The sequence below is a fragment of the Daphnia pulicaria genome, chromosome 7, assembly GCF_021234035.1.
Source record: "Daphnia pulicaria isolate SC F1-1A chromosome 7, SC_F0-13Bv2, whole genome shotgun sequence".
In the NCBI taxonomy this organism is placed as follows: Eukaryota; Metazoa; Arthropoda; class Branchiopoda; order Diplostraca; family Daphniidae; genus Daphnia; species Daphnia pulicaria.
This window is the reverse complement of record NC_060919.1, coordinates 84102-344867: the sequence shown is the minus strand read 5'-3', so window position 1 is coordinate 344867 and position 260766 is coordinate 84102. Positions and strand designations below refer to the sequence as shown.

Genomic DNA, 260766 nt, shown 5'->3' with positions numbered 1-260766 from the left:
TCAATAAAATTGAATGTGACTTGAACCGGGATCGAACCTCGGACCTCTCGCATTCAAGGCGAGCACGCTAACCACTATACCATGAGCTGATGGAAAAAAAACAGCATAGCAAGGGTTAAATGCAGAATCATGAGTCGACGATGGCTTGCGGCTCGTCTCTCACGGCGAGCCGCATAGCTGACATGTGTGTGTGGGCCGAGTCACTTGAAGTTGAAGTAATCATCAGATATCAATTGGTGGTCCAGTGGTTAGAGTGTTCGCTAACCATAACAGAGTACTCGGGTTCAATCCCCGGGATAAGTGACCGTTAATTTCCAATAATTACTTTCAGTTCATTAAAATCGAATGTGACTTGAGCCGGGTTCGAACCTCGGACCCCTCACATTCAAAGCGAACACGCTAACCACTATACCATGAGCTGATGGAATGTAGCAGCATTGCAAGGGTTATATCCAGAATCATGAGTCGACGATGGCTTGCGTCTCGTCTCTCACGGTGAGCCGCATAGCTGTGTGTGACATGTGTGTGTCGAGCCACTTGAAGTTGAAGTAAAAATGTGATATCAATTGGTGGTCTAGTGGTTAGAGCGTTCGCTAACCATGCCAGAGAACTCGGGTTCAATCCCCGAGATAAGCGACCACTAATTTCAAATAATTACTTTCAGTTCATTAAAATCGAATGTGATGACTTGAGCCGGGATAGAACCTCGGACCTCTCGCATGCTAAGCGAGCACTATAACCACTATACCATGAGCCGATGAAATACGGTAGCAAGCCATGGGATGGATTGATGTAGTGTGTGGATGCGCACTATAAAAGCACCAAAAGTCGCAACGACAGCAGTTGTATGGAGTTTCAACTTGGAATGAATATCAGTTCTGATAGTGTAGTGGTTAGAGTATGAGGTGAGGACCGTGTTGCAATGCTATCGGACCCACCAAGTATTCGAAGCCATGGTTCAAACCCAACACTCGATACAAATTAATAGAGGACATTGTGTGATAATTACCAATGGAAAAAAAAAAATATCTCCAACTCCCAACCCCCCACTTGGTTCGAACCCTCGTGGCGCTACATGTGGTATGTATAGCGGCAGCTGCGAGATGCAGTTGAGAGAAGCGTGCAGAGCAGAGAGATGGATGAGTGTGTGAGAGATTGGTAAGGCGCCTTAAACGATGTATGCGCCTCGACTCTAATCTTTCGCACCTGGATGCGTCTCGCCGCTACAGACAAACAGCAAAGCTGGATGCTTGGTAATAACAAACAAACAAACAAACACACAAACAGTTTCACACACGATGTCAAGGTTGAATGGGACGCTCCGCGGGTTGGCGCAAAGAGACTAGTATACCAGATGCCCGTCCAAGGACGGCGAACCACCTTGCTAGACGCAATCACCCAAGCGCACAGCACAGCACACATGGAGCAAAACGCCGCTCGTATAATCCCACTGCCCAATTCCTTACTCGCTGGGACTTGTTTTTTCATCCATTTATGGACTTGTACATCTTCCACCGTGAGCCAGTCGGTCTTTTGGGTGTTTTTTTTTTTGGACTTAGTTTTTTTCGTTGCAACCAAGTATCGGTTGAGTTTTGGATTTATTTTGGGACTTATATTTTTCAGAGTTTGGTTGTGTTGGATTTGACACAACTCGGGTATTTGAGTATTTTGGGTGTGATTTTGGACTTGTACTTTTTTTCGTGGTACTTAGGTTCCATTTGGGGACTTTGTCGTTGCCCACTGTAAGGCAGTTAGTGTTGTAAGGTGTTTTGGGACTTGGAATTTTTCGAAGTATTTTGTGTCGGGGACTTGTGTTTTATTCAGAATTTGGATATGTTCTACTTGACATTTATTGTTTTTTACTGTATTTATTCCCACTTGACTTTATAGCAACCCATTTATTTATCCCTTACCCATTGAGTACCTGCCCGTGTATTCTACAATTTACTGGTAACTGTCTTGAGTGTTGTTTGAACTCTGGTCCGCTGAATCTTGAATCCGTCGCTCTAACCACTGAGCCTTGGAGTTGTGAAAGAATGTGGTCAGAATTGCTATAAATCGTCATTTAATCTGCGGACAAAATTGTAACAGTGTCAAATCTTTTTTATTATTACCTACTTGCGATTCATTTGCTTGTTAGATTTTAGCTTATATTTTTTTGCCGATAGTGGGTTAGAACCAAGAACCTTTCGATTACTAATCCAATGCTATAACCCCTACACCATCAGCGGTGTAGATTATCAAGTTCTGACGTGACCAATTGGATAACGCATACTTACACAATGTCATAGTTATCACTCAGCGTGAGCAAAAGCGTTTAAATTGCATCGGAAGTTGACTTTATCGATATTAAGAGTATTTGATTCAGTAGATAGTTGTTTGCCGAGAGTGGGTTTGAACCAACATCCCTTGAATTACCAATCCAATGCTATAACCACTACACCAACAGTGGTGTTTCGTGGCAAGTCTCAACGTGATCAAATGGTAGTGCATACATCTATATTGTCATGGTCAGCGAAAATAAACGAAAAAGGGTGCATTATTTTAAGCCCGGCGTGAGCAACGTACGGTCGATTATTTTAAGCCCGTCGTGGGCGAAATAGGATGAATTATTTTAAGCCCGCTGTGAGGGAAATAGGGTGAATAATTTCCAGCCCGTTGTGAGCGAAATTGAGTGAATTAGTTTAAGCCCGGCGTGAGCGATATAGGATGAATTCTTTTCAGCACGGCGTGAGCACTTTATGGTGAATTATTTTCAGCCCGTCGTGAGAAAAGTAGGGTGAATTATTTCAAGCCCGGCGTGAGCAACTTAGTGAGAATGTTTTTCAGCCCTTTCAAAGCGAAATAGAGTGAATTATTTTGAGCCCGGCGTGATTAACGTTGGATGCATTTTTTGAAGCCTTGACTTAGCAATGTAGGGTGATTTATTTTCAACCCGTCATTAACGGAATGAATGAATTATTTGCAGCCCGTCGTGAGCGAAATAGAGTCAATTATTTTCAGCCCGCCATGATTAATGTGAGATGAATTATTGTAATCCCAGAGTTTGCAACGTAAGGTGAATTATTTTAAGTCCGGCGTAAGCAGCATAGAGCGAATTATTTTCAGCCCGCCCTGAGCGAAATGGTGTGAATTATTTTCAGCCCGGTGTAAGTGAAATAGAGTGTATTATTTTAAGCACGTAGTAAGCAACGTGAAATGATTTTTTTTTGCCCGTCGTTAGCGACGTATTAAGAATAATGGTCAGCCCGCCGTGGACAAAATAGGGTGAATTAGTTTCAGCCCGCCGTGAGCGTAATACAGTGAATGTTTTTATGCCCGGCGTGAGCAATGTAGGGTGAATTATTTTCAGCCCGCCGTGAGAGAAGTAGGATGAATTTTTTCAAGCCCGGTATGAGCAATGTAGACTGAATTATTTGAAACCCGTCGTGAGCATCGTAGGGTGAATTATGTCGAGTCCGGCGTGAGAAGCATAGAGCGAATTGTTTTCAGCCCAGCCTGAGCGAAATAAGGTGAATTATTTTCAGCCCGGTGTGAGTGAAATAGAGTTTATTATTTTTAGCCCGTAGTAAGCAACGTGAAATGAATTTTTTTTGCCCGTCGTTAGCATCGTATTGTGAATAATGGTCAGCCCGCCGTGGACGAAATAGGGTGAATTAATTTCAGCCCGCCGTGAGCGGAATACAGTGAATGTTTTTATGCCCGGCGTGAGCAATGTAGGGTGAATTATTTTCAGCCCGCCGTGAGAGAAGTAGGATGAATTTTTTCAAGCCCGGTATGAGCAATGTAGGCTGAATTATTTTAAACCCGTCGTAAGCATTGTAGGGTGAATTATGTCGAGTCCGGCGTGAGCAGCATAGAGTTGATTATTTTCAGCCCGGCGAGAGCAATGAAGGTTTAAGCATTATCCGTCCAACAATAGTAAAACACGGGTGAATTATTTATGGCCCAGTGGAAGCAATATATAGGGTCAATAACTTTTAGCCCGTCGTGCGACAAATAGGCATTATTATTATCTGCCCGGCGTGAGCCAAATCAAAATAATTAGTCGACAACGGAATGCGTCTCGTCTTTCACGGCGAGCCGCATAGATGACATGTGTGTGTGTGCCGAGTCACTTGAAGTTGAAGTAATTATTAGACATCAATTGGTGGTCCAGTGGTTAGAGTGTTTGCTAACCATGTCAGAGGACTCGGGTTCAATCCCCGGGATAAGCGACCATTAATTTCCAATAATTACTTTCAGTTCATTAAAATCGAATGTGAATTGATCCGGGGTCGAACCTCGGATCTCTTGCATGCTAAGCGAACACGCTAACCACTATACCATGAGATGATGTAATATAGCAGCATAGCATGGGTTATATGCAGAATCATGAGTTGACGATGGCTTGCATCTCGTCTCTCACGGCGAGCCGCATAGCTGACATGTGTGTGTGCCGAGCCACTTGTAATTAGAGTAACAATCTGATGTCAATTGGTGGTCCAGTGGTTAGAGCGTTCGCTCTCCATGCAAGAGTACTCGGGTTCAATCCCCGGGATAAGTGACCATTAATTTCCAATAATTACTTTCAGTTCAATAAAATTGAATGTGACTTGAACCGGGATCGAACCTCGGACCTCTCGCATTCAAGGCGAGCACGCTAACCACTATACCATGAGCTGATGGAAAAAAAACAGCATAGCAAGGGTTAAATGCAGAATCATGAGTCGACGATGGCTTGCGGCTCGTCTCTCACGGCGAGCCGCATAGCTGACATGTGTGTGTGGGCCGAGTCACTTGAAGTTGAAGTAATCATCAGATATCAATTGGTGGTCCAGTGGTTAGAGTGTTCGCTAACCATAACAGAGTACTCGGGTTCAATCCCCGGGATAAGTGACCGTTAATTTCCAATAATTACTTTCAGTTCATTAAAATCGAATGTGACTTGAGCCGGGTTCGAACCTCGGACCCCTCACATTCAAAGCGAACACGCTAACCACTATACCATGAGCTGATGGAATGTAGCAGCATTGCAAGGGTTATATCCAGAATCATGAGTCGACGATGGCTTGCGTCTCGTCTCTCACGGTGAGCCGCATAGCTGTGTGTGACATGTGTGTGTCGAGCCACTTGAAGTTGAAGTAAAAATGTGATATCAATTGGTGGTCTAGTGGTTAGAGCGTTCGCTAACCATGCCAGAGAACTCGGGTTCAATCCCCGAGATAAGCGACCACTAATTTCAAATAATTACTTTCAGTTCATTAAAATCGAATGTGATGACTTGAGCCGGGATAGAACCTCGGACCTCTCGCATGCTAAGCGAGCACTATAACCACTATACCATGAGCCGATGAAATACGGTAGCAAGCCATGGGATGGATTGATGTAGTGTGTGGATGCGCACTATAAAAGCACCAAAAGTCGCAACGACAGCAGTTGTATGGAGTTTCAACTTGGAATGAATATCAGTTCTGATAGTGTAGTGGTTAGAGTATGAGGTGAGGACCGTGTTGCAATGCTATCGGACCCACCAAGTATTCGAAGCCATGGTTCAAACCCAACACTCGATACAAATTAATAGAGGACATTGTGTGATAATTACCAATGGAAAAAAAAAAATATCTCCAACTCCCAACCCCCCACTTGGTTCGAACCCTCGTGGCGCTACATGTGGTATGTATAGCGGCAGCTGCGAGATGCAGTTGAGAGAAGCGTGCAGAGCAGAGAGATGGATGAGTGTGTGAGAGATTGGTAAGGCGCCTTAAACGATGTATGCGCCTCGACTCTAATCTTTCGCACCTGGATGCGTCTCGCCGCTACAGACAAACAGCAAAGCTGGATGCTTGGTAATAACAAACAAACAAACAAACACACAAACAGTTTCACACACGATGTCAAGGTTGAATGGGACGCTCCGCGGGTTGGCGCAAAGAGACTAGTATACCAGATGCCCGTCCAAGGACGGCGAACCACCTTGCTAGACGCAATCACCCAAGCGCACAGCACAGCACACATGCAGCAAAACGCCACTCGTATAATCCCACTGCCCGATTCCTTACTGCCCGGGACTTTTTTTTTCATCCATTTATGGACTTATACATCTTCCACCGTGAGCCAGTCGGTCTTTTGGGTGTTTTTTTTGGACTTAGTATTTTTCGTTGCAACCAAGTATCGGTTGAGTTTTGGATTTATTTTGGGCTTATATTTTTCAGAGTTTGGTGGTGTTGGATTTGACACATTTTTTGGGGGTATTTTGGGTGTGATTTTGGACTTGTACTTTTTTTCGTTGTATTTTGGTTTCATTTAAGGACTCTGTCGTTTTTCTCTGTTAGCCCGTTGGGGTTGTAAGGTGTTTTTGGACTTGTAATTTTTCTAGGGATTTGGTATCGGGGACTTGTGTTTAATTCAGAATTCGGATGTGTTCCACTTGACATTTATTGACATTTGCTGTATTTGTACCCACTTTACTTTAACCATCTATTTATCCCTTACCTTTTGATTACCTGCCCGTGTATTCTTCATTTTACTTGTTACTGTCTTGAGTGTCATTTGAACACTGGTCCGCTGAATCCTGAATCCGTCACTCTAACCACTGAGCCATGGAGTTGTGAATGAATGTTGCAAGAGTTGCTATAAATCGTCGTTTAATGTGCGGACAAAACTGTAACAGTGTCAAATCTGTATTCATACCCAACTTGCGATTTATTTATATGACATATTTTGGCAACTTATTGGTTTTTGCCGAGAGCGGGTTTGAAACAACAACCTTTGGATTACCTATCCATTGCTATAACCACTACACCAACCGTAGTGTATATAGTCAAGTTCTGACGTGACCAGGTGGATAGCGCATACTTACACATGGTCATAGTTATCACCCAGCGTGAGCAAAAGCTTTTATGTCACATCGGAGTTGGACTTTATCGATATTGAGACAATTTACTTGATTACACAGTTTTTTGCCGAGAGTGGGTTTGAACCATCATTCTTTGAGTTGCCAATCCAATGCTATAACCACTACACCAACAGCGGTATTTCGTTTCACGTCTCGATGTGAACAAATGGATAGTTCATACATCTATATTGTCATATTCAACGAAAATAAGCGAAGAAGGGTGCATTATTTTAAGCCCGGCGTGAGCAACGTACGGTAAATTATTTTAAGCCCGTCGTGGGTGAAATAAGGATAATTATTTTCAGCCCGCTGTGAGTGAAATAGGTTGAATTATTTCCAGCGCGTCGTGAGCGAAATATATTGAATTAGTTTAAGCCCGGCGTTAGCGAAATAGAGTGAATTATTTCAGCCCGCTGTGAGTGAAATAGGGTGAATTCTTTTCAGACCGTCGAAAGTGAAATAGGGTGAATATTTTTCAGCCCGGTGTGAGCAGCAAAGGGTTTAATATTTTCAGCCCGTCATGATCAATGTAAGGGGAATTTTTTTCAGCCCGTCAAGAGCAACACACGGCGAAATATTTCCAGCCCGGCGTGATCAACCTGGGTTGACTAATTTTAAGCCAGTAAAAGGGAAATAGAGTGAAATATTTTCAACCCGCCGCGAGTGAAATAGAGTGAATTATTTTCAGCCCACCATGATTAATGTGAGATGAATTATTTTAATCCCAGAGTAAGCAATATAGGGTGAATTATTTTCATCCCGTCCTGAGCGAAATAGGGTGAATTATTTTGAGCCCGGCGTGATTAACGTTGGATGAATTTTTTTAAGCCTTGACTGAGCAATGTAGGGTGATTTATTTTCAACCGGTCATAACCGGAATAGAATGAATTGTTTGCAGCCCGTCGTGAGCGAAATAGAGTCAATTATTTTCAGCCCGCCATGATTAATGTGAGATGAATTATTGTAATCCCAGAATTAGCAACGTAAGGTGAATTATTTTAAATCCGGCGTAAGCAGCATAGAGCGAATTATTTTCAGCCCGCCCTGAGCGAAATAGGGTGAGTTATTTGCAGCCCGGTGTGAGTGAAATCGAGTGTATTATTTTAAGCCCGTAGTAAGCAACGTATGATGAATTTTTTTTTGCCCGTCGTAAGCATCGTAGTGTGAATAATGTTCAGCCCACCGTGGACGAAATAGGGTGAATTAATTTCAGCCCACCGATAGCGAAATACAATGAATTTTATGCCCGGCGTGAGCAATGTAGGCTGAATTATTTGAAACCCGTCGTGAGCATCGTAGGGTGAATTATGTCGAGTCCGGCGTGAAAAGCATAGAGAGAATTGTTTTCAGCCCAGCCTGAGCGAAATAAGGTGAATTATTTTCAGCCCGGTGTGAGTGAAATAGAGTTTATTATGTTTAGCCCGTAGTAAGCAACGTGAAATGAATTTTTTTTGCCCGTCGTTAGCATCGTATTGTGAATAATGGTCAGCCCGCCGTGGACGAAATAGGGTGAATTAATTTCAGCCCGCCGTGAGCGGAATACAGTGAATGTTTTTATGCCCGGCGTGACCAATGTAGGGTGAATTATTTTCAGCCCGCCGTGAGAGAAGTAGGATGAATTTTTTCAAGCCCGGTATGAGCAATGAAGGCTGAATTATTTGAAACCCGTCGTAAGCACTGTAGGGTGAATTATGTCGAGTCCGGCGTGAGCAGCATAGAGTTGATTATTTTCAGCCCGGCGAGAGCAATGAAGGTTTAAGCATTATCCGTCCAACAATAGTAAAACACGGGTGAATTATTTATGGCCCAGTGGAAGCAATATATAGGGTGAATAACTTTTAGCCCGTCGTGCGACAAATAGGCATTATTATTATCTGCCCGGCGTGAGCCAAATCAAAATAATGAGTCGACAACGGAATGCGTCTCGTCTTATACGGCGAGCCGCATAGATGACATGTGTGTGTGTGCCGAGTCACTTGAAGTTGAAGTATTTATTATACATCATTTGGTGGTTCAGTGGTTAGAGTGGTCGCTAACCATGTCAGAGGACTCGGGTTCAATCCCCGGGATAAGCGAACATTAATTTCCAATTATGGCTTTCAGTTCAATAAAATTAAATGTGACTTGATCTGGGATCGAACTTCGGACCTTTCGCATACTAAGCGAGCACGCTAACCACTATACAATGAGCTGATGGAGAGTAGCAGTATAGCAGGGGTTATATGCAGAATCATGAGTCGACCATGCCTTGCGTCTCGTCTCTCACGGCGACCGCATAGCTGACATGTGTGTGTGCCGAGCCAATTGTAATTAGAGTAACAATCTGATGTCAATTGGTGGTCCAGTGGTTAGAGCGTTCGCTCTCCATGCAAGAGTACTCGGGTTCAATCCCTGGGATAAGTGACCATTAATTTCCAATAATTACTTTCAGTTCAATAAAATTGAATGTGACTTGAACCGGGATCGAACCTCGGACCTCTCGCATTCAAGGCGAGCACGCTAACCACTATACCATGAGCTGATGGAAAAAAACAGCATAGCAAGGGTTAAATGCAGAATCATGAGTCGACGATGGCTTGCGGCTCGTCTCTCACGGCGAGCCGCATAGCTGACATGTGTGTATGTGTGTGTGCCGAGCCACTTGAAGTAACCATCAGATATCAATTGGTGGTCCAGTGGTTAGAGTGTTCGCTAACCATAACAGAGTACTCGGGTTCAATCCCCGGGATAAATGACCGTTAATTTCCAATAATTACTTTCAGTTCATTAAAATCGAATGTGATGACTTGAGCCGGGATCGAACCTCGGACCTCTCGCATGCTGAGCGAGCACGCTAACCACTATACCATGAGCCGATGAGATTCGGTAGCAAGCCATTGGATGGATTGATGTAGTGTGTGGATGCGCACTAAAAAGCACCAAAAGTCGCAACGACAGCAGTTGTGTAGAGTTTCAACTTGGAATGAATATCAGTTCTGATAGTGTAGTGGTTAGAGTATGAGGTGAGGACCGTGTTGCAACGCTATCGGACCCACCAAGTATTCGAAGCCATGGTTCAAACCCAACACTCGATACAAATTAATAGAGGACATTGTGTGATAATTACCAATGGAAAAAAAAATATCTCCAACCCCCAACCCCCCACTTGGTTCGATCCCGGGTGGCGTACACACACACACACACTGTGAAGCGACAGATGCAAAGAGGCACCAGCGCGCAATGAGAGAGACGGATGAGTGTGTGAGGGATGATGTGAAGCGCCTTTAACGATGTATGCGCCTCGACTCTAATCTTTCGCACCTGGATGCGTCTCGCCGCTACAGACAAACACCAAAGTTGGATGTTTGGTGATAACAAACAAACAAACAAACACACAAACAGTTTCACACACGATGTCAAGGTTGAATGGGACGGACCGCGGGTTGGCGCAAAGAGACTAGTATACCAGATGCCCGTCCAAGGACGGCGAACCACCTTGCTAGACGCAATCACCCAAGCGCACAGCACAGCACACATGGAGCAAAACGCCACTCGTATAATCCCACTGCCCAATTGCTTACTGCCCGGGACTTAGTTTTTCATCCATTTATGGACTTGTACATCTTCCACCGTGAGCCAGTTGGTCTTTTGGGTTTTTTTTGTGAACTTAGTTTTTTTCGTTGCAACCAAGTATCGGTTGAGTTTTGGATTTATTTTGGGACTTATATTTTTCAGAGTTTGGTTGTGTTGGATTTGACACATCTCAGGTATTTGGGTATTTTGGGTGTGATTTCGGACTTGTACTTTTTTACGTGATATTTTGGTTTCATTTTAGGACTCTGTCGTTTTTCTCTGTAAGCCCGTTGGGGTTATTAGGGTTTTTTTGGACTTGTAATTTTTCTAGGGATTTGGTACCGGGGACTTGTGTTTTTTTCAGAATTAAGATGTGTTTCACTTGACATTTATTGAAATTTACTGTATTTGTTCCCGCTTTACTTTACCTATCTATTTATCCCTTACCCGTTGAGTACCTGCCCATGTATTCTTCAATTATTGGTTACTGTCTGGAGTGTCGTTTGAACACTGGTCCGCTGAATCTTGAATCCGACGCTCTAACCACTGCGCCTTGGAGTTGTGGGAGAAAGAAGCCAGAGTTGCTATAAATCGTCGTTTAATGTGCGGACAAAAGTGTAACAGTGTCAAATGTTTATTCATACCCAACTTGCGATTTATTTATATAACATATTTTGGCAACTTATTGTTTTTGCCGAGAGCGGGTTTGAACCGACAACCTTTGGATTACCAATCCATTGCTATAACCACTACACCAACCGTGGTATATATAGTCAAGTTCTGACGTGACCAGGTGGATAGCGCATACTTACACATGGTCATAGTTACCACCACCAGCGTGAGCAAAAGCGTTTAAATTACATCGGAGTTGGAATTCATCGATATTGAGACAATATGCTTCATTACACATGTTTTTACTGAGAGTGGGTTTGAACCACCATCGATTGAGTCACCAATCCAATGCTATAACCACTACACCAACAGCGGTGATTTGTTGCAAGTCTTGATGTGACCAAATGGATACTGCATACATCTATATTGTCAAGGTCAGCGAAAATAAGCGAAAAAGGGTGTATTATTTTAAGCCCTGCGTGAGCAACGTACGGTCGATTATTTTAAGCCCGTCGTGGGTGAAATAGGGATAATTATTTTCAGCCCGCTGTGAGTGAAATAGGGTGAATTATTTCCAGACCGTCGTGAGCGAAATTGAGTTAGTTAAAGCCCGGCGTGAGCGATATAGGATGAATTCTTTTCAGCCCGGCGTGAGCAATGTATGGTGAATTATTTCCAGCCCGTCGTGAGAAAAGTAGGGTGAATTATTTCAAGACCGGCGTGAACAACGTACGGTGAATTATTTTTAGCCCGTCGTGGGCGAAATAGGGTGAATTATTTTTAGCCCGGTGTGAGTGAAGTAGAGTGTATTATTTTAATCCCGTAGTAAGCAACGTGGGATGAATTATTTTTGCCCGTCGTTATTATTATTTATTATCGTATTTATTTATCGTATGAGAAACGTAGATCTATAGGACATCTATACGAAGATAGCATAAGGCCGTAGAAAATTGAGTATCCATGTGATATCCAATTTAGGTTGTAGCTAGATCAGATTTGATTTAGACATTAAGACATCTATATGATAGACGATGGATGTAAGTGTGCTACCAGGGAACCACCATTCTTTGAATGAATATAGAAAAGCAAGCTTATCAGCTCGACAAATGGATAGTCGTAAGCCAGTAAACTGTCTTAAATAGCAAATTCAGGGCCGAAACGAATGGCTGTTGCTTACATTTTATTGCTTAATCTCCTGTTATTTTTTCTCGAGTAATTCTGACTATACCAACAGTCTCATTGTTTATGCAAACTTTTCAAATGAGCAATTGCCTACGGCGGTAAAATTACCAACGTAGGGTTCATCGCCCAGAAAGAACAAAATCGATTTGCATTTTATTGCGTTTATTTGCATGAGTGTAAGAATTCACCGTTCCGGAAACTATTTTCTTCATTCAATTGTTATTTGCCTGAAAGTGGGTTTGAACAAACATTTGTCTTACTAATCCAAATCTTCCAAATTTATAACCACTACAACAACAGCAGTGTTTATGACGATTTTCCAACTTGACCAAATGTATAGCGCATACTAAACTTTATAATATTTATCACCCGGCGAGAGCAAAAGCGTTTTATCAACAATGCTGTTAGAATTCATCGATTTTTGTACTAATATATTCATTAGACAATTAATTGCCGAGAGTGGGATTGATCCATCCACCTTTGTATTACCAATCCGATATTATAACCACTACACGAACAGTGGTGCTCAGAAACGTTAACAGTCCCGACGTCACCAAGTGGACAGCGCATACTCACACATAGTCATGGTTATCGCCCAGCGTGAGCAAAATCGACTTATTATCATCGGTGTATGAATTCATCGATATTGGAAATAATTGATTCATTAGACAATTGTTTGCCAAGAGTGGGTTTGAACCATTGAACTTCGAATAATCAAACCAATGTTATAACCGCTACACCTAAAGCGATACTCATTTCTGTTAAAAGTCCCGTTGTGACCAAGTGGACAGCGCATACCTAACACATTGTCATGGTTATCGCCCAGCGTGAGCAAAATCGATTAATCGGCATCAGTATTAAAACTACTCAATAGTGAGACGATTTGCTTCATTACATAGTTGTTAGCTGAGAGCGGGTTTGAACCACCATTACCAACCTTAGAAATACTAATACAATGCTATAACCACTACACCAACAGCGGTGATGAAAGTCAATTCCCAACGTGACCAGCAATTTAGCGCATACTTACACATTGTCATGGTAACAACACATCATGAGCAAAATCGATTTATTTGCATCGATTTTTGAATTATATAGTTCACAACGTGTTCAGTAGTTTTACGCATACTCACACATTGTCATGGTAATAACACATCATCGAGCAAAATCGATTTTTTTGCATCTGTTTATGAAGTATTCGATATTGTGAATATTTGCTTCATTATGCAGTTATTTACAGAGAGTGGGCTTGAACCACCAACGTTTGAATTACCAATGCAAGGCTATAACCACTACACCAACAGCGGTGATGAATATCAATTCCCAACGTGACCAGAAAGTTAGCGCATACTTACACATTGTCATGGTAACAACACATCATGAGCAAAATCGATTTATAGAATCGATTTTGCATGCATCGATTTTTGAATTATTCGATATTGAGAACATTTGCATTATTACACAGTTATTTGCCGAGAGTGGGTTTGAACCACCTACCTTAGTGTTACCTGCCTAATGCTCTAACCACTACGCCAACAGTGGTGTTGTTAATAAAGTCCCGACATAACCAGTTGCATAGCGCAGACCTGCAGCAAAATAAAAGTCTTTGGATTTGAAGACATTTTTTAAAACCGCTACCGATCGCTAAACATCATTCGGTCGCTACTCGTGCTATTCTTTACATCAGAAAGATATTAGCCGACTGTGGGTTTGAACCATCAACGCGTAATCTTTTTTCAGTGATGTCACTCATCAATCGATGTGATCAAATCTGTTGGACTGTTTATCGGACCATTTTTAAGGTTTATTTTAAGGTTGTATTAATCGCCCGGCATGAGCAAAGCGGGAGAATTATTGTTCGAATGGTCGTTTCAATCAATCGATGTTTAATTAACAGATAAATAAAAAAAAAGTGTAGTGGCTATAGCGTTTATAAACGGCGAAATAATACTTGGCATCATCATTATAAGTGCGATACTTTGAATTTTATCAGCTTTGAAATCCGAAGAATATATAAAAATATAACGGCACTCAGCCAGGTTTGAACCGTTACCATTACTGTCCTTAAGCAAGTACGCTATCCAGTACACCATTTGCCGATGTGTACAACTCGTAAAACACTTTTCAAATATTTATCATTGGCGAAAATTTTGAATTTTTTTTTTGTTTTTTTATTATTTTGGGTATTTATTGCTACACTTTAACATTATTAATTCACGGTTGAGCGCACATGGGTACTACCCCATGGCCATGCCCGTGCTCCATTTTTTGGCCCGTAGACCGAGGCGGAATTTAGTTCCTCTTGGGTTTGAAAAGCTGGGAAAGAAAGGAATAGAAAGGAAAAAGGGATCCAAGAAGGTTTTCAGGGGTTGACTACGGAAGAATGGTATAAAGGATTAAGTCGTTTAACTGTGTGATGATGATGTGTTTACAAAAGGACTTCTTTGTAAACAATATTGACCGTGAATACTTTCTCTTTTTCCTCTTCAGTGGCTGTCAGGTGATTTCTCAAAAGCCGTCCTTGCTTTGCAGATTCAGCTATTTCGACTTTGACACCTGTGGGTTTTTTCCCCGATAAAAAAAAAACAAACAAAAATGTAAAACATACTATAAAGTAAAATAAGTAAACAAAAATCTATAGAAAATATTTATGAACCTTCTTTCGATGTTGCACGTGAAAAAGCCACATACAGCTGACCGTGAGAAAAGACAGGCTCCGGGAGGAAAATGCCGACACGATCAAAAGTCTGGCCCTGTGACTTGGTGATGGTTATGGCAAATGCCAACAGCACAGGAAACTGGAGCCTCTTGAGTGTGACAGGAAGATCGGAATCGGTGGGCGACAGCGTCATTCGCGGGATGTAAACCGTGTGACCCTTGTTCTTGCCTGAAGCGATGTCTGCAACGATCAGATTTTCTCTGAGGGCCCTGATGATGAGACGGGTGCCATTGCAGAGACCCTTACGCGAATCAATGTTCTTGAGCAGAATGATGATGGCTCCCACTTTCAACTTGAGAACATGAGTGGGAATTCCGGACACATTAAAGGTGTTGAGAATCTCGGTTGGATAATTGGCAATTTCTTCAGGATCGTCCGAATCAATCGTGTCGATGCTTTTGTACTGATGAACTATTCCAGGCATGTCTTTGATGATCTGATTGTTGATCCGTAGGCAGTCTTCGTTCTTCGGACAGAGAATGGCTCGACTGCAAATCTGCTGAGATACCTCTGGATCCAAAAGCAGAGAAGGAACACCAAAAACGTACTCAATCAAATTCCGTCCAAAGTCAAGAAACTCGGCAGGAATTTCGATGAGATCAGGATTGTTAAGTCTAGGAATCGTTGGCAGAGTACCGTTTCCAAGCTGAATAAGCCAGTCAGCGTAGTCTTGATTGCCGGCCACGGTACGCATATTCTGGGTTAAACGAAGATGACAAAACAGAGGCCACGTTGCGTTATTTCGGATTGTAGCTTCCACCACCTTCACCCTGTTTCCATGTCGGACGACTGGTAAACATTGACGAAAGTCACCACCAAGAAGAAGAACTTTTCCACCATGAGGTATATTTTTCTTTTCCAATTTTTGAAAGAGGAAATTAAAAGCGTCGAGAGCGTGATTTGTCTTCATGGTGGCTTCGTCGGAAATGATGAGAACGGCACTTAAAATCAAATTAGCGAGAGCGCTTCCATCTACAATTTTCGATCTGGTAACTTCGGTAATTGGAGGGTAGATCTTAAATTGGGAATGGTATGTTGAACCGTCAATCAACAACGTAGAAGCGATGCCGGTAGAAGCGACGGCGATGACTGTCTTCCCTTGGCCTTGCAGAACGGTGATCAGAGTGTTGTACAAAAAGGTCTTGCCAGTACCTCCAGGACCATCCAAAAAATACTGATGGGGAACTGAGTTGTTTTTGTCGTTGATGGCAGCCATGACTTGATCATAGGCGGCCCTTTGACCTTCGTTCAATTGAGTAACCATCAGTTCACCCAAACGTCTCTTTTCTATCCTGGTAATTGCAGTATTCTCTTCGAGTTGAGCTTCAATAATTTGGCGAATAAGCTGAAAGTCAGGAACAGGCAAAGAGAGTTCTTCCATTGTTCTATTGTGGAGAATCAACTTGTCCTGAATCCATTTCAAAGTCAAGTTTTTGGCGACTTGCGCATCGTGACCAGTTCGAATGAAATCTTCCATGAGGTGGGGCAGAGACCGATCAAAGAGATGAAGAGCGTCGGTGGGATTGCAAAAGAGGCAGACATCGACAAAAAGCTGTCTCAATCGCTCCGGCATTTCAAAGGCGGCGGCATCGTCCAAGGTCTTCTCCCAAACGCTGTCGTCCTCCAACAAATTCAGAGCAGAAGCGGCTGATTTAAACGTCGGTAGAAGGACACCGTTAACCGTGCGGAGATCTTCAAAGCTGGTTGATCCTCTGACGTTGATGAGGAGCAAGCGAAGGCAGTATCGCTCAACTTGACGGACGCCCACGGTATATAAGCGACCTATGATTTTAATATTTCTTCTTCGAGGTTTCCAATAATTACGACCACCCGACTTAACGAAACAGAAATGATGGACAATTTCTCGGTAAAAATACTGTCTCGCTTCTTCATTATCCCGATTTAAGATGAACCAAGCAGTTAACGTCGTTTCCTTGGTCGCAGCATCGATGACTGCTTGTTCCTCATTGCCCGGTTGGAAAAAGACGGACTGTTCAAGAGGCAGATGCACGGCTAGTCGGGTGATGGTATGAGAACGATCGCTGAGAGGAAACTTGAAGATTCTATAAGCGGCTTCTGGCGCGCTGACGTAACGGGTGTCTGTAAAGGTGGAGATTTCGTCCCAAACAAAAACTTGCTCGTTTTCTTCTCCAGCCTGATGATGCGTTCCAGTTTTCGATTCAATGTTGCTGCAATCGTGACCTTTGTACACATACTTGAAGATGTACTTGACAGTGGTCATATTGGCGCAATACTCGATGTTGATGTGACAATCATATTTCAGTAGCAACCAAGGGTTATAAGGAACAACCCATCGGTTGTCCACTTCATAGTGAGTGTGCCCCCTTTTCAAACGATGTACAACACCAGTGTTTCTTCTTTTATACGTCGGATAGCCGTTGTCATTGATCATAGTCTCTTCGTTGAAGTCTTTGGGGAACTTTTTACAGCAGCCCTCTTCATCCATGCAGGGAGAATTTTTGTTGATGGCTCCACACGGACCGTGAATCATGTGAGCCATAACAGAGTTGTAAAGTCTTGGATAGAGTGTCTTGTCGGGAATTTCAGCGCAGATGGTCTCATCCATATCCTCTGGTGTCGAAGGAGCGTCACGGCTGTCGACCCACACCAGCATGTGGCAATGAGGCAGTCCACGTTTCTGAAATTCGATGACTTCGATTCTGGCCGCGGCGAAACCCAATATTTGCTTTTTCTCGATGTCGTCGACCAACTCTTTCTTCTTCAAGTGGAATACTCTTGCGACCATATCGGGACGATCGGAAGCCGTCAAGTAGTTTGGGATATTAGCAACAATTTCCCTCCACTTGGGATTGCAGGTAAACGTCACAAAAAAAGTCGGCTTGCCAAATTTTCCACAAATGGCCATAGCGTCTTGGTAATTTTGTTTCATGGCTCGAGGACTGCCAATAAATGACGAAGGGAGAATGTAGATCGAGCCAACTGCCAAATTTGCTCTCTCTGCTCGATTGTTGATGTAATCCATCAGACCGCAGTAGCGCTCAACATGCAGCTCTTTCTGGTTTCGTCTGAGCCAATCTAGGCGATTCCCCTCGGTCTTGACGTAAGAATCGACAAAATACATCTGAGTGACGGGACCCCCAGCCAAAACGTTGTTGAAATCACCACGAACTGATATGCGCGAACTGTAGAATTCGGCTTGCGTCACTCTTGAGCGTGGGCCTCTGTTTCTGTTCGGTGGTCGATCGTCGTTCTCCTCGTCCGCTTCTGGTTCTTGTTCTTCACCTGGCTCATTTTCAATCACAGCATTGCCATCTTCTGCGGCCATTTCATCACGAATTAAAACTCTGGGGTTGGGCCACAAGGGATCAATCTGCTCCTCTTCATCTTCTTCAACAATCATGGCCAATGCTGCCGCTTCATCTCTCTCTCTCCGTCTGGTGGTGGTATAAGTCATGTTGATATGCCAACCGTCGTCACCGTTCGGAAATAAAAGTGGGTAACACATCGGATCACACATAACTTTTATTGTGTCAATCTGGATGAATCGTCGGCCTCTGACGGGAATGTAGAGATGGCCACGAATATCTCTGTAGGCTGGTGGTTCGCCGTCAGTGCTTTTAAAAACCACAGCAATTTCGTTGACCGTTGGACAGTTGTATCTTCGTTGGTCGACATTTCTTCTATCGCAAGTGATGATCATGCCGACAGTGTAGTGAGGAAGATTTTCAGCTTCACGTTGAACGTATTCTTCTTCAAGAACCCGACGCATCATCTTGTAGGTCAAGGCGTAAGGATTCTTTTCTCGAAGCATAGCGTCCAGCTCTTCCATCAAAGTTCTACAACAACCCGACATCATTTCGATATTCGCCCTGAAATCAGTAGCCTGCGCAGAATCCAAAAAATACAAATCAGAGTATCTGGGATTTGCCGTCTGACCGAGAGGAGTAGTTTGGTGGTAAATCTGACCATGGATGCGTACACAGGTCGGGCCGCGACCTGGCGGCGGTGAGAAATTAGCTCCCATAGAGGCGAAAGCATGGGCGCTGTTGTAATTTCGAATCTGCTTCATGAAATGTTTCGATTTTGGATGCCGGTTTTGCAAGAGGCTGGCCAATGGTTCTGGACACGGCTTAGCAGGTGGAATAATGACATTGCCCTTTGCGCAGCATTGCTGGAACTTCTTGTCTTTCGGCATTTCTTTCGCGAAATGTTTGGCATCACATTCCGAGCAAATCTTGGTCAAATCTCCGCAGTCATGCAAGTGAACGCGGTCCTCTACCACGATTTCTTTGCAAGCCTGCCGATGAGTTCTTGGATTTCCACGCCGGTCGCGTTCAGTCATCAACTGCAAACGAAGAGCTTCTTCTTCTTCATTTTCGATTGGAATAATTTCGCCATGATCAAGGGCATCCCTGGCACGCAATTCTTCGTTTTCTCGCTCTCGTTGGTCTTCAAGTTCTCGACGTAACTCCATTCGACACCGATTCTCTTCACGCCTCGCAGCAGCTTCTTCTTCATTCTCGGTCGCTCTGTAATCAGCCATGTACTCGGGGTGGTTAACGCGACCTTCCTGCTCATTTTCGTCGAACAGATTTATCTGGTGACGAAACCTAACAGAGATAGCGCGTTCTATTCTTTCTTCTGTGGTTTCCCTGCCGCGTAAATTTTCCTGGCGTGATGACTGATCCTGAAGTCGAGAAAGATTGCTTTCTTCATTTTCGATGTCACGTAGATTTTCCTGGCGGACTAATTGATCATGAAGTCGTGCCGCATTTTCTGCTTCAATTTCTTGATTCCGAAGACATCTTTGCCGCAGAGACTGTTCGCGAAGCCTGGCTGATTTTTCGGCTTCCGATTCTTCGCTCCGCAGAGAACTTTGCCGCAGGGACTGTTCTTGTAACCTAGATGATTTCTCTGCTTCCGATTCCTCGTTCCGCAGAGCTTTTTGCCGTAATGACTGTTCCCGAAGTCGAGCCAATTTTTCTGCTTCAGATTCTTCGTGGCGCAGAGCCTTTTGCCTCAAGGTCTGATCGCGAAGCCTAGCTGATCTCTCCGCTTCAGATTCATCTTGCCGAAAAATTTTCATCCTCAATGCCTGGGATTGCAATCGAGCTCGTTGCTCTTCAGGAGTTTCTCTGTTGCCAACAGCTGCCTTTCCTGCCTGGTGTTGTTGTCTTGCTGGACGCTCTGCCACAGCATCATTGGCAAGAACAACCCTAGGGCGATCAGATGCTGGTCTCTGATGCATCGCTCGCAAGATAGATGCTGCCTCTTGTTGACGAAGGGCAGCTTGCCGCTCCGCCTCGGCCTGAACACGAGCACGATTTTCTTCTGCTTGAAGTAGGCGGGCTTGCCTCTCTTCCTCGACTTCCAACCGAATACGATTTTCTTCTTCCTGCCGATGAACTGCTTGCCGCTCCTCCTCGGCCAACAGTCGAGCACGATCATCTTCTTCAGTCTGTTCCTGCCTAAGGAGTTGCTGCCGGATTCGTTGATCGAGCAGCCTAGTTTGATGCTCAACATCCGTCTCGCTAGCACGGGCGACTCTTTTCCGGTCCGCATCTAACCTCTGCCTCAACGCTCTCTCGTCAGGTGCCTCTGCCTGACGGTCTTCTCTCGCCCTTTGCGCATTCAAATTTTTGGCAGCCTGATCTTCTTCGGGATTTAGCCGACGACGCTTCTCTTCACGGACGAACTTGGCCTTGTCCCTCTGAGCCGCCAATCTCAACTGTTTTGCCTCCGGGTCTTCGAGACTTCTTTTTTCCCTAGCCTTCCTATTTTTCTCATCCTTTTCCTCTCGTGTTAATTCGCGACGCGGTGGCATTTTCAAATCAGCAAAATAACCCCTAATTTATCAAAAAAAATTCGCTTCTATCAGTGGAGGGCTTTTTTGGAGGGCTTTTGGAGGGCTTTACACCGCAAAAATTTCAAAAAGCTTAAAACTAAACACAAATACGAACATAAGCCGTCGACACAACCGGTGCTCAATATCCCAGTGGTACAGCCCGGTTAAGGTTCACATCTGATAAACAAATACGCATCGCAGGTTAGCTCCTCTCCGGTTCTCGACTGTTCGTTACACAAAAGACATACCCCCAAAAATGGCAACAGTAATACAATTGTTTTCATTGGCGCTCAACTTGATGCTGACTTGATCGGGATTTCAATCGCAATTGTGACTGTTTGAAAGCCATAATGCTAACCGCTAAACCAAGACCAGCACAAATTGGCTGAAAACCGTCGGACACCACAACTATTAAGTCTTTAGCAGGTTAAGAAAAACATGCTACGGACTTTAAATTGATGGAATTCGGAAAGTACTTTACTTGAGAAATGAGTGTTGTGATGCTGTAGGAAGAAGGAAGACATCTCGAAGTGGAAATAACCGGCGACTCGAATATTGTAGATCTCGCTGAAGAATGGCAAAAAAACAAACACATATTAGTATTAAAACACAAAAGCAACAAAATGCACCAAGTTCAGTGAAAGAAACACAGTTTTGAAATAAACGATTTATTTTTTTTTTTCACGGAATTAGTTTTGAACCATCGACCTCATTGTTTGAAATCCGCTACGCTAACCACAACACCATGGGCTGATGACAATTAAGTTAAATTCGACGACAAAATTACCGGGAGCTGGCGATTTCTAGCAGTTGTTTTTTTTAAGTAGGTGCAAGGCATAGCACATAGTTATCAATCAGACATTTATTCAAAACCCAAAAACATAATTGACTTAATCTACATTTGAAACCCCTAAGTACGGAAGCGAACGTACCACCGACGGATACCAAAGTATGGAAAATCAACAACCCAAAAATGATCTACAGAAGCTCAAATATACTTCATACCTTGAGTCTAGATTAAGATACATGATGAAACCGAAACACTGAAAACACAATCAATTCATAATTAATGACACACATAACCTATATGTACCCACACTTAACAAAGCTTTCAACATTGATGATAAAGAATATATCTAGAAATGGTATCGGAAAATCAGCTTACCTTACAATTCAAACCCAGAATTTACTCGTTGCCTTAAAGGAGGTCGTAAATACACCGCGAAATCGATGAATAAGGCACCAATCAAATGCTGAAATACAAAACAAAGCATGAATCAATAAGAGTTATTTCCTGAAACTGGACCATCCCAGCAGAAATTCTTATTCGCAGTCTTTTCATCACCAAACTTTTACTTTCCTGAGATTTTGCTAATGAAAAGACTGCGAATAAGAATAATTTCCTAAAACTGGGCCATCCCAGCAGAAATTCTTATTCGCAGTCTTTTCTTAAGCAAACTTTTACTTTGCTGAGATTTTGCTGATGAAAAGACTGCGAATAAGAATTATTTCCTAAAACTGGACCATACCAGCAAAAATTCTTATTCGCAGTCTTTTCTTCAGCTAACTTTTTTCACAAAGATTCTGCTGATGAAAAGACTGTGAATAAGAATAATTTCCCAAAACTGGACCAACCCAGCAGAAATTGTTATTCACAGTCTTTTCTTGAGCAAAATTTTACTTTACTGATATTTTGCTGATTAAAAGACTGAATACGAAAAAAAAAAACTAAAACTGTACCATGCCAGCAGAAATTCTTATTCGCAGTCTTTTCTTCAGCAGACTTCCACTTTCCTGAGATTTTGTGATGAAAAGACTGCGAATAAGAAATACAAAACAAAGCATGAATCACTAAGCCAAACCAGTTTAACATTCATTTTGCCCAATTTGTCTTGTTTTACAGTTTCATAATGCAAATTCTCACAATGAATGGAATTGAACCAATCTCACCTTTGACTTTTCAATATATATGGAACCAGCAAAGTTTTCAGTGTAATCAACAGTGAATAACAACAAAAACTGTAACACACAATATCTGACGTTTCGCCGTATTGTGAGATAAACAATGAAGTTGTCTGCTATAATTTTTTTTTATTGATTGGCGAACAAAAATATCTGTACAACATTTGTCTGGATCGGGTATCGAACCACCGACTTCATGATTACACGGCGAACGTGCTAACCACAACACCAATACATATATAAATCCGGTTACAAAATACGAATTTAAATAAACAACAGAAACAGTTTTCCGCGCAAATGGCGAAAATTCAAAATGAACTTCCAGCGAGAGACTTGAACGTGCGACTCAACGAATCACGGCGCCCACACAACCAAGTGTCCGCTGACAGATTATCTTCATTTATTTTGACTATCAACAGGTTTGAGAGAACTGTCATAAAAAGGATGGCATCTGATTTAAGAAAAGTTAAGATTAACCATAAACATAGGACACAGTATTTTTTTAAATATTAGCAAATAACTAACCAGCAGCAGAGATCACTGAACTGGCACGGCCAGTGTTCCCTTCAACTATTAACTATTTGACTATGAACGTGGCCTGAGAGAACTGTCACAGGATAAATGGCATATCTGATCTAAAAAATTTATGATTAATGATAAAAACATAACACAATGAAATACTCAAAGTATAACAAATAATTACCATCAGTTATCACTGAAACTGGTATGGCCAGTATTATCTTCATATGGCCAGTATTATCTTCATCTATTTGAATATCAACCCGGTATGAGAGAACTGTCACAGGATGGATGGCTATTGGTTTTAAAAAAGCTAAGATTAATCATGAACACAGTATATTCTAAAAGAAAGCAAATAATTACCTGCAGCAAGAGATCACTGAACTGGCACGGCCAGTATTCTCTTCTTCCATTTGACTATCAACTTGGTACGTTTGAAAGAACTGTCACATGACTAATGGCATCTAAATTAAGAAAAGTTAAGATTAACCATAAACACAGAACACAATATATTCGAAAAGAGTAGCAAATATTTACCTGCAGCAAGAGATCACTGAACTGGCACGGCCAGTATTCTCTTCTTCTATTTGACTATCAACTTGGTTTGAGAGAACTGTCACATGACGAATGGCATCTAATTTAAGAAAAGTTAAGATTAACATAAACACAGGACACAATATATTCGAAAAGAGTAGCAAATAATTACCTGCAGCAAAAGATCACTGGACTGGCACAGCCAGTATTCTCTTCTTCTATTTGACTATCAACTTGGTTTGAGAGAACTGTCACATGACGAATGGCATCTAATTTAAGAAAAGTTAAGATTAACCATAAACACAGGACACAATATATTCGAAAAGAGTAGAAATAATTACCTGCAGCAAGAGATCACTGAACTGGCACGGCCAGTATTCTCTTCTTCTATTTGACTATCAACTTGGTTTGAGAGAACTGTCACATGACAAATGGCATATAATTTAAGAAAAGTTAAGATTAACCATAAACACAGGACACAAAATATTCGAAAAGAATAGCATATAAGTACCAGCAGCAGAGATCACTGAACTGGCATGGTTCTCTTAGACTATTTGGCTATCAACCTTGCTATCAACCTGGTTTGAGAGAACTGTCACAGGATGAATGGCATCTGATCTAAAAAAGTTATAATTAATGATTAACACAAAACACAATAAAATACTCAAAGTATAACAAATAATTACCATCAGGTATCACTGAACTGGTATGTCCAGTATTCTCTTGATCAGTTTCACTGTCCATAACATGGTCAGTTTGTTAAGCTTTACTAAAACATCTCTTTCGACTTCACAAAATAAAGCGTTCATTTAGGAACGGCTATGAGTACACCTGTTTCTTCGTAAAAACACGATTAGTTAAATTGAACTTTAATACGATGGTTCTTGTCGTCAACTTACTTAAGGAAAAAAAAATTCAAATAAAATTGCTGCCACTGCAGCCTGCAAGGATAAGCGGCTAAGCAAGGAGGAGCATGGACTACTTACTCTAGAGGACGGGAATCTTCGAGGTTTCCTATGTCGGCTGTGTAAATTTTTTTACATCAGCAGCAAAAAAAGCACAAAAAATTATTAGTCAACTTAATAAATGTTCCTATACTTGTAATTAATAGTTTGATAGATATTTGCAATTTCCTTACAGGAGAAAGGGAAGAAAGTCGTTTCACCGGTGCCACCTAGCGGCCAAGTCCCAGAAGCTCTTACAACTGAACACAACAAACGTTTCTAGAATAGCAGTCGACACTTTGTTTTGTTTTGGTAATAGCAGTCGACACTTTGTTTTGATTTGGTTATAGCAGTCGACACTTTGTTTTGTTGTGGTTATAGCAGTCGACACTTTGTTTTGTTTTGGTTAGCTTAAGACTTCTTAACAAAAACTTAAGTTGGTCGCTAGGGGGCACCGGTGAATCAACTCTCTTCCCGTTCCTCTAAGAATAAAACTTAAATATCTATTTCATTTCAAAGTTTCTCTAAAAACCATTTACACAATTGTCACCGCCTTTGAAAGCTCTATCGATTAATGTATTTTAAATATTTCCCGTGAAATTAAGCCAACTGACCCATCCCGACAAACTTTAACACGGCGAAATAGGGAAAAAGTGCTGCAAATAAGTAGTCGACAGGGTGAAACAATTAACAATCATGTTTCCAATTTCAGTTGGAAAAGGGCCGAGCAATCAAAGCTGTTATGCGTTAAATAATTATGGGTCAACAACGACGGCTCGCGTCTCGTCTCAACGCAATCTACTTGGGGTATGATGAGACGATCGCATATCAATCGGTGGTCCATTGGTTAAAGCGTTCGATAACCATGGAAGAGTACTCGGGTTCAATTCCCGAAAAATGTGACCATAAAATTCCATTAACTTCAAATTACAATTTGTTAAAAATGTCTCTTACACCGGGTTCAAACCTCGGACCTCTCACATGTTCAGCGAAAACGCTAACCACTTTACCATGAGCCGATGAGAACTGTCAGCATAGCAAGGGTTAAATCTGAAATAATGAGTCGAAGAAGGCTTGCGTCTCGTCTCTCACGGCGGCCGCATAGCTGACATGTGTGTGTGCCGAGTAACTCGAAGTTGAAGTTGAGTTCAGACGACAATTGGTGGTCCAGTGGTTAGAGTGTTCGCTAACCATCCTAGAGGACTCGGGTTCAATCCCCGGGTTGAGCGACCATTAATTACCAATAATAACAAATTTCAAAATTCGTTAAAACTGTAACTCGGACCATGCTCGAACCTCTGACCTGTCGCATGCTTAGCGAACAGGCTAACTACTATACCATAAGCTGACAAAATATAGCGTCATAGCAAAGGTTATATGCAGAATCATGAGTCGACGATGGGATGCGTCTCGACGTCTCTCACGGCGAGCCGCATAGCTGATATGTGTGTGTGCCGAGCCACTTGAAGTTGAAGTAACAGGCATACATTAATTGGTGGTCCAGTGGTTAGAGTGTTCGCTAACCATGCCAGAGGACTCGGGTTCAATCCCCGGGATAAGCGACCATTAATTTCCAATTATTACTTTCAGTTCATTAAAATCGAATCGATTGAGCCGGGTCCTTGAAACTCGGACCTCTCGCATTCCAAGCGAGCACGTTAACCAATATACCATGAGGTGATGGAATGTAGCAGCATAGCAGGGTTGTTAGAGTAGTAGAAGAAAGAATAGTAGAAGAAGAAGAAGTAGAAGAAGACTAGTATACCTAGGCCCGTCCAAGGACGGCGAACCAGGCGGCTAGACATAATCACCTAAGCGCACAGTACACGTGGAGCAAAACGCCACTCGTATAATCCCACTGGCCAATTCCTTACTGCCCGGGACTTGTTTTTTCATCCATTTATGGACTTTTACATCTTCCACCGTGAGCCAGTCGGTCTTTTGGGTTTTGTTTGTGGACTTGTTTTTTTCGTTGCAACCAAGTATCGGTGGCATTTGGATTTATTTTGGGACTTGTATTTTTCAGAGTTTAGTTGAATTGGCTTTGACACATTTCCTCGGATTTTTTCACCGCGAGCTTACGCGGCTGCTGGGGTGGCACTTCGGGGGCCCACCTTCAAGGGCTTGAGTCGCGGTCAAGGTATCTACGGAGTTTTGTAACTTGTTCACGTTTGGCTCGTCGACCTCCCCACTCTTATCCTCCCCTCCTTCTCCCTATCTTTCCTCATCCTTCCCTCCCACTTTCTCCCCTTCCACTTTCTCCCCTCTCACTTTCTCCCCTCCCACTTTCTCCCCTCATACTACCCACTCCCATCCTCCCCCTCTCTATCTCCCCACCCCTCACCATCCCCTCCTTGCACACTCCTCCCTCATGTAACCCTTCTCCTTAGACTCACATGTATCTCGTACTTATCTCGATGAGGGCTTGAACAACGGGCCGTTGTATCCTGGATCCAATGCTCTAACCACTGAGCTGTTGAGTTGTATTATCAGTTAAACAGGGGGAAAAGTCATCAGCCACTTAAGTCAATTCGGATTTGCTCTAAATACCAATAAATATTAATCGCACGACGTAATTCTTTGGCCCGTAATGTATTTGCTCCTGTCTTTTAATGTAAGTTACAAAACTCGCTTTGCGTATAAAATTCGAATAACCACTTGAGAGGTAATAGTGAAATATATGATTGGTGGTGTATTGGTTAGAGTGTTCGCATAGCACATTTGTGTCTTTAGGTTCAATACTCATAAATTATTAAAATAATAATTGATAATAATTGACAAATTGTTTGAAATAATTTACTTGGCTTTCAATCTGAATATCTCATAATTTCCTGTTTTCGTCTATACATTCCTCATGGCCGGTTTGAATAACAGCCCATCGTTTCTTGAGTCCTGTTCTCTAACCACATAGCTATTGAAAATTATTGAAGTATTTTCTTGGGAGGAAGTCATCGACATATATGAGGCAACATCGATAGTGAACAGTTGCGTTTGCAATAAATTGGTAGAATAATTCATCACCCGTCGTTAGCGAATTAGTTGCAATTACTCATGGCCCAACGTAAACAAATTTGTAGATATTATGTTTCACCCAACGTGTTCTGTAGAACACTTAAAATTTCCTGCCCGTTTTTTAACAGTTTAAAAGATTTAATTTCCTGCCCGTGGACAAATCATTTGCCAGTTTAACCAATGTCATTGAATCTCCGATACCTTGTGTTTGACCCGAAAAATTCCCTCGAATTCCTTCACCACGAGCTCTCGCGGCCGCGGGGGTGCCCCTTCGGGGGCCCCACCCCCGCGGGCTCGAGTCGCGGTGAAGGTATCCTCGGTTTTTGGTACCTTGAAAACGTTTCGCCCGTCGAACTCAGTTACGCATTTACCAGTTAAACCACTGCCATTAGATTTCTCATATATCAACTCATGGCACAGCGTATTTTGAAGGAATTTCAAAATTTCCTGCCCCTTAAGCGTGAGCTTGCGCTTAAATTTCCTGCCCGTGGACAAATCATTTGCCAGTTAAACCATTGTCATTGAATGTCTGATACCTTATGTTTCACCCGAAAAATTCCCTCGAATTCGTTCAACACGAGCTCTCGCGGCCGCGGGGGTGCCCCTTCGGGGGCCCCACCCCCGCGGGCTCGAGTCGCGGTGAAGGTGTCCTCGGTTTTTTGTACCTTGAACACGTTTCGCCCGTCGAACGCATTCTCACTTTTTTACAACTATTCTTTGTAGCTGCTTGTTAAGCGTGAGCCAAATCAAGAAAGTTAATCTTCCCACGTAACTTTTAGCCCGTCGTGATTGACTTTTGTTGAATTATTTTCAGCCCGTCGTGAGAAAATAAGGGTGAATTCTTTTCAGCCCGTCGTGAGCGGAATAGGGTGAATAATTTTAAGTTCGGCGTGAGCAACTTAGGGTGAATTATTTTCAGCCCGTCGTGAGCGAAATAGAATGAATTATTTTCAGCCCGTCGTGAGCGAAATAGATTGAATAATTTTCAGCCCGTCGTGAGCGAAATAGAGTGAATTATTTGCAGCCCGTCATGAGCAAATAGGGTGAATTATTTGCAGCCCGTCGTGACAGAAATAGGGCGAATTATTTTCAGCCCGTCGTGAGCAAAGAAGGGTGAATAATTTTCAGCTCGGCGTGAGCAACATAGATTGACCACTATTCAATGAGATCAAAATTCAATATTAATTGGTGGCCATGCGGTTAGAGAGTTCGCTTACCATATGTAAGTACTCGGGTTCAATTCCCGTTAGAAGTCAATTTCTAAATTGATAATTAAATTCTGTTTCTTAATTCGTAATTAGTAATAATACAACATATTGCCCGTGATCGAACCTCGAACCTCGAACCTCACGCACGGTAGGCGAGCATGCTAACCAATAAACCATGAGAGATATGGAATTTGATAGGGTGAATTGGATGGAAAAATATGTCGTAGAGCTACGGTGCATCGTGTCGCGCTCACCTGGGTGTGGCAAGAGCAACGCGACGTGTCTGACGAACGCCGAAATGTTAGAAACTACTCTTAATTGAGCTCAGTGATGAATATCAATTGGTGGTCAAGTGGTTAGCGAGTTCGTTTACTATGCGTGAGTTTTCAGGTTCAAATCCCGATAGACACCAATTTCCAAATTGAAAATTGAACATTACAAATTAACAATTTATAACAGTGCTTTGACCGGGATCGAACCTCGGACCTCTCGCATGTTAGCCGATCGCGCTAATCAATACACTATTAGGAGATGATGTAAATAGAGGAAATGTGATGTAAAAATATGTCGTAGAGACACGGTGCGTCGCGTCGCGCTCACCTGTGCGTCATCAGCGACTTGACGCAAGACGCAGATATGTTTGAAATAACTTGTCAATAAGATCAAACGAAAAATATCAATTGGTGGTCAAGTGGTTAGCGAGTTCGCTTACCATGCGTGAGTATTCGGGTTCAAATCCCGATAGACACACCTATTTCTGCAAATTGAACATTGCAAATTAATAAATAATAACAGCGCCTGGATCAGGGATCGAACCTCAGACCTCTCGCATGGTAGTCGAGCACGCTATCCAATACACGATTAAAACGATGAAATCTATAAAGGGAATTGGATGTAAAAATATGTCTTAGAGACACGGTGCGTCGAGTAGCGCTCACCTGTGCGTCATGAGCGACGTGACGCGAGACGCAGAAATGTTTGAAATAACTTGTCATTAATATCAAATGAAAACATCAATTGGTGGTCAAGTGGTTAGCGAGTTCGCTTACCATGCGTGAGTTTTCAGGTTCAAATCCCGATAAACACCAATTTCTAAATTGAAAAAATTGTACATTGTAAATTAACAATTCGTAACAGCGCCCTGACCCGGGATCGAACCTCACACCTCTCGCATGATAGCCGCGCACGCTAACCAATACACCATCAGAGAGTTAAAATGCAATAGAGGAAATTGAATTTAAAAATGTATGTCCAAGACAAACGACGCGCGCCGCGCACGAAACACGGGAAGCGCAACAACAACAACAACCATCTGTCCAAATTCCAACTCAATCTAAATATCAGTTCTGATAGTGTAGTGGTTAGAGTGTGTGCGACAATGCCAACCTTATCGGATGTGCGGCGGAAGCACCACTCGGACCATGGTTCAAACCCCAAGTAGTACACTCGAATCTAATAGAGGACATCGACATATAACCGATGGAAAAAAAACCTACCCGACTACTAACAAATCCCCCCCCCCTGTCCCAAAAAAAAAAAAAAAAAAAAAAAAAAACGCACACGGTTCGAGCCCGTGTGTGTGTGTATGGCGGGAAGGGCGCGCGCAAACGGACACACGATAGCTGACGTATGTGTGTATCGTCTCGCCTACTCAAATCGAAACTTTCGCCACTGGTTGCTTCTCGCCGATACAGACAAACAACAAACAGACAAACAAACAAACACACCGAATCACAGACAGGCCAAGGTCACTTAGACACGCCCGCGGTTTATAGAGCAGTTGATGACTAGTATACCAGATGCCCGTCCAAGGACGGCGAACCACCTTGCTAGACGTAATCACCCAAGCGCACAGCACAGCACACATGGAGCAAAACGCCACTCGTATAATCCCACTGCCCAATTCCTTACTGCCCGGGACTTAGTTTTTCATCCATTTATGGACTTATCATCTTCCACCGTGAGCCAGTCGGTATTTTGGGTTTGTTTGTGGACTTGGTTTCTTTCGTTGCAACCAAGTATCGGTTGAGTTTTGGATTTATTTTGGGACTTGTATTTTTCAGAGTTTGGTTGTGTTGGATTTGACACAAACCGGGTATTTGGGTATTTTGGGTGTGATTTTGGACTTGTACTTTTTTACGTGATATTTTGGTTTCATTTTAGGACTCTGTCGTTTTTCTCTGTAAGCCCGTTGGGGTTATTAGGTTTTGTTGGACTTGTAATTTTTCTAGGGATTTGGTAACGGGGACTTGTGTTTTATTCAGAATTTGGATGTTTTCCACTTGACATTTATTGATATTTACTGTATTTGTTCCCACTTTACTTTACCCATCTATTTATCCCTTACCTATTGATTACCTGCCCGTGTATTCTACAATTTACTGGGAACTGTCTTGAGTGTTGTTTGAACTCTGGTCCGCTGAATCTTGAATCCGTCGCTCTAACCACTGAGCCTTGAAGTTGTGCGAGAATGTGGTCAGAATTGCTATAAATCGTCATTTAATCTGCGGACAAAATTGTAACAGTGTCAAATCTTTTTATTATTTCCTACTTGCGATTCATTTTCATGTTAGATTTTAGCTTATATTTTTTCCTGATAGTGGGTTTGAACCAACAATCTTTGGATTACTAATCCAATGCTATAACCACTACACCATCAACGGTGTATATAATCAAGTTCCGACGTGACCAATTGGATAACACATACTTACACAATGTCATAGTTATCACCCAGCGTGAGCAAAAGCGTTTAGTTCTCATCGGAGTTTAACTTTATCGATATTATCGATATTAAGACTAATTAATTCAGTAAACAGTTCTTTGCCGAGAGTGGGTTTGAACCAAGATCCCTTATGTTACCAATCCAATGCTATAACCACTACACCAACAGCGGTGTTTTGTGGCAAGTCTCAACGTGATCAAATGGATTCTGCATACATCTATATTGTCATGGTCAGCGAAAATAAACGAAAAAGGGTGCATTATTTTAAGCCCGGCGTGAGCAACGTACGGTTGATTATTTTAAGCCCAACGTGGGTGAAATAGGGATAATTATTTTCAGCCCGCTGTGAGTGAAATAGGTTGAATTATTTCCAGCCCGTCGTGAGCGAAATATATTGAATTAGTTTAAGCCCGGCGTTAGCGAAATAGAGTGAATTATTTTCAGCCCGCTGTGAGTGAAATAGGGTGAATTCTTTTGAGCTCGTCGTGGGCGAAATGGAGCAAACTAATTTCAGCCCGTCGTGAGAAACTTGGTGTAAATTCTTTTCAGACGGTCGAAAGTGAAATAGGGTGAATATTTTTCAGCCCGGTGTGAGCAGCAAAGGGTTTAATATTTTCAGCCCGTCATGATCAATGTAAGGGGAATTTTTTTCAGCCCGTCAAGAGCAACACACGGCGAAATATTTCCAGCCCGGCGTGATCAACCTGGGTTGACTAATTTTAAGCCAGTAAAAGGGAAATAGAGTGAAATATTTTCAACCCGCCGCGAGTGAAATAGAGTGAATTATTTTCAGCCCACCATGATTAATGTGAGATGAATTATTTTAATCCCAGAGTAAGCAATATAGGGTGAATTATTTTCATCCCGCCCTAAGCGAAATAGGGTGAATTATTTTGAGCCCGGTGTGAGTGAAATAGAGTGTATTATCTTAAGCACGTAGTAAGCAACGTGGGATGAATTTTTTTTGCCCGTCGTTAGCAGCGTAGTTTTAATAATGGTCAGCCCGCCGTGGACGAAAAAGGGTGAATTAATTTCAGCCCGCCGATAGCGAAATACAATGAATGTTTTTGTGTCCAGCGTGAGCAATGTAGGGTGAATTATTTTCAGCCCGTCGTGAGCATCGTAGGGTGAATTATGTCGTGTCCGGCGTGAGCAGCATGGAATTGATTATTTTCAGCCTGGCGAGAGCAATGTAGCTTTAAGCCCGTCAGGCGCTAGCAAAACTGGGTGAATAATTTATCGCCCGGTAGTAGCAATATATCGGGTGAATTACTTTCAGCCCGTCGTGAGAAAAATAGGGTGCATAATTATTATATGCCCGGCGTGAGCCAAATCATAGTAATGAGTCGACGACGGAAAGCGTCTCGTCTCTCATGGCGAGCCGCATAGCTGACATGTCTGTGTGTGCCGAGCCACTTGAAGCTGAAGTAACCATCGGATATTAATTGGTGGTCCAGTGGTTAGAGAATTCTCTAACCATGCAAGATACCTCGGGTTCAATCCCCGGTATGAGTGACCATTTATTTCAAATAATTACTTTCAGTTCATTAAAATCGAATGTGACTTGAGCCGGGTTCGAACCTCGGACCTTTCGCATGCTAAGCGAGCACGCTAACCACTATACCGTGAGCCGATGAAATATTGCAGCATAGCATGGTTTATATGCAGAATCATGAGTCGACGATGGCTTGCGTCTCGTCTTTCACGGCGAGCCGCATAGATGACATGTGTGTGTGCGCCGAGTCACTTGAAGTTGAAGTAACAGTCAAGTATCAATTGGTGGTACAGTGGTTAGAGTGTTCGCTAACTATGCAAGAGTACTCGGGTTCAATCCCCGGTTTGAGTGACCATTAATTTCAAATAATTACTTTCAGTTCATTAAAATTGAATGTGACTTGATCCGGGATCGAACCTCGGACCTCTCGCATTCCAAGCGAGCACGCTAACCACTATATCATATGCTGATGAAATGAAGCAGCATGGCAGGGTTTATATGCAGAATCATGAGTCGACGGTGGCATGGGTCTCGTCTCTCATGGTGAGCCGCATAGTTGACATTGTGTGTGTGCCGAGTTACTTGAAGTTGAAGTAACAAACAGATATCAAATGGTGGTCCAGTGGTTAGAGTGTTCGCTAATCATGACAGAGTACTCGGGTTCAAACCCCGAGAAATGGACCATTGATTTCCAAGAATTACAAATTTCAAAATTCGTCAAAAATTGTCACTTGAACCGGGATCGAACCTCGGACTTCTAGCATTGCAAGCGAGCACGCTAACCACTATAACATGAGGTGATGGAATATAGCAGTATAGCAGGGTTTATATGCAGAATCATGAGTCGACGATGGCATGCGTCTCGTCTCTCACGGTGAGCTGCATAGCTGTGTGTGACATGTGTGTGTCGAGCCACTTGAAGTTGAAGTGAACATGTGATATCAATTGGTGGTCCAATGGTTAGAGCGTTCGCTTACTATGCTAGAGAACTCGGGTTCAATCCCCGAGATAAGCGACCATTAATCTAATAATTACTTTCAGTTCATTAAAATCAAAAGTGGTGACTTGAGCCGGTATCGAACCTCGGACCTCTCGCATGCTAAGCGAGCACGCTAACCACTATACCATGAGCCGATGAGATTCGTTAGCAAGCCATGGGATGGATGGATGTAGTGTGTGGATGCGCACGATAAAAGCACCAAAAGTCGCAACGACAGCAGTTGTGTAGAGTTTCAACTTGGTTTGAATATCAGTTCTGATAGTGTAGTGGTTAGAGTATGAGGTGAGGACCGTGTTGCAACGCTATCGGACCCACCAAGTATTCGAAGCCATGGTTCAAACCCAACACTCGATACAAATTAATAGAGGACATTGTGTGATAATTAGCAATGGAAAAAAAAATGTCTCAAACCCCCAACCCCCCACTTGGTTCGATCCCGGGTGGTGTACACATACACACACACACACTGTGAAGCACAGATGCAAAGAGGTACCAACGCGCAATGAGAGAGACGGAAAAGTGTGTGTGTGGGATGATGAAGCGCCTTTAACGATGTATGCGCCTCGTCTCCAATCTTTCGCACCTGGATGCGTCTCGCCGCTACAGACAAACAGCAAAGTTGGATGCTTGGTGATAACAAACAAACAAACCAACAAACAAACAGTTTCACAGACAAAGTCAAGGTTGAATGGGATGAACCACGGGCTATACAGAAGAGACTAGTATACCAGATGCCCGTCCAAGGACGGCGAACCACCTTGCTAGACGCAATCACCCAAGCGCACAGCACAGCACACATGGAGCAAAACGCCACTCGTATAATCCCACTGCCCAATTCCTTACTCGCTGGGACTTGTTTTTTCATCCATTTATGGACTTGTACATCTTCCACCGTGAGCCCGTCGGTCTTTTGGGTGTTTTTTTTTGGACTTTGTTTTTTTCGTTGCAACCAAGTATCGGTGGCATTTGGGTTTATTTTTGGGACTTTGTATTTTCAGAGTTTGGTTGTGTTGGTATTGACACAACTTTGGGTATTTTGGGTGTGATTATGGACTTGTACTTTTTTTTGTGATATTTTGGTTTCATTTTAGGACTCTGTCGTTTTTCTCTGTAAGCCCGTTGGGGTTGTAAGGTTTTTTTAGACTTGTAATTTTTCGAGAGATTTGGTAACGGGGACGTGTGTTTTATTCAGAATTTGGATGTGTTCCACTTGACATTTATTCATATTTACTGTTTTTGTTCCCACTTTACTTTACCCATCTATTTATCCCTTACTTATTGATAACCTGCCCGTTTATTCTTCAATTATTGGTTACTGTCTTGAGTATCGTTTGAACACTGGTCCGCTGATTCTTGAATCCGTCACTCTAACCACTGAGCCATGGAGTTGTGAATGAATGTTGCAAGAGTTGCTATAAATGGTCATTTAATGTGCGGACAAATTGCAACAGTGTAAAATCTTTATTCATACCCAACTTGCGATTCATTTACATGACATATTTTAGCAACTTATTGTATTTTGCCGAGAGCGGGTTTGAACCGACATTCTTTGGATTACCAATCCAATGCTATAACCACTACACCAACAGTGGTGTATATAATCAAGTTCTGACGTGACCAAGTGGATAGCGCATACTTGCACATGGTCATAGTTATCACCCAGCGTGAGCAAAAGCTTTTTAAATCATATCGGAGTTAGACTTTATCGATATTAAGACTATTTACTTCATTACACATTCGTTTGCTGAGATTGGGTTTGAACCACCATCGTTTGAGTAACCAATCCAATGCTATAACCACTACACCAACAGCGGTGTTTAGATGCAAGTCTTGATGTGACCAAATGGATTCTGCATACATCTATATCGTCATGGTCAGCGAAAATAAACGAAAAAGGGTGCATTATTTTAAGCCCGGCGTGAGCAACGTACGGTTGATTATTTTAAGCCCAACGTGGGCGAAATAGTGTGAACTATTTTCAGCCCGCCGTGAGGGAAATAGGGTGTATAATTTCCAGCCCGTTGTGAGTGAAATTGAGTGAATTATTTTAAGCCCGGCGTGAGCGATATAGGATGAATTCTTTTCAGCCCGGCGTGAGCAATGTATGGTGAATTATTTCCAGCCCGTCGTGAGAAAAGTAGGGTGAATTATTTCAAGACCGGCGTGAACAACGTACGGTGAATTATTTTTAGCCCGTCGTGGGCGAAATGGAGCAAACTATTTTCAGCCCGTCGTGAGAGACTTGGTGTAAATTCTTTTCAGGCCGTCGAAAGTGAAATAGGGTGAATATTTTTCAGCCCTCTTTGAGCAGCAAAGGGTTTAATATTTTCAGCACGTCAAGAGCAACTCACGGCGAAATATTTTCATCCCGGATCGATCAACTTCGGTTGACTAATTTTCAGCCAGTAAAGGGGAAATAGAATGAAATATTTTCAGCCCGCCGTGAGTGAAATAGAGTGGATTATTTTCAGCCCGCCATGATTAATGTGACATGAATTATTTTAATCCCAGAGTTAGCAATGTAGGGTGAATTATTTTAAGTCCGGCATGAGCAGCATAGAGTTTATTTTCAGCCCGCCCTGAGCGAAATAGGGTGAATTATTTTCAGCCCGGCGTGAGTGAAATAGAGTGTATTATTTTAATCCCGTAGTAAGCAACGTGGGATGAATTATTTTTGCCCGTCGTTAGCATCGTAGAATGAATAATGGTCAGCCCGCCGTGGACGAAAAAGGGTGAATAAATTTCAGCCCGCCGTGAGCGAAATACAGTGAATGTTTTTATGCCCGGCGTGAGCAATGTAGGGTGAATTATTTTAAGCCCGTCGTGAGCAGCGTAGGATGAATTATGTCGTGTCCGGCGTGAGCAGCATAGAATTGATTATTTTCAGCCCGGCGTGAGCAATGTAGCTTTAAGCCCGTCAGGCGCTAGCAAAACTGGGTGAATAATTTATCGCCCGGTAGTAGCAATATATCGGGTGAATTACTTTCAGCCCGTCATGAGACAAATAGGGTACATTATTATTATATGCCCGGCGTGAGCCAAATCAAAGTGATGAGTTGAAGACGGAATGCGTCTCGTCTCTCACGGCGAGCCACATAGCTGATGTATGTGTGTGTTCAAAACTACTTGAAATTTAAGTAACAATTACATATCAATTGGTGGTCCAGTGGTTAAAGTGTTCGCTAACCATGCCAGAGGATTCGGGTTCAATTCCCGGTATGAGCGACCATTAATTTATAATAATTACTTTCAATTCACTAAAATTGAACATGACTTGAGCCAGGTTCGGACATCTGACTTCTCGCATGCTGAGCGGGCACGCTAACCACTATACCATGAGCTGATGGATTACAGCACTATAGCAGGGGTTATATGCTGAATCATGGGTCGACGATGGCATGCGTCTCGTCTCTCACGGCGAGCCGCATAGCCGACATGTGTGTGTGTGCCGAGACACTTGAAGTTGAAGTAACGTTAAGATATCAATTGGTGGTCCAGTGGTTAGAGAGTTCGCTAATCACGCCAGAGTACTCGGGTTCAATCCCCGGGATAAGCGACCATTAATTTCCAATAATTACGTTCAGTTAATTAAAATTGAATGTGACTTGATCCGGGATCGAACCTCGGACCTCTTGCATTCCAAGCGAGTATGCTAACCACTTGACCATGACCTGATGATATTTAGCAGCATAGCAGGGTTTATATGCAGAATCATGAGTCGACGATGGCTTGCGTCTCGTCTTTCACGGCGAGCCGCATAGATGACATGTTTGTGTGTGCCGAGTTACTTGAAGTTGAAGTAACAATCAGATATCAATTGGTGGGCCAGTGGTTAGAGTGTTCGATAGCCATGTCAGAGGACTCGGGTTCAATCCCCGGGATCAGCGACCACTAATTTCCAATAATTACTTTCAGTTCAATAAATTTGAATGTGGCTTGATCCGGGATCGAACCTCGGACCTCTCACATTCAATGCGAACACGCTAACCACTATATCATGAGGTGATGGAATGTGGCAGCATAGCAGGGTTTATATGCAGAATCATGAGTCGACGATGGCATGCGTCTCGTCTCTCACGGTGAGCTGCATAGCTGTGTGTGACATGTGTGTGTCGAGCCACTTGAAGTTGAAGTAAGTATGTGATATCAATTGGTGGTCCAGTGGTTAGAGCGTTCGCTTACCATGCCAGAGAACTCGGGTTCAATCCCCGAGATAAGCGACCATTAATTTCCAATAATTACTTTCAGTTCATTAAAATCGAAAGTGGTGACTTGAGCCGGGATCGAACCTCGGACCTCTCGCATGCTAAGCGAGCACTCTAACCACTATACCATGAGCCGATGAGGTTCGGTAGCAAGCCATGGGATGGATGGATGTAGTGTGTGGATGCGCACTAAAAAGCACCAAAAGTCGCAACGACAGCAGTTGTGTAGAGTTTCAACTTGGATAGAATATCAGTTCTGATAGTGTAGTGGTTAGAGTATGAGGTGAGGACCGTGTTGCAATGCTATCGGACCCACCAAGTATTCGAAGCCATGGTTCAAACCCAACACTCGATACAAATTAATAGAGGACATTGTGTGATAATTACCAATGGAAAAAAAAAATATCTCCAACTCCCAACCCCCCACTTGGTTCGAACCCTCGTGGCGCTACATGTGGTATGTATAGCGGCAGCTGCGAGATGCAGTTGAGAGTACCGAGCAGAGCAGAGAGATGGATGAGTGTTTGAGAGTGGGGTGAAGCGCCTTAAACGATGAATGCGCCTCGACTCCAATCTTTCGCACCTGGATGCGTCTCGCCGCTACAGACAAACAGCAAAGCGGGATGCACAAACAAACAAACGTACAAACAAACAAACAAACAGTTTCACAGACAAAGTCAAGGTTGAATGGGACGCACCGCGGGTTGTTGCAAAGAGACTAGTATACCAGATGCCCGTCCAAGGACGGCGAACCACCTTGCTAGACGCAATCACCCAAGCGCACAGCACAGCACACATGCAGCAAAACGCCACTCGTATAATCCCACTGCCCAATTCCTTACTGCCCGGGACTTTTTTTTTTCATCCATTTATGGACTTGTACATCTTCCACCGTGAGCCAGTCGGTTTTTGGGTGTTTTTTTTGGACTTTGTTTTTTTCGCTGCAACCAAGTATCGGTGGCATTTGGGTTTATTTTTGGGACTTTGTATTTTCAGAGTTTGGTTGTGTTGGTATTGACACAACTTTGGGTATTTTGGGTGTGATTATGGACTTGTACTTTTTTTTGTGATATTTTGGTTTCATTTTAGGACTCTGTCGTTTTTCTCTGTAAGCCCGTTGGGGTTGTAAGGTTTTTTTAGACTTGTAATTTTTCGAGAGATTTGGTAACGGGGACGTGTGTTTTATTCAGAATTTGGATGTGTTCCACTTGACATTTATTCATATTTACTGTTTTTGTTCCCACTTTACTTTACCCATCTATTTATCCCTTACTTATTGATAACCTGCCCGTTTATTCTTCAATTATTGGTTACTGTCTTGAGTATCGTTTGAACACTGGTCCGCTGATTCTTGAATCCGTCACTCTAACCACTGAGCCATGGAGTTGTGAATGAATGTTGCAAGAGTTGCTATAAATGGTCATTTAATGTGCGGACAAATTGCAACAGTGTAAAATCTTTATTCATACCCAACTTGCGATTCATTTACATGACATATTTTAGCAACTTATTGTATTTTGCCGAGAGCGGGTTTGAACCGACATTCTTTGGATTACCAATCCAATGCTATAACCACTACACCAACAGTGGTGTATATAATCAAGTTCTGACGTGACCAAGTGGATAGCGCATACTTGCACATGGTCATAGTTATCACCCAGCGTGAGCAAAAGCTTTTTAAATCATATCGGAGTTAGACTTTATCGATATTAAGACTATTTACTTCATTACACATTCGTTTGCTGAGATTGGGTTTGAACCACCATCGTTTGAGTAACCAATCCAATGCTATAACCACTACACCAACAGCGGTGTTTAGATGCAAGTCTTGATGTGACCAAATGGATTCTGCATACATCTATATCGTCATGGTCAGCGAAAATAAACGAAAAAGGGTGCATTATTTTAAGCCCGGCGTGAGCAACGTACGGTTGATTATTTTAAGCCCAACGTGGGCGAAATAGTGTGAACTATTTTCAGCCCGCCGTGAGGGAAATAGGGTGTATAATTTCCAGCCCGTTGTGAGTGAAATTGAGTGAATTATTTTAAGCCCGGCGTGAGCGATATAGGATGAATTCTTTTCAGCCCGGCGTGAGCAATGTATGGTGAATTATTTCCAGCCCGTCGTGAGAAAAGTAGGGTGAATTATTTCAAGACCGGCGTGAACAACGTACGGTGAATTATTTTTAGCCCGTCGTGGGCGAAATGGAGCAAACTATTTTCAGCCCGTCGTGAGAGACTTGGTGTAAATTCTTTTCAGGCCGTCGAAAGTGAAATAGGGTGAATATTTTTCAGCCCTCTTTGAGCAGCAAAGGGTTTAATATTTTCAGCACGTCAAGAGCAACTCACGGCGAAATATTTTCATCCCGGATCGATCAACTTCGGTTGACTAATTTTCAGCCAGTAAAGGGGAAATAGAATGAAATATTTTCAGCCCGCCGTGAGTGAAATAGAGTGGATTATTTTCAGCCCGCCATGATTAATGTGACATGAATTATTTTAATCCCAGAGTTAGCAATGTAGGGTGAATTATTTTAAGTCCGGCATGAGCAGCATAGAGTTTATTTTCAGCCCGCCCTGAGCGAAATAGGGTGAATTATTTTCAGCCCGGCGTGAGTGAAATAGAGTGTATTATTTTAATCCCGTAGTAAGCAACGTGGGATGAATTATTTTTGCCCGTCGTTAGCATCGTAGAATGAATAATGGTCAGCCCGCCGTGGACGAAAAAGGGTGAATAAATTTCAGCCCGCCGTGAGCGAAATACAGTGAATGTTTTTATGCCCGGCGTGAGCAATGTAGGGTGAATTATTTTAAGCCCGTCGTGAGCAGCGTAGGATGAATTATGTCGTGTCCGGCGTGAGCAGCATAGAATTGATTATTTTCAGCCCGGCGTGAGCAATGTAGCTTTAAGCCCGTCAGGCGCTAGCAAAACTGGGTGAATAATTTATCGCCCGGTAGTAGCAATATATCGGGTGAATTACTTTCAGCCCGTCATGAGACAAATAGGGTACATTATTATTATATGCCCGGCGTGAGCCAAATCAAAGTGATGAGTTGAAGACGGAATGCGTCTCGTCTCTCACGGCGAGCCACATAGCTGATGTATGTGTGTGTTCAAAACTACTTGAAATTTAAGTAACAATTACATATCAATTGGTGGTCCAGTGGTTAAAGTGTTCGCTAACCATGCCAGAGGATTCGGGTTCAATTCCCGGTATGAGCGACCATTAATTTATAATAATTACTTTCAATTCACTAAAATTGAACATGACTTGAGCCAGGTTCGGACATCTGACTTCTCGCATGCTGAGCGGGCACGCTAACCACTATACCATGAGCTGATGGATTACAGCACTATAGCAGGGGTTATATGCTGAATCATGGGTCGACGATGGCATGCGTCTCGTCTCTCACGGCGAGCCGCATAGCCGACATGTGTGTGTGTGCCGAGACACTTGAAGTTGAAGTAACGTTAAGATATCAATTGGTGGTCCAGTGGTTAGAGAGTTCGCTAATCACGCCAGAGTACTCGGGTTCAATCCCCGGGATAAGCGACCATTAATTTCCAATAATTACGTTCAGTTAATTAAAATTGAATGTGACTTGATCCGGGATCGAACCTCGGACCTCTTGCATTCCAAGCGAGTATGCTAACCACTTGACCATGACCTGATGATATTTAGCAGCATAGCAGGGTTTATATGCAGAATCATGAGTCGACGATGGCTTGCGTCTCGTCTTTCACGGCGAGCCGCATAGATGACATGTTTGTGTGTGCCGAGTTACTTGAAGTTGAAGTAACAATCAGATATCAATTGGTGGCCCTGTGGTTAGAGTGTTCGATAGCCATGTCAGAGGACTCGGGTTCAATCCCCGGGATCAGCGACCACTAATTTCCAATAATTACTTTCAGTTCAATAAATTTGAATGTGGCTTGATCCGGGATCGAACCTCGGACCTCTCACATTCAATGCGAACACGCTAACCACTATATCATGAGGTGATGGAATGTGGCAGCATAGCAGGGTTTATATGCAGAATCATGAGTCGACGATGGCATGCGTCTCGTCTCTCACGGTGAGCTGCATAGCTGTGTGTGACATGTGTGTGTCGAGCCACTTGAAGTTGAAGTAAGTATGTGATATCAATTGGTGGTCCAGTGGTTAGAGCGTTCGCTTACCATGCCAGAGAACTCGGGTTCAATCCCCGAGATAAGCGACCATTAATTTCCAATAATTACTTTCAGTTCATTAAAATCGAAAGTGGTGACTTGAGCCGGGATCGAACCTCGGACCTCTCGCATGCTAAGCGAGCACTCTAACCACTATACCATGAGCCGATGAGGTTCGGTAGCAAGCCATGGGATGGATGGATGTAGTGTGTGGATGCGCACTAAAAAGCACCAAAAGTCGCAACGACAGCAGTTGTGTAGAGTTTCAACTTGGATAGAATATCAGTTCTGATAGTGTAGTGGTTAGAGTATGAGGTGAGGACCGTGTTGCAATGCTATCGGACCCACCAAGTATTCGAAGCCATGGTTCAAACCCAACACTCGATACAAATTAATAGAGGACATTGTGTGATAATTACCAATGGAAAAAAAAATATCTCCAACTCCCAACCCCCCACTTGGTTCGAACCCTCGTGGCGCTACATGTGGTATGTATAGCGGCAGCTGCGAGATGCAGTTGAGAGAAGCGAGCAGAGCAGAGTGATGGATGAGTGTGTGAGAGAGTGGTAAGGCGCCTTAAACGATGTATGCGCCTCATGTCTCTAATCTTTCGCACCTGGATGCGTCTCGCCGCTACAGACAAACAGCAAAGTTGGATGCTTGGTGATAACAAACAAACAAACCGACAAACAAACAGTTTCACACACGATGTCAAGGTTGAATGGGACCGACCGCGGGTTGGCGCAAAGAGACTAGTATACCAGATGCCCGTCCAAGGACGGCGAACCACCTTGCTAGACGCAATCACCCAAGCGCACAGCACAGCACACATGCAGCAAAACGCCACTCGTATAATCCCACTGCCCGATTCCTTACTGCCCGGGACTTATATTTTCATCCATTTATGGACTTTTACATCTTCCACCGTGAGCCAGTCAGTTTTTGGGTGTTTTTTTTGGACTTTGTTTTTTTCGTTGCAACCAAGTATCGGTTGAGTTTTGGATTTATTTTGGGACTTATATTTTTCAGAGTTTGGTTGTGTTGGATTTGACACAACTGGGGTATTTGAGTATTTTGGGTGTGATTTTGGACTTGTACTTTTTTACGTGATATTTTGGTTTCATGTTAGGACTCTGTCGTTTTTCTCTATAAGCCCGTTGGGGTTATTAAGTTTTTTTGGACTTATAATTTTTCTAGGGATTTGGTATCGTGGACTTGGTGTTTTATTCAGAATTTGGATGTCTTCCACTTGACATTTGTTGATATTTACTGTATATGTTCCCACTTTACTTTACCCATCTATTTATACCTTACCTATTGATTACCTGCCCGTGTATTCTTCATTTTACTTGTTTCTGTCTTGAGTGTCATTTGAACACTGGTCCGCTGAATCCTGAATCCGTCACTCTAACCACTGAGCCATGGAGTTGTGAATGAATGTTGCAAGAGTTGCTATAAATCGTCGTTTAATGTGCGGACAAAACTGTAACAGTGTCAAATTTTTATTCATACCCAACTTGCGATTTATTTATATGACATACTTTGGCAACTTATTGTTTTTGGCCGAGAGCGGGTTTGAACCGACAATCTTTGGATTACCAATCCATTGCTATAACCACTACACCAACCGTGGTGTACTTAGTCAAGTTCTGACGTGACCAGTTGGATAGCGCATACTTACACATGGTCATAGTTATCACCCAGCGTGAGAAAAAGCTTTTAAATCATATCGTAGTTGGACTTTATCGATATTAAGACTATTTACTTCATTACACATTTGTTTGATGAGAGTGGGCTTGAACCACCATCGTTTGAGTTACCAATTCAATGCTATAACCACTACACCAACAGCGGTGCTTAAATGCAAGTCTTGATGTGGCCAAATTGATTCTGCATACATCTATATTGTCATGGTCAGCGAAAATAAACGAAAAAGGGTGCATTATTTTAGCCCGGCGTGAGCAACGTACGTTAAATTATTTTAAGCCCGTCGTGGGTGAAATAGGGTGAATTATTTTCAGCCCGCTGTGAATGAAATGGGGTGAATTATTTCCAGCCCGCCGTGAGCGAAATAGAGTGAATTAGTCTAAGCCCGGCGTTAGCGAAATAGAGTGAATTATTTTCAGCCCGCTGTGAGTGAAATCGGGTGAATTATTTGTGAGTGAAATAGAGTGTATTAGTTTAATCCCGTAGTAAGCAACGTGGGATGAATTATTTTTGCCCGTCATTAGCATCGTAGATTGAATAATGGTCAGCCCGCCGTGGACGAAATAGAGTGAATAAATTTCAGCCCGCCGATAGCGAAATACAATGAATGTTTTTATGTCCGGCGTGAACAATGTAGGTTGAATTATTTTCAGCCCGTCGTGAGCATCGTAGGATGAATTATGTCGTGTCCGGCGTGAGCAGCATACAATTGATTATTTTCAGCCTAGCGTGAGCAATGTAGCTTTGAGCCCGTCAGGCGCTATCAAAACTGGGTGAATACTTTATCGCCCGGTAGTAGCAATATATCGGGTGAATTACTTTCAGCCCGTCGTGAGACAAATAGGGTGCATTATTATTATATGCCCGGAGTGAGCCAAATCAAAGTAATGAGTCGACGACGGAATGCGTCTCGTCTCTAACGGCGAGCCACATAGCTGATGTATGTGTGTGTTCAAAACTACTTGAAGTTTAAGTAACAATTACATATTAATTGGTGGTCCTGTGGTTATAAAGTGTTCGCTAACCATGTCACCGGATTCGGGTTCAGTTCCCGGTATGAGTGACCATTAATTTCAAATAATTCCTTTCATTTCACTAAAATTGATTTTGACTTGAGCCAGGTTCGAACATCGGACGTCTCCAATGCTGAGCGAGCACGCTAACCACTATACCATGAGCTGATGGAATGCAGCACCATAGCAGGGCTTATATGCTGAATCATGGGTCGACGATGGCATGCGTCTCGTCTCTCACGGCAAGCCGCATAGCTGACATGTGTGTGTGTGCCGAGACACTTGAAGTTGAAGTAACATCCAGATATCAATTGGTGGTCCAGTGGTTAGAGTGTTTTCTAACCATGCAAGAGGACTCGGGTTCAATCCCCGGGATCAGTGACCATTAATTTCCAATAATTACTTTCAGTTCAATAAAATTGAATGTGACTTGATCCGGGATCGAACCTCAGACCTCTCGCACTCCAAGCGAGCATGCTAACCACTATACCAGAAGGTGATGGAATGTAGCAGCAAAGCAGGGTTTATATGCAGAATCATGCGTCGACGATGGCATGGGTCTCGTCTCTCATGGTGAGCCGCATAGCTGACATTGTGTGTCTGCCGAGTTACTTGAAGTTGAAGTAATTAACAGATATTAAATGGTGGTCCAGTGGTTAGAGTATTCGCTAATCATGACAGAGTACTCGGGTTCAAACCCCGGGAAATGGACCATTGATTTCCATTAATTACAAATTTCAAAATTCGTCAAAAATTGTCACTTGAACCGGGATCGTACCTCGGACTTCTAGCATTCTAAGCGAGTACGCTAATCACTATATCATGAGGTGATGAAATGTAGCAGCATAGCAGGGTTTATATGCAGAATCGTGAGTCGACGTTGGCATGCGTCTCGTCTTTCACGGCGAGCCGCATAGATGACATGTGTGTGTGTGCCGAGTCACTTGAAGTTGAAGTAAAAGTCACATATCAATTGGTGGTCCAGTGGTTAGAGTGTTCGCTAACCATGTCAGATGACTCGGGTTCAATCCCCGGGATAAGCGACCATTAATTTCCAATTATTACTTTCAGTTCAATAAAATTGAATGTGACTTGATCCGGGATCGAACCTTGGACCTCTCGCATTGCAAGCGAGCACGCTAACCACTATAACATAAGGTGATGGAATGTAGCAGCATAGCAGGGTTTATATGCAGAATCATGAGTCGACGATGGCATGCGTCTCGTCTCTCACGGTGAGCTGCATAGCTGTGTGTGACATGTGTGTGTCGAGCCACTTGAAGTTGAAGTAAGTATGTGATATCAATTGGTGGTCCAGTGGTTAGAGCGTTGGCTTACCATGCCAGAGAACTCGGGTTCAATCCCCGAGATAAGCGACCATTAATTTCCAATAATTACTTTCAGTTCATTAAAATCGAAAGTGGTGACTTGAGCCGGGATCGAACCTCGGACCTCTCGCATGCTAAGCGAGCACTTTAACCACTATACCATGAGCCGATGAGGTTCGGTAGCAACCCATGGGATGGATGGATGTAGTGTGTGGATGCGCACTAAAAAGCACCAAAAGTCGCAACGACAGCAGTTGTGTAGAGTTTCAACTTGGAATGAATATCAGTTCTGATAGTGTAGTGGTTAGAGTATGAGGTGAGGACCGTGTTGCAACGCTATCGGACCCACCAAGTATTCGAAGCCATGGTTCAAACCCAACACTCGATACAAATTAATAGAGGACATTGTGTGATAATTACCAATGGAAAAAAAATGTCTCAAACCCCCAACCCCCCACTTGGTTCGATTCCGGGTGGTGTACACACACACACACACTGTGAAGCACAGATGCAAAGAGGCACCAGCGCGCAATGAGAGAGACGGAAAAGTGTGTGTGTGGGATGATGAAGCGCCTTTAACGATGTATGCGCCTCGTCTCCAATCTTTCGCACCTGGATGCGTCTCGCCGCTACAGACAAACAGCAAAGTTGGATGCTTGGTGATAACAAACAAACAAACCAACAAACAAACAGTTTCACAGACAAAGTCAAGGTTGAATGGGATGAACCACGGGCTATACAGAAGAGATATACAGAAGAGACTAGTATACCAGATGCCCGTCCAAGGACGGCGAACCACCTTGCTAGACGCAATCACCCAAGCGCACAGCACAGCCCACATGCAGCAAAACGCCACTCGTATAATCCCACTGCCCAATTCCTTACTGCCCGGGACTTTTTTTTTCATCCATTTATGGACTTATCATCTTCCACCGTGAGCCAGTCGGTTTTTGGGTGTTTTTTTTGGACTTTGTTTTTTTCGTTACAACCAAGTATCGGTGGCATTTGGGTTTATTTTTGGGACGTGGTATTTTCAGAGTTTGGTTGTGTTGGAATTGACACAACTTTGGGTATTTTGGGTGTGATTATGGACTTGTACTTTTTTTCGTGGTATTTTGGTTTCATTTTAGGACTCTGTCGTTTTTCTCTGTAAGCCCGTTGGGGTTGTAAGGTTTTTAAGACTTGTAATTTTTCGAGAGATTTGGTAACGGGGACGTGTGTTTTATTCAGAATTTGGATGTGTTCCACTTGACATTTATTCATATTTACTGTTTTTGTTCCCACTTTACTTTACCCATCTATTTATCCCTTACTTATTGATTACCTGCCCGTTTATTCTTCAATTATTGGTTACTGTCTTAAGTATCGTTTGAACACTGGTCCGCTGATTCTTGAATCCGTCACTCTAACCACTGAGCCATGGAGTTGTGAATGAATGTTGCAAGAGTTGCTATAAATGGTCATTTAATGTGCGGACAAATTGCAACAGTGTAAAATCTTTATTCATACCCAACTTGCGATTCATTTACATGACATATTTTAGCAACTTATTGTATTTTGCCGAGAGCGGGTTTGAACCGATATTCTTTGGATTACCAATCCAATGCTATAACCACTACACCAACAGTGGTGTATATAATCAAGTTCTGACGTGACCAAGTGGATAGCGCATACTTACACATGGTCATAGTTATCACCCAGCGTGAGCAAAAGCTTTTTAAATCATATTGGAGTTGGACTTTATCGATATTAAGACTATTTACTTCATTACACATTTATTTGCTGAGAATGGGTTTGAACCACCATCGTTTGAGTAACCAATCCAATGCTATAACCACTACACCAACAGCGGTGTTTAGATGCAAGTCTTGATGTGACCAAATGGATTATGCATACATCTATATCGTCATGGTCAGCGAAAATAAACGAAAAAGGGTGCATTATTTTAAGCCCGGCGTGAGCAACTTACGGTCGATTATTTTAAGCACGTCGTGGGCGAAATAGGGATAATTATTTTCAGCCCGCTGTGAGTGAAATAGGTTGAATTATTTCCAGCGCGTCGTGAGCGAAATATATTGAATTAGTTTAAGCCCGGCGTTAGCGAAATAGAGTGAATTATTTCAGCCCGCTGTGAGTGAAATAGGGTGAATTCTTTTCAGACCGTCGAAAGTGAAATAGGGTGAATATTTTTCAGCCCGGTGTGAGCAGCAAAGGGTTTAATATTTTCAGCCCGTCATGATCAATGTAAGGGGAATTTTTTTCAGCCCGTCAAGAGCAACACACGGCGAAATATTTCCAGCCCGGCGTGATCAACCTGGGTTGACTAATTTTAAGCCAGTAAAAGGGAAATAGAGTGAAATATTTTCAACCCGCCGCGAGTGAAATAGAGTGAATTATTTTCAGCCCACCATGATTAATGTGAGATGAATTATTTTAATCCCAGAGTAAGCAATATAGGGTGAATTATTTTCATCCCGCCCTGAGCGAAATAGGGTGAATTATTTTGAGCCCGGCGTGATTAACGTTGGATGAATTTTTTTAAGCCTTGACTTAGCAATGTAGGGTGATTTATTTTCAACCGGTCATAACCGGAATAGAATGAATTGTTTGCAGCCCGTCGTGAGCGAAATAGAGTCAATTATTTTCAGCCCGCCATGATTAATGTGAGATGAATTATTGTAATCCCAGAATTAGCAACGTAAGGTGAATTATTTTAAATCCGGCGTAAGCAGCATAGAGCGAATTATTTTCAGCCCGCCCTGAGCGAAATAGGGTGAGTTATTTGCAGCCCGGTGTGAGTGAAATCGAGTGTATTATTTTAAGCCCGTAGTAAGCAACGTATGATGAATTTTTTTTTGCCCGTCGTAAGCATCGTAGTGTGAATAATGTTCAGCCCACCGTGGACGAAATAGGGTGAATTAATTTCAGCCCACCGATAGCGAAATACAATGAATTTTATGCCCGGCGTGAGCAATGTAGGCTGAATTATTTGAAACCCGTCGTGAGCATCGTAGGGTGAATTATGTCGAGTCCGGCGTGAAAAGCATAGAGAGAATTGTTTTCAGCCCAGCCTGAGCGAAATAAGGTGAATTATTTTCAGCCCGGTGTGAGTGAAATAGAGTTTATTATGTTTAGCCCGTAGTAAGCAACGTGAAATGAATTTTTTTTGCCCGTCGTTAGCATCGTATTGTGAATAATGGTCAGCCCGCCGTGGACGAAATAGGGTGAATTAATTTCAGCCCGCCGTGAGCGGAATACAGTGAATGTTTTTATGCCCGGCGTGACCAATGTAGGGTGAATTATTTTCAGCCCGCCGTGAGAGAAGTAGGATGAATTTTTTCAAGCCCGGTATGAGCAATGAAGGCTGAATTATTTGAAACCCGTCGTAAGCATTGTAGGGTGAATTATGTCGAGTCCGGCGTGAGCAGCATAGAGTTGATTATTTTCAGCCCGGCGAGAGCAATGAAGGTTTAAGCATTATCCGTCCAACAATAGTAAAACACGGGTGAATTATTTATGGCCCAGTGGAAGCAATATATAGGGTGAATAACTTTTAGCCCGTCGTGCGACAAATAGGCATTATTATTATCTGCCCGGCGTGAGCCAAATCAAAATAATGAGTCGACAACGGAATGCGTCTCGTCTTTCACGGCGAGCCGCATAGATGACATGTGTGTGTGTGCCGAGTCACTTGAAGTTGAAGTATTTATTAAACATCATTTGGTGGTTCAGTGGTTAGAGTGTTCGCTAACCATGTCAGAGGACTCGGGTTCAATCCCCGGGATAAGCGAACATTAATTTCCAATAATTACTTTCAGTTCATTAAAATCGAATGTGACTTGATCCGGGTTCGAACCTCGGACCTGTTGCATGCTAAGCAAGCTCGCTAACCACTATACCATAAGCTGATGTAAAGAAGCAGCATAGCAGGGATTATATGCAGAATCATGAGTCGACGTCGGCTAGCATCTCGTCTCTCACGGTGAGCCGCATAGCTGATATGTGTGTGTGTGTGTGTGTGCCGAGCCACATGAAGTTGAAGTAACAAACAGATATTAATCGATGGTCCAGTGGTTAGAGTGTTCGCTAACCATGCAAGAGTACTCGGGTTCAATCCCCGTGGTATGCGACCATTAATTTCCAATAATTACTTTCAGTTCAATAAAATCGAATGTGACTTGAGCCGGGTTCGAACCTCGGACCTCTCGCATGCTAAGCGAGCACGATAACCACTATACCATGAGCTGATGGAATATATCACCATGGCAGGGTTTATATGCAGAATCATGAGTCAACGATGGCATGCGTCTCGTCTTTCACGGCGACCGCATAGATGACATGTGTGTGTGTGCCGAGTCACTTGAAGTTGAAGTAACAATCAGATATCAATAGGTGGTCCAGTGGTTAGAGCGTTCGCTAACCATGCCAGAGGACTCGGGTTCAATCCCCGAGATAAGCGACCACTAATTTCAAATAATTACTTTCAGTTCATTAAAATCGAATGTGATGACTTGATCCGGGATCGAACCTCGGACCTCTCGCATGCTAAGCGAGCACTATAACCACTATACCATGAGCCGATGAAATACGGTAGCAAGCCATGGGATGGATTGATGTAGTGTGTGGATGCGCACTATAAAAGCACCAAAAGTCGCAACGACAGCAGTTGTATGGAGTTTCAACTTGATTTGAATATCAGTTCTGATAGTGTAGTGGTTAGAGTATGAGGTGAGGACCGTGTTGCAACGCTATCGGACCCACCAAGTATTCGAAGCCATGGTTCAAACCCAACACTCGATACAAATTAATAGAGGACATTGTGTGATAATTACCAATGGAAAAAACAAATATCTCCAACCCCCAACCCCCCACTTGGTTCGAACCCTCGTGGCGCTCATGTGGTATGTACAGCGGCAGCTGCGAGATGCAGTTGAGAGTACCGAGCAGAGCAGAAAGATGGAAGAGTGTTTGAGAGTGGGGTGAAGCGCCTTAAACGATGAATGCGCCTCGACTCTAATCTTTCGCACCTGGATGCGTCTCGCCGCTACAGACAAACAGCAAAGCGGGATGCACAAACAAACAAACGTACAAACAAACAAACAAACAGTTTCACAGACAAAGTCAAGGTTGAATGGGTCGCACCGCGGGTTGTTGCAAAGAGAAGAAGAAGAAGACTAGTATACCTAGGCCCGTCCAAGGACGGCGAACCAGGCGGCTAGACATAATCACCTAAGCGCACAGTACACGTGGAGCAAAACGCCACTCGTATAATCCCACTGGCCAATTCCTTACTGCCCGGGACTTGTTTTTTCATCCATTTATGGACTTTTACATCTTCCACCGTGAGCCAGTCGGTCTTTTGGGTTTTGTTTGTGGACTTGTTTTTTTCGTTGCAACCAAGTATCGGTGGCATTTGGATTTATTTTGGGACTTGTATTTTTCAGAGTTTAGTTGAATTGGCTTTGACACATTTCCTCGGATTTTTTCACCGCGAGCTTACGCGGCTGCTGGGGTGGCACTTCGGGGGCCCACCTTCAAGGGCTTGAGTCGCGGTCAAGGTATCTACGGAGTTTTGTAACTTGTTCACGTTTGGCTCGTCGACCTCCCCACTCTTATCCTCCCCTCCTTCTCCCTATCTTTCCTCATCCTTCCCTCCCACTTTCTCCCCTTCCACTTTCTCCCCTCTCACTTTCTCCCCTCCCACTTTCTCCCCTCATACTACCCACTCCCATCCTCCCCCTCTCTATCTCCCCACCCCTCACCATCCCCTCCTTGCACACTCCTCCCTCATGTAACCCTTCTCCTTAGACTCACATGTATCTCGTACTTATCTCGATGAGGGCTTGAACAACGGGCCGTTGTATCCTGGATCCAATGCTCTAACCACTGAGCTGTTGAGTTGTATTATCAGTTAAACAGGGGGAAAAGTCATCAGCCACTTAAGTCAATTCGGATTTGCTCTAAATACCAATAAATATTAATCGCACGACGTAATTCTTTGGCCCGTAATGTATTTGCTCCTGTCTTTTAATGTAAGTTACAAAACTCGCTTTGCGTATAAAATTCGAATAACCACTTGAGAGGTAATAGTGAAATATATGATTGGTGGTGTATTGGTTAGAGTGTTCGCATAGCACATTTGTGTCTTTAGGTTCAATACTCATAAATTATTAAAATAATAATTGATAATAATTGACAAATTGTTTGAAATAATTTACTTGGCTTTCAATCTGAATATCTCATAATTTCCTGTTTTCGTCTATACATTCCTCATGGCCGGTTTGAATAACAGCCCATCGTTTCTTGAGTCCTGTTCTCTAACCACATAGCTATTGAAAATTATTGAAGTATTTTCTTGGGAGGAAGTCATCGACATATATGAGGCAACATCGATAGTGAACAGTTGCGTTTGCAATAAATTGGTAGAATAATTCATCACCCGTCGTTAGCGAATTAGTTGCAATTACTCATGGCCCAACGTAAACAAATTTGTAGATATTATGTTTCACCCAACGTTTTCTGTAGAACACTTAAAATTTCCTGCCCGTTTTTTAACAGTTTAAAAGATTTAATTTCCTGCCCGTGGACAAATCATTTGCCAGTTTAACCAATGTCATTGAATCTCCGATACCTTGTGTTTGACCCGAAAAATTCCCTCGAATTCCTTCACCACGAGCTCTCGCGGCCGCGGGGGTGCCCCTTCGGGGGCCCCACCCCCGCGGGCTCGAGTCGCGGTGAAGGTATCCTCGGTTTTTGGTACCTTGAAAACGTTTCGCCCGTCGAACTCAGTTACGCATTTACCAGTTAAACCACTGCCATTAGATTTCTCATATATCAACTCATGGCACAGCGTATTTTGAAGGAATTTCAAAATTTCCTGCCCCTTAAGCGTGAGCTTGCGCTTAAATTTCCTGCCCGTGGACAAATCATTTGCCAGTTAAACCATTGTCATTGAATGTCTGATACCTTATGTTTGACCCGAAAAATTCCCTCGAATTCCTTCACCACGAGCTCTCGCGGCCGCGGGGGTGCCCCTTCGGGGGCCCCACCCCCGCGGGCTCGAGTCGCGGTGAAGGTGTCCTCGGTTTTTTGTACCTTGAACACGTTTCGCCCGTCGAAGGCATTCTCACTTTTTTACAACTATTCTTTGTAGCTACTTGTTAAGCGTGAGCCAAATCAGGAAAGTTAATCATCCCACGTGACTTTTAGCCCGTCGTGATTAACTTTCGTTGAATTATTTTCAGCCCGTCGTGAGCGAAATAGGGTGAATTCTTTTCAGCTCGTCGTGAGCAACTTAGGGTGAATTCTTTTCAGCCCGTCGTGAGCGAAAAAGAGTGAATAATGTTTGAAAATTCTCTTAAATGAGCTCAGATATGAATATCAATTGGTGGTCAAGTGGTTAGCGAGTTCGCTTACCATGCGTGAGTTTTCAGGTTTAAATCCCGATAGACACCAATTTCTAAATTGAAGAAATTGAACATTGTAAAATAACAATTAATAACAGCGCATTGACCCGGGATCGAACCGCGGACCCTCTCGCTTCGTAGTCGGGCACGCTATCCAATATACCATTAGAGGGACGGAATCAATAAAGGGAAATGGATCTATAAATATGTCGTAGAGACACGGTGCATCGCATCGCGCTCACCTATGCGTCATAAGCGACGTGACGCGAGACGCAGATATGTTTGAAACAATTTGTCAATAAGATCAATGAAAAAACATCACTTGGTGGTCAAGTGGTTAGCATGTTCGCTTACCATGCGTGAGTATTCGGGTTCAAATCCCGATAGGCCCTCCAATTTCTGCAAATTGAATATTGCATATTAATAAATAATAATAGCGCCTGGATCCGGGATCGAACCTCAGACATCTGGTATGATAGCCGAGCACGCTAACCAATACACCATGAGAAGGATGGAGTTCATCAGAGGAAATTGGATGTAAAAATATGTCGTACAGATACGGTGCGTCACGTCGCGCTCACCTGTGTGACGCAAGAGCTACGCGACGTGTGTAACACTACTCTTAAATGAGCCCAGTGAATAACATCAATTGGTGGTCAAGTGGTTAGCGTGTTCGCTAACCATGCGTGAGTTTTCAGGTTCAAATCCCGATAGACACCAACTTCTAAATTGAAAAAATTGTACATTGTAAATTAACAATTCATAACAGCGCCATGTACCGGGATCGAACCTCGGACCTCTCGCATGGTAGCAGTGCACGCTAACCAACACACCATGAGAGAGTTGGAATGCTATATAGGAAATTTGAAGTAAAAATATGTCCAAGACAAACGGCGCACGCCGCGCACGAAATACGGGAGGCGCAACAACAAACAACCATCTGTCCAAATTCCAACTCGATATGAATATCAGTTCTGATAGTGTAGTGGTTAGAGTGTGTGCGACAATGCCATCCCAATCGGATGTGCGGCGGAAGCACCTCTCCGACCATGGTTCAAACCCCAAGTAGTACACTCGAATCTAATAGAGGACATCGACATATAACCGATGGAAAAAAAGCCCTACCCGATACTAACAAATCACCCCCCCCCCTGTCCCAAAAAAAAAAAAAAAAAAAAAAACGCACACGGTTCGAGCCCGTGTGTGTGTGTGTGGCGAGAAGGGCGCGCGCAAACGGACAAACGATGAGGAAAGCTGACGTGTGTGTGTATCGCCTCGCTTACTCAATTCGAAACTTTCGCCACTGGTTGCGTCTCGCCGCTACAGACAAACAACAAACGGACAAACAAACAAACACACCGAATCACAGACACGCCAAGGTCACTTAGCCACGCCCGCGGTTTATAGAGCAGTAGAAGAAGATAGAAGAAGAAGACTAGTATACCTAGGCCCGTCCAAGGACGGCGAACCAGGCGGCTAGACATAATCACCTAAGCGCACAGTACACGTGGAGCAAAACGCCACTCGTATAATCCCACTGGCCAATTCCTTACTGCCCGGGACTTGTTTTTTCATCCATTTATGGACTTTTACATCTTCTACCGTGAGCCAGTCGGTCTTTTGGGTGTTTTTTTTTTACTTGGTTTTTTTCGTTGCAACCAAGTATCGGTTGAGTTTTGGATTTATTTTGGGACTTGTATTTTTCAGAGTTTGGTTGAATTGGATTTGACACATTTCCTCGGATTTTTTCACCGCGAGCTTTTGCGGCTGCGGGGGTGCCACTTCGTGGGCCTATCCTCAAGGGCTCGAGTCGCGGTCAAGATATCCTCGGTTTTTGTAACTTATTCACGTTTGACCCGTCGAACTCCCCACTCTTATCCTCACCTCCTTCTCCCTATCTTTCCTCATCCTTCCCTCCCACTTTCTCCCCTCCCACTTTCTCCCCTCCCACTTTCTCCCCTCCCACTTTCTCCCCTCCTACTCCCCACTCCCATCCTCCCCCTCTCTATCTCCCCACCCCTCACCATCCCCTACTTGCACACTCCTCCCTCATGTAACCCATCCCCTTAGACTCACATGTATCTCGTACTTATCTCGATGAGGGTTTGAACAACGGGCCGTTGTATCCTGGATCCAATGCTCTAACCACTGAGCTGTTGAGTTGTATTATCAGTTAAACAGGGAGAAAAGTCATCAGCCACTTAAGTCAATTCGGGTTTGTCCTAAATACCAATAAATATTAATCGCACGACGTTATGCTTTGGTCAGCAATGTATTTGCTCTTGTCCTTTAGTGTAACTTACAAAACTAAACTTTTCGTATAAAATTCGAATAACCACTTGAGAGGTTATAGTAAAATATATGATTGGTGGGGTATTGGTTAGAGTGTTCGCATAGCATATTCATGTCTTTAGGTTCAATACTCAGAAATTGTGAAAATAAAAATTGATAAAGTCTTTGAAATAATTTACTTGGCTTTCAATCTGAATACCTCATAATTTCCTCTTTTCGTCTATACATTCCTCAATACCGGTTTGAACAATAGCCCATCGTATCTTGAGTGCTGTTCTCTAACCACATAGCTATTGGGAGATATGGGTGTATTTTCTTGGGAGGAAGTCATCGACCAATATGAGGCAACATCGATAGTGAACAGTTGCATTTGCAATAAATTGGTAGAATAATTCATCACCCGACGTTAGCGAATTAGTTGCTATGTTTCACCCAACGTGTTCTGTAGGACACTTAAAATTTCCAGCCCGTTTTTAACAGTTTAAAAGAATTAATTTCCTGCCCGTGGACAAATCATTTGCCAGTTAAACCAATGTCATTGAATCTCCGATACCTTGTGTTTGACCCGAAAAATTCCCTCGAATTCCTTCACCACGAGCTCTCGCGGCCGCAGGGGTGCCCCTTCGGGGGCCCCACCCCCGCGGGCTCGAGTCGCGGTGAAGGTATCCTCGGTTTTTGGTACCTTGAAAACGTTTCGCCCGTCGAACTCAGTTACGCATTTACCAGTTAAACCACTGCCATTAGATATCTCATATATCCACTCATGACCCAGCGTATTCTGAAGGAATTTTAAAATTTCCTGCCCGTTAAGCGTGAGCCTGCGCTTAAATTTCCTGCCCGTGGACAAATCATTTGCCAGTTAAACCATTGTCATTGAATGTCTGATACCTTATGTTTGACCCGAAAAATTCCCTCGAATTCCTTCACCACGAGTGAAGGTATTCTCGGTTTTTTGTACCTTGAACACGTTTCGCCCGTCGAACGCATTCTCACTTTTTTACAACTATTCTTTGTAGCTACTTGTTAAGCGTGAGCCAAATCAAGAAATTTAATCATCCCACGTGACTTTTAGCCCGTCGTGATTAACTTTCGTTGAATTATTTTCTGCCCGTCGTGAGAAAATAAGGGTGAATTCTTTTCAGCCCGTCGTGAGCGGAAAAGGGTGAATAATTTTAAGTTCGGCGTGAGCAACGTAGGGTGAATTATTTTCCGCCCGTCGTGAGCGAAATAGATTGAATTATTTTCAGCCCGTCGTGAGTGAAATAGGGTGAATTCTTTAAAGCCCGTCGTGAGCGAAATAGAGTGAATTATTTGCAGCCCGTCGTGAGCGAAATAGAGTGAATTCTTTTCAGCCCGTCGTGAGCAACTTAGGGTGAATTCTTTTCAGCCCGACGTGAGCGAAAAATAGTGAATAATTTTCAACTCGGCATGACCAACCACTATACGGTGACCACTCTTCAATGAGATCAACATTTAATTTAAATTGGTGGCGAAGTGGTTAGTGAGTTCGCTTACCATGCGTGAGTACTCGGGTTCAAATCCCGATCGACCCTCCCATTTCTAAATTAAAAATTGAACATTGCAAATTAATAATCAATATCAAAGCATTTGCCCGGGATCAAACCTTGGACCTCTCACGTATTAGCCGAGTACGCTAACCAATACACTATTAGACAGATGGAAATTAATAGAGGGAATTGGATGTAAAAATATGTCGTACAGATACGGTGCGTCACGTCGCGCTCACCTGTGTGAGGCAAGAGCTACGCGACGTGTGTAACGCGAGACGCCAAAATAATTGAAACTACTCTTAAATGAGCTCAGTGAAGAATATCAATTAGTGGTCAAGTGGTTAGCAAGTTCGCTTACCATGCGTGAGTATTCGGGTTCAAATCCCGATAGACCCTAATTTCTAAATTGAAATTTACAAATAAACAATTCATAACAATGCCTTGACCGGGAATCGAACCTCGGACCTGTCGCTTCGTAGCCATGAACGCTAACCAATATACCATGAGAGATATGGAAATTAATAGAGGAAATTAGATGTAAAAATATGTCGTTGAGACACGGTGCATTGCTTCGCGCTCACCTGTGCGTCATCAGCGACTTGACGCAAGACGCAGATATGTTTGAAATAACTTGTCAATAAGATCAAAGGAAAAACATCATTTGGTGGTCAAGTGGTTAGCGAGTTCGCTTACCTTGCGTGAGTTTTCAGGTTCAAATCCCGATAGACACCCATTTATAAATTGAAAAAATTGAACATTGTAAATTAATAACAAATAACAGCGCCTGGACTCTGGATCGAACCTCGGACCTATCGCTTCGTAGCCGGGCATGCTATCCAATATACCATTAGAGAGATTGAGTCCATAAAGGGAATTGGATCTATAAATATGTCGTAGAGATACGGTGCATCGCGTCGCGCTCACCTATGCGTCATGAGCGACGTGACGCGAGACGCAGATATGTTTGAAACAGCTTGTCAATAAAATCAAAGAAAAAACATCAATTGGTGGTCAAATGGTTAGCATGTTCGCTTACCATGCGTGAGTTTTCAGGTTCAAATCCCGATAGACACCAATTTCTAAATTGAAAATTGAAGTTTACAAATTAACAATTCATAACAATGCCTTGTACCGGGATCGAACCTCGGACCTCTCGCATGGTAGCAGTGCACGCTAACCAATACACCATTAGAAAGATGGAATTCTATAGAGGAAATTGGATGTAAAAATACATGTCCAAGACAAACGGCGCGCGCCGCGCACGAAACACTGGAAGCGCAACAACAACACCAACCATCTGTCCAAATTCCAACTCGATATGAATATCAGTTCTGATAGTGTAGTGGTTAGAGTGTGTGCGACAATGCCATCCCAATCGGATGTGCGGCGGAAGCACCTCTCCGACCATGGTTCAAACCCCAAGTAGTACACTCGAATCTAATAGAGGACATCGACATATATAACCGATGGAAAAAAAACCCTACCCGACTACTAACAAATTCAACCCCCCTCTCTCCCCCCCACAAAAAAAAAAAAAAAAAACACAAACGGTTCGAGCCCGTGTGTGTGTGGCGAGAAAGGCGCGCGCAAACGGACAAACGGTGAGGAAAGTTGACGTGTATATCGCCTCGCTTGGTAGTCAATTCGAAAAAACTTTCGCCACTGGTTGCGTCTCGCCGCTACAGACAAACCACTCTGGACCTCGGATGGGACAAACAAACAAACAAACAAACACACCGAATCACAGACAGGCCAAGGTCACTTGTCCACGCCCGCGGTTTATAGAGCAGTAGAAAGAAAAGAAAAGAAAGAAAGAAAGAAGAAGCAGTAGAAGAAGAAGAAGAAGCAGTAGACTAGTATACCTAGGCCCGTCCAAGGACGGCGAACCAGGCGGCTAGACGCAATCACCCAAGCGCACAGCACAGCACACATGGAGCAAAACGCCACTCGTATAATCCCACTGGCCAATTCCTTACTGTCCGGGACTTGCTTTTTCATCCATTTATGGACTTGTACATCTTCCACCGTGAGCCAGACGGTCTTTTGGGGTTTTTTTGTGGACTTGTTTTTTTTTCGTTGCAAGCAAGTATCGGTTGAGTTTTGGATTTATTTGGGGACTTTTATTTTTCAGAGTTTGGTTGTATTGTATTTGACACATTTCCCACGGTCTCGAGTTTCGGTGAAGTTTTCCACGGTTTTTTGAATCTTGAACACGTTTGGACCGTCACACACCCCATTCTGATCCTCAACTCCTTCTTCCTCTCCTTCCTCATCTTCCCGTTTCACTTTCTTCCCTTCCAATTTATTTCCTCCCACTTTTTCCCATCTTCCTCCCCTCTCTCATCCTTCCCCCTCTCTATCATCCCTCCCTCACCATCCTCTCCCTCACCATCCCGTCCCTCACCATCCCCTCCCTCACTATCCCCTCCCTCACCATCCCCTCCCTCACCATCCCCACCCTCACCATCCCTTCTCTGCACACTCCTCCCTCATGTAATCCTTCCCCTTAGACTCACATGTATCTCGTACTTATCTCGATGTGGGCTTGAACAACGGGCCGTTGTATCCTGGATCCAATGCTCTAACCACTGAGCTGTTGAGTTGTATTATCAGTTAAACAGGGGGAAAAGTCATCAGCCACTTAAGTAAATTCGGATTTTCCCTAAATACCAATAAATATTAATCGCACGACGTAATTCTTTGGCCAGTAAGTATTTGCTCCTGTATTTTAATGAAAATTACAAAACTCAGCTTCGCATATAAAATTCGAATAACCACTTGAGAGGTAATAGTAAAATACATTATTGGTGGTGTATTGGTTAAAGTGTTCGCATAGCACATTTATGTCTTTAGGTTCAATACTCATAAATTGTGAAAATAAAAATTGACAAAGTGTTTGAAATAATTTACTTGGCTTTCAATCTGAATACCTCATAATTTCCTGTTTTCGTCTATACATTCCTCATTGCCGGTTTGAACAACAGCCCATCGTTACTTGAATCTTATTCTCTAACAACTTGGCTAATGAGATGTGTTGACACATTTTCTTAAAAGGAAGCCATCGACCAATGTAAGGCAACATCGATTTTGAACATTAAAATTTGCTAGGTATAAAAATTCATCACCCGACGTTAGCGAATTAGTTGCAATTACTCGTGGCCCAATGTGTACAAATTTGTAGATGTTATGTTTCACCCAACGTGTTTTGTAGGACACTTAAAATTTCCTCCACGTTTTTTAACAGTTTAAATTAAATTTCCTGCCGTGGACAAATCATTCGCAAGTTGAACCAATGTTATTGAATCTCTAATACCTTGCGTTTGCCCCGACAAATTCCCTCGAATTCCTTCACCACGAGCTCTCGCGGCCGCGGGGGTGCCCCTTCGGGGGCCCCACCGCCACGGGCTCGAATCGCGATGAAGGTATCCTCGTTTTTTTGTAACTTGAACACTATCTGCCCGTTGAACTCAGTTACGCATTTACCAATTAAACCACTGTCAATAGATTTCTTATACATCCACTTATGGCCCAGCGTATTCTGAAGGACATTTAAAATTCCCTGCCCGTTAAGCGTGAGCGTGCGCTTAAATTTTCTGCCTGTGGACAAATAATTTACCAGTTAAACCACTGTCATTAGATTTCTCATACATCCAATCATGGCCCAATGGATTCTGTAGGATCAATCGGTATTGGTGTCAATAGGTGGTCAAGTGGTTAGCGAATTCTCTTACTATGAGTGAGTACTCGGGTTCAACTCCCGATAAACAATAGTTTCTAAAATATATTGATGACCGAATTAATAATTAGCAACTGTGACTTTACCCGGAGTTTGAACCTCGGATTTCTCGCATGACAATCAAGCACGCTAACCAATACACAATGAGAGAGATGGAATACACTATATGTTATGGAATGTATAAATATGTCGTAGAGACACGGTTCGTCGCACTCACCTGTGTGCCAGTTGCAACGCGAGATGCAGAGATGTTTGAAACCACTTGTCAATGAGATCAAAATTGAATATCAATTGGTGATCGATTGGTTAGCGAGTTCGCTTTCTATGCGTTATGTTCGGGTTCAATTCCCTAAAAACACCAATTTCAAAATTGAAAATAAATGTTTGAATTATTATTGAATTAAAGCGCCTTAACCAAGTATCGAAACTCGGACATCTTGTATGATAGCAGAGAACGTTACCCAATACACCATGAAAGAGATGGAATTTAATAGAAGTAATGGGATTTATAAATATGTCGTAGTTACACGTTAATAAAAAAAACGTGAAGCGCGACAACCATTTGTCGAAATTGGAACTCGATAATGATATTAGTTCTGATAGTGTAGTGGTTAGAGTGTGTGTTACAATGCCATGCCCTTACATGTATGTGGCGGTAACACCTCACCGATTATGGTTCAAACCCCAAGTACTACACATACATAAATATTGGAGGACATTGAATATCAATAAAAAAAATCCAACCCTCAACACCTGGTTTGGGGAGAGGCAATGCTTAATTTTTTTCACGTGTTCAAAATCATTATATCAACGATAAAAATTGCAACCAGTGGGCGTGGTTTTTTGGAGGGAAGCTTATGTTTTGTGCTTTTATTTCGTTTGGCGGCTTATTATCTTGCTGGTAAGTCAACGAATAATTGTTTTTCACATTCTCTCTGAACTTCCCCTTGACAACATGCCCAACTCTGGTAAGTCTCTTTAATGTTATCCAATATTTCTGTTATATTTATTGTTTTTTTTGTATCATAGATTTGCTTGTTGCTTCTCCCCCCGTTTCTTTGTCTCCTCAAGTGGTTGTCCGTGATGGAATACCCAATTCTGGTAAGTCTTCTTAATGTTATCCAATATTTCTGTTCTATTCATTGTTTTTTTTTTGTTTGATAGATTTGCCTGTTGTTTCTCCCCCCGTCTCTTTGTCTCCTCAAGTGGTTGTCCCTGAAGAAAATCCACTGGGTGATGACGAAGTTGACGGGGTTTTAGCATCCATGGATATGGATTTCAATACCCCGCCGTCTTCCCCACCTGTCTCCTTTCTTCAATCTTGGACGATTTCAGAATTTCAGAGGATTGAAGATAGGAGAAGATCCAATCTATTACGTGGAGTGCAGCTGAAAACTCGGTACGAAAAATTTAAGAAAAACCGACAGAAGTAAGTTTATCCAAGTTATTTCATGTTTGTTTTTTTATGTAATTTTTTTTTTCATTTTAGTGCTGAAGCTGCTTTGGAAAGATCTAAGCGGAATGAGGCATGGGCCAAAAAGGAGCTGGCTTCATTCCGCTCCAAAATGTGCAAGGATGAAGCTGAGGCACAGAGAATGTTTGGAGATGTGATTTAGATGATTTTTGTTCGATTTGTTTAATTTTTTTTCTTTGTTTGTTATTTGTTAATTTTGTTGATCTGTTGGTTATTGATCAGTAATAAACAGAGTATTAGAATATTCATTTAGTTTGCTTTTTTTTATTTTTTCCAACTTCATAATTGATGTTCTCAATATTTTAAAATCCATATAAGTACGTAGCTCTACTTCTCTTTGATTCTTGATTTGAACCATTGACTTTTTGACCTTAAGGATTTATATTCCATCTCTATAACCACTACACTATGGAGACTTATTTTAATGCTATATTCGTTTTTTTTTATATTTTTGATGGAACTCAAAAGAAGAAAAGTAGAACATTGTACTTTGAATTGGACATTGTATGAGTAAGAGTTTTTTCAACCACTATAATTTTTATCATTATCCTTATTACATAAATATTGAAAATGTAATATGAATTCATTATTTTCGAAATTTAGATTTGAACCATTGATCTTAGGAATCGCATTTCATTACTTTAACCGCTACACCACGGAACGATACAGAATTTTGAAATATTGAAAATTTTATTGGTTTTGTATTTTTTTCGATAAAGCTTTAGACTTACAAATTACGTTAATAGTAAGTCATTCATGTAAAACTTTGTTCTTTTCCAAATTACGATTCATTTGCATGCAATTTGAGTGCATTTTTATAGTTATGCTGTGAGTGGGTTTGAACCAACATTCCTTGAAGTAACAAACCAATACTATAACCACTACACCATTGGCTGTGGTATTTTGCAAATCTTGACGATATCAGATGGATAGTGCATACTTCTTCATTGTCAGTGTCATCGCCCAGCAAGAACAAAAACAATTTATTTGCTGCAGTTTAAGAATTCATTGTTTTGGGAACTATTTGCTTGCCTGAGAGGGGGTTTGAACCACCCACCTTTGAATTACCAATTCAACGCTATAACCATTACATTAGCAACGGTATTTACAATAAATATCTGACGTTAAAGGTGGATAACGCATACTTACACATTGTCATAGATATCACACAGCGTGAGCAAAGACATTTTATTTACATCGGAGTTTGAATTTATCTATAATAAGACTATTTGCTTCATAAGCATCTGCTTCATCATACACCACGGAACATTGCATAAAATTGAAATATTGAAAATATTATTGGTTTACGTATTTTTTTATTATAAAGCTTTAGATCTAGAAATTACGTTAATAGTAAATCATTCATGTAAAGATTTATTCTTTTCCAGCTTTCCATTCATTTGCATGCTATTTTTTGAGTGCTATTTTATAGTTATACTGAGAGTGGATTTGAACCAACATCCTTTGAATTACTAATCCATTGCTGTAACCACTACACCATCGGCGGTGTGTTCTCCAAATTCTTGACGATGTCCGCTGGATAGTGCATACTTCTTCATTTTCAGTATCATCGCCCAGCAAGAACAAAAACAATTTATTTACTTCATTTTAAGAATTCATCGTTTCGGGTACTATTTGCTTGCTTGAGAGGGGGTTTAATCCAAACACTTTTGACTTACTAATGCAATGCTATAACCACTACATCAACAACGGTGTTTACAAATAATATCCGATGTGACCAGTTGGATAGCGCATACTTACACATTGTCATAGTTATCACCCAGCGTGAGCAAAGAAATTTTATTTACATCGCATTTTGAAGTTTTCAACAATAAGACTATTTGCTTCATTAGCATCTGCTTCATCATACACCACGGAACATTGCATAAATTTGAAATATTGAAAATATTATTGGTTTTTGTGTTATTTTCGATTTTTGATAAGCTTCAGATTAAGAAATTACGTAAATAGTAAATCATTCATGTAAACGCACAAATAATAAAGTAGTAATTAACATTATATGACTAATTTCCTAAGTGATAAATTGAAAACCACTGATCTGGACTTGAACCGTAGACCGCTTTCTTTATAGTCCGGCACTTTATCCACTACACCATGTGACTACGTTGTGTTTGCTGAAAAATTTGAGTCCTTTTCTGTTTTAAAGGAGAGTGTGAGTAGTATTGACATTCTATTCATCCGTCCATGACTTTTTAGTAGTATAAGGATTCCTATTCATCCGTCAACGACTTTAGGTATGTTAAGTAAAAGTCTATCTTTCCAGAAAAAAAACGTCATATTGTTCAATCAGTGACATAGCTAATTCAAGTGGATGAAATTTGTTTAGGATAAAATGGAAAAAAATAAATTGAAATGATCAAATTTAAATCTGAAATAAAATTGATGAATTTTGGCCATGCAACAGTTATTGCTTATTTCTGTCTTAGGCTTCAAGTCTTGAAAAATTTTGTTTTGAGTGTTCATTATTGCTCGTACAAATAAAAATTCTTGTAGAATTAGTTATGAAAATAAAAGTTTTATAAAATCTTGAGAAAGACCATTGTTTATTATTTATAAGGTTTATTAATTCACGGTTGAGCGCACATGGGAACTGCCCCCATGGCCATGCCCGTGCTCCTTTTTTTGGCCCGTAGGCCGAGGCGGAATTTAGTTCCTCTTGGGAAGGAAAGGAATGGAAGGGAATGTATTAATGTATTCACCAAAAAATCAATATTTCTTAATTAGATTTGAGAATGTTTGACTATATGTTTAAATTGCAGTTGTCTAAAATGGTTACAATAAAACTTCTTTAAAGACAACATTTAAAGTAAACACCTTTTTCTTTTCTTCTTCGGTGGCTGTCGGATGATTTTTGAGAAGCTTGCCTTGTTTCCCAGACTCAGCAATCTCGACTCGGACTCCTTTTTGGGAGGGAACACAAAAAATATTAGAATTATTGAATATTTCATGAAACTATTAATTTTAAAAATGTATAAGAAATCAAAATAAACCGTCTTTCGATGTAGCTCTGGAGAAGGCCACATACAGCTGGCCATGACTGAAGACGGGTTCTGGAAGTAATATTCCGACCCGATCAAACGTTTGGCCCTGTGACTTTGTGATGGTCATCGCAAACGCCAACAAAACGGGAAACTGGAGCCTCTTGAGGATGACTGGAAGATCCGAATCAGTTGGGGACATCATCATCCGCGGGATGTAGACGATGTGCCCCTTGTTTTTTCCAGCAGCAATTTCTGCAACGATCAGATTTTCTCTAAGCGCCCTGATGATGAGCCGGGTCCCATTGCAAAGTCCCTGACGCGAATCGATATTCTTCAGAAGAATGATGACGGCTCCCACTTTCATTTTCAGCAAATGGGTGGGAATTCCGGAGACGTCAAAGGAGTTGAGAACTTCGGTTGGGTAATTTGAAATTTCTTCAGGGTCGTCAGAGTCGATGGTATCGATGCTTCTGTACTCATGAAGCGTACCGGGCATGTCTTTGATGATCTGATTGTTGATTCGTAAGCAATCGCCGTTTTTCGGACAAAGAATAGCGCGACTGCATATTTGTTGAGATACGACAGGATCTAACAGTTGAGCAGGATCACCAAAGACGTGCTCGACTAAACTCCGGTTATAATTGAAAAATTCTTTAGGAATTTCAATCATATCGGGGATGTTCAATTTTGGATGCGTCGGTAGAGTTCCGTTTCCAAGCTGAATGAGCCAATCGGCGTAGTCTTGACTGCCGGCCACGGTACGCATATTTTGAGTCAGACGAAGTTGTTGAAACTGAGGCCAAGTGTCATTGTTTCGGATAGTGACTTCCAGCACTGTCACCCTGTTTCCGTGTCGGACGACCGGTAAACACTGACGAAAATCGCCACCAAGAAGGAGCACTTTACCACCGTGAGGAAGATTGTTCTTGTGCAACTTTTGGAACAGGAAATTGAAAGCACTAAGGGCGTGATTTGTCTTCATGGTGGCTTCGTCAGAAATGATGAGAACTGCACTTCTGATCAAATGGGCGAGGAAGCTACCATCTTCGATTTTTGATCTGGTCGCTTCAGTGATTGGAGGGTAAATCTTGAATTGGGAATGATACGTTGTGCCGTCAATCAACAACGTAGAAGCGATGCCGGTAGACGCAACGGCGATCACTGTTTTCCCTTGTCCCTGCAGTACGGTGATGAGAGTGTTGTACAGGAACGTCTTCCCCGTTCCTCCAGGGCCATCCAAGAAATACTGATGCGGAATTGCATTTTCAGTATCGTTGACGGCAGCCATGACTTGATCGAAGGCAGCCCGTTGACCTTCGTTCAACTGACTAACCATCAATTCACCTAATCTTCTCTTCTCTCTCATAGAAATTTCAGCATTTTCTTCGAGTTGAGCCGCGATAAGACGATGAATAAGCTGAAAATCAGGAACAGGCAATGAGAGATTTTCCATCGTTTGATTGTTGAGAAGTAGCTTGTCTTGAATAAATTTCAAAGTCAAGTTTTTTGCTATTTCGGCGTCGTGACCATTACGAATAAAATCTTCCATTAGCTGAGGCAAAGATCGCTCAAAGAGATAAAGAGCATCCGTAGGATTGCAAAACAGACAAATGTCAACAAAAAGCTGTCGCAATCGTTCTGGCATTTCAAAGGCGGCCGCATCGTCCAGTGTCCTCTCCCAAACGCTGTCATCTTCCAACAAATTTAAGGCAGCGGCGGCTGCTTTAAACGTCGGTAAAATTACACCGTTGACTGTTCGAAGATTTTCAAAACTGGTCGGTCCTTTGACGTTAATGAGGAGCAAGCGCAGGCAGAATCGCTCAATTTGACGGACACTCACCGTGTACAATCGGCCAATGATTTTGAGATTTTGAACTCGTCGCTTCCAGAAATTACGGCCACCAACCTTGACGAAAGCAAAATGGTTGACAATCTCTCTGTAAAAATACTGCCTCGCTTCTTCATTATCCCGGTTCAAGATGAAAAAAGCAGTTAAAGTCGTTTCTTTCAAAGCGGCGTTGGCGACTGCTTGTTCCTCGTTGCCCGGGTGAAAAAAGACGGACTGTTCCAATGGAAGATGTACGGCAAGTCGGAAGATGACATGGGAACGATTGCTGAGGGGAAACTTATTGATTCTCCAGGCGGCTTCTGGTGCGCTGACGTAACGCGTGTCCAAAAAAGTAGTGATTTCGTCCCACACGAATGTCGGCTCATCTTCACCTTCAACTTGCTGATGCGTTCCCTTTTTTGTCTCAATGTTTCCGCTGTCATGGCCTTTGTACACGTACTTAAAGATGTATTTGACACTGGTGAGTGAAGCGCAGGATTCGAGGTTTATGTGACAGTCATATTTCAGCAGCAACCAAGGGTTATAAGGCACAACCCATCTGTTGTCTACTTCATAGACGACATTCCCTCTTTTCAACGGATGTTTAACTCCAGTGTCTCTTCTTCTATAAGTCGGATAGCCGTTGTCGTTGATGATGGTTCCTGCGATGAAATCTTTCGGAAACTTTTTGGTGCACCCTTCAACATCCATGCAAGGAGACTTTTTGTTGATGGCTCCACACGGGCCGTGGATCATGTGAGCCATAACAGCGGCGTAGAGTCTTGGATGGAGGGACTTGTCGGGAATTTCCGCACAAATGGTCTTGTCCATATCTTCTGGTGATAAAGGGGCATCTCTCTTATCGATCCAGATCAGCATGTGGCAATGAGGAAGACCGCGTTTTTGAAATTCGATGACTTCGATATGAGCTGTGGCGAAACCCAAAACTTGCTTTTTCTCGATGTCGTCGACCAACTCTTTTTTCTTCAAGTGGAAGACTCGTGCGACCATATCGGGACGATCAGAAGCTGTCTGATAGTTCGCAATATTTGCCGTAATTTCTCTCCACTTGGGATTGCAAGTAAACGTTAAAAAAAAAGTTGGTTTTCCAAATTTGGCAACAATTGCCATCGCGTCTTGATAATTTTGCTTCATGGCTCGAGGACTGCCAATGAAGGACGAAGGGAGAATGTAGATAGTGCCAACTTCCACATTTTCTCTTTCCGCTCGATTGTTGATGTAATCCATCAGACCGCAGTAGCGCTCAACATGCAGCTCTGTCTGGTGTTTTCTGAGCCAATCTATGCGATTCCCCTCGGTCTTGACGTAAGAATCGACAAAATATTGCTGAGTGAGGGCACCCCCGGACAAAACGATATTGAAATCACCGCGGATTGACATGATTGAACTGTAGAACTCGGCTTGCGTCACTCTTGAGCGTGGGCCTCTGTTCCTGTTTGGTTGTTGATCATCGTTCTCGTCTGCTTCGGCTGGTTCCGGTTCTACATTTCGCTCATTTTCAATCTCAGCATTGCCATCTGCTGCGGCGACTTCTTCACGAATTAACACTCTGGGGTTGGGCCACAGGGGATCAATCTGCTCGTCTTCATCCTCATCAACAATCATTGCCATTGCTGCTGCTTCATCTCTTTCCCTCCGACTGGTGGTGTTATAATTCATGTGAGCATGCCAACCATCTTCACCGTTGGGGAATAGCAGAGGATAACACATCGGATCACACATGGGCTTCTGTGTGTTAATCTGGATGAAACGTCGGCCTCTGACGGGAATATAGAGATGGCCACGAATATCTCTGTTGGATGGCGGAGCTCCATCAGAGCTTTTGAATACTACTGCTATCTCGTGGGCCGTCGGGCAGTTGTAGCGCCGCTGGTCGACATTTCTTCTATCACAAGTGATGATCATGCCGACAGTGTAGTGAGGAAGATTTGCGGCCTGGCGTTGAACGTATTCTTCTTCAAGAACTTGGCGCATCATCTTGTAAACCAAGGCGTACGGATTCTTCTCTCGAAGCATAGCGTCCAATTCTTCCATCAATATTCTACAACAACCCGACATTGCCTGGATATTTGCCCTATAATCAGTGGCCTGCGCCGAGTCCAAAAAATACAGATCTGCATATCTGGGATTTGGTGTTGGACCAAGCGGAGTGATTTGATGGTAAATCTGGCCATGAATTCGATAGCAGTAGGGGCCTCGGTTTGGTGGTGGAGATTGGTTTGCTCCAAGCGAAGCAAAAGCGTGAGCACTGTTGTAGTTTCGAATTTGCTTCATGAATTGCTTGGACTTTGGATGCTGATTTTGCAAGAGACTGGCCAAGGGTTGCGGACATGGCTTTGGTGGTGGAATAATTACTTTTCCCTTTCCGCAGCATCGCTGAAACTTTTGATCTTTTGGCATCTCTTTTTCAAAGTGTTTGGCGTCACACTCAGCACAAATCTTGGTCAAATCTCCAATGTCAAGCAAATGAACCCGATCCTCTACAACAATGTCTTTGCAAGCTATCCGATGCGTTCGCCGATTTCCAGCACGGTTGCGATCAAGGTGCATCTCACGAAGAAAAGCTTCGTGGTCTGCGGTTTCAACGGGAACAATTTCGGCGTGTTGAAGCGCATTTCTTGCTCGCAGTTCTTCCTCTTCTCGCTCTCGTTCAAATTGATGTTCTCGCTGTAGCTCTGTTCGCAACCTATCCTCTTCACGCCTATCAGCTGTTTCTTCCTCATTTTCAGTCGCTCTATAATCAGTCATGACTTCTGTGTGCTGCTCACGTCGTTCTGCAGCTTCCTGCTCAGTTTCGTTGAGGAGATTTACTTCGTGAAAAAATCTATCAGCCATAGCACGCTCCAATCTTTCTTCTCCTGTTGCTCTGCAACGTACAGCTTCCTGGCGTAATGACTTATCGCCAAGTCGAGCAAGCCTCTCTGCTACAAGTTCCTTATCCCGTAGAGATTTCTGTCGTAGTGCCTGTGCCCGCTGTCTTGCCCATTTTTCTGCTTCGGATTCTTCTTTCCGCAGAGAATTTTGCTGCAAGGTCTGTTCCCGGAGTCTTGCCAATTTCTCTGCTTCAATTTGCTCATTCCGCAGAGTTTTTTGGCGTAGCGCCTGCGCTCGTTGTCTAGCCCACTTCTCTGCTTCAGATTCCTCTTTCCGCAAAGAATTTTGACGCAAGGCCTGCTCACAAAGTCTAGAAGATCTCTCTGCTTCAGATTCCTCGTTCCGCAGAGATTTTTGCCTCAATGCCTGATCTTGAAGTCTTGCTGATCTCTCTGCTTCCGATTCATCTCTCCGCAGAAATTTCTTCCGCAATGCCTGGGCTTGCAACCTAGCTCGTTGTTCTTCAGCAGTTTCGGTGTCGTCAGCAGCTCTCTTTCTTGCCTGATGTTGTTGTCTTGCTGGACGCTCTGCCACAGCATCATTAGCAAGAACAACTCTTGGGCGATCACATGCAGGTCTCTGATTCATCGCTCGTAGAATAATTGCTGCTTCTTGTTGACGAAGAGCAGCTTGCCGCTCTGCCTCGGCTTGCAATCGAGCTCGAATTTGTTCATCTTGACGAAGATCTGCTTGCCGCTCCGCCTCGGCTAACAGTCGCGCACGATTTTCTTCTTCTTGACGAAGAACTGCTTGCCGCTCCACCTCGGCTAACAGTCGCGCACGATTTTCTTCTTCTTGACGAAAAACTGCTTGCCGCTCCGCCTCGGCTAACAGTCGAGCACGATTTTCTTCTTCCGCTTGTTCCTGTCGAAGGAGTTGCTGACGGATTCGCTGATCATGCAGTCTAGCTTCATGTTCAACCTGAGTCTCGTTAGCACGGGCGACTCTCTTCCGCTCAGCATCTAACCTCTGCCTCAACGCTCTCTCGTCAGGTGCCTCTGCCTGACGCTCTTCCCTAGCCTTTTTCGCATTCAAATTTTTTGCAACCTGAACTTCTTCGGGATTGAGCCGACGTCGCTTCTCTTCACGAGCGATCTTGGCCCTTTCCCTATTAGCCGCCAATCGCACTTCCTTAGCCTCCGGGTCTTCGTTACTTCTTTTTTCCCTAGCCTTCCTATTCTTCTCATCTTTTTCCTCTCGAGTTAATTCGCGACGCGGTGGCATTTTCAAATCAGCAAAATAACCCCTAATTTATCAAAAAAAATTCGCTTCTATCAGTGGAGGGCTTTTTTGGAGGGCTTTTGGAGGGCTTTACACCGCAAAAATTTCAAAAAGCTTAAAATTAAACACAAATTCGAACGTAAGCCGTCGACACAACCGGTGCTCAATATCCCAGTGGTACAGCCCGGTTAAGGTTCACATCTGATAAACAAATACGCATCGCAGGTTAGCTCCTCTCCGGTTGTCGACTGTTCGTTTTACAATGACTGACCCCCAAAAATGTCAACAATTATGCAATTATTTTCATTTGCGCTCAACTTGATGCTGACTTGATCGGGATTTTTATCGCAATTGTGACTGTTAAAAGCCAAAATGCTAACCTCTATACCAAGACCAGCACAAATTGGCTGAAAACCGTCGGACACCACAACTAATAAGTCTTTAGCAGGCTAATAAAAACATGCTACGGACTTAAAATTGTTGGAATTCGGAAAGTACTTTACTTGAGCAATGAGTGTCCTGATGCCGTAGGAAGTTAGAAGTAAGCTGGAAGACATCTCGGAGCGGAAGTGAATGGCGACTTGAAGATCTGGTCACAAATTCGATGCATTACAGGCTATTTAATGCAAAATAAAAGCTTGTATCAGTAAAAAATTGAAATCTTATCCAATTTCAGTAACTGACGCGCACATTTTTATTGGTAAAGTTTATTTTATGAGACCAGACTTGAACCATCAACCTGTGCGTTTGAAATCGAACACACTAACCACAACGCCACGTTCCGATACAAAAATGTAGTAAATCGACGACAAAATCACCGTTACCTGGCGATTTCTGGTTTCTTTTTTTTTTGAAGGAAGTACATGATAAACAATTGCCAACTTAATCAAAGTTCAACAGAATAACGAAATTCTTCACAAAGACCCAAAACGAATTTGATTGGAAGTAGATTCGAACATTTGACCACTCGATTAGGAACCGAAGGTGATAACCACTACACCATGTTTGGGTACAAATTGGTCGGCGATTCGACGACAAAAAAATAGTAGCCTAGAGCTACTGAATTGAACTCTGTCTCTTTTGTTGAGCATTGGACACAGTCAAAAACATAGCAAACCACTAACATAAATTTCAATTATCGAACAACATTCCTTCTAAATTAAAACACACCGCCCGAGAGTTGAACACAGAGCCTCTGTTGATCGAGATTACCGTGCTAGAACGTTAACCATTACACCAACTTAGAATAATTTTTGGCAAAAAAGTTGTTAAGTTATCAAGTACCAATTTTATAGCAGGTAATAAAACGTGCTATAAACATGTTCTAATGGAAAAAAGGTACAATAAAAACAATTTACCTGACAATTAAAGTCCTGATGCCGGTCGTTGGCTGGAAGCGAGAAACGGAGTACCTTCGACGGAACACTACAGGCTGGTGAATGAAAATATTTGTGAAAGCTAATTGTTTTCATTAAAATAAATGAAATCGACAAAAAGTGTACCTGACAATTAAATTCCTGATGCCAGTCGTAGGTCGAAAGTGAGGAAGGCTCTCAATTCGATTGTAAACTACAGGCTGAAAAACAAATTGCAAAATACATACACGTATAAGAATTCGAGTGTTCAAAATTAATACAAAATTTAATTCACATGGTCGTCATTGCTGACACGTGCAACAATTTTTCACCATCTCCAATTTATGTGCTGTCATCGAGAACCGAACCATTAATCGTAGTGTTTGAAATCCAATACGCTAACCACTACACCAAGAGCGGGTGATTATTAGAAGAAAATCGTCGAAGACCATCACTTATGAATTCGTAGCAAAGATTCATGCCATGGGCTTGTTCAAATGGATAAAATAGAACTGAAAAATCTTACCTGACTATGATAATCCTGATGCCAGTCATGGGCTCGAAGAAGGAAATGCAGTCCTTTCGATAACACTACAGGCTAATGAAGGAAAATATAATTTAATCCTAATGTTTTTAATTGCAATGAAATAAACTGCAATGTTTGTACCTGACAATTAAATTCCTGATGCCAGTCATGGGCCGCAAGTGAGGAAGGCAGGCACTCACCTCGATTGTACACTACAGGCTGAAAATTAAAATGCAAAATCCATACACGTATAAGAACTTGAGTGTTCAAAAACAGTACAAAAAATATTCAAATGGTCGTGATTGTTAGCACATACAACAATTTTCAACACCGTTAATTTATGTGCTGTCATCGAGAACCGAACCATTAACCCCCGTGTTTGATTTCCAACACGCTAACCACTACACCACGAGCGGATGTAAATTGGAAGAAAATCGTCGAAGACAATCACTTATGAATTCGTAGCAAAGATTCATGCCATGGGCTTGTTCGAATGGATAAAAGTGAACTGAAAAATCTTACCTGACTATGATAATCCTGATGCCAGTCATGGGCTCGAAGAAGGAAATGCAGTCCTTTCGATAACACTACAGGCTAATGAATGCAAAAATATATTTTAATCCTAATGTTTTTAATTGCAATGAAATAAACTGCAATGTTTGTACCTGACAATTAAATTCCTGATGCCAGTCATGGGCCGCAAGTGAGGAAGGCAGGCACTCACCTCGATTGTACACTACAGGCTGAAAATTAAAATGCAAATTACATACACGTATAAGAACTCGAGTGTTCAAAAACAATTCAAAGGGTCGTGTTTGGTAACTACAAAAATTTTCACCATCGTTAATATAGAAACTGTTATCGAGAACCGAACCATTAACCCCAGTGTTTGAAATCCAACACGCTAACCACTACACCGAGAGCGGATGATTATTAGAAGAAAATCGTCGAAGACAATGACTTATGAGTTCGTAGCAAAGATTCAAACCATGGGCTTGTTCAAATGGATAAAAGTGAACTGAAAAATCTTACCTGACTATGATAATCCTGATGCCAGTCATGGGCTCGAAGAAGGGAATGCAGTCCTTTCGATAGTACACTACAAACTGGTGAATTAAACAAATATTTTCATCATCTTTTTTTTGTAATTGAAATGAAATAAAATGGCAATACTTGTACCTGGCTATGAAAATCCAGATGCCAGTCGCAGGCTTGAAGTAGAAACACAGTCACTGTGATTATATATACAACAGGCCGAGAAATCTAGAATGCAAAACATGAAACAGTTGAATTTGTTGCAATTGAGATAAATGTAATCTATATAAGTCACCTGGCAATTAAGTTTATTGCTTTATTTGGCTGAAAGTTTGAAAAGAGTCGATGAAGCCACCAATTCGTCAAACTTTTTGTCTTGTTACATGTAAGTCAAAACATAAGTCAATCACAAATATTTACGTTTGACAAATGATGAAAGAATTGTATATTTACACTGTATCTATTTGATACACCAGTTTGACTTACCCAATTTGTCTCGAATTTACACAGTTTGGAGTATGAAATCAATCGCAATCGAGAAATCAAAATCGAAGAAATCTATTACTCGAGACAAAATTTGACGTGTCAGTTGTTGTAAACAACAATGATTACCATCGTCTGCTCGATGAGCAACGTGACTCGATATAATATCGATATAATCCTAATTTCTAAATTAATTCGTGTTAACATTAAATAAAGTAGACATTGACCGGGATCGAACCTCGGACCTCTCGCATGGTAGCAGTAGACGCTAACCAATGCACCATTATACAGATGAAGTTCAATGTAGAGAATTGGATGTAAAAATATGTCGTAGAGACACGGTGCGTCGCGTTGCGCTCACCTGTGTTTGGCAAGTGTAACGCGACGTGTGTAATTCGAGACACCGAAATGTTTGAAATTACTCTTAAATGAGCTCAATGATGAATATCAGTTTGTGACCAAGTGGTTATCAAGTTCGCCCATCATGTGTGAGAACTCGGGTTCAAATCCCGACAGACACTAATTTCTATAATGAAAATTGCAAATTGCAAATTAATAAATTGCAAAAAATAATAAATTGCAAATTAACAACAGCACCTTGAACAGGGATCGAGCATCGAACCTCTCGCTTCGTAGCCGGGCATGCTATCCAATAGACCATTTGAACGATGATAACAATAAAGGGAATGGGATGTAAAAATATGTCTAAGAGATCCGGTGCGTCACGTCGCGCTCACCTGTGCGTCATGAGCGACGTGACGCGAGACGCAGATATCTTTGAAACAACTTGTCAATAAGATCAAAGCTAAATATTAATTGGTGGTCAAGTGGTTAGCAAGTTAGCTTCCCATGCGTGAGTACTCGGGTTCAAATCCTGATAGCCGCTAATTTCTTAATTGAAAAACTTGAACATTGCAAACTAATAATTCATAACAGCGATTAATAATTCATAACAGCGAAATAACCCGGGAACGAACTTCGGTCCTCTCTCTTCGTAGTCGAGCACGCTATCAATAGACCATTAGAGAGATGGAATCAGTATAGGGAATGGGATGTAAAAATATATCTTAAAGACACGGTGCGTCACGTCGCGCTCACCAGTGCGTCATGAGCAACGTGACGCGAGACGCAGGTATGTTTGCAACAACTTGTCAATAAGATCGAAGGAAAAAAATCAATTGGGGGTCAAGTGGTTAGCAAGTTCGCTTACCATCCGTGAATACTTGGGTTCAAATCCCGATTGGCACTCCAATATCTAAATTGATCATTGTTCATTGCAATTTAATTATCCTTAACACATCCCGGGATCGAACCTCGGACCTCTCACATGTTAGCCGAGCACGCTAACCAATACACTATTAGAGAGATAAATTTTATAGAGGGAATTGGATGTAAAAATATGTCTTACAGATACGGTGCGCCACGTCGCGCTCACCTGTGTGAGGCAAGATCTACGCGACGTGTGTAACGCGAGACGCCAAAATGTTTGAAACTACTCTTAAATGAGCTCATTGAATAATATCGATTGGTGGTCAAGTGGTTAGTGAGTTCGCTTACCATGCGTGAGTTTTCAGGTTCAAATCCCGATAGACACCAATTACTAAATTGAAAAAATTGTACATTGTAAATTAACAATTCATAACTTCTCCTTGACCCGGGATCGAACCTCGGACCTCTCGCTTCGTAGCCGGGCCCGCTAACCAGTATTCCATTAGAGATATGGAATCATTAAAGGGAATTGGATCTATAAATATGTCGTAAAGATACGGTGCGTCGCGTCGCGCTCACCTGTGCGTCATCAGCGACTTGACGCGAGACGCAGACATGTTTGAAACAATTTGTCAATAAGATAAAAGGTAAAACATCAATTGGTGGTCAAGTGGTTAGCAAGTTCGCTTACCATGCGTGAGTCTTCGGGTTCAAATCCCGATAAACACTCCAATTTCTGCAAATAAAACGTTGCAAATTAATAAATATTAACAGCGCCTTGATCCGGCATCGAACCTCAGACCTCTCGCATGTTAGCCGAGCACGCAAGCCAATACACCAAGAGAGATATGTATTTCAAAGTAAGTAACGGGATCTATAAATATGTCGTAGAGATATGGTGCGTCGCGTCGCGCTCACCTGTGTGTCATTCGCAACGCGAGATGCAGAGATGTTTGAAACCACACTTCAATGAAATCATCCTTGAATATTAATTGGTGGGCAAGTGGTTAGCGAGTTCGCTTACCATGCATGAGTATTCGGGTTCAAATCCCGATAGATACTCCAATTTCTCTAAATTGAACATTGCAAATTAATAAATAATAGCACCGCCTGGATCCGGGATCGAACCTAAGACCTCTCGCATGGTAGCAGTGCACGCTAACCAATACACCATTAGAAAGATGGAGTTCTATAGAGGAAATTGGATGTAAAAATACATGTCCAAGACAAACGGCGCGCGCCGCGCACGAAACACTGGAAGCGCAACAACAACAACAACCATCTGTCCAAATTCCAACTCGATATGGATATCAGATCTGATAGTGTAGTGGTTAGAGTGTGTGCGACAATGCCATCCCAATCGGATGTGCGGCGGAAACACCTCTCCGACCATGGTTCAAACCCCAAGTAGTACACTCGAATCTAATAGAGGACATCGACATATATAACCGATGGAAAAAAAACCCTTCCCGACTACTAACAAATTCAACCCCCCTCTCTCCCCCCCACAAAAAAAAAAAAAAAAACACAAACGGTTCGAGCCCGTGTGTGTGTGGCGAGAAAGGCGCGCGCAAACGGACAATCGGTGAGGAAAGTTGACGTGTATATCGCCTCGCTTAGTAGTCAATTCGAAAAAACTTTCGCCACTGGTTGCGGCTCGCCGATACAGACAAACGACTCTGGACCTCGGTTGGGACAAACAAACAAACAAACAAACACACCGAATCACAGACAACCCAAGGTCACTTGTCCACGCCCGCGGTTTATAGAGTAGTAGAAGAGTAGTAGAAGAAAGAAGAAGAAGAAGACTAGTATACCTAGGCCCGTCCAAGGACGGCGAACCAGGCGGCTAGACATAATCACCTAAGCGCACAGTATACATGGACCAAAACGCCACTGGTATAATACCACTGGCCAATTCCTTGCTGTCCGGGACTTTTTTTTTTCATCCATTTATGGACTTGTACATCTTCCACCGTGAACCAGTCGGTCTTTTGGGGTTTTTTTGTGGACTTGTTTTTTTTTCGTTGAAACCAAGTATCAGTTGAGTTTTGGTTTTATTTTGGGACTTGTATTTTTCAGAATTTAGTTGAATTGGCTTTGACACATTTCCTCGGATTCCTTCACCGCCCGCGAGGTCAAGGTATCTTCGGTTTTTTGTATCTTGTACACGTTTGGCCCGTCGAACTCCCCACTCTTATCCTCCCCTCCTTCTTCCTATCTTTCCTCATTCTCCCCTCCCACTTTTTCCCCTCCCACCTTCTCCCCTCCCAATTTCTCCCCTCCTACTCCCCACTCCCATCCTCCCCCTCTCTATCTCCCCACCCCTCACCATCCCCTCCTTGCACACTCCTCCCTAATGTATCTCTTCCCCTTAGACTCACATGTATCTCGTACTTATCTCGATGAGGGCTTGAACAACGGGCCGTTGTATCCTGGATCCAATGCTCTAACCACTGAGCTGTTGAGTTGTATTATCACCGAAACAGGGGGAAAAGTCATCAGCCACTTAAGTCAATTCGGATTTGCTCTAAATACCAATAAATATTAATCGCACGACGTAATTCTTTGGCCCGTAAGTATTTGCTCCTGTATTTTACTGAAACTTATAAAACTCAGCTTCGCATATAAAATTCGAATAACCACTTGAGAGGTAATAGTAAAATATATGATTGGTGGTGTATTGGTTAGAGTGTTCGCATAGCATATTAATGTCTTTAGGTTCAATACTCATAAATTGTGAAAATAAAAATTGACAAAGTGTTTGAAAAAATTTACTTGGCTTTCAATCTGAATACCTCATAATTTCCTCTTTCCGTCTATACATTACTCGTTGCCGGTTTGAACAACAGCCCATCGTATCTTGATTCCTGTTCCCTAACCACATAGCTATTGAGAGGTATTGGTGTATTTTCTTGGGAGGAAGTCATCGACATATATGAGGCAACATCGATAGTGAACAGTTGCATTTGCAATAAATTGGTAGAATAATTCATCACCCGTCGTTAGCGAATTAGTTGCTATGTTTCACCCAACGTGTTCTATAGGACACTTAAAATTTCCTGCCCGTGTTTTAACAGTTTAAAAGATTTAATTTCCTGCCCGTGGACAAATCATTTGCCTATCTTGATTCCTGTTCTCTAACCACATAGCTATTGAGAGGTATTGGTGTATTTTCTTGGGAGGAAGTCATCGACATATATGAGGCAACATCGATAGTGAACAGTTGCATTTGCAATAAATTGGTAGAATAATTCATCACCCGACGTTAGCGAATTAGTTGCTATGTTTCACCCAACGTGTTCTGTAGGACACTTAAAATTTCCTGCCCGTTTTTAACAGTTTAAAAGAATTAATTTCCTGCCCGTGGACAAATAATTTGCCAGTTAAACCAATGTCATTGAATCTCCGATACCTTGTGTTTGACCCGAAAAATTCCCTCGAATTCCTTCACCACGAGTGAAGGTATTCTCGGTTTTTTGTACCTTGAAAACGTTTCGCCCGTCGAACTCAGTTACGCATTTACCAGTTAAACCACTGCCATTAGATATCTCATATATCCACTCATGACCCAGCGTATTCTGAAGGAATTTTAAAATTTCCTTCCCGTTAAGCGTGAGCCTGCGCTTAAATTTCCTGCCCGTGGACAAATCATTTGCCAGTTAAACCATTGTCATTGAATGTCTGATACCTTATGTTTGACCCGAAAAATTCCCTCGAATTCCTTCACCACGAGTGAAGGTATTCTCGGTTTTTTGTACCTTGAACACGTTTCGCCCGTCGAACGCATTCTCACTTTTTTACAACTATTCTTTGTAGCTAATTGTTAAGCGTGGACCAAATCAAGAAATTTAATCATTCCACGTGACTTTTAGCCCGTCGTGATTAACTTTCGTTGAATTATTTTCTGCCCGTCGTGAGAAAATAAGGGTGAATTCTTTTCAGCCCGTCGTGAGCGGAAAAGGGTGAATAATTTTAAGTTCGGCGTGAGCAACGTAGGGTGAATTATTTTCCGCCCGTCGTGAGCGAAATAGATTGAATTATTTTCAGCCCGTCGTGAGTGAAATAGGGTGAATTCTTTAAAGCCCGTCGTGAGCGAAATAGAGTGAATTATTTTCAGCCCGTCGTGAGCAAAATAGATTGAATTATTTGCAGCACGTCATGAGCGAATAGGGTGAATTATTTGCAGCCCGTCGTGAGCGAAATAGAGTGAATTCTTTTCAGCCCGTCGTGAGCGAAATAGAGTGAATTCTTTTCAGCCCGTCGTGAGCAACTTAGGGTGAATTCTTTTCAGCCCGACGTGAGCGAAAAATAGTGAATAATTTTCAACTCGGCATGAGCAACCACTATACGGTGACCACTCTTCAATGAGATCAACATTTAATTTAAATTGGTGGCGAAGTGGTTAGTGAGTTCGCTTACCATGCGTGAGTACTCGGGTTCAAATCCCGATCGACCCTCCCATTTCTAAATTAAAAATTGAACATTGCAAATTAATAATCAATATTAAAGCATTTGCCCGGGATCAAACCTTGGACCTCTCACGTATTAGCCGAGTACGCTAACCAATACACTATTAGACAGATGGAAATTAATAGAGGGAATTGGATTTAAAAATATGTCGTACAGATACGGTGCGTCACGTCGCGCTCACCTGTGTGAGGCAAGAGCTACGCGACGTGTGTAACGCGAGACGCCAAAATAATTGAAACTACTCTTAAATGAGCTCAGTGATGAATATCAATTGATGGTCAAGTGGTTAGCAAGTTCGCTTACCATGCGTGAGTATTCGGGTTCAAATCCCGATAGACCCTAATTTCTAAATTGAAATTTACAAATAAACAATTCATAACAATGCCTTGACCGGGGATCGAACCTCGGACCTGTCGCTTCGTAGCCATGAACGCTAACGAATATACCATAAGAGATATGGAAATTAATAGAGGAAATTAGATGTAAAAATATGTCGTTGAGACACGGTGCATTGCTTCGCGCTCACCTGTGCGTCATCAGCAACTTGACGCAAGACGCAGATATGTTTGAAATAACTTGTCAATAAGATCAAAAGAAAAACATCATTTGGTGGTCAAGTGGTTAGCGAGTTCGCTTACCTTGCGTGAGTTTTCAGGTTCAAATCCCGAAAGACACCCATTTATAAATTGAAAAAATTGAACATTGTAAATTAATAACAAATAACAGCGCCTGGACTCTGGATCGAACCTCGGACCTATCGCTTCGTAGCCGGGTATGCTATCCAATATACCATTAGAGAGATTGAGTCCATAAAGGGAATTGGATCTATAAATATGTCTTAGAGACACGGTGCATCGCGTCGCGATCACCTGTGCGTCATGAGCGACGTGACGCGAGACGCAGATATGTTTGAAACAACTTGTCAGTAAGATCAAAGAAAAAACATTAATTGGTGGTCAAGTGGTTAGCAAGTTCGCTTACCATGCGTGAGTATTCGGGTTCAAATCCCGATAGACACACCAATTTCTGCAAATTGAACATTGCAAATTAATAAATAATAACAGCGCCTGGATCAGGGATCGAACCTCAGACCTCTCGCATGGTAGCCGAGTACGCTAACCAATACACCAAGAGAGATAAGGATTTCAAAGTAAGTAACGGGATATATAAATATGTCGTAGAGATATGGTGCGTCGCGTCACGCTCACCTGTTTGTCATTCGCAACGCGAGATGCAGAGATGTTTGAAACCAAACTTCAATGAAATCATCCTTGAATATCAATTGGTGGGCAAGTGGTTAGTAAGTTCGCTTACCATGCGTGAGTTTTCAGGTTCAAATCCCGATAGACACCAATTTCTAAATTGAAAATTGAAGTTTACAAATTAACAATTCATAACAATGCCTTGTACCGGGATCGAACCTCGGACCTCTCGCATGGTAGCAGTGCACGCTAACCAATACACCATTAGAAAGATGGAATACTATGGAGGAAATTGGATGTAAAAATACATGTCCAAGACAAACGGCGCGCGCCGCGCACGAAACACTGGAAGCGCAACAACAACAACAACCATCTGTCCAAATTCCAACTCGATATGAATATCAGTTCTGATAGTGTAGTGGTTAGAGTGTGTGCGACAATGCCATCCCAATCGGATGTGCGGCGGAAGCACCTCTCCGACCATGGTTCAAACCCCAAGTAGTACACTGGAATCTAATAGAGGACATCGACAAATAACCGATGGAAAAAAAAAAAAACCTACCCGACTACTAACAAATTCTACCCCCCTCTCCCCCCCCCTGTCCCAAAAAAAAAAAAAAAAAAAAAAAAAAAAAAAAAAAACGCACACGGTTCGAGCCCGTGTGTGTGTGTGTGGCGGGAAGGGCGCGCGCAAACGGACAAACGATAGCTGACGTGTGTGTGTGTATCGCCTCGCTTACTCAATTCGAAACTTTCGCCACTGGTTGCGTCTCGCCGCTACAGACAAACAACAAACGGACAAACAAACAAACAAACAAACACACCGAATCACAGACACGCCAAGGTCACTTAGACACGCCCGCGGTTTATAGAGCAGTAGACTAGTATACCTAGGCCCGTCCAAGGACGGCGAACCAGGCGGCTAGACATAATCACCTAAGCGCACAGTACACGTGGAGCAAAACGCCACTCGTATAATCCCACTGGCCAATTCCTTACTGCCCGGGACTTGTTTTTTCATCCATTTATGGACTTTTACATCTTCTACCGTGAGCCAGTCGGTCTTTTGGGTGTTTTTTTTTTACTTGGTTTTTTTCGTTGCAACCAAGTATCGGTTGAGTTTTGGATTTATTTTGGGACTTGTATTTTTCAGAGTTTGGTTGAATTGGATTTGACACATTTCCTCGGATTTTTTCACCGCGAGCTTTTGCGGCTGCGGGGGTGCCACTTCGTGGGCCTATCCTCAAGGGCTCGAGTCGCGGTCAAGATATCCTCGGTTTTTGTAACTTATTCACGTTTGACCCGTCGAACTCCCCACTCTTATCCTCACCTCCTTCTCCCTATCTTTCCTCATCCTTCCCTCCCACTTTCTCCCCTCCCACTTTCTCCCCTCCCACTTTCTCCCCTCCCACTTTCTCCCCTCCTACTCCCCACTCCCATCCTCCCCCTCTCTATCTCCCCACCCCTCACCATCCCCTACTTGCACACTCCTCCCTCATGTAACCCATCCCCTTAGACTCACATGTATCTCGTACTTATCTCGATGAGGGTTTGAACAACGGGCCGTTGTATCCTGGATCCAATGCTCTAACCACTGAGCTGTTGAGTTGTATTATCAGTTAAACAGGGAGAAAAGTCATCAGCCACTTAAGTCAATTCGGGTTTGTCCTAAATACCAATAAATATTAATCGCACGACGTTATGCTTTGGTCAGCAATGTATTTGCTCTTGTCCTTTAGTGTAACTTACAAAACTAAACTTTTCGTATAAAATTCGAATAACCACTTGAGAGGTTATAGTAAAATATATGATTGGTGGGGTATTGGTTAGAGTGTTCGCATAGCATATTCATGTCTTTAGGTTCAATACTCAGAAATTGTGAAAATAAAAATTGATAAAGTCTTTGAAATAATTTACTTGGCTTTCAATCTGAATACCTCATAATTTCCTCTTTTCGTCTATACATTCCTCAATACCGGTTTGAACAATAGCCCATCGTATCTTGAGTGCTGTTCTCTAACCACATAGCTATTGGGAGATATGGGTGTATTTTCTTGGGAGGAAGTCATCGACCAATATGAGGCAACATCGATAGTGAACAGTTGCATTTGCAATAAATTGGTAGAATAATTCATCACCCGACGTTAGCGAATTAGTTGCTATGTTTCACCCAACGTGTTCTGTAGGACACTTAAAATTTCCAGCCCGTTTTTAACAGTTTAAAAGAATTAATTTCCTGCCCGTGGACAAATCATTTGCCAGTTAAACCAATGTCATTGAATCTCCGATACCTTGTGTTTGACCCGAAAAATTCCCTCGAATTCCTTCACCACGAGCTCTCGCGGCCGCAGGGGTGCCCCTTCGGGGGCCCCACCCCCGCGGGCTCGAGTCGCGGTGAAGGTATCCTCGGTTTTTGGTACCTTGAAAACGTTTCGCCCGTCGAACTCAGTTACGCATTTACCAGTTAAACCACTGCCATTAGATATCTCATATATCCACTCATGACCCAGCGTATTCTGAAGGAATTTTAAAATTTCCTGCCCGTTAAGCGTGAGCCTGCGCTTAAATTTCCTGCCCGTGGACAAATCATTTGCCAGTTAAACCATTGTCATTGAATGTCTGATACCTTATGTTTGACCCGAAAAATTCCCTCGAATTCCTTCACCACGAGTGAAGGTATTCTCGGTTTTTTGTACCTTGAACACGTTTCGCCCGTCGAACGCATTCTCACTTTTTTACAACTATTCTTTGTAGCTACTTGTTAAGCGTGAGCCAAATCAAGAAATTTAATCATCCCACGTGACTTTTAGCCCGTCGTGATTAACTTTCGTTGAATTATTTTCTGCCCGTCGTGAGAAAATAAGGGTGAATTCTTTTCAGCCCGTCGTGAGCGGAAAAGGGTGAATAATTTTAAGTTCGGCGTGAGCAACGTAGGGTGAATTATTTTCCGCCCGTCGTGAGCGAAATAGAGTGAATTCTTTTCAGCCCGTCGTGAGCAACTTAGGGTGAATTCTTTTCAGCCCGACGTGAGCGAAAAATAGTGAATAATTTTCAACTCGGCATGACCAACCACTATACGGTGACCACTCTTCAATGAGATCAACATTTAATTTAAATTGGTGGCGAAGTGGTTAGTGAGTTCGCTTACCATGCGTGAGTACTCGGGTTCAAATCCCGATCGACCCTCCCATTTCTAAATTAAAAATTGAACATTGCAAATTAATAATCAATATCAAAGCATTTGCCCGGGATCAAACCTTGGACCTCTCACGTATTAGCCGAGTACGCTAACCAATACACTATTAGACAGATGGAAATTAATAGAGGGAATTGGATGTAAAAATATGTCGTACAGATACGGTGCGTCACGTCGCGCTCACCTGTGTGAGGCAAGAGCTACGCGACGTGTGTAACGCGAGACGCCAAAATAATTGAAACTACTCTTAAATGAGCTCAGTGAAGAATATCAATTAGTGGTCAAGTGGTTAGCAAGTTCGCTTACCATGCGTGAGTATTCGGGTTCAAATCCCGATAGACCCTAATTTCTAAATTGAAATTTACAAATAAACAATTCATAACAATGCCTTGACCGGGAATCGAACCTCGGACCTGTCGCTTCGTAGCCATGAACGCTAACCAATATACCATGAGAGATATGGAAATTAATAGAGGAAATTAGATGTAAAAATATGTCGTTGAGACACGGTGCATTGCTTCGCGCTCACCTGTGCGTCATCAGCGACTTGACGCAAGACGCAGATATGTTTGAAATAACTTGTCAATAAGATCAAAGGAAAAACATCATTTGGTGGTCAAGTGGTTAGCGAGTTCGCTTACCTTGCGTGAGTTTTCAGGTTCAAATCCCGATAGACACCCATTTATAAATTGAAAAAATTGAACATTGTAAATTAATAACAAATAACAGCGCCTGGACTCTGGATCGAACCTCGGACCTATCGCTTCGTAGCCGGGCATGCTATCCAATATACCATTAGAGAGATTGAGTCCATAAAGGGAATTGGATCTATAAATATGTCGTAGAGATACGGTGCATCGCGTCGCGCTCACCTATGCGTCATGAGCGACGTGACGCGAGACGCAGATATGTTTGAAACAGCTTGTCAATAAAATCAAAGAAAAAACATCAATTGGTGGTCAAATGGTTAGCATGTTCGCTTACCATGCGTGAGTTTTCAGGTTCAAATCCCGATAGACACCAATTTCTAAATTGAAAATTGAAGTTTACAAATTAACAATTCATAACAATGCCTTGTACCGGGATCGAACCTCGGACCTCTCGCATGGTAGCAGTGCACGCTAACCAATACACCATTAGAAAGATGGAATTCTATAGAGGAAATTGGATGTAAAAATACATGTCCAAGACAAACGGCGCGCGCCGCGCACGAAACACTGGAAGCGCAACAACAACACCAACCATCTGTCCAAATTCCAACTCGATATGAATATCAGTTCTGATAGTGTAGTGGTTAGAGTGTGTGCGACAATGCCATCCCAATCGGATGTGCGGCGGAAGCACCTCTCCGACCATGGTTCAAACCCCAAGTAGTACACTCGAATCTAATAGAGGACATCGACATATATAACCGATGGAAAAAAAACCCTACCCGACTACTAACAAATTCAACCCCCCTCTCTCCCCCCCACAAAAAAAAAAAAAAAAAAACACAAACGGTTCGAGCCCGTGTGTGTGTGGCGAGAAAGGCGCGCGCAAACGGACAAACGGTGAGGAAAGTTGACGTGTATATCGCCTCGCTTGGTAGTCAATTCGAAAAAACTTTCGCCACTGGTTGCGTCTCGCCGCTACAGACAAACCACTCTGGACCTCGGATGGGACAAACAAACAAACAAACAAACACACCGAATCACAGACAGGCCAAGGTCACTTGTCCACGCCCGCGGTTTATAGAGCAGTAGAAGAAAGAAAGAAGAAGATAGAGTAGAAGAAGAAAGAAGATAGAAGAAGAGTAGTAGAAGAAAGACGAAGAAAGAAAAGAAGATAGTAGAAGAAGAAGAAGTAGAAGAAGAAGCAGTAGAAGTAGAAAGAAGAATAACGCTCTCCCAACTGAGCTATTTCGGCACATTCAAAATGTAAATCAAACAAGAATAGTCCGGGTGACGGCCAATCTTTTTCGTCACAGCTACAAAGTGAACCCAATCGCATAACTCAAAAGACAAGCAATTCACTTTAGACATAGACGCTCGAAACACATTTTGACACTCTTTGAACACGGCTCATTGGTCTAGTCGTATGATTCTCGCTTAGGGTGCGAGAGGTCCCGGGTTCGATTCCCGGATGAGCCCTAGAAGATCCATTCTGATTTTATTATTGTTGTCTATAATCACTTCAAGTGTTGCATTTCATGGGGATGTAGCTCAGATGGTAGAGCGCTCGCTTAGCATGCGAGAAGTACGGGGATCGATACCCTGCATCTCCAGTACCACATGTTTTGCCTAGCATTGCACAATTGCAGACTCTTTACGCCTCATAATGATCAGATGTGACCGTTTTTGCCTGGGACATTACGGGAAATCATCGATACCGACGCTTTGATCTTTTCCAATAATGCAATCTTTTTCGAAATACTGATTTTGACTCTCCCAAATACTACTAGATGGCAGGTACGAAAACTGCCACGCCGTCTGTTGCCTTCCACCCTACCGGGACCAACTCCAGAGGAACTTCCGCACCCCACACGGACCAACATCAAATTGGGATTATCTTTGCTGATTTCCAACTTGTTACTGTAACACCGGAAATATCCGCAAATAAACGAAAAGAATTGAAACAATAGAATTCCTGAATAAAACGTATCTCTCCGTTCCCATACCGGGAATCGAACCCGAGCCTCCTGGGTGAAAGCCAGGTATCCTAGCCACTAGACCATATGGGATTTTGAACGAAGATTCCTGCCGAAACCCGGGATCGAACCAGGGACCTTTAGATCTTCAGTCTAACGCTCTCCCAACTGAGCTATTTCGGCACATTCAAAATGTAAATCAAACAAGAATAGTCCGGGTGACGGCCAATCTTTTTCGTCACAGCTACAAAGTGAACCCAATCGCATAACTCAAAAGACAAGCAATTCACTTTAGACATAGACGCTCGAAACACATTTTGACACTCTTTGAACACGGCTCATTGGTCTAGTCGTATGATTCTCGCTTAGGGTACGAGAGGTCCCGGGTTCGATTCCCGGATGAGCCCTAGAAGATCCATTCTGATTTTATTATTGTTGTCTATAATCACTTCAAGTGTTGCATTTCATGGGGATGTAGCTCAGATGGTAGAGCGCTCGCTTAGCATGCGAGAAGTACGGGGATCGATACCCTGCATCTCCAGTACCACATGTTTTGCCTAGCATTGCACAATTGCAGACTCTTTACGCCTCATAATGATCAGATGTGACCGTTTTTGCCTGGGACATTACGGGAAATCATCGATACCGACGCTTTGATCTTTTCCAATAATGCAATCTTTTTCGAAATACTGATTTTGACTCTCCCAAATACTACTAGATGGCAGGTACGAAAACTGCCACGCCGTCTGTTGCCTTCCACCCTACCGGGACCAACTCCAGAGGAACTTCCGCACCCCACACGGACCAACATCAAATTGGGATTATCTTTGCTGATTTCCAACTTGTTACTGTAACACCGGAAATATCCGCAAATAAACGAAAAGAATTGAAACAATAGAATTCCTGAATAAAACGTATCTCTCCGTTCCCATACCGGGAATCGAACCCGAGCCTCCTGGGTGAAAGCCAGGTATCCTAGCCACTAGACCATATGGGATTTTGAACGAAGATTCCTGCCGAAACCCGGGATCGAACCAGGGACCTTTAGATCTTCAGTCTAACGCTCTCCCAACTGAGCTATTTCGGCACATTCAAAATGTAAATCAAACAAGAATAGTCCGGGTGACGGCCAATCTTTTTCGTCACAGCTACAAAGTGAACCCAATCGCATAACTCAAAAGACAAGCAATTCACTTTAGACATAGACGCTCGAAACACATTTTGACACTCTTTGAACACGGCTCATTGGTCTAGTCGTATGATTCTCGCTTAGGGTACGAGAGGTCCCGGGTTCGATTCCCGGATGAGCCCTAGAAGATCCATTCTGATTTTATTATTGTTGTCTATAATCACTTCAAGTGTTGCATTTCATGGGGATGTAGCTCAGATGGTAGAGCGCTCGCTTAGCATGCGAGAAGTACGGGGATCGATACCCTGCATCTCCAGTACCACATGTTTTGCCTAGCATTGCACAATTGCAGACTCTTTACGCCTCATAATGATCAGATGTGACCGTTTTTGCCTGGGACATTACGGGAAATCATCGATACCGACGCTTTGATCTTTTCCAATAATGCAATCTTTTTCGAAATACTGATTTTGACTCTCCCAAATACTACTAGATGGCAGGTACGAAAACTGCCACGCCGTCTGTTGCCTTCCACCCTACCGGGACCAACTCCAGAGGAACTTCCGCACCCCACACGGACCAACATCAAATTGGGATTATCTTTGCTGATTTCCAACTTGTTACTGTAACACCGGAAATATCCGCAAATAAACGAAAAGAATTGAAACAATAGAATTCCTGAATAAAACGTATCTCTCCGTTCCCATACCGGGAATCGAACCCGAGCCTCCTGGGTGAAAGCCAGGTATCCTAGCCACTAGACCATATGGGATTTTGAACGAAGATTCCTGCCGAAACCCGGGATCGAACCAGGGACCTTTAGATCTTCAGTCTAACGCTCTCCCAACTGAGCTATTTCGGCACATTCAAAATGTAAATCAAACAAGAATAGTCCGGGTGACGGCCAATCTTTTTCGTCACAGCTACAAAGTGAACCCAATCGCATAACTCAAAAGACAAGCAATTCACTTTAGACATAGACGCTCGAAACACATTTTGACACTCTTTGAACACGGCTCATTGGTCTAGTCGTATGATTCTCGCTTAGGGTGCGAGAGGTCCCGGGTTCGATTCCCGGATGAGCCCTAGAAGATCCATTCTGATTTTATTATTGTTGTCTATAATCACTTCAAGTGTTGCATTTCATGGGGATGTAGCTCAGATGGTAGAGCGCTCGCTTAGCATGCGAGAAGTACGGGGATCGATACCCTGCATCTCCAGTACCACATGTTTTGCCTAGCATTGCACAATTGCAGACTCTTTACGCCTCATAATGATCAGATGTGACCGTTTTTGCCTGGGACATTACGGGAAATCATCGATACCGACGCTTTGATCTTTTCCAATAATGCAATCTTTTTCGAAATACTGATTTTGACTCTCCCAAATACTACTAGATGGCAGGTACGAAAACTGCCACGCCGTCTGTTGCCTTCCACCCTACCGGGACCAACTCCAGAGGAACTTCCGCACCCCACACGGACCAACATCAAATTGGGATTATCTTTGCTGATTTCCAACTTGTTACTGTAACACCGGAAATATCCGCAAATAAACGAAAAGAATTGAAACAATAGAATTCCTGAATAAAACGTATCTCTCCGTTCCCATACCGGGAATCGAACCCGAGCCTCCTGGGTGAAAGCCAGGTATCCTAGCCACTAGACCATATGGGATTTTGAACGAAGATTCCTGCCGAAACCCGGGATCGAACCAGGGACCTTTAGATCTTCAGTCTAACGCTCTCCCAACTGAGCTATTTCGGCACATTCAAAATGTAAATCAAACAAGAATAGTCCGGGTGACGGCCAATCTTTTTCGTCACAGCTACAAAGTGAACCCAATCGCATAACTCAAAAGACAAGCAATTCACTTTAGACATAGACGCTCGAAACACATTTTGACACTCTTTGAACACGGCTCATTGGTCTAGTCGTATGATTCTCGCTTAGGGTGCGAGAGGTCCCGGGTTCGATTCCCGGATGAGCCCTAGAAGATCCATTCTGATTTTATTATTGTTGTCTATAATCACTTCAAGTGTTGCATTTCATGGGGATGTAGCTCAGATGGTAGAGCGCTCGCTTAGCATGCGAGAAGTACGGGGATCGATACCCTGCATCTCCAGTACCACATGTTTTGCCTAGCATTGCACAATTGCAGACTCTTTACGCCTCATAATGATCAGATGTGACCGTTTTTGCCTGGGACATTACGGGAAATCATCGATACCGACGCTTTGATCTTTTCCAATAATGCAATCTTTTTCGAAATACTGATTTTGACTCTCCCAAATACTACTAGATGGCAGGTACGAAAACTGCCACGCCGTCTGTTGCCTTCCACCCTACCGGGACCAACTCCAGAGGAACTTCCGCACCCCACACGGACCAACATCAAATTGGGATTATCTTTGCTGATTTCCAACTTGTTACTGTAACACCGGAAATATCCGCAAATAAACGAAAAGAATTGAAACAATAGAATTCCTGAATAAAACGTATCTCTCCGTTCCCATACCGGGAATCGAACCCGAGCCTCCTGGGTGAAAGCCAGGTATCCTAGCCACTAGACCATATGGGATTATGAACGAAGATTCCTGCCGAAACCCGGGATCGAACCAGGGACCTTTAGATCTTCAGTCTAACGCTCTCCCAACTGAGCTATTTCGGCACATTCAAAATGTAAATCAAACAAGAATAGTCCGGGTGACGGCCAATCTTTTTCGTCACAGCTACAAAGTGAACCCAATCGCATAACTCAAAAGACAAGCAATTCACTTTAGACATAGACGCTCGAAACACATTTTGACACTCTTTGAACACGGCTCATTGGTCTAGTCGTATGATTCTCGCTTAGGGTGCGAGAGGTCCCGGGTTCGATTCCCGGATGAGCCCTAGAAGATCCATTCTGATTTTATTATTGTTGGTTATAATCACTTCAAGTGTTGCATTTCATGGGGATGTAGCTCAGATGGTAGAGCGCTCGCTTAGCATGCGAGAAGTACGGGGATCGATACCCTGCATCTCCAGTACCACATGTTTTGCCTAGCATTGCACAATTGCAGACTCTTTACGCCTCATAATGATCAGATGTGACCGTTTTTGCCTGGGACATTACGGGAAATCATCGATACCGACGCTTTGATCTTTTCCAATAATGCAATCTTTTTCGAAATACTGATTTTGACTCTCCCAAATACTACTAGATGGCAGGTACGAAAACTGCCACGCCGTCTGTTGCCTTCCACCCTACCGGGACCAACTCCAGAGGAACTTCCGCACCCCACACGGACCAACATCAAATTGGGATTATCTTTGCTGATTTCCAACTTGTTACTGTAACACCGGAAATATCCGCAAATAAACGAAAAGAATTGAAACAATAGAATTCCTGAATAAAACGTATCTCTCCGTTCCCATACCGGGAATCGAACCCGAGCCTCCTGGGTGAAAGCCAGGTATCCTAGCCATTAGACCATATGGGATTTTGAACGAAGATTCCTGCCGAAACCCGGGATCGAACCAGGGACCTTTAGATCTTCAGTCTAACGCTCTCCCAACTGAGCTATTTCGGCACATTCAAAATGTAAATCAAACAAGAATAGTCCGGGTGACGGCCAATCTTTTTCGTCACAGCTACAAAGTGAACCCAATCGCATAACTCAAAAGACAAGCAATTCACTTTAGACATAGACGCTCGAAACACATTTTGACACTCTTTGAACACGGCTCATTGGTCTAGTCGTATGATTCTCGCTTAGGGTGCGAGAGGTCCCGGGTTCGATTCCCGGATGAGCCCTAGAAGATCCATTCTGATTTTATTATTGTTGTCTATAATCACTTCAAGTGTTGCATTTCATGGGGATGTAGCTCAGATGGTAGAGCGCTCGCTTAGCATGCGAGAAGTACGGGGATCGATACCCTGCATCTCCAGTACCACATGTTTTGCCTAGCATTGCACAATTGCAGACTCTTTACGCCTCATAATGATCAGATGTGACCGTTTTTGCCTGGGACATTACGGGAAATCATCGATACCGACGCTTTGATCTTTTCCAATAATGCAATCTTTTTCGAAATACTGATTTTGACTCTCCCAAATACTACTAGATGGCAGGTACGAAAACTGCCACGCCGTCTGTTGCCTTCCACCCTACCGGGACCAACTCCAGAGGAACTTCCGCACCCCACACGGACCAACATCAAATTGGGATTATCTTTGCTGATTTCCAACTTGTTACTGTAACACCGGAAATATCCGCAAATAAACGAAAAGAATTGAAACAATAGAATTCCTGAATAAAAAGTATCTCTCCGTTCCCATACCGGGAATCGAACCCGAGCCTCCTGGGTGAAAGCCAGGTATCCTAGCCACTAGACCATATGGGATTTTGAACGAAGATTCCTGCCGAAACCCGGGATCGAACCAGGGACCTTTAGATCTTCAGTCTAACGCTCTCCCAACTGAGCTATTTCGGCACATTCAAAATGTAAATCAAACAAGAATAGTCCGGGTGACGGCCAATCTTTTTCGTCACAGCTACAAAGTGAACCCAATCGCATAACTCAAAAGACAAGCAATTCACTTTAGACATAGACGCTCGAAACACATTTTGACACTCTTTGAACACGGCTCATTGGTCTAGTCGTATGATTCTCGCTTAGGGTGCGAGAGGTCCCGGGTTCGATTCCCGGATGAGCCCTAGAAGATCCATTCTGATTTTATTATTGTTGTCTATAATCACTTCAAGTGTTGCATTTCATGGGGATGTAGCTCAGATGGTAGAGCGCTCGCTTAGCATGCGAGAAGTACGGGGATCGATACCCTGCATCTCCAGTACCACATGTTTTGCCTAGCATTGCACAATTGCAGACTCTTTACGCCTCATAATGATCAGATGTGACCGTTTTTGCCTGGGACATTACGGGAAATCATCGATACCGACGCTTTGATCTTTTCCAATAATGCAATCTTTTTCGAAATACTGATTTTGACTCTCCCAAATACTACTAGATGGCAGGTACGAAAACTGCCACGCCGTCTGTTGCCTTCCACCCTACCGGGACCAACTCCAGAGGAACTTCCGCACCCCACACGGACCAACATCAAATTGGGATTATCTTTGCTGATTTCCAACTTGTTACTGTAACACCGGAAATATCCGCAAATAAACGAAAAGAATTGAAACAATAGAATTCCTGAATAAAACGTATCTCTCCGTTCCCATACCGGGAATCGAACCCGAGCCTCCTGGGTGAAAGCCAGGTATCCTAGCCACTAGACCATATGGGATTTTGAACGAAGATTCCTGCCGAAACCCGGGATCGAACCAGGGACCTTTAGATCTTCAGTCTAACGCTCTCCCAACTGAGCTATTTCGGCACATTCAAAATGTAAATCAAACAAGAATAGTCCGGGTGACGGCCAATCTTTTTCGTCACAGCTACAAAGTGAACCCAATCGCATAACTCAAAAGACAAGCAATTCACTTTAGACATAGACGCTCGAAACACATTTTGACACTCTTTGAACACGGCTCATTGGTCTAGTCGTATGATTCTCGCTTAGGGTGCGAGAGGTCCCGGGTTCGATTCCCGGATGAGCCCTAGAAGATCCATTCTGATTTTATTATTGTTGGTTATAATCACTTCAAGTGTTGCATTTCATGGGGATGTAGCTCAGATGGTAGAGCGCTCGCTTAGCATGCGAGAAGTACGGGGATCGATACCCTGCATCTCCAGTACCACATGTTTTGCCTAGCATTGCACAATTGCAGACTCTTTACGCCTCATAATGATCAGATGTGACCGTTTTTGCCTGGGACATTACGGGAAATCATCGATACCGACGCTTTGATCTTTTCCAATAATGCAATCTTTTTCGAAATACTGATTTTGACTCTCCCAAATACTACTAGATGGCAGGTACGAAAACTGCCACGCCGTCTGTTGCCTTCCACCCTACCGGGACCAACTCCAGAGGAACTTCCGCACCCCACACGGACCAACATCAAATTGGGATTATCTTTGCTGATTTCCAACTTGTTACTGTAACACCGGAAATATCCGCAAATAAACGAAAAGAATTGAAACAATAGAATTCCTGAATAAAACGTATCTCTCCGTTCCCATACCGGGAATCGAACCCGAGCCTCCTGGGTGAAAGCCAGGTATCCTAGCCACTAGACCATATGGGATTTTGAACGAAGATTCCTGCCGAAACCCGGGATCGAACCAGGGACCTTTAGATCTTCAGTCTAACGCTCTCCCAACTGAGCTATTTCGGCACATTCAAAATGTAAATCAAACAAGAATAGTCCGGGTGACGGCCAATCTTTTTCGTCACAGCTACAAAGTGAACCCAATCGCATAACTCAAAAGACAAGCAATTCACTTTAGACATAGACGCTCGAAACACATTTTGACACTCTTTGAACACGGCTCATTGGTCTAGTCGTATGATTCTCGCTTAGGGTGCGAGAGGTCCCGGGTTCGATTCCCGGATGAGCCCTAGAAGATCCATTCTGATTTTATTATTGTTGTCTATAATCACTTCAAGTGTTGCATTTCATGGGGATGTAGCTCAGATGGTAGAGCGCTCGCTTAGCATGCGAGAAGTACGGGGATCGATACCCTGCATCTCCAGTACCACATGTTTTGCCTAGCATTGCACAATTGCAGACTCTTTACGCCTCATAATGATCAGATGTGACCGTTTTTGCCTGGGACATTACGGGAAATCATCGATACCGACGCTTTGATCTTTTCCAATAATGCAATCTTTTTCGAAATACTGATTTTGACTCTCCCAAATACTACTAGATGGCAGGTACGAAAACTGCCACGCCGTCTGTTGCCTTCCACCCTACCGGGACCAACTCCAGAGGAACTTCCGCACCCCACACGGACCAACATCAAATTGGGATTATCTTTGCTGATTTCCAACTTGTTACTGTAACACCGGAAATATCCGCAAATAAACGAAAAGAATTGAAACAATAGAATTCCTGAATAAAAAGTATCTCTCCGTTCCCATACCGGGAATCGAACCCGAGCCTCCTGGGTGAAAGCCAGGTATCCTAGCCACTAGACCATATGGGATTTTGAACGAAGATTCCTGCCGAAACCCGGGATCGAACCAGGGACCTTTAGATCTTCAGTCTAACGCTCTCCCAACTGAGCTATTTCGGCACATTCAAAATGTAAATCAAACAAGAATAGTCCGGGTGACGGCCAATCTTTTTCGTCACAGCTACAAAGTGAACCCAATCGCATAACTCAAAAGACAAGCAATTCACTTTAGACATAGACGCTCGAAACACATTTTGACACTCTTTGAACACGGCTCATTGGTCTAGTCGTATGATTCTCGCTTAGGGTGCGAGAGGTCCCGGGTTCGATTCCCGGATGAGCCCTAGAAGATCCATTCTGATTTTATTATTGTTGTCTATAATCACTTCAAGTGTTGCATTTCATGGGGATGTAGCTCAGATGGTAGAGCGCTCGCTTAGCATGCGAGAAGTACGGGGATCGATACCCTGCATCTCCAGTACCACATGTTTTGCCTAGCATTGCACAATTGCAGACTCTTTACGCCTCATAATGATCAGATGTGACCGTTTTTGCCTGGGACATTACGGGAAATCATCGATACCGACGCTTTGATCTTTTCCAATAATGCAATCTTTTTCGAAATACTGATTTTGACTCTCCCAAATACTACTAGATGGCAGGTACGAAAACTGCCACGCCGTCTGTTGCCTTCCACCCTACCGGGACCAACTCCAGAGGAACTTCCGCACCCCACACGGACCAACATCAAATTGGGATTATCTTTGCTGATTTCCAACTTGTTACTGTAACACCGGAAATATCCGCAAATAAACGAAAAGAATTGAAACAATAGAATTCCTGAATAAAACGTATCTCTCCGTTCCCATACCGGGAATCGAACCCGAGCCTCCTGGGTGAAAGCCAGGTATCCTAGCCACTAGACCATATGGGATTTTGAACGAAGATTCCTGCCGAAACCCGGGATAGAACCAGGGACCTTTAGATCTTCAGTCTAACGCTCTCCCAACTGAGCTATTTCGGCACATTCAAAATGTAAATCAAACAAGAATAGTCCGGGTGACGGCCAATCTTTTTCGTCACAGCTACAAAGTGAACCCAATCGCATAACTCAAAAGACAAGCAATTCACTTTAGACATAGACGCTCGAAACACATTTTGACACTCTTTGAACACGGCTCATTGGTCTAGTCGTATGATTCTCGCTTAGGGTGCGAGAGGTCCCGGGTTCGATTCCCGGATGAGCCCTAGAAGATCCATTCTGATTTTATTATTGTTGTCTATAATCACTTCAAGTGTTGCATTTCATGGGGATGTAGCTCAGATGGTAGAGCGCTCGCTTAGCATGCGAGAAGTACGGGGATCGATACCCTGCATCTCCAGTACCACATGTTTTGCCTAGCATTGCACAATTGCAGACTCTTTACGCCTCATAATGATCAGATGTGACCGTTTTTGCCTGGAACATTACGGGAAATCATCGATACCGACGCTTTGATCTTTTCCAATAATGCAATCTTTTTCGAAATACTGATTTTGACTCTCCCAAATACTACTAGATGGCAGGTACGAAAACTGCCACGCCGTCTGTTGCCTTCCACCCTACCGGGACCAACTCCAGAGGAACTTCCGCACCCCACACGGACCAACATCAAATTGGGATTATCTTTGCTGATTTCCAACTTGTTACTGTAACACCGGAAATATCCGCAAATAAACGAAAAGAATTGAAACAATAGAATTCCTGAATAAAACGTATCTCTCCGTTCCCATACCGGGAATCGAACCCGAGCCTCCTGGGTGAAAGCCAGGTATCCTAGCCACTAGACCATATGGGATTTTGAACGAAGATTCCTGCCGAAACCCGGGATCGAACCAGGGACCTTTAGATCTTCAGTCTAACGCTCTCCCAACTGAGCTATTTCGGCACATTCAAAATGTAAATCAAACAAGAATAGTCCGGGTGACGGCCAATCTTTTTCGTCACAGCTACAAAGTGAACCCAATCGCATAACTCAAAAGACAAGCAATTCACTTTAGACATAGACGCTCGAAACACATTTTGACACTCTTTGAACACGGCTCATTGGTCTAGTCGTATGATTCTCGCTTAGGGTGCGAGAGGTCCCGGGTTCGATTCCCGGATGAGCCCTAGAAGATCCATTCTGATTTTATTATTGTTGTCTATAATCACTTCAAGTGTTGCATTTCATGGGGATGTAGCTCAGATGGTAGAGCGCTCGCTTAGCATGCGAGAAGTACGGGGATCGATACCCTGCATCTCCAGTACCACATGTTTTGCCTAGCATTGCACAATTGCAGACTCTTTACGCCTCATAATGATCAGATGTGACCGTTTTTGCCTGGGACATTACGGGAAATCATCGATACCGACGCTTTGATCTTTTCCAATAATGCAATCTTTTTCGAAATACTGATTTTGACTCTCCCAAATACTACTAGATGGCAGGTACGAAAACTGCCACGCCGTCTGTTGCCTTCCACCCTACCGGGACCAACTCCAGAGGAACTTCCGCACCCCACACGGACCAACATCAAATTGGGATTATCTTTGCTGATTTCCAACTTGTTACTGTAACACCGGAAATATCCGCAAATAAACGAAAAGAATTGAAACAATAGAATTCCTGAATAAAACGTATCTCTCCGTTCCCATACCGGGAATCGAACCCGAGCCTCCTGGGTGAAAGCCAGGTATCCTAGCCACTAGACCATATGGGATTTTGAACGAAGATTCCTGCCGAAACCCGGGATCGAACCAGGGACCTTTAGATCTTCAGTCTAACGCTCTCCCAACTGAGCTATTTCGGCACATTCAAAATGTAAATCAAACAAGAATAGTCCGGGTGACGGCCAATCTTTTTCGTCACAGCTACAAAGTGAACCCAATCGCATAACTCAAAAGACAAGCAATTCACTTTAGACATAGACGCTCGAAACACATTTTGACACTCTTTGAACACGGCTCATTGGTCTAGTCGTATGATTCTCGCTTAGGGTGCGAGAGGTCCCGGGTTCGATTCCCGGATGAGCCCTAGAAGATCCATTCTGATTTTATTATTGTTGTCTATAATCACTTCAAGTGTTGCATTTCATGGGGATGTAGCTCAGATGGTAGAGCGCTCGCTTAGCATGCGAGAAGTACGGGGATCGATACCCTGCATCTCCAGTACCACATGTTTTGCCTAGCATTGCACAATTGCAGACTCTTTACGCCTCATAATGATCAGATGTGACCGTTTTTGCCTGGGACATTACGGGAAATCATCGATACCGACGCTTTGATCTTTTCCAATAATGCAATCTTTTTCGAAATACTGATTTTGACTCTCCCAAATACTACTAGATGGCAGGTACGAAAACTGCCACGCCGTCTGTTGCCTTCCACCCTACCGGGACCAACTCCAGAGGAACTTCCGCACCCCACACGGACCAACATCAAATTGGGATTATCTTTGCTGATTTCCAACTTGTTACTGTAACACCGGAAATATCCGCAAATAAACGAAAAGAATTGAAACAATAGAATTCCTGAATAAAACGTATCTCTCCGTTCCCATACCGGGAATCGAACCCGAGCCTCCTGGGTGAAAGCCAGGTATCCTAGCCACTAGACCATATGGGATTTTGAACGAAGATTCCTGCCGAAACCCGGGATCGAACCAGGGACCTTTAGATCTTCAGTCTAACGCTCTCCCAACTGAGCTATTTCGGCACATTCAAAATGTAAATCAAACAAGAATAGTCCGGGTGACGGCCAATCTTTTTCGTCACAGCTACAAAGTGAACCCAATCGCATAACTCAAAAGACAAGCAATTCACTTTAGACATAGACGCTCGAAACACATTTTGACACTCTTTGAACACGGCTCATTGGTCTAGTCGTATGATTCTCGCTTAGGGTGCGAGAGGTCCCGGGTTCGATTCCCGGATGAGCCCTAGAAGATCCATTCTGATTTTATTATTGTTGTCTATAATCACTTCAAGTGTTGCATTTCATGGGGATGTAGCTCAGATGGTAGAGCGCTCGCTTAGCATGCGAGAAGTACGGGGATCGATACCCTGCATCTCCAGTACCACATGTTTTGCCTAGCATTGCACAATTGCAGACTCTTTACGCCTCATAATGATCAGATGTGACCGTTTTTGCCTGGGACATTACGGGAAATCATCGATACCGACGCTTTGATCTTTTCCAATAATGCAATCTTTTTCGAAATACTGATTTTGACTCTCCCAAATACTACTAGATGGCAGGTACGAAAACTGCCACGCCGTCTGTTGCCTTCCACCCTACCGGGACCAACTCCAGAGGAACTTCCGCACCCCACACGGACCAACATCAAATTGGGATTATCTTTGCTGATTTCCAACTTGTTACTGTAACACCGGAAATATCCGCAAATAAACGAAAAGAATTGAAACAATAGAATTCCTGAATAAAACGTATCTCTCCGTTCCCATACCGGTAATCGAACCCGAGCCTCCTGGGTGAAAGCCAGGTATCCTAGCCACTAGACCATATGGGATTTTGAACGAAGATTCCTGCCGAAACCCGGGATCGAACCAGGGACCTTTAGATCTTCAGTCTAACGCTCTCCCAACTGAGCTATTTCGGCACATTCAAAATGTAAATCAAACAAGAATAGTCCGGGTGACGGCCAATCTTTTTCGTCACAGCTACAAAGTGAACCCAATCGCATAACTCAAAAGACAAGCAATTCACTTTAGACATAGACGCTCGAAACACATTTTGACACTCTTTGAACACGGCTCATTGGTCTAGTCGTATGATTCTCGCTTAGGGTGCGAGAGGTCCCGGGTTCGATTCCCGGATGAGCCCTAGAAGATCCATTCTGATTTTATTATTGTTGTCTATAATCACTTCAAGTGTTGCATTTCATGGGGATGTAGCTCAGATGGTAGAGCGCTCGCTTAGCATGCGAGAAGTACGGGGATCGATACCCTGCATCTCCAGTACCACATGTTTTGCCTAGCATTGCACAATTGCAGACTCTTTACGCCTCATAATGATCAGATGTGACCGTTTTTGCCTGGGACATTACGGGAAATCATCGATACCGACGCTTTGATCTTTTCCAATAATGCAATCTTTTTCGAAATACTGATTTTGACTCTCCCAAATACTACTAGATGGCAGGTACGAAAACTGCCACGCCGTCTGTTGCCTTCCACCCTACCGGGACCAACTCCAGAGGAACTTCCGCACCCCACACGGACCAACATCAAATTGGGATTATCTTTGCTGATTTCCAACTTGTTACTGTAACACCGGAAATATCCGCAAATAAACGAAAAGAATTGAAACAATAGAATTCCTGAATAAAACGTATCTCTCCGTTCCCATACCGGGAATCGAACCCGAGCCTCCTGGGTGAAAGCCAGGTATCCTAGCCACTAGACCATATGGGATTTTGAACGAAGATTCCTGCCGAAACCCGGGATCGAACCAGGGACCTTTAGATCTTCAGTCTAACGCTCTCCCAACTGAGCTATTTCGGCACATTCAAAATGTAAATCAAACAAGAATAGTCCGGGTGACGGCCAATCTTTTTCGTCACAGCTACAAAGTGAACCCAATCGCATAACTCAAAAGACAAGCAATTCACTTTAGACATAGACGCTCGAAACACATTTTGACACTCTTTGAACACGGCTCATTGGTCTAGTCGTATGATTCTCGCTTAGGGTGCGAGAGGTCCCGGGTTCGATTTCCGGATGAGCCCTAGAAGATCCATTCTGATTTTATTATTGTTGTCTATAATCACTTCAAGTGTTGCATTTCATGGGGATGTAGCTCAGATGGTAGAGCGCTCGCTTAGCATGCGAGAAGTACGGGGATCGATACCCTGCATCTCCAGTACCACATGTTTTGCCTAGCATTGCACAATTGCAGACTCTTTACGCCTCATAATGATCAGATGTGACCGTTTTTGCCTGGGACATTACGGGAAATCATCGATACCGACGCTTTGATCTTTTCCAATAATGCAATCTTTTTCGAAATACTGATTTTGACTCTCCCAAATACTACTAGATGGCAGGTACGAAAACTGCCACGCCGTCTGTTGCCTTCCACCCTACCGGGACCAACTCCAGAGGAACTTCCGCACCCCACACGGACCAACATCAAATTGGGATTATCTTTGCTGATTTCCAACTTGTTACTGTAACACCGGAAATATCCGCAAATAAACGAAAAGAATTGAAACAATAGAATTCCTGAATAAAACGTATCTCTCCGTTCCCATACCGGGAATCGAACCCGAGCCTCCTGGGTGAAAGCCAGGTATCCTAGCCACTAGACCATATGGGATTTTGAACGAAGATTCCTGCCGAAACCCGGGATCGAACCAGGGACCTTTAGATCTTCAGTCTAACGCTCTCCCAACTGAGCTATTTCGGCACATTCAAAATGTAAATCAAACAAGAATAGTCCGGGTGACGGCCAATCTTTTTCGTCACAGCTACAAAGTGAACCCAATCGCATAACTCAAAAGACAAGCAATTCACTTTAGACATAGACGCTCGAAACACATTTTGACACTCTTTGAACACGGCTCATTGGTCTAGTCGTATGATTCTCGCTTAGGGTGCGAGAGGTCCCGGGTTCGATTCCCGGATGAGCCCTAGAAGATCCATTCTGATTTTATTATTGTTGTCTATAATCACTTCAAGTGTTGCATTTCATGGGGATGTAGCTCAGATGGTAGAGCGCTCGCTTAGCATGCGAGAAGTACGGGGATCGATACCCTGCATCTCCAGTACCACATGTTTTGCCTAGCATTGCACAATTGCAGACTCTTTACGCCTCATAATGATCAGATGTGACCGTTTTTGCCTGGGACATTACGGGAAATCATCGATACCGACGCTTTGATCTTTTCCAATAATGCAATCTTTTTCGAAATACTGATTTTGACTCTCCCAAATACTACTAGATGGCAGGTACGAAAACTGCCACGCCGTCTGTTGCCTTCCACCCTACCGGGACCAACTCCAGAGGAACTTCCGCACCCCACACGGACCAACATCAAATTGGGATTATCTTTGCTGATTTCCAACTTGTTACTGTAACACCGGAAATATCCGCAAATAAACGAAAAGAATTGAAACAATAGAATTCCTGAATAAAACGTATCTCTCCGTTCCCATACCGGGAATCGAACCCGAGCCTCCTGGGTGAAAGCCAGGTATCCTAGCCACTAGACCATATGGGATTTTGAACGAAGATTCCTGCCGAAACCCGGGATCGAACCAGGGACCTTTAGATCTTCAGTCTAACGCTCTCCCAACTGAGCTATTTCGGCACATTCAAAATGTAAATCAAACAAGAATAGTCCGGGTGACGGCCAATCTTTTTCGTCACAGCTACAAAGTGAACCCAATCGCATAACTCAAAAGACAAGCAATTCACTTTAGACATAGACGCTCGAAACACATTTTGACACTCTTTGAACACGGCTCATTGGTCTAGTCGTATGATTCTCGCTTAGGGTGCGAGAGGTCCCGGGTTCGATTCCCGGATGAGCCCTAGAAGATCCATTCTGATTTTATTATTGTTGTCTATAATCACTTCAAGTGTTGCATTTCATGGGGATGTAGCTCAGATGGTAGAGCGCTCGCTTAGCATGCGAGAAGTACGGGGATCGATACCCTGCATCTCCAGTACCACATGTTTTGCCTAGCATTGCACAATTGCAGACTCTTTACGCCTCATAATGATCAGATGTGACCGTTTTTGCCTGGGACATTACGGGAAATCATCGATACCGACGCTTTGATCTTTTCCAATAATGCAATCTTTTTCGAAATACTGATTTTGACTCTCCCAAATACTACTAGATGGCAGGTACGAAAACTGCCACGCCGTCTGTTGCCTTCCACCCTACCGGGACCAACTCCAGAGGAACTTCCGCACCCCACACGGACCAACATCAAATTGGGATTATCTTTGCTGATTTCCAACTTGTTACTGTAACACCGGAAATATCCGCAAATAAACGAAAAGAATTGAAACAATAGAATTCCTGAATAAAACGTATCTCTCCGTTCCCATACCGGGAATCGAACCCAAGCCTCCTGGGTGAAAGCCAGGTATCCTAGCCACTAGACCATATGGGATTTTGAACGAAGATTCCTGCCGAAACACGGGATAGAACCAGGGACCTTTAGATCTTCAGTCTAACGCTCTCCCAACTGAGCTATTTCGGCACATTCAAAATGTAAATCAAACAAGAATAGTCCGGGTGACGGCCAATCTTTTTCGTCACAGCTACAAAGTGAACCCAATCGCATAACTCAAAAGACAAGCAATTCACTTTAGACATAGACGCTCGAAACACATTTTGACACTCTTTGAACACGGCTCATTGGTCTAGTCGTATGATTCTCGCTTAGGGTGCGAGAGGTCCCGGGTTCGATTCCCGGATGAGCCCTAGAAGATCCATTCTGATTTTATTATTGTTGTCTATAATCACTTCAAGTGTTGCATTTCATGGGGATGTAGCTCAGATGGTAGAGCGCTCGCTTAGCATGCGAGAAGTACGGGGATCGATACCCTGCATCTCCAGTACCACATGTTTTGCCTAGCATTGCACAATTGCAGACTCTTTACGCCTCATAATGATCAGATGTGACCGTTTTTGCCTGGGACATTACGGGAAATCATCGATACCGACGCTTTGATCTTTTCCAATAATGCAATCTTTTTCGAAATACTGATTTTGACTCTCCCAAATACTACTAGATGGCAGGTACGAAAACTGCCACGCCGTCTGTTGCCTTCCACCCTACCGGGACCAACTCCAGAGGAACTTCCGCACCCCACACGGACCAACATCAAATTGGGATTATCTTTGCTGATTTCCAACTTGTTACTGTAACACCGGAAATATCCGCAAATAAACGAAAAGAATTGAAACAATAGAATTCCTGAATAAAACGTATCTCTCCGTTCCCATACCGGGAATCGAACCCGAGCCTCCTGGGTGAAAGCCAGGTATCCTAGCCACTAGACCATATGGGATTTTGAACGAAGATTCCTGCCGAAACCCGGGATCGAACCAGGGACCTTTAGATCTTCAGTCTAACGCTCTCCCAACTGAGCTATTTCGGCACATTCAAAATGTAAATCAAACAAGAATAGTCCGGGTGACGGCCAATCTTTTTCGTCACAGCTACAAAGTGAACCCAATCGCATAACTCAAAAGACAAGCAATTCACTTTAGACATAGACGCTCGAAACACATTTTGACACTCTTTGAACACGGCTCATTGGTCTAGTCGTATGATTCTCGCTTGGGGGGGGGGGAGGTGCGAGGGTGCGAGAGGTCCCGGGTTCGATTCCCGGATGAGCCCTAGAAGATCCATTCTGATTTTATTATTGTTGTCTATAATCACTTCAAGTGTTGCATTTCATGGGGATGTAGCTCAGATGGTAGAGCGCTCGCTTAGCATGCGAGAAGTACGGGGATCGATACCCTGCATCTCCAGTACCACATGTTTTGCCTAGCATTGCACAATTGCAGACTCTTTACGCCTCATAATGATCAGATGTGACCGTTTTTGCCTGGGACATTACGGGAAATCATCGATACCGACGCTTTGATCTTTTCCAATAATGCAATCTTTTTCGAAATACTGATTTTGACTCTCCCAAATACTACTAGATGGCAGGTACGAAAACTGCCACGCCGTCTGTTGCCTTCCACCCTACCGGGACCAACTCCAGAGGAACTTCCGCACCCCACACGGACCAACATCAAATTGGGATTATCTTTGCTGATTTCCAACTTGTTACTGTAACACCGGAAATATCCGCAAATAAACGAAAAGAATTGAAACAATAGAATTCCTGAATAAAACGTATCTCTCCGTTCCCATACCGGGAATCGAACCCGAGCCTCCTGGGTGAAAGCCAGGTATCCTAGCCACTAGACCATATGGGATTTTGAACGAAGATTCCTGCCGAAACCCGGGATCGAACCAGGGACCTTTAGATCTTCAGTCTAACGCTCTCCCAACTGAGCTATTTCGGCACATTCAAAATGTAAATCAAACAAGAATAGTCCGGGTGACGGCCAATCTTTTTCGTCACAGCTACAAAGTGAACCCAATCGCATAGCTCAAAAGACAAGCAATTCACTTTAGACATAGACGCTCGAAACACATTTTGACACTCTTTGAACACGGCTCATTGGTCTAGTCGTATGATTCTCGCTTAGGGTGCGAGAGGTCCCGGGTTCGATTCCCGGATGAGCCCTAGAAGATCCATTCTGATTTTATTATTGTTGTCTATAATCACTTCAAGTGTTGCATTTCATGGGGATGTAGCTCAGATGGTAGAGCGCTCGCTTAGCATGCGAGAAGTACGGGGATCGATACCCTGCATCTCCAGTACCACATGTTTTGCCTAGCATTGCACAATTGCAGACTCTTTACGCCTCATAATGATCAGATGTGACCGTTTTTGCCTGGGACATTACGGGAAATCATCGATACCGACGCTTTGATCTTTTCCAATAATGCAATCTTTTTCGAAATACTGATTTTGACTCTCCCAAATACTACTAGATGGCAGGTACGAAAACTGCCACGCCGTCTGTTGCCTTCCACCCTACCGGGACCAACTCCAGAGGAACTTCCGCACCCCACACGGACCAACATCAAATTGGGATTATCTTTGCTGATTTCCAACTTGTTACTGTAACACCGGAAATATCCGCAAATAAACGAAAAGAATTGAAACAATAGAATTCCTGAATAAAACGTATCTCTCCGTTCCCATACCGGGAATCGAACCCGAGCCTCCTGGGTGAAAGCCAGGTATCCTAGCCACTAGACCATATGGGATTTTGAACGAAGATTCCTGCCGAAACCCGGGATCGAACCAGGGACCTTTAGATCTTCAGTCTAACGCTCTCCCAACTGAGCTATTTCGGCACATTCAAAATGTAAATCAAACAAGAATAGTCCGGGTGACGGCCAATCTTTTTCGTCACAGCTACAAAGTGAACCCAATCGCATAACTCAAAAGACAAGCAATTCACTTTAGACATAGACGCTCGAAACACATTTTGACACTCTTTGAACACGGCTCATTGGTCTAGTCGTATGATTCTCGCTTAGGGTGCGAGAGGTCCCGGGTTCGATTCCCGGATGAGCCCTAGAAGATCCATTCTGATTTTATTATTGTTTTCTATAATCACTTCAAGTGTTGCATTTCATGGGGATGTAGCTCAGATGGTAGAGCGCTCGCTTAGCATGCGAGAAGTACGGGGATCGATACCCTGCATCTCCAGTACCACATGTTTTGCCTAGCATTGCACAATTGCAGACTCTTTACGCCTCATAATGATCAGATGTGACCGTTTTTGCCTGGGACATTACGGGAAATCATCGATACCGACGCTTTGATCTTTTCCAATAATGCAATCTTTTTCGAAATACTGATTTTGACTCTCCCAAATACTACTAGATGGCAGGTACGAAAACTGCCACGCCGTCTGTTGCCTTCCACCCTACCGGGACCAACTCCAGAGGAACTTCCGCACCCCACACGGACCAACATCAAATTGGGATTATCTTTGCTGATTTCCAACTTGTTACTGTAACACCGGAAATATCCGCAAATAAACGAAAAGAATTGAAACAATAGAATTCCTGAATAAAACGTATCTCTCCGTTCCCATACCGGGAATCGAACCCGAGCCTCCTGGGTGAAAGCCAGGTATCCTAGCCACTAGACCATATGGGATTTTGAACGAAGATTCCTGCCGAAACCCGGGATCGAACCAGGGACCTTTAGATCTTCAGTCTAACGCTCTCCCAACTGAGCTATTTCGGCACATTCAAAATGTAAATCAAACAAGAATAGTCCGGGTGACGGCCAATCTTTTTCGTCACAGCTACAAAGTGAACCCAATCGCATAACTCAAAAGACAAGCAATTCACTTTAGACATAGACGCTCGAAACACATTTTGACACTCTTTGAACACGGCTCATTGGTCTAGTCGTATGATTCTCGCTTGGGGGGGGGGGGAGGTGCGAGGGTGCGAGGGTGCGAGAGGTCCCGGGTTCGATTCCCGGATGAGCCCTAGAAGATCCATTCTGATTTTATTATTGTTGTCTATAATCACTTCAAGTGTTGCATTTCATGGGGATGTAGCTCAGATGGTAGAGCGCTCGCTTAGCATGCGAGAAGTACGGGGATCGATACCCTGCATCTCCAGTACCACATGTTTTGCCTAGCATTGCACAATTGCAGACTCTTTACGCCTCATAATGATCAGATGTGACCGTTTTTGCCTGGGACATTACGGGAAATCATCGATACCGACGCTTTGATCTTTTCCAATAATGCAATCTTTTTCGAAATACTGATTTTGACTCTCCCAAATACTACTAGATGGCAGGTACGAAAACTGCCACGCCGTCTGTTGCCTTCCACCCTACCGGGACCAACTCCAGAGGAACTTCCGCACCCCACACGGACCAACATCAAATTGGGATTATCTTTGCTGATTTCCAACTTGTTACTGTAACACCGGAAATATCCGCAAATAAACGAAAAGAATTGAAACAATAGAATTCCTGAATAAAACGTATCTCTCCGTTCCCATACCGGGAATCGAACCCGAGCCTCCTGGGTGAAAGCCAGGTATCCTAGCCACTTGACCATATGGGATTTTGAACGAAGATTCCTGCCGAAACCCGGGAACGAACCAGGGACCTTTAGATCTTCAGTCTAACGCTCTCCCAACTGAGCTATTTCGGCACATTCAAAATGTAAATCAAACAAGAATATTCCGGGTGACGGCCAATCTTTTTCGTCACAGCTACAAAGTGAACCCAATCGCATAACTCAAAAGACAAGCAATTCACTTTAGACATAGACGCTCGAAACACATTTTGACACTCTTTGAACACGGCTCATTGGTCTAGTCGTATGATTCTCGCTTAGGGTGCGAGAGGTCCCGGGTTCGATTCCCGGATGAGCCCTAGAAGATCCATTCTGATTTTATTATTGTTGTCTATAATCACTTCAAGTGTTGCATTTCATGGGGATGTAGCTCAGATGGTAGAGCGCTCGCTTAGCATGCGAGAAGTACGGGGATCGATACCCTGCATCTCCAGTACCACATGTTTTGCCTAGCATTGCACAATTGCAGACTCTTTACGCCTCATAATGATCAGATGTGACCGTTTTTGCCTGGGACATTACGGGAAATCATCGATACCGACGCTTTGATCTTTTCCAATAATGCAATCTTTTTCGAAATACTGATTTTGACTCTCCCAAATACTACTAGATGGCAGGTACGAAAACTGCCACGCCGTCTGTTGCCTTCCACCCTACCGGGACCAACTCCAGAGGAACTTCCGCACCCCACACGGACCAACATCAAATTGGGATTATCTTTGCTGATTTCCAACTTGTTACTGTAACACCGGAAATATCCGCAAATAAACGAAAAGAATTGAAACAATAGAATTCCTGAATAAAAAGTATCTCTCCGTTCCCATACCGGGAATCGAACCCGAGCCTCCTGGGTGAAAGCCAGGTATCCTAGCCACTAGACCATATGGGATTTTGAACGAAGATTCCTGCCGAAACCCGGGATCGAACCAGGGACCTTTAGATCTTCAGTCTAACGCTCTCCCAACTGAGCTATTTCGGCACATTCAAAATGTAAATCAAACAAGAATAGTCCGGGTGACGGCCAATCTTTTTCGTCACAGCTACAAAGTGAACCCAATCGCATAACTCAAAAGACAAGCAATTCACTTTAGACATAGACGCTCGAAACACATTTTGACACTCTTTGAACACGGCTCATTGGTCTAGTCGTATGATTCTCGCTTAGGGTGCGAGAGGTCCCGGGTTCGATTCCCGGATGAGCCCTAGAAGATCCATTCTGATTTTATTATTGTTGTCTATAATCACTTCAAGTGTTGCATTTCATGGGGATGTAGCTCAGATGGTAGAGCGCTCGCTTAGCATGCGAGAAGTACGGGGATCGATACCCTGCATCTCCAGTACCACATGTTTTGCCTAGCATTGCACAATTGCAGACTCTTTACGCCTCATAATGATCAGATGTGACCGTTTTTGCCTGGGACATTACGGGAAATCATCGATACCGACGCTTTGATCTTTTCCAATAATGCAATCTTTTTCGAAATACTGATTTTGACTCTCCCAAATACTACTAGATGGCAGGTACGAAAACTGCCACGCCGTCTGTTGCCTTCCACCCTACCGGGACCAACTCCAGAGGAACTTCCGCACCCCACACGGACCAACATCAAATTGGGATTATCTTTGCTGATTTCCAACTTGTTACTGTAACACCGGAAATATCCGCAAATAAACGAAAAGAATTGAAACAATAGAATTCCTGAATAAAAAGTATCTCTCCGTTCCCATACCGGGAATCGAACCCGAGCCTCCTGGGTGAAAGCCAGGTATCCTAGCCACTAGACCATATGGGATTTTGAACGAAGATTCCTGCCGAAACCCGGGATCGAACCAGGGACCTTTAGATCTTCAGTCTAACGCTCTCCCAACTGAGCTATTTCGGCACATTCAAAATGTAAATCAAACAAGAATAGTCCGGGTGACGGCCAATCTTTTTCGTCACAGCTACAAAGTGAACCCAATCGCATAACTCAAAAGACAAGCAATTCACTTTAGACATAGACGCTCGAAACACATTTTGACACTCTTTGAACACGGCTCATTGGTCTAGTCGTATGATTCTCGCTTAGGGTGCGAGAGGTCCCGGGTTCGATTCCCGGATGAGCCCTAGAAGATCCATTCTGATTTTATTATTGTTGTCTATAATCACTTAAAGTGTTACATTTCATGGGGATGTAGCTCAGATGGTAGAGCGCTCGCTTAGCATGCGAGAAGTACGGGGATCGATACCCTGCATCTCCAGTACCACATGTTTTGCCTAGCATTGCACAATTGCAGACTCTTTACGCCTCATAATGATCAGATGTGACCGTTTTTGCCTGGGACATTACGGGAAATCATCGATACCGACGCTTTGATCTTTTCCAATAATGCAATCTTTTTCGAAATACTGATTTTGACTCTCCCAAATACTACTAGATGGCAGGTACGAAAACTGCCACGCCGTCTGTTGCCTTCCACCCTACCGGGACCAACTCCAGAGGAACTTCCGCACCCCACACGGACCAACATCAAATTGGGATTATCTTTGCTGATTTCCAACTTGTTACTGTAACACCGGAAATATCCGCAAATAAACGAAAAGAATTGAAACAATAGAATTCCTGAATAAAACGTATCTCTCCGTTCCCATACCGGGAATCGAACCCGAGCCTCCTGGGTGAAAGCCAGGTATCCTAGCCACTAGACCATATGGGATTTTGAACGAAGATTCCTGCCGAAACCCGGGATCGAACCAGGGACCTTTAGATCTTCAGTCTAACGCTCTCCCAACTGAGCTATTTCGGCACATTCAAAATGTAAATCAAACAAGAATAGTCCGGGAGACGGCCAATCTTTTTCGTCACAGCTACAAAGTGAACCCAATCGCATAACTCAAAAGACAAGCAATTCACTTTAGACATAGACGCTCGAAACACATTTTGACACTCTTTGAACACGGCTCATTGGTCTAGTCGTATGATTCTCGCTTAGGGTGCGAGAGGTCCCGGGTTCGATTCCCGGATGAGCCCTAGAAGATCCATTCTGATTTTATTATTGTTGTCTATAATCACTTCAAGTGTTGCATTTCATGGGGATGTAGCTCAGATGGTAGAGCGCTCGCTTAGCATGCGAGAAGTACGGGGATCGATACCCTGCATCTCCAGTACCACATGTTTTGCCTAGCATTGCACAATTGCAGACTCTTTACGCCTCATAATGATCAGATGTGACCGTTTTTGCCTGGGACATTACGGGAAATCATCGATACCGACGCTTTGATCTTTTCCAATAATGCAATCTTTTTCGAAATACTGATTTTGACTCTCCCAAATACTACTAGATGGCAGGTACGAAAACTGCCACGCCGTCTGTTGCCTTCCACCCTACCGGGACCAACTCCAGAGGAACTTCCGCACCCCACACGGACCAACATCAAATTGGGATTATCTTTGCTGATTTCCAACTTGTTACTGTAACACCGGAAATATCCGCAAATAAACGAAAAGAATTGAAACAATAGAATTCCTGAATAAAACGTATCTCTCCGTTCCCATACCGGGAATCGAACCCGAGCCTCCTGGGTGAAAGCCAGGTATCCTAGCCACTAGACCATATGGGATTTTGAACGAAGATTCCTACCGAAACCCGGGATCGAACCAGGGACCTTTAGATCTTCAGTCTAACGCTCTCCCAACTGAGCTATTTCGGCACATTCAAAATGTAAATCAAACAAGAATAGTCCGGGTGACGGCCAATCTTTTTCGTCACAGCTACAAAGTGAACCCAATCGCATAACTCAAAAGACAAGCAATTCACTTTAGACATAGACGCTCGAAACACATTTTGACACTCTTTGAACACGGCTCATTGGTCTAGTCGTATGATTCTCGCTTAGGGTGCGAGAGGTCCCGGGTTCGATTCCCGGATGAGCCCTAGAAGATCCATTCTGATTTTATTATTGTTGTCTATAATCACTTCAAGTGTTGCATTTCATGGGGATGTAGCTCAGATGGTAGAGCGCTCGCTTAGCATGCGAGAAGTACGGGGATCGATACCCTGCATCTCCAGTACCACATGTTTTGCCTAGCATTGCACAATTGCAGACTCTTTACGCCTCATAATGATCAGATGTGACCGTTTTTGCCTGGGACATTACGGGAAATCATCGATACCGACGCTTTGATCTTTTCCAATAATGCAATCTTTTTCGAAATACTGATTTTGACTCTCCCAAATACTACTAGATGGCAGGTACGAAAACTGCCACGCCGTCTGTTGCCTTCCACCCTACCGGGACCAACTCCAGAGGAACTTCCGCACCCCACACGGACCAACATCAAATTGGGATTATCTTTGCTGATTTCCAACTTGTTACTGTAACACCGGAAATATCCGCAAATAAACGAAAAGAATTGAAACAATAGAATTCCTGAATAAAACGTATCTCTCCGTTCCCATACCAGGAATCGAACCCGAGCCTCCTGGGTGAAAGACAGGTATCCTAGCCACTAGACCATATAGGATTTTGAACGAAGATTCCTGCCGAAACCCGGGATCGAACCAGGGACCTTTAGATCTTCAGTCTAACGCTCTCCCAACTGAGCTATTTCGGCACATTCAAAATGTAAATCAAACAAGAATAGTCCGGGTGACGGCCAATCTTTTTCGTCACAGCTACAAAGTGAACCCAATCGCATAACTCAAAAGACAAGCAATTCACTTTAGACATAGACGCTCGAAACACATTTTGACACTCTTTGAACACGTCTCATTGGTCTAGTCGTATGATTCTCGCTTAGGGTGCGAGAGGTCCCGGGTTCGATTCCCGGATGAGCCCTAGAAGATCCATTCTGATTTTATTATTGTTGTCTATAATCACTTCAAGTGTTGCATTTCATGGGGATGTAGCTCAGATGGTAGAGCGCTCGCTTAGCATGCGAGAAGTACGGGGATCGATACCCTGCATCTCCAGTACCACATGTTTTGCCTAGCATTGCACAATTGCAGACTCTTTACGCCTCATAATGATCAGATGTGACCGTTTTTGCCTGGGACATTACGGGAAATCATCGATACCGACGCTTTGATCTTTTCCAATAATGCAATCTTTTTCGAAATACTGATTTTGACTCTCCCAAATACTACTAGATGGCAGGTACGAAAACTGCCACGCCGTCTGTTGCCTTCCACCCTACCGGGACCAACTCCAGAGGAACTTCCGCACCCCACACGGACCAACATCAAATTGGGATTATCTTTGCTGATTTCCAACTTTTTACTGTAACACCGGAAATATCCGCAAATAAACGAAAAGAATTGAAACAATAGAATTCCTGAATAAAACGTATCTCTCCGTTACCATACCGGGAATCGAACCCGAGCCTCCTGGGTGAAAGCCAGGTATCCTAGCCACTAGACTATATGGGATTTTGAACGAAGATTCCTGCCGAAACCCGGGATCGAACCAGGGACCTTTAGATCTTCAGTCTAACGCTCTCCCAACTGAGCTATTTCGGCACATTCAAAATGTAAATCAAACAAGAATAGTCCGGGTGACGGCCAATCTTTTTCGTCACAGCTACAAAGTGAACCCAATCGCATAACTCAAAAGACAAGCAATTCACTTTAGACATAGACGCTCGAAACACATTTTGACACTCTTTGAACACGGCTCATTGGTCTAGTCGTATGATTCTCGCTTAGGGTGCGAGAGGTCCCGGGTTCGATTCCCGGATGAGCCCTAGAAGATCCATTCTGATTTTATTATTGTTGTCTATAATCACTTCAAGTGTTGCATTTCATGGGGATGTAGCTCAGATGGTAGAGCGCTCGCTTAGCATGCGAGAAGTCCGGGGATCGATACCCTGCATCTCCAGTACCACATGTTTTGCCTAGCATTGCACAATTGCAGACTCTTTACGCCTCATAATGATCAGATGTGACCGTTTTTGCCTGGGACATTACGGGAAATCATCGATACCGACGCTTTGATCTTTTCCAATAATGCAATATTTTTCGAAATACTGATTTTGACTCTCCCAAATACTACTAGATGGCAGGTACGAAAACTGCCACGCCGTCTGTTGCCTTCCACCCTACCGGGACCAACTCCAGAGGAACTTCCGCACCCCACACGGACCAACATCAAATTGGGATTATCTTTGCTGATTTCCAACTTGTTACTGTAACACCGGAAATATCCGCAAATAAACGAAAAGAATTGAAACAATAGAATTCCTGAATAAAACGTATCTCTCCGTTCCCATACCGGGAATCGAACCCGAGCCTCCTGGGTGAAAGCCAGGTATCCTAGCCACTAGACCATATGGGATTTTGAACGAAGATTCCTACCGAAACCCGGGATCGAACCAGGGACCTTTAGATCTTCAGTCTAACGCTCTCCCAACTGAGCTATTTCGGCACATTCAAAATGTAAATCAAACAAGAATAGTCCGGGTGACGGCCAATCTTTTTCGTCACAGCTACAAAGTGAACCCAATCGCATAACTCAAAAGACAAGCAATTCACTTTAGACATAGACGCTCGAAACACATTTTGACACTCTTTGAACACGGCTCATTGGTCTAGTCGTATGATTCTCGCTTAGGGTGCGAGAGGTCCCGGGTTCGATTCCCGGATGAGCCCTAGAAGATCCATTCTGATTTTATTATTGTTGTCTATAATCACTTCAAGTGTTGCATTTCATGGGGATGTAGCTCAGATGGTAGAGCGCTCGCTTAGCATGCGAGAAGTACGGGGATCGATACCCTGCATCTCCAGTACCACATGTTTTGCCTAGCATTGCACAATTGCAGACTCTTTACGCCTCATAATGATCAGATGTGACCGTTTTTGCCTGGGACATTACGGGAAATCATCGATACCGACGCTTTGATCTTTTCCAATAATGCAATCTTTTTCGAAATACTGATTTTGACTCTCCCAAATACTACTAGATGGCAGGTACGAAAACTGCCACGCCGTCTGTTGCCTTCCACCCTACCGGGACCAACTCCAGAGGAACTTCCGCACCCCACACGGACCAACATCAAATTGGGATTATCTTTGCTGATTTCCAACTTGTTACTGTAACACCGGAAATATCCGCAAATAAACGAAAAGAATTGAAACAATAGAATTCCTGAATAAAACGTATCTCTCCGTTCCCATACCGGGAATCGAACCCGAGCCTCCTGGGTGAAAGCCAGGTATCCTAGCCACTAGACCATATGGGATTTTGAAAGAAGATTCCTGCCGAAACCTGGGATCGAACCAGGGACCTTTAGATCTTCAGTCTAACGCTCTCCCAACTGAGCTATTTCGGCACATTCAAAATGTAAATCAAACAAGAATAGTCCGGGTGACGGCCAATCTTTTTCGTCACAGCTACAAAGTGAACCCAATCGCATAACTCAAAAGACAAGCAATTAACTTTAGACATAGACGCTCGAAACACATTTTGACACTCTTTGAACACGGCTCATTGGTCTAGTCGTATGATTCTCGCTTGGGGGGGGGGGGGGGGGAGGTGCGAGGGTGCGAGAGGTCCCGGGTTCGATTCCCGGATGAGCCCTAGAAGATCCATTCTGATTTTATTATTGTTGTCTATAATCACTTCAAGTGTTGCATTTATGGGGATGTAGCTCAGATGGTAGAGCGCTCGCTTAGCATGCGAGAAGTACGGGGATCGATACCCTGCATCTCCAGTACCACATGTTTTGCCTAGCATTGCACAATTGCAGACTCTTTACGCCTCATAATGATCAGATGTGACCGTTTTTGCCTGGGACATTACGGGAAATCATCGATACCGACGCTTTGATCTTTTCCAATAATGCAATCTTTTTCGAAATACTGATTTTGACTCTCCCAAATACTACTAGATGGCAGGTACGAAAACTGCCACGCCGTCTGTTGCCTTCCACCCTACCGGGACCAACTCCAGAGGAACTTCCGCACCCCACACGGACCAACATCAAATTGGGATTATCTTTGCTGATTTCCAACTTGTTACTGTAACACCGGAAATATCCGCAAATAAACGAAAAGAATTGAAACAATAGAATTCCTGAATAAAACGTATCTCTCCATTCCCATATCGGGAATCGAACCCGAGCCTCCTGGGTGAAAGCCAGGTATCCTAGCCACTAGACCATATGGGATTTTGAACGAAGATTCCTGCCGAAACCCGGGATCGAACCAGGGACCTTTAGATCTTCAGTCTAACGCTCTCCCAACTGAGCTATTTCGGCACATTCAAAATGTAAATCAAACAAGAATATTCCGGGTGACGGCCAATCTTTTTCGTCACAGCTACAAAGTGAACCCAATCGCATAACTCAAAAGACAAGCAATTCACTTTAGACATAGACGCTCGAAACACATTTTGACACTCTTTGAACACGGCTCATTGGTCTAGTCGTATGATTCTCGCTTAGGGTGCGAGAGGTCCCGGGTTCGATTCCCGGATGAGCCCTAGAAGATCCATTCTGATTTTATTATTGTTGTCTATAATCACTTCAAGTGTTGCATTTCATGGGGATGTAGCTCAGATGGTAGAGCGCTCGCTTAGCATGCGAGAAGTACGGGGATCGATACCCTGCATCTCCAGTACCACATGTTTTGCCTAGCATTGCACAATTGCAGACTCTTTACGCCTCATAATGATCAGATGTGACCGTTTTTGCCTGGGACATTACGGGAAATCATCGATACCGACGCTTTGATCTTTTCCAATAATGCAATCTTTTTCGAAATACTGATTTTGACTCTCCCAAATACTACTAGATGGCAGGTACGAAAACTGCCACGCCGTCTGTTGCCTTCCACCCTACCGGGACCAACTCCAGAGGAACTTCCGCACCCCACACGGACCAACATCAAATTGGGATTATCTTTGCTGATTTCCAACTTGTTACTGTAACACCGGAAATATCCGCAAATAAACGAAAAGAATTGAAACAATAGAATTCCTGAATAAAACGTATCTCTCCGTTCCCATACCGGGAATCGAACCCGAGCCTCCTGGGTGAAAGCCAGGTATCCTAGCCACTAGACCATATGGGATTTTGAACGAAGATTACTGCCGAAACCTGGGATCGAACCAGGGACCTTTAGATCTTCAGTCTAACGCTCTCCCAACTGAGCTATTTCGGCACATTCAAAATGTAAATCAAACAAGAATAGTCCGGGTGACGGCCAATCTTTTTCGTTACAGCTACAAAGTGAACCCAATCGCATAACTCAAAAGACAAGCAATTCACTTTAGACATAGACGCTTGAAACACATTTTGACACTCTTTGAACACGGCTCATTGGTCTAGTCGTATGATTCTCGCTTAGGGTGCGAGAGGTCCCGGGTTCGATTCCCGGATGAGCCCTAGAAGATCCATTCTGATTTTATTATTGTTGTCTATAATCACTTCAAGTGTTGCATTTATGGGGATGTAGCTCAGATGGTAGAGCGCTCGCTTAGCATGCGAGAAGTACGGGGATCGATACCCTGCATCTCCAGTACCACATGTTTTGCCTAGCATTGCACAATTGCAGACTCTTTACGCCTCATAATGATCAGATGTGACCGTTTTTGCCTGGGACATTACGGGAAATCATCGATACCGACGCTTTGATCTTTTCCAATAATGCAATCTTTTTCGAAATACTGATTTTGACTCTCCCAAATACTACTAGATGGCAGGTACGAAAACTGCCACGCCGTCTGTTGCCTTCCACCCTACCGGGACCAACTCCAGAGGAACTTCCGCACCCCACACGGACCAACATCAAATTGGGATTATCTTTGCTGATTTCCAACTTGTTACTGTAACACCGGAAATATCCGCAAATAAACGAAAAGAATTGAAACAATAGAATTCCTGAATAAAACGTATCTCTCCGTTCCCATACCAGGAATCGAACCCGAGCCTCCTGGGTGAAAGACAGGTATCCTAGCCACTAGACCATATGGGATTTTGAACGAAGATTCCTGCCGAAACCCGGGATCGAACCAGGGACCTTTAGATCTTCAGTCTAACGCTCTCCCAACTGAGCTATTTCGGCACATTCAAAATGTAAATCAAACAAGAATAGTCCGGGTGACGGCCAATCTTTTTCGTCACAGCTACAAAGTGAACCCAATCGCATAACTCAAAAGACAAGCAATTCACTTTAGACATAGACGCTCGAAACACATTTTGACACTCTTTGAACACGGCTCATTGGTCTAGTCGTATGATTCTCGCTTAGGGTGCGAGAGGTCCCGGGTTCGATTCCCGGATGAGCCCTAGAAGATCCATTCTGATTTTATTATTGTTGTCTATAATCACTTCAAGTGTTGCATTTCATGGGGATGTAGCTCAGATGGTAGAGCGCTCGCTTAGCATGCGAGAAGTACGGGGATCGATACCCTGCATCTCCAGTACCACATGTTTTGCCTAGCATTGCACAATTGCAGACTCTTTACGCCTCATAATGATCAGATGTGACCGTTTTTGCCTGGGACATTACGGGAAATCATCGATACCGACGCTTTGATCTTTTCCAATAATGCAATCTTTTTCGAAATACTGATTTTGACTCTCCCAAATACTACTAGATGGCAGGTACGAAAACTGCCACGCCGTCTGTTGCCTTCCACCCTACCGGGACCAACTCCAGAGGAACTTCCGCACCCCACACGGACCAACATCAAATTGGGATTATCTTTGCTGATTTCCAACTTGTTACTGTAACACCGGAAATATCCGCAAATAAACGAAAAGAATTGAAACAATAGAATTCCTGAATAAAACGTATCTCTCCGTTCCCATACCGGGAATCGAACCCGAGCCTCCTGGGTGAAAGCCAGGTATCCTAGCCACTAGACCATATGGGATTTTGAACGAAGATTACTGCCGAAACCTGGGATCGAACCAGGGACCTTTAGATCTTCAGTCTAACGCTCTCCCAACTGAGCTATTTCGGCACATTCAAAATGTAAATCAAACAAGAATAGTCCGGGTGACGGCCAATCTTTTTCGTTACAGCTACAAAGTGAACCCAATCGCATAACTCAAAAGACAAGCAATTCACTTTAGACATAGACGCTTGAAACACATTTTGACACTCTTTGAACACGGCTCATTGGTCTAGTCGTATGATTCTCGCTTAGGGTGCGAGAGGTCCCGGGTTCTATTCCCGGATGAGCCCTAGAAGATCCATTCTGATTTTATTATTGTTGTCTATAATCACTTCAAGTGTTGCATTTCATGGGGATGTAGCTCAGATGGTAGAGCGCTCGCTTAGCATGCGAGAAGTACGGGGATCGATACCCTGCATCTCCAGTACCACATGTTTTGCCTAGCATTGCACAATTGCAGACTCTTTACGCCTCATAATGATCAGATGTGACCGTTTTTGCCTGGGACATTACGGGAAATCATCGATACCGACGCTTTGATCTTTTCCAATAATGCAATCTTTTTCGAAATACTGATTTTGACTCTCCCAAATACTACTAGATGGCAGGTACGAAAACTGCCACGCCGTCTGTTGCCTTCCACCCTACCGGGACCAACTCCAGAGGAACTTCCGCACCCCACACGGACCAACATCAAATTGGGATTATCTTTGCTGATTTCCAACTTGTTACTGTAACACCGGAAATATCCGCAAATAAACGAAAAGAATTGAAACAATAGAATTCCTGAATAAAAAGTATCTCTCCGTTCCCATACCGGGAATCGAACCCGAGCCTCCTGGGTGAAAGCCAGGTATCCTAGCCACTAGACCATATGGGATTTTGAACGAAGATTCCTGCCGAAACCCGGGATCGAACCAGGGACCTTTAGATCTTCAGTCTAACGCTCTCCCAACTGAGCTATTTCGGCACATTCAAAATGTAAATCAAACAAGAATAGTCCGGGTGACGGCCAATCTTTTTCGTCACAGCTACAAAGTGAACCCAATCGCATAACTCAAAAGACAAGCAATTCACTTTAGACATAGACGCTCGAAACACATTTTGACACTCTTTGAACACGGCTCATTGGTCTAGTCGTATGATTCTCGCTTAGGGTGCGAGAGGTCCCGGGTTCGATTCCCGGATGAGCCCTAGAAGATCCATTCTGATTTTATTATTGTTGTCTATAATCACTTCAAGTGTTGCATTTCATGGGGATGTAGCTCAGATGGTAGAGCGCTCGCTTAGCATGCGAGAAGTACGGGGATCGATACCCTGCATCTCCAGTACCACATGTTTTGCCTAGCATTGCACAATTGCAGACTCTTTACGCCTCATAATGATCAGATGTGACCGTTTTTGCCTGGGACATTACGGGAAATCATCGATACCGACGCTTTGATCTTTTCCAATAATGCAATCTTTTTCGAAATACTGATTTTGACTCTCCCAAATACTACTAGATGGCAGGTACGAAAACTGCCACGCCGTCTGTTGCCTTCCACCCTACCGGGACCAACTCCAGAGGAACTTCCGCACCCCACACGGACCAACATCAAATTGGGATTATCTTTGCTGATTTCCAACTTGTTACTGTAACACCGGAAATATCCGCAAATAAACGAAAAGAATTGAAACAATAGAATTCCTGAATAAAACGTATCTCTCCGTTCCCATACCGGGAATCGAACCCGAGCCTCCTGGGTGAAAGCCAGGTATCCTAGCCACTAGACCATATGGGATTTTGAACGAAGATTCCTGCCGAAACCCGGGATCGAACCAGGGACCTTTAGATCTTCAGTCTAACGCTCTCCCAACTGAGCTATTTCGGCACATTCAAAATGTAAATCAAACAAGAATAGTCCGGGTGACGGCCAATCTTTTTCGTCACAGCTACAAAGTGAACCCAATCGCATAACTCAAAAGACAAGCAATTCACTTTAGACATAGACGCTCGAAACACATTTTGACACTCTTTGAACACGGCTCATTGGTCTAGTCGTATGATTCTCGCTTAGGGTGCGAGAGGTCCCGGGTTCGATTCCCGGATGAGCCCTAGAAGATCCATTCTGATTTTATTATTGTTGTCTATAATCACTTCAAGTGTTGCATTTCATGGGGATGTAGCTCAGATGGTAGAGCGCTCGCTTAGCATGCGAGAAGTACGGGGATCGATACCCTGCATCTCCAGTACCACATGTTTTGCCTAGCATTGCACAATTGCAGACTCTTTACGCCTCATAATGATCAGATGTGACCGTTTTTGCCTGGGACATTACGGGAAATCATCGATACCGACGCTTTGATCTTTTCCAATAATGCAATCTTTTTCGAAATACTGATTTTGACTCTCCCAAATACTACTAGATGGCAGGTACGAAAACTGCCACGCCGTCTGTTGCCTTCCACCCTACCGGGACCAACTCCAGAGGAACTTCCGCACCCCACACGGACCAACATCAAATTGGGATTATCTTTGCTGATTTCCAACTTGTTACTGTAACACCGGAAATATCCGCAAATAAACGAAAAGAATTGAAACAATAGAATTCCTGAATAAAACGTATCTCTCCGTTCCCATACCGGGAATCGAACCCGAGCCTCCTGGGTGAAAGCCAGGTATCCTAGCCACTAGACCATATGGGATTTTGAACGAAGATTACTGCCGAAACCTGGGATCGAACCAGGGACCTTTAGATCTTCAGTCTAACGCTCTCCCAACTGAGCTATTTCGGCACATTCAAAATGTAAATCAAACAAGAATAGTCCGGGTGACGGCCAATCTTTTTCGTTACAGCTACAAAGTGAACCCAATCGCATAACTCAAAAGACAAGCAATTCACTTTAGACATAGACGCTTGAAACACATTTTGACACTCTTTGAACACGGCTCATTGGTCTAGTCGTATGATTCTCGCTTAGGGTGCGAGAGGTCCCGGGTTCGATTCCCGGATGAGCCCTAGAAGATCCATTCTGATTTTATTATTGTTGTCTATAATCACTTCAAGTGTTGCATTTCATGGGGATGTAGCTCAGATGGTAGAGCGCTCGCTTAGCATGCGAGAAGTACGGGGATCGATACCCTGCATCTCCAGTACCACATGTTTTGCCTAGCATTGCACAATTGCAGACTCTTTACGCCTCATAATGATCAGATGTGACCGTTTTTGCCTGGGACATTACGGGAAATCATCGATACCGACGCTTTGATCTTTTCCAATAATGCAATCTTTTTCGAAATACTGATTTTGACTCTCCCAAATACTACTAGATGGCAGGTACGAAAACTGCCACGCCGTCTGTTGCCTTCCACCCTACCGGGACCAACTCCAGAGGAACTTCCGCACCCCACACGGACCAACATCAAATTGGGATTATCTTTGCTGATTTCCAACTTGTTACTGTAACACCGGAAATATCCGCAAATAAACGAAAAGAATTGAAACAATAGAATTCCTGAATAAAAAGTATCTCTCCGTTCCCATACCGGGAATCGAACCCGAGCCTCCTGGGTGAAAGCCAGGTATCCTAGCCACTAGACCATATGGGATTTTGAACGAAGATTCCTGCCGAAACCCGGGATCGAACCAGGGACCTTTAGATCTTCAGTCTAACGCTCTCCCAACTGAGCTATTTCGGCACATTCAAAATGTAAATCAAACAAGAATAGTCCGGGTGACGGCCAATCTTTTTCGTCACAGCTACAAAGTGAACCCAATCGCATAACTCAAAAGACAAGCAATTCACTTTAGACATAGACGCTCGAAACACATTTTGACACTCTTTGAACACGGCTCATTGGTCTAGTCGTATGATTCTCGCTTAGGGTGCGAGAGGTCCCGGGTTCGATTCCCGGATGAGCCCTAGAAGATCCATTCTGATTTTATTATTGTTGTCTATAATCACTTCAAGTGTTGCATTTCATGGGGATGTAGCTCAGATGGTAGAGCGCTCGCTTAGCATGCGAGAAGTACGGGGATCGATACCCTGCATCTCCAGTACCACATGTTTTGCCTAGCATTGCACAATTGCAGACTCTTTACGCCTCATAATGATCAGATGTGACCGTTTTTGCCTGGGACATTACGGGAAATCATCGATACCGACGCTTTGATCTTTTCCAATAATGCAATCTTTTTCGAAATACTGATTTTGACTCTCCCAAATACTACTAGATGGCAGGTACGAAAACTGCCACGCCGTCTGTTGCCTTCCACCCTACCGGGACCAACTCCAGAGGAACTTCCGCACCCCACACGGACCAACATCAAATTGGGATTATCTTTGCTGATTTCCAACTTGTTACTGTAACACCGGAAATATCCGCAAATAAACGAAAAGAATTGAAACAATAGAATTCCTGAATAAAACGTATCTCTCCGTTCCCATACCGGGAATCGAACCCGAGCCTCCTGGGTGAAAGCCAGGTATCCTAGCCACTAGACCATATGGGATTTTGAACGAAGATTCCTGCCGAAACCGGGGATCGAACCAGGGACCTTTAGATCTTCAGTCTAACGCTCTCCCAACTGAGCTATTTCGGCACATTCAAAATGTAAATCAAACAAGAATAGTCCGGGTGACGGCCAATCTTTTTCGTCACAGCTACAAAGTGAACCCAATCGCATAACTCAAAAGACAAGCAATTCACTTTAGACATAGACGCTCGAAACACATTTTGACACTCTTTGAACACGGCTCATTGGTCTAGTCGTATGATTCTCGCTTAGGGTGCGAGAGGTCCCGGGTTCGATTCCCGGATGAGCCCTAGAAGATCCATTCTGATTTTATTATTGTTGTCTATAATCACTTCAAGTGTTGCATTTCATGGGGATGTAGCTCAGATGGTAGAGCGCTCGCTTAGCATGCGAGAAGTACGGGGATCGATACCCTGCATCTCCAGTACCACATGTTTTGCCTAGCATTGCACAATTGCAGACTCTTTACGCCTCATAATGATCAGATGTGACCGTTTTTGCCTGGGACATTACGGGAAATCATCGATACCGACGCTTTGATCTTTTCCAATAATGCAATCTTTTTCGAAATACTGATTTTGACTCTCCCAAATACTACTAGATGGCAGGTACGAAAACTGCCACGCCGTCTGTTGCCTTCCACCCTACCGGGACCAACTCCAGAGGAACTTCGGCACCCCACACGGACCAACATCAAATTGGGATTATCTTTGCTGATTTCCAACTTGTTACTGTAACACCGGAAATATCCGCAAATAAACGAAAAGAATTGAAACAATAGAATTCCTGAATAAAACGTATCTCTCCGTTCCCATACCGGGAATCGAACCCGAGCCTCCTGGGTGAAAGCCAGGTATCCTAGCCACTAGACTATATGGGATTTTGAACGAAGATTCCTGCCGAAACCCGGGATCGAACCAGGGACCTTTAGATCTTCAGTCTAACGCTCTCCCAACTGAGCTATTTCGGCACATTCAAAATGTAAATCAAACAAGAATAGTCCGGGTGACGGCCAATCTTTTTCGTCACAGCTACAAAGTGAACCCAATCGCATAACTCAAAAGACAAGCAATTCACTTTAGACATAGACGCTCGAAACACATTTTGACACTCTTTGAACACGGCTCATTGGTCTAGTCGTATGATTCTCGCTTAGGGTGCGAGAGGTCCCGGGTTCGATTCCCGGATGAGCCCTAGAAGATCCATTCTGATTTTATTATTGTTGTCTATAATCACTTCAAGTGTTGCATTTCATGGGGATGTAGCTCAGATGGTAGAGCGCTCGCTTAGCATGCGAGAAGTACGGGGATCGATACCCTGCATCTCCAGTACCACATGTTTTGCCTAGCATTGCACAATTGCAGACTCTTTACGCCTCATAATGATCAGATGTGACCGTTTTTGCCTGGGACATTACGGGAAATCATCGATACCGACGCTTTGATCTTTTCCAATAATGCAATCTTTTTCGAAATACTGATTTTGACTCTCCCAAATACTACTAGATGGCAGGTACGAAAACTGCCACGCCGTCTGTTGCCTTCCACCCTACCGGGACCAACTCCAGAGGAACTTCCGCACCCCACACGGACCAACATCAAATTGGGATTATCTTTGCTGATTTCCAACTTGTTACTGTAACACCGGAAATATCCGCAAATAAACGAAAAGAATTGAAACAATAGAATTCCTGAATAAAACGTATCTCTCCGTTCCCATACCGGGAATCGAACCCGAGCCTCCTGGGTGAAAGCCAGGTATCCTAGCCACTAGACCATATGGGATTTTGAACGAAGATTCCTGCCGAAACCCGGGATCGAACCAGGGACCTTTAGATCTTCAGTCTAACGCTCTCCCAACTGAGCTATTTCGGCACATTCAAAATGTAAATCAAACAAGAATAGTCCGGGTGACGGCCAATCTTTTTCGTCACAGCTACAAAGTGAACCCAATCGCATAACTCAAAAGACAAGCAATTCACTTTAGACATAGACGCTCGAAACACATTTTGACACTCTTTGAACACGGCTCATTGGTCTAGTCGTATGATTCTCGCTTGGGGGGGGGGGGGGAGGTGCGAGGGTGCGAGAGGTCCCGGGTTCGATTCCCGGATGAGCCCTAGAAGATCCATTCTGATTTTATTATTGTTGTCTATAATCACTTCAAGTGTTGCATTTCATGGGGATGTAGCTCAGATGGTAGAGCGCTCGCTTAGCATGCGAGAAGTACGGGGATCGATACCCTGCATCTCCAGTACCACATGTTTTGCCTAGCATTGCACAATTGCAGACTCTTTACGCCTCATAATGATCAGATGTGACCGTTTTTGCCTGGGACATTACGGGAAATCATCGATACCGACGCTTTGATCTTTTCCAATAATGCAATCTTTTTCGAAATACTGATTTTGACTCTCCCAAATACTACTAGATGGCAGGTACGAAAACTGCCACGCCGTCTGTTGCCTTCCACCCTACCGGGACCAACTCCAGAGGAACTTCCGCACCCCACACGGACCAACATCAAATTGGGATTATCTTTGCTGATTTCCAACTTGTTACTGTAACACCGGAAATATCCGCAAATAAACGAAAAGAATTGAAACAATAGAATTCCTGAATAAAACGTATCTCTCCGTTCCCATACCGGGAATCGAACCCGAGCCTCCTGGGTGAAAGCCAGATATTCTAGCCACTAGACCATATGGGATTTTGAACGAAGATTCCTGCCGAAACCCGGGATCGAACCAGGGACCTTTAGATCTTCAGTCTAACGCTCTCCCAACTGAGCTATTTCGGCACATTCAAAATGTAAATCAAACAAGAATAGTCCGGGTGACGGCCAATCTTTTTCGTCACAGCTACAAAGTGAACCCAATCGCATAACTCAAAAGACAAGCAATTCACTTTAGACATAGACGCTCGAAACACATTTTGACACTCTTTGAACACGGCTCATTGGTCTAGTCGTATGATTCTCGCTTGGGGGGGGGGAGGTGCGAGGGTGCGAGAGGTCCCGGGTTCGATTCCCGGATGAGCCCTAGAAGATCCATTCTGATTTTATTATTGTTGTCTATAATCACTTCAAGTGTTGCATTTATGGGGATGTAGCTCAGATGGTAGAGCGCTCGCTTAGCATGCGAGAAGTACGGGGATCGATACCCTGCATCTCCAGTACCACATGTTTTGCCTAGCATTGCACAATTGCAGACTCTTTACGCCTCATAATGATCAGATGTGACCGTTTTTGCCTGGGACATTACGGGAAATCATCGATACCGACGCTTTGATCTTTTCCAATAATGCAATCTTTTTCGAAATACTGATTTTGACTCTCCCAAATACTACTAGATGGCAGGTACGAAAACTGCCACGCCGTCTGTTGCCTTCCACCCTACCGGGACCAACTCCAGAGGAACTTCCGCACCCCACACGGACCAACATCAAATTGGGATTATCTTTGCTGATTTCCAACTTGTTACTGTAACACCGGAAATATCCGCAAATAAACGAAAAGAATTGAAACAATAGAATTCCTGAATAAAACGTATCTCTCCGTTCCCATATCGGGAATCGAACCCGAGCCTCCTGGGTGAAAGCCAGGTATCCTAGCCACTAGACCATATGGGATTTTGAACGAAGATTCCTGCCGAAACCCGGGATCGAACCAGGGACCTTTAGATCTTCAGTCTAACGCTCTCCCAACTGAGCTATTTCGGCACATTCAAAATGTAAATCAAACAAGAATAGTCCGGGTGACGGCCAATCTTTTTCGTCACAGCTACAAAGTGAACCCAATCGCATAACTCAAAAGACAAGCAATTCACTTTAGACATAGACGCTCGAAACACATTTTGACACTCTTTGAACACGGCTCATTGGTCTAGTCGTATGATTCTCGCTTGGGGGGGGGGGGAGGTGCGAGGGTGCGAGAGGTCCCGGGTTCGATTCCCGGATGAGCCCTAGAAGATCCATTCTGATTTTATTATTGTTGTCTATAATCACTTCAAGTGTTGCATTTCATGGGGATGTAGCTCAGATGGTAGAGCGCTCGCTTAGCATGCGAGAAGTACGGGGATCGATACCCTGCATCTCCAGTACCACATGTTTTGCCTAGCATTGCACAATTGCAGACTCTTTACGCCTCATAATGATCAGATGTGACCGTTTTTGCCTGGGACATTACGGGAAATCATCGATACCGACGCTTTGATCTTTTCCAATAATGCAATCTTTTTCGAAATACTGATTTTGACTCTCCCAAATACTACTAGATGGCAGGTACGAAAACTGCCACGCCGTCTGTTGCCTTCCACCCTACCGGGACCAACTCCAGAGGAACTTCCGCACCCCACACGGACCAACATCAAATTGGGATTATCTTTGCTGATTTCCAACTTGTTACTGTAACACCGGAAATATCCGCAAATAAACGAAAAGAATTGAAACAATAGAATTCCTGAATAAAACGTATCTCTCCGTTCCCATACCGGGAATCGAACCCGAGCCTCCTGGGTGAAAGCCAGATATTCTAGCCACTAGACCATATGGGATTTTGAACGAAGATTCCTGCCGAAACCCGGGATCGAACCAGGGACCTTTAGATCTTCAGTCTAACGCTCTCCCAACTGAGCTATTTCGGCACATTCAAAATGTAAATCAAACAAGAATAGTCCGGGTGACGGCCAATCTTTTTCGTCACAGCTACAAAGTGAACCCAATCGCATAACTCAAAAGACAAGCAATTCACTTTAGACATAGACGCTCGAAACACATTTTGACACTCTTTGAACACGGCTCATTGGTCTAGTCGTATGATTCTCGCTTGGGGGGGGGGGAGGTGCGAGGGTGCGAGAGGTCCCGGGTTCGATTCCCGGATGAGCCCTAGAAGATCCATTCTGATTTTATTATTGTTGTCTATAATCACTTCAAGTGTTGCATTTATGGGGATGTAGCTCAGATGGTAGAGCGCTCGCTTAGCATGCGAGAAGTACGGGGATCGATACCCTGCATCTCCAGTACCACATGTTTTGCCTAGCATTGCACAATTGCAGACTCTTTACGCCTCATAATGATCAGATGTGACCGTTTTTGCCTGGGACATTACGGGAAATCATCGATACCGACGCTTTGATCTTTTCCAATAATGCAATCTTTTTCGAAATACTGATTTTGACTCTCCCAAATACTACTAGATGGCAGGTACGAAAACTGCCACGCCGTCTGTTGCCTTCCACCCTACCGGGACCAACTCCAGAGGAACTTCCGCACCCCACACGGACCAACATCAAATTGGGATTATCTTTGCTGATTTCCAACTTGTTACTGTAACACCGGAAATATCCGCAAATAAACGAAAAGAATTGAAACAATAGAATTCCTGAATAAAACGTATCTCTCCGTTCCCATATCGGGAATCGAACCCGAGCCTCCTGGGTGAAAGCCAGGTATCCTAGCCACTAGACCATATGGGATTTTGAACGAAGATTCCTGCCGAAACCCGGGATCGAACCAGGGACCTTTAGATCTTCAGTCTAACGCTCTCCCAACTGAGCTATTTCGGCACATTCAAAATGTAAATCAAACAAGAATATTCCGGGTGACGGCCAATCTTTTTCGTCACAGCTACAAAGTGAACCCAATCGCATAACTCAAAAGACAAGCAATTCACTTTAGACATAGACGCTCGAAACACATTTTGACACTCTTTGAACACGGCTCATTGGTCTAGTCGTATGATTCTCGCTTAGGGTGCGAGAGGTCCCGGGTTCGATTCCCGGATGAGCCCTAGAAGATCCATTCTGATTTTATTATTGTTGTCTATAATCACTTCAAGTGTTGCATTTCATGGGGATGTAGCTCAGATGGTAGAGCGCTCGCTTAGCATGCGAGAAGTACGGGGATCGATACCCTGCATCTCCAGTACCACATGTTTTGCCTAGCATTGCACAATTGCAGACTCTTTACGCCTCATAATGATCAGATGTGACCGTTTTTGCCTGGGACATTACGGGAAATCATCGATACCGACGCTTTGATCTTTTCCAATAATGCAATCTTTTTCGAAATACTGATTTTGACTCTCCCAAATACTACTAGATGGCAGGTACGAAAACTGCCACGCCGTCTGTTGCCTTCCACCCTACCGGGACCAACTCCAGAGGAACTTCCGCACCCCACACGGACCAACATCAAATTGGGATTATCTTTGCTGATTTCCAACTTGTTACTGTAACACCGGAAATATCCGCAAATAAACGAAAAGAATTGAAACAATAGAATTCCTGAATAAAACGTATCTCTCCGTTCCCATATCGGGAATCGAACCCGAGCCTCCTGGGTGAAAGCCAGGTATCCTAGCCACTAGACCATATGGGATTTTGAACGAAGATTCCTGCCGAAACCCGGGATCGAACCAGGGACCTTTAGATCTTCAGTCTAACGCTCTCCCAACTGAGCTATTTCGGCACATTCAAAATGTAAATCAAACAAGAATATTCCGGGTGACGGCCAATCTTTTTCGTCACAGCTACAAAGTGAACCCAATCGCATAACTCAAAAGACAAGCAATTCACTTTAGACATAGACGCTCGAAACACATTTTGACACTCTTTGAACACGGCTCATTGGTCTAGTCGTATGATTCTCGCTTAGGGTGCGAGAGGTCCCGGGTTCGATTCCCGGATGAGCCCTAGAAGATCCATTCTGATTTTATTATTGTTGTCTATAATCACTTCAAGTGTTGCATTTCATGGGGATGTAGCTCAGATGGTAGAGCGCTCGCTTAGCATGCGAGAAGTACGGGGATCGATACCCTGCATCTCCAGTACCACATGTTTTGCCTAGCATTGCACAATTGCAGACTCTTTACGCCTCATAATGATCAGATGTGACCGTTTTTGCCTGGGACATTACGGGAAATCATCGATACCGACGCTTTGATCTTTTCCAATAATGCAATCTTTTTCGAAATACTGATTTTGACTCTCCCAAATACTACTAGATGGCAGGTACGAAAACTGCCACGCCGTCTGTTGCCTTCCACCCTACCGGGACCAACTCCAGAGGAACTTCCGCACCCCACACGGACCAACATCAAATTGGGATTATCTTTGCTGATTTCCAACTTGTTACTGTAACACCGGAAATATCCGCAAATAAACGAAAAGAATTGAAACAATAGAATTCCTGAATAAAAAGTATCTCTCCGTTCCCATACCGGGAATCGAACCCGAGCCTCCTGGGTGAAAGCCAGGTATCCTAGCCACTAGACCATATGGGATTTTGAACGAAGATTCCTGCCGAAACCCGGGATCGAACCAGGGACCTTTAGATCTTCAGTCTAACGCTCTCCCAACTGAGCTATTTCGGCACATTCAAAATGTAAATCAAACAAGAATAGTCCGGGTGACGGCCAATCTTTTTCGTCACAGCTACAAAGTGAACCCAATCGCATAACTCAAAAGACAAGCAATTCACTTTAGACATAGACGCTCGAAACACATTTTGACACTCTTTGAACACGGCTCATTGGTCTAGTCGTATGATTCTCGCTTAGGGTGCGAGAGGTCCCGGGTTCGATTCCCGGATGAGCCCTAGAAGATCCATTCTGATTTTATTATTGTTGTCTATAATCACTTCAAGTGTTGCATTTCATGGGGATGTAGCTCAGATGGTAGAGCGCTCGCTTAGCATGCGAGAAGTACGGGGATCGATACCCTGCATCTCCAGTACCACATGTTTTGCCTAGCATTGCACAATTGCAGACTCTTTACGCCTCATAATGATCAGATGTGACCGTTTTTGCCTGGGACATTACGGGAAATCATCGATACCGACGCTTTGATCTTTTCCAATAATGCAATCTTTTTCGAAATACTGATTTTGACTCTCCCAAATACTACTAGATGGCAGGTACGAAAACTGCCACGCCGTCTGTTGCCTTCCACCCTACCGGGACCAACTCCAGAGGAACTTCCGCACCCCACACGGACCAACATCAAATTGGGATTATCTTTGCTGATTTCCAACTTGTTACTGTAACACCGGAAATATCCGCAAATAAACGAAAAGAATTGAAACAATAGAATTCCTGAATAAAACGTATCTCTCCGTTCCCATACCGGGAATCGAACCCGAGCCTCCTGGGTGAAAGCCAGGTATCCTAGCCACTAGACCATATGGGATTTTGAACGAAGATTCCTGCCGAAACCGGGGATCGAACCAGGGACCTTTAGATCTTCAGTCTAACGCTCTCCCAACTGAGCTATTTCGGCACATTCAAAATGTAAATCAAACAAGAATAGTCCGGGTGACGGCCAATCTTTTTCGTCACAGCTACAAAGTGAACCCAATCGCATAACTCAAAAGACAAGCAATTCACTTTAGACATAGACGCTCGAAACACATTTTGACACTCTTTGAACACGGCTCATTGGTCTAGTCGTATGATTCTCGCTTAGGGTGCGAGAGGTCCCGGGTTCGATTCCCGGATGAGCCCTAGAAGATCCATTCTGATTTTATTATTGTTGTCTATAATCACTTCAAGTGTTGCATTTCATGTGGATGTAGCTCAGATGGTAGAGCGCTCGCTTAGCATGCGAGAAGTACGGGGATCGATACCCTGCATCTCCAGTACCACATGTTTTGCCTAGCATTGCACAATTGCAGACTCTTTACGCCTCATAATGATCAGATGTGACCGTTTTTGCCTGGGACATTACGGGAAATCATCGATACCGACGCTTTGATCTTTTCCAATAATGCAATCTTTTTCGAAATACTGATTTTGACTCTCCCAAATACTACTAGATGGCAGGTACGAAAACTGCCACGCCGTCTGTTGCCTTCCACCCTACCGGGACCAACTCCAGAGGAACTTCCGCACCCCACACGGACCAACATCAAATTGGGATTATCTTTGCTGATTTCCAACTTGTTACTGTAACACCGGAAATATCCGCAAATAAACGAAAAGAATTGAAACAATAGAATTCCTGAATAAAACGTATCTCTCCGTTCCCATATCGGGAATCGAACCCGAGCCTCCTGGGTGAAAGCCAGGTATCCTAGCCACTAGACCATATGGGATTTTGAACGAAGATTCCTGCCGAAACCCGGGATCGAACCAGGGACCTTTAGATCTTCAGTCTAACGCTCTCCCAACTGAGCTATTTCGGCACATTCAAAATGTAAATCAAACAAGAATATTCCGGGTGACGGCCAATCTTTTTCGTCACAGCTACAAAGTGAACCCAATCGCATAACTCAAAAGACAAGCAATTCACTTTAGACATAGACGCTCGAAACACATTTTGACACTCTTTGAACACGGCTCATTGGTCTAGTCGTATGATTCTCGCTTAGGGTGCGAGAGGTCCCGGGTTCGATTCCCGGATGAGCCCTAGAAGATCCATTCTGATTTTATTATTGTTGTCTATAATCACTTCAAGTGTTGCATTTCATGGGGATGTAGCTCAGATGGTAGAGCGCTCGCTTAGCATGCGAGAAGTACGGGGATCGATACCCTGCATCTCCAGTACCACATGTTTTGCCTAGCATTGCACAATTGCAGACTCTTTACGCCTCATAATGATCAGATGTGACCGTTTTTGCCTGGGACATTACGGGAAATCATCGATACCGACGCTTTGATCTTTTCCAATAATGCAATCTTTTTCGAAATACTGATTTTGACTCTCCCAAATACTACTAGATGGCAGGTACGAAAACTGCCACGCCGTCTGTTGCCTTCCACCCTACCGGGACCAACTCCAGAGGAACTTCCGCACCCCACACGGACCAACATCAAATTGGGATTATCTTTGCTGATTTCCAACTTGTTACTGTAACACCGGAAATATCCGCAAATAAACGAAAAGAATTGAAACAATAGAATTCCTGAATAAAAAGTATCTCTCCGTTCCCATACCGGGAATCGAACCCGAGCCTCCTGGGTGAAAGCCAGGTATCCTAGCCACTAGACCATATGGGATTTTGAACGAAGATTCCTGCCGAAACCCGGGATCGAACCAGGGACCTTTAGATCTTCAGTCTAACGCTCTCCCAACTGAGCTATTTCGGCACATTCAAAATGTAAATCAAACAAGAATAGTCCGGGTGACGGCCAATCTTTTTCGTCACAGCTACAAAGTGAACCCAATCGCATAACTCAAAAGACAAGCAATTCACTTTAGACATAGACGCTCGAAACACATTTTGACACTCTTTGAACACGGCTCATTGGTCTAGTCGTATGATTCTCGCTTAGGGTGCGAGAGGTCCCGGGTTCGATTCCCGGATGAGCCCTAGAAGATCCATTCTGATTTTATTATTGTTGTCTATAATCACTTCAAGTGTTGCATTTCATGGGGATGTAGCTCAGATGGTAGAGCGCTCGCTTAGCATGCGAGAAGTACGGGGATCGATACCCTGCATCTCCAGTACCACATGTTTTGCCTAGCATTGCACAATTGCAGACTCTTTACGCCTCATAATGATCAGATGTGACCGTTTTTGCCTGGGACATTACGGGAAATCATCGATACCGACGCTTTGATCTTTTCCAATAATGCAATCTTTTTCGAAATACTGATTTTGACTCTCCCAAATACTACTAGATGGCAGGTACGAAAACTGCCACGCCGTCTGTTGCCTTCCACCCTACCGGGACCAACTCCAGAGGAACTTCCGCACCCCACACGGACCAACATCAAATTGGGATTATCTTTGCTGATTTCCAACTTGTTACTGTAACACCGGAAATATCCGCAAATAAACGAAAAGAATTGAAACAATAGAATTCCTGAATAAAACGTATCTCTCCGTTCCCATACCGGGAATCGAACCCGAGCCTCCTGGGTGAAAGCCAGGTATCCTAGCCACTAGACCATATGGGATTTTGAACGAAGATTCCTGCCGAAACCGGGGATCGAACCAGGGACCTTTAGATCTTCAGTCTAACGCTCTCCCAACTGAGCTATTTCGGCACATTCAAAATGTAAATCAAACAAGAATAGTCCGGGTGACGGCCAATCTTTTTCGTCACAGCTACAAAGTGAACCCAATCGCATAACTCAAAAGACAAGCAATTCACTTTAGACATAGACGCTCGAAACACATTTTGACACTCTTTGAACACGGCTCATTGGTCTAGTCGTATGATTCTCGCTTAGGGTGCGAGAGGTCCCGGGTTCGATTCCCGGATGAGCCCTAGAAGATCCATTCTGATTTTATTATTGTTGTCTATAATCACTTCAAGTGTTGCATTTCATGTGGATGTAGCTCAGATGGTAGAGCGCTCGCTTAGCATGCGAGAAGTACGGGGATCGATACCCTGCATCTCCAGTACCACATGTTTTGCCTAGCATTGCACAATTGCAGACTCTTTACGCCTCATAATGATCAGATGTGACCGTTTTTGCCTGGGACATTACGGGAAATCATCGATACCGACGCTTTGATCTTTTCCAATAATGCAATCTTTTTCGAAATACTGATTTTGACTCTCCCAAATACTACTAGATGGCAGGTACGAAAACTGCCACGCCGTCTGTTGCCTTCCACCCTACCGGGACCAACTCCAGAGGAACTTCCGCACCCCACACGGACCAACATCAAATTGGGATTATCTTTGCTGATTTCCAACTTGTTACTGTAACACCGGAAATATCCGCAAATAAACGAAAAGAATTGAAACAATAGAATTCCTGAATAAAACGTATCTCTCCGTTCCCATATCGGGAATCGAACCCGAGCCTCCTGGGTGAAAGCCAGGTATCCTAGCCACTAGACCATATGGGATTTTGAACGAAGATTCCTGCCGAAACCCGGGATCGAACCAGGGACCTTTAGATCTTCAGTCTAACGCTCTCCCAACTGAGCTATTTCGGCACATTCAAAATGTAAATCAAACAAGAATATTCCGGGTGACGGCCAATCTTTTTCGTCACAGCTACAAAGTGAACCCAATCGCATAACTCAAAAGACAAGCAATTCACTTTAGACATAGACGCTCGAAACACATTTTGACACTCTTTGAACACGGCTCATTGGTCTAGTCGTATGATTCTCGCTTAGGGTGCGAGAGGTCCCGGGTTCGATTCCCGGATGAGCCCTAGAAGATCCATTCTGATTTTATTATTGTTGTCTATAATCACTTCAAGTGTTGCATTTCATGGGGATGTAGCTCAGATGGTAGAGCGCTCGCTTAGCATGCGAGAAGTACGGGGATCGATACCCTGCATCTCCAGTACCACATGTTTTGCCTAGCATTGCACAATTGCAGACTCTTTACGCCTCATAATGATCAGATGTGACCGTTTTTGCCTGGGACATTACGGGAAATCATCGATACCGACGCTTTGATCTTTTCCAATAATGCAATCTTTTTCGAAATACTGATTTTGACTCTCCCAAATACTACTAGATGGCAGGTACGAAAACTGCCACGCCGTCTGTTGCCTTCCACCCTACCGGGACCAACTCCAGAGGAACTTCCGCACCCCACACGGACCAACATCAAATTGGGATTATCTTTGCTGATTTCCAACTTGTTACTGTAACACCGGAAATATCCGCAAATAAACGAAAAGAATTGAAACAATAGAATTCCTGAATAAAACGTATCTCTCCGTTCCCATATCGGGAATCGAACCCGAGCCTCCTGGGTGAAAGCCAGGTATCCTAGCCACTAGACCATATGGGATTTTGAACGAAGATTCCTGCCGAAACCCGGGATCGAACCAGGGACCTTTAGATCTTCAGTCTAACGCTCTCCCAACTGAGCTATTTCGGCACATTCAAAATGTAAATCAAACAAGAATATTCCGGGTGACGGCCAATCTTTTTCGTCACAGCTACAAAGTGAACCCAATCGCATAACTCAAAAGACAAGCAATTCACTTTAGACATAGACGCTCGAAACACATTTTGACACTCTTTGAACACGGCTCATTGGTCTAGTCGTATGATTCTCGCTTAGGGTGCGAGAGGTCCCGGGTTCGATTCCCGGATGAGCCCTAGAAGATCCATTCTGATTTTATTATTGTTGTCTATAATCACTTCAAGTGTTGCATTTCATGGGGATGTAGCTCAGATGGTAGAGCGCTCGCTTAGCATGCGAGAAGTACGGGGATCGATACCCTGCATCTCCAGTACCACATGTTTTGCCTAGCATTGCACAATTGCAGACTCTTTACGCCTCATAATGATCAGATGTGACCGTTTTTGCCTGGGACATTACGGGAAATCATCGATACCGACGCTTTGATCTTTTCCAATAATGCAATCTTTTTCGAAATACTGATTTTGACTCTCCCAAATACTACTAGATGGCAGGTACGAAAACTGCCACGCCGTCTGTTGCCTTCCACCCTACCGGGACCAACTCCAGAGGAACTTCCGCACCCCACACGGACCAACATCAAATTGGGATTATCTTTGCTGATTTCCAACTTGTTACTGTAACACCGGAAATATCCGCAAATAAACGAAAAGAATTGAAACAATAGAATTCCTGAATAAAAAGTATCTCTCCGTTCCCATACCGGGAATCGAACCCGAGCCTCCTGGGTGAAAGCCAGGTATCCTAGCCACTAGACCATATGGGATTTTGAACGAAGATTCCTGCCGAAACCCGGGATCGAACCAGGGACCTTTAGATCTTCAGTCTAACGCTCTCCCAACTGAGCTATTTCGGCACATTCAAAATGTAAATCAAACAAGAATAGTCCGGGTGACGGCCAATCTTTTTCGTCACAGCTACAAAGTGAACCCAATCGCATAACTCAAAAGACAAGCAATTCACTTTAGACATAGACGCTCGAAACACATTTTGACACTCTTTGAACACGGCTCATTGGTCTAGTCGTATGATTCTCGCTTAGGGTGCGAGAGGTCCCGGGTTCGATTCCCGGATGAGCCCTAGAAGATCCATTCTGATTTTATTATTGTTGTCTATAATCACTTCAAGTGTTGCATTTCATGGGGATGTAGCTCAGATGGTAGAGCGCTCGCTTAGCATGCGAGAAGTACGGGGATCGATACCCTGCATCTCCAGTACCACATGTTTTGCCTAGCATTGCACAATTGCAGACTCTTTACGCCTCATAATGATCAGATGTGACCGTTTTTGCCTGGGACATTACGGGAAATCATCGATACCGACGCTTTGATCTTTTCCAATAATGCAATCTTTTTCGAAATACTGATTTTGACTCTCCCAAATACTACTAGATGGCAGGTACGAAAACTGCCACGCCGTCTGTTGCCTTCCACCCTACCGGGACCAACTCCAGAGGAACTTCCGCACCCCACACGGACCAACATCAAATTGGGATTATCTTTGCTGATTTCCAACTTGTTACTGTAACACCGGAAATATCCGCAAATAAACGAAAAGAATTGAAACAATAGAATTCCTGAATAAAACGTATCTCTCCGTTCCCATACCGGGAATCGAACCCGAGCCTCCTGGGTGAAAGCCAGGTATCCTAGCCACTAGACCATATGGGATTTTGAACGAAGATTCCTGCCGAAACCGGGGATCGAACCAGGGACCTTTAGATCTTCAGTCTAACGCTCTCCCAACTGAGCTATTTCGGCACATTCAAAATGTAAATCAAACAAGAATAGTCCGGGTGACGGCCAATCTTTTTCGTCACAGCTACAAAGTGAACCCAATCGCATAACTCAAAAGACAAGCAATTCACTTTAGACATAGACGCTCGAAACACATTTTGACACTCTTTGAACACGGCTCATTGGTCTAGTCGTATGATTCTCGCTTAGGGTGCGAGAGGTCCCGGGTTCGATTCCCGGATGAGCCCTAGAAGATCCATTCTGATTTTATTATTGTTGTCTATAATCACTTCAAGTGTTGCATTTCATGTGGATGTAGCTCAGATGGTAGAGCGCTCGCTTAGCATGCGAGAAGTACGGGGATCGATACCCTGCATCTCCAGTACCACATGTTTTGCCTAGCATTGCACAATTGCAGACTCTTTACGCCTCATAATGATCAGATGTGACCGTTTTTGCCTGGGACATTACGGGAAATCATCGATACCGACGCTTTGATCTTTTCCAATAATGCAATCTTTTTCGAAATACTGATTTTGACTCTCCCAAATACTACTAGATGGCAGGTACGAAAACTGCCACGCCGTCTGTTGCCTTCCACCCTACCGGGACCAACTCCAGAGGAACTTCCGCACCCCACACGGACCAACATCAAATTGGGATTATCTTTGCTGATTTCCAACTTGTTACTGTAACACCGGAAATATCCGCAAATAAACGAAAAGAATTGAAACAATAGAATTCCTGAATAAAACGTATCTCTCCGTTCCCATATCGGGAATCGAACCCGAGCCTCCTGGGTGAAAGCCAGGTATCCTAGCCACTAGTCCATATGGGATTTTGAACGAAGATTCCTGCCGAAACCCGGGATCGAACCAGGGACCTTTAGATCTTCAGTCTAACGCTCTCTCAACTGAGCTATTTCGGCACATTCAAAATGTAAATCAAACAAGAATATTCCGGGTGACGGCCAATCTTTTTCGTCACAGCTACAAAGTGAACCCAATCGCATAACTCAAAAGACAAGCAATTCACTTTAGACATAGACGCTCGAAACACATTTTGACACTCTTTGAACACGGCTCATTGGTCTAGTCGTATGATTCTCGCTTAGGGTGCGAGAGGTCCCGGGTTCGATTCCCGGATGAGCCCTAGAAGATCCATTCTGATTTTATTATTGTTGTCTATAATCACTTCAAGTGTTGCATTTCATGGGGATGTAGCTCAGATGGTAGAGCGCTCGCTTAGCATGCGAGAAGTACGGGGATCGATACCCTGCATCTCCAGTACCACATGTTTTGCCTAGCATTGCACAATTGCAGACTCTTTACGCCTCATAATGATCAGATGTGACCGTTTTTGCCTGGGACATTACGGGAAATCATCGATACCGACGCTTTGATCTTTTCCAATAATGCAATCTTTTTCGAAATACTGATTTTGACTCTCCCAAATACTACTAGATGGCAGGTACGAAAACTGCCACGCCGTCTGTTGCCTTCCACCCTACCGGGACCAACTCCAGAGGAACTTCCGCACCCCACACGGACCAACATCAAATTGGGATTATCTTTGCTGATTTCCAACTTGTTACTGTAACACCGGAAATATCCGCAAATAAACGAAAAGAATTGAAACAATAGAATTCCTGAATAAAACGTATCTCTCCGTTCCCATATCGGGAATCGAACCCGAGCCTCCTGGGTGAAAGCCAGGTATCCTAGCCACTAGACCATATGGGATTTTGAACGAAGATTCCTGCCGAAACCCGGGATCGAACCAGGGACCTTTAGATCTTCAGTCTAACGCTCTCCCAACTGAGCTATTTCGGCACATTCAAAATGTAAATCAAACAAGAATATTCCGGGTGACGGCCAATCTTTTTCGTCACAGCTACAAAGTGAACCCAATCGCATAACTCAAAAGACAAGCAATTCACTTTAGACATAGACGCTCGAAACACATTTTGACACTCTTTGAACACGGCTCATTGGTCTAGTCGTATGATTCTCGCTTAGGGTGCGAGAGGTCCCGGGTTCGATTCCCGGATGAGCCCTAGAAGATCCATTCTGATTTTATTATTGTTGTCTATAATCACTTCAAGTGTTGCATTTCATGGGGATGTAGCTCAGATGGTAGAGCGCTCGCTTAGCATGCGAGAAGTACGGGGATCGATACCCTGCATCTCCAGTACCACATGTTTTGCCTAGCATTGCACAATTGCAGACTCTTTACGCCTCATAATGATCAGATGTGACCGTTTTTGCCTGGGACATTACGGGAAATCATCGATACCGACGCTTTGATCTTTTCCAATAATGCAATCTTTTTCGAAATACTGATTTTGACTCTCCCAAATACTACTAGATGGCAGGTACGAAAACTGCCACGCCGTCTGTTGCCTTCCACCCTACCGGGACCAACTCCAGAGGAACTTCCGCACCCCACACGGACCAACATCAAATTGGGATTATCTTTGCTGATTTCCAACTTGTTACTGTAACACCGGAAATATCCGCAAATAAACGAAAAGAATTGAAACAATAGAATTCCTGAATAAAACGTATCTCTCCGTTCCCATACCGGGAATCGAACCCGAGCCTCCTGGGTGAAAGCCAGGTATCCTAGCCACTAGACCATATGGGATTTTGAACGAAGATTCCTGCCGAAACCCGGGATCGAACCAGGGACCTTTAGATCTTCAGTCTAACGCTCTCCCAACTGAGCTATTTCGGCACATTCAAAATGTAAATCAAACAAGAATAGTCCGGGTGACGGCCAATCTTTTTCGTCACAGCTACAAAGTGAACCCAATCGCATAACTCAAAAGACAAGCAATTCACTTTAGACGTAGACGCTCGAAACACATTTTGACACTCTTTGAACACGGCTCATTGGTCTAGTCGTATGATTCTCGCTTAGGGTGCGAGAGGTCCCGGGTTCGATTCCCGGATGAGCCCTAGAAGATCCATTCTGATTTTATTATTGTTGTCTATAATCACTTCAAGTGTTGCATTTCATGGGGATGTAGCTCAGATGGTAGAGCGCTCGCTTAGCATGCGAGAAGTACGGGGATCGATACCCTGCATCTCCAGTACCACATGTTTTGCCTAGCATTGCACAATTGCAGACTCTTTACGCCTCATAATGATCAGATGTGACCGTTTTTGCCTGGGACATTACGGGAAATCATCGATACCGACGCTTTGATCTTTTCCAATAATGCAATCTTTTTCGAAATACTGATTTTGACTCTCCCAAATACTACTAGATGGCAGGTACGAAAACTGCCACGCCGTCTGTTGCCTTCCACCCTACCGGGACCAACTCCAGAGGAACTTCCGCACCCCACACGGACCAACATCAAATTGGGATTATCTTTGCTGATTTCCAACTTGTTACTGTAACACCGGAAATATCCGCAAATAAACGAAAAGAATTGAAACAATAGAATTCCTGAATAAAACGTATCTCTCCGTTCCCATACCGGGAATCGAACCCGAGCCTCCTGGGTGAAAGCCAGGTATCCTAGCCACTAGACCATATGGGATTTTGAACGAAGATTCCTGCCGAAACCCGGGATCGAACCAGGGACCTTTAGATCTTCAGTCTAACGCTCTCCCAACTGAGCTATTTCGGCACATTCAACATGTAAATCAAACAAGAATAGTCCGGGTGACGGCCAATCTTTTTCGTCACAGCTACAAAGTGAACCCAATCGCATAACTCAAAAGACAAGCAATTCACTTTAGACATAGACGCTCGAAACACATTTTGACACTCTTTGAACACGGCTCATTGGTCTAGTCGTATGATTCTCGCTTGGGGGGGGGGGGGGAGGTGCGAGGGTGCGAGAGGTCCCGGGTTCGATTCCCGGATGAGCCCTAGAAGATCCATTCTGATTTTATTATTGTTGTCTATAATCACTTCAAGTGTTGCATTTCATGGGGATGTAGCTCAGATGGTAGAGCGCTCGTTTAGCATGCGAGAAGTACGGGGATCGATACCCTGCATCTCCAGTACCACATGTTTTGCCTGGCATTGCACAATTGCAGACTCTTTACGCCTCATAATGATCAGATGTGACCGTTTTTGCCTGGGACATTACGGGAAATCATCGATACCGACGCTTTGATCTTTTCCAATAATGCAATCTTTTTCGAAATACTGATTTTGACTCTCCCAAATACTACTAGATGGCAGGTACGAAAACTGCCACGCCGTCTGTTGCCTTCCACCCTACCGGGACCAACTCCAGAGGAACTTCCGCACCCCACACGGACCAACATCAAATTGGGATTATCTTTGCTGATTTCCAACTTGTTACTGTAACACCGGAAATATCCGCAAATAAACGAAAAGAATTGAAACAATAGAATTCCTGAATAAAACGTATCTCTCCGTTCCCATACCGGGAATCGAACCCGAGCCTCCTGGGTGAAAGCCAGGTATCCTAGCCATTAGACCATGTGGGATTTTGAACGAAGATTCCTGCCGAAACCCGGGATCTAACCAGGGACCTTTAGATCTCCAGTCTAACGCTCTCCCAACTGAGCTATTTCGGCACATTCAAAATGTAAATCAAACAAGAATATTCCGGGTGACGGCCAATCTTTTTCGTCACAGCTACAAAGTGAACCCAATCGCATAACTCAAAAGACAAGCAATTCACTTTAGACATAGACGCTCGAAACACATTTTGACACTCTTTGAACACGGCTCATTGGTCTAGTCGTATGATTCTCGCTTAGGGTGCGAGAGGTCCCGGGTTCGATTCCCGGATGAGCCCTAGAAGATCCATTCTGATTTTATTATTGTTGTCTATAATCACTTCAAGTGTTGCATTTCATGGGGATGTAGCTCAGATGGTAGAGCTTAGCATGCGAGAAGTACGGGGATCGATACCCTGCATCTCCAGTACCACATGTTTTGCCTAGCATTGCACAATTGCAGACTCTTTACGCCTCATAATGATCAGATGTGACCGTTTTTGCCTGGGACATTACGGGAAATCATCGATACCGACGCTTTGATCTTTTCCAATAATGCAATCTTTTTCGAAATACTGATTTTGACTCTCCCAAATACTACTAGATGGCAGGTACGAAAACTGCCACGCCGTCTGTTGCCTTCCACCCTACCGGGACCAACTCCAGAGGAACTTCCGCACCCCACACGGACCAACATCAAATTGGGATTATCTTTGCTGATTTCCAACTTGTTACTGTAACACCGGAAATATCCGCAAATAAACGAAAAGAATTGAAACAATAGAATTCCTGAATAAAACGTATCTCTCCGTTCCCATACCGGGATCTCCGTTCCCATACCGGGAATCGAACCCGAGCCTCTTGGGTGAAAGCCAGGTATCCTAGCCACTAGACCATATGGGATTTTGAACGAAGATTCCTGCCGAAACCCGGGATCGAACCAGGGACCTTTAGATCTTCAGTCTAACGCTCTCCCAACTGAGCTATTTCGGCACATTCAAAATGTAAATCGAACAAGAATAGTCCGGGTGACGGCCAATCTTTTTCGTCACAGCTACAAAGTGAACCCAATCGCATAACTCAAAAGACAAGCAATTCACTTTAGACATAGACGCTCGAAACACATTTTGACACTCTTTGAACACGGCTCATTGGTCTAGTCGTATGATTCTCGCTTAGGGTGCGAGAGGTCCCGGGTTCGATTCCCGGATGAGCCCTAGAAGATCCATTCTGATTTTATTATTGTTGTCTATAATCACTTCAAGTGTTGCATTTCATGGGGATGTAGCTCAGATGGTAGAGCGCTCGCTTAGCATGCGAGAAGTACGGGGATCGATACCCTGCATCTCCAGTACCACATGTTTTGCCTAGCATTGCACAATTGCAGACTCTTTACGCCTCATAATGATCAGATGTGACCGTTTTTGCCTGGGACATTACGGGAAATCATCGATACCGACGCTTTGATCTTTTCCAATAATGCAATCTTTTTCGAAATACTGATTTTGACTCTCCCAAATACTACTAGATGGCAGGTACGAAAACTGCCACGCCGTCTGTTGCCTTCCACCCTACCGGGACCAACTCCAGAGGAACTTCCGCACCCCACACGGACCAACATCAAATTGGGATTATCTTTGCTGATTTCCAACTTGTTACTGTAACACCGGAAATATCCGCAAATAAACGAAAAGAATTGAAACAATAGAATTCCTGAATAAAACGTATCTCTCCGTTCCCATACCGGGAATCGAACCGAAGCCTCCTGGGTGAAAGCCAGGTATCCTAGCTACTAGACCATATGGGATTTTGAACGAAGATTCCTGCCGAAACCCAGGATCAAACCAGGGACCTTTAGATCTTCAGTCTAACGCTCTCCCAACTGAGCTATTTCGGCACATTCAAAATGTAAATCAAACAAGAATAGTCCGGGTGACGGCCAATCTTTTTCGTCACAGCTACAAAGTGAACCCAATCGCATAACTCAAAAGACAAGCAATTCACTTTAGACATAGACGCTCGAAACACATTTTGACACTCTTTGAACACGGCTCATTGGTCTAGTCGTATGATTCTCGCTTAGGGTGCGAGAGGTCCCGGGTTCGATTCCCGGATGAGCCCTAGAAGATCAATTCTGATTTTATTATTGTTGTCTATAATCACTTCAAGTGTTGCATTTCATGGGGATGTAGCTCAGATGGTAGAGCGCTCGCTTAGCATGCGAGAAGTACGGGGATCGATACCCTGCATCTCCAGTACCACATGTTTTGCCTAGCATTGCACAATTGCAGACTCTTTACGCCTCATAATGATCAGATGTGACCGTTTTTGCCTGGGACATTACGGGAAATCATCGATACCGACGCTTTGATCTTTTCCAATAATGCAATCTTTTTCGAAATACTGATTTTGACTCTCCCAAATACTACTAGATGGCAGGTACGAAAACTGCCACGCCGTCTGTTGCCTTCCACCCTACCGGGACCAACTCCAGAGGAACTTCCGCACCCCACACGGACCAACATCAAATTGGGATTATCTTTGCTGATTTCCAACTTGTTACTGTAACACCGGAAATATCCGCAAATAAACGAAAAGAATTGAAACAATAGAATTCCTGAATAAAACGTATCTCTCCGTTCCCATACCGGGAATCGAACCCGAGCCTCCTGGGTGAAAGCCAGGTATCCTAGCCACTAGACCATATGGGATTTTGAACGAAGATTCCTGCCGAAACCCGGGATCGAACCAGGGACCTTTAGATCTTCAGTCTAACGCTCTCCCAACTGAGCTATTTCGGCACATTCAAAATGTAAATCAAACAAGAATAGTCCGGGTGACGGCCAATCTTTTTCGTCACAGCTACAAAGTGAACCCAATCGCATAACTCAAAAGACAAGCAATTCACTTTAGACATAGACGCTCGAAACACATTTTGACACTCTTTGAACACGGCTCATTGGTCTAGTCGTATGATTCTCGCTTAGGGTGCGAGAGGTCCCGGGTTCGATTCCCGGATGAGCCCTAGAAGATCCATTCTGATTTTATTATTGTTGTCTATAATCACTTCAAGTGTTGCATTTCATGGGGATGTAGCTCAGATGGTAGAGCGCTCGCTTAGCATGCGAGAAGTACGGGGATCGATACCCTGCATCTCCAGTACCACATGTTTTGCCTAGCATTGCACAATTGCAGACTCTTTACGCCTCATAATGATCAGATGTGACCGTTTTTGCCTGGGACATTACGGGAAATCATCGATACCGACGCTTTGATCTTTTCCAATAATGCAATCTTTTTCGAAATACTGATTTTGACTCTCCCAAATACTACTAGATGGCAGGTACGAAAACTGCCACGCCGTCTGTTGCCTTCCACCCTACCGGGACCAACTCCAGAGGAACTTCCGCACCCCACACGGACCAACATCAAATTGGGATTATCTTTGCTGATTTCCAACTTGTTACTGTAACACCGGAAATATCCGCAAATAAACGAAAAGAATTGAAACAATAGAATTCCTGAATAAAACGTATCTCTCCGTTCCCATACCAGGAATCGAACCCGAGCCTCCTGGGTGAAAGCCAGGTATCCTAGCCACTAGACCATATGGGATTTTGAACGAAGATTCCTGCCGAAACCCGGGATCGAACCAGGGACCTTTAGATCTTCAGTCTAACGCTCTCCCAACTGAGCTATTTCGGCACATTCAAAATGTAAATCAAACAAGAATAGTCCGGGTGACGGCCAATCTTTTTCGTCACAGCTACAAAGTGAACCCAATCGCATAACTCAAAAGACAAGCAATTCACTTTAGACATAGACGCTCGAAACACATTTTGACACTCTTTGAACACGGCTCATTGGTCTAGTCGTATGATTCTCGCTTGGGGGGGGGGGAGGTGCGAGGGTGCGAGAGGTTCCGGGTTCGATTCCCGGATGAGCCCTAGAAGATCCATTCTGATTTTATTATTGTTGTCTATAATCACTTCAAGTGTTGCATTTCATGGGGATGTAGCTCAGATGGTAGAGCGCTCGCTTAGCATGCGAGAAGTACGGGGACCGATACCCTGCATCTCCAGTACCACATGTTTTGCCTAGCATTGCACAATTGCAGACTCTTTACGCCTCATAATGATCAGATGTGACCGTTTTTGCCTGGGACATTACGGGAAATCATCGATACCGACGCTTTGATCTTTTCCAATAATGCAATCTTTTTCGAAATACTGATTTTGACTCTCCCAAATACTACTAGATGGCAGGTACGAAAACTGCCACGCCGTCTGTTGCCTTCCACCCTACCGGGACCAACTCCAGAGGAACTTCCGCACCCCACACGGACCAACATCAAATTGGGATTATCTTTGCTGATTTCCAACTTGTTACTGTAACACCGGAAATATCCGCAAATAAACGAAAAGAATTGAAACAATAGAATTCCTGAATAAAACGTATCTCTCCGTTCCCATACCGGGAATCGAACCCGAGCCTCCTGGGTGAAAGCCAGGTATCCTAGCCACTAGACCATATGGGATTTTGAACGAAGATTCCTGCCGAAACCCGGGATCGAACCAGGGACCTTTAGATCTTCAGTCTAACGCTCTCCCAACTGAGCTATTTCGGCACATTCAAAATGTAAATCAAACAAGAATAGTCCGGGTGACGGCCAATCTTTTTCGTCACAGCTACAAAGTGAACCCAATCGCATAACTCAAAAGACAAGCAATTCACTTTAGACATAGACGCTCGAAACACATTTTGACACTCTTTGAACACGGCCCATTGGTCTAGTCGTATGATTCTCGCTTAGGGTGCGAGAGGTCCCGTGTTCGATTCCCGGATGAGCCCTAGAAGATCCTTTCTGATTTTATTATTGTTGTCTATAATCACTTCAAGTGTTGCATTTCATGGGGATGTAGCTCAGATGGTAGAGCGCTCGCTTAGCATGCGAGAAGTACGGGGATCGATACCCTGCATCTCCAGTACCACATGTTTTGCCTAGCATTGCACAATTGCAGACTCTTTACGCCTCATAATGATCAGATGTGACCGTTTTTGCCTGGGACATTACGGGAAATCATCGATACCGACGCTTTGATCTTTTCCAAAAATGCAATCTTTTTCGAAATACTGATTTTGACTCTCCCAAATACTACTAGATGGCAGGTACGAAAACTGCCACGCCGTCTGTTGCCTTCCACCCTACCGGGACCAACTCCAGAGGAACTTCCGCACCCCACACGGACCAACATCAAATTGGGATTATCTTTGCTGATTTCCAACTTGTTACTGTAACACCGGAAATATCCGCAAATAAACGAAAAGAATTGAAACAATAGAATTCCTGAATAAAACGTATCTCTCCGTTCCCATACCGGGAATCGAACCCAAGCCTCCTGGGTGAAAGCCAGGTATCCTAGACACTAGACCATATGGGATTTTGAACGAAGATTCCTGCCGAAACCCGGGATCGAACCAGGGACCTTTAGATCTTCAGTCTAACGCTCTCCCAACTGAGCTATTTCGGCACATTCAAAATGTAAATCAAACAAGAATAGTCCGGGTGACGGCCAATCTTTTTCGTCACAGCTACAAAGTGAACCCAATCGCATAACTCAAAAGACAAGCAATTCACTTTAGACATAGACGCTCGAAACACATTTTGACACTCTTTGAACACGGCTCATTGGTCTAGTCGTATGATTCTCGCTTAGGGTGCGAGAGGTCCCGGGTTCGATTCCCGGATGAGCCCTAGAAGATCCATTCTGATTTTATTATTGTTGTCTATAATCACTTCAAGTGTTGCATTTCATGGGGATGTAGCTCAGATGGTAGAGCGCTCGCTTAGCATGCGAGAAGTACGGGGATCGATACCCTGCATCTCCAGTACCACATGTTTTGCCTAGCATTGCACAATTGCAGACTCTTTACGCCTCATAATGATCAGATGTGACCGTTTTTGCCTGGGACATTACGGGAAATCATCGATACCGACGCTTTGATCTTTTCCAATAATGCAATCTTTTTCGAAATACTGATTTTGACTCTCCCAAATACTACTAGATGGCAGGTACGAAAACTGCCACGCCGTCTGTTGCCTTCCACCCTACCGGGACCAACTCCAGAGGAACTTCCGCACCCCACACGGACCAACATCAAATTGGGATTATCTTTGCTGATTTCCAACTTGTTACTGTAACACCGGAAATATCCGCAAATAAACGAAAAGAATTGAAACAATAGAATTCCTAAATAAAACGTATCTCTCCGTTCCCATATCGGGAATCGAACCCGAGCCTCCTGGGTGAAAGCCAGGTATCCTAGCCACTAGACCATATGGGATTTTGAACGAAGATTCCTGCCGAAACCCGGGATCGAACCAGGGACCTTTAGATCTTCAGTCTAACGCTCTCCCAACTGAGCTATTTCGGCACATTCAAAATGTAAATCAAACAAGAATATTCCGGGTGACGGCCAATCTTTTTCGTCACAGCTACAAAGTGAACCCAATCGCATAACTCAAAAGACAAGCAATTCACTTTAGACATAGACGCTCGAAACACATTTTGACACTCTTTGAACACGGCTCATTGGTCTAGTCGTATGATTCTCGCTTAGGGTGCGAGAGGTCCCGGGTTCGATTCCCGGATGAGCCCTAGAAGATCCATTCTGATTTTATTATTGTTGTCTATAATCACTTCAAGTGTTGCATTTCATGGGGATGTAGCTCAGATGGTAGAGCGCTCGCTTAGCATGCGAGAAGTACGGGGACCGATACCCTGCATCTCCAGTACCACATGTTTTGCCTAGCATTGCACAATTGCAGACTCTTTACGCCTCATAATGATCAGATGTGACCGTTTTTGCCTGGGACATTACGGGAAATCATCGATACCGACGCTTTGATCTTTTCCAATAATGCAATCTTTTTCGAAATACTGATTTTGACTCTCCCAAATACTACTAGATGGCAGGTACGAAAACTGCCACGCCGTCTGTTGCCTTCCACCCTACCGGGACCAACTCCAGAGGAACTTCCGCACCCCACACGGACCAACATCAAATTGGGATTATCTTTGCTGATTTCCAACTTGTTACTGTAACACCGGAAATATCCGCAAATAAACGAAAAGAATTGAAACAATAGAATTCCTGAATAAAACGTATCTCTCCGTACCCATACCGGGAATCGAACCCGAGCCTCCTGGGTGAAAGCCAGGTATCCTAGCCACTAGACCATATGGGATTTTGAACGAAGATTCCTGCCGAAACCCGGGATCGAACCAGGGACCTTTAGATCTTCAGTCTAACGCTCTCCCAACTGAGCTATTTCGGCACATTCAAAATGTAAATCAAACAAGAATAGTCCGGGTGACGGCCAATCTTTTTCGTCACAGCTACAAAGTGAACCCAATCGCATAACTCAAAAGACAAGCAATTCACTTTAGACATAGACGCTCGAAACACATTTTGACACTCTTTGAACACGGCCCATTGGTCTAGTCGTATGATTCTCGCTTAGGGTGCGAGAGGTCCCGGGTTCGATTCCCGGATGAGCCCTAGAAGATCCTTTCTGATTTTATTATTGTTGTCTATAATCACTTCAAGTGTTGCATTTCATGGGGATGTAGCTCAGATGGTAGAGCGCTCGCTTAGCATGCGAGAAGTACGGGGATCGATACCCTGCATCTCCAGTACCACATGTTTTGCCTAGCATTGCACAATTGCAGACTCTTTACGCCTCATAATGATCAGATGTGACCGTTTTTGCCTGGGACATTACGGGAAATCATCGATACCGACGCTTTGATCTTTTCCAAAAATGCAATCTTTTTCGAAATACTGATTTTGACTCTCCCAAATACTACTAGATGGCAGGTACGAAAACTGCCACGCCGTCTGTTGCCTTCCACCCTACCGGGACCAACTCCAGAGGAACTTCCGCACCCCACACGGACCAACATCAAATTGGGATTATCTTTGCTGATTTCCAACTTGTTACTGTAACACCGGAAATATCCGCAAATAAACGAAAAGAATTGAAACAATAGAATTCCTGAATAAAACGTATCTCTCCGTTCCCATACCGGGAATCGAACCCAAGCCTCCTGGGTGAAAGCCAGGTATCCTAGACACTAGACCATATGGGATTTTGAACGAAGATTCCTGCCGAAACCCGGGATCGAACCAGGGACCTTTAGATCTTCAGTCTAACGCTCTCCCAACTGAGCTATTTCGGCACATTCAAAATGTAAATCAAACAAGAATAGTCCGGGTGACGGCCAATCTTTTTCGTCACAGCTACAAAGTGAACCCAATCGCATAACTCAAAAGACAAGCAATTCACTTTAGACATAGACGCTCGAAACACATTTTGACACTCTTTGAACACGGCTCATTGGTCTAGTCGTATGATTCTCGCTTAGGGTGCGAGAGGTCCCGGGTTCGATTCCCGGATGAGCCCTAGAAGATCCATTCTGATTTTATTATTGTTGTCTATAATCACTTCAAGTGTTGCATTTCATGGGGATGTAGCTCAGATGGTAGAGCGCTCGCTTAGCATGCGAGAAGTACGGGGATCGATACCCTGCATCTCCAGTACCACATGTTTTGCCTAGCATTGCACAATTGCAGACTCTTTACGCCTCATAATGATCAGATGTGACCGTTTTTGCCTGGGACATTACGGGAAATCATCGATACCGACGCTTTGATCTTTTCCAATAATGCAATCTTTTTCGAAATACTGATTTTGACTCTCCCAAATACTACTAGATGGCAGGTACGAAAACTGCCACGCCGTCTGTTGCCTTCCACCCTACCGGGACCAACTCCAGAGGAACTTCCGCACCCCACACGGACCAACATCAAATTGGGATTATCTTTGCTGATTTCCAACTTGTTACTGTAACACCGGAAATATCCGCAAATAAACGAAAAGAATTGAAACAATAGAATTCCTGAATAAAACGTATCTCTCCGTTCCCATACCGGGAATTTGTTTTTGAGTTGGAAACGTTCCTGTATTTACTGTGCCAAAACTAGATTATTATTTTACATTATACAAAATACAAAAAGCCGTCGCGTGGAAGTGTACGATGAAACTGAGATAGACAATGAGACCTTATTTTGAAACTGGAGATCACCATAATGACTTGCGGGGAGGGGGGGGGGACAATTCAGCTGTGTTAAAGACTCCGATTTAGAAACGTTGGACTAACTGCGTCCATTTGGACTCGTATTCTGCGATCGAAGGAAGCCGTTTTCTCTGTCTTGTTCGCCATGTGATATCCACGAAGACTGCGACAAGAAGGCGAGCCGGGGCGTCGAGTGGGAGTTGTCCTATATCGCCGTTGATCCAATTCGTCCAGGTGCCGGAGCAGCCTAGGGACTGTAGTTTGTTTTTGAGCCAGTGGATAGCCGTTGCACGCGACGGGCATCCAATCATGAGGTGCTCCGCTGATTCAATGTCACTTTTGCACCTATCACACTCGGGATTTATCGTACCATCTATACGATTGGCCCTGTCACGGGTATAGAGGAGCCGGTGATTGAAGAGGAAAAAGGAGTCTCGAACGGAGAAAGGTAGGCGCGGGATAGTCTTCCAGATGGTGTGCCAGTCGAGTGTCGGATGTGCCAATTCGACATGGCCTGGTTCAAACGACGTCCGGATGCGGGTGGAATAAATCTTCCGATGAGTGGAGAGGGGTGAAACTTCGCCTCCTACACCGGCTAGTTGTACAATGAGTCTGCGAGCCTCTTCCACATGACGGGGACGGTGGAAGAAGGCGACTGGGGCAGCCGTTACAGCATAAAGTCCCAGCAGGCCACGCGTGGGAAAAGCCAGCCAATACCGTAGGAGGAAACGATCCACCGTGTCAGGCCCCAGTAGAGAAGACAGGATTTGGCGTAGGAAAAGGGAGCCGAGGAAAAATTCGGTGTGAATCATCGCTAGGCCACCTTCATCGACGCTCCGATAGATGGTTCCAGGAGGGGGCCGTTCCAGCCGGCCGGCCCACAGAAATTTCAGGGCCGCTCGATTAATTTTCTCGATCAGCAGCGGTGGACAGGGAAGGACCTAGCCGACGTAAATGATTCTTGAGAAGGCCTCCACTTTCAGGAATGTGACTCGGTGAAAGAGGGTGAAGCAGCGACCGATATTTGAACGTAGCAGGCCCTGGAAATGGCCGAACGCCTTTTCCCACGTTCTGGAGGTTGTTTCCTCGACGGAATGAGAAAAGGGGATTCCAAGAAGGGTTAACTTATCGACTGCTTCCAACCATTGTAATGGCCAAGATGTGCGGCGGCTCCAGCCACCTAGTCCTAGTGCCTTAGTTTTTGTTTTGTTGAGACGGCTGGACGTCCATTTGCAAAATTCGCCGATCACTTGGTCACTTAAGATGATATCTTCGTCGTTGTCAGTAAAAACTGCCACATCGTCGACAAATGCACGCACGGCCACCTTTCTCCCCAAAAAAGAGATGCCGTTCATCGCCGTGGATAATCGGAGCAGCAGCGGTTCCAGGAATAACACATAAAGGTGTATGGAAAGGGGGCACCCTTGTCGTAGAGATGACAAGCAGTCTACCTTTCCAGCAATCGACTGGCCGTTCAGCAGGAACATTTTGGCGTCGGTGTAGAGCGTTTTAATCCACTTCACGAAAGGAGGGGGATATCCAAATTTTTCCATGATGTCCCAAAGAATATCGCGCTGTACTAGGTCGTACGCCTTGGCGAAATCAATCCCAATCACTACTCCTGGCACAGATGTAATCATCGGGCCCATTCCTAAATCGATGTTACGCTCTCCAACGAAGGCGAGGATGTCACGGTAAAGGGACAAGTTGTCACTAATTTTTCGGCCCGGTATGCCGCCACGTTGGGCGTCGCCTATCACCTGGGGAAGCGTCTTCTTCAGTCGTGCCGCCATTACACCCGCCATGATTTTATAATCACAGTTGAGCAGCGTTATGGGCCGGTAATCCGTGGCTTTTGTCGGGCTCTCACACTTCGGAATGAGGCGGACGAGGCCGACTGACTGGGACCCGGACACCCGTCCGTCGTGTAAAACTGAAGTGAACATTTCCAGAAACACGGGTCCAATAACATCCCAAAATTGTTTGTAGAAGTCGTAGGGGATGCCATCTTCTCCGGGACTTTTGTTAGAGGGCAGCCGTGTGACAACAGCAGTGAGGTCGATCAAAGTCGGCGGTGATGTTAAGTCCGGAATTTGAGGCCTGCTACCGACGCTGTCCAGGAAGGACGCCCCCAATTGAGGGTCGCCGGCGTGGGTCTGACCAAAAACCGATTGGAAACCGTTAGTGAGGGCGGCGTTGATTGCTCCCAGATCCGAGAGTTGTCCTTCCGCGTCGGTGTGTAGTTCCACGATGTTGACGCTCCGGCCGTTGCTCTTTTCCTTCCGGACATGAAATAGGGACGGGCTGTCGATGTCGCTATCCGTCACACTTCGGGACCTGATATTCGCTCCCATGAGGGCGCGGAGGTGCCACTCCCGCGCCTCCTCGCGCAAGGCTTGGAAGGTGGGCCAATCGAGTTCAGTCGTAGGGTCTGTAATTTCAGCCAGGCAGTTTTGATAGAATTGGCCCATTGCCTTGACCAAAGAAGCTCTTCGTCTGCAATAGCTTTGAGCAATCCTTTTAACACCCGGTTTGAAAACGGAGTCCCACCAAGTCACGACGTTGATGGATTTGAGCGGGAGAGCTACGGCGTGACTAATAAACGTCGTCAGCTGCCGACGAAACGCATCCTCCGACAATATTTTCGTATTGAGCTTCCAAATAGACGGTCGGGGAGGCCGAGGCGTTGGAAGTACCGGTAGGATCGAACAAGCGGCGTGAAGCACCGCATGGTCCGTCACGTACGTAGTATCGGTGGTAATCAGTGTGAACTCCTGGCGGATGGATCTGGAGCAGTAAATGCGGTCGATCCGCGCTGATCCACCCTGGTGGAAATAGGTGTGACCGGAGTCACGGGGCCGTAAGGCCTTCCATACATCCACCAGCTCCAATCCCCCCACCAAAGCCACTAACGCATGATCGACTGGGGTGGAAGGGGTTGTACCCGCCTTCCGGAGCCTGTCGCCCCGATCATCAACCGCGTTAAAATCACCCATGAGAACAATTGGCTCCTTTACACAGGACAAAAAAGCAGGCACAATCACACGGAAAAAGGTACTTCGTTCATCACGGAAAATTCTTCCCGAGGGGGCATAGAGAGAAACAAATGATACTGAACCAAGATTAACACAGAGGAGACGACCATCAGGGTCACACATATGAGATTGCACTTTCAGGGTTTTGGAAACTAACACGGCAGTACCCGCCTTGTTGGGGCCGGGTGAAGCGAAAACTTGAAATCGACTTTCGAGAATGGGGCACGAAGAGAATGCTACTTCTTGGAGGCAGATGACATCAAACTCATTTGAAACACAATAGTTGAGGAGTAGTTGGAGACGTTCCGGTGTGCTGATTCTAGCAATATTTATAGATGCGACCTTCATGATTAGTTTTGCGTTTTCGTCTGTTTTCTCGATCGCGTCCGTCTTCTCTTCGGCGATGCGGGCACGCTGGAACTTGATTGTTCTTTGGTGGACATGTCCTCCTCAAATTCGGACGCTGACATGTCTGTGTGGCCGTGCTCCCGTGCGAGGTCGATGAGCACTTCGCCTGTTGGCGTCAGTTCCGCCGAGAGAGTCTCCATTTCTTGGGATTCGGCCACTATTGCCGTCGACGACTCTGTCGAGGATGGGAAGATGGTCGGTGGTGTTTCTGGCACTAAAATCGTCTCATCACCCTCAGCCTTGTTTTGATTTTTCTTCCGTCTTGAGACCTCCGTCCAAGATCCAACCGGGAGAGGTGGGAATTCAGCCGGGGTGATCGGCGGCCTTGAAGTTGATTGAAGCGCTGCCGCCATCGACTTTTCCTTACCCCCATTGGGTTTCTGTGGTGCAATCTTCGGTGGTGCCGGTAATAGGCGGCTTTTCCGTGCAGGGCAGTCCAGAGCCATATGACCGGGGAGGTTGCACTCACGACACGTTACCGGCTGGTTGGCGTATCGGACGTACACTTTATGTTCACCAACTTGAAGATAGGAGGGTATCGGAGAGTTAAGCGTCATTCGAACCGTGAGTTGGCCGGTAAGACATGGAATCATTCCGGCTGTTGCTCCAGCATATCGGTCCCGGCGAAGGTCAAGTACCGTACCAAATTCACGCAACCGGACTTTCATAACTTCCATGTTGGCATTTGCTGGGTAATCAGAAACCCTCACAAAACGCTCCTCCACATTTGGGTCCTTGATGAGAACGTTGATCTGACGACCTTCAATACAGTGTTGTCGGGCGCCGCCATGTTGGTTTAGGATGGCCGTTACGTCCGCCGTTTTGAACAGTGTGACTCGGACGACCTGGTCGCCAACCAAAAGGACTGGTGCAATTGCCAGAATCTGGCTTTCGCTGAGTCCCAGACCGGTGACGAAACGGTGTACTGATAACAATTGAAGCCTCGGGAAAGGGTTGCCGAACCCGATCTCAAAGGTGTCCTCGTACCGCATGGCGAAGCAGAGCCTCAAGCCTAGCGTCGGGAGGGGGGGGGGGGTGGGGAAAGAAACACAAATTACACACTCCACCTGCACTAAAACTGTGCACTAAGTTAGTAGAAGCACAATAAACCACGTAGTGGCACAGGGCACGGTTGAAAAGGTCCAAATAACTGGTCTAGTGGCTTGGCCACCTGGCGGCTTGGGGAGCTCTCCAAAAACACGTCCGACGAGCCTCTTGGGTGAAAGCCAAGTATCCTAGCCACTAGACCATATGGGATTTTGAACGAAGATTCCTGCCGAAACCCGAGATCGAACCAGGGACCTTTAGATCTTCAGTCTAACGCTCTCCCAACTGAGCTATTTCGGCACATTCAAAATGTAAATCAAACAAGAATAGTCCGGGTGACGGCCAATCTTTTTCGTCACAGCTACAAAGTGAACCCAATCGCATAACTCAAAAGACAAGCAATTCACTTTAGACATAGACGCTCGAAACACATTTTGACACTCTTTGAACACGGCTCATTGGTCTAGTCGTATGATTCTCGCTTAGGGTGCGAGAGGTCCCGGGTTCGATTCCCGGATGAGCCCTAGAAGATCCATTCTGATTTTATTATTGTTGTCTATAATCACTTCAAGTGTTGCATTTCATGGGGATGTAGCTCAGATGGTAGAGCGCTCGCTTAGCATGCGAGAAGTACGGGGATCGATACCCTGCATCTCCAGTACCACATGTTTTGCCTAGCATTGCACAATTGCAGACTCTTTACGCCTCATAATGATCAGATGTGACCGTTTTTGCCTGGGACATTACGGGAAATCATCGATACCGACGCTTTGATCTTTTCCAATAATGCAATCTTTTTCGAAATACTGATTTTGACTCTCCCAAATACTACTAGATGGCAGGTACGAAAACTGCCACGCCGTCTGTTGCCTTCCACCCTACCGGGACCAACTCCAGAGGAACTTCCGCACCCCACACGGACCAACATCAAATTGGGATTATCTTTGCTGATTTCCAACTTGTTACTGTAACACCGGAAATATCCGCAAATAAACGAAAAGAATTGAAACAATAGAATTCCTGAATAAAAAGTATCTCTCCGTTCCCATACCGGTAATCGAACCCGAGCCTCCTGGGTGAAAGCCAGGTATCCTAGCCACTAGACCATATGGGATTTTGAACGAAGATTCCTGCCGAAACCCGTGATCGAACCAGGGACCTTTAGATCTTCAGTCTAACGCTCTCCCAAATGAGCTATTTCGGCACATTCAAAATGTAAATCAAACAAGAATAGTCCGGGTGACGGCCAATCTTTTTCGTCACAGCTACAAAGTGAACCCAATCGCATAACTCAAAAGACAAGCAATTCACTTTAGACATAGACGCTCGAAACACATTTTGACACTCTTTGAACACGGCTCATTGGTCTAGTCGTATGATTCTCGCTTAGGGTGCGAGAGGTCCCGGGTTCGATTCCCGGATGAGCCCTAGAAGATCCATTCTGATTTTATTATTGTTGTCTATAATCACTTCAAGTGTTGCATTTCATGGGGATGTAGCTCAGATGGTAGAGCGCTCGCTTAACATGCGAGAAGTACGGGGATCGATACCCTGCATCTCCAGTACCACATGTTTTGCCTAGCATTGCACAATTGCAGACTCTTTACGCCTCATAATGATCAGATGTGACCGTTTTTGCCTGGGACATTACGGGAAATCATCGATACCGACGCTTTGATCTTTTCCAATAATGCAATCTTTTTCGAAATACTGATTTTGACTCTCCCAAATACTACTAGATGGCAGGTACGAAAACTGCCACGCCGTCTGTTGCCTTCCACCCTACCGGGACCAACTCCAGAGGAACTTCCGCACCCCACACGGACCAACATCAAATTGGGATTATCTTTGCTGATTTCCAACTTGTTACTGTAACACCGGAAATATCCGCAAATAAACGAAAAGAATTGAAACAATAGAATTCCTGAATAAAACGTATCTCTCCGTTCCCATACCGGGAATCGAACCTGAGCCTCCTGGGTGAAAGCCAGGTATCCTAGCCACTAGACCATATGGGATTTTGAACGAAGATTCCTGCCGAAACCCGGGATCGAACCAGGGACCTTTAGATCTTCAGTCTAACGCTCTACCAACTGAGCTATTTCGGCACATTCAAAATGTAAATCAAACAAGAATAGTCCGGGTGACGGCCAATCTTTTTCGTCACAGCTACAAAGTGAACCCAATCGCATAACTCAAAAGACAAGCAATTCACTTTAGACATAGACGCTCGAAACACATTTTGACACTCTTTGAACACGGCTCATTGGTCTAGTCGTATGATTCTCGCTTAGGGTGCGAGAGGTCCCGGGTTCGATTCCCGGATGAGCCCTAGAAGATCCATTCTGATTTTATTATTGTTGTCTATAATCACTTCAAGTGTTGCATTTCATGGGAATGTAGCTCAGATGGTAGAGCGCTCGCTTAGCATGCGAGAAGTACGGGGATCGATACCCTGCATCTCCAGTACCACATGTTTTGCCTAGCATTGCACAATTGCAGACTCTTTACGCCTCATAATGATCAGATGTGACCGTTTTTGCCTGGGACATTACGGGAAATCATCGATACCGACGCTTTGATCTTTTCCAATAATGCAATCTTTTTCGAAATACTGATTTTGACTCTCCCAAATACTACTAGATGGCAGGTACGAAAACTGCCACGCCGTCTGTTGCCTTCCACCCTACCGGGACCAACTCCAGAGGAACTTCCGCACCCCACACGGACCAACATCAAATTGGGATTATCTTTGCTGATTTCCAACTTGTTACTGTAACACCGGAAATATCCGCAAATAAACGAAAAGAATTGAAACAATAGAATTCCTGAATAAAACGTATCTCTCCGTTCCCATACCGGGAATCGAACCCGAGCCTCCTGGGTGAAAGCCAGGTATCCTAGCCACTAGACCATATGGGATTTTGATCGAAGATTCCTGCCGAAACCCGGGATCGAACCAGGGACCTTTAGATCTTCAGTCTAACGCTCTCCCAACTGAGCTATTTCGGCACATTCAAAATGTAAATCAAACAAGAATAGTCCGGGTGACGGCCAATCTTTTTCGTCACAGCTACAAAGTGAACCCAATCGCATAACTCAAAAGACAAGCAATTCACTTTAGACATAGACGCTCGAAACACATTTTGACACTCTTTGAACACGGCTCATTGGTCTAGTCGTATGATTCTCGCTTATGGTGCGAGAGGTCCCGGGTTCGATTCCCGGATGAGCCCTAGAAGATCCATTCTGATTTTATTATTGTTGTCTATAATCACTTCAAGTGTTGCATTTCATGGGGATGTAGCTCAGATGGTAGAGCGCTCGCTTAGCATGCGAGAAGTACGGGGATCGATACCCTGCATCTCCAGTACCACATGTTTTGCCTAGCATTGCACAATTGCAGACTCTTTACGCCTCATAATGATCAGATGTGACCGTTTTTGCCTGGGACATTACGGGAAATCATCGATACCGACGCTTTGATCTTTTCCAATAATGCAATCTTTTTCGAAATACTGATTTTGACTCTCCCAAATACTACTAGATGGCAGGTACGAAAACTGCCACGCCGTCTGTTGCCTTCCACCCTACCGGGACCAACTCCAGAGGAACTTCCGCACCCCACACGGACCAACATCAAATTGGGATTATCTTTACTGATTTCCAACTTGTTACTGTAACACCGGAAATATCCGCAAATAAACGAAAATAATTGAAACAATAGAATTCCTGAATAAAACGTATCTCTCCGTTCCCATACCGGGAATCGAACCCGAGCCTCCTGGGTGAAAGCCAGGTATCCTAGCCACTAGACCATATGGGATTTTGAACGAAGATTCCTGCCGAAACCCGGGATCGAACCAGGGACCTTTAGATCTTCAGTGTAACGCTCTCCCAACTGAGCTATTTCGGCACATTCAAAATGTAAATCAAACAAGAATAGTCCGGGTGACGGCCAATCTTTTTCGTCACAGCTACAAAGTGAACCCAATCGCATAACTCAAAAGACAAGCAATTCACTTTAGACATAGACGCTCGAAACACATTTTGACACTCTTTGAACACGGCTCATTGGTCTAGTCGTATGATTCTCGCTTAGGGTGCGAGAGGTCCCGGGTTCGATTCCCGGATGAGCCCTAGAAGATCCATTCTGATTTTATTATTGTTGTCTATAATCACTTCAAGTGTTGCATTTCATGGGGATGTAGCTCAGATGGTAGAGCGCTCGCTTAGCATGCGAGAAGTACGGGGATCGATACCCTGCATCTCCAGTACCACATGTTTTGCCTAGCATTGCACAATTGCAGACTCTTTACGCCTCATAATGATCAGATGTGACCGTTTTTGCCTGGGACATTACGGGAAATCATCGATACCGACGCTTTGATCTTTTCCAATAATGCAATCTTTTTCGAAATACTGATTTTGACTCTCCCAAATACTACTAGATGGCAGGTACGAAAACTGCCACGCCGTCTGTTGCCTTCCACCCTACCGGGACCAACTCCAGAGGAACTTCCGCACCCCACACGGACCAACATCAAATTGGGATTATCTTTGCTGATTTCCAACTTGTTACTGTAACACCGGAAATATCCGCAAATAAACGAAAAGAATTGAAACAATAGAATTCCTGAATAAAACGTATCTCTCCGTTCCCATACCGGGAATCGAACCCGAGCCTCCTGGGTGAAAGCCAGGTATCCTAGCCACTAGACCATATGGGATTTTGATCGAAGATTCCTGCCGAAACCCGGGATCGAACCAGGGACCTTTAGATCTTCAGTCTAACGCTCTCCCAACTGAGCTATTTCGGCACATTCAAAATGTAAATCAAACAAGAATAGTTCGGGTGACGGCCAATCTTTTTCGTCACAGCTACAAAGTGAACCCAATCGCATAACTCAAAAGACAAGCAATTCACTTTAGACATAGACGCTCGAAACACATTTTGACACTCTTTGAACACGGCTCATTGGTCTAGTCGTATGATTCTCGCTTAGGGTGCGAGATGTCCCGGGTTCGATTCCCGGATGAGCCCTAGAAGATCCATTCTGATTTTATTATTGTTGTCTATAATCACTTCAAGTGTTGCATTTCATGGGGATGTAGCTCAGATGGTAGAGCGCTCGCTTAGCATGCGAGAAGTACGGGGATCGATACCCTGCATCTCCAGTACCACATGTTTTGCCTAGCATTGCACAATTGCAGACTCTTTACGCCTCATAATGATCAGATGTGACCGTTTTTGCCTGGGACATTACGGGAAATCATCGATACCGACGCTTTGATCTTTTCCAATAATGCAATCTTTTTCGAAATACTGATTTTGACTCTCCCAAATACTACTAGATGGCAGGTACGAAAACTGCCACGCCGTCTGTTGCCTTCCACCCTACCGGGACCAACTCCAGAGGAACTTCCGCACCCCACACGGACCAACATCAAATTGGGATTATCTTTGCTGATTTCCAACTTGTTACTGTAACACCGGAAATATCCGCAAATAAACGAAAAGAATTGAAACAATAGAATTCCTGAATAAAACATATCTCTCCGTTCCCATACCGGGAATCGAACCCGAGCCTCCTGGGTGAAAGCCAGGTATCCTAGCCACTAGACCATATGGGATTTTGAACGAAGATTCCTGCCGAAACCCGGGATCGAACCAGGGACCTTTAGATCTTCAGTCTAACGCTCTCCCAACTGAGCTATTTCGGCACATTCAAAATGTAAATCAAACAAGAATAGTCCGGGTGACGGCCAATCTTTTTCGTCACAGCTACAAAGTGAACCCAATCGCATAACTCAAAAGACAAGCAATTCACTTTAGACATAGACGCTCGAAACACATTTTGACACTCTTTGAACACGGCTCATTGGTCTAGTCGTATGATTCTCGCTTAGGGTGCGAGAGGTCCCGGGTTCGATTCCCGTATGAGCCCTAGAAAATCCATTCTGATCTTATTATTGTTGTCTATAATCACTTCAAGTGTTGCATTTCATGGGGATGTAGCTCAGATGGTAGAGCGCTCGCTTAGCATGCGAGAAGTACGGGGATCGATACCCTGCATCTCCAATACCACATGTTTTGCCTAGCATTGCACAATTGCAGACTCTTTACGCCTCATAATGATCAGATGTGACCGTTTTTGCCTTGGACATTACGGGAAATCATCGATACCGACGCTTTGATCTTTTCCAATAATGCAATCTTTTTCGAAATACTGATTTTGACTCTCCCAAATACTACTAGATGGCAGGTACGAAAACTGCCACGCCGTCTGTTGCCTTCCACCCTACCGGGACCAACTCCAGAGGAACTTCCGCACCCCACACGGACCAACATCAAATTGGGATTATCTTTGCTGATTTCCAACTTGTTACTGTAACACCGGAAATATCCGCAAATAAACGAAAAGAATTGAAACAATAGAATTCCTGAATAAAACGTATCTCTCCGTTCCCATACCGGGAATCGAACCCGAGCCTCCTGGGTGAAAGCCAGGTATCTAGCCACTAGACCATATGGGATTTTGAACGAAGATTCCTGCCGAAACCCGGGATCGAACCAGGGACCTTTAGATCTTCAGTCTAACGCTCTCCCAACTGAGCTATTTCGGCACGTTCAAAATGTAAATCAAACAAGAATAGTCCGGGTGACGGCCAATCTTTTTCGTCACAGCTACAAAGTGAACCCAATCGCATAACTCAAAAGACAAGCAATTCACTTTAGACATAGACGCTCGAAACACATTTTGACACTCTTTGAACACGGCTCATTGGTCTAGTCGTATGATTCTCGCTTAGGGTGCGAGAGGTCCCGGGTTCGATTCCCGGATGAGCCCTAGAAGATCCATTCTGATTTTATTATTGTTGTCTATAATCACTTCAAGTATTGCATTTCATGGGGATGTAGCTCAGATGGTAGAGCGCTCGCTTAGCATGCGAGAAGTACGGGGATCGATACCCTGCATCTCCAGTACCACATGTTTTGCCTAGCATTGCACAATTGCAGACTCTTTACGCCTCATAATGATCAGATGTGACCGTTTTTGCCTGGGACATTACGGGAAATCATCGATACCGACGCTTTGATCTTTTCCAATAATGCAATCTTTTTCGAAATACTGATTTTGACTCTCCCAAATACTACTAGATGGCAGGTACGAAAACTGCCACGCCGTCTGTTGCCTTCCACCCTACCGGGACCAACTCCAGAGGAACTTCCGCACCCCACACGGACCAACATCAAATTGGGATTATCTTTGCTGATTTCCAACTTGTTACTGTAACACCGGAAATATCCGCAAATAAACGAAAAGAATTGAAACAATAGAATTCCTAATTCAAAGAATAAAACGTATCTCTCCGTTCCCATACCGGGAATCGAACCCGAGCCTCCTGGGTGAAAGCCAGGTATCCTAGCCACTAGACCATATGGGATTTTGAACGAAGATTCCTGCCGAAACCCGGGATCGAACCAGGGACCTTTAGATCTTCAGTCTAACGCTCTCCCAACTGAGCTATTTCGGCACATTCAAAATGTAAATCAAACAAGAATAGTCCGGGTGACGGCCAATCTTTTTCGTCACAGCTACAAAGTGAACCCAATCGCATAACTCAAAAGACAAGCAATTCTCTTTAGACATAGACGCTCGAAACACATTTTGACACTCTTTGAACACGGCTCATTGGTCTAGTCGTATGATTCTCGCTTAGGGTGCGAGAGGTCCCGGGTTCGATTCCCGGATGAGCCCTAGAAGATCCATTCTGATTTTATTATTGTTGTCTATAATCACTTCAAGTGTTGCATTTCATGGGGATGTAGCTCAGATGGTAGAGCGCTCGCTTAGCATGCGAGAAGTACGGGGATCGATACCCTGCATCTCCAGTACCACATGTTTTGCCTAGCATTGCACAATTGCAGACTCTTTACGCCTCATAATGATCAGATGTGACCGTTTTTGCCTGGGACATTACGGGAAATCATCGATACCGACGCTTTGATCTTTTCCAATAATGCAATCTTTTTCGAAATACTGATTTTGACTCTCCCAAATACTACTAGATGGCAGGTACGAAAACTGCCACGCCGTCTGTTGCCTTCCACCCTACCGGGACCAACTCCAGAGGAACTTCCGCACCCCACACGGACCAACATCAAATTGGGATTATCTTTGCTGATTTCCAACTTGTTACTGTAACACCGGAAATATCCGCAAATAAACGAAAAGAATTGAAACAATAGAATTCCTGAATAAAACGTATCTCTCCGTTCCCATACCGGGAATCGAACCCGAGCCTCCTGGGTGAAAGCCAGGTATCCTAGCCACTAGACCATATGGGATTTTGAACGAAGATTCCTGCCGAAACCCGGGATCGAACCAGGGACCTTTAGATCTTCAGTCTAACGCTCTCCCAACTGAGCTATTTCGGCACATTCAAAATGTAAATCAAACAAGAATAGTCCGGGTGACGGCCAATCTTTTTCGTCACAGCTACAAAGTGAACCCAATCGCATAACTCAAAAGACAAGCAATTCACTTTAGACATAGACGCTCGAAACACATTTTGACACTCTTTGAACACGGCTCATTGGTCTAGTCGTATGATTCTCGCTTAGGGTGCGAGAGGTCCCGGGTTCGATTCCCGGATGAGCCCTAGAAGATCCATTCTGATTTTATTATTGTTGTCTATAATCACTTCAAGTGTTGCATTTCATGGGGATGTAGCTCAGATGGTAGAGCGCTCGCTTAGCATGCGAGAAGTACGGGGATCGATACCCTGCATCTCCAGTACCACATGTTTTGCCTAGCATTGCACAATTGCAGACTCTTTACGCCTCATAATGATCAGATGTGACCGTTTTTGCCTGGGACATTACGGGAAATCATCGATACCGACGCTTTGATCTTTTCCAATAATGCAATCTTTTTCGAAATACTGATTTTGACTCTCCCAAATACTACTAGATGGCAGGTACGAAAACTGCCACGCCGTCTGTTGCCTTCCACCCTACCGGGACCAACTCCAGAGGAACTTCCGCACCCCACACGGACCAACATCAAATTGGGATTATCTTTGCTGATTTCCAACTTGTTACTGTAACACCGGAAATATCCGCAAATAAACGAAAAGAATTGAAACAATAGAATTCCTGAATAAAACGTATCTCTCCGTTCCCATACCGGGAATCGAACCCGAGCCTCCTGGGTGAAAGCCAGGTATCCTAGCCACTAGACCATATGGGATTTTGAACGAAGATTCCTGCCGAAACCCGGGATCGAACCAGGGACCTTTAGATCTTCAGTCTAACGCTCTCCCAACTGAGCTATTTCGGCACATTCAAAATGTAAATCAAACAAGAATAGTCCGGGTGACGGCCAATCTTTTTCGTCACAGCTACAAAGTGAACCCAATCGCATAACTCAAAAGACAAGCAATTCACTTTAGACATAGACGCTCGAAACACATTTTGACACTCTTTGAACACGGCTCATTGGTCTAGTCGTATGATTCTCGCTTAGGGTGCGAGAGGTCCCGGGTTCGATTCCCGGATGAGCCCTAGAAGATCCATTCTGATTTTATTATTGTTGTCTATAATCACTTCAAGTGTTGCATTTCATGGGGATGTAGCTCAGATGGTAGAGCGCTCGCTTAGCATGCGAGAAGTACGGGGATCGATACCCTGCATCTCCAGTACCACATGTTTTGCCTAGCATTGCACAATTGCAGACTCTTTACGCCTCATAATGATCAGATGTGACCGTTTTTGCCTGGGACATTACGGGAAATCATCGATACCGACGCTTTGATCTTTTCCAATAATGCAATCTTTTTCGAAATACTGATTTTGACTCTCCCAAATACTACTAGATGGCAGGTACGAAAACTGCCACGCCGTCTGTTGCCTTCCACCCTACCGGGACCAACTCCAGAGGAACTTCCGCACCCCACACGGACCAACATCAAATTGGGATTATCTTTGCTGATTTCCAACTTGTTACTGTAACACCGGAAATATCCGCAAATAAACGAAAAGAATTGAAACAATAGAATTCCTGAATAAAACGTATCTCTCCGTTCCCATACCGGGAATCGAACCCGAGCCTCCTGGGTGAAAGCCAGGAATCCTAGCCACTAGACCATATGGGATTTTGAACGAAGATTCCTGCCGAAACCCGGGATCGAACCAGGGACCTTTAGATCTTCAGTCTAACGCTCTCCCAACTGAGCTATTTCGGCACATTCAAAATGTAAATCAAACAAGAATAGTGCGGGTGACGGCCAATCTTTTTCGTCACAGCTACAAAGTGAACCCAATCGCATAACTCAAAAGACAAGCAATTCACTTTAGACATAGACGCTCGAAACACATTTTGACACTCTTTGAACACGGCTCATTGGTCTAGTCGTATGATTCTCGCTTAGGGTGCGAGAGGTCCCGGGTTCGATTCCCGGATGAGCCCTAGAAGATCCATTCTGATTTTATTATTGTTGTCTATAATCACTTCAAGTGTTGCATTTCATGGGGATGTAGCTCAGATGGTAGAGCGCTCGCTTAGCATGCGAGAAGTACGGGGATCGATACCCTGCATCTCCAGTACCACATGTTTTGCCTAGCATTGCACAATTGCAGACTCTTTACGCCTCATAATGATCAGATGTGACCGTTTTTGCCTGGGACATTACGGGAAATCATCGATACCGACGCTTTGATCTTTTCCAATAATGCAATCTTTTTCGAAATACTGATTTTGACTCTCCCAAATACTACTAGATGGCAGGTACGAAAACTGCCACGCCGTCTGTTGCCTTCCACCCTACCGGGACCAACTCCAGAGGAACTTCCGCACCCCACACGGACCAACATCAAATTGGGATTATCTTTGCTGATTTCCAACTTGTTACTGTAACACCGGAAATATCCGCAAATAAACGAAAAGAATTGAAACAATAGAATTCCTGAATAAAACGTATCTCTCCGTTCCCATACCGGGAATCGAACCCGAGCCTCCTTGGTGAAAGCCAGGTATCCTAGCCACTAGACCATATGGGATTTTGAACGAAGATTCCTGCCGAAACCCGGGATCGAACCAGGGACCTTTAGATCTTCAGTCTAACGCTCTCCCAACTGAGCTATTTCGGCACATTCAAAATGTAAATCAAACAAGAATAGTCCGGGTGACGGCCAATCTTTTTCGTCACAGCTACAAAGTGAACCCAATCGCATAACTCAAAAGACAAGCAATTCACTTTAGACATAGACGCTCGAAACACATTTTGACACTCTTTGAACACGGCTCATTGGTCTAGTCGTATGATTCTCGCGTAGGGTGCGAGAGGTCCCGGGTTCGATTCCCGGATGAGCCCTAGAAGATCCATTCTGATTTTATTATTGTTGTCTATAATCACTTCAAGTGTTGCATTTCATGGGGATGTAGCTCAGATGGTAGAGCGCTCGCTTAGCATGCGAGAAGTACGGGGATCGATACCCTGCATCTCCAGTACCACATGTTTTGCCTAGCATTGCGCAATTGCAGACTCTTTACGCCTCATAATGATCAGATGTGACCGTTTTTGCCTGGGACATTACGGGAAATCATCGATACCGACGCTTTGATCTTTTCCAATAATGCAATCTTTTTCGAAATACTGATTTTGACTCTCCCAAATACTACTAGATGGCAGGTACGAAAACTGCCACGCCGTCTGTTGCCTTCCACCCTACCGGGACCAACTCCAGAGGAACTTCCGCACCCCACACGGACCAACATCAAATTGGGATTATCTTTGCTGATTTCCAACTTGTTACTGTAACACCGGAAATATCCGCAAATAAACGAAAAGAATTGAAACAATAGAATTCCTGAATAAAACGTATCTCTCCGTTCCCATACCGGGAATCGAACCCGAGCCTCCTGGGTGAAAGCCAGGTATCCTAGCCACTAGACCATATGGGATTTTGAACGAAGATTCCTGCCGAAACCCGGGATCGAACCAGGGACCTTTAGATCTTCAGTCTAACGCTCTCCCAACTGAGCTATTTCGGCACATTCAAAATGTAAATCAAACAAGAATAGTCCGGGTGACGGCCAATCTTTTTCGTCACAGCTACAAAGTGAACCCAATCGCATAACTCAAAAGACAAGCAATTCACTTTAGACATAGACGCTCGAAACACATTTTGACACTCTTTGAACACGGCTCATTGGTCTAGTCGTATGATTCTCGCTTAGGGTGCGAGAGGTCCCGGGTTCGATTCCCGGATGAGCCCTAGAAGATCCATTCTGATTTTATTATTGTTGTCTATAATCACTTCAAGTATTGCATTTCATGGGGATGTAGCTCAGATGGTAGAGCGCTCGCTTAGCATGCGAGAAGTACGGGGATCGATACCCTGCATCTCCAGTACCACATGTTTTGCCTAGCATTGCACAATTGCAGACTCTTTACGCCTCATAATGATCAGATGTGACCGTTTTTGCCTGGGACATTACGGGAAATCATCGATACCGACGCTTTGATCTTTTCCAATAATGCAATCTTTTTCGAAATACTGATTTTGACTCTCCCAAATACTACTAGATGGCAGGTACGAAAACTGCCACGCCGTCTGTTGCCTTCCACCCTACCGGGACCAACTCCAGAGGAACTTCCGCACCCCACACGGACCAACATCAAATTGGGATTATCTTTGCTGATTTCCAACTTGTTACTGTAACACCGGAAATATCCGAAAATAAACGAAAAGAATTGAAACAATAGAATTCCTGAATAAAACGTATCTCTCCGTTCCCATACCGGGAATCGAACCCGAGCCTCCTGGGTGAAAGCCAGGTATCCTAGCCACTAGACCATATGGGATTTTGAACGAAGATTCCTGCCGAAACCCGGGATCGAACCAGAGACCTTTAGATCTTCAGTCTAACGCTCTCCCAACTGAGCTATTTCGGCACATTCAAAATGTAAATCAAACAAGAATAGTCCGGGTGACGGCCAATCTTTTTCGTCACAGCTACAAAGTGAACCCAATCGCATAACTCAAAAGACAAGCAATTCACTTTAGACATAGACGCTCGAAACACATTTTGACACTCTTTGAACACGGCTCATTGGTCTAGTCGTATGATTCTCGCTTAGGGTGCGAGAGGTCCCGGGTTCGATTCCCGGATGAGCCCTAGAAGATCCATTCTGATTTTATTATTGTTGTCTATAATCACTTCAAGTATTGCATTTCATGGGGATGTAGCTCAGATGGTAGAGCGCTCGCTTAGCATGCGAGAAGTACGGGGATCGATACCCTGCATCTCCAGTACCACATGTTTTGCCTAGCATTGCACAATTGCAGACTCTTTACGCCTCATAATGATCAGATGTGACCGTTTTTGCCTGGGACATTACGGGAAATCATCGATACCGACGCTTTGATCTTTTCCAATAATGCAATCTTTTTCGAAATACTGATTTTGACTCTCCCAAATACTACTAGATGGCAGGTACGAAAACTGCCACGCCGTCTGTTGCCTTCCACCCTACCGGGACCAACTCCAGAGGAACTTCCGCACCCCACACGGACCAACATCAAATTGGGATTATCTTTGCTGATTTCCAACTTGTTACTGTAACACCGGAAATATCCGCAAATAAACGAAAAGAATTGAAACAATAGAATTCCTGAATAAAACGTATCTCTCCGTTCCCATACCGGGAATCGAACCCGAGCCTCCTGGGTGAAAGCCAGGTATCCTAGCCACTAGACCATATGGGATTTTGAACGAAGATTCCTGCCGAAACCCGGGATCGAACCAGGGACCTTTAGATCTTCAGTCTAACGCTCTCCCAACTGAGCTATTTCGGCACATTCAAAATGTAAATCAAACAAGAATATTCCGGGTGACGGCCAATCTTTTTCGTCACAGCTACAAAGTGAACCCAATCGCATAACTCAAAAGACAAGCAATTCTCTTTAGACATAGACGCTCGAAACACATTTTGACACTCTTTGAACACGGCTCATTGGTCTAGTCGTATGATTCTCGCTTAGGGTGCGAGAGGTCCCGGGTTCGATTCCCGGATGAGCCCTAGAAGATCCATTCTGATTTTATTATTGTTGTCTATAATCACTTCAAGTGTTGCATTTCATGGGGATGTAGCTCAGATGGTAGAGCGCTCGCTTAGCATGCGAGAAGTACGGGGATCGATACCCTGCATCTCCAGTACCACATGTTTTGCCTAGCATTGCACAATTGCAGACTCTTTACGCCTCATAATGATCAGATGTGACCGTTTTTGCCTGGGACATTACGGGAAATCATCGATACCGACGCTTTGATCTTTTCCAATAATGCAATCTTTTTCGAAATACTGATTTTGACTCTCCCAAATACTACTAGATGGCAGGTACGAAAACTGCCACGCCGTCTGTTGCCTTCCACCCTACCGGGACCAACTCCAGAGGAACTTCCGCACCCCACACGGACCAACATCAAATTGGGATTATCTTTGCTGATTTCCAACTTGTTACTGTAACACCGGAAATATCCGCAAATAAACGAAAAGAATTGAAACAATAGAATTCCTGAATAGAACGTATCTCTCCGTTCCCATACCGGGAATCGAACCCGAGCCTCCTGGGTGAAAGCCAGGTATCCTAGCCACTAGACCATATGGGATTTTGAACGAAGATTCCTGCCGAAACCCGGGATCGAACCAGGGACCTTTAGATCTTCAGTCTAACGCTCTCCCAACTGAGCTATTTCGGCACATTCAAAATGTAAATCAAACAAGAATAGTCCGGGTGACGGCCAATCTTTTTCGTCACAGCTACAAAGTGAACCCAATCGCATAACTCAAAAGACAAGCAATTCACTTTAGACATAGACGCTCGAAACACATTTTGACACTCTTTGAACACGGCTCATTGGTCTAGTCGTATGATTCTCGCTTAGGGTGCGAGAGGTCCCGGGTTCGATTCCCGGATGAGCCCTAGAAGATCCATTCTGATTTTATTATTGTTGGTTATAATCACTTCAAGTGTTGCATTTCATGGGGATGTAGCTCAGATGGTAGAGCGCTCGCTTAGCATGCGAGAAGTACGGGGATCGATACCCTGCATCTCCAGTACCACATGTTTTGCCTAACATTGCACAATTGCAGACTCTTTACGCCTCATAATGATCAGATGTGACCGTTTTTGCCTGGGACATTACGGGAAATCATCGATACCGACGCTTTGATCTTTTCCAATAATGCAATCTTTTTCGAAATACTGATTTTGACTCTCCCAAATACTACTAGATGGCAGGTACGAAAACTGCCACGCCGTCTGTTGCCTTCCACCCTACCGGGACCAACTCCAGAGGAACTTCCGCACCCCACACGGACCAACATCAAATTGGGATTATCTTTGCTGATTTCCAACTTGTTACTGTAACACCGGAAATATCCGCAAATAAACGAAAAGAATTGAAACAATAGAATTCCTGAATAAAACGTATCTCTCCGTTCCCATACCGGGAATCGAACCCGAGCCTCCTGGGTGAAAGCCAGGTATCCTAGCCACTAGACCATATGGGATTTTGAACGAAGATTCCTGCCGAAACCCGGGATCGAACCAGGGACCTTTAGATCTTCAGTCTAACGCTCTCCCAACTGAGCTATTTCGGCACATTCAAAATGTAAATCAAACAAGAATAGTCCGGGTGACGGCCAATCTTTTTCGTCACAGCTACAAAGTGAACCCAATCGCATAACTCAAAAGACAAGCAATTCACTTTAGACATAGACGCTCGAAACACATTTTGACACTCTTTGAACACGGCTCATTGGTCTAGTCGTATGATTCCCGCTTAGGGTGCGAGAGGTCCCGGGTTCGATTCCCGGATGAGCCCTAGAAGATCCATTCTGATTTTATTATTGTTGTCTATAATCACTTCAAGTGTTGCATTTCATGGGGATGTAGCTCAGATGGTAGAGCGCTCGCTTAGCATGCGAGAAGTACGGGGATCGATACCCTGCATCTCCAGTACCACATGTTTTGCCTAACATTGCACAATTGCAGACTCTTTACGCCTCATAATGATCAGATGTGACCGTTTTTGCCTGGGACATTACGGGAAATCATCGATACCGACGCTTTGATCTTTTCCAATAATGCAATCTTTTTCGAAATACTGATTTTGACTCTCCCAAATACTACTAGATGGCAGGTACGAAAACTGCCACGCCGTCTGTTGCCTTCCACCCTACCGGGACCAACTCCAGAGGAACTTCCGCACCCCACACGGACCAACATCAAATTGGGATTATCTTTGCTGATTTCCAACTTGTTACTGTAACACCGGAAATATCCGCAAATAAACGAAAAGAATTGAAACAATAGAATTCCTGAATAAAACGTATCTCTCCGTTCCCATACCGGGAATCGAACCCGAGCCTCCTGGGTGAAAGCCAGGTATCCTAGCCACTAGACCATATGGGATTTTGAACGAAGATTCCTGCCGAAACCCGGGATCGAACCAGGGACCTTTAGATCTTCAGTCTAACGCTCTCCCAACTGAGCTATTTCGGCACATTCAATATGTAAATCAAACAAGAATAGTCCGGGTGACGGTCAATCTTTTTCGTCACAGCTACAAAGTGAACCCAATCGCATAACTCAAAAGACAAGCAATTCACTTTAGACATAGACGCTCGAAACACATTTTGACACTCTTTGAACACGGCTCATTGGTCTAGTCGTATGATTCTCGCTTAGGGTGCGAGAGGTCCCGGGTTCGATTCCCGGATGAGCCCTAGAAGATCCATTCTGATTTTATTATTGTTGTCTATAATCACTTCAAGTGTTGCATTTCATGGGGATGTAGCTCAGATGGATGCGAGCGCTCGCTCGCTTAGCATGCGAGAAGTACGGGGATCGATACCCTGCATCTCCAGTACCACATGTTTTGCCTAGCATTGCACAATTGCAGACTCTTTACGCCTCATAATGATCAGATGTGACCGTTTTTGCCTGGGACATTACGGGAAATCATCGATACCGACGCTTTGATCTTTTCCAATAATGCAATCTTTTTCGAAATACTGATTTTGACTCTCCCAAATACTACTAGATGGCAGGTACGAAAACTGCCACGCCGTCTGTTGCCTTCCACCCTACCGGGACCAACTCCAGAGGAACTTCCGCACCCCACACGGACCAACATCAAATTGGGATTATCTTTGCTGATTTCCAACTTGTTACTGTAACACCGGAAATATCCGCAAATAAACGAAAAGAATTGAAACAATAGAATTCCTAATTCAAAGAATAAAACGTATCTCTCCGTTCCCATACCGGGAATCGAACCCGAGCCTCCTGGGTGAAAGCCAGGTATCCTAGCCACTAGACCATATAGGATTTTGAACGAAGATTCCTGCCGAAACCCGGGATCGAACCAGGGACCTTTAGATCTTTCTGATTTTATTATTGTTGTCTATAATCACTTCAAGTGTTGCATTTCATGGGGATGTAGCTCAGATGGTAGAGCGCTCGCTTAGCATGCGAGAAGTACGGGGATCGATACCCTGCATCTCCAGTACCACATGTTTTGCCTAGCATTGCACAATTGCAGACTCTTTACGCCTCATAATGATCAGATGTGACCGTTTTTGCCTGGGACATTACGGGAAATCATCGATACCGACGCTTTGATCTTTTCCAATAATGCAATCTTTTTCGAAATACTGATTTTGACTCTCCCAAATACTACTAGATGGCAGGTACGAAAACTGCCACGCCGTCTGTTGCCTTCCACCCTACCGGGACCAACTCCAGAGGAACTTCCGTACCCCACACGGACCAACATCAAATTGGGATTATCTTTGCTGATTTCCAACTTGTTACTGTAACACCGGAAATATCCGCAAATAAACGAAAAGAATTGAAACAATAGAATTCCTGAATAAAACGTATCTCTCCGTTCCCATACCGGGAATCGAACCCGAGCCTCCTGGGTGAAAGCCAGGTATCCTAGCCACTAGACCATATGGGATTTTGAACGAAGATTCCTGCCGAAACCCGGGATCGAACCAGGGACCTTTAGATCTTCAGTCTAACGCTCTCCCAACTGAGCTATTTCGGCACATTCAAAATGTAAATCAAACAAGAATAGTCCGGGTGACGGCCAATCTTTTTCGTCACAGCTACAAAGTGAACCCAATCGCATAACTCAAAAGACAAGCAATTCTCTTTAGACATAGACGCTCGAAACACATTTTGACACTCTTTGAACACGGCTCATTGGTCTAGTCGTATGATTCTCGCTTAGGGTGCGAGAGGTCCCGGGTTCGATTCCCGGATGAGCCCTAGAAGATCCATTCTGATTTTATTATTGTTGTCTATAATCACTTCAAGTGTTGCATTTCATGGGGATGTAGCTCAGATGGTAGAGCGCTCGCTTAGCATGCGAGAAGTACGGGGATCGATACCCTGCATCTCCAGTACCACATGTTTTGCCTAGCATTGCACAATTGCAGACTCTTTACGCCTCATAATGATCAGATGTGACCGTTTTTGCCTGGGACATTACGGGAAATCATCGATACCGACGCTTTGATCTTTTCCAATAATGCAATCTTTTTCGAAATACTGATTTTGACTCTCCCAAATACTACTAGATGGCAGGTACGAAAACTGCCACGCCGTCTGTTGCCTTCCACCCTACCGGGACCAACTCCAGAGGAACTTCCGCACCCCACACGGACCAACATCAAATTGGGATTATCTTTGCTGATTTCCAACTTGTTACTGTAACACCGGAAATATCCGCAAATAAACGAAAAGAATTGAAACAATAGAATTCCTGAATAAAACGTATCTCTCCGTTCCCATACCGGGAATCGAACCCGAGCCTCCTGGGTGAAAGCCAGGTATCCTAGCCACTAGACCATATGGGATTTTGAACGAAGATTCCTGCCGAAACCCGGGATCGAACCAGGGACCTTTAGATCTTCAGTCTAACGCTCTCCCAACTGAGCTATTTCGGCACATTCAAAATGTAAATCAAACAAGAATAGTCCGGGTGACGGCCAATCTTTTTCGTCACAGCTACAAAGTGAACCCAATCGCATAACTCAAAAGACAAGCAATTCACTTTAGACATAGACGCTCGAAACACATTTTGACACTCTTTGAACACGGCTCATTGGTCTAGTCGTATGATTCTCGCTTAGGGTGCGAGAGGTCCCGGGTTCGATTCCCGGATGAGCCCTAGAAGATCCATTCTGATTTTATTATTGTTGTCTATAATCACTTCAAGTGTTGCATTTCATGGGGATGTAGCTCAGATGGTAGAGCGCTCGCTTAGCATGCGAGAAGTACGGGGATCGATACCCTGCATCTCCAGTACCACATGTTTTGCCTAGCATTGCACAATTGCAGACTCTTTACGCCTCATAATGATCAGATGTGACCGTTTTTGCCTGGGACATTACGGGAAATCATCGATACCGACGCTTTGATCTTTTCCAATAATGCAATCTTTTTCGAAATACTGATTTTGACTCTCCCAAATACTACTAGATGGCAGGTACGAAAACTGCCACGCCGTCTGTTGCCTTCCACCCTACCGGGACCAACTCCAGAGGAACTTCCGCACCCCACACGGACCAACATCAAATTGGGATTATCTTTGCTGATTTCCAACTTGTTACTGTAACACCGGAAATATCCGCAAATAAACGAAAAGAATTGAAACAATAGAATTCCTGAATAAAACGTATCTCTCCGTTCCCATACCGGGAATCGAACCCGAGCCTCCTGGGTGAAAGCCAGGTATCCTAGCCACTAGACCATATAGGATTTTGAACGAAGATTCCTGCCGAAACCCGGGATCGAACCAGGGACCTTTAGATCTTTCTGATTTTATTATTGTTGTCTATAATCACTTCAAGTGTTGCATTTCATGGGGATGTAGCTCAGATGGTAGAGCGCTCGCTTAGCATGCGAGAAGTACGGGGATCGATACCCTGCATCTCCAGTACCACATGTTTTGCCTAGCATTGCACAATTGCAGACTCTTTACGCCTCATAATGATCAGATGTGACCGTTTTTGCCTGGGACATTACGGGAAATCATCGATACCGACGCTTTGATCTTTTCCAATAATGCAATCTTTTTCGAAATACTGATTTTGACTCTCCCAAATACTACTAGATGGCAGGTACGAAAACTGCCACGCCGTCTGTTGCCTTCCACCCTACCGGGACCAACTCCAGAGGAACTTCCGCACCCCACACGGACCAACATCAAATTGGGATTATCTTTGCTGATTTCCAACTTGTTACTGTAACACCGGAAATATCCGCAAATAAACGAAAAGAATTGAAACAATAGAATTCCTGAATAAAACGTATCTCTCCGTTCCCATACCGGGAATCGAACCCGAGCCTCCTGGGTGAAAGCCAGGTATCCTAGCCACTAGACCATATGGGATTTTGAACGAAGATTCCTGCCGAAACCCGGGATCGAACCAGGGACCTTTAGATCTTCAGTCTAACGCTCTCCCAACTGAGCTATTTCGGCACATTCAAAATGTAAATCAAACAAGAATAGTCCGGGTGACGGCCAATCTTTTTCGTCACAGCTACAAAGTGAACCCAATCGCATAACTCAAAAGACAAGCAATTCACTTTAGACATAGACGCTCGAAACACATTTTGACACTCTTTGAACACGGCTCATTGGTCTAGTCGTATGATTCTCGCTTAGGGTGCGAGAGGTCCCGGGTTCGATTCCCGGATGAGCCCTAGAAGATCCATTCTGATTTTATTATTGTTGTCTATAATCACTTCAAGTGTTGCATTTCATGGGGATGTAGCTCAGATGGTAGAGCGCTCGCTTAGCATGCGAGAAGTACGGGGATCGATACCCTGCATCTCCAGTACCACATGTTTTGCCTAGCATTGCACAATTGCAGACTCTTTACGCCTCATAATGATCAGATGTGACCGTTTTTGCCTGGGACATTACGGGAAATCATCGATACCGACGCTTTGATCTTTTCCAATAATGCAATCTTTTTCGAAATACTGATTTTGACTCTCCCAAATACTACTAGATGGCAGGTACGAAAACTGCCACGCCGTCTGTTGCCTTCCACCCTACCGGGACCAACTCCAGAGGAACTTCCGCACCCCACACGGACCAACATCAAATTGGGATTATCTTTGCTGATTTCCAACTTGTTACTGTAACACCGGAAATATCCGCAAATAAACGAAAAGAATTGAAACAATAGAATTCCTGAATAAAACGTATCTCTCCGTTCCCATACCGGGAATCGAACCCGAGCCTCCTGGGTGAAAGCCAGGTATCCTAGCCACTAGACCATATGGGATTTTGAACGAAGATTCCTGCCGAAACCCGGGATCGAACCAGGGACCTTTAGATCTTCAGTCTAACGCTCTCCCAACTGAGCTATTTCGGCACATTCAAAATGTAAATCAAACAAGAATACTCCGGGTGACGGCCAATCTTTTTCGTCACAGCTACAAAGTGAACCCAATCGCATAACTCAAAAGACAAGCAATTCACTTTAGACATAGACGCTCGAAACACATTTTGACACTCTTTGAACACGGCTCATTGGTCTAGTCGTATGATTCTCGCTTAGGGTGCGAGAGGTCCCGGGTTCGATTCCCGGATGAGCCCTAGAAGATCCATTCTGATTTTATTATTGTTCTCTATAATCACTTCAAGTGTTGCATTTCATGGGGATGTAGCTCAGATGGTAGAGCGCTCGCTTAGCATGCGAGAAGTACGGGGATCGATACCCTGCATCTCCAGTACCACATGTTTTGCCTAGCATTGCACAATTGCAGACTCTTTACGCCTCATAATGATCAGATGTGACCGTTTTTGCCTGGGACATTACGGGAAATCATCGATACCGACGCTTTGATCTTTTCCAATAATGCAATCTTTTTCGAAATACTGATTTTGACTCTCCCAAATACTACTAGATGGCAGGTACGAAAACTGCCACGCCGTCTGTTGCCTTCCACCCTACCGGGACCAACTCCAGAGGAACTTCCGCACCCCACACGGACCAACATCAAATTGGGATTATCTTTGCTGATTTCCAACTTGTTACTGTAACACCGGAAATATCCGCAAATAAACGAAAAGAATTGAAACAATAGAATTCCTGAATAAAACGTATCTCTCCGTTCCCATACCGGGAATCGAACCCGAGCCTCCTGGGTGAAAGCCAGGTATCCTAGCCACTAGACCATATGGGATTTTGAACGAAGATTCCTGCCGAAACCCGGGATCGAACCAGGGACCTTTAGATCTTCAGTCTAACGCTCTCCCAACTGAGCTATTTCGGCACATTCAAAATGTAAATCAAACAAGAATAGTCCGGGTGACGGCCAATCTTTTTCGTCACAGCTACAAAGTGAACCCAATCGCATAACTCAAAAGACAAGCAATTCACTTTAGACATAGACGCTCGAAACACATTTTGACACTCTTTGAACACGGCTCATTGGTCTAGTCGTATGATTCTCGCTTAGGGTGCGAGAGGTCCCGGGTTCGATTCCCGGATGAGCCCTAGAAGATCCATTCTGATTTTATTATTGTTGTCTATAATCACTTCAAGTGTTGCATTTCATGGGGATGTAGCTCAGATGGTAGAGCGCTCGCTTAGCATGCGAGAAGTACGGGGATCGATACCCTGCATCTCCAGTACCACATGTTTTGCCTAGCATTGCACAATTGCAGACTCTTTACGCCTCATAATGATCAGATGTGACCGTTTTTGCCTGGGACATTACGGGAAATCATCGATACCGACGCTTTGATCTTTTCCAATAATGCAATCTTTTTCGAAATACTGATTTTGACTCTCCCAAATACTACTAGATGGCAGGTACGAAAACTGCCACGCCGTCTGTTGCCTTCCACCCTACCGGGACCAACTCCAGAGGAACTTCCGCACCCCACACGGACCAACATCAAATTGGGATTATCTTTGCTGATTTCCAACTTGTTACTGTAACACCGGAAATATCCGCAAATAAACGAAAAGAATTGAAACAATAGAATTCCTGAATAAAACGTATCTCTCCGTTCCCATACCGGGAATCGAACCCGAGCCTCCTGGGTGAAAGCCAGGTATTCTAGCCACTAGACCATATGGGATTTTGAACGAAGATTCCTGCCGAAACCCGGGATCGAACCAGGGACCTTTAGATCTTCAGTCTAACGCTCTCCCAACTGAGCTATTTCGGCACATTCAAAATGTAAATCAAACAAGAATAGTCCGGTAGACGGCCAAGCTTTTTCGTCACAGCTACAAAGTGAACCCAATCGCATAACTCAAAAGACAAGCAATTCACTTTAGACATAGACGCTCGAAACACATTTTGACACTCTTTGAACACGGCTCATTGGTCTAGTCGTATGATTCTCGCTTAGGGTGCGAGAGGTCCCGGGTTCGATACCCGGATGAGCCCTAGAAGATCCATTCTGATTTTATTATTGTTGTCTATAATCACTTCAAGTGTTGCATTTCATGGGGATGTAGCTCAGATGGTAGAGCGCTCGCTTAGCATGCGAGAAGTACGGGGATCGATACCCTGCATCTCCAGTACCACATGTTTTGCCTAGCATTGCACAATTGCAGACTCTTTACGCCTCATAATGATCAGATGTGACCGTTTTTGCCTGGGACATTACGGGAAATCATCGATACCGACGCTTTGATCTTTTCCAATAATGCAATCTTTTTCGAAATACTGATTTTGACTCTCCCAAATACTACTAGATGGCAGGTACGAAAACTGCCACGCCGTCTGTTGCCTTCCACCCTACCGGGACCAACTCCAGAGGAACTTCCGCACCCCACACGGACCAACATCAAATTGGGATTATCTTTGCTGATTTCCAACTTGTTACTGTAACACCGGAAATATCCGCAAATAAACGAAAAGAATTGAAACAATAGAATTCCTGAATAAAACGTATCTCTCCGTTCCCATACCGGGAATCGAACCCGAGCCTCCTGGGTGAAAGCCAGGTATTCTAGCCACTAGACCATATGGGATTTTGAACGAAGATTCCTGCCGAAACCCGGGATCGAACCAGGGACCTTTAGATCTTCAGTCTAACGCTCTCCCAACTGAGCTATTTCGGCACATTCAAAATGTAAATCAAACAAGAATAGTCCGGTAGACGGCCAAGCTTTTTCGTCACAGCTACAAAGTGAACCCAATCGCATAACTCAAAAGACAAGCAATTCACTTTAGACATAGACGCTCGAAACACATTTTGACACTCTTTGAACACGGCTCATTGGTCTAGTCGTATGATTCTCGCTTAGGGTGCGAGAGGTCCCGGGTTCGATACCCGGATGAGCCCTAGAAGATCCATTCTGATTTTATTATTGTTGTCTATAATCACTTCAAGTGTTGCATTTCATGGGGATGTAGCTCAGATGGTAGAGCGCTCGCTTAGCATGCGAGAAGTACGGGGATCGATACCCTGCATCTCCAGTACCACATGTTTTGCCTAGCATTGCACAATTGCAGACTCTTTACGCCTCATAATGATCAGATGTGACCGTTTTTGCCTGGGACATTACGGGAAATCATCGATACCGACGCTTTGATCTTTTCCAATAATGCAATCTTTTTCGAAATACTGATTTTGACTCTCCCAAATACTACTAGATGGCAGGTACGAAAACTGCCACGCCGTCTGTTGCCTTCCACCCTACCGGGACCAACTCCAGAGGAACTTCCGCACCCCACACGGACCAACATCAAATTGGGATTATCTTTGCTGATTTCCAACTTGTTACTGTAACACCGGAAATATCCGCAAATAAACGAAAAGAATTGAAACAATAGAATTCCTGAATAAAACGTATCTCTCCGTTCCCATACCGGGAATCGAACCCGAGCCTCCTGGGTGAAAGCCAGGTATCCTAGCCACTAGACCATATGGGATTTTGAACGAAGATTCCTGCCGAAACCCGGGATCGAACCAGGGACCTTTAGATCTTCAGTCTAACGCTCTCCCAACTGAGCTATTTCGGCACATTCAAAATGTAAATCAAACAAGAATAGTCCGGGTGACGGCCAATCTTTTTCGTCACAGCTACAAAGTGAACCCAATCGCATAACTCAAAAGACAAGCAATTCACTTTAGACATAGACGCTCGAAACACATTTTGACACTCTTTGAACACGGCTCATTGGTCTAGTCGTATGATTCTCGCTTAGGGTGCGAGAGGTCCCGGGTTCGATTCCCGGATGAGCCCTAGAAGATCCATTCTGATTTTATTATTGTTGTCTATAATCACTTCAAGTGTTGCATGTCATGGGGATTTAGCTCAGATGGATGCGAGCGCTCGCTCGCTTAGCATGCGAGAAGTACGGGGATCGATACCCTGCATCTCCAGTACCACATGTTTTGCCTAGCATTGCACAATTGCAGACTCTTTACGCCTCATAATGATCAGATGTGACCGTTTTTGCCTGGGACATTACGGGAAATCATCGATACCGACGCTTTGATCTTTTCCAATAATGCAATCTTTTTCGAAATACTGATTTTGACTCTCCCAAATACTACTAGATGGCAGGTACGAAAACTGCCACGCCGTCTGTTGCCTTCCACCCTACCGGGACCAACTCCAGAGGAACTTCCGCACCCCACACGGACCAACATCAAATTGGGATTATCTTTGCTGATTTCCAACTTGTTACTGTAACACCGGAAATATCCGCAAATAAACGAAAAGAATTGAAACAATAGAATTCCTGAATAAAACGTATCTCTCCGTTCCCATACCGGGAATCGAACCCGAGCCTCCTGGGTGAAAGCCAGGTATCCTAGCCACTAGACCATATGGGATTTTGAACGAAGATTCCTGCCGAAACCCGGGATCGAACCAGGGACCTTTAGATCTTCAGTCTAACGCTCTCCCAACTGAGCTATTTCGGCACATTCAAAATGTAAATCAAACAAGAATAGTCCGGGTGACGGCCAATCTTTTTCGTCACAGCTACAAAGTGAACCCAATCGCATAACTCAAAAGACAAGCAATTCACTTTAGACATAGACGCTCGAAACACATTTTGACACTCTTTGAACACGGCTCATTGGTCTAGTCGTATGATTCTCGCTTAGGGTGCGAGAGGTCCCGGGTTCGATTCCCGGATGAGCCCTAGAAGATCCATTCTGATTTTATTATTGTTGTCTATAATCACTTCAAGTGTTGCATTTCATGGGGATGTAGCTCAGATGGTAGAGCGCTCGCTTAGCATGCGAGAAGTACGGGGATCGATACCCTGCATCTCCAGTACCACATGTTTTGCCTAGCATTGCACAATTGCAGACTCTTTACGCCTCATAATGATCAGATGTGACCGTTTTTGCCTGGGACATTACGGGAAATCATCGATACCGACGCTTTGATCTTTTCCAATAATGCAATCTTTTTCGAAATACTGATTTTGACTCTCCCAAATACTACTAGATGGCAGGTACGAAAACTGCCACGCCGTCTGTTGCCTTCCACCCTACCGGGACCAACTCCAGAGGAACTTCCGCACCCCACACGGACCAACATCAAATTGGGATTATCTTTGCTGATTTCCAACTTGTTACTGTAACACCGGAAATATCCGCAAATAAACGAAAAGAATTGAAACAATAGAATTCCTGAATAAAACGTATCTCTCCGTTCCCATACCGGGAATCGAACCCGAGCCTCCTGGGTGAAAGCCAGGTATTCTAGCCACTAGACCATATGGGATTTTGAACGAAGATTCCTGCCGAAACCCGGGATCGAACCAGGGACCTTTAGATCTTCAGTCTAACGCTCTCCCAACTGAGCTATTTCGGCACATTCAAAATGTAAATCAAACAAGAATAGTCCGGTAGACGGCCAAGCTTTTTCGTCACAGCTACAAAGTGAACCCAATCGCATAACTCAAAAGACAAGCAATTCACTTTAGACATAGACGCTCGAAACACATTTTGACACTCTTTGAACACGGCTCATTGGTCTAGTCGTATGATTCTCGCTTAGGGTGCGAGAGGTCCCGGGTTCGATACCCGGATGAGCCCTAGAAGATCCATTCTGATTTTATTATTGTTGTCTATAATCACTTCAAGTGTTGCATTTCATGGGGATGTAGCTCAGATGGTAGAGCGCTCGCTTAGCATGCGAGAAGTACGGGGATCGATACCCTGCATCTCCAGTACCACATGTTTTGCCTAGCATTGCACAATTGCAGACTCTTTACGCCTCATAATGATCAGATGTGACCGTTTTTGCCTGGGACATTACGGGAAATCATCGATACCGACGCTTTGATCTTTTCCAATAATGCAATCTTTTTCGAAATACTGATTTTGACTCTCCCAAATACTACTAGATGGCAGGTACGAAAACTGCCACGCCGTCTGTTGCCTTCCACCCTACCGGGACCAACTCCAGAGGAACTTCCGCACCCCACACGGACCAACATCAAATTGGGATTATCTTTGCTGATTTCCAACTTGTTACTGTAACACCGGAAATATCCGCAAATAAACGAAAAGAATTGAAACAATAGAATTCCTGAATAAAACGTATCTCTCCGTTCCCATACCGGGAATCGAACCCGAGCCTCCTGGGTGAAAGCCAGGTATTCTAGCCACTAGACCATATGGGATTTTGAACGAAGATTCCTGCCGAAACCCGGGATCGAACCAGGGACCTTTAGATCTTCAGTCTAACGCTCTCCCAACTGAGCTATTTCGGCACATTCAAAATGTAAATCAAACAAGAATAGTCCGGTAGACGGCCAAGCTTTTTCGTCACAGCTACAAAGTGAACCCAATCGCATAACTCAAAAGACAAGCAATTCACTTTAGACATAGACGCTCGAAACACATTTTGACACTCTTTGAACACGGCTCATTGGTCTAGTCGTATGATTCTCGCTTAGGGTGCGAGAGGTCCCGGGTTCGATACCCGGATGAGCCCTAGAAGATCCATTCTGATTTTATTATTGTTGTCTATAATCACTTCAAGTGTTGCATTTCATGGGGATGTAGCTCAGATGGTAGAGCGCTCGCTTAGCATGCGAGAAGTACGGGGATCGATACCCTGCATCTCCAGTACCACATGTTTTGCCTAGCATTGCACAATTGCAGACTCTTTACGCCTCATAATGATCAGATGTGACCGTTTTTGCCTGGGACATTACGGGAAATCATCGATACCGACGCTTTGATCTTTTCCAATAATGCAATCTTTTTCGAAATACTGATTTTGACTCTCCCAAATACTACTAGATGGCAGGTACGAAAACTGCCACGCCGTCTGTTGCCTTCCACCCTACCGGGACCAACTCCAGAGGAACTTCCGCACCCCACACGGACCAACATCAAATTGGGATTATCTTTGCTGATTTCCAACTTGTTACTGTAACACCGGAAATATCCGCAAATAAACGAAAAGAATTGAAACAATAGAATTCCTGAATAAAACGTATCTCTCCGTTCCCATACCGGGAATCGAACCCGAGCCTCCTGGGTGAAAGCCAGGTATCCTAGCCACTAGACCATATGGGATTTTGAACGAAGATTCCTGCCGAAACCCGGGATCGAACGAGGGACCTTTAGATCTTCAGTCTAACGCTCTCCCAACTGAGCTATTTCGGCACATTCAAAATGTAAATCAAACAAGAATAGTCCGGGTGACGGCCAATCTTTTTCGTCACAGCTACAAAGTGAACCCAATCGCATAACTCAAAAGACAAGCAATTCACTTTAGACATAGACGCTCGAAACACATTTTGACACTCTTTGAACACGGCTCATTGGTCTAGTCGTATGATTCTCGCTTAGGGTGCGAGAGGTCCCGGGTTCGATTCCCGGATGAGCCCTAGAAGATCCATTCTGATTTTATTATTGTTGTCTATAATCACTTCAAGTGTTGCATGTCATGGGGATTTAGCTCAGATGGATGCGAGCGCTCGCTCGCTTAGCATGCGAGAAGTACGGGGATCGATACCCTGCATCTCCAGTACCACATGTTTTGCCTAGCATTGCACAATTGCAGACTCTTTACGCCTCATAATGATCAGATGTGACCGTTTTTGCCTGGGACATTACGGGAAATCATCGATACCGACGCTTTGATCTTTTCCAATAATGCAATCTTTTTCGAAATACTGATTTTGACTCTCCCAAATACTACTAGATGGCAGGTACGAAAACTGCCACGCCGTCTGTTGCCTTCCACCCTACCGGGACCAACTCCAGAGGAACTTCCGCACCCCACACGGACCAACATCAAATTGGGATTATCTTTGCTGATTTCCAACTTGTTACTGTAACACCGGAAATATCCGCAAATAAACGAAAAGAATTGAAACAATAGAATTCCTGAATAAAACGTATCTCTCCGTTCCCATACCGGGAATCGAACCCGAGCCTCCTGGGTGAAAGCCAGGTATCCTAGCCACTAGACCATATGGGATTTTGAACGAAGATTCCTGCCGAAACCCGGGATCGAACCAGGGACCTTTAGATCTTCAGTCTAACGCTCTCCCAACTGAGCTATTTCGGCACATTCAAAATGTAAATCAAACAAGAATAGTCCGGGTGACGGCCAATCTTTTTCGTCACAGCTACAAAGTGAACCCAATCGCATAACTCAAAAGACAAGCAATTCACTTTAGACATAGACGCTCGAAACACATTTTGACACTCTTTGAACACGGCTCATTGGTCTAGTCGTATGATTCTCGCTTAGGGTGCGAGAGGTCCCGGGTTCGATTCCCGGATGAGCCCTAGAAGATCCATTCTGATTTTATTATTGTTGTCTATAATCACTTCAAGTGTTGCATTTCATGGGGATGTAGCTCAGATGGTAGAGCGCTCGCTTAGCATGCGAGAAGTACGGGGATCGATACCCTGCATCTCCAGTACCACATGTTTTGCCTAGCATTGCACAATTGCAGACTCTTTACGCCTCATAATGATCAGATGTGACCGTTTTTGCCTGGGACATTACGGGAAATCATCGATACCGACGCTTTGATCTTTTCCAATAATGCAATCTTTTTCGAAATACTGATTTTGACTCTCCCAAATACTACTAGATGGCAGGTACGAAAACTGCCACGCCGTCTGTTGCCTTCCACCCTACCGGGACCAACTCCAGAGGAACTTCCGCACCCCACACGGACCAACATCAAATTGGGATTATCTTTGCTGATTTCCAACTTGTTACTGTAACACCGGAAATATCCGCAAATAAACGAAAAGAATTGAAACAATAGAATTCCTGAATAAAACGTATCTCTCCGTTCCCATACCGGGAATCGAACCCGAGCCTCCTGGGTGAAAGCCAGGTATCCTAGCCACTAGACCATATGGGATTTTGAACGAAGATTCCTGCCGAAACCCGGGATCGAACGAGGGACCTTTAGATCTTCAGTCTAACGCTCTCCCAACTGAGCTATTTCGGCACATTCAAAATGTAAATCAAACAAGAATAGTCCGGGTGACGGCCAATCTTTTTCGTCACAGCTACAAAGTGAACCCAATCGCATAACTCAAAAGACAAGCAATTCACTTTAGACATAGACGCTCGAAACACATTTTGACACTCTTTGAACACGGCTCATTGGTCTAGTCGTATGATTCTCGCTTAGGGTGCGAGAGGTCCCGGGTTCGATTCCCGGATGAGCCCTAGAAGATCCATTCTGATTTTATTATTGTTGTCTATAATCACTTCAAGTGTTGCATTTCATGGGGATGTAGCTCAGATGGTAGAGCGCTCGCTTAGCATGCGAGAAGTACGGGGATCGATACCCTGCATCTCCAGTACCACATGTTTTGCCTAGCATTGCACAATTGCAGACTCTTTACGCCTCATAATGATCAGATGTGACCGTTTTTGCCTGGGACATTACGGGAAATCATCGATACCGACGCTTTGATCTTTTCCAATAATGCAATCTTTTTCGAAATACTGATTTTGACTCTCCCAAATACTACTAGATGGCAGGTACGAAAACTGCCACGCCGTCTGTTGCCTTCCACCCTACCGGGACCAACTCCAGAGGAACTTCCGCACCCCACACGGACCAACATCAAATTGGGATTATCTTTGCTGATTTCCAACTTGTTACTGTAACACCGGAAATATCCGAAAATAAACGAAAAGAATTGAAACAATAGAATTCCTGAATAAAACGTATCTCTCCGTTCCCATACCGGGAATCGAACCCGAGCCTCCTGGGTGAAAGCCAGGTATCCTAGCCACTAGACCATATGGGATTTTGAACGAAGGTTCCTGCCGAAACCCGGGATCGAATCAGGGACCTTTAGATCTTCAGTCTAACGCTCTCCCAACTGAGCTATTTCGGCACATTCAAAATGTAAATCAAACAAGAATAGTCCGGGTGACGGCCAATCTTTTTCGTCACAGCTACAAAGTGAACCCAATCGCATAACTCAAAAGACAAGCAATTCACTTTAGACATAGACGCTCGAAACACATTTTGACACTCTTTGAACACGGCTCATTGGTCTAGTCGTATGATTCTCGCTTAGGGTGCGAGAGGTCCCGGGTTCGATTCCCGGATGAGCCCTAGAAGATCCATTCTGATTTTATTATTGTTGTCTATAATCACTTCAAGTGTTGCATTTCATGGGGATGTAGCTCAGATGGTAGAGCGCTCGCTTAGCATGCGAGAAGTACGGGGATCGATACCCTGCATCTCCAGTACCACATGTTTTGCCTAGCATTGCACAATTGCAGACTCTTTACGCCTCATAATGATCAGATGTGACCGTTTTTGCCTGGGACATTACGGGAAATCATCGATACCGACGCTTTGATCTTTTCCAATAATGCAATCTTTTTCGAAATACTGATTTTGACTCTCCCAAATACTACTAGATGGCAGGTACGAAAACTGCCACGCCGTCTGTTGCCTTCCACCCTACCGGGACCAACTCCAGAGGAACTTCCGCACCCCACACGGACCAACATCAAATTGGGATTATCTTTGCTGATTTCCAACTTGTTACTGTAACACCGGAAATATCCGCAAATAAACGAAAAGAATTGAAACAATAGAATTCCTGAATAAAACGTATCTCTCTGTTCCCCATACCGGGAATCGAACCCGAGCCTCCTGGGTGAAAGCCAGGTATCCTAGCCACTAGACCATATGGGATTTTGAACGAAGATTCCTGCCGAAACACGGGATCGAACCAGGGACCTTTAGATCTTCAGTCTAACGCTCTCCCAACTGAGCTATTTCGGCACATTCAAAATGTAAATCAAACAAGAATAGTCCGGGTGACGGCCAATCTTTTTCGTCACAGCTACAAAGTGAACCCAATCGCATAACTCAAAAGACAAGCAATTCACTTTAGACATAGACGCTCGAAACACATTTTGACACTCTTTGAACACGGCTCATTGGTCTAGTCGTATGATTCTCGCTTAGGGTGCGAGAGGTCCCGGGTTCGATTCCCGGATGAGCCCTAGAAGATCCATTCTGATTTTATTATTGTTGTCTATAATCACTTCAAGTGTTGCATTTCATGGGGATGTAGCTCAGATGGTAGAGCGCTCGCTTAGCATGCGAGAAGTACGGGGATCGATACCCTGCATCTCCAGTACCACATGTTTTGCCTAGCATTGCACAATTGCAGACTCTTTACGCCTCATAATGATCAGATGTGACCGTTTTTGCCTGGGACATTACGGGAAATCATCGATACCGACGCTTTGATCTTTTCCAATAATGCAATCTTTTTCGAAATACTGATTTTGACTCTCCCAAATACTACTAGATGGCAGGTACGAAAACTGCCACGCCGTCTGTTGCCTTCCACCCTACCGGGACCAACTCCAGAGGAACTTCCGCACCCCACACGGACCAACATCAAATTGGGATTATCTTTGCTGATTTCCAACTTGTTACTGTAACACCGGAAATATCCGCAAATAAACGAAAAGAATTGAAACAATAGAATTCCTGAATAAAACGTATCTCTCCGTTCCCATACCGGGAATCGAACCCGAGCCTCCTGGGTGAAAGCCAGGTATCCTAGCCACTAGACCATATGGGATTTTGAACGAAGATTCCTGCCGAAACCCGGGATCGAACCAGGGACCTTTAGATCTTCAGTCTAACGCTCTCCCAACTGAGCTATTTCGGCACATTCAAAATGTAAATCAAACAAAAATAGTCCGGGTGACGGCCAATCTTTTTCGTCACAGCTACAAAGTGAACCCAATCGCATAACTCAAAAGACAAGCAATTCACTTTAGACATAGACGCTCGAAACACATTTTGACACTCTTTGAACACGGCTCATTGGTCTAGTCGTATGATTCTCGCTTAGGGTGCGAGAGGTCCCGGGTTCGATTCCCGGATGAGCCCTAGAAGATCCATTCTGATTTTATTATTGTTGTCTATAATCACTTCAAGTGTTGCATTTCATGGGGATGTAGCTCAGATGGTAGAGCGCTCGCTTAGCATGCGAGAAGTACGGGGATCGATACCCTGCATCTCCAGTACCACATGTTTTGCCTAGCATTGCACAATTGCAGACTCTTTACGCCTCATAATGATCAGATGTGACCGTTTTTGCCTGGGACATTACGGGAAATCATCGATACCGACGCTTTGATCTTTTCCAATAATGCAATCTTTTTCGAAATACTGATTTTGACTCTCCCAAATACTACTAGATGGCAGGTACGAAAACTGCCACGCCGTCTGTTGCCTTCCACCCTACCGGGACCAACTCCAGAGGAACTTCCGCACCCCACACGGACCAACATCAAATTGGGATTATCTTTGCTGATTTCCAACTTGTTACTGTAACACCGGAAATATCCGCAAATAAACGAAAAGAATTGAAACAATAGAATTCCTGAATAAAACGTATCTCTCCGTTCCCATACCGGGAATCGAACCCGAGCCTCCTGGGTGAAAGCCAGGTATCCTAGCCACTAGACCATATGGGATTTTGAACGAAGGTTCCTGCCGAAACCCGGGATCGAACCAGGGACCTTTAGATCTTCAGTCTAACGCTCTCCCAAATGAGCTATTTCGGCACATTCAAAATGTAAATCAAACAAGAATAGTCCGGGTGACGGCCAATCTTTTTCGTCACAGCTACAAAGTGAACCCAATCGCATAACTCAAAAGACAAGCAATTCACTTTAGACATAGAAGCTCGAAACACATTTTGACACTCTTTGAACACGGCTCATTGGTCTAGTCGTATGATTCTCGCTTAGGGTGCGAGAGGTCCCGGGTTCGATTCCCGGATGAGCCCTAGAAGATCCATTCTGATTTTATTATTGTTGTCTATAATCACTTCAAGTGTTGCATTTCATGGGGATGTAGCTCACATGGTAGAGCGCTCGCTTAGCACGCGAGAAGTACGGGGATCGATACCCTGCATCTCCAGTACCACATGTTTTGCCTAGCATTGCACAATTGCAGACTCTTTACGCCTCATAATGATCAGATGTGACCGTTTTTGCCTGGGACATTACGGGAAATCATCGATACCGACGCTTTGATCTTTTCCAATAATGCAATCTTTTTCGAAATACTGATTTTGACTCTCCCAAATACTACTAGATGGCAGGTACGAAAACTGCCACGCCGTCTGTTGCCTTCCACCCTACCGGGACCAACTCCAGAGGAACTTCCGCACCCCACACGGACCAACATCAAATTGGGATTATCTTTGCTGATTTCCAACTTGTTACTGTAACACCGGAAATATCCGCAAATAAACGAAAAGAATTGAAACAATAGAATTCCTGAATAAAACGTATCTCTCCGTTCCCATACCGGGAATCGAACCCGAGCCTCCTGGGTGAAAGCCAGGTATCCTAGCCACTAGACCATATGGGATTTTGAACGAAGATTCCTGCCGAAACCCGAGATCGAACCAGGGACCTTTAGATCTTCAGTCTAACGCTCTCCCAACTGAGCTATTTCGGCACATTCAAAATGTAAATCAAACAAGAATAGTCCGGGTGACGGCCAATCTTTTTCGTCACAGCTACAAAGTGAACCCAATCGCATAACTCAAAAGACAAGCAATTCACTTTAGACATAGACGCTTGAAACACATTTTGACACTCTTTGAACACGGCTGATTGGTCTAGTCGTATGATTCTCGCTTAGGGTGCGAGAGGTCCCGGGTTCGATTCCCGGATGAGCCCTAGAAGATCCATTCTGATTTTATTATTGTTGTCTATAATCACTTCAAGTGTTGCATTTCATGGGGATGTAGCTCAGATGGTAGAGCGCTCGCTTAGCATGCGAGAAGTACGGGGATCGATACCCTGCATCTCCAGTACCACATGTTTTGCCTAGCATTGCACAATTGCAGACTCTTTACGCCTCATAATGATCAGATGTGACCGTTTTTGCCTGGGACATTACGGGAAATCATCGATACCGACGCTTTGATCTTTTCCAATAATGCAATCTTTTTCGAAATACTGATTTTGACTCTCCCAAATACTACTAGATGGCAGGTACGAAAACTGCCTCGCCGTCTGTTGCCTTCCACCCTACCGGGACCAACTCCAGAGGAACTTCCGCACCCCACACGGACCAACATCAAATTGGGATTATCTTTGCTGATTTCCAACTTGTTACTGTAACACCGGAAATATCCGCAAATAAACGAAAAGAATTGAAACAATAGAATTCCTGAATAAAACGTATCTCTCCGTTCCCATACCGGGAATCGAACCCGAGCCTCCTGGGTGAAAGCCAGGTATCCTAGCCACTAGACCATATGGGATTTTGAACGAAGATTCCTGCCGAAACCCGGGATCGAACCAGGGACCTTTAGATCTTCAGTCTAACGCTCTCCCAACTGAGCTATTTCGGCACATTCAAAATGTAAATCAAACAAGAATAGTCCGGGTGACGGCCAATCTTTTTCGTCACAGCTACAAAGTGAACCCAATCGCATAACTCAAAAGACAAGCAATTCACTTTAGACATAGACGCTCGAAACACATTTTGACACTCTTTGAACACGGCTCATTGGTCTAGTCGTATGATTCTCGCTTAGGGTGCGAAAGGTCCCGGGTTCGATTCCCGGATGAGCCCTAGAAGATCCATTCTGATTTTATTATTGTTGTCTATAATCACTTCAAGTGTTGCATTTATGGGGATGTAGCTCAGATGGTAGAGCGCTCGCTTAGCATGCGAGAAGTACGGAGATCGATACCCTGCATCTCCAGTACCACATGTTTTGCCTAGCATTGCACAATTGCAGACTCTTTACGCCTCATAATGATCAGATGTGACCGTTTTTGCCTGGGACATTACGGGAAATCATCGATACCGACGCTTTGATCTTTTCCAATAATGCAATCTTTTTCGAAATACTGATTTTGACTCTCCCAAATACTACTAGATGGCAGGTACGAAAACTGCCACGCCGTCTGTTGCCTTCCACCCTACCGGGACCAACTCCAGAGGAACTTCCGCACCCCACACGGACCAACATCAAATTGGGATTATCTTTGCTGATTTCCAACTTGTTACTGTAACACCGGAAATATCCGCAAATAAACGAAAAGAATTGAAACAATAGAATTCCTGAATAAAACGTATCTCTCCGTTCCCATACCGGGAATCGAACCCGAGCCTCCTGGGTGAAAGCCAGGTATCCTAGCCACTAGAACATATGGGATTTTGAACGAAGATTCCTGCCGAAACCCGGGATCGAACCAGGGACCTTTAGATCTTCAGTCTAACGCTCTCCCAACTGAGCTATTTCGGCACATTCAAAATGTAAATCAAACAAGAATAGTCCGGGTGACGGCCAATCTTTTTCGTCACAGCTACAAAGTGAACCCAATCGCATAACTCAAAAGACAAGCAATTCACTTTAGACATAGACGCTCGAAACACATTTTGACACTCTTTGAACACGGCTCATTGGTCTAGTCGTATGATTCTCGCTTAGGGTGCGAGAGGTCCCGGGTTCGATTCCCGGATGAGCCCTAGAAGATCCATTCTGATTTTATTATTGTTGTCTATAATCACTTCAAGTGTTGCATTTCATGGGGATGTAGCTCACATGGTAGAGCGCTCGCTTAGCATGCGAGAAGTACGGGGATCGATACCCTGCATCTCCAGTACCACATGTTTTGCCTAGCATTGCACAATTGCAGACTCTTTACGCCTCATAATGATCAGATGTGACCGTTTTTGCCTGGGACATTACGGGAAATCATCGATACCGACGCTTTGATCTTTTCCAATAATGCAATCTTTTTCGAAATACTGATTTTGACTCTCCCAAATACTACTAGATGGCAGGTACGAAAACTGCCACGCCGTCTGTTGCCTTCCACCCTACCGGGACCAACTCCAGAGGAACTTCCGCACCCCACACGGACCAACATCAAATTGGGATTATCTTTGCTGATTTCCAACTTGTTACTGTAACACCGGAAATATCCGCAAATAAACGAAAAGAATTGAAACAATAGAATTCCTGAATAAAACGTATCTCTCCGTTCCCATACCGGGAATCGAACCCGAGCCTCCTGGGTGAAAGCCAGGTATCCTAGCCACTAGACCATATGGGATTTTGAACGAAGATTCCTGCCGAAACCCGGGATCGAACCAGGGACCTTTAGATCTTCAGTCTAACGCTCTCCCAACTGAGCTATTTCGGCACATTCAAAATGTAAATCAAACAAGAATAGTCCGGGTGACGGCCAATCTTTTTCGTCACAGCTACAAAGTGAACCCAATCGCATAACTCAAAAGACAAGCAATTCACTTTAGACATAGACGCTCGAAACACATTTTGACACTCTTTGAACACGGCTCATTGGTCTAGTCGTATGATTCTCGCTTAGGGTGCGAGAGGTCCCGGGTTCGATTCCCGGATGAGCCCTAGAAGATCCATTCTGATTTTATTATTGTTGTCTATAATCACTTCAAGTGTTGCATTTCATGGGGATGTAGCTCACATGGTAGAGCGCTCGCTTAGCATGCGAGAAGTACGGGGATCGATACCCTGCATCTCCAGTACCACATGTTTTGCCTAGCATTGCACAATTGCAGACTCTTTACGCCTCATAATGATCAGATGTGACCGTTTTTGCCTGGGACATTACGGGAAATCATCGATACCGACGCTTTGATCTTTTCCAATAATGCAATCTTTTTCGAAATACTGATTTTGACTCTCCCAAATACTACTAGATGGCAGGTACGAAAACTGCCACGCCGTCTGTTGCCTTCCACCCTACCGGGACCAACTCCAGAGGAACTTCCGCACCCCACACGGACCAACATCAAATTGGGATTATCTTTGCTGATTTCCAACTTGTTACTGTAACACCGGAAATATCCGCAAATAAACGAAAAGAATTGAAACAATAGAATTCCTGAATAAAACGTATCTCTCCGTTCCCATACCGGGAATCGAACCCGAGCCTCCTGGGTGAAAGCCAGGTATCCTAGCCACTAGACCATATGGGATTTTCAACGAAGATTCCTGCCGAAACCCGAGATCGAACCAGGGACCTTTAGATCTTCAGTCTAACGCTCTCCCAACTGAGCTATTTCGGCACATTCAAAATGTAAATCAAACAAGAATAGTCCGGGTGACGGCCAATCTTTTTCGTCACAGCTACAAAGTGAACCCAATCGCATAACTCAAAAGACAAGCAATTCACTTTAGACATAGACGCTTGAAACACATTTTGACACTCTTTGAACACGGCTGATTGGTCTAGTCGTATGATTCTCGCTTAGGGTGCGAGAGGTCCCGGGTTCGATTCCCGGATGAGCCCTAGAAGATCCATTCTGATTTTATTATTGTTGTCTATAATCACTTCAAGTGTTGCATTTCATGGGGATGTAGCTCAGATGGTAGAGCGCTCGCTTAGCATGCGAGAAGTACGGGGATCGATACCCTGCATCTCCAGTACCACATGTTTTGCCTAGCATTGCACAATTGCAGACTCTTTACGCCTCATAATGATCAGATGTGACCGTTTTTGCCTGGGACATTACGGGAAATCATCGATACCGACGCTTTGATCTTTTCCAATAATGCAATCTTTTTCGAAATACTGATTTTGACTCTCCCAAATACTACTAGATGGCAGGTACGAAAACTGCCACGCCGTCTGTTGCCTTCCACCCTACCGGGACCAACTCCAGAGGAACTTCCGCACCCCACACGGACCAACATCAAATTGGGATTATCTTTGCTGATTTCCAACTTGTTACTGTAACACCGGAAATATCCGCAAATAAACGAAAAGAATTGAAACAATAGAATTCCTGAATAAAACGTATCTCTCCGTTCCCATACCGGGAATCGAACCCGAGCCTCCTGGGTGAAAGCCAGGTATCCTAGCCACTAGACCATATGGGATTTTGAACGAAGATTCCTGCCGAAACCCGGGATCGAACCAGGGACCTTTAGATCTTCAGTCTAACGCTCTCCCAACTGAGCTATTTCGGCACATTCAAAATGTAAATCAAACAAGAATAGTCCGGGTGACGGCCAATCTTTTTCGTCACAGCTACAAAGTGAACCCAATCGCATAACTCAAAAGACAAGCAATTCACTTTAGACATAGACGCTCGAAACACATTTTGACACTCTTTGAACACGGCTCATTGGTCTAGTCGTATGATTCTCGCTTAGGGTGCGAGAGGTCCCGGGTTCGATTCCCGGATGAGCCCTAGAAGATCCATTCTGATTTTATTATTGTTGTCTATAATCACTTCAAGTGTTGCATTTCATGGGGATGTAGCTCAGATGGTAGAGCGCTCGCTTAGCATGCGAGAAGTACGGGGATCGATACCCTGCATCTCCAGTACCACATGTTTTGCCTAGCATTGCACAATTGCAGACTCTTTACGCCTCATAATGATCAGATGTGACCGTTTTTGCCTGGGACATTACGGGAAATCATCGATACCGACGCTTTGATCTTTTCCAATAATACAATCTTTTTCGAAATACTGATTTTGACTCTCCCAAATACTACTAGATGGCAGGTACGAAAACTGCCTCGCCGTCTGTTGCCTTCCACCCTACCGGGACCAACTCCAGAGGAACTTCCGCACCCCACACGGACCAACATCAAATTGGGATTATCTTTGCTGATTTCCAACTTGTTACTGTAACACCGGAAATATCCGCAAATAAACGAAAAGAATTGAAACAATAGAATTCCTGAATAAAACGTATCTCTCCGTTCCCATACCGGGAATCGAACCCGAGCCTCCTGGGTGAAAGCCAGGTATCCTAGCCACTAGACCATATGGGATTTTGAACGAAGATTCCTGCCGAAACCCGGGATCGAACCAGGGACCTTTAGATCTTCAGTCTAACGCTCTCCCAACTGAGCTATTTCGGCACATTCAAAATGTAAATCAAACAAGAATAGTCCGGGTGACGGCCAATCTTTTTCGTCACAGCTACAAAGTGAACCCAATCGCATAACTCAAAAGACAAGCAATTCACTTTAGACATAGACGCTCGAAACACATTTTGACACTCTTTGAACACGGCTCATTGGTCTAGTCGTATGATTCTCGCTTAGGGTGCGAGAGGTCCCGGGTTCGATTCCCGGATGAGCCCTAGAAGATCCATTCTGATTTTATTATTGTTGTCTATAATCACTTCAAGTGTTGCATTTATGGGGATGTAGCTCAGATGGTAGAGCGCTCGCTTAGCATGCGAGAAGTACGGAGATCGATACCCTGCATCTCCAGTACCACATGTTTTGCCTAGCATTGCACAATTGCAGACTCTTTACGCCTCATAATGATCAGATGTGACCGTTTTTGCCTGGGACATTACGGGAAATCATCGATACCGACGCTTTGATCTTTTCCAATAATGCAATCTTTTTCGAAATACTGATTTTGACTCTCCCAAATACTACTAGATGGCAGGTACGAAAACTGCCACGCCGTCTGTTGCCTTCCACCCTACCGGGACCAACTCCAGAGGAACTTCCGCACCCCACACGGACCAACATCAAATTGGGATTATCTTTGCTGATTTCCAACTTGTTACTGTAACACCGGAAATATCCGCAAATAAACGAAAAGAATTGAAACAATAGAATTCCTGAATAAAACGTATCTCTCCGTTCCCATACCGGGAATCGAACCCGAGCCTCCTGGGTGAAAGCCAGGTATCCTAGCCACTAGACCATATGGGATTTTGAACGAAGATTCCTGCCGAAACCCGGGATCGAACCAGGGACCTTTAGATCTTCAGTCTAACGCTCTCCCAACTGAGCTATTTCGGCACATTCAAAATGTAAATCAAACAAGAATAGTCCGGGTGACGGCCAATCTTTTTCGTCACAGCTACAAAGTGAACCCAATCGCATAACTCAAAAGACAAGCAATTCACTTTAGACATAGACGCTCGAAACACATTTTGACACTCTTTGAACACGGCTCATTGGTCTAGTCGTATGATTCTCGCTTAGGGTGCGAGAGGTCCCGGGTTCGATTCCCGGATGAGCCCTAGAAGATCCATTCTGATTTTATTATTGTTGTCTATAATCACTTCAAGTGTTGCATTTCATGGGGATGTAGCTCAGATGGATGCGAGCGCTCGCTCGCTTAGCATGCGAGAAGTACGGGGATCGATACCCTGCATCTCCAGTACCACATGTTTTGCCTAGCATTGCACAATTGCAGACTCTTTACGCCTCATAATGATCAGATGTGACCGTTTTTGCCTGGGACATTACGGGAAATCATCGATACCGACGCTTTGATCTTTTCCAATAATGCAATCTTTTTCGAAATACTGATTTTGACTCTCCCAAATACTACTAGATGGCAGGTACGAAAACTGCCACGCCGTCTGTTGCCTTCCACCCTACCGGGACCAACTCCAGAGGAACTTCCGCACCCCACACGGACCAACATCAAATTGGGATTATCTTTGCTGATTTCCAACTTGTTACTGTAACACCGGAAATATCCGCAAATAAACGAAAAGAATTGAAACAATAGAATTCCTGAATAAAACGTATCTCTCCGTTCCCATACCGGGAATCGAACCCGAGCCTCCTGGGTGAAAGCCAGGTATCCTAGCCACTAGACCATATGGGATTTTGAACGAAGATTCCTGCCGAAACCCGGGATCGAACCAGGGACCTTTAGATCTTCAGTCTAACGCTCTCCCAACTGAGCTATTTCGGCACATTCAAAATGTAAATCAAACAAGAATAGTCCGGGTGACGGCCAATCTTTTTCGTCACAGCTACAAAGTGAACCCAATCGCATAACTCAAAAGACAAGCAATTCACTTTAGACATAGACGCTCGAAACACATTTTGACACTCTTTGAACACGGCTCATTGGTCTAGTCGTATGATTCTCGCTTAGGGTGCGAGAGGTCCCGGGTTCGATTCCCGGATGAGCCCTAGAAGATCCATTCTGATTTTATTATTGTTGTCTATAATCACTTCAAGTGTTGCATTTCATGGGGATGTAGCTCAGATGGTAGAGCGCTCGCTTAGCATGCGAGAAGTACGGAGATCGATACCCTGCATCTCCAGTACCGTATGTTTTGCCTAGCATTGCACAATTGCAGACTCTTTACGCCTCATAATGATCAGATGTGACCGTTTTTGCCTGGGACATTACGGGAAATCATCGATACCGACGCTTTGATCTTTTCCAATAATGCAATCTTTTTCGAAATACTGATTTTGACTCTCCCAAATACTACTAGATGGCAGGTACGAAAACTGCCACGCCGTCTGTTGCCTTCCACCCTACCGGGACCAACTCCAGAGGAACTTCCGCACCCCACACGGACCAACATCAAATTGGGATTATCTTTGCTGATTTCCAACTTGTTACTGTAACACCGGAAATATCCGCAAATAAACGAAAAGAATTGAAACAATAGAATTCCTGAATAAAACGTATCTCTCCGTTCCCATACCGGGAATCGAACCCGAGCCTCCTGGGTGAAAGCCAGGTATCCTAGCCACTAGACCATATGGGATTTTGAACGAAGATTCCTGCCGAAACCCGGGATCGAACCAGGGACCTTTAGATCTTCAGTCTAACGCTCTCCCAACTGAGCTATTTCGGCACATTCAAAATGTAAATCAAACAAGAATAGTCCGGGTGACGGCCAATCTTTTTCGTCACAGCTACAAAGTGAACCCAATCGCATAACTCAAAAGACAAGCAATTCACTTTAGACATAGACGCTCGAAACACATTTTGACACTCTTTGAACACGGTTCATTGGTCTAGTCGTATGATTCTCGCTTAGGGTGCGAGAGGTCCCGGGTTCGATTCCCGGATGAGCCCTAGAAGATCCATTCTGATTTTATTATTGTTGTCTATAATCACTTCAAGTGTTGCATTTCATGGGGATGTAGCTCAGATGGTAGAGCGCTCGCTTAGCATGCGAGAAGTACGGAGATCGATACCCTGCATCTCCAGTACCGCATGTTTTGCCTAGCATTGCACAATTGCAGACTCTTTACGCCTCATAATGATCAGATGTGACCGTTTTTGCCTGGGACATTACGGGAAATCATCGATACCGACGCTTTGATCTTTTCCAATAATGCAATCTTTTTCGAAATACTGATTTTGACTCTCCCAAATACTACTAGATGGCAGGTACGAAAACTGCCACGCCGTCTGTTGCCTTCCACCCTACCGGGACCAACTCCAGAGGAACTTCCGCACCCCACACGGACCAACATCAAATTGGGATTATCTTTGCTGATTTCCAACTTGTTACTGTAACACCGGAAATATCCGCAAATAAACGAAAAGAATTGAAACAATAGAATTCCTGAATAAAACGTATCTCTCCGTTCCCATACCGGGAATCGAACCCGAGCCTCCTGGGTGAAAGCCAGGTATCCTAGCCACTAGACCATATGGGATTTTGAACGAAGATTCCTGCCGAAACCCGGGATCGAACCAGGGACCTTTAGATCTTCAGTCTAACGCTCTCCCAACTGAGCTATTTCGGCACATTCAAAATGTAAATCAAACAAGAATAGTCCGGGTGACGGCCAATCTTTTTCGTCACAGCTACAAAGTGAACCCAATCGCATAACTCAAAAGACAAGCAATTCACTTTAGACATAGACGCTCGAAACACATTTTGACACTCTTTGAACACGGCTCATTGGTCTAGTCGTATGATTCTCGCTTAGGGTGCGAGAGGTCCCGGGTTCGATTCCCGGATGAGCCCTAGAAGATCCATTCTGATTTTATTATTGTTGTCTATAATCACTTCAAGTGTTGCATTTCATGGGGATGTAGCTCAGATGGTAGAGCGCTCGCTTAGCATGCGAGAAGTACGGAGATCGATACCCTGCATCTCCAGTACCGTATGTTTTGCCTAGCATTGCACAATTGCAGACTCTTTACGCCTCATAATGATCAGATGTGACCGTTTTTGCCTGGGACATTACGGGAAATCATCGATACCGACGCTTTGATCTTTTCCAATAATGCAATCTTTTTCGAAATACTGATTTTGACTCTCCCAAATACTACTAGATGGCAGGTACGAAAACTGCCACGCCGTCTGTTGCCTTCCACCCTACCGGGACCAACTCCAGAGGAACTTCCGCACCCCACACGGACCAACATCAAATTGGGATTATCTTTGCTGATTTCCAACTTGTTACTGTAACACCGGAAATATCCGCAAATAAACGAAAAGAATTGAAACAATAGAATTCCTGAATAAAACGTATCTCTCCGTTCCCATACCGGGAATCGAACCCGAGCCTCCTGGGTGAAAGCCAGGTATCCTAGCCACTAGACCATATGGGATTTTGAACGAAGATTCCTGCCGAAACCCGGGATCGAACCAGGGACCTTTAGATCTTCAGTCTAACGCTCTCCCAACTGAGCTATTTCGGCACATTCAAAATGTAAATCAAACAAGAATAGTCCGGGTGACGGCCAATCTTTTTCGTCACAGCTACAAAGTGAACCCAATCGCATAACTCAAAAGACAAGCAATTCACTTTAGACATAGACGCTCGAAACACATTTTGACACTCTTTGAACACGGCTCATTGGTCTAGTCGTATGATTCTCGCTTAGGGTGCGAGAGGTCCCGGGTTCGATTCCCGGATGAGCCCTAGAAGATCCATTCTGATTTTATTATTGTTGTCTATAATCACTTCAAGTGTTGCATTTCATGGGGATGTAGCTCAGATGGTAGAGCGCTCGCTTAGCATGCGAGAAGTACGGAGATCGATACCCTGCATCTCCAGTACCGCATGTTTTGCCTAGCATTGCACAATTGCAGACTCTTTACGCCTCATAATGATCAGATGTGACCGTTTTTGCCTGGGACATTACGGGAAATCATCGATACCGACGCTTTGATCTTTTCCAATAATGCAATCTTTTTCGAAATACTGATTTTGACTCTCCCAAATACTACTAGATGGCAGGTACGAAAACTGCCACGCCGTCTGTTGCCTTCCACCCTACCGGGACCAACTCCAGAGGAACTTCCGCACCCCACACGGACCAACATCAAATTGGGATTATCTTTGCTGATTTCCAACTTGTTACTGTAACACCGGAAATATCCGCAAATAAACGAAAAGAATTGAAACAATAGAATTCCTGAATAAAACGTATCTCTCCGTTCCCATACCGGGAATCGAACCCGAGCCTCCTGGGTGAAAGCCAGGTATCCTAGCCACTAGACCATATGGGATTTTGAACGAAGATTCCTGCCGAAACCCGGGATCGAACCAGGGACCTTTAGATCTTCAGTCTAACGCTCTCCCAACTGAGCTATTTCGGCACATTCAAAATGTAAATCAAACAAGAATAGTCCGGGTGACGGCCAATCTTTTTCGTCACAGCTACAAAGTGAACCCAATCGCATAACTCAAAAGACAAGCAATTCACTTTAGACATAGACGCTCGAAACACATTTTGACACTCTTTGAACACGGCTCATTGGTCTAGTCGTATGATTCTCGCTTAGGGTGCGAGAGGTCCCGGGTTCGATTCCCGGATGAGCCCTAGAAGATCCATTCTGATTTTATTATTGTTGTCTATAATCACTTCAAGTGTTGCATTTCATGGGGATGTAGCTCAGATGGTAGAGCGCTCGCTTAGCATGCGAGAAGTACGGAGATCGATACCCTGCATCTCCAGTACCGCATGTTTTGCCTAGCATTGCACAATTGCAGACTCTTTACGCCTCATAATGATCAGATGTGACCGTTTTTGCCTGGGACATTACGGGAAATCATCGATACCGACGCTTTGATCTTTTCCAATAATGCAATCTTTTTCGAAATACTGATTTTGACTCTCCCAAATACTACTAGATGGCAGGTACGAAAACTGCCACGCCGTCTGTTGCCTTCCACCCTACCGGGACCAACTCCAGAGGAACTTCCGCACCCCACACGGACCAACATCAAATTGGGATTATCTTTGCTGATTTCCAACTTGTTACTGTAACACCGGAAATATCCGCAAATAAACGAAAAGAATTGAAACAATAGAATTCCTGAATAAAACGTATCTCTCCGTTCCCATACCGGGAATCGAACCCGAGCCTCCTGGGTGAAAGCCAGGTATCCTAGCCACTAGACCATATGGGATTTTGAACGAAGATTCCTGCCGAAACCCGGGATCGAACCAGGGACCTTTAGATCTTCAGTCTAACGCTCTCCCAACTGAGCTATTTCGGCACATTCAAAATGTAAATCAAACAAGAATAGTCCGGGTGACGGCCAATCTTTTTCGTCACAGCTACAAAGTGAACCCAATCGCATAACTCAAAAGACAAGCAATTCACTTTAGACATAGACGCTCGAAACACATTTTGACACTCTTTGAACACGGCTCATTGGTCTAGTCGTATGATTCTCGCTTAGGGTGCGAGAGGTCCCGGGTTCGATTCCCGGATGAGCCCTAGAAGATCCATTCTGATTTTATTATTGTTGTCTATAATCACTTCAAGTGTTGCATTTCATGGGGATGTAGCTCAGATGGTAGAGCGCTCGCTTAGCATGCGAGAAGTACGGGGATCGATACCCTGCATCTCCAGTACCACATGTTTTGCCTAGCATTGCACAATTGCAGACTCTTTACGCCTCATAATGATCAGATGTGACCGTTTTTGCCTGGGACATTACGGGAAATCATCGATACCGACGCTTTGATCTTTTCCAATAATGCAATCTTTTTCGAAATACTGATTTTGACTCTCCCAAATACTACTAGATGGCAGGTACGAAAACTGCCACGCCGTCTGTTGCCTTCCACCCTACCGGGACCAACTCCAGAGGAACTTCCGCACCCCACACGGACCAACATCAAATTGGGATTATCTTTGCTGATTTCCAACTTGTTACTGTAACACCGGAAATATCCGCAAATAAACGAAAAGAATTGAAACAATAGAATTCCTGAATAAAACGTATCTCTCCGTTCCCATACCGGGAATCGAACCCGAGCCTCCTGGGTGAAAGCCAGGTATCCTAGCCACTAGACCATATGGGATTTTGAACGAAGATTCCTGCCGAAACCCGGGATCGAACCAGGGACCTTTAGATCTTCAGTCTAACGCTCTCCCAACTGAGCTATTTCGGCACATTCAAAATGTAAATCAAACAAGAATAGTCCGGGTGACGGCCAATCTTTTTCGTCACAGCTACAAAGTGAACCCAATCGCATAACTCAAAAGACAAGCAATTCACTTTAGACATAGACGCTCGAAACACATTTTGACACTCTTTGAACACGGCTCATTGGTCTAGTCGTATGATTCTCGCTTAGGGTGCGAGAGGTCCCGGGTTCGATTCCCGGATGAGCCCTAGAAGATCCATTCTGATTTTATTATTGTTGTCTATAATCACTTCAAGTGTTGCATTTCATGGGGATGTAGCTCAGATGGTAGAGCGCTCGCTTAGCATGCGAGAAGTACGGGGATCGATACCCTGCATCTCCAGTACCACATGTTTTGCCTAGCATTGCACAATTGCAGACTCTTTACGCCTCATAATGATCAGATGTGACCGTTTTTGCCTGGGACATTACGGGAAATCATCGATACCGACGCTTTGATCTTTTCCAATAATGCAATCTTTTTCGAAATACTGATTTTGACTCTCCCAAATACTACTAGATGGCAGGTACGAAAACTGCCACGCCGTCTGTTGCCTTCCACCCTACCGGGACCAACTCCAGAGGAACTTCCGCACCCCACACGGACCAACATCAAATTGGGATTATCTTTGCTGATTTCCAACTTGTTACTGTAACACCGGAAATATCCGCAAATAAACGAAAAGAATTGAAACAATAGAATTCCTGAATAAAACGTATCTCTCCGTTCCCATACCGGGAATCGAACCCGAGCCTCCTGGGTGAAAGCCAGGTATCCTAGCCACTAGACCATATGGGATTTTGAACGAAGATTCCTGCCGAAACCCGGGATCGAACCAGGGACCTTTAGATCTTCAGTCTAACGCTCTCCCAACTGAGCTATTTCGGCACATTCAAAATGTAAATCAAACAAGAATAGTCCGGGTGACGGCCAATCTTTTTCGTCACAGCTACAAAGTGAACCCAATCGCATAACTCAAAAGACAAGCAATTCACTTTAGACATAGACGCTCGAAACACATTTTGACACTCTTTGAACACGGCTCATTGGTCTAGTCGTATGATTCTCGCTTAGGGTGCGAGAGGTCCCGGGTTCGATTCCCGGATGAGCCCTAGAAGATCCATTCTGATTTTATTATTGTTGTCTATAATCACTTCAAGTGTTGCATTTCATGGGGATGTAGCTCAGATGGTAGAGCGCTCGCTTAGCATGCGAGAAGTACGGAGATCGATACCCTGCATCTCCAGTACCGCATGTTTTGCCTAGCATTGCACAATTGCAGACTCTTTACGCCTCATAATGATCAGATGTGACCGTTTTTGCCTGGGACATTACGGGAAATCATCGATACCGACGCTTTGATCTTTTCCAATAATGCAATCTTTTTCGAAATACTGATTTTGACTCTCCCAAATACTACTAGATGGCAGGTACGAAAACTGCCACGCCGTCTGTTGCCTTCCACCCTACCGGGACCAACTCCAGAGGAACTTCCGCACCCCACACGGACCAACATCAAATTGGGATTATCTTTGCTGATTTCCAACTTGTTACTGTAACACCGGAAATATCCGCAAATAAACGAAAAGAATTGAAACAATAGAATTCCTGAATAAAACGTATCTCTCCGTTCCCATACCGGGAATCGAACCCGAGCCTCCTGGGTGAAAGCCAGGTATCCTAGCCACTAGACCATATGGGATTTTGAACGAAGATTCCTGCCGAAACCCGGGATCGAACCAGGGACCTTTAGATCTTCAGTCTAACGCTCTCCCAACTGAGCTATTTCGGCACATTCAAAATGTAAATCAAACAAGAATAGTCCGGGTGACGGCCAATCTTTTTCGTCACAGCTACAAAGTGAACCCAATCGCATAACTCAAAAGACAAGCAATTCACTTTAGACATAGACGCTCGAAACACATTTTGACACTCTTTGAACACGGCTCATTGGTCTAGTCGTATGATTCTCGCTTAGGGTGCGAGAGGTCCCGGGTTCGATTCCCGGATGAGCCCTAGAAGATCCATTCTGATTTTATTATTGTTGTCTATAATCACTTCAAGTGTTGCATTTCATGGGGATGTAGCTCAGATGGTAGAGCGCTCGCTTAGCATGCGAGAAGTACGGAGATCGATACCCTGCATCTCCAGTACCGCATGTTTTGCCTAGCATTGTACAATTGCAGACTCTTTACGCCTCATAATGATCAGATGTGACCGTTTTTGCCTGGGACATTACGGGAAATCATCGATACCGACGCTTTGATCTTTTCCAATAATGCAATCTTTTTCGAAATACTGATTTTGACTCTCCCAAATACTACTAGATGGCAGGTACGAAAACTGCCACGCCGTCTGTTGCCTTCCACCCTACCGGGACCAACTCCAGAGGAACTTCCGCACCCCACACGGACCAACATCAAATTGGGATTATCTTTGCTGATTTCCAACTTGTTACTGTAACACCGGAAATATCCGCAAATAAACGAAAAGAATTGAAACAATAGAATTCCTGAATAAAACGTATCTCTCCGTTCCCATACCGGGAATCGAACCCGAGCCTCCTGGGTGAAAGCCAGGTATCCTAGCCACTAGACCATATGGGATTTTGAACGAAGATTCCTGCCGAAACCCGGGATCGAACCAGGGACCTTTAGATCTTCAGTCTAACGCTCTCCCAACTGAGCTATTTCGGCACATTCAAAATGTAAATCAAACAAGAATAGTCCGGGTGACGGCCAATCTTTTTCGTCACAGCTACAAAGTGAACCCAATCGCATAACTCAAAAGACAAGCAATTCACTTTAGACATAGACGCTCGACACACATTTTGACACTCTTTGAACACGGCTCATTGGTCTAGTCGTATGATTCTCGCTTAGGGTGCGAGAGGTCCCGGGTTCGATTCCCGGATGAGCCCTAGAAGATCCATTCTGATTTTATTATTGTTGTCTATAATCACTTCAAGTGTTGCATTTCATGGGGATGTAGCTCAGATGGTAGAGCGCTCGCTTAGCATGCGAGAAGTACGGGGATCGATACCCTGCATCTCCAGTACCACATGTTTTGCCTAGCATTGCACAATTGCAGACTCTTTACGCCTCATAATGATCAGATGTGACCGTTTTTGCCTGGGACATTACGGGAAATCATCGATACCGACGCTTTGATCTTTTCCAATAATGCAATCTTTTTCGAAATACTGATTTTGACTCTCCCAAATACTACTAGATGGCAGGTACGAAAACTGCCACGCCGTCTGTTGCCTTCCACCCTACCGGGACCAACTCCAGAGGAACTTCCGCACCCCACACGGACCAACATCAAATTGGGATTATCTTTGCTGATTTCCAACTTGTTACTGTAACACCGGAAATATCCGCAAATAAACGAAAAGAATTGAAACAATAGAATTCCTGAATAAAACGTATCTCTCCGTTCCCATACCGGGAATCGAACCCGAGCCTCCTGGGTGAAAGCCAGGTATCCTAGCCACTAGACCATATGGGATTTTGAACGAAGATTCCTGCCGAAACCCGGGATCGAACCAGGGACCTTTAGATCTTCAGTCTAACGCTCTCCCAACTGAGCTATTTCGGCACATTCAAAATGTAAATCAAACAAGAATAGTCCGGGTGACGGCCAATCTTTTTCGTCACAGCTACAAAGTGAACCCAATCGCATAACTCAAAAGACAAGCAATTCACTTTAGACATAGACGTTCGAAACACATTTTGACACTCTTTGAACACGGCTCATTGGTCTAGTCGTATGATTCTCGCTTAGGGTGTGAGAGGTCCCGGGTTCGATTCCCGGATGAGCCCTAGAAGATCCATTCTGATTTTATTATTGTTGTCTATAATCACTTCAAGTGTTGCATTTCATGGGGATATAGCTCAGATGGTAGAGCGCTCGCTTAGCATGCGAGAAGTACGGGGATCGATACCCTGCATCTCCAGTACCACATGTTTTGCCTAGCATTGCACAATTGCAGACTCTTTACGCCTCATAATGATCAGATGTGACCGTTTTTGCCTGGGACATTACGGGAAATCATCGATACCGACGCTTTGATCTTTTCCAATAATGCAATCTTTTTCGAAATACTGATTTTGACTCTCCCAAATACTACTAGATGGCAGGTACGAAAACTGCCACGCCGTCTGTTGCCTTCCACCCTACCGGGACCAACTCCAGAGGAACTTCCGCACCCCACACGGACCAACATCAAATTGGGATTATCTTTGCTGATTTCCAACTTGTTACTGTAACACCGGAAATATCCGCAAATAAACGAAAAGAATTGAAACAATAGAATTCCTGAATAAAACGTATCTCTCCGTTCCCATACCGGGAATCGAACCCGAGCCTCCTTGGTGAAAGCCAGGTATCCTAGCCACTAGACCATATGGGATTTTGAACGAAGATTCCTGCCGAAACCCGGGATCGAACCAGGGACCTTTAGATCTTCAGTCTAACGCTCTCCCAACTGAGCTATTTCGGCACATTCAAAATGTAAATCAAACAAGAATAGTCCGGGTGACGGCCAATCTTTTTCGTCACAGCTACAAAGTGAACCCAATCGCATAACTCAAAAGACAAGCAATTCACTTTAGACATAGACGCTCGAAACACATTTTGACACTCTTTGAACACGGCTCATTGGTCTAGTCGTATGATTCTCGCTTAGGGTGCGAGAGGTCCCGGGTTCGATTCCCGGATGAGCCCTAGAAGATCCATTCTGATTTTATTATTGTTGTCTATAATCACTTCAAGTGTTGCATTTCATGGGGATGTAGCTCAGATGGTAGAGCGCTCGCTTAGCTTGCGAGAAGTACGGGGATCGATACCCTGCATCTCAAGTACCACATGTTTTGCCTAGCATTGCACAATTGCAGACTCTTTACGCCTCATAATGATCAGATGTGACCGTTTTTGCCTGGGACATTACGGGAAATCATCGATACCGACGCTTTGATCTTTTCCAATAATGCAATCTTTTTCGAAATACTGATTTTGACTCTCCCAAATACTACTAGATGGCAGGTACGAAAACTGCCACGCCGTCTGTTGCCTTCCACCCTACCGGGACCAACTCCAGAGGAACTTCCGCACCCCACACGGACCAACATCAAATTGGGATTATCTTTGCTGATTTCCAACTTGTTACTGTAACACCGGAAATATCCGCAAATAAACGAAAAGAATTGAAACAATAGAATTCCTGAATAAAACGTATCTCTCCGTTCCCATACCGGGAATCGAATCCGAGCCTCCTGGGTGAAAGCCAGGTATCCTAGCCACTAGACCATATGGGATTTTGAACGAAGATTCCTGCCGAAACCCGGGATCGAACCAGGGACCTTTAGATCTTCAGTCTAACGCTCTCCCAACTGAGCTATTTCGGCACATTCGAAATGTAAATCAAACAACAATAGTCCGGGTGACGGCCAATCTTTTTCGTCACAGCTACAAAGTGAACCCAATCGCATAACTCAAAAGACAAGCAATTCACTTTAGACATAGACGCTCGAAACACATTTTGACACTCTTTGAACACGGCTCATTGGTCTAGTCGTATGATTCTCGCTTAGGGTGCGAGAGGTCCCGGGTTCGATTCCCGGATGAGCCCTAGAAGATCCATTCTGATTTTATTATTGTTGTCTATAATCACTTCAAGTGTTGCATTTCATGGGGATGTAGCTCAGATGGTAGAGCGCTCGCTTAGCATGCGAGAAGTACGGGGATCGATACCCTGCATCTCCAGTACCACATGTTTTGCCTAGCATTGCACAATTGCAGACTCTTTACGCCTCATAATGATCAGATGTGACCGTTTTTGCCTGGGACATTACGGGAAATCATCGATACCGACGCTTTGATCTTTTCCAATAATGCAATCTTTTTCGAAATACTGATTTTGACTCTCCCAAATACTACTAGATGGCAGGTACGAAAACTGCCACGCCGTCTGTTGCCTTCCACCCTACCGGGACCAACTCCAGAGGAACTTCCGCACCCCACACGGACCAACATCAAATTGGGATTATCTTTGCTGATTTCCAACTTGTTACTGTAACACCGGAAATATCCGCAAATAAACGAAAAGAATTGAAACAATAGAATTCCTGAATAAAACGTATCTCTCCGTTCCCATACCGGGAATCGAACCCGAGCCTCCTGGGTGAAAGCCAGGTATCCTAGCCACTAGACCATATGGGATTTTGAACGAAGATTCCTGCCGAAACCCGGGATCGAACCAGGGACCTTTAGATCTTCAGTCTAACGCTCTCCCAACTGAGCTATTTCGGCACATTCAAAATGTAAATCAAACAAGAATATTCCGGGTGACGGCCAATCTTTTTCGTCACAGCTACAAAGTGAACCCAATCGCATAACTCAAAAGACAAGCAATTCACTTTAGACATAGACGCTCGAAACACATTTTGACACTCTTTGAACACGGCTCATTGGTCTAGTCGTATGATTCTCGCTTAGGGTGCGAGAGGTCCCGGGTTCGATTCCCGGATGAGCCCCAGAAGATCCATTCTGATTTTATTATTGTTGTCTATAATCACTTCAAGTGTTGCATTTCATGGGGATGTAGCTCAGATGGTAGAGCGCTCGCTTAGCATGCGAGAAGTACGGGGATCGATACCCTGCATCTCCAGTACCACATGTTTTGCCTAGCATTGCACAATTGCAGACTCTTTACGCCTCATAATGATCAGATGTGACCGTTTTTGCCTGGGACATTACGGGAAATCATCGATACCGACGCTTTGATCTTTTCCAATAATGCAATCTTTTTCGAAATACTGATTTTGACTCTCCCAAATACTACTAGATGGCAGGTACGAAAACTGCCACGCCGTCTGTTGCCTTCCACCCTACCGGGACCAACTCCAGAGGAACTTCCGCACCCCACACGGACCAACATCAAATTGGGATTATCTTTGCTGATTTCCAACTTGTTACTGTAACACCGGAAATATCCGCAAATAAACGAAAAGAATTGAAACAATAGAATTCCTGAATAAAACGTATCTCTCCGTTCCCATACCGGGAATCGAACCCGAGCCTCCTGGGTGAAAGCCAGGTATCCTAGCCACTAGACCATATGGGATTTTGAACGAAGATTCCTGCCGAAACCCGGGATCGAACCAGGGACCTTTAGATCTTCAGTCTAACGCTCTCCCAACTGAGCTATTTCGGCACATTCAAAATGTAAATCAAACAAGAATAGTCCGGGTGACGGCCAATCTTTTTCGTCACAGCTACAAAGTGAACCCAATCGCATAACTCAAAAGACAAGCAATTCACTTTAGACATAGACGCTCGACACACATTTTGACACTCTTTGAACACGGCTCATTGGTCTAGTCGTATGATTCTCGCTTAGGGTGCGAGAGGTCCCGGGTTCGATTCCCGGATGAGCCCTAGAAGATCCATTCTGATTTTATTATTGTTGTCTATAATCACTTCAAGTGTTGCATTTCATGGGGATGTAGCTCAGATGGTAGAGCGCTCGCTTAGCATGCGAGAAGTACGGGGATCGATACCCTGCATCTCCAGTACCACAAGTTTTGCCTAGCATTGCACAATTGCAGACTCTTTACGCCTCATAATGATCAGATGTGACCGTTTTTGCCTGGGACATTACGGGAAATCATCGATACCGACGCTTTGATCTTTTCCAATAATGCAATCTTTTTCGAAATACTGATTTTGACTCTCCCAAATACTACTAGATGGCAGGTACGAAAACTGCCACGCCGTCTGTTGCCTTCCACCCTACCGGGACCAACTCCAGAGGAACTTCCGCACCCCACACGGACCAACATCAAATTGGGATTATCTTTGCTGATTTCCAACTTGTTACTGTAACACCGGAAATATCCGCAAATAAACGAAAAGAATTGAAACAATAGAATTCCTGAATAAAACGTATCTCTCCGTTCCCATACCGGGAATCGAACCCGAGCCTCCTGGGTGAAAGCCAGGTATCCTAGCCACTAGACCATATGGGATTTTGAACGAAGATTCCTGCCGAAACCCGGGATCGAACCAGGGACCTTTAGATCTTCAGTCTAACGCTCTCCCAACTGAGCTATTTCGGCACATTCAAAATGTAAATCAAACAAGAATAGTCCGGGTGACGGCCAATCTTTTTCGTCACAGCTACAAAGTGAACCCAATCGCATAACTCAAAAGACAAGCAATTCACTTTAGACATAGACGCTCGAAACACATTTTGACACTCTTTGAACACGGCTCATTGGTCTAGTCGTATGATTCTCGCTTAGGGTGCGAGAGGTCCCGGGTTCGATTCCCGGATGAGCCCTAGAAGATCCATTCTGATTTTATTATTGTTGTCTATAATCACTTCAAGTGTTGCATTTCATGGGGATGTAGCTCACATGGTAGAGCGCTCGCTTAGCATGCGAGAAGTACGGGGATCGATACCCTGCATCTCCAGTACCACATGTTTTGCCTAGCATTGCACAATTGCAGACTCTTTACGCCTCATAATGATCAGATGTGACCGTTTTTGCCTGGGACATTACGGGAAATCATCGATACCGACGCTTTGATCTTTTCCAATAATGCAATCTTTTTCGAAATACTGATTTTGACTCTCCCAAATACTACTAGATGGCAGGTACGAAAACTGCCACGCCGTCTGTTGCCTTCCACCCTACCGGGACCAACTCCAGAGGAACTTCCGCACCCCACACGGACCAACATCAAATTGGGATTATCTTTGCTGATTTCCAACTTGTTACTGTAACACCGGAAATATCCGCAAATAAACGAAAAGAATTGAAACAATAGAATTCCTGAATAAAACGTATCTCTCCGTTCCCATACCGGGAATCGAACCCGAACCTCCTGGGTGAAAGCCAGGTATCCTAGCCACTAGACCATATGGGATTTTGAACGAAGATTCCTGCCGAAACCCGGGATCGAACCAGGGACCTTTAGATCTTCAGTCTAACGCTCTCCCAACTGAGCTATTTCGGCACATTCAAAATGTAAATCAAACAAGAATATTCCGGGTGACGGCCAATCTTTTTCGTCACAGCTACAAAGTGAACCCAATCGCATAACTCAAAAGACAAGCAATTCACTTTAGACATAGACGCTCGAAACACATTTTGACACTCTTTGAACACGGCTCATTGGTCTAGTCGTATGATTCTCGCTTAGGGTGCGAGAGGTCCCGGGTTCGATTCCCGGATGAGCCCTAGAAGATCCATTCTGATTTTATTATTGTTGTCTATAATCACTTCAAGTGTTGCATTTCATGGGAATGTAGCTCAGATGGTAGAGCGCTCGCTTAGCATGCGAGAAGTACGGGGATCGATACCCTGCATCTCCAGTACCACATGTTTTGCCTAGCATTGCACAATTGCAGACTCTTTACGCCTCATAATGATCAGATGTGACCGTTTTTGCCTGGGACATTACGGGAAATCATCGATACCGACGCTTTGATCTTTTCCAATAATGCAATCTTTTTCGAAATACTGATTTTGACTCTCCCAAATACTACTAGATGGCAGGTACGAAAACTGCCACGCCGTCTGTTGCCTTCCACCCTACACTGTTTTGCCTAGCATTGCACAATTGCAGACTCTTTACGCCTCATAATGATCAGATGTGACCGTTTTTGCCTGGGACATTACGGGAAATCATCGATACCGACGCTTTGATCTTTTCCAATAATGCAATCTTTTTCGAAATACTGATTTTGACTCTCCCAAATACTACTAGATGGCAGGTACGAAAACTGCCACGCCGTCTGTTGCCTTCCACCCTACCGGGACCAACTCCAGAGGAACTTCCGCACCCCACACGGACCAACATCAAATTGGGATTATCTTTGCTGATTTCCAACTTGTTACTGTAACACCGGAAATATCCGCAAATAAACGAAAAGAATTGAAACAATAGAATTCCTGAATAAAACGTATCTCTCCGTTCCCATACCGGGAATCGAACCCGAGCCTTCTGGGTGAAAGCCAGGTATCCTAGCCACTAGACCATATGGGATTTTGAACGAAGATTCCTGCCGAAACCCGGGATCGAACCAGGGACCTTTAGATCTTCAGTCTAACGCTCTCCCAACTGAGCTATTTCGGCACATTCAAAATGTAAATCAAACAACAATAGTCCGGGTGACGGCCAATCTTTTTCGTCACAGCTACAAAGTGAACCCAATCGCATAACTCAAAAGACAAGCAATTCACTTTAGACATAGACGCTCGAAACACATTTTGACACTCTTTGAACACGGCTCATTGGTCTAGTCGTATGATTCTCGCTTAGGGTGCGAGAGGTCCCGGGTTCGATTCCCGGATGAGCCCTAGAAGATCCATTCTGATTTTATTATTGTTGTCTATAATCACTTCAAGTGTTGCATTTCATGGGGATGTAGCTCAGATGGTAGAGCGCTCGCTTAGCATGCGAGAAGTACGGGGATCGATACCCTGCATCTCCAGTACCACATGTTTTGCCTAGCATTGCACAATTGCAGACTCTTTACGCCTCATAATGATCAGATGTGACCGTTTTTGCCTGGGACATTACGGGAAATCATCGATACCGACGCTTTGATCTTTTCCAATAATGCAATCTTTTTCGAAATACTGATTTTGACTCTCCCAAATACTACTAGATGGCAGGTACGAAAACTGCCACGCCGTCTGTTGCCTTCCACCCTACCGGGACCAACTCCAGAGGAACTTCCGCACCCCACACGGACCAACATCAAATTGGGATTATCTTTGCTGATTTCCAACTTGTTACTGTAACACCGGAAATATCCGCAAATAAACGAAAAGAATTGAAACAATAGAATTCCTGAATAAAACGTATCTCTCCGTTCCCATACCGGGAATCGAACCCGAGCCTCCTGGGTGAAAGCCAGGTATCCTAGCCACTAGACCATATGGGATTTTGAACGAAGATTCCTGCCGAAACCCGGGATCGAACCAGGGACCTTTAGATCTTCAGTCTAACGCTCTCCCAACTGAGCTATTTCGGCGCATTCAAAATGTAAATCAAACAAGAATAGTCCGGGTGACGGCCAATCTTTTTCGTCACAGCTACAAAGTGAACCCAATCGCATAACTCAAAAGACAAGCAATTCACTTTAGACATAGACGCTCGAAACACATTTTGACACTTTTTGAACACGGCTCATTGGTCTAGTCGTATGATTCTCGCTTAGGGTGCGAGAGGTCCCGGGTTCGATTCCCGGATGAGCCCTAGAAGATCCATTCTGATTTTATTATTGTTGTCTATAATCACTTCAAGTGTTGCATTTCATGGGGATGTAGCTCAGATGGTAGAGCGCTCGCTTAGCATGCGAGAAGTACGGGGATCGATACCCTGCATCTCCAGTACCACATGTTTTGCCTAGCATTGCACAATTGCAGACTCTTTACGCCTCATAATGATCAGATGTGACCGTTTTTGCCTGGGACATTACGGGAAATCATCGATACCGACGCTTTGATCTTTTCCAATAATGCAATCTTTTTCGAAATACTGATTTTGACTCTCCCAAATACTACTAGATGGCAGGTACGAAAACTGCCACGCCGTCTGTTGCCTTCCACCCTACCGGGACCAACTCCAGAGGAACTTCCGCACCCCACACGGACCAACATCAAATTGGGATTATCTTTGCTGATTTCCAACTTGTTACTGTAACACCGGAAATATCCGCAAATAAACGAAAAGAATTGAAACAATAGAATTCCTGAATAAAACGTATCTCTCCGTTCCCATACCGGGAATCGAACCCGAGCCTCTTGGGTGAAAGCCAGGTATCCTAGCCACTAGACCATATGGGATTTTGAACGAAGATTCCTGCCGAAACCCGGGATCGAACCAGGGACCTTTAGATCTTCAGTCTAACGCTCTCCCAACTGAGCTATTTCGGCACATTCAAAATGTAAATCAAACAAGAATAGTCCGGGTGACGGCCAATCTTTTTCGTCACAGCTACAAAGTGAACCCAATCGCATAACTCAAAAGACAAGCAATTCACTTTAGACATAGACGCTCGAAACACATTTTGACACTCTTTAAACACGGCTCATTGGTCTAGTCGCATGATTCTCGCTTAGGGTGCGAGAGGTCCCGGGTTCGATTCCCGGATGAGCCCTAGAAGATCCATTCTGATTTTATTATTGTTGTCTATAATCACTTCAAGTGTTGCATTTCATGGGGATGTAGCTCAGATGGTAGAGCGCTCGCTTAGCATGCGAGAAGTACGGGGATCGATACCCTGCATCTCCAGTACCACATGTTTTGCCTAGCATTGCACAATTAGGAAATTGCTCGAGATCGCGTAGCGATCGATGAGCAGTTGGAATTGTATGAAATTAGAGAGACCTTAACTGGGTGTGGACACGATGTATTACAGCCATTTGACGCAACACAAAAACAAAAGAAAAACGGATTGTCTTCTTCGGGCGATAACGCCCCTTGCCACCTCAGACCTTTAAGGCTTCCTATACATAACTAATAAATAGTAATTCTTCTGTGGGTAACGGAATCCTCTGCATCTTGATGACTGGGTGACGGTCAATAGCCATTGCCGCGACCCCTGTGAATACAAAAAAGAACATTTATCAACTGTTGGGATGGTGGGTGGGTGCCTTAACTTAGTTAAGGTCTCTCTAATTTCATACAATTCCAACTGCTCATCGATCGCTACGCGATCTCGAGCAATTTCCTAATTGTACTCAATTAGCTCCACCTTAACTGGGTGATTTAGAAGTCTAGTATTCACTCTACTCCCAGAATTGCATTTTGGAAATTTTCGGAGACGATTCTTTTATTATAGTGTGAGGAAAACACACTTTCCGTTGCCCAGCTACCCGTACGAAGGATTGTTTCGATAGGCAGGCCGGAAGATTTAGCTTTGGAGGCCGAAGCCCCACGGGTAGAATGAGCGCTATATACCGATGTGTCGACCCCTGCGTCGGCTAACACCGATTTAATCCAACGGGCAATAGATGAAGCTCCGATTGGAGCGTGTGGAGATTTAATGCCCAAAATCAGGCTGGAAGGGGGCCGGCTTTCTCTGAACGATCGAGTCAAATTTACGTACCTTTCAAGGCACAGGACTGGGCAAAGGTTGGAAGGGGGGTCCAGCTTACACAAAGAGAAGGATTGGATATCGTTCGACTTGCGTTGATTCTTCCTCAGCTTCAATAAGGCGAACTTCACGACTGGACCCGAGAAAACTATTGACTCCGAATCAATTGCTGCAATTTCGGAAACTCTAAATAAGGATGTAAGAGCTAACAAGATGACAAGTTTATGCGACAAGGAGGTGAGGCTCAAGTCTACATCCGGTCCAAGTGATTGTAAATGGCGCAAGACAACCCCGACATCCCAAAATTCGGTATATTTTGGCTTCGGTGGAGTGGAATTAAAAATTCCCTGCATTAACTTGATGACTAATGGATGCTTGCCGACATCATAGCCTTCCATCTGTTCCAGCGTACCCGAGAGCATCGAACGATACACATTGATCGATCTATAAGCCAAACCTTTTCCGTGGAGGTCGGACAAAAATTCTAAAATCGTACCTAGAGCAGGAGACACGGGATCTTGATCCCGTTCTGTACACCAACTGACCCAACCGTTCCAGCAGCTCTGGTAGGCAGTTGATGTGGCCTCACGATTTCCTGCCAGGAGTAGGTGGACCACTTTGTCCGAAAGGCCTTTGTTTTCGAGTCTTTGCCTGATAAGGCCCATGCGACCATTAGCAGTGACCCTCGAGCCAGCAGTGGATGAGGGTTCCCTTCCGGATCCGACAGTAGATTCGCCACCGGTTTCAGGATACGAGGCGGTTGGTATGCCAACTCCATTATTGTTGGCCACCAAGGTTGTGCTGGCCAGACCGGCGTCAGCAGAAGCGCATCCGCTTGATCCCTCCAGATCTTTAACAAGCATCTGTGAATGAGTTTGAACGGCGGGAACGCATAGCCTCTCAATTTGCCCCAATCCATCGTGAATGCATCCACTGCCATCGCGTCCGGCTGTGGCTGCCAACTGATGAACTTGTCCAGCTGACGGTTCCAAGCTGCTGCAAATAAATCTATTTGCGGGTTCCACAGGGACGCTATTTGCTTGAAATAGTCCGGCCGTAGTTTCCAATCGCCGGCTTCCAGATTCAGCCTGGACTGGTGATCTGCAACCACATTCAAAATACCTGGTACGTGTACCGCCTGGATCGCAATCTGTCTACTTTCACACCAAGATACGATATCTAACATGATAGCGTTAAGATTGGCTGACTTGGTCCCACCTGCTTTGTTTACATATTGCACTGCCGTGAAATTATCCATCATAAGACGGACGGAAATTTTGCATAAATTCCCCGTAAAGGCTTTCAATGAAAACAGACCCGCCAGTAATTCGAGTTCATTAATGTGTCGATCCCTGTCATCTTCCGACCAGGGTCCTCTTGTCGTAATACCGTTTTGTACTCCCCCCCATCCTTTTTTTGACGCGTCCGAGTATATAATAATATCGGGTTCTACAGCTGTCATGGCCCGGCCGTTTAAGGACTCAATGTTGTCAACCCACCATTTTAGATTGTCCCGCGACTCTCTGTCTAGCTTCACGATAGCGCTAAGTGATCCATTGAATCTAGAATTTCCATTTATATGAAAACGTTGCAGTGCTCTGTAGTGGGCCTGTGCGAAAGGAATGCATTTGACTGCCCAAGCTAAATTCCCTAAAATTTTCGAAATCTCCCGGAGCGAAGCTGTTTCCCGCTTCATTAAGTCGTTACATAAATGCAAAATTTCGACCAACTTTTCATGACGCAGAGAGAGGGAAAGGTGGAGGGAATTTACAATCAAACCCAGATATTCAATGATCTGCGTTGGCTCTTCGATAGTTTTTTCAATGTTTATTAAAAAACCGCAGTTTTCTAATATTTCTTTGGCTAATAAAAAATCTTTCCTCGCCCCTTCCTCGCAATTGTTAAGCAAAAGAATGTCGTCAAGGTAAATTATGAGACGGACCCCTTGTTTCCTTAGGAAAGTTATGACTGGCTTTAAAACTTTAGTAAAAATCCAAGGTGCGGACGACAAACCGAAGGCCAGGGTTTTAAACTGATAGAAAACCTCCCCCCATTTTACTTTTACAAACTTCCGATCCTCCTTGCGCAGGGGGAGGGTTAGATACGCATCTTTCAGATCAATTTTAGTAAAGAAATCACCTGGGCGGATCAGCTCTTGGAGGAGGGGAATACCTTCCATTTTAAAGTGAACGGGCCTAACAAATTTGTTGAGCGCTTTCAAATTTACGATGGGCCTGAAACCTCCTGTACGTTTCGGGATCACAAATAGACCACTGATAAAACCCCCTTCTGGTTCAATCGGTTCGATGGCCCCCTTTTCCAAAAGAGATTTTACTTCCTGATCACAGATTTCTAACTGATCTTTGCCCATCTGCATATTACCCTGGGGGTGTGTTTGAAACGGGGGGGACACGAAATCAATTTGAACGCCCTCGCTTACACTCTGAATGATCCACGGATCATTCGAAATCGAGTGCCAGAAATCTACGAAAAATTTTAACCTACCCCCAACCGGGGGAAAACACGCGGCTTGTTTAGGCGCCGATAAAATTGGCACATACCTTTGGCTCGATTTCTGCTTGTTGTTCCTATAGCCTCCATTCGAGTTGCTGGAACCACCGAAGTTGCCTCCTCGGTTGCCACCATTGAAGCCGTTACGGTGATAGCCGCTTGCGGAATTTCTAGGATTATAGTTGGTGGGTGGGTAGCGACTTTTGAAGCTCGATGATTGGCCTGCCGGGCGTCCGATGTTCCTCAATTTCTGGTCGTTAGTCGCCTCTCTAACCATCTCCTTAATGAAGTGACTGCCGAACAGGGCTCCACACTGTTTAGCCTTAAAACGTTCCGGTTCCTTTAACAAGGAGACGAACTTCGGATCGGACACCTTCAATAAATTTTCGCGGCGGTTGGCCGTGATTCCATGGAAAGTGTGGCCCCACAAACGCAGGGCGACATCGACAGCCTCCGCCATGGGCGAGTTTTGAAGTTCTCCTTCGGCCATCTGCTCTTTCAGATAAAGAAGAGGGCGAGCGACATCTAGGACCTTATACTGTTCAGCTTTCAGGGTTTTTTCAGTAGCCTCCGCCTTCACCATTTCGGGGCACTTGAGATCTTTGAAACGACGGGCAAGAGAGGAATCCACCTGATGACATTTTAAATCAAAATCAGTGTCAGAAAAGCTGGGCAAAAAACTCTCCCGTAGCTGCTTGGCTTCCGAAGGACTCAGGGTTGAAGTCATCCAGTCTCTGACGACCCGCATGCGTCTTCTGGGGACTGCAAATTTCCGTGGCAGGTTCTCCCTTGGGGGTTCAGGAACGCCGATACCACCAGCACCTCCCGCGCCACCAGCACCACCTGCATCGCCTTCTTGCGGCTGATCTCCTCGCCTCCGTCGGTCTTCATCTTGCTGCTCACGCTCTCGTTGGGCCTGAAGTTCACGGTCTCGCAGTTCTTGCTCACGTGCCCGATCTAGGATATCTTGATCTTCCTGGTTGATGTCTCTTCTTTCACGGTTGCGATTTGCTCGATCACGATCACGATTGTTTCGACGAGAATCTCTTGATGAATTTGAACTGGAACTGGAAGTAGGACTTGAACTTGGGCTAGAACCAGCCATGACTGCGTTGCGTCAAAGCCGAAAAGCGTCTGAGGTGGCAAGGGGCGTTATCGCCCGAAGAAGACAATCCGTTTTTCTTTTGTTTTTGTGTTGCGTCAAATGGCTGTAATACATCGTGTCCACACCCAGTTAAGGTGGAGCTAATTGAGTACAATTGCAGACTCTTTACGCCTCATAATGATCAGATGTGACCGTTTTTGCCTGGGACATTACGGGAAATCATCGATACCGACGCTTTGATCTTTTCCAATAATGCAATCTTTTTCGAAATACTGATTTTGACTCTCCCAAATACTACTAGATGGCAGGTACGAAAACTGCCACGCCGTCTGTTGCCTTCCACCCTACCGGGACCAACTCCAGAGGAACTTCCGCACCCCACACGGACCAACATCAAATTGGGATTATCTTTGCTGATTTCCAACTTGTTACTGTAACACCGGAAATATCCGCAAATAAACGAAAAGAATTGAAACAATAGAATTCCTGAATAAAACGTATCTCTCCGTTCCCATACCGGGAATCGAACCCGAGCCTCCTGGGTGAAAGCCAGGTATCCTAGCCACTAGACCATATGGGATTTTGAACGAAGATTCCTGCCGAAACCCGGGATCGAACCAGGGACCTTTAGATCTTCAGTCTAACGCTCTCCCAACTGAGCTATTTCGGCACATTCAAAATGTAAATCAAACAAGTATAGTCCGGGTGACGGCCAATCTTTTTCGTCACAGCTACAAAGTGAACCCAATCGCATAACTCAAAAGACAAGCAATTCACTTTAGACATAGACGTTCGAAACACATTTTGACACTCTTTGAACACGGCTCATTGGTCTAGTCGTATGATTCTCGCTTAGGGTGTGAGAGGTCCCGGGTTCGATTCCCGGATGAGCCCTAGAAGATCCATTCTGATTTTATTATTGTTGTCTATAATCACTTCAAGTGTTGCATTTCATGGGGATGTAGCTCAGATGGTAGAGCGCTCGCTTAGCATGCGAGAAGTACGGGGATCGATACCCTGCATCTCCAGTACCACATGTTTTGCCTAGCATTGCACAATTGCAGACTCTTTACGCCTCATAATGATCAGATGTGACCGTTTTTGCCTGGGATATTACGGGAAATCATCGATACCTACGCTTTGATCTTTTCCAATAATGCAATCTTTTTCGAAATACTGATTTTGACTCTCCCAAATACTACTAGATGGCAGGTACGAAAACTGCCACGCCGTCTGTTGCCTTCCACCCTACCGGGACCAACTCCAGAGGAACTTCCGCACCCCACACGGACCAACATCAAATTGGGATTATCTTTGCTGATTTCCAACTTGTTACTGTAACACCGGAAATATCCGCAAATAAACGAAAAGAATTGAAACAATAGAATTCCTGAATAAAACGTATCTCTCCGTTCCCATACCGGGAATCGAACCCGAGCCTCCTGGGTGAAAGCCAGGTATCCTAGCCACTAGACCATATGGGATTTTGAACGAAGATTCCTGCCGAAACCCGGGATCGAACCAGGGACCTTTAGATCTTCAGTCTAACGCTCTCCCAACTGAGCTATTTCGGCACATTCAAAATGTAAATCAAACAAGAATAGTCCGGGTGACGGCCAATCTTTTTCGTCACAGCTACAAAGTGAACCCAATCGCATAACTCAAAAGACAAGCAATTCACTTTAGACATAGACGTTCGAAACACATTTTGACACTCTTTGAACACGGCTCATTGGTCTAGTCGTATGATTCTCGCTTAGGGTGTGAGAGGTCCCGGGTTCGATTCCCGGATGAGCCCTAGAAGATCCATTCTGATTTTATTATTGTTGTCTATAATCACTTCAAGTGTTGCATTTCATGGGGATGTAGCTCAGATGGTAGAGCGCTCGCTTAGCATGCGAGAAGTACGGGGATCGATACCCTGCATCTCCAGTACCACATGTTTTGCCTAGCATTGCACAATTGCAGACTCTTTACGCCTCATAATGATCAGATGTGACCGTTTTTGCCTGGGACATTACGGGAAATCATCGATACCGACGCTTTGATCTTTTCCAATAATGCAATCTTTTTCGAAATACTGATTTTGACTCTCCCAAATACTACTAGATGGCAGGTACGAAAACTGCCACGCCGTCTGTTGCCTTCCACCCTACACTGTTTTGCCTAGCATTGCACAATTGCAGACTCTTTACGCCTCATAATGATCAGATGTGACCGTTTTTGCCTGGGACATTACGGGAAATCATCGATACCGACGCTTTGATCTTTTCCAATAATGCAATCTTTTTCGAAATACTGATTTTGACTCTCCCAAATACTACTAGATGGCAGGTACGAAAACTGCCACGCCGTCTGTTGCCTTCCACCCTACCGGGACCAACTCCAGAGGAACTTCCGCACCCCACACGGACCAACATCAAATTGGGATTATCTTTGCTGATTTCCAACTTGTTACTGTAACACCGGAAATATCCGCAAATAAACGAAAAGAATTGAAACAATAGAATTCCTGAATAAAACGTATCTCTCCGTTCCCATACCGGGAATCGAACCCGAGCCTCCTGGGTGAAAGCCAGGTATCCTAGCCACTAGACCATATGGGATTTTGAACGAAGATTCCTGCCGAAACCCGGGATCGAACCAGGGACCTTTAGATCTTCAGTCTAACGCTCTCCCAACTGAGCTATTTCGGCACATTCAAAATGTAAATCAAACAAGAATAGTCCGGGTGACGGCCAATCTTTTTCGTCACAGCTACAAAGTGAACCCAATCGCATAACTCAAAAGACAAGCAATTCACTTTAGACATAGACGCTCGAAACACATTTTGACACTCTTTGAACACGGCTCATTGGTCTAGTCGTATGATTCTCGCTTAGGGTGCGAGAGGTCCCGGGTTCGATTCCCGGATGAGCCCTAGAAGATCCATTCTGATTTTATTATTGTTGTCTATAATCACTTCAAGTGTTGCATTTCATGGGGATGTAGCTCAGATGGTAGAGCGCTCGCTTAGCATGCGAGAAGTACGGGGATCGATACCCTGCATCTCCAGTACCACATGTTTTGCCTAGCATTGCACAATTGCAGACTCTTTACGCCTCATAATGATCAGATGTGACCGTTTTTGCCTGGGACATTACGGGAAATCATCGATACCGACGCTTTGATCTTTTCCAATAATGCAATCTTTTTCGAAATACTGATTTTGACTCTCCCAAATACTACTAGATGGCAGGTACGAAAACTGCCACGCCGTCTGTTGCCTTCCACCCTACCGGGACCAACTCCAGAGGAACTTCCGCACCCCACACGGACCAACATCAAATTGGGATTATCTTTGCTGATTTCCAACTTGTTACTGTAACACCGGAAATATCCGCAAATAAACGAAAAGAATTGAAACAATAGAATTCCTGAATAAAACGTATCTCTCCGTTCCCATACCGGGAATCGAACCCGAGCCTCTTGGGTGAAAGCCAGGTATCCTAGCCACTAGACCATATGGGATTTTGAACGAAGATTCCTGCCGAAACCCGGGATCGAACCAGGGACCTTTAGATCTTCAGTCTAACGCTCTCCCAACTGAGCTATTTCGGCACATTCAAAATGTAAATCAAACAAGAATAGTCCGGGTGACGGCCAATCTTTTTCGTCACAGCTACAAAGTGAACCCAATCGCATAACTCAAAAGACAAGCAATTCACTTTAGACATAGACGCTCGAAACACATTTTGACACTCTTTAAACACGGCTCATTGGTCTAGTCGCATGATTCTCGCTTAGGGTGCGAGAGGTCCCGGGTTCGATTCCCGGATGAGCCCTAGAAGATCCATTCTGATTTTATTATTGTTGTCTATAATCACTTCAAGTGTTGCATTTCATGGGGATGTAGCTCAGATGGTAGAGCGCTCGCTTAGCATGCGAGAAGTACGGGGATCGATACCCTGCATCTCCAGTACCACATGTTTTGCCTAGCATTGCACAATTAGGAAATTGCTCGAGATCGCGTAGCGATCGATGAGCAGTTGGAATTGTATGAAATTAGAGAGACCTTAACTGGGTGTGGACACGATGTATTACAGCCATTTGACGCAACACAAAAACAAAAGAAAAACGGATTGTCTTCTTCGGGCGATAACGCCCCTTGCCACCTCAGACCTTTAAGGCTTCCTATACATAACTAATAAATAGTAATTCTTCTGTGGGTAACGGAATCCTCTGCATCTTGATGACTGGGTGACGGTCAATAGCCATTGCCGCGACCCCTGTGAATACAAAAAAGAACATTTATCAACTGTTGGGATGGTGGGTGGGTGCCTTAACTTAGTTAAGGTCTCTCTAATTTCATACAATTCCAACTGCTCATCGATCGCTACGCGATCTCGAGCAATTTCCTAATTGTACTCAATTAGCTCCACCTTAACTGGGTGATTTAGAAGTCTAGTATTCACTCTACTCCCAGAATTGCATTTTGGAAATTTTCGGAGACGATTCTTTTATTATAGTGTGAGGAAAACACACTTTCCGTTGCCCAGCTACCCGTACGAAGGATTGTTTCGATAGGCAGGCCGGAAGATTTAGCTTTGGAGGCCGAAGCCCCACGGGTAGAATGAGCGCTATATACCGATGTGTCGACCCCTGCGTCGGCTAACACCGATTTAATCCAACGGGCAATAGATGAAGCTCCGATTGGAGCGTGTGGAGATTTAATGCCCAAAATCAGGCTGGAAGGGGGCCGGCTTTCTCTGAACGATCGAGTCAAATTTACGTACCTTTCAAGGCACAGGACTGGGCAAAGGTTGGAAGGGGGGTCCAGCTTACACAAAGAGAAGGATTGGATATCGTTCGACTTGCGTTGATTCTTCCTCAGCTTCAATAAGGCGAACTTCACGACTGGACCCGAGAAAACTATTGACTCCGAATCAATTGCTGCAATTTCGGAAACTCTAAATAAGGATGTAAGAGCTAACAAGATGACAAGTTTATGCGACAAGGAGGTGAGGCTCAAGTCTACATCCGGTCCAAGTGATTGTAAATGGCGCAAGACAACCCCGACATCCCAAAATTCGGTATATTTTGGCTTCGGTGGAGTGGAATTAAAAATTCCCTGCATTAACTTGATGACTAATGGATGCTTGCCGACATCATAGCCTTCCATCTGTTCCAGCGTACCCGAGAGCATCGAACGATACACATTGATCGATCTATAAGCCAAACCTTTTCCGTGGAGGTCGGACAAAAATTCTAAAATCGTACCTAGAGCAGGAGACACGGGATCTTGATCCCGTTCTGTACACCAACTGACCCAACCGTTCCAGCAGCTCTGGTAGGCAGTTGATGTGGCCTCACGATTTCCTGCCAGGAGTAGGTGGACCACTTTGTCCGAAAGGCCTTTGTTTTCGAGTCTTTGCCTGATAAGGCCCATGCGACCATTAGCAGTGACCCTCGAGCCAGCAGTGGATGAGGGTTCCCTTCCGGATCCGACAGTAGATTCGCCACCGGTTTCAGGATACGAGGCGGTTGGTATGCCAACTCCATTATTGTTGGCCACCAAGGTTGTGCTGGCCAGACCGGCGTCAGCAGAAGCGCATCCGCTTGATCCCTCCAGATCTTTAACAAGCATCTGTGAATGAGTTTGAACGGCGGGAACGCATAGCCTCTCAATTTGCCCCAATCCATCGTGAATGCATCCACTGCCATCGCGTCCGGCTGTGGCTGCCAACTGATGAACTTGTCCAGCTGACGGTTCCAAGCTGCTGCAAATAAATCTATTTGCGGGTTCCACAGGGACGCTATTTGCTTGAAATAGTCCGGCCGTAGTTTCCAATCGCCGGCTTCCAGATTCAGCCTGGACTGGTGATCTGCAACCACATTCAAAATACCTGGTACGTGTACCGCCTGGATCGCAATCTGTCTACTTTCACACCAAGATACGATATCTAACATGATAGCGTTAAGATTGGCTGACTTGGTCCCACCTGCTTTGTTTACATATTGCACTGCCGTGAAATTATCCATCATAAGACGGACGGAAATTTTGCATAAATTCCCCGTAAAGGCTTTCAATGAAAACAGACCCGCCAGTAATTCGAGTTCATTAATGTGTCGATCCCTGTCATCTTCCGACCAGGGTCCTCTTGTCGTAATACCGTTTTGTACTCCCCCCCATCCTTTTTTTGACGCGTCCGAGTATATAATAATATCGGGTTCTACAGCTGTCATGGCCCGGCCGTTTAAGGACTCAATGTTGTCAACCCACCATTTTAGATTGTCCCGCGACTCTCTGTCTAGCTTCACGATAGCGCTAAGTGATCCATTGAATCTAGAATTTCCATTTATATGAAAACGTTGCAGTGCTCTGTAGTGGGCCTGTGCGAAAGGAATGCATTTGACTGCCCAAGCTAAATTCCCTAAAATTTTCGAAATCTCCCGGAGCGAAGCTGTTTCCCGCTTCATTAAGTCGTTACATAAATGCAAAATTTCGACCAACTTTTCATGACGCAGAGAGAGGGAAAGGTGGAGGGAATTTACAATCAAACCCAGATATTCAATGATCTGCGTTGGCTCTTCGATAGTTTTTTCAATGTTTATTAAAAAACCGCAGTTTTCTAATATTTCTTTGGCTAATAAAAAATCTTTCCTCGCCCCTTCCTCGCAATTGTTAAGCAAAAGAATGTCGTCAAGGTAAATTATGAGACGGACCCCTTGTTTCCTTAGGAAAGTTATGACTGGCTTTAAAACTTTAGTAAAAATCCAAGGTGCGGACGACAAACCGAAGGCCAGGGTTTTAAACTGATAGAAAACCTCCCCCCATTTTACTTTTACAAACTTCCGATCCTCCTTGCGCAGGGGGAGGGTTAGATACGCATCTTTCAGATCAATTTTAGTAAAGAAATCACCTGGGCGGATCAGCTCTTGGAGGAGGGGAATACCTTCCATTTTAAAGTGAACGGGCCTAACAAATTTGTTGAGCGCTTTCAAATTTACGATGGGCCTGAAACCTCCTGTACGTTTCGGGATCACAAATAGACCACTGATAAAACCCCCTTCTGGTTCAATCGGTTCGATGGCCCCCTTTTCCAAAAGAGATTTTACTTCCTGATCACAGATTTCTAACTGATCTTTGCCCATCTGCATATTACCCTGGGGGTGTGTTTGAAACGGGGGGGACACGAAATCAATTTGAACGCCCTCGCTTACACTCTGAATGATCCACGGATCATTCGAAATCGAGTGCCAGAAATCTACGAAAAATTTTAACCTACCCCCAACCGGGGGAAAACACGCGGCTTGTTTAGGCGCCGATAAAATTGGCACATACCTTTGGCTCGATTTCTGCTTGTTGTTCCTATAGCCTCCATTCGAGTTGCTGGAACCACCGAAGTTGCCTCCTCGGTTGCCACCATTGAAGCCGTTACGGTGATAGCCGCTTGCGGAATTTCTAGGATTATAGTTGGTGGGTGGGTAGCGACTTTTGAAGCTCGATGATTGGCCTGCCGGGCGTCCGATGTTCCTCAATTTCTGGTCGTTAGTCGCCTCTCTAACCATCTCCTTAATGAAGTGACTGCCGAACAGGGCTCCACACTGTTTAGCCTTAAAACGTTCCGGTTCCTTTAACAAGGAGACGAACTTCGGATCGGACACCTTCAATAAATTTTCGCGGCGGTTGGCCGTGATTCCATGGAAAGTGTGGCCCCACAAACGCAGGGCGACATCGACAGCCTCCGCCATGGGCGAGTTTTGAAGTTCTCCTTCGGCCATCTGCTCTTTCAGATAAAGAAGAGGGCGAGCGACATCTAGGACCTTATACTGTTCAGCTTTCAGGGTTTTTTCAGTAGCCTCCGCCTTCACCATTTCGGGGCACTTGAGATCTTTGAAACGACGGGCAAGAGAGGAATCCACCTGATGACATTTTAAATCAAAATCAGTGTCAGAAAAGCTGGGCAAAAAACTCTCCCGTAGCTGCTTGGCTTCCGAAGGACTCAGGGTTGAAGTCATCCAGTCTCTGACGACCCGCATGCGTCTTCTGGGGACTGCAAATTTCCGTGGCAGGTTCTCCCTTGGGGGTTCAGGAACGCCGATACCACCAGCACCTCCCGCGCCACCAGCACCACCTGCATCGCCTTCTTGCGGCTGATCTCCTCGCCTCCGTCGGTCTTCATCTTGCTGCTCACGCTCTCGTTGGGCCTGAAGTTCACGGTCTCGCAGTTCTTGCTCACGTGCCCGATCTAGGATATCTTGATCTTCCTGGTTGATGTCTCTTCTTTCACGGTTGCGATTTGCTCGATCACGATCACGATTGTTTCGACGAGAATCTCTTGATGAATTTGAACTGGAACTGGAAGTAGGACTTGAACTTGGGCTAGAACCAGCCATGACTGCGTTGCGTCAAAGCCGAAAAGCGTCTGAGGTGGCAAGGGGCGTTATCGCCCGAAGAAGACAATCCGTTTTTCTTTTGTTTTTGTGTTGCGTCAAATGGCTGTAATACATCGTGTCCACACCCAGTTAAGGTGGAGCTAATTGAGTACAATTGCAGACTCTTTACGCCTCATAATGATCAGATGTGACCGTTTTTGCCTGGGACATTACGGGAAATCATCGATACCGACGCTTTGATCTTTTCCAATAATGCAATCTTTTTCGAAATACTGATTTTGACTCTCCCAAATACTACTAGATGGCAGGTACGAAAACTGCCACGCCGTCTGTTGCCTTCCACCCTACCGGGACCAACTCCAGAGGAACTTCCGCACCCCACACGGACCAACATCAAATTGGGATTATCTTTGCTGATTTCCAACTTGTTACTGTAACACCGGAAATATCCGCAAATAAACGAAAAGAATTGAAACAATAGAATTCCTGAATAAAACGTATCTCTCCGTTCCCATACCGGGAATCGAACCCGAGCCTCCTGGGTGAAAGCCAGGTATCCTAGCCACTAGACCATATGGGATTTTGAACGAAGATTCCTGCCGAAACCCGGGATCGAACCAGGGACCTTTAGATCTTCAGTCTAACGCTCTCCCAACTGAGCTATTTCGGCACATTCAAAATGTAAATCAAACAAGAATAGTCCGGGTGACGGCCAATCTTTTTCGTCACAGCTACAAAGTGAACCCAATCGCATAACTCAAAAGACAAGCAATTCACTTTAGACATAGACGTTCGAAACACATTTTGACACTCTTTGAACACGGCTCATTGGTCTAGTCGTATGATTCTCGCTTAGGGTGTGAGAGGTCCCGGGTTCGATTCCCGGATGAGCCCTAGAAGATCCATTCTGATTTTATTATTGTTGTCTATAATCACTTCAAGTGTTGCATTTCATGGGGATGTAGCTCAGATGGTAGAGCGCTCGCTTAGCATGCGAGAAGTACGGGGATCGATACCCTGCATCTCCAGTACCACATGTTTTGCCTAGCATTGCACAATTGCAGACTCTTTACGCCTCATAATGATCAGATGTGACCGTTTTTGCCTGGGACATTACGGGAAATCATCGATACCGACGCTTTGATCTTTTCCAATAATGCAATCTTTTTCGAAATACTGATTTTGACTCTCCCAAATACTACTAGATGGCAGGTACGAAAACTGCCACGCCGTCTGTTGCCTTCCACCCTACCGGGACCAACTCCAGAGGAACTTCCGCACCCCACACGGACCAACATCAAATTGGGATTATCTTTGCTGATTTCCAACTTGTTACTGTAACACCGGAAATATCCGCAAATAAACGAAAAGAATTGAAACAATAGAATTCCTGAATAAAACGTATCTCTCCGTTCCCATACCGGGAATCGAACCCGAGCCTCCTGGGTGAAAGCCAGGTATCCTAGCCACTAGACCATATGGGATTTTGAACGAAGATTCCTGCCGAAACCCGGGATCGAACCAGGGACCTTTAGATCTTCAGTCTAACGCTCTCCCAACTGAGCTATTTCGGCACATTCAAAATGTAAATCAAACAAGAATAGTCCGGGTGACGGCCAATCTTTTTCGTCACAGCTACAAAGTGAACCCAATCGCATAACTCAAAAGACAAGCAATTCACTTTAGACATAGACGTTCGAAACACATTTTGACACTCTTTGAACACGGCTCATTGGTCTAGTCGTATGATTCTCGCTTAGGGTGTGAGAGGTCCCGGGTTCGATTCCCGGATGAGCCCTAGAAGATCCATTCTGATTTTATTATTGTTTTCTATAATCACTTCAAGTGTTGCATTTCATGGGGATGTAGCTCAGATGGTAGAGCGCTCGCTTAGCATGCGAGAAGTACGGGGATCGATACCCTGCATCTCCAGTACCACATGTTTTGCCTAGCATTGCACAATTGCAGACTCTTTACGCCTCATAATGATCAGATGTGACCGTTTTTGCCTGGGACATTACGGGAAATCATCGATACCGACGCTTTGATCTTTTCCAATAATGCAATCTTTTTCGAAATACTGATTTTGACTCTCCCAAATACTACTAGATGGCAGGTACGAAAACTGCCACGCCGTCTGTTGCCTTCCACCCTACACTGTTTTGCCTAGCATTGCACAATTGCAGACTCTTTACGCCTCATAATGATCAGATGTGACCGTTTTTGCCTGGGACATTACGGGAAATCATCGATACCGACGCTTTGATCTTTTCCAATAATGCAATCTTTTTCGAAATACTGATTTTGACTCTCCCAAATACTACTAGATGGCAGGTACGAAAACTGCCACGCCGTCTGTTGCCTTCCACCCTACCGGGACCAACTCCAGAGGAACTTCCGCACCCCACACGGACCAACATCAAATTGGGATTATCTTTGCTGATTTCCAACTTGTTACTGTAACACCGGAAATATCCGCAAATAAACGAAAAGAATTGAAACAATAGAATTCCTGAATAAAACGTATCTCTCCGTTCCCATACCGGGAATCGAACCCGAGCCTCCTGGGTGAAAGCCAGGTATCCTAGCCACTAGACCATATGGGATTTTGAACGAAGATTCCTGCCGAAACCCGGGATAGAACCAGGGACCTTTAGATCTTCAGTCTAACGCTCTCCCAACTGAGCTATTTCGGCACATTCAAAATGTAAATCAAACAAGAATAGTCCGGGTGACGGCCAATCTTTTTCGTCACAGCTACAAAGTGAACCCAATCGCATAACTCAAAAGACAAGCAATTCACTTTAGACATAGACGCTCGAAACACATTTTGACACTCTTTGAACACGGCTCATTGGTCTAGTCGTATGATTCTCGCTTAGGGTGCGAGAGGTCCCGGGTTCGATTCCCGGATGAGCCCTAGAAGATCCATTCTGATTTTATTATTGTTGTCTATAATCACTTCAAGTGTTGCATTTCATGGGGATGTAGCTCAGATGGTAGAGCGCTCGCTTAGCGTGCGAGAAGTACGGGGATCGATACCCTGCATCTCCAGTACCACATGTTTTGCCTAGCATTGCACAATTGCAGACTCTTTACGCCTCATAATGATCAGATGTGACCGTTTTTGCCTGGGACATTACGGGAAATCATCGATACCGACGCTTTGATCTTTTCCAATAATGCAATCTTTTTCGAAATACTGATTTTGACTCTCCCAAATACTACTAGATGGCAGGTACGAAAACTGCCACGCCGTCTGTTGCCTTCCACCCTACCGGGACCAACTCCAGAGGAACTTCCGCACCCCACACGGACCAACATCAAATTGGGATTATCTTTGCTGATTTCCAACTTGTTACTGTAACACCGGAAATATCCGCAAATAAACGAAAAGAATTGAAACAATAGAATTCCTGAATAAAACGTATCTCTCCGTTCCCATACCGGGAATCGAACCCGAGCCTCCTGGGTGAAAGCCAGGTATCCTAGCCACTAGACCATATGGGATTTTGAACGAAGATTCCTGCCGAAACCCGGGATCGAACCAGGGACCTTTAGATCTTCAGTCTAACGCTCTCCCAACTGAGCTATTTCGGCACATTCAAAATGTAAATCAAACAAGAATAGTCCGGGTGACGGCCAATCTTTTTCGTCACAGCTACAAAGTGAACCCAATCGCATAACTCAAAAGACAAGCAATTCACTTTAGACATAGACGCTCGAAACACATTTTGACACTCTTTGAACACGGCTCATTGGTCTAGTCGTATGATTCTCGCTTAGGGTGCGAGAGGTCCCGGGTTCGATTCCCGGATGAGCCCTAGAAGATCCATTCTGATTTTATTATTGTTGTCTATAATCACTTCAAGTGTTGCATTTCATGGGGATGTAGCTCAGATGGTAGAGCGCTCGCTTAGCATGCGAGAAGTACGGGGATCGATACCCTGCATCTCCAGTACCACATGTTTTGCCTAGCATTGCACAATTGCAGACTCTTTACGCCTCATAATGATCAGATGTGACCGTTTTTGCCTGGGACATTACGGGAAATCATCGATACCGACGCTTTGATCTTTTCCAATAATGCAATCTTTTTCGAAATACTGATTTTGACTCTCCCAAATACTACTAGATGGCAGGTACGAAAACTGCCACGCCGTCTGTTGCCTTCCACCCTACCGGGACCAACTCCAGAGGAACTTCCGCACCCCACACGGACCAACATCAAATTGGGATTATCTTTGCTGATTTCCAACTTGTTACTGTAACACCGGAAATATCCGCAAATAAACGAAAAGAATTGAAACAATAGAATTCCTGAATAAAACGTATCTCTCCGTTCCCATACCAGGAATCGAACGCGAGCCTCCTGGGTGAAAGCCAGGTATCCTAGCCACTAGACCATATGGGATTTTGAACGAAGATTCCTGCCGAAACCCGTGATCGAACCAGGGACCTTTAGATCTTCAGTCTAACGCTCTCCCAACTGAGCTATTTCGGCACATTCAAAATGTAAATCAAACAAGAATAGTCCGGGTGACGGCCAATCTTTTTCGTCACAGCTACAAAGTGAACCCAATCGCATAACTCAAAAGACAAGCAATTCACTTTAGACATAGACGCTCGAAACACATTTTGACACTCTTTGAACACGGCTCATTGGTCTAGTCGTATGATTCTCGCTTAGGGTGCGAGAGGTCCCGGGTTCGATTCCCGGATGAGCCCTAGAAGATCCATTGTGATTTTATTATTGTTGTCTATAATCACTTCAAGTGTTGCATTTCATGGGGATGTAGCTCAGATGGTAGAGCGCTCGCTTAGCATGCGAGAAGTACGGGGATCGATACCCTGCATCTCCAGTACCACATGTTTTGCCTAGCATTGCACAATTGCAGACTCTTTACGCCTCATAATGATCAGATGTGACCGTTTTTGCCTGGGACATTACGGGAAATCATCGATACCGACGCTTTGATCTTTTCCAATAATGCAATCTTTTTCGAAATACTGATTTTGACTCTCCCAAATACTACTAGATGGCAGGTACGAAAACTGCCACGCCGTCTGTTGCCTTCCACCCTACCGGGACCAACTCCAGAGGAACTTCCGCACCCCACACGGACCAACATCAAATTGGGATTATCTTTGCTGATTTCCAACTTGTTACTGTAACACCGGAAATATCCGCAAATAAACGAAAAGAATTGAAACAATAGAATTCCTGAATAAAACGTATCTCTCCGTTCCCATACCGGGAATCGAACCCGAGCCTCCTGGGTGAAAGCCAGGTATCCTAGCCACTAGACCATATGGGATTTTGAACGAAGATTCCTGCCGAAACCCGGGATCGAACCAGGGACCTTTAGATCTTCAGTCTAACGCTCTCCCAACTGAGCTATTTCGGCACATTCAAAATGTAAATCAAACAAGAATAGTCCGGGTGACGGCCAATCTTTTTCGTCACAGCTACAAAGTGAACCCAATCGCATAACTCAAAAGACAAGCAATTCACTTTAGACATAGACGCTCGAAACACATTTTGACACTCTTTGAACACGGCTCATTGGTCTAGTCGTATGATTCTCGCTTAGGGTGCGAGAGGTCCCGGGTTCGATTCCCGGATGAGCCCTAGAAGATCCATTCTGATTTTATTATTGTTGTCTATAATCACTTCAAGTGTTGCATTTCATGGGGATGTAGCTCAGATGGTAGAGCGCTCGCTTAGCATGCGAGAAGTACGGGGATCGATACCCTGCATCTCCAGTACCACATGTTTTGCCTAGCATTGCACAATTGCAGACTCTTTACGCCTCATAATGATCAGATGTGACCGTTTTTGCCTGGGACATTACGGGAAATCATCGATACCGACGCTTTGATCTTTTCCAATAATGCAATCTTTTTCGAAATACTGATTTTGACTCTCCCAAATACTACTAGATGGCAGGTACGAAAACTGCCACGCCGTCTGTTGCCTTCCACCCTACCGGGACCAACTCCAGAGGAACTTCCGCACCCCACACGGACCAACATCAAATTGGGATTATCTTTGCTGATTTCCAACTTGTTACTGTAACACCGGAAATATCCGCAAATAAACGAAAAGAATTGAAACAATAGAATTCCTGAATAAAACGTATCTCTCCGTTCCCATACCAGGAATCGAACGCGAGCCTCCTGGGTGAAAGCCAGGTATCCTAGCCACTAGACCATATGGGATTTTGAACGAAGATTCCTGCCGAAACCCGTGATCGAACCAGGGACCTTTAGATCTTCAGTCTAACGCTCTCCCAACTGAGCTATTTCGGCACATTCAAAATGTAAATCAAACAAGAATAGTCCGGGTGACGGCCAATCTTTTTCGTCACAGCTACAAAGTGAACCCAATCGCATAACTCAAAAGACAAGCAATTCACTTTAGACATAGACGCTCGAAACACATTTTGACACTCTTTGAACACGGCTCATTGGTCTAGTCGTATGATTCTCGCTTAGGGTGCGAGAGGTCCCGGGTTCGATTCCCGGATGAGCCCTAGAAGATCCATTGTGATTTTATTATTGTTGTCTATAATCACTTCAAGTGTTGCATTTCATGGGGATGTAGCTCAGATGGTAGAGCGCTCGCTTAGCATGCGAGAAGTACGGGGATCGACTAGTATACCTAGGCCCGTCCAAGGACGGCGAACCAGGCGGCTAGACGCAATCACCCAAGCGCACAGCACAGCACACATGGAGCAAAACGCCACTCGTATAATCCCACTGGCCAATTCCTTACTGTCCGGGACTTGCTTTTTCATCCATTTATGGACTTGTACATCTTCCACCGTGAGCCAGACGGTCTTTTGGGGTTTTTTTGTGGACTTGTTTTTTTTTCGTTGCAAGCAAGTATCGGTTGAGTTTTGGATTTATTTGGGGACTTTTATTTTTCAGAGTTTGGTTGTATTGTATTTGACACATTTCCCACGGTCTCGAGTTTCGGTGAAGTTTTCCACGGTTTTTTGAATCTTGAACACGTTTGGACCGTCACACACCCCATTCTGATCCTCAACTCCTTCTTCCTCTCCTTCCTCATCTTCCCGTTTCACTTTCTTCCCTTCCAATTTATTTCCTCCCACTTTTTCCCATCTTCCTCCCCTCTCTCATCCTTCCCCCTCTCTATCATCCCTCCCTCACCATCCTCTCCCTCACCATCCCGTCCCTCACCATCCCCTCCCTCACTATCCCCTCCCTCACCATCCCCTCCCTCACCATCCCCACCCTCACCATCCCTTCTCTGCACACTCCTCCCTCATGTAATCCTTCCCCTTAGACTCACATGTATCTCGTACTTATCTCGATGTGGGCTTGAACAACGGGCCGTTGTATCCTGGATCCAATGCTCTAACCACTGAGCTGTTGAGTTGTATTATCAGTTAAACAGGGGGAAAAGTCATCAGCCACTTAAGTAAATTCGGATTTTCCCTAAATACCAATAAATATTAATCGCACGACGTAATTCTTTGGCCAGTAAGTATTTGCTCCTGTATTTTAATGAAAATTACAAAACTCAGCTTCGCATATAAAATTCGAATAACCACTTGAGAGGTAATAGTAAAATACATTATTGGTGGTGTATTGGTTAGAGTGTTCGCATAGCACATTTATGTCTTTAGGTTCAATACTCATAAATTGTGAAAATAAAAATTGACAAAGTGTTTGAAATAATTTACTTGGCTTTCAATCTGAATACCTCATAATTTCCTGTTTTCGTCTATACATTCCTCATTGCCGGTTTGAACAACAGCCCATCGTTACTTGAATCTTATTCTCTAACAACTTGGCTAATGAGATGTGTTGACACATTTTCTTAAAAGGAAGCCATCGACCAATGTAAGGCAACATCGATTTTGAACATTAAAATTTGCTAGGTATAAAAATTCATCACCCGACGTTAGCGAATTAGTTGCAATTACTCGTGGCCCAATGTGTACAAATTTGTAGATGTTATGTTTCACCCAACGTGTTTTGTAGGACACTTAAAATTTCCTCCACGTTTTTTAACAGTTTAAATTAAATTTCCTGCCGTGGACAAATCATTCGCAAGTTGAACCAATGTTATTGAATCTCTAATACCTTGCGTTTGCCCCGACAAATTCCCTCGAATTCCTTCACCACGAGCTCTCGCGGCCGCGGGGGTGCCCCTTCGGGGGCCCCACCGCCACGGGCTCGAATCGCGATGAAGGTATCCTCGTTTTTTTGTAACTTGAACACTATCTGCCCGTTGAACTCAGTTACGCATTTACCAATTAAACCACTGTCAATAGATTTCTTATACATCCACTTATGGCCCAGCGTATTCTGAAGGACATTTAAAATTCCCTGCCCGTTAAGCGTGAGCGTGCGCTTAAATTTTCTGCCTGTGGACAAATAATTTACCAGTTAAACCACTGTCATTAGATTTCTCATACATCCAATCATGGCCCAATGGATTCTGTAGGATCAATCGGTATTGGTGTCAATAGGTGGTCAAGTGGTTAGCGAATTCTCTTACTATGAGTGAGTACTCGGGTTCAACTCCCGATAAACAATAGTTTCTAAAATATATTGATGACCGAATTAATAATTAGCAACTGTGACTTTACCCGGAGTTTGAACCTCGGATTTCTCGCATGACAATCAAGCACGCTAACCAATACACAATGAGAGAGATGGAATACACTATATGTTATGGAATGTATAAATATGTCGTAGAGACACGGTTCGTCGCACTCACCTGTGTGCCAGTTGCAACGCGAGATGCAGAGATGTTTGAAACCACTTGTCAATGAGATCAAAATTGAATATCAATTGGTGATCGATTGGTTAGCGAGTTCGCTTTCTATGCGTTATGTTCGGGTTCAATTCCCTAAAAACACCAATTTCAAAATTGAAAATAAATGTTTGAATTATTATTGAATTAAAGCGCCTTAACCAAGTATCGAAACTCGGACATCTTGTATGATAGCAGAGAACGTTACCCAATACACCATGAAAGAGATGGAATTTAATAGAAGTAATGGGATTTATAAATATGTCGTAGTTACACGTTAATAAAAAAAACGTGAAGCGCGACAACCATTTGTCGAAATTGGAACTCGATAATGATATTAGTTCTGATAGTGTAGTGGTTAGAGTGTGTGTTACAATGCCATGCCCTTACATGTATGTGGCGGTAACACCTCACCGATTATGGTTCAAACCCCAAGTACTACACATACATAAATATTGGAGGACATTGAATATCAATAAAAAAAATCCAACCCTCAACACCTGGTTTGGGGAGAGGCAATGCTTAATTTTTTTCACGTGTTCAAAATCATTATATCAACGATAAAAATTGCAACCAGTGGGCGTGGTTTTTTGGAGGGAAGCTTATGTTTTGTGCTTTTATTTCGTTTGGCGGCTTATTATCTTGCTGGTAAGTCAACGAATAATTGTTTTTCACATTCTCTCTGAACTTCCCCTTGACAACATGCCCAACTCTGGTAAGTCTCTTTAATGTTATCCAATATTTCTGTTATATTTATTGTTTTTTTTGTATCATAGATTTGCTTGTTGCTTCTCCCCCCGTTTCTTTGTCTCCTCAAGTGGTTGTCCGTGATGGAATACCCAATTCTGGTAAGTCTTCTTAATGTTATCCAATATTTCTGTTCTATTCATTGTTTTTTTTTTGTTTGATAGATTTGCCTGTTGTTTCTCCCCCCGTCTCTTTGTCTCCTCAAGTGGTTGTCCCTGAAGAAAATCCACTGGGTGATGACGAAGTTGACGGGGTTTTAGCATCCATGGATATGGATTTCAATACCCCGCCGTCTTCCCCACCTGTCTCCTTTCTTCAATCTTGGACGATTTCAGAATTTCAGAGGATTGAAGATAGGAGAAGATCCAATCTATTACGTGGAGTGCAGCTGAAAACTCGGTACGAAAAATTTAAGAAAAACCGACAGAAGTAAGTTTATCCAAGTTATTTCATGTTTGTTTTTTTATGTAATTTTTTTTTTCATTTTAGTGCTGAAGCTGCTTTGGAAAGATCTAAGCGGAATGAGGCATGGGCCAAAAAGGAGCTGGCTTCATTCCGCTCCAAAATGTGCAAGGATGAAGCTGAGGCACAGAGAATGTTTGGAGATGTGATTTAGATGATTTTTGTTCGATTTGTTTAATTTTTTTTCTTTGTTTGTTATTTGTTAATTTTGTTGATCTGTTGGTTATTGATCAGTAATAAACAGAGTATTAGAATATTCATTTAGTTTGCTTTTTTTTATTTTTTCCAACTTCATAATTGATGTTCTCAATATTTTAAAATCCATATAAGTACGTAGCTCTACTTCTCTTTGATTCTTGATTTGAACCATTGACTTTTTGACCTTAAGGATTTATATTCCATCTCTATAACCACTACACTATGGAGACTTATTTTAATGCTATATTCGTTTTTTTTTATATTTTTGATGGAACTCAAAAGAAGAAAAGTAGAACATTGTACTTTGAATTGGACATTGTATGAGTAAGAGTTTTTTCAACCACTATAATTTTTATCATTATCCTTATTACATAAATATTGAAAATGTAATATGAATTCATTATTTTCGAAATTTAGATTTGAACCATTGATCTTAGGAATCGCATTTCATTACTTTAACCGCTACACCACGGAACGATACAGAATTTTGAAATATTGAAAATTTTATTGGTTTTGTATTTTTTTCGATAAAGCTTTAGACTTACAAATTACGTTAATAGTAAGTCATTCATGTAAAACTTTGTTCTTTTCCAAATTACGATTCATTTGCATGCAATTTGAGTGCATTTTTATAGTTATGCTGTGAGTGGGTTTGAACCAACATTCCTTGAAGTAACAAACCAATACTATAACCACTACACCATTGGCTGTGGTATTTTGCAAATCTTGACGATATCAGCTGGATAGTGCATACTTCTTCATTGTCAGTGTCATCGCCCAGCAAGAACAAAAACAATTTATTTGCTGCAGTTTAAGAATTCATTGTTTTGGGAACTATTTGCTTGCCTGAGAGGGGGTTTGAACCACCCACCTTTGAATTACCAATTCAACGCTATAACCATTACATTAGCAACGGTATTTACAATAAATATCTGACGTTAAAGGTGGATAACGCATACTTACACATTGTCATAGATATCACACAGCGTGAGCAAAGACATTTTATTTACATCGGAGTTTGAATTTATCTATAATAAGACTATTTGCTTCATAAGCATCTGCTTCATCATACACCACGGAACATTGCATAAAATTGAAATATTGAAAATATTATTGGTTTACGTATTTTTTTATTATAAAGCTTTAGATCTAGAAATTACGTTAATAGTAAATCATTCATGTAAAGATTTATTCTTTTCCAGCTTTCCATTCATTTGCATGCTATTTTTTGAGTGCTATTTTATAGTTATACTGAGAGTGGATTTGAACCAACATCCTTTGAATTACTAATCCATTTCTGTAACCACTACACCATCGGCGGTGTGTTCTCCAAATTCTTGACGATGTCCGCTGGATAGTGCATACTTCTTCATTTTCAGTATCATCGCCCAGCAAGAACAAAAACAATTTATTTACTTCATTTTAAGAATTCATCGTTTCGGGTACTATTTGCTTGCTTGAGAGGGGGTTTAATCCAAACACTTTTGACTTACTAATGCAATGCTATAACCACTACATCAACAACGGTGTTTACAAATAATATCCGATGTGACCAGTTGGATAGCGCATACTTACACATTGTCATAGTTATCACCCAGCGTGAGCAAAGAAATTTTATTTACATCGCATTTTGAAGTTTTCAATAATAAGACTATTTGCTTCATTAGCATCTGCTTCATCATACACCACGGAACATTGCATAAATTTGAAATATTGAAAATATTATTGGTTTTTGTGTTATTTTCGATTTTTGATAAGCTTCAGATTAAGAAATTACGTAAATAGTAAATCATTCATGTAAACGCACAAATAATAAAGTAGTAATTAACATTATATGACTAATTTCCTAAGTGATAAATTGAAAACCACTGATCTGGACTTGAACCGTAGACCGCTTTCTTTATAGTCCGGCACTTTATCCACTACACCATGTGACTACGTTGTGTTTGCTGAAAAATTTGAGTCCTTTTCTGTTTTAAAGGAGAGTGTGAGTAGTATTGACATTCTATTCATCCGTCCATGACTTTTTAGTAGTATAAGGATTCCTATTCATCCGTCAACGACTTTAGGTATGTTAAGTAAAAGTCTATCTTTCCAGAAAAAAAACGTCATATTGTTCAATCAGTGACATAGCTAATTCAAGTGGATGAAATTTGTTTAGGATAAAATGGAAAAAAATAAATTGAAATGATCAAATTTAAATCTGAAATAAAATTGATGAATTTTGGCCATGCAACAGTTATTGCTTATTTCTGTCTTAGGCTTCAAGTCTTGAAAAATTTTGTTTTGAGTGTTCATTATTGCTCGTACAAATAAAAATTCTTGTAGAATTAGTTATGAAAATAAAAGTTTTATAAAATCTTGAGAAAGACCATTGTTTATTATTTATAAGGTTTATTAATTCACGGTTGAGCGCACATGGGAACTGCCCCCATGGCCATGCCCGTGCTCCTTTTTTTGGCCCGTAGGCCGAGGCGGAATTTAGTTCCTCTTGGGAAGGAAAGGAATGGAAGGGAATGTATTAATGTATTCACCAAAAAATCAATATTTCTTAATTAGATTTGAGAATGTTTGACTATATGTTTAAATTGCAGTTGTCTAAAATGGTTACAATAAAACTTCTTTAAAGACAACATTTAAAGTAAACACCTTTTTCTTTTCTTCTTCGGTGGCTGTCGGATGATTTTTGAGAAGCTTGCCTTGTTTCCCAGACTCAGCAATCTCGACTCGGACTCCTTTTTGGGAGGGAACACAAAAAATATTAGAATTATTGAATATTTCATGAAACTATTAATTTTAAAAATGTATAAGAAATCAAAATAAACCGTCTTTCGATGTAGCTCTGGAGAAGGCCACATACAGCTGGCCATGACTGAAGACGGGTTCTGGAAGTAATATTCCGACCCGATCAAACGTTTGGCCCTGTGACTTTGTGATGGTCATCGCAAACGCCAACAAAACGGGAAACTGGAGCCTCTTGAGGATGACTGGAAGATCCGAATCAGTTGGGGACATCATCATCCGCGGGATGTAGACGATGTGCCCCTTGTTTTTTCCAGCAGCAATTTCTGCAACGATCAGATTTTCTCTAAGCGCCCTGATGATGAGCCGGGTCCCATTGCAAAGTCCCTGACGCGAATCGATATTCTTCAGAAGAATGATGACGGCTCCCACTTTCATTTTCAGCAAATGGGTGGGAATTCCGGAGACGTCAAAGGAGTTGAGAACTTCGGTTGGGTAATTTGAAATTTCTTCAGGGTCGTCAGAGTCGATGGTATCGATGCTTCTGTACTCATGAAGCGTACCGGGCATGTCTTTGATGATCTGATTGTTGATTCGTAAGCAATCGCCGTTTTTCGGACAAAGAATAGCGCGACTGCATATTTGTTGAGATACGACAGGATCTAACAGTTGAGCAGGATCACCAAAGACGTGCTCGACTAAACTCCGGTTATAATTGAAAAATTCTTTAGGAATTTCAATCATATCGGGGATGTTCAATTTTGGATGCGTCGGTAGAGTTCCGTTTCCAAGCTGAATGAGCCAATCGGCGTAGTCTTGACTGCCGGCCACGGTACGCATATTTTGAGTCAGACGAAGTTGTTGAAACTGAGGCCAAGTGTCATTGTTTCGGATAGTGACTTCCAGCACTGTCACCCTGTTTCCGTGTCGGACGACCGGTAAACACTGACGAAAATCGCCACCAAGAAGGAGCACTTTACCACCGTGAGGAAGATTGTTCTTGTGCAACTTTTGGAACAGGAAATTGAAAGCACTAAGGGCGTGATTTGTCTTCATGGTGGCTTCGTCAGAAATGATGAGAACTGCACTTCTGATCAAATGGGCGAGGAAGCTACCATCTTCGATTTTTGATCTGGTCGCTTCAGTGATTGGAGGGTAAATCTTGAATTGGGAATGATACGTTGTGCCGTCAATCAACAACGTAGAAGCGATGCCGGTAGACGCAACGGCGATCACTGTTTTCCCTTGTCCCTGCAGTACGGTGATGAGAGTGTTGTACAGGAACGTCTTCCCCGTTCCTCCAGGGCCATCCAAGAAATACTGATGCGGAATTGCATTTTCAGTATCGTTGACGGCAGCCATGACTTGATCGAAGGCAGCCCGTTGACCTTCGTTCAACTGACTAACCATCAATTCACCTAATCTTCTCTTCTCTCTCATAGAAATTTCAGCATTTTCTTCGAGTTGAGCCGCGATAAGACGATGAATAAGCTGAAAATCAGGAACAGGCAATGAGAGATTTTCCATCGTTTGATTGTTGAGAAGTAGCTTGTCTTGAATAAATTTCAAAGTCAAGTTTTTTGCTATTTCGGCGTCGTGACCATTACGAATAAAATCTTCCATTAGCTGAGGCAAAGATCGCTCAAAGAGATAAAGAGCATCCGTAGGATTGCAAAACAGACAAATGTCAACAAAAAGCTGTCGCAATCGTTCTGGCATTTCAAAGGCGGCCGCATCGTCCAGTGTCCTCTCCCAAACGCTGTCATCTTCCAACAAATTTAAGGCAGCGGCGGCTGCTTTAAACGTCGGTAAAATTACACCGTTGACTGTTCGAAGATTTTCAAAACTGGTCGGTCCTTTGACGTTAATGAGGAGCAAGCGCAGGCAGAATCGCTCAATTTGACGGACACTCACCGTGTACAATCGGCCAATGATTTTGAGATTTTGAACTCGTCGCTTCCAGAAATTACGGCCACCAACCTTGACGAAAGCAAAATGGTTGACAATCTCTCTGTAAAAATACTGCCTCGCTTCTTCATTATCCCGGTTCAAGATGAAAAAAGCAGTTAAAGTCGTTTCTTTCAAAGCGGCGTTGGCGACTGCTTGTTCCTCGTTGCCCGGGTGAAAAAAGACGGACTGTTCCAATGGAAGATGTACGGCAAGTCGGAAGATGACATGGGAACGATTGCTGAGGGGAAACTTATTGATTCTCCAGGCGGCTTCTGGTGCGCTGACGTAACGCGTGTCCAAAAAAGTAGTGATTTCGTCCCACACGAATGTCGGCTCATCTTCACCTTCAACTTGCTGATGCGTTCCCTTTTTTGTCTCAATGTTTCCGCTGTCATGGCCTTTGTACACGTACTTAAAGATGTATTTGACACTGGTGAGTGAAGCGCAGGATTCGAGGTTTATGTGACAGTCATATTTCAGCAGCAACCAAGGGTTATAAGGCACAACCCATCTGTTGTCTACTTCATAGACGACATTCCCTCTTTTCAACGGATGTTTAACTCCAGTGTCTCTTCTTCTATAAGTCGGATAGCCGTTGTCGTTGATGATGGTTCCTGCGATGAAATCTTTCGGAAACTTTTTGGTGCACCCTTCAACATCCATGCAAGGAGACTTTTTGTTGATGGCTCCACACGGGCCGTGGATCATGTGAGCCATAACAGCGGCGTAGAGTCTTGGATGGAGGGACTTGTCGGGAATTTCCGCACAAATGGTCTTGTCCATATCTTCTGGTGATAAAGGGGCATCTCTCTTATCGATCCAGATCAGCATGTGGCAATGAGGAAGACCGCGTTTTTGAAATTCGATGACTTCGATATGAGCTGTGGCGAAACCCAAAACTTGCTTTTTCTCGATGTCGTCGACCAACTCTTTTTTCTTCAAGTGGAAGACTCGTGCGACCATATCGGGACGATCAGAAGCTGTCTGATAGTTCGCAATATTTGCCGTAATTTCTCTCCACTTGGGATTGCAAGTAAACGTTAAAAAAAAAGTTGGTTTTCCAAATTTGGCAACAATTGCCATCGCGTCTTGATAATTTTGCTTCATGGCTCGAGGACTGCCAATGAAGGACGAAGGGAGAATGTAGATAGTGCCAACTTCCACATTTTCTCTTTCCGCTCGATTGTTGATGTAATCCATCAGACCGCAGTAGCGCTCAACATGCAGCTCTGTCTGGTGTTTTCTGAGCCAATCTATGCGATTCCCCTCGGTCTTGACGTAAGAATCGACAAAATATTGCTGAGTGAGGGCACCCCCGGACAAAACGATATTGAAATCACCGCGGATTGACATGATTGAACTGTAGAACTCGGCTTGCGTCACTCTTGAGCGTGGGCCTCTGTTCCTGTTTGGTTGTTGATCATCGTTCTCGTCTGCTTCGGCTGGTTCCGGTTCTACATTTCGCTCATTTTCAATCTCAGCATTGCCATCTGCTGCGGCGACTTCTTCACGAATTAACACTCTGGGGTTGGGCCACAGGGGATCAATCTGCTCGTCTTCATCCTCATCAACAATCATTGCCATTGCTGCTGCTTCATCTCTTTCCCTCCGACTGGTGGTGTTATAATTCATGTGAGCATGCCAACCATCTTCACCGTTGGGGAATAGCAGAGGATAACACATCGGATCACACATGGGCTTCTGTGTGTTAATCTGGATGAAACGTCGGCCTCTGACGGGAATATAGAGATGGCCACGAATATCTCTGTTGGATGGCGGAGCTCCATCAGAGCTTTTGAATACTACTGCTATCTCGTGGGCCGTCGGGCAGTTGTAGCGCCGCTGGTCGACATTTCTTCTATCACAAGTGATGATCATGCCGACAGTGTAGTGAGGAAGATTTGCGGCCTGGCGTTGAACGTATTCTTCTTCAAGAACTTGGCGCATCATCTTGTAAACCAAGGCGTACGGATTCTTCTCTCGAAGCATAGCGTCCAATTCTTCCATCAATATTCTACAACAACCCGACATTGCCTGGATATTTGCCCTATAATCAGTGGCCTGCGCCGAGTCCAAAAAATACAGATCTGCATATCTGGGATTTGGTGTTGGACCAAGCGGAGTGATTTGATGGTAAATCTGGCCATGAATTCGATAGCAGTAGGGGCCTCGGTTTGGTGGTGGAGATTGGTTTGCTCCAAGCGAAGCAAAAGCGTGAGCACTGTTGTAGTTTCGAATTTGCTTCATGAATTGCTTGGACTTTGGATGCTGATTTTGCAAGAGACTGGCCAAGGGTTGCGGACATGGCTTTGGTGGTGGAATAATTACTTTTCCCTTTCCGCAGCATCGCTGAAACTTTTGATCTTTTGGCATCTCTTTTTCAAAGTGTTTGGCGTCACACTCAGCACAAATCTTGGTCAAATCTCCAATGTCAAGCAAATGAACCCGATCCTCTACAACAATGTCTTTGCAAGCTATCCGATGCGTTCGCCGATTTCCAGCACGGTTGCGATCAAGGTGCATCTCACGAAGAAAAGCTTCGTGGTCTGCGGTTTCAACGGGAACAATTTCGGCGTGTTGAAGCGCATTTCTTGCTCGCAGTTCTTCCTCTTCTCGCTCTCGTTCAAATTGATGTTCTCGCTGTAGCTCTGTTCGCAACCTATCCTCTTCACGCCTATCAGCTGTTTCTTCCTCATTTTCAGTCGCTCTATAATCAGTCATGACTTCTGTGTGCTGCTCACGTCGTTCTGCAGCTTCCTGCTCAGTTTCGTTGAGGAGATTTACTTCGTGAAAAAATCTATCAGCCATAGCACGCTCCAATCTTTCTTCTCCTGTTGCTCTGCAACGTACAGCTTCCTGGCGTAATGACTTATCGCCAAGTCGAGCAAGCCTCTCTGCTACAAGTTCCTTATCCCGTAGAGATTTCTGTCGTAGTGCCTGTGCCCGCTGTCTTGCCCATTTTTCTGCTTCGGATTCTTCTTTCCGCAGAGAATTTTGCTGCAAGGTCTGTTCCCGGAGTCTTGCCAATTTCTCTGCTTCAATTTGCTCATTCCGCAGAGTTTTTTGGCGTAGCGACTGCGCTCGTTGTCTAGCCCACTTCTCTGCTTCAGATTCCTCTTTCCGCAAAGAATTTTGACGCAAGGCCTGCTCACAAAGTCTAGAAGATCTCTCTGCTTCAGATTCCTCGTTCCGCAGAGATTTTTGCCTCAATGCCTGATCTTGAAGTCTTGCTGATCTCTCTGCTTCCGATTCATCTCTCCGCAGAAATTTCTTCCGCAATGCCTGGGCTTGCAACCTAGCTCGTTGTTCTTCAGCAGTTTCGGTGTCGTCAGCAGCTCTCTTTCTTGCCTGATGTTGTTGTCTTGCTGGACGCTCTGCCACAGCATCATTAGCAAGAACAACTCTTGGGCGATCACATGCAGGTCTCTGATTCATCGCTCGTAGAATAATTGCTGCTTCTTGTTGACGAAGAGCAGCTTGCCGCTCTGCCTCGGCTTGCAATCGAGCTCGAATTTGTTCATCTTGACGAAGATCTGCTTGCCGCTCCGCCTCGGCTAACAGTCGCGCACGATTTTCTTCTTCTTGACGAAGAACTGCTTGCCGCTCCACCTCGGCTAACAGTCGCGCACGATTTTCTTCTTCTTGACGAAAAACTGCTTGCCGCTCCGCCTCGGCTAACAGTCGAGCACGATTTTCTTCTTCCGCTTGTTCCTGTCGAAGGAGTTGCTGACGGATTCGCTGATCATGCAGTCTAGCTTCATGTTCAACCTGAGTCTCGTTAGCACGGGCGACTCTCTTCCGCTCAGCATCTAACCTCTGCCTCAACGCTCTCTCGTCAGGTGCCTCTGCCTGACGCTCTTCCCTAGCCTTTTTCGCATTCAAATTTTTTGCAACCTGAACTTCTTCGGGATTGAGCCGACGTCGCTTCTCTTCACGAGCGATCTTGGCCCTTTCCCTATTAGCCGCCAATCGCACTTCCTTAGCCTCCGGGTCTTCGTTACTTCTTTTTTCCCTAGCCTTCCTATTCTTCTCATCTTTTTCCTCTCGAGTTAATTCGCGACGCGGTGGCATTTTCAAATCAGCAAAATAACCCCTAATTTATCAAAAAAAAATCGCTTCTATCAGTGGAGGGCTTTTTTGGAGGGCTTTTGGAGGGCTTTACACCGCAAAAATTTCAAAAAGCTTAAAATTAAACACAAATTCGAACGTAAGCCGTCGACACAACCGGTGCTCAATATCCCAGTGGTACAGCCCGGTTAAGGTTCACATCTGATAAACAAATACGCATCGCAGGTTAGCTCCTCTCCGGTTGTCGACTGTTCGTTTTACAATGACTGACCCCCAAAAATGTCAACAATTATGCAATTATTTTCATTTGCGCTCAACTTGATGCTGACTTGATCGGGATTTTTATCGCAATTGTGACTGTTAAAAGCCAAAATGCTAACCTCTATACCAAGACCAGCACAAATTGGCTGAAAACCGTCGGACACCACAACTAATAAGTCTTTAGCAGGCTAATAAAAACATGCTACGGACTTAAAATTGTTGGAATTCGGAAAGTACTTTACTTGAGCAATGAGTGTCCTGATGCCGTAGGAAGTTAGAAGTAAGCTGGAAGACATCTCGGAGCGGAAGTGAATGGCGACTTGAAGATCTGGTCACAAATTCGATGCATTACAGGCTATTTAATGCAAAATAAAAGCTTGTATCAGTAAAAAATTGAAATCTTATCCAATTTCAGTAACTGACGCGCACATTTTTATTGGTAAAGTTTATTTTATGAGACCAGACTTGAACCATCAACCTGTGCGTTTGAAATCGAACACACTAACCACAACGCCACGTTCCGATACAAAAATGTAGTAAATCGACGACAAAATCACCGTTACCTGGCGATTTCTGGTTTCTTTTTTTTTGGAAGGAAGTACATGATAAACAATTGCCAACTTAATCAAAGTTCAACAGAATAACGAAATTCTTCACAAAGACCCAAAACGAATTTGATTGGAAGTAGATTCGAACATTTGACCACTCGATTAGGAACCGAAGGTGATAACCACTACACCATGTTTGGGTACAAATTGGTCGGCGATTCGACGACAAAAAAATAGTAGCCTAGAGCTACTGAATTGAACTCTGTCTCTTTTGTTGAGCATTGGACACAGTCAAAAACATAGCAAACCACTAACATAAATTTCAATTATCGAACAACATTCCTTCTAAATTAAAACACACCGCCCGAGAGTTGAACACAGAGTCTCTGTTGATCGAGATTACCGTGCTAGAACGTTAACCATTACACCAAATTAGAATAATTTTTGGCAAAAAAGTTGTTAAGTTATCAAGTACCAATTTTATAGCAGGTAATAAAACGTGCTATAAACATGTTCTAATGGAAAAAAGGTACAATAAAAACAATTTACCTGACAATTAAAGTCCTGATGCCGGTCGTTGGCTGGAAGCGAGAAACGGAGTACCTTCGACGGAACACTACAGGCTGGTGAATGAAAATATTTGTGAAAGCTAATTGTTTTCATTAAAATAAATGAAATCGACAAAAAGTGTACCTGACAATTAAATTCCTGATGCCAGTCGTAGGTCGAAAGTGAGGAAGGCTCTCAATTCGATTGTAAACTACAGGCTGAAAAACAAATTGCAAAATACATACACGTATAAGAATTCGAGTGTTCAAAATTAATACAAAATTTAATTCACATGGTCGTCATTGCTGACACGTGCAACAATTTTTCACCATCTCCAATTTATGTGCTGTCATCGAGAACCGAACCATTAATCGTAGTGTTTGAAATCCAATACGCTAACCACTACACCAAGAGCGGGTGATTATTAGAAGAAAATCGTCGAAGACCATCACTTATGAATTCGTAGCAAAGATTCATGCCATGGGCTTGTTCAAATGGATAAAAGAGAACTGAAAAATCTTACCTGACTATGATAATCCTGATGCCAGTCATGGGCTCGAAGAAGGAAATGCAGTCCTTTCGATAACACTACAGGCTAATGAAGGAAAATATAATTTAATCCTAATGTTTTTAATTGCAATGAAATAAACTGCAATGTTTGTACCTGACAATTAAATTCCTGATGCCAGTCATGGGCCGCAAGTGAGGAAGGCAGGCACTCACCTCGATTGTACACTACAGGCTGAAAATTAAAATGCAAAATCCATACACGTATAAGAACTTGAGTGTTCAAAAACAGTACAAAAAATATTCAAATGGTCGTGATTGTTAGCACATACAACAATTTTCAACACCGTTAATTTATGTGCTGTCATCGAGAACCGAACCATTAACCCCCGTGTTTGATTTCCAACACGCTAACCACTACACCACGAGCGGATGTAAATTGGAAGAAAATCGTCGAAGACAATCACTTATGAATTCGTAGCAAAGATTCATGCCATGGGCTTGTTCGAATGGATAAAAGTGAACTGAAAAATCTTACCTGACTATGATAATCCTGATGCCAGTCATGGGCTCGAAGAAGGAAATGCAGTCCTTTCGATAACACTACAGGCTAATGAATGCAAAAATATATTTTAATCCTAATGTTTTTAATTGCAATGAAATAAACTGCAATGTTTGTACCTGACAATTAAATTCCTGATGCCAGTCATGGGCCGCAAGTGAGGAAGGCAGGCACTCACCTCGATTGTACACTACAGGCTGAAAATTAAAATGCAAATTACATACACGTATAAGAACTCGAGTGTTCAAAAACAATTCAAAGGGTCGTGTTTGGTAACTACAAAAATTTTCACCATCGTTAATTTAGAAACTGTTATCGAGAACCGAACCATTAACCCCAGTGTTTGAAATCCAACACGCTAACCACTACACCGAGAGCGGATGATTATTAGAAGAAAATCGTCGAAGACAATGACTTATGAGTTCGTAGCAAAGATTCAAACCATGGGCTTGTTCAAATGGATAAAAGTGAACTGAAAAATCTTACCTGACTATGATAATCCTGATGCCAGTCATGGGCTCGAAGAAGGGAATGCAGTCCTTTCGATAGTACACTACAAACTGGTGAATTAAACAAATATTTTCATCATCTTTTTTTTGTAATTGAAATGAAATAAAATGGCAATACTTGTACCTGGCTATGAAAATCCAGATGCCAGTCGCAGGCTTGAAGTAGAAACACAGTCACTGTGATTATATATACAACAGGCCGAGAAATCTAGAATGCAAAACATGAAACAGTTGAATTTGTTGCAATTGAGATAAATGTAATCTATATAAGTCACCTGGCAATTAAGTTTATTGCTTTATTTGGCTGAAAGTTTGAAAAGAGTCGATGAAGCCACCAATTCGTCAAACTTTTTGTCTTGTTACATGTAAGTCAAAACATAAGTCAATCACAAATATTTACGTTTGACAAATGATGAAAGAATTGTATATTTACACTGTATCTATTTGATACACCAGTTTGACTTACCCAATTTGTCTCGAATTTACACAGTTTGGAGTATGAAATCAATCGCAATCGAGAAATCAAAATCGAAGAAATCTATTACTCGAGACAAAATTTGACGTGTCAGTTGTTGTAAACAACAATGATTACCATCGTCTGCTCGATGAGCAACGTGACTCGATATAATATCGATATAATCCTAATTTCTAAATTAATTCGTGTTAACATTAAATAAAGTAGACATTGCCCGGGATCGAACCTCGGACCTCTCGCATGGTAGCAGTAGACGCTAACCAATACACCATTATACAGATGAAGTTCAATGTAGAGAATTGGATGTAAAAATATGTCGTAGAGACACGGTGCGTCGCGTTGCGCTCACCTGTGTTTGGCAAGTGTAACGCGACGTGTGTAATTCGAGACACCGAAATGTTTGAAATTACTCTTAAATGAGCTCAATGATGAATATCAGTTTGTGACCAAGTGGTTATCAAGTTCGCCCATCATGTGTGAGAACTCGGGTTCAAATCCCGACAGACACTAATTTCTATAATGAAAATTGCAAATTGCAAATTAATAAATTGCAAAAAATAATAAATTGCAAATTAACAACAGCACCTTGAACAGGGATCGAGCATCGAACCTCTCGCTTCGTAGCCGGGCATGCTATCCAATAGACCATTTGAACGATGATAACAATAAAGGGAATGGGATGTAAAAATATGTCTAAGAGATCCGGTGCGTCACGTCGCGCTCACCTGTGCGTCATGAGCGACGTGACGCGAGACGCAGATATCTTTGAAACAACTTGTCAATAAGATCAAAGCTAAATATTAATTGGTGGTCAAGTGGTTAGCAAGTTAGCTTCCCATGCGTGAGTACTCGGGTTCAAATCCTGATAGCCGCTAATTTCTTAATTGAAAAACTTGAACATTGCAAACTAATAATTCATAACAGCGATTAATAATTCATAACAGCGAAATAACCCGGGAACGAACTTCGGTCCTCTCTCTTCGTAGTCGAGCACGCTATCAATAGACCATTAGAGAGATGGAATCAGTATAGGGAATGGGATGTAAAAATATATCTTAAAGACACGGTGCGTCACGTCGCGCTCACCAGTGCGTCATGAGCAACGTGACGCGAGACGCAGGTATGTTTGCAACAACTTGTCAATAAGATCGAAGGAAAAAAATCAATTGGGGGTCAAGTGGTTAGCAAGTTCGCTTACCATCCGTGAATACTTGGGTTCAAATCCCGATTGGCACTCCAATATCTAAATTGATCATTGTTCATTGCAATTTAATTATCCTTAACACATCCCGGGATCGAACCTCGGACCTCTCACATGTTAGCCGAGCACGCTAACCAATACACTATTAGAGAGATAAATTTTATAGAGGGAATTGGATGTAAAAATATGTCTTACAGATACGGTGCGCCACGTCGCGCTCACCTGTGTGAGGCAAGATCTACGCGACGTGTGTAACGCGAGACGCCAAAATGTTTGAAACTACTCTTAAATGAGCTCATTGAATAATATCGATTGGTGGTCAAGTGGTTAGTGAGTTCGCTTACCATGCGTGAGTTTTCAGGTTCAAATCCCGATAGACACCAATTACTAAATTGAAAAAATTGTACATTGTAAATTAACAATTCATAACTTCTCCTTGACCCGGGATCGAACCTCGGACCTCTCGCTTCGTAGCCGGGCCCGCTAACCAGTATTCCATTAGAGATATGGAATCATTAAAGGGAATTGGATCTATAAATATGTCGTAAAGATACGGTGCGTCGCGTCGCGCTCACCTGTGCGTCATCAGCGACTTGACGCGAGACGCAGACATGTTTGAAACAATTTGTCAATAAGATAAAAGGTAAAACATCAATTGGTGGTCAAGTGGTTAGCAAGTTCGCTTACCATGCGTGAGTCTTCGGGTTCAAATCCCGATAAACACTCCAATTTCTGCAAATAAAACGTTGCAAATTAATAAATATTAACAGCGCCTTGATCCGGCATCGAACCTCAGACCTCTCGCATGTTAGCCGAGCACGCAAGCCAATACACCAAGAGAGATATGTATTTCAAAGTAAGTAACGGGATCTATAAATATGTCGTAGAGATATGGTGCGTCGCGTCGCGCTCACCTGTGTGTCATTCGCAACGCGAGATGCAGAGATGTTTGAAACCACACTTCAATGAAATCATCCTTGAATATTAATTGGTGGGCAAGTGGTTAGCGAGTTCGCTTACCATGCATGAGTATTCGGGTTCAAATCCCGATAGATACTCCAATTTCTCTAAATTGAACATTGCAAATTAATAAATAATAGCACCGCCTGGATCCGGGATCGAACCTCAGACCTCTCGCATGGTAGCAGTGCACGCTAACCAATACACCATTAGAAAGATGGAGTTCTATAGAGGAAATTGGATGTAAAAATACATGTCCAAGACAAACGGCGCGCGCCGCGCACGAAACACTGGAAGCGCAACAACAACAACAACCATCTGTCCAAATTCCAACTCGATATGGATATCAGTTCTGATAGTGTAGTGGTTAGAGTGTGTGCGACAATGCCATCCCAATCGGATGTGCGGCGGAAACACCTCTCCGACCATGGTTCAAACCCCAAGTAGTACACTCGAATCTAATAGAGGACATCGACATATATAACCGATGGAAAAAAAACCCTTCCCGACTACTAACAAATTCAACCCCCCTCTCTCCCCCCCACAAAAAAAAAAAAAAAACACAAACGGTTCGAGCCCGTGTGTGTGTGGCGAGAAAGGCGCGCGCAAACGGACAAACGGTGAGGAAAGTTGACGTGTATATCGCCTCGCTTAGTAGTCAATTCGAAAAAACTTTCGCCACTGGTTGCGGCTCGCCGATACAGACAAACGACTCTGGACCTCGGTTGGGACAAACAAACAAACAAACAAACACACCGAATCACAGACAGGCCAAGGTCACCTACCCACGCCCGCGGTTTATAGAGTAGTAGACTAGTATACCTAGGCCCGTCCAAGGACGGCGAACCAGGCGGCTAGACATAATCACCTAAGCGCACAGTATACATGGACCAAAACGCCACTGGTATAATACCACTGGCCAATTCCTTGCTGTCCGGGACTTTTTTTTTTCATCCATTTATGGACTTGTACATCTTCCACCGTGAGCCAGTCGGTCTTTTGGGGTTTTTTTGTGGACTTGTTTTTTTTTCGTTGAAACCAAGTATCGGTTGAGTTTTGGTTTTATTTTGGGACTTGTATTTTTCAGAATTTAGTTGAATTGGCTTTGACACATTTCCTCGGATTCCTTCACCGCCCGCGAGGTCAAGGTATCTTCGGTTTTTTGTATCTTGTACACGTTTGGCCCGTCGAACTCCCCACTCTTATCCTCCCCTCCTTCTTCCTATCTTTCCTCATTCTCCCCTCCCACTTTTTCCCCTCCCACCTTCTCCCCTCCCAATTTCTCCCCTCCTACTCCCCACTCCCATCCTCCCCCTCTCTATCTCCCCACCCCTCACCATCCCCTCCTTGCACACTCCTCCCTCATGTATCTCTTCCCCTTAGACTCACATGTATCTCGTACTTATCTCGATGAGGGCTTGAACAACGGGCCGTTGTATCCTGGATCCAATGCTCTAACCACTGAGCTGTTGAGTTGTATTATCACCGAAACAGGGGGAAAAGTCATCAGCCACTTAAGTCAATTCGGATTTGCTCTAAATACCAATAAATATTAATCGCACGACGTAATTCTTTGGCCCGTAAGTATTTGCTCCTGTATTTTACTGAAACTTATAAAACTCAGCTTCGCATATAAAATTCGAATAACCACTTGAGAGGTAATAGTAAAATATATGATTGGTGGTGTATTGGTTAGAGTGTTCGCATAGCATATTAATGTCTTTAGGTTCAATACTCATAAATTGTGAAAATAAAAATTGACAAAGTGTTTGAAAAAATTTACTTGGCTTTCAATCTGAATACCTCATAATTTCCTCTTTCCGTCTATACATTACTCGTTGCCGGTTTGAACAACAGCCCATCGTATCTTGATTCCTGTTCCCTAACCACATAGCTATTGAGAGGTATTGGTGTATTTTCTTGGGAGGAAGTCATCGACATATATGAGGCAACATCGATAGTGAACAGTTGCATTTGCAATAAATTGGTAGAATAATTCATCACCCGTCGTTAGCGAATTAGTTGCTATGTTTCACCCAACGTGTTCTATAGGACACTTAAAATTTCCTGCCCGTGTTTTAACAGTTTAAAAGATTTAATTTCCTGCCCGTGGACAAATCATTTGCCTATCTTGATTCCTGTTCTCTAACCACATAGCTATTGAGAGGTATTGGTGTATTTTCTTGGGAGGAAGTCATCGACATATATGAGGCAACATCGATAGTGAACAGTTGCATTTGCAATAAATTGGTAGAATAATTCATCACCCGACGTTAGCGAATTAGTTGCTATGTTTCACCCAACGTGTTCTGTAGGACACTTAAAATTTCCTGCCCGTTTTTAACAGTTTAAAAGAATTAATTTCCTGCCCGTGGACAAATAATTTGCCAGTTAAACCAATGTCATTGAATCTCCGATACCTTGTGTTTGACCCGAAAAATTCCCTCGAATTCCTTCACCACGAGTGAAGGTATTCTCGGTTTTTTGTACCTTGAAAACGTTTCGCCCGTCGAACTCAGTTACGCATTTACCAGTTAAACCACTGCCATTAGATATCTCATATATCCACTCATGACCCAGCGTATTCTGAAGGAATTTTAAAATTTCCTTCCCGTTAAGCGTGAGCCTGCGCTTAAATTTCCTGCCCGTGGACAAATCATTTGCCAGTTAAACCATTGTCATTGAATGTCTGATACCTTATGTTTGACCCGAAAAATTCCCTCGAATTCCTTCACCACGAGTGAAGGTATTCTCGGTTTTTTGTACCTTGAACACGTTTCGCCCGTCGAACGCATTCTCACTTTTTTACAACTATTCTTTGTAGCTAATTGTTAAGCGTGGACCAAATCAAGAAATTTAATCATTCCACGTGACTTTTAGCCCGTCGTGATTAACTTTCGTTGAATTATTTTCTGCCCGTCGTGAGAAAATAAGGGTGAATTCTTTTCAGCCCGTCGTGAGCGGAAAAGGGTGAATAATTTTAAGTTCGGCGTGAGCAACGTAGGGTGAATTATTTTCCGCCCGTCGTGAGCGAAATAGATTGAATTATTTTCAGCCCGTCGTGAGTGAAATAGGGTGAATTCTTTAAAGCCCGTCGTGAGCGAAATAGAGTGAATTATTTTCAGCCCGTCGTGAGCAAAATAGATTGAATTATTTGCAGCACGTCATGAGCGAATAGGGTGAATTATTTGCAGCCCGTCGTGAGCGAAATAGAGTGAATTCTTTTCAGCCCGTCGTGAGCGAAATAGAGTGAATTCTTTTCAGCCCGTCGTGAGCAACTTAGGGTGAATTCTTTTCAGCCCGACGTGAGCGAAAAATAGTGAATAATTTTCAACTCGGCATGAGCAACCACTATACGGTGACCACTCTTCAATGAGATCAACATTTAATTTAAATTGGTGGCGAAGTGGTTAGTGAGTTCGCTTACCATGCGTGAGTACTCGGGTTCAAATCCCGATCGACCCTCCCATTTCTAAATTAAAAATTGAACATTGCAAATTAATAATCAATATTAAAGCATTTGCCCGGGATCAAACCTTGGACCTCTCACGTATTAGCCGAGTACGCTAACCAATACATTATTAGACAGATGGAAATTAATAGAGGGAATTGGATTTAAAAATATGTCGTACAGATACGGTGCGTCACGTCGCGCTCACCTGTGTGAGGCAAGAGCTACGCGACGTGTGTAACGCGAGACGCCAAAATAATTGAAACTACTCTTAAATGAGCTCAGTGATGAATATCAATTGATGGTCAAGTGGTTAGCAAGTTCGCTTACCATGCGTGAGTATTCGGGTTCAAATCCCGATAGACCCTAATTTCTAAATTGAAATTTACAAATAAACAATTCATAACAATGCCTTGACCGGGGATCGAACCTCGGACCTGTCGCTTCGTAGCCATGAACGCTAACGAATATACCATAAGAGATATGGAAATTAATAGAGGAAATTAGATGTAAAAATATGTCGTTGAGACACGGTGCATTGCTTCGCGCTCACCTGTGCGTCATCAGCAACTTGACGCAAGACGCAGATATGTTTGAAATAACTTGTCAATAAGATCAAAAGAAAAACATCATTTGGTGGTCAAGTGGTTAGCGAGTTCGCTTACCTTGCGTGAGTTTTCAGGTTCAAATCCCGAAAGACACCCATTTATAAATTGAAAAAATTGAACATTGTAAATTAATAACAAATAACAGCGCCTGGACTCTGGATCGAACCTCGGACCTATCGCTTCGTAGCCGGGTATGCTATCCAATATACCATTAGAGAGATTGAGTCCATAAAGGGAATTGGATCTATAAATATGTCTTAGAGACACGGTGCATCGCGTCGCGATCACCTGTGCGTCATGAGCGACGTGACGCGAGACGCAGATATGTTTGAAACAACTTGTCAGTAAGATCAAAGAAAAAACATTAATTGGTGGTCAAGTGGTTAGCAAGTTCGCTTACCATGCGTGAGTATTCGGGTTCAAATCCCGATAGACACACCAATTTCTGCAAATTGAACATTGCAAATTAATAAATAATAACAGCGCCTGGATCAGGGATCGAACCTCAGACCTCTCGCATGGTAGCCGAGTACGCTAACCAATACACCAAGAGAGATAAGGATTTCAAAGTAAGTAACGGGATATATAAATATGTCGTAGAGATATGGTGCGTCGCGTCACGCTCACCTGTTTGTCATTCGCAACGCGAGATGCAGAGATGTTTGAAACCAAACTTCAATGAAATCATCCTTGAATATCAATTGGTGGGCAAGTGGTTAGTAAGTTCGCTTACCATGCGTGAGTTTTCAGGTTCAAATCCCGATAGACACCAATTTCTAAATTGAAAATTGAAGTTTACAAATTAACAATTCATAACAATGCCTTGTACCGGGATCGAACCTCGGACCTCTCGCATGGTTGCAGTGCACGCTAACCAATACACCATTAGAAAGATGGAATACTATGGAGGAAATTGGATGTAAAAATACATGTCCAAGACAAACGGCGCGCGCCGCGCACGAAACACTGGAAGCGCAACAACAACAACAACCATCTGTCCAAATTCCAACTCGATATGAATATCAGTTCTGATAGTGTAGTGGTTAGAGTGTGTGCGACAATGCCATCCCAATCGGATGTGCGGCGGAAGCACCTCTCCGACCATGGTTCAAACCCCAAGTAGTACACTGGAATCTAATAGAGGACATCGACAAATAACCGATGGAAAAAAAAAAAAACCTACCCGACTACTAACAAATTCTACCCCCCTCTCCCCCCCCCCTGTCCCAAAAAAAAAAAAAAAAAAAAAAAAAAAAAAAAAAAAACGCACACGGTTCTAGCCCGTGTGTGTGTGTGTGGCGGGAAGGGCGCGCGCAAACGGACAAACGATAGCTGACGTGTGTGTGTGTATCGCCTCGCTTACTCAATTCGAAACTTTCGCCACTGGTTGCGTCTCGCCGCTACAGACAAACAACAAACGGACAAACAAACAAACAAACAAACACACCGAATCACAGACACGCCAAGGTCACTTAGACACGCCCGCGGTTTATAGAGCAGTAGAAGAAGTAGAAAGAGATAGTAGAGAAGAGAAGAGAAGAGAAGAGAAGTAGAGAAGAGAAGAGAAGAAGAGAAGAAGAGAAGAGAGTAGAGAAGAGTAGAGAAGAGAAGAGAAGAAGAGAAGAGAAGAGAAGAGAAGAGAAGAGAAGAGAAGAAGACGCGGTTTATAGAGTAGTAGAAGACTAGTATACCTAGGCCCGTCCAAGGACGGCGAACCAGGCGGCTAGACATAATCACCTAAGCGCACAGTACACGTGGAGCAAAACGCCACTCGTATAATCCCACTGGCCAATTCCTTACTGCCCGGGACTTGTTTTTTCATCCATTTATGGACTTTTACATCTTCTACCGTGAGCCAGTCGGTCTTTTGGGTGTTTTTTTTTTACTTGGTTTTTTTCGTTGCAACCAAGTATCGGTTGAGTTTTGGATTTATTTTGGGACTTGTATTTTTCAGAGTTTGGTTGAATTGGATTTGACACATTTCCTCGGATTTTTTCACCGCGAGCTTTTGCGGCTGCGGGGGTGCCACTTCGTGGGCCTATCCTCAAGGGCTCGAGTCGCGGTCAAGATATCCTCGGTTTTTGTAACTTATTCACGTTTGACCCGTCGAACTCCCCACTCTTATCCTCACCTCCTTCTCCCTATCTTTCCTCATCCTTCCCTCCCACTTTCTCCCCTCCCACTTTCTCCCCTCCCACTTTCTCCCCTCCCACTTTCTCCCCTCCTACTCCCCACTC

The 260766-nt window shown here is 44.2% G+C and overlaps 3 protein-coding genes, 3 long non-coding RNA genes and 336 other non-coding genes across 344 annotated transcripts; 122 read left to right on the top strand and 220 right to left on the bottom strand.

Annotated features, from left to right (window-relative positions):
- Positions 1–14651: 14651 nt before the first annotated feature.
- On the bottom strand, positions 14652–20748 carry LOC124348410. Its single transcript, XM_046798616.1, has 2 exons — positions 14880–20748; positions 14652–14779 (listed from the first exon to the last, which is right to left on the bottom strand). The coding sequence occupies exons 1-2, from the start codon at positions 20746–20748 to the stop codon at positions 14652–14654; spliced, it is 5997 nt and encodes a 1998-aa protein (XP_046654572.1).
- A 2234-nt stretch (positions 20749–22982) lies between these two features.
- LOC124348481 lies at positions 22983–24763 on the bottom strand. Of its 3 annotated transcripts, none has more exons than XR_006919992.1 (4): positions 24684–24763; positions 24471–24615; positions 24296–24402; positions 22983–23182 (listed from the first exon to the last, which is right to left on the bottom strand). It is a non-coding gene; the product is annotated as an uncharacterized LOC124348481 (long non-coding RNA). The 3 variants fall into 3 exon arrangements; XR_006919993.1 differs by having other exon boundaries at positions 24471–24621; positions 24684–24756; XR_006919994.1 differs by lacking the exons at positions 22983–23182; positions 24684–24763 and adding an exon at positions 24164–24201 and having other exon boundaries at positions 24471–24677.
- LOC124348482 lies at positions 23225–23797 on the bottom strand. Its single transcript, XR_006919995.1, has 3 exons — positions 23788–23797; positions 23435–23545; positions 23225–23366 (listed from the first exon to the last, which is right to left on the bottom strand). It is a non-coding gene; the product is annotated as an uncharacterized LOC124348482 (long non-coding RNA).
- LOC124348484 lies at positions 23794–24145 on the bottom strand. The gene is made up of 3 exons (XR_006919996.1): positions 24126–24145; positions 23957–24053; positions 23794–23884 (listed from the first exon to the last, which is right to left on the bottom strand). It is a non-coding gene; the product is annotated as an uncharacterized LOC124348484 (long non-coding RNA).
- A 37717-nt stretch (positions 24764–62480) lies between the features above and the next one.
- LOC124348409 lies at positions 62481–63150 on the top strand. The gene is made up of 4 exons (XM_046798615.1): positions 62481–62502; positions 62564–62635; positions 62699–62963; positions 63024–63150. The coding sequence occupies exons 1-4, from the start codon at positions 62490–62492 to the stop codon at positions 63148–63150; spliced, it is 477 nt and encodes a 158-aa protein (XP_046654571.1). The 5' UTR covers positions 62481–62489.
- A 24340-nt stretch (positions 63151–87490) lies between these two features.
- Trnap-agg lies at positions 87491–87562 on the top strand. The gene has a single exon. It is a non-coding gene; the product is annotated as a tRNA-Pro (tRNA).
- Positions 87563–88080: 518 nt separating this feature from the next.
- Positions 88081–88152, bottom strand: Trnae-uuc. Its single transcript has one exon. It is a non-coding gene; the product is annotated as a tRNA-Glu (tRNA).
- A 17-nt stretch (positions 88153–88169) lies between these two features.
- Positions 88170–88242, bottom strand: Trnaf-gaa. The gene has a single exon. It is a non-coding gene; the product is annotated as a tRNA-Phe (tRNA).
- Positions 88243–88984: 742 nt separating this feature from the next.
- On the bottom strand, positions 88985–89056 carry Trnae-uuc. The gene has a single exon. It is a non-coding gene; the product is annotated as a tRNA-Glu (tRNA).
- A 17-nt stretch (positions 89057–89073) lies between these two features.
- Positions 89074–89146, bottom strand: Trnaf-gaa. Its single transcript has one exon. It is a non-coding gene; the product is annotated as a tRNA-Phe (tRNA).
- Positions 89147–89888: 742 nt separating this feature from the next.
- Positions 89889–89960, bottom strand: Trnae-uuc. Its single transcript has one exon. It is a non-coding gene; the product is annotated as a tRNA-Glu (tRNA).
- Positions 89961–89977: 17 nt separating this feature from the next.
- Trnaf-gaa lies at positions 89978–90050 on the bottom strand. The gene has a single exon. It is a non-coding gene; the product is annotated as a tRNA-Phe (tRNA).
- A 152-nt stretch (positions 90051–90202) lies between these two features.
- On the top strand, positions 90203–90274 carry Trnap-agg. Its single transcript has one exon. It is a non-coding gene; the product is annotated as a tRNA-Pro (tRNA).
- Positions 90275–90792: 518 nt separating this feature from the next.
- Trnae-uuc lies at positions 90793–90864 on the bottom strand. Its single transcript has one exon. It is a non-coding gene; the product is annotated as a tRNA-Glu (tRNA).
- A 17-nt stretch (positions 90865–90881) lies between these two features.
- Trnaf-gaa lies at positions 90882–90954 on the bottom strand. Its single transcript has one exon. It is a non-coding gene; the product is annotated as a tRNA-Phe (tRNA).
- Positions 90955–91106: 152 nt separating this feature from the next.
- On the top strand, positions 91107–91178 carry Trnap-agg. Its single transcript has one exon. It is a non-coding gene; the product is annotated as a tRNA-Pro (tRNA).
- A 518-nt stretch (positions 91179–91696) lies between these two features.
- Trnae-uuc lies at positions 91697–91768 on the bottom strand. Its single transcript has one exon. It is a non-coding gene; the product is annotated as a tRNA-Glu (tRNA).
- Positions 91769–91785: 17 nt separating this feature from the next.
- Trnaf-gaa lies at positions 91786–91858 on the bottom strand. Its single transcript has one exon. It is a non-coding gene; the product is annotated as a tRNA-Phe (tRNA).
- Positions 91859–92010: 152 nt separating this feature from the next.
- Positions 92011–92082, top strand: Trnap-agg. The gene has a single exon. It is a non-coding gene; the product is annotated as a tRNA-Pro (tRNA).
- A 607-nt stretch (positions 92083–92689) lies between these two features.
- Trnaf-gaa lies at positions 92690–92762 on the bottom strand. The gene has a single exon. It is a non-coding gene; the product is annotated as a tRNA-Phe (tRNA).
- Positions 92763–92914: 152 nt separating this feature from the next.
- Trnap-agg lies at positions 92915–92986 on the top strand. The gene has a single exon. It is a non-coding gene; the product is annotated as a tRNA-Pro (tRNA).
- Positions 92987–93504: 518 nt separating this feature from the next.
- Trnae-uuc lies at positions 93505–93576 on the bottom strand. The gene has a single exon. It is a non-coding gene; the product is annotated as a tRNA-Glu (tRNA).
- A 17-nt stretch (positions 93577–93593) lies between these two features.
- Trnaf-gaa lies at positions 93594–93666 on the bottom strand. Its single transcript has one exon. It is a non-coding gene; the product is annotated as a tRNA-Phe (tRNA).
- A 152-nt stretch (positions 93667–93818) lies between these two features.
- Positions 93819–93890, top strand: Trnap-agg. The gene has a single exon. It is a non-coding gene; the product is annotated as a tRNA-Pro (tRNA).
- Positions 93891–94408: 518 nt separating this feature from the next.
- On the bottom strand, positions 94409–94480 carry Trnae-uuc. Its single transcript has one exon. It is a non-coding gene; the product is annotated as a tRNA-Glu (tRNA).
- Positions 94481–94497: 17 nt separating this feature from the next.
- On the bottom strand, positions 94498–94570 carry Trnaf-gaa. The gene has a single exon. It is a non-coding gene; the product is annotated as a tRNA-Phe (tRNA).
- Positions 94571–94722: 152 nt separating this feature from the next.
- Trnap-agg lies at positions 94723–94794 on the top strand. Its single transcript has one exon. It is a non-coding gene; the product is annotated as a tRNA-Pro (tRNA).
- A 518-nt stretch (positions 94795–95312) lies between these two features.
- Positions 95313–95384, bottom strand: Trnae-uuc. The gene has a single exon. It is a non-coding gene; the product is annotated as a tRNA-Glu (tRNA).
- A 17-nt stretch (positions 95385–95401) lies between these two features.
- Positions 95402–95474, bottom strand: Trnaf-gaa. Its single transcript has one exon. It is a non-coding gene; the product is annotated as a tRNA-Phe (tRNA).
- A 152-nt stretch (positions 95475–95626) lies between these two features.
- On the top strand, positions 95627–95698 carry Trnap-agg. Its single transcript has one exon. It is a non-coding gene; the product is annotated as a tRNA-Pro (tRNA).
- A 518-nt stretch (positions 95699–96216) lies between these two features.
- Positions 96217–96288, bottom strand: Trnae-uuc. The gene has a single exon. It is a non-coding gene; the product is annotated as a tRNA-Glu (tRNA).
- A 17-nt stretch (positions 96289–96305) lies between these two features.
- Trnaf-gaa lies at positions 96306–96378 on the bottom strand. Its single transcript has one exon. It is a non-coding gene; the product is annotated as a tRNA-Phe (tRNA).
- Positions 96379–96530: 152 nt separating this feature from the next.
- On the top strand, positions 96531–96602 carry Trnap-agg. Its single transcript has one exon. It is a non-coding gene; the product is annotated as a tRNA-Pro (tRNA).
- A 518-nt stretch (positions 96603–97120) lies between these two features.
- On the bottom strand, positions 97121–97192 carry Trnae-uuc. Its single transcript has one exon. It is a non-coding gene; the product is annotated as a tRNA-Glu (tRNA).
- A 242-nt stretch (positions 97193–97434) lies between these two features.
- On the top strand, positions 97435–97506 carry Trnap-agg. The gene has a single exon. It is a non-coding gene; the product is annotated as a tRNA-Pro (tRNA).
- Positions 97507–98024: 518 nt separating this feature from the next.
- Trnae-uuc lies at positions 98025–98096 on the bottom strand. The gene has a single exon. It is a non-coding gene; the product is annotated as a tRNA-Glu (tRNA).
- A 17-nt stretch (positions 98097–98113) lies between these two features.
- Positions 98114–98186, bottom strand: Trnaf-gaa. The gene has a single exon. It is a non-coding gene; the product is annotated as a tRNA-Phe (tRNA).
- Positions 98187–98338: 152 nt separating this feature from the next.
- On the top strand, positions 98339–98410 carry Trnap-agg. The gene has a single exon. It is a non-coding gene; the product is annotated as a tRNA-Pro (tRNA).
- A 518-nt stretch (positions 98411–98928) lies between these two features.
- On the bottom strand, positions 98929–99000 carry Trnae-uuc. Its single transcript has one exon. It is a non-coding gene; the product is annotated as a tRNA-Glu (tRNA).
- A 17-nt stretch (positions 99001–99017) lies between these two features.
- Positions 99018–99090, bottom strand: Trnaf-gaa. The gene has a single exon. It is a non-coding gene; the product is annotated as a tRNA-Phe (tRNA).
- Positions 99091–99242: 152 nt separating this feature from the next.
- Positions 99243–99314, top strand: Trnap-agg. The gene has a single exon. It is a non-coding gene; the product is annotated as a tRNA-Pro (tRNA).
- Positions 99315–99832: 518 nt separating this feature from the next.
- On the bottom strand, positions 99833–99904 carry Trnae-uuc. Its single transcript has one exon. It is a non-coding gene; the product is annotated as a tRNA-Glu (tRNA).
- Positions 99905–99921: 17 nt separating this feature from the next.
- Positions 99922–99994, bottom strand: Trnaf-gaa. Its single transcript has one exon. It is a non-coding gene; the product is annotated as a tRNA-Phe (tRNA).
- Positions 99995–100146: 152 nt separating this feature from the next.
- On the top strand, positions 100147–100218 carry Trnap-agg. Its single transcript has one exon. It is a non-coding gene; the product is annotated as a tRNA-Pro (tRNA).
- A 607-nt stretch (positions 100219–100825) lies between these two features.
- On the bottom strand, positions 100826–100898 carry Trnaf-gaa. The gene has a single exon. It is a non-coding gene; the product is annotated as a tRNA-Phe (tRNA).
- Positions 100899–101050: 152 nt separating this feature from the next.
- Positions 101051–101122, top strand: Trnap-agg. The gene has a single exon. It is a non-coding gene; the product is annotated as a tRNA-Pro (tRNA).
- A 518-nt stretch (positions 101123–101640) lies between these two features.
- Trnae-uuc lies at positions 101641–101712 on the bottom strand. Its single transcript has one exon. It is a non-coding gene; the product is annotated as a tRNA-Glu (tRNA).
- A 17-nt stretch (positions 101713–101729) lies between these two features.
- Trnaf-gaa lies at positions 101730–101802 on the bottom strand. Its single transcript has one exon. It is a non-coding gene; the product is annotated as a tRNA-Phe (tRNA).
- Positions 101803–102544: 742 nt separating this feature from the next.
- Trnae-uuc lies at positions 102545–102616 on the bottom strand. Its single transcript has one exon. It is a non-coding gene; the product is annotated as a tRNA-Glu (tRNA).
- Positions 102617–102633: 17 nt separating this feature from the next.
- Trnaf-gaa lies at positions 102634–102706 on the bottom strand. Its single transcript has one exon. It is a non-coding gene; the product is annotated as a tRNA-Phe (tRNA).
- Positions 102707–102858: 152 nt separating this feature from the next.
- Positions 102859–102930, top strand: Trnap-agg. Its single transcript has one exon. It is a non-coding gene; the product is annotated as a tRNA-Pro (tRNA).
- Positions 102931–103448: 518 nt separating this feature from the next.
- Trnae-uuc lies at positions 103449–103520 on the bottom strand. Its single transcript has one exon. It is a non-coding gene; the product is annotated as a tRNA-Glu (tRNA).
- A 17-nt stretch (positions 103521–103537) lies between these two features.
- Trnaf-gaa lies at positions 103538–103610 on the bottom strand. The gene has a single exon. It is a non-coding gene; the product is annotated as a tRNA-Phe (tRNA).
- A 152-nt stretch (positions 103611–103762) lies between these two features.
- Positions 103763–103834, top strand: Trnap-agg. Its single transcript has one exon. It is a non-coding gene; the product is annotated as a tRNA-Pro (tRNA).
- An 832-nt stretch (positions 103835–104666) lies between these two features.
- On the top strand, positions 104667–104738 carry Trnap-agg. Its single transcript has one exon. It is a non-coding gene; the product is annotated as a tRNA-Pro (tRNA).
- Positions 104739–105256: 518 nt separating this feature from the next.
- On the bottom strand, positions 105257–105328 carry Trnae-uuc. The gene has a single exon. It is a non-coding gene; the product is annotated as a tRNA-Glu (tRNA).
- Positions 105329–105345: 17 nt separating this feature from the next.
- Trnaf-gaa lies at positions 105346–105418 on the bottom strand. Its single transcript has one exon. It is a non-coding gene; the product is annotated as a tRNA-Phe (tRNA).
- Positions 105419–105570: 152 nt separating this feature from the next.
- Positions 105571–105660, top strand: Trnap-ggg. The gene is given in 2 exon segments: positions 105571–105606; positions 105625–105660. It is a non-coding gene; the product is annotated as a tRNA-Pro (tRNA).
- Positions 105661–106178: 518 nt separating this feature from the next.
- On the bottom strand, positions 106179–106250 carry Trnae-uuc. The gene has a single exon. It is a non-coding gene; the product is annotated as a tRNA-Glu (tRNA).
- Positions 106251–106267: 17 nt separating this feature from the next.
- On the bottom strand, positions 106268–106340 carry Trnaf-gaa. The gene has a single exon. It is a non-coding gene; the product is annotated as a tRNA-Phe (tRNA).
- A 152-nt stretch (positions 106341–106492) lies between these two features.
- Positions 106493–106564, top strand: Trnap-agg. Its single transcript has one exon. It is a non-coding gene; the product is annotated as a tRNA-Pro (tRNA).
- A 518-nt stretch (positions 106565–107082) lies between these two features.
- Positions 107083–107154, bottom strand: Trnae-uuc. The gene has a single exon. It is a non-coding gene; the product is annotated as a tRNA-Glu (tRNA).
- A 17-nt stretch (positions 107155–107171) lies between these two features.
- Positions 107172–107244, bottom strand: Trnaf-gaa. The gene has a single exon. It is a non-coding gene; the product is annotated as a tRNA-Phe (tRNA).
- Positions 107245–107396: 152 nt separating this feature from the next.
- Trnap-agg lies at positions 107397–107468 on the top strand. Its single transcript has one exon. It is a non-coding gene; the product is annotated as a tRNA-Pro (tRNA).
- Positions 107469–107986: 518 nt separating this feature from the next.
- Positions 107987–108058, bottom strand: Trnae-uuc. Its single transcript has one exon. It is a non-coding gene; the product is annotated as a tRNA-Glu (tRNA).
- Positions 108059–108075: 17 nt separating this feature from the next.
- Positions 108076–108148, bottom strand: Trnaf-gaa. Its single transcript has one exon. It is a non-coding gene; the product is annotated as a tRNA-Phe (tRNA).
- Positions 108149–108300: 152 nt separating this feature from the next.
- Trnap-ggg lies at positions 108301–108399 on the top strand. The gene is made up of 2 exons: positions 108301–108336; positions 108364–108399. It is a non-coding gene; the product is annotated as a tRNA-Pro (tRNA).
- An 832-nt stretch (positions 108400–109231) lies between these two features.
- Positions 109232–109303, top strand: Trnap-agg. Its single transcript has one exon. It is a non-coding gene; the product is annotated as a tRNA-Pro (tRNA).
- A 518-nt stretch (positions 109304–109821) lies between these two features.
- Positions 109822–109893, bottom strand: Trnae-uuc. Its single transcript has one exon. It is a non-coding gene; the product is annotated as a tRNA-Glu (tRNA).
- A 17-nt stretch (positions 109894–109910) lies between these two features.
- On the bottom strand, positions 109911–109983 carry Trnaf-gaa. The gene has a single exon. It is a non-coding gene; the product is annotated as a tRNA-Phe (tRNA).
- Positions 109984–110135: 152 nt separating this feature from the next.
- Trnap-agg lies at positions 110136–110207 on the top strand. Its single transcript has one exon. It is a non-coding gene; the product is annotated as a tRNA-Pro (tRNA).
- A 518-nt stretch (positions 110208–110725) lies between these two features.
- Trnae-uuc lies at positions 110726–110797 on the bottom strand. Its single transcript has one exon. It is a non-coding gene; the product is annotated as a tRNA-Glu (tRNA).
- Positions 110798–110814: 17 nt separating this feature from the next.
- On the bottom strand, positions 110815–110887 carry Trnaf-gaa. Its single transcript has one exon. It is a non-coding gene; the product is annotated as a tRNA-Phe (tRNA).
- Positions 110888–111039: 152 nt separating this feature from the next.
- Trnap-agg lies at positions 111040–111111 on the top strand. Its single transcript has one exon. It is a non-coding gene; the product is annotated as a tRNA-Pro (tRNA).
- A 518-nt stretch (positions 111112–111629) lies between these two features.
- Trnae-uuc lies at positions 111630–111701 on the bottom strand. The gene has a single exon. It is a non-coding gene; the product is annotated as a tRNA-Glu (tRNA).
- Positions 111702–111718: 17 nt separating this feature from the next.
- Positions 111719–111791, bottom strand: Trnaf-gaa. The gene has a single exon. It is a non-coding gene; the product is annotated as a tRNA-Phe (tRNA).
- A 152-nt stretch (positions 111792–111943) lies between these two features.
- Trnap-agg lies at positions 111944–112015 on the top strand. Its single transcript has one exon. It is a non-coding gene; the product is annotated as a tRNA-Pro (tRNA).
- Positions 112016–112533: 518 nt separating this feature from the next.
- On the bottom strand, positions 112534–112605 carry Trnae-uuc. The gene has a single exon. It is a non-coding gene; the product is annotated as a tRNA-Glu (tRNA).
- A 242-nt stretch (positions 112606–112847) lies between these two features.
- On the top strand, positions 112848–112919 carry Trnap-agg. Its single transcript has one exon. It is a non-coding gene; the product is annotated as a tRNA-Pro (tRNA).
- A 607-nt stretch (positions 112920–113526) lies between these two features.
- On the bottom strand, positions 113527–113599 carry Trnaf-gaa. Its single transcript has one exon. It is a non-coding gene; the product is annotated as a tRNA-Phe (tRNA).
- Positions 113600–114430: 831 nt separating this feature from the next.
- Positions 114431–114503, bottom strand: Trnaf-gaa. Its single transcript has one exon. It is a non-coding gene; the product is annotated as a tRNA-Phe (tRNA).
- A 152-nt stretch (positions 114504–114655) lies between these two features.
- On the top strand, positions 114656–114727 carry Trnap-agg. Its single transcript has one exon. It is a non-coding gene; the product is annotated as a tRNA-Pro (tRNA).
- Positions 114728–114788: 61 nt separating this feature from the next.
- Trnaa-agc lies at positions 114789–114861 on the top strand. Its single transcript has one exon. It is a non-coding gene; the product is annotated as a tRNA-Ala (tRNA).
- A 384-nt stretch (positions 114862–115245) lies between these two features.
- Trnae-uuc lies at positions 115246–115317 on the bottom strand. The gene has a single exon. It is a non-coding gene; the product is annotated as a tRNA-Glu (tRNA).
- Positions 115318–115559: 242 nt separating this feature from the next.
- Trnap-agg lies at positions 115560–115631 on the top strand. Its single transcript has one exon. It is a non-coding gene; the product is annotated as a tRNA-Pro (tRNA).
- Positions 115632–116149: 518 nt separating this feature from the next.
- Trnae-uuc lies at positions 116150–116221 on the bottom strand. The gene has a single exon. It is a non-coding gene; the product is annotated as a tRNA-Glu (tRNA).
- Positions 116222–116238: 17 nt separating this feature from the next.
- Positions 116239–116311, bottom strand: Trnaf-gaa. Its single transcript has one exon. It is a non-coding gene; the product is annotated as a tRNA-Phe (tRNA).
- Positions 116312–117076: 765 nt separating this feature from the next.
- Trnae-uuc lies at positions 117077–117148 on the bottom strand. The gene has a single exon. It is a non-coding gene; the product is annotated as a tRNA-Glu (tRNA).
- A 17-nt stretch (positions 117149–117165) lies between these two features.
- Positions 117166–117238, bottom strand: Trnaf-gaa. Its single transcript has one exon. It is a non-coding gene; the product is annotated as a tRNA-Phe (tRNA).
- Positions 117239–117390: 152 nt separating this feature from the next.
- Positions 117391–117462, top strand: Trnap-agg. The gene has a single exon. It is a non-coding gene; the product is annotated as a tRNA-Pro (tRNA).
- Positions 117463–117980: 518 nt separating this feature from the next.
- Trnae-uuc lies at positions 117981–118052 on the bottom strand. The gene has a single exon. It is a non-coding gene; the product is annotated as a tRNA-Glu (tRNA).
- A 17-nt stretch (positions 118053–118069) lies between these two features.
- On the bottom strand, positions 118070–118142 carry Trnaf-gaa. The gene has a single exon. It is a non-coding gene; the product is annotated as a tRNA-Phe (tRNA).
- Positions 118143–118294: 152 nt separating this feature from the next.
- Trnap-agg lies at positions 118295–118366 on the top strand. The gene has a single exon. It is a non-coding gene; the product is annotated as a tRNA-Pro (tRNA).
- A 606-nt stretch (positions 118367–118972) lies between these two features.
- On the bottom strand, positions 118973–119045 carry Trnaf-gaa. Its single transcript has one exon. It is a non-coding gene; the product is annotated as a tRNA-Phe (tRNA).
- A 152-nt stretch (positions 119046–119197) lies between these two features.
- On the top strand, positions 119198–119269 carry Trnap-agg. The gene has a single exon. It is a non-coding gene; the product is annotated as a tRNA-Pro (tRNA).
- Positions 119270–119787: 518 nt separating this feature from the next.
- On the bottom strand, positions 119788–119859 carry Trnae-uuc. The gene has a single exon. It is a non-coding gene; the product is annotated as a tRNA-Glu (tRNA).
- A 17-nt stretch (positions 119860–119876) lies between these two features.
- Positions 119877–119949, bottom strand: Trnaf-gaa. Its single transcript has one exon. It is a non-coding gene; the product is annotated as a tRNA-Phe (tRNA).
- Positions 119950–120691: 742 nt separating this feature from the next.
- Positions 120692–120763, bottom strand: Trnae-uuc. The gene has a single exon. It is a non-coding gene; the product is annotated as a tRNA-Glu (tRNA).
- A 17-nt stretch (positions 120764–120780) lies between these two features.
- On the bottom strand, positions 120781–120853 carry Trnaf-gaa. Its single transcript has one exon. It is a non-coding gene; the product is annotated as a tRNA-Phe (tRNA).
- Positions 120854–121005: 152 nt separating this feature from the next.
- On the top strand, positions 121006–121077 carry Trnap-agg. Its single transcript has one exon. It is a non-coding gene; the product is annotated as a tRNA-Pro (tRNA).
- A 518-nt stretch (positions 121078–121595) lies between these two features.
- Positions 121596–121667, bottom strand: Trnae-uuc. The gene has a single exon. It is a non-coding gene; the product is annotated as a tRNA-Glu (tRNA).
- A 17-nt stretch (positions 121668–121684) lies between these two features.
- Positions 121685–121757, bottom strand: Trnaf-gaa. The gene has a single exon. It is a non-coding gene; the product is annotated as a tRNA-Phe (tRNA).
- Positions 121758–121909: 152 nt separating this feature from the next.
- Trnap-agg lies at positions 121910–121981 on the top strand. The gene has a single exon. It is a non-coding gene; the product is annotated as a tRNA-Pro (tRNA).
- Positions 121982–122499: 518 nt separating this feature from the next.
- Trnae-uuc lies at positions 122500–122571 on the bottom strand. Its single transcript has one exon. It is a non-coding gene; the product is annotated as a tRNA-Glu (tRNA).
- Positions 122572–122588: 17 nt separating this feature from the next.
- On the bottom strand, positions 122589–122661 carry Trnaf-gaa. The gene has a single exon. It is a non-coding gene; the product is annotated as a tRNA-Phe (tRNA).
- A 152-nt stretch (positions 122662–122813) lies between these two features.
- Positions 122814–122885, top strand: Trnap-agg. Its single transcript has one exon. It is a non-coding gene; the product is annotated as a tRNA-Pro (tRNA).
- Positions 122886–123403: 518 nt separating this feature from the next.
- Trnae-uuc lies at positions 123404–123475 on the bottom strand. The gene has a single exon. It is a non-coding gene; the product is annotated as a tRNA-Glu (tRNA).
- A 17-nt stretch (positions 123476–123492) lies between these two features.
- Trnaf-gaa lies at positions 123493–123565 on the bottom strand. The gene has a single exon. It is a non-coding gene; the product is annotated as a tRNA-Phe (tRNA).
- A 152-nt stretch (positions 123566–123717) lies between these two features.
- Positions 123718–123789, top strand: Trnap-agg. Its single transcript has one exon. It is a non-coding gene; the product is annotated as a tRNA-Pro (tRNA).
- A 518-nt stretch (positions 123790–124307) lies between these two features.
- On the bottom strand, positions 124308–124379 carry Trnae-uuc. Its single transcript has one exon. It is a non-coding gene; the product is annotated as a tRNA-Glu (tRNA).
- Positions 124380–124621: 242 nt separating this feature from the next.
- On the top strand, positions 124622–124693 carry Trnap-agg. The gene has a single exon. It is a non-coding gene; the product is annotated as a tRNA-Pro (tRNA).
- A 607-nt stretch (positions 124694–125300) lies between these two features.
- Positions 125301–125373, bottom strand: Trnaf-gaa. The gene has a single exon. It is a non-coding gene; the product is annotated as a tRNA-Phe (tRNA).
- A 152-nt stretch (positions 125374–125525) lies between these two features.
- On the top strand, positions 125526–125597 carry Trnap-agg. The gene has a single exon. It is a non-coding gene; the product is annotated as a tRNA-Pro (tRNA).
- A 518-nt stretch (positions 125598–126115) lies between these two features.
- Positions 126116–126187, bottom strand: Trnae-uuc. Its single transcript has one exon. It is a non-coding gene; the product is annotated as a tRNA-Glu (tRNA).
- A 17-nt stretch (positions 126188–126204) lies between these two features.
- On the bottom strand, positions 126205–126277 carry Trnaf-gaa. Its single transcript has one exon. It is a non-coding gene; the product is annotated as a tRNA-Phe (tRNA).
- A 152-nt stretch (positions 126278–126429) lies between these two features.
- On the top strand, positions 126430–126522 carry Trnap-ggg. The gene is made up of 2 exons: positions 126430–126465; positions 126487–126522. It is a non-coding gene; the product is annotated as a tRNA-Pro (tRNA).
- A 607-nt stretch (positions 126523–127129) lies between these two features.
- On the bottom strand, positions 127130–127202 carry Trnaf-gaa. The gene has a single exon. It is a non-coding gene; the product is annotated as a tRNA-Phe (tRNA).
- A 152-nt stretch (positions 127203–127354) lies between these two features.
- On the top strand, positions 127355–127443 carry Trnap-ggg. Its single transcript is given in 2 exon segments — positions 127355–127390; positions 127408–127443. It is a non-coding gene; the product is annotated as a tRNA-Pro (tRNA).
- Positions 127444–127960: 517 nt separating this feature from the next.
- Positions 127961–128032, bottom strand: Trnae-uuc. Its single transcript has one exon. It is a non-coding gene; the product is annotated as a tRNA-Glu (tRNA).
- A 17-nt stretch (positions 128033–128049) lies between these two features.
- On the bottom strand, positions 128050–128122 carry Trnaf-gaa. Its single transcript has one exon. It is a non-coding gene; the product is annotated as a tRNA-Phe (tRNA).
- Positions 128123–128274: 152 nt separating this feature from the next.
- Positions 128275–128365, top strand: Trnap-ggg. Its single transcript is given in 2 exon segments — positions 128275–128310; positions 128330–128365. It is a non-coding gene; the product is annotated as a tRNA-Pro (tRNA).
- Positions 128366–128972: 607 nt separating this feature from the next.
- Positions 128973–129045, bottom strand: Trnaf-gaa. Its single transcript has one exon. It is a non-coding gene; the product is annotated as a tRNA-Phe (tRNA).
- A 152-nt stretch (positions 129046–129197) lies between these two features.
- On the top strand, positions 129198–129287 carry Trnap-ggg. The gene is given in 2 exon segments: positions 129198–129233; positions 129252–129287. It is a non-coding gene; the product is annotated as a tRNA-Pro (tRNA).
- Positions 129288–129804: 517 nt separating this feature from the next.
- Trnae-uuc lies at positions 129805–129876 on the bottom strand. The gene has a single exon. It is a non-coding gene; the product is annotated as a tRNA-Glu (tRNA).
- A 17-nt stretch (positions 129877–129893) lies between these two features.
- Positions 129894–129966, bottom strand: Trnaf-gaa. The gene has a single exon. It is a non-coding gene; the product is annotated as a tRNA-Phe (tRNA).
- A 152-nt stretch (positions 129967–130118) lies between these two features.
- Trnap-agg lies at positions 130119–130190 on the top strand. The gene has a single exon. It is a non-coding gene; the product is annotated as a tRNA-Pro (tRNA).
- A 518-nt stretch (positions 130191–130708) lies between these two features.
- Trnae-uuc lies at positions 130709–130780 on the bottom strand. Its single transcript has one exon. It is a non-coding gene; the product is annotated as a tRNA-Glu (tRNA).
- Positions 130781–130797: 17 nt separating this feature from the next.
- Positions 130798–130870, bottom strand: Trnaf-gaa. Its single transcript has one exon. It is a non-coding gene; the product is annotated as a tRNA-Phe (tRNA).
- A 152-nt stretch (positions 130871–131022) lies between these two features.
- On the top strand, positions 131023–131094 carry Trnap-agg. Its single transcript has one exon. It is a non-coding gene; the product is annotated as a tRNA-Pro (tRNA).
- A 518-nt stretch (positions 131095–131612) lies between these two features.
- On the bottom strand, positions 131613–131684 carry Trnae-uuc. The gene has a single exon. It is a non-coding gene; the product is annotated as a tRNA-Glu (tRNA).
- Positions 131685–131701: 17 nt separating this feature from the next.
- Trnaf-gaa lies at positions 131702–131774 on the bottom strand. The gene has a single exon. It is a non-coding gene; the product is annotated as a tRNA-Phe (tRNA).
- Positions 131775–131926: 152 nt separating this feature from the next.
- Trnap-agg lies at positions 131927–131998 on the top strand. The gene has a single exon. It is a non-coding gene; the product is annotated as a tRNA-Pro (tRNA).
- A 518-nt stretch (positions 131999–132516) lies between these two features.
- Positions 132517–132588, bottom strand: Trnae-uuc. Its single transcript has one exon. It is a non-coding gene; the product is annotated as a tRNA-Glu (tRNA).
- A 242-nt stretch (positions 132589–132830) lies between these two features.
- Positions 132831–132902, top strand: Trnap-agg. The gene has a single exon. It is a non-coding gene; the product is annotated as a tRNA-Pro (tRNA).
- Positions 132903–133420: 518 nt separating this feature from the next.
- On the bottom strand, positions 133421–133492 carry Trnae-uuc. Its single transcript has one exon. It is a non-coding gene; the product is annotated as a tRNA-Glu (tRNA).
- Positions 133493–133509: 17 nt separating this feature from the next.
- On the bottom strand, positions 133510–133582 carry Trnaf-gaa. Its single transcript has one exon. It is a non-coding gene; the product is annotated as a tRNA-Phe (tRNA).
- Positions 133583–133734: 152 nt separating this feature from the next.
- Trnap-agg lies at positions 133735–133806 on the top strand. Its single transcript has one exon. It is a non-coding gene; the product is annotated as a tRNA-Pro (tRNA).
- A 518-nt stretch (positions 133807–134324) lies between these two features.
- Positions 134325–134396, bottom strand: Trnae-uuc. Its single transcript has one exon. It is a non-coding gene; the product is annotated as a tRNA-Glu (tRNA).
- Positions 134397–134413: 17 nt separating this feature from the next.
- On the bottom strand, positions 134414–134486 carry Trnaf-gaa. The gene has a single exon. It is a non-coding gene; the product is annotated as a tRNA-Phe (tRNA).
- A 152-nt stretch (positions 134487–134638) lies between these two features.
- Positions 134639–134710, top strand: Trnap-agg. The gene has a single exon. It is a non-coding gene; the product is annotated as a tRNA-Pro (tRNA).
- Positions 134711–135228: 518 nt separating this feature from the next.
- Positions 135229–135300, bottom strand: Trnae-uuc. The gene has a single exon. It is a non-coding gene; the product is annotated as a tRNA-Glu (tRNA).
- Positions 135301–135542: 242 nt separating this feature from the next.
- Trnap-agg lies at positions 135543–135614 on the top strand. Its single transcript has one exon. It is a non-coding gene; the product is annotated as a tRNA-Pro (tRNA).
- Positions 135615–136132: 518 nt separating this feature from the next.
- Trnae-uuc lies at positions 136133–136204 on the bottom strand. Its single transcript has one exon. It is a non-coding gene; the product is annotated as a tRNA-Glu (tRNA).
- A 17-nt stretch (positions 136205–136221) lies between these two features.
- Positions 136222–136294, bottom strand: Trnaf-gaa. The gene has a single exon. It is a non-coding gene; the product is annotated as a tRNA-Phe (tRNA).
- A 152-nt stretch (positions 136295–136446) lies between these two features.
- Trnap-agg lies at positions 136447–136518 on the top strand. The gene has a single exon. It is a non-coding gene; the product is annotated as a tRNA-Pro (tRNA).
- Positions 136519–137036: 518 nt separating this feature from the next.
- On the bottom strand, positions 137037–137108 carry Trnae-uuc. Its single transcript has one exon. It is a non-coding gene; the product is annotated as a tRNA-Glu (tRNA).
- A 17-nt stretch (positions 137109–137125) lies between these two features.
- On the bottom strand, positions 137126–137198 carry Trnaf-gaa. The gene has a single exon. It is a non-coding gene; the product is annotated as a tRNA-Phe (tRNA).
- Positions 137199–137350: 152 nt separating this feature from the next.
- On the top strand, positions 137351–137422 carry Trnap-agg. Its single transcript has one exon. It is a non-coding gene; the product is annotated as a tRNA-Pro (tRNA).
- Positions 137423–137940: 518 nt separating this feature from the next.
- Positions 137941–138012, bottom strand: Trnae-uuc. The gene has a single exon. It is a non-coding gene; the product is annotated as a tRNA-Glu (tRNA).
- A 17-nt stretch (positions 138013–138029) lies between these two features.
- Trnaf-gaa lies at positions 138030–138102 on the bottom strand. The gene has a single exon. It is a non-coding gene; the product is annotated as a tRNA-Phe (tRNA).
- A 152-nt stretch (positions 138103–138254) lies between these two features.
- On the top strand, positions 138255–138326 carry Trnap-agg. The gene has a single exon. It is a non-coding gene; the product is annotated as a tRNA-Pro (tRNA).
- A 518-nt stretch (positions 138327–138844) lies between these two features.
- On the bottom strand, positions 138845–138916 carry Trnae-uuc. The gene has a single exon. It is a non-coding gene; the product is annotated as a tRNA-Glu (tRNA).
- A 242-nt stretch (positions 138917–139158) lies between these two features.
- Positions 139159–139230, top strand: Trnap-agg. Its single transcript has one exon. It is a non-coding gene; the product is annotated as a tRNA-Pro (tRNA).
- Positions 139231–140062: 832 nt separating this feature from the next.
- Positions 140063–140134, top strand: Trnap-agg. The gene has a single exon. It is a non-coding gene; the product is annotated as a tRNA-Pro (tRNA).
- A 518-nt stretch (positions 140135–140652) lies between these two features.
- Trnae-uuc lies at positions 140653–140724 on the bottom strand. The gene has a single exon. It is a non-coding gene; the product is annotated as a tRNA-Glu (tRNA).
- A 17-nt stretch (positions 140725–140741) lies between these two features.
- Trnaf-gaa lies at positions 140742–140814 on the bottom strand. Its single transcript has one exon. It is a non-coding gene; the product is annotated as a tRNA-Phe (tRNA).
- Positions 140815–140966: 152 nt separating this feature from the next.
- Trnap-agg lies at positions 140967–141038 on the top strand. Its single transcript has one exon. It is a non-coding gene; the product is annotated as a tRNA-Pro (tRNA).
- Positions 141039–141556: 518 nt separating this feature from the next.
- Positions 141557–141628, bottom strand: Trnae-uuc. The gene has a single exon. It is a non-coding gene; the product is annotated as a tRNA-Glu (tRNA).
- A 17-nt stretch (positions 141629–141645) lies between these two features.
- On the bottom strand, positions 141646–141718 carry Trnaf-gaa. The gene has a single exon. It is a non-coding gene; the product is annotated as a tRNA-Phe (tRNA).
- Positions 141719–141870: 152 nt separating this feature from the next.
- Trnap-agg lies at positions 141871–141942 on the top strand. The gene has a single exon. It is a non-coding gene; the product is annotated as a tRNA-Pro (tRNA).
- A 518-nt stretch (positions 141943–142460) lies between these two features.
- Trnae-uuc lies at positions 142461–142532 on the bottom strand. Its single transcript has one exon. It is a non-coding gene; the product is annotated as a tRNA-Glu (tRNA).
- A 17-nt stretch (positions 142533–142549) lies between these two features.
- On the bottom strand, positions 142550–142622 carry Trnaf-gaa. The gene has a single exon. It is a non-coding gene; the product is annotated as a tRNA-Phe (tRNA).
- A 152-nt stretch (positions 142623–142774) lies between these two features.
- On the top strand, positions 142775–142867 carry Trnap-ggg. Its single transcript has 2 exons — positions 142775–142810; positions 142832–142867. It is a non-coding gene; the product is annotated as a tRNA-Pro (tRNA).
- Positions 142868–143474: 607 nt separating this feature from the next.
- Positions 143475–143547, bottom strand: Trnas-gga. Its single transcript has one exon. It is a non-coding gene; the product is annotated as a tRNA-Ser (tRNA).
- Positions 143548–143699: 152 nt separating this feature from the next.
- Trnap-agg lies at positions 143700–143771 on the top strand. The gene has a single exon. It is a non-coding gene; the product is annotated as a tRNA-Pro (tRNA).
- A 621-nt stretch (positions 143772–144392) lies between these two features.
- Positions 144393–144465, bottom strand: Trnaf-gaa. The gene has a single exon. It is a non-coding gene; the product is annotated as a tRNA-Phe (tRNA).
- Positions 144466–144617: 152 nt separating this feature from the next.
- Positions 144618–144689, top strand: Trnap-agg. Its single transcript has one exon. It is a non-coding gene; the product is annotated as a tRNA-Pro (tRNA).
- Positions 144690–145521: 832 nt separating this feature from the next.
- On the top strand, positions 145522–145593 carry Trnap-agg. The gene has a single exon. It is a non-coding gene; the product is annotated as a tRNA-Pro (tRNA).
- Positions 145594–146111: 518 nt separating this feature from the next.
- Trnae-uuc lies at positions 146112–146183 on the bottom strand. Its single transcript has one exon. It is a non-coding gene; the product is annotated as a tRNA-Glu (tRNA).
- Positions 146184–146200: 17 nt separating this feature from the next.
- Positions 146201–146273, bottom strand: Trnaf-gaa. Its single transcript has one exon. It is a non-coding gene; the product is annotated as a tRNA-Phe (tRNA).
- Positions 146274–146425: 152 nt separating this feature from the next.
- On the top strand, positions 146426–146497 carry Trnap-agg. Its single transcript has one exon. It is a non-coding gene; the product is annotated as a tRNA-Pro (tRNA).
- A 607-nt stretch (positions 146498–147104) lies between these two features.
- On the bottom strand, positions 147105–147177 carry Trnaf-gaa. Its single transcript has one exon. It is a non-coding gene; the product is annotated as a tRNA-Phe (tRNA).
- A 760-nt stretch (positions 147178–147937) lies between these two features.
- Trnae-uuc lies at positions 147938–148009 on the bottom strand. The gene has a single exon. It is a non-coding gene; the product is annotated as a tRNA-Glu (tRNA).
- Positions 148010–148026: 17 nt separating this feature from the next.
- Positions 148027–148099, bottom strand: Trnaf-gaa. Its single transcript has one exon. It is a non-coding gene; the product is annotated as a tRNA-Phe (tRNA).
- An 831-nt stretch (positions 148100–148930) lies between these two features.
- On the bottom strand, positions 148931–149003 carry Trnaf-gaa. The gene has a single exon. It is a non-coding gene; the product is annotated as a tRNA-Phe (tRNA).
- Positions 149004–149155: 152 nt separating this feature from the next.
- Trnap-agg lies at positions 149156–149227 on the top strand. The gene has a single exon. It is a non-coding gene; the product is annotated as a tRNA-Pro (tRNA).
- A 518-nt stretch (positions 149228–149745) lies between these two features.
- Trnae-uuc lies at positions 149746–149817 on the bottom strand. The gene has a single exon. It is a non-coding gene; the product is annotated as a tRNA-Glu (tRNA).
- Positions 149818–149834: 17 nt separating this feature from the next.
- Trnaf-gaa lies at positions 149835–149907 on the bottom strand. The gene has a single exon. It is a non-coding gene; the product is annotated as a tRNA-Phe (tRNA).
- Positions 149908–150059: 152 nt separating this feature from the next.
- Positions 150060–150131, top strand: Trnap-agg. The gene has a single exon. It is a non-coding gene; the product is annotated as a tRNA-Pro (tRNA).
- A 607-nt stretch (positions 150132–150738) lies between these two features.
- On the bottom strand, positions 150739–150811 carry Trnaf-gaa. Its single transcript has one exon. It is a non-coding gene; the product is annotated as a tRNA-Phe (tRNA).
- Positions 150812–151642: 831 nt separating this feature from the next.
- Trnaf-gaa lies at positions 151643–151715 on the bottom strand. Its single transcript has one exon. It is a non-coding gene; the product is annotated as a tRNA-Phe (tRNA).
- A 152-nt stretch (positions 151716–151867) lies between these two features.
- Positions 151868–151939, top strand: Trnap-agg. The gene has a single exon. It is a non-coding gene; the product is annotated as a tRNA-Pro (tRNA).
- Positions 151940–157554: 5615 nt separating this feature from the next.
- On the top strand, positions 157555–157626 carry Trnap-agg. Its single transcript has one exon. It is a non-coding gene; the product is annotated as a tRNA-Pro (tRNA).
- An 832-nt stretch (positions 157627–158458) lies between these two features.
- Positions 158459–158530, top strand: Trnap-agg. The gene has a single exon. It is a non-coding gene; the product is annotated as a tRNA-Pro (tRNA).
- A 607-nt stretch (positions 158531–159137) lies between these two features.
- Positions 159138–159210, bottom strand: Trnaf-gaa. The gene has a single exon. It is a non-coding gene; the product is annotated as a tRNA-Phe (tRNA).
- A 152-nt stretch (positions 159211–159362) lies between these two features.
- Trnap-agg lies at positions 159363–159434 on the top strand. The gene has a single exon. It is a non-coding gene; the product is annotated as a tRNA-Pro (tRNA).
- Positions 159435–159952: 518 nt separating this feature from the next.
- Positions 159953–160024, bottom strand: Trnae-uuc. The gene has a single exon. It is a non-coding gene; the product is annotated as a tRNA-Glu (tRNA).
- Positions 160025–160041: 17 nt separating this feature from the next.
- On the bottom strand, positions 160042–160114 carry Trnaf-gaa. The gene has a single exon. It is a non-coding gene; the product is annotated as a tRNA-Phe (tRNA).
- A 152-nt stretch (positions 160115–160266) lies between these two features.
- Trnah-aug lies at positions 160267–160338 on the top strand. Its single transcript has one exon. It is a non-coding gene; the product is annotated as a tRNA-His (tRNA).
- A 518-nt stretch (positions 160339–160856) lies between these two features.
- Trnae-uuc lies at positions 160857–160928 on the bottom strand. The gene has a single exon. It is a non-coding gene; the product is annotated as a tRNA-Glu (tRNA).
- A 242-nt stretch (positions 160929–161170) lies between these two features.
- Trnap-agg lies at positions 161171–161242 on the top strand. Its single transcript has one exon. It is a non-coding gene; the product is annotated as a tRNA-Pro (tRNA).
- A 518-nt stretch (positions 161243–161760) lies between these two features.
- Trnae-uuc lies at positions 161761–161832 on the bottom strand. Its single transcript has one exon. It is a non-coding gene; the product is annotated as a tRNA-Glu (tRNA).
- A 17-nt stretch (positions 161833–161849) lies between these two features.
- On the bottom strand, positions 161850–161922 carry Trnaf-gaa. The gene has a single exon. It is a non-coding gene; the product is annotated as a tRNA-Phe (tRNA).
- A 742-nt stretch (positions 161923–162664) lies between these two features.
- Positions 162665–162736, bottom strand: Trnae-uuc. Its single transcript has one exon. It is a non-coding gene; the product is annotated as a tRNA-Glu (tRNA).
- A 17-nt stretch (positions 162737–162753) lies between these two features.
- On the bottom strand, positions 162754–162826 carry Trnaf-gaa. The gene has a single exon. It is a non-coding gene; the product is annotated as a tRNA-Phe (tRNA).
- An 830-nt stretch (positions 162827–163656) lies between these two features.
- Trnaf-gaa lies at positions 163657–163729 on the bottom strand. Its single transcript has one exon. It is a non-coding gene; the product is annotated as a tRNA-Phe (tRNA).
- A 152-nt stretch (positions 163730–163881) lies between these two features.
- On the top strand, positions 163882–163953 carry Trnap-agg. The gene has a single exon. It is a non-coding gene; the product is annotated as a tRNA-Pro (tRNA).
- A 526-nt stretch (positions 163954–164479) lies between these two features.
- On the bottom strand, positions 164480–164551 carry Trnae-uuc. Its single transcript has one exon. It is a non-coding gene; the product is annotated as a tRNA-Glu (tRNA).
- A 17-nt stretch (positions 164552–164568) lies between these two features.
- Trnaf-gaa lies at positions 164569–164641 on the bottom strand. The gene has a single exon. It is a non-coding gene; the product is annotated as a tRNA-Phe (tRNA).
- Positions 164642–164793: 152 nt separating this feature from the next.
- Trnap-agg lies at positions 164794–164865 on the top strand. Its single transcript has one exon. It is a non-coding gene; the product is annotated as a tRNA-Pro (tRNA).
- Positions 164866–165383: 518 nt separating this feature from the next.
- On the bottom strand, positions 165384–165455 carry Trnae-uuc. The gene has a single exon. It is a non-coding gene; the product is annotated as a tRNA-Glu (tRNA).
- A 17-nt stretch (positions 165456–165472) lies between these two features.
- Positions 165473–165545, bottom strand: Trnaf-gaa. The gene has a single exon. It is a non-coding gene; the product is annotated as a tRNA-Phe (tRNA).
- A 152-nt stretch (positions 165546–165697) lies between these two features.
- Positions 165698–165769, top strand: Trnap-agg. Its single transcript has one exon. It is a non-coding gene; the product is annotated as a tRNA-Pro (tRNA).
- Positions 165770–166287: 518 nt separating this feature from the next.
- Trnae-uuc lies at positions 166288–166359 on the bottom strand. The gene has a single exon. It is a non-coding gene; the product is annotated as a tRNA-Glu (tRNA).
- A 17-nt stretch (positions 166360–166376) lies between these two features.
- Trnaf-gaa lies at positions 166377–166449 on the bottom strand. Its single transcript has one exon. It is a non-coding gene; the product is annotated as a tRNA-Phe (tRNA).
- Positions 166450–166601: 152 nt separating this feature from the next.
- On the top strand, positions 166602–166673 carry Trnap-agg. The gene has a single exon. It is a non-coding gene; the product is annotated as a tRNA-Pro (tRNA).
- Positions 166674–167280: 607 nt separating this feature from the next.
- Positions 167281–167353, bottom strand: Trnaf-gaa. The gene has a single exon. It is a non-coding gene; the product is annotated as a tRNA-Phe (tRNA).
- Positions 167354–167505: 152 nt separating this feature from the next.
- On the top strand, positions 167506–167577 carry Trnap-agg. Its single transcript has one exon. It is a non-coding gene; the product is annotated as a tRNA-Pro (tRNA).
- Positions 167578–168184: 607 nt separating this feature from the next.
- Positions 168185–168257, bottom strand: Trnaf-gaa. Its single transcript has one exon. It is a non-coding gene; the product is annotated as a tRNA-Phe (tRNA).
- A 742-nt stretch (positions 168258–168999) lies between these two features.
- Trnae-uuc lies at positions 169000–169071 on the bottom strand. Its single transcript has one exon. It is a non-coding gene; the product is annotated as a tRNA-Glu (tRNA).
- A 17-nt stretch (positions 169072–169088) lies between these two features.
- Trnaf-gaa lies at positions 169089–169161 on the bottom strand. Its single transcript has one exon. It is a non-coding gene; the product is annotated as a tRNA-Phe (tRNA).
- Positions 169162–169313: 152 nt separating this feature from the next.
- On the top strand, positions 169314–169385 carry Trnap-agg. The gene has a single exon. It is a non-coding gene; the product is annotated as a tRNA-Pro (tRNA).
- A 518-nt stretch (positions 169386–169903) lies between these two features.
- Positions 169904–169975, bottom strand: Trnae-uuc. Its single transcript has one exon. It is a non-coding gene; the product is annotated as a tRNA-Glu (tRNA).
- Positions 169976–170217: 242 nt separating this feature from the next.
- Trnap-agg lies at positions 170218–170289 on the top strand. The gene has a single exon. It is a non-coding gene; the product is annotated as a tRNA-Pro (tRNA).
- A 518-nt stretch (positions 170290–170807) lies between these two features.
- Positions 170808–170879, bottom strand: Trnae-uuc. The gene has a single exon. It is a non-coding gene; the product is annotated as a tRNA-Glu (tRNA).
- A 17-nt stretch (positions 170880–170896) lies between these two features.
- Trnaf-gaa lies at positions 170897–170969 on the bottom strand. Its single transcript has one exon. It is a non-coding gene; the product is annotated as a tRNA-Phe (tRNA).
- A 152-nt stretch (positions 170970–171121) lies between these two features.
- Positions 171122–171193, top strand: Trnap-agg. Its single transcript has one exon. It is a non-coding gene; the product is annotated as a tRNA-Pro (tRNA).
- Positions 171194–171711: 518 nt separating this feature from the next.
- On the bottom strand, positions 171712–171783 carry Trnae-uuc. Its single transcript has one exon. It is a non-coding gene; the product is annotated as a tRNA-Glu (tRNA).
- A 17-nt stretch (positions 171784–171800) lies between these two features.
- Trnaf-gaa lies at positions 171801–171873 on the bottom strand. The gene has a single exon. It is a non-coding gene; the product is annotated as a tRNA-Phe (tRNA).
- Positions 171874–172025: 152 nt separating this feature from the next.
- Positions 172026–172097, top strand: Trnap-agg. Its single transcript has one exon. It is a non-coding gene; the product is annotated as a tRNA-Pro (tRNA).
- A 518-nt stretch (positions 172098–172615) lies between these two features.
- On the bottom strand, positions 172616–172687 carry Trnae-uuc. The gene has a single exon. It is a non-coding gene; the product is annotated as a tRNA-Glu (tRNA).
- Positions 172688–172704: 17 nt separating this feature from the next.
- Trnaf-gaa lies at positions 172705–172777 on the bottom strand. The gene has a single exon. It is a non-coding gene; the product is annotated as a tRNA-Phe (tRNA).
- Positions 172778–173519: 742 nt separating this feature from the next.
- On the bottom strand, positions 173520–173591 carry Trnae-uuc. Its single transcript has one exon. It is a non-coding gene; the product is annotated as a tRNA-Glu (tRNA).
- A 17-nt stretch (positions 173592–173608) lies between these two features.
- On the bottom strand, positions 173609–173681 carry Trnaf-gaa. Its single transcript has one exon. It is a non-coding gene; the product is annotated as a tRNA-Phe (tRNA).
- Positions 173682–173833: 152 nt separating this feature from the next.
- Positions 173834–173905, top strand: Trnap-agg. The gene has a single exon. It is a non-coding gene; the product is annotated as a tRNA-Pro (tRNA).
- A 1166-nt stretch (positions 173906–175071) lies between these two features.
- Positions 175072–175143, bottom strand: Trnae-uuc. The gene has a single exon. It is a non-coding gene; the product is annotated as a tRNA-Glu (tRNA).
- Positions 175144–175160: 17 nt separating this feature from the next.
- Positions 175161–175233, bottom strand: Trnaf-gaa. Its single transcript has one exon. It is a non-coding gene; the product is annotated as a tRNA-Phe (tRNA).
- A 152-nt stretch (positions 175234–175385) lies between these two features.
- Trnap-agg lies at positions 175386–175457 on the top strand. The gene has a single exon. It is a non-coding gene; the product is annotated as a tRNA-Pro (tRNA).
- A 518-nt stretch (positions 175458–175975) lies between these two features.
- Trnae-uuc lies at positions 175976–176047 on the bottom strand. The gene has a single exon. It is a non-coding gene; the product is annotated as a tRNA-Glu (tRNA).
- A 17-nt stretch (positions 176048–176064) lies between these two features.
- Positions 176065–176137, bottom strand: Trnaf-gaa. Its single transcript has one exon. It is a non-coding gene; the product is annotated as a tRNA-Phe (tRNA).
- A 152-nt stretch (positions 176138–176289) lies between these two features.
- Trnap-agg lies at positions 176290–176361 on the top strand. Its single transcript has one exon. It is a non-coding gene; the product is annotated as a tRNA-Pro (tRNA).
- A 1152-nt stretch (positions 176362–177513) lies between these two features.
- On the bottom strand, positions 177514–177585 carry Trnae-uuc. The gene has a single exon. It is a non-coding gene; the product is annotated as a tRNA-Glu (tRNA).
- A 17-nt stretch (positions 177586–177602) lies between these two features.
- On the bottom strand, positions 177603–177675 carry Trnaf-gaa. Its single transcript has one exon. It is a non-coding gene; the product is annotated as a tRNA-Phe (tRNA).
- A 152-nt stretch (positions 177676–177827) lies between these two features.
- Trnap-agg lies at positions 177828–177899 on the top strand. Its single transcript has one exon. It is a non-coding gene; the product is annotated as a tRNA-Pro (tRNA).
- A 518-nt stretch (positions 177900–178417) lies between these two features.
- Positions 178418–178489, bottom strand: Trnae-uuc. The gene has a single exon. It is a non-coding gene; the product is annotated as a tRNA-Glu (tRNA).
- A 17-nt stretch (positions 178490–178506) lies between these two features.
- Positions 178507–178579, bottom strand: Trnaf-gaa. Its single transcript has one exon. It is a non-coding gene; the product is annotated as a tRNA-Phe (tRNA).
- Positions 178580–178731: 152 nt separating this feature from the next.
- Positions 178732–178803, top strand: Trnap-agg. Its single transcript has one exon. It is a non-coding gene; the product is annotated as a tRNA-Pro (tRNA).
- Positions 178804–179321: 518 nt separating this feature from the next.
- On the bottom strand, positions 179322–179393 carry Trnae-uuc. Its single transcript has one exon. It is a non-coding gene; the product is annotated as a tRNA-Glu (tRNA).
- A 17-nt stretch (positions 179394–179410) lies between these two features.
- On the bottom strand, positions 179411–179483 carry Trnaf-gaa. The gene has a single exon. It is a non-coding gene; the product is annotated as a tRNA-Phe (tRNA).
- A 152-nt stretch (positions 179484–179635) lies between these two features.
- Positions 179636–179707, top strand: Trnap-agg. Its single transcript has one exon. It is a non-coding gene; the product is annotated as a tRNA-Pro (tRNA).
- A 607-nt stretch (positions 179708–180314) lies between these two features.
- Trnaf-gaa lies at positions 180315–180387 on the bottom strand. Its single transcript has one exon. It is a non-coding gene; the product is annotated as a tRNA-Phe (tRNA).
- An 831-nt stretch (positions 180388–181218) lies between these two features.
- Positions 181219–181291, bottom strand: Trnaf-gaa. The gene has a single exon. It is a non-coding gene; the product is annotated as a tRNA-Phe (tRNA).
- Positions 181292–182033: 742 nt separating this feature from the next.
- On the bottom strand, positions 182034–182105 carry Trnae-uuc. Its single transcript has one exon. It is a non-coding gene; the product is annotated as a tRNA-Glu (tRNA).
- A 17-nt stretch (positions 182106–182122) lies between these two features.
- On the bottom strand, positions 182123–182195 carry Trnaf-gaa. The gene has a single exon. It is a non-coding gene; the product is annotated as a tRNA-Phe (tRNA).
- Positions 182196–182347: 152 nt separating this feature from the next.
- Positions 182348–182419, top strand: Trnap-agg. Its single transcript has one exon. It is a non-coding gene; the product is annotated as a tRNA-Pro (tRNA).
- Positions 182420–182943: 524 nt separating this feature from the next.
- Positions 182944–183015, bottom strand: Trnae-uuc. Its single transcript has one exon. It is a non-coding gene; the product is annotated as a tRNA-Glu (tRNA).
- A 17-nt stretch (positions 183016–183032) lies between these two features.
- Trnaf-gaa lies at positions 183033–183105 on the bottom strand. Its single transcript has one exon. It is a non-coding gene; the product is annotated as a tRNA-Phe (tRNA).
- Positions 183106–183257: 152 nt separating this feature from the next.
- Trnap-agg lies at positions 183258–183329 on the top strand. Its single transcript has one exon. It is a non-coding gene; the product is annotated as a tRNA-Pro (tRNA).
- A 607-nt stretch (positions 183330–183936) lies between these two features.
- Positions 183937–184009, bottom strand: Trnaf-gaa. Its single transcript has one exon. It is a non-coding gene; the product is annotated as a tRNA-Phe (tRNA).
- An 831-nt stretch (positions 184010–184840) lies between these two features.
- Trnaf-gaa lies at positions 184841–184913 on the bottom strand. The gene has a single exon. It is a non-coding gene; the product is annotated as a tRNA-Phe (tRNA).
- A 742-nt stretch (positions 184914–185655) lies between these two features.
- Trnae-uuc lies at positions 185656–185727 on the bottom strand. Its single transcript has one exon. It is a non-coding gene; the product is annotated as a tRNA-Glu (tRNA).
- Positions 185728–185969: 242 nt separating this feature from the next.
- On the top strand, positions 185970–186041 carry Trnap-agg. Its single transcript has one exon. It is a non-coding gene; the product is annotated as a tRNA-Pro (tRNA).
- Positions 186042–186565: 524 nt separating this feature from the next.
- Positions 186566–186637, bottom strand: Trnae-uuc. Its single transcript has one exon. It is a non-coding gene; the product is annotated as a tRNA-Glu (tRNA).
- Positions 186638–186654: 17 nt separating this feature from the next.
- Positions 186655–186727, bottom strand: Trnaf-gaa. Its single transcript has one exon. It is a non-coding gene; the product is annotated as a tRNA-Phe (tRNA).
- Positions 186728–186879: 152 nt separating this feature from the next.
- Trnap-agg lies at positions 186880–186951 on the top strand. Its single transcript has one exon. It is a non-coding gene; the product is annotated as a tRNA-Pro (tRNA).
- Positions 186952–187469: 518 nt separating this feature from the next.
- On the bottom strand, positions 187470–187541 carry Trnae-uuc. Its single transcript has one exon. It is a non-coding gene; the product is annotated as a tRNA-Glu (tRNA).
- A 242-nt stretch (positions 187542–187783) lies between these two features.
- Trnap-agg lies at positions 187784–187855 on the top strand. Its single transcript has one exon. It is a non-coding gene; the product is annotated as a tRNA-Pro (tRNA).
- A 518-nt stretch (positions 187856–188373) lies between these two features.
- Positions 188374–188445, bottom strand: Trnae-uuc. Its single transcript has one exon. It is a non-coding gene; the product is annotated as a tRNA-Glu (tRNA).
- A 242-nt stretch (positions 188446–188687) lies between these two features.
- Positions 188688–188759, top strand: Trnap-agg. The gene has a single exon. It is a non-coding gene; the product is annotated as a tRNA-Pro (tRNA).
- An 833-nt stretch (positions 188760–189592) lies between these two features.
- Positions 189593–189664, top strand: Trnap-agg. Its single transcript has one exon. It is a non-coding gene; the product is annotated as a tRNA-Pro (tRNA).
- Positions 189665–190182: 518 nt separating this feature from the next.
- Positions 190183–190254, bottom strand: Trnae-uuc. The gene has a single exon. It is a non-coding gene; the product is annotated as a tRNA-Glu (tRNA).
- Positions 190255–190271: 17 nt separating this feature from the next.
- Trnaf-gaa lies at positions 190272–190344 on the bottom strand. The gene has a single exon. It is a non-coding gene; the product is annotated as a tRNA-Phe (tRNA).
- A 152-nt stretch (positions 190345–190496) lies between these two features.
- Positions 190497–190568, top strand: Trnap-agg. The gene has a single exon. It is a non-coding gene; the product is annotated as a tRNA-Pro (tRNA).
- Positions 190569–191086: 518 nt separating this feature from the next.
- On the bottom strand, positions 191087–191158 carry Trnae-uuc. Its single transcript has one exon. It is a non-coding gene; the product is annotated as a tRNA-Glu (tRNA).
- Positions 191159–191400: 242 nt separating this feature from the next.
- Positions 191401–191472, top strand: Trnap-agg. Its single transcript has one exon. It is a non-coding gene; the product is annotated as a tRNA-Pro (tRNA).
- A 518-nt stretch (positions 191473–191990) lies between these two features.
- On the bottom strand, positions 191991–192062 carry Trnae-uuc. The gene has a single exon. It is a non-coding gene; the product is annotated as a tRNA-Glu (tRNA).
- Positions 192063–192894: 832 nt separating this feature from the next.
- Positions 192895–192966, bottom strand: Trnae-uuc. The gene has a single exon. It is a non-coding gene; the product is annotated as a tRNA-Glu (tRNA).
- A 17-nt stretch (positions 192967–192983) lies between these two features.
- Trnaf-gaa lies at positions 192984–193056 on the bottom strand. Its single transcript has one exon. It is a non-coding gene; the product is annotated as a tRNA-Phe (tRNA).
- An 830-nt stretch (positions 193057–193886) lies between these two features.
- Positions 193887–193959, bottom strand: Trnaf-gaa. The gene has a single exon. It is a non-coding gene; the product is annotated as a tRNA-Phe (tRNA).
- Positions 193960–194111: 152 nt separating this feature from the next.
- Positions 194112–194183, top strand: Trnap-agg. The gene has a single exon. It is a non-coding gene; the product is annotated as a tRNA-Pro (tRNA).
- Positions 194184–194701: 518 nt separating this feature from the next.
- Positions 194702–194773, bottom strand: Trnae-uuc. Its single transcript has one exon. It is a non-coding gene; the product is annotated as a tRNA-Glu (tRNA).
- A 17-nt stretch (positions 194774–194790) lies between these two features.
- On the bottom strand, positions 194791–194863 carry Trnaf-gaa. The gene has a single exon. It is a non-coding gene; the product is annotated as a tRNA-Phe (tRNA).
- Positions 194864–195015: 152 nt separating this feature from the next.
- Positions 195016–195087, top strand: Trnap-agg. The gene has a single exon. It is a non-coding gene; the product is annotated as a tRNA-Pro (tRNA).
- A 518-nt stretch (positions 195088–195605) lies between these two features.
- Positions 195606–195677, bottom strand: Trnae-uuc. Its single transcript has one exon. It is a non-coding gene; the product is annotated as a tRNA-Glu (tRNA).
- Positions 195678–196509: 832 nt separating this feature from the next.
- Trnae-uuc lies at positions 196510–196581 on the bottom strand. The gene has a single exon. It is a non-coding gene; the product is annotated as a tRNA-Glu (tRNA).
- A 17-nt stretch (positions 196582–196598) lies between these two features.
- Positions 196599–196671, bottom strand: Trnaf-gaa. The gene has a single exon. It is a non-coding gene; the product is annotated as a tRNA-Phe (tRNA).
- A 152-nt stretch (positions 196672–196823) lies between these two features.
- On the top strand, positions 196824–196895 carry Trnap-agg. The gene has a single exon. It is a non-coding gene; the product is annotated as a tRNA-Pro (tRNA).
- A 518-nt stretch (positions 196896–197413) lies between these two features.
- On the bottom strand, positions 197414–197485 carry Trnae-uuc. The gene has a single exon. It is a non-coding gene; the product is annotated as a tRNA-Glu (tRNA).
- Positions 197486–197502: 17 nt separating this feature from the next.
- Positions 197503–197575, bottom strand: Trnaf-gaa. The gene has a single exon. It is a non-coding gene; the product is annotated as a tRNA-Phe (tRNA).
- Positions 197576–197727: 152 nt separating this feature from the next.
- Positions 197728–197799, top strand: Trnap-agg. The gene has a single exon. It is a non-coding gene; the product is annotated as a tRNA-Pro (tRNA).
- A 517-nt stretch (positions 197800–198316) lies between these two features.
- Trnae-uuc lies at positions 198317–198388 on the bottom strand. The gene has a single exon. It is a non-coding gene; the product is annotated as a tRNA-Glu (tRNA).
- Positions 198389–198405: 17 nt separating this feature from the next.
- Positions 198406–198478, bottom strand: Trnaf-gaa. Its single transcript has one exon. It is a non-coding gene; the product is annotated as a tRNA-Phe (tRNA).
- Positions 198479–198630: 152 nt separating this feature from the next.
- Trnap-agg lies at positions 198631–198702 on the top strand. Its single transcript has one exon. It is a non-coding gene; the product is annotated as a tRNA-Pro (tRNA).
- Positions 198703–199226: 524 nt separating this feature from the next.
- Trnae-uuc lies at positions 199227–199298 on the bottom strand. Its single transcript has one exon. It is a non-coding gene; the product is annotated as a tRNA-Glu (tRNA).
- A 17-nt stretch (positions 199299–199315) lies between these two features.
- Trnaf-gaa lies at positions 199316–199388 on the bottom strand. The gene has a single exon. It is a non-coding gene; the product is annotated as a tRNA-Phe (tRNA).
- A 152-nt stretch (positions 199389–199540) lies between these two features.
- Positions 199541–199612, top strand: Trnap-agg. Its single transcript has one exon. It is a non-coding gene; the product is annotated as a tRNA-Pro (tRNA).
- Positions 199613–200130: 518 nt separating this feature from the next.
- Trnae-uuc lies at positions 200131–200202 on the bottom strand. The gene has a single exon. It is a non-coding gene; the product is annotated as a tRNA-Glu (tRNA).
- A 17-nt stretch (positions 200203–200219) lies between these two features.
- Trnaf-gaa lies at positions 200220–200292 on the bottom strand. The gene has a single exon. It is a non-coding gene; the product is annotated as a tRNA-Phe (tRNA).
- Positions 200293–201034: 742 nt separating this feature from the next.
- Positions 201035–201106, bottom strand: Trnae-uuc. The gene has a single exon. It is a non-coding gene; the product is annotated as a tRNA-Glu (tRNA).
- Positions 201107–201123: 17 nt separating this feature from the next.
- Positions 201124–201196, bottom strand: Trnaf-gaa. Its single transcript has one exon. It is a non-coding gene; the product is annotated as a tRNA-Phe (tRNA).
- A 152-nt stretch (positions 201197–201348) lies between these two features.
- Positions 201349–201420, top strand: Trnap-agg. Its single transcript has one exon. It is a non-coding gene; the product is annotated as a tRNA-Pro (tRNA).
- Positions 201421–201938: 518 nt separating this feature from the next.
- Positions 201939–202010, bottom strand: Trnae-uuc. The gene has a single exon. It is a non-coding gene; the product is annotated as a tRNA-Glu (tRNA).
- A 17-nt stretch (positions 202011–202027) lies between these two features.
- Trnaf-gaa lies at positions 202028–202100 on the bottom strand. Its single transcript has one exon. It is a non-coding gene; the product is annotated as a tRNA-Phe (tRNA).
- A 152-nt stretch (positions 202101–202252) lies between these two features.
- Trnap-agg lies at positions 202253–202324 on the top strand. The gene has a single exon. It is a non-coding gene; the product is annotated as a tRNA-Pro (tRNA).
- A 518-nt stretch (positions 202325–202842) lies between these two features.
- On the bottom strand, positions 202843–202914 carry Trnae-uuc. Its single transcript has one exon. It is a non-coding gene; the product is annotated as a tRNA-Glu (tRNA).
- Positions 202915–202931: 17 nt separating this feature from the next.
- Positions 202932–203004, bottom strand: Trnaf-gaa. The gene has a single exon. It is a non-coding gene; the product is annotated as a tRNA-Phe (tRNA).
- Positions 203005–203156: 152 nt separating this feature from the next.
- On the top strand, positions 203157–203228 carry Trnap-agg. Its single transcript has one exon. It is a non-coding gene; the product is annotated as a tRNA-Pro (tRNA).
- Positions 203229–203746: 518 nt separating this feature from the next.
- Positions 203747–203818, bottom strand: Trnae-uuc. Its single transcript has one exon. It is a non-coding gene; the product is annotated as a tRNA-Glu (tRNA).
- A 17-nt stretch (positions 203819–203835) lies between these two features.
- On the bottom strand, positions 203836–203908 carry Trnaf-gaa. Its single transcript has one exon. It is a non-coding gene; the product is annotated as a tRNA-Phe (tRNA).
- Positions 203909–204060: 152 nt separating this feature from the next.
- On the top strand, positions 204061–204132 carry Trnap-agg. The gene has a single exon. It is a non-coding gene; the product is annotated as a tRNA-Pro (tRNA).
- Positions 204133–204650: 518 nt separating this feature from the next.
- Positions 204651–204722, bottom strand: Trnae-uuc. Its single transcript has one exon. It is a non-coding gene; the product is annotated as a tRNA-Glu (tRNA).
- A 17-nt stretch (positions 204723–204739) lies between these two features.
- Positions 204740–204812, bottom strand: Trnaf-gaa. The gene has a single exon. It is a non-coding gene; the product is annotated as a tRNA-Phe (tRNA).
- A 152-nt stretch (positions 204813–204964) lies between these two features.
- Positions 204965–205036, top strand: Trnap-agg. Its single transcript has one exon. It is a non-coding gene; the product is annotated as a tRNA-Pro (tRNA).
- Positions 205037–205554: 518 nt separating this feature from the next.
- On the bottom strand, positions 205555–205626 carry Trnae-uuc. Its single transcript has one exon. It is a non-coding gene; the product is annotated as a tRNA-Glu (tRNA).
- A 17-nt stretch (positions 205627–205643) lies between these two features.
- On the bottom strand, positions 205644–205716 carry Trnaf-gaa. The gene has a single exon. It is a non-coding gene; the product is annotated as a tRNA-Phe (tRNA).
- A 152-nt stretch (positions 205717–205868) lies between these two features.
- Positions 205869–205940, top strand: Trnap-agg. Its single transcript has one exon. It is a non-coding gene; the product is annotated as a tRNA-Pro (tRNA).
- A 518-nt stretch (positions 205941–206458) lies between these two features.
- Trnae-uuc lies at positions 206459–206530 on the bottom strand. The gene has a single exon. It is a non-coding gene; the product is annotated as a tRNA-Glu (tRNA).
- Positions 206531–206547: 17 nt separating this feature from the next.
- Trnaf-gaa lies at positions 206548–206620 on the bottom strand. Its single transcript has one exon. It is a non-coding gene; the product is annotated as a tRNA-Phe (tRNA).
- Positions 206621–206772: 152 nt separating this feature from the next.
- Trnap-agg lies at positions 206773–206844 on the top strand. The gene has a single exon. It is a non-coding gene; the product is annotated as a tRNA-Pro (tRNA).
- Positions 206845–207362: 518 nt separating this feature from the next.
- Positions 207363–207434, bottom strand: Trnae-uuc. Its single transcript has one exon. It is a non-coding gene; the product is annotated as a tRNA-Glu (tRNA).
- A 17-nt stretch (positions 207435–207451) lies between these two features.
- Trnaf-gaa lies at positions 207452–207524 on the bottom strand. The gene has a single exon. It is a non-coding gene; the product is annotated as a tRNA-Phe (tRNA).
- Positions 207525–207676: 152 nt separating this feature from the next.
- Trnap-agg lies at positions 207677–207748 on the top strand. The gene has a single exon. It is a non-coding gene; the product is annotated as a tRNA-Pro (tRNA).
- A 518-nt stretch (positions 207749–208266) lies between these two features.
- Trnae-uuc lies at positions 208267–208338 on the bottom strand. The gene has a single exon. It is a non-coding gene; the product is annotated as a tRNA-Glu (tRNA).
- A 17-nt stretch (positions 208339–208355) lies between these two features.
- Trnaf-gaa lies at positions 208356–208428 on the bottom strand. Its single transcript has one exon. It is a non-coding gene; the product is annotated as a tRNA-Phe (tRNA).
- Positions 208429–209259: 831 nt separating this feature from the next.
- On the bottom strand, positions 209260–209332 carry Trnaf-gaa. Its single transcript has one exon. It is a non-coding gene; the product is annotated as a tRNA-Phe (tRNA).
- Positions 209333–209484: 152 nt separating this feature from the next.
- On the top strand, positions 209485–209556 carry Trnap-agg. The gene has a single exon. It is a non-coding gene; the product is annotated as a tRNA-Pro (tRNA).
- A 607-nt stretch (positions 209557–210163) lies between these two features.
- Trnaf-gaa lies at positions 210164–210236 on the bottom strand. The gene has a single exon. It is a non-coding gene; the product is annotated as a tRNA-Phe (tRNA).
- A 152-nt stretch (positions 210237–210388) lies between these two features.
- Positions 210389–210460, top strand: Trnap-agg. Its single transcript has one exon. It is a non-coding gene; the product is annotated as a tRNA-Pro (tRNA).
- Positions 210461–210978: 518 nt separating this feature from the next.
- Positions 210979–211050, bottom strand: Trnae-uuc. The gene has a single exon. It is a non-coding gene; the product is annotated as a tRNA-Glu (tRNA).
- Positions 211051–211067: 17 nt separating this feature from the next.
- On the bottom strand, positions 211068–211140 carry Trnaf-gaa. Its single transcript has one exon. It is a non-coding gene; the product is annotated as a tRNA-Phe (tRNA).
- Positions 211141–211292: 152 nt separating this feature from the next.
- Trnap-agg lies at positions 211293–211364 on the top strand. The gene has a single exon. It is a non-coding gene; the product is annotated as a tRNA-Pro (tRNA).
- A 518-nt stretch (positions 211365–211882) lies between these two features.
- Positions 211883–211954, bottom strand: Trnae-uuc. The gene has a single exon. It is a non-coding gene; the product is annotated as a tRNA-Glu (tRNA).
- Positions 211955–211971: 17 nt separating this feature from the next.
- Trnaf-gaa lies at positions 211972–212044 on the bottom strand. Its single transcript has one exon. It is a non-coding gene; the product is annotated as a tRNA-Phe (tRNA).
- Positions 212045–212196: 152 nt separating this feature from the next.
- Positions 212197–212268, top strand: Trnap-agg. The gene has a single exon. It is a non-coding gene; the product is annotated as a tRNA-Pro (tRNA).
- Positions 212269–212786: 518 nt separating this feature from the next.
- Positions 212787–212858, bottom strand: Trnae-uuc. Its single transcript has one exon. It is a non-coding gene; the product is annotated as a tRNA-Glu (tRNA).
- Positions 212859–212875: 17 nt separating this feature from the next.
- Trnaf-gaa lies at positions 212876–212948 on the bottom strand. The gene has a single exon. It is a non-coding gene; the product is annotated as a tRNA-Phe (tRNA).
- A 152-nt stretch (positions 212949–213100) lies between these two features.
- Positions 213101–213172, top strand: Trnap-agg. Its single transcript has one exon. It is a non-coding gene; the product is annotated as a tRNA-Pro (tRNA).
- A 607-nt stretch (positions 213173–213779) lies between these two features.
- On the bottom strand, positions 213780–213852 carry Trnaf-gaa. Its single transcript has one exon. It is a non-coding gene; the product is annotated as a tRNA-Phe (tRNA).
- Positions 213853–214004: 152 nt separating this feature from the next.
- On the top strand, positions 214005–214076 carry Trnap-agg. Its single transcript has one exon. It is a non-coding gene; the product is annotated as a tRNA-Pro (tRNA).
- An 825-nt stretch (positions 214077–214901) lies between these two features.
- Trnaf-gaa lies at positions 214902–214974 on the bottom strand. Its single transcript has one exon. It is a non-coding gene; the product is annotated as a tRNA-Phe (tRNA).
- Positions 214975–215126: 152 nt separating this feature from the next.
- On the top strand, positions 215127–215198 carry Trnap-agg. The gene has a single exon. It is a non-coding gene; the product is annotated as a tRNA-Pro (tRNA).
- Positions 215199–215716: 518 nt separating this feature from the next.
- Positions 215717–215788, bottom strand: Trnae-uuc. The gene has a single exon. It is a non-coding gene; the product is annotated as a tRNA-Glu (tRNA).
- Positions 215789–216030: 242 nt separating this feature from the next.
- Positions 216031–216102, top strand: Trnap-agg. The gene has a single exon. It is a non-coding gene; the product is annotated as a tRNA-Pro (tRNA).
- A 5967-nt stretch (positions 216103–222069) lies between these two features.
- Trnae-uuc lies at positions 222070–222141 on the bottom strand. Its single transcript has one exon. It is a non-coding gene; the product is annotated as a tRNA-Glu (tRNA).
- Positions 222142–222973: 832 nt separating this feature from the next.
- On the bottom strand, positions 222974–223045 carry Trnae-uuc. Its single transcript has one exon. It is a non-coding gene; the product is annotated as a tRNA-Glu (tRNA).
- Positions 223046–224409: 1364 nt separating this feature from the next.
- Positions 224410–224481, top strand: Trnap-agg. The gene has a single exon. It is a non-coding gene; the product is annotated as a tRNA-Pro (tRNA).
- Positions 224482–232788: 8307 nt separating this feature from the next.
- Trnap-agg lies at positions 232789–232860 on the top strand. The gene has a single exon. It is a non-coding gene; the product is annotated as a tRNA-Pro (tRNA).
- An 832-nt stretch (positions 232861–233692) lies between these two features.
- On the top strand, positions 233693–233764 carry Trnap-agg. The gene has a single exon. It is a non-coding gene; the product is annotated as a tRNA-Pro (tRNA).
- Positions 233765–234596: 832 nt separating this feature from the next.
- Trnap-agg lies at positions 234597–234668 on the top strand. The gene has a single exon. It is a non-coding gene; the product is annotated as a tRNA-Pro (tRNA).
- Positions 234669–235500: 832 nt separating this feature from the next.
- Trnap-agg lies at positions 235501–235572 on the top strand. The gene has a single exon. It is a non-coding gene; the product is annotated as a tRNA-Pro (tRNA).
- An 832-nt stretch (positions 235573–236404) lies between these two features.
- Trnap-agg lies at positions 236405–236476 on the top strand. Its single transcript has one exon. It is a non-coding gene; the product is annotated as a tRNA-Pro (tRNA).
- Positions 236477–242745: 6269 nt separating this feature from the next.
- Positions 242746–248901, bottom strand: LOC124349336. The gene is made up of 2 exons (XM_046799816.1): positions 242964–248901; positions 242746–242873 (listed from the first exon to the last, which is right to left on the bottom strand). The coding sequence occupies exons 1-2, from the start codon at positions 248899–248901 to the stop codon at positions 242746–242748; spliced, it is 6066 nt and encodes a 2021-aa protein (XP_046655772.1).
- Between the last annotated feature and the right edge of the window lie 11865 nt (positions 248902–260766).

Excerpts from the sequence above, each read along its gene's own strand:
- LOC124349336 (XM_046799816.1), bottom strand. The coding sequence starts at position 248,901 with ATGCCACCGCGTCGCGAATTAACTCGAGAGGAAAAAGATGAGAAGAAT. Across the intron at positions 242,874-242,963 it reads CAGAGCTACATCGAAAGACG|GAGTCCGAGTCGAGATTGCT; the intron begins GTTTATTTTGAT and ends CCTCCCAAAAAG.
- LOC124348409 (XM_046798615.1), top strand. Across the intron at positions 62,636-62,698 it reads TGATGGAATACCCAATTCTG|ATTTGCCTGTTGTTTCTCCC; the intron begins GTAAGTCTTCTT and ends TTTGTTTGATAG. Across the intron at positions 62,964-63,023 it reads TTTAAGAAAAACCGACAGAA|TGCTGAAGCTGCTTTGGAAA; the intron begins GTAAGTTTATCC and ends TTTTCATTTTAG.
- LOC124348410 (XM_046798616.1), bottom strand. The coding sequence starts at position 20,748 with ATGCCACCGCGTCGCGAATTAACACGAGAGGAAAAGGATGAGAAAAAT. Across the intron at positions 14,780-14,879 it reads ACGTGCAACATCGAAAGAAG|GTGTCAAAGTCGAAATAGCT; the intron begins GTTCATAAATAT and ends AAAAACCCACAG.